At 43.6% G+C, this 213,121-nt stretch overlaps 5 protein-coding genes and 1 long non-coding RNA gene across 12 annotated transcripts; 3 read left to right on the plus strand and 3 right to left on the minus strand.

Annotated features, from left to right (window-relative positions):
- Positions 1–4,030: 4,030 nt before the first annotated feature.
- On the plus strand, positions 4,031–56,417 carry SHISA4 (shisa family member 4). The gene is made up of 6 exons (XM_030220376.1): positions 4,031–4,387; positions 4,498–4,574; positions 39,272–39,443; positions 48,137–48,273; positions 52,525–52,761; positions 55,597–56,417. The coding sequence occupies exons 2-6, from the start codon at positions 4,508–4,510 to the stop codon at positions 55,641–55,643; spliced, it is 660 nt and encodes a 219-aa protein (XP_030076236.1). The 5' UTR covers positions 4,031–4,387; positions 4,498–4,507; the 3' UTR covers positions 55,644–56,417.
- On the minus strand, positions 16,252–124,198 carry LMOD1 (leiomodin 1). Of its 2 annotated transcripts, none has more exons than XM_030220374.1 (3): positions 123,696–124,198; positions 90,845–92,398; positions 16,252–16,410 (listed from the first exon to the last, which is right to left on the minus strand). In XM_030220374.1, exons 1-3 carry the CDS (start codon positions 123,954–123,956, stop codon positions 16,324–16,326), a joined length of 1,902 nt encoding a protein of 633 aa, XP_030076234.1. In that variant the 5' UTR covers positions 123,957–124,198; the 3' UTR covers positions 16,252–16,323. The 2 variants fall into 2 exon arrangements, with proteins under 2 accessions (XP_030076234.1, XP_030076235.1); XM_030220375.1 differs by lacking the exon at positions 16,252–16,410 and adding an exon at positions 76,938–78,335.
- An 8,424-nt stretch (positions 124,199–132,622) lies between these two features.
- Positions 132,623–142,593, minus strand: LOC115481324 (ubiquinol-cytochrome-c reductase complex assembly factor 2). 2 transcript variants are annotated; one of them, XM_030220377.1, is made up of 5 exons: positions 142,440–142,593; positions 140,917–141,126; positions 137,694–137,768; positions 134,949–135,018; positions 132,623–132,855 (listed from the first exon to the last, which is right to left on the minus strand). In XM_030220377.1, the coding sequence occupies exons 2-5, from the start codon at positions 141,052–141,054 to the stop codon at positions 132,761–132,763; spliced, it is 378 nt and encodes a 125-aa protein (XP_030076237.1). In that variant the 5' UTR covers positions 141,055–141,126; positions 142,440–142,593; the 3' UTR covers positions 132,623–132,760. The 2 variants fall into 2 exon arrangements, with proteins under 2 accessions (XP_030076237.1, XP_030076238.1); XM_030220378.1 differs by lacking the exon at positions 142,440–142,593 and adding an exon at positions 142,214–142,302.
- LOC115481325 lies at positions 133,444–148,311 on the plus strand. The gene is made up of 3 exons (XR_003943952.1): positions 133,444–133,534; positions 142,683–142,690; positions 148,301–148,311. It is a non-coding gene; the product is annotated as an uncharacterized LOC115481325 (long non-coding RNA).
- Positions 148,312–159,918: 11,607 nt separating this feature from the next.
- TAF11 (TATA-box binding protein associated factor 11) lies at positions 159,919–173,788 on the minus strand. Of its 5 annotated transcripts, none has more exons than XM_030220908.1 (6): positions 173,573–173,788; positions 166,347–166,549; positions 161,687–161,871; positions 161,441–161,528; positions 161,042–161,138; positions 159,919–160,856 (listed from the first exon to the last, which is right to left on the minus strand). In XM_030220908.1, the coding sequence occupies exons 2-6, from the start codon at positions 166,536–166,538 to the stop codon at positions 160,726–160,728; spliced, it is 693 nt and encodes a 230-aa protein (XP_030076768.1). In that variant the 5' UTR covers positions 166,539–166,549; positions 173,573–173,788; the 3' UTR covers positions 159,919–160,725. The 5 variants fall into 5 exon arrangements, with proteins under 5 accessions (XP_030076768.1, XP_030076763.1, XP_030076766.1 ...); XM_030220903.1 differs by having other exon boundaries at positions 161,687–161,874; XM_030220906.1 differs by having other exon boundaries at positions 161,687–161,874; positions 166,347–166,564.
- TIMM17A (translocase of inner mitochondrial membrane 17A) lies at positions 173,776–200,557 on the plus strand. The gene is made up of 7 exons (XM_030220909.1): positions 173,776–173,888; positions 178,374–178,647; positions 182,347–182,446; positions 186,800–186,863; positions 189,233–189,361; positions 196,904–197,014; positions 199,545–200,557. Exons 2-7 carry the CDS (start codon positions 178,622–178,624, stop codon positions 199,622–199,624), a joined length of 510 nt encoding a protein of 169 aa, XP_030076769.1. The 5' UTR covers positions 173,776–173,888; positions 178,374–178,621; the 3' UTR covers positions 199,625–200,557.
- Positions 200,558–213,121: the final 12,564 nt, after the last annotated feature.

The following is a 213,121-nucleotide window of genomic DNA, read 5'->3' on the forward strand; positions in this document are numbered from 1 at the left end:
ACCATCTAGCTCTGGCCCTCGGAGACACTTTTCCTTTAAATCCTCTCAGTCTCATCTTAGGTTTCATGAGCTCAGGGTCTACAGGCCAGGCAATCTAACTTTCAGGGTTCCCTGCTTCCATCGGGAAAAGCCGCCTTTCATGCTGACTAGTTTCGGTTCAACCGTGTCTTGACATTTGCTGTTTGCAACTCTTCCTGCAAGTTTCATCCTGGAGGGCTTCTTTCTTCAGTCCTTGGGACTAGTATTCAAACTTAGCACACATGAGTTGTCTCCTGTACATCTGGGAGTATTCTTCAAAGTGTACTTCAGGATGTCTGTCTTCCTACTGCTTTGCAGGATGGCTTCCCTTCCCAGTCAGGATCTACTTTCCATTCCATGGTGCAGGGTCCAGGACTATGTTCCCATTCTGGATTCAGTAGTCTCTACTTCGAGCGTTCTTCCATGAACCACATTCCTTTTTGGGCCTCTTTGGTGGTTCCCTATCCATCTTTTGTTTTTTCTCTTGGACTCTGCAAGCCAACCTCTGTCTCACCTAATGGTTTCCACACAGCCTTCCTCTCAATTTATCACCTCGATAATATTAGCTTGTATTCACTCATACCTTGTATTTGTTCAGACCAGAACCGGCTAATGCCGTTAACGGTAATATGTAAGCCACATTGAGCCTGCAAAAAGGTGGTAAAATGTGGGATACAAATGAAACAAATAATAATTTGGAAGGAAATTGGGACTTCATATCCTGCCTTTCTGTGGTTTTTGAAACTACATTCAATGTGGTTTATATAGTATATACAGGTATTTATTTGTATCTGGGGCAATGGAGGGTTAAGTGACTTGCCCAGCGTCACAAGGAGCTGCAGTGGGAATTGAACCTAGTTCCCCAGGATCAAAGTCTGCTGCACTAACTACTAGGCTACTCCTCCACTATCTCCTATATCAGGTCTGGGAGAGGAGAAGGTAGCGGTATTCGCACTCACGTTGGGATCTGCTTCCCTTTTCAGGCTCCAGGGTCTGGGAGTATGTTCCAGTTCTGGGTGTAGTAGCCTCTATCTTGGTCATTCTGCTGTAGGCCAGATTTCACTTCAAACCTCTTCAGCTGTTTGTTTCATTTCTTTGGGACCTCCTAGCCAAGCTCTGACTTTTCCGCATTGCTTTTTCACGGCAGGCGTCTCGCTGCAGCTGATGTGCAGTTGTGGTATGCTTGCTGCTAAGATTGACAAAAAGCCTCCATAGTCAACTTCCTTGTCTGACATGATTTGGACATCGAGCAGGTGATGATCTTTGGGGGGGGTCATAGCCCGTCGGCTGAGACCTGGGACGGAGATCAAGGGACTTGAGTTGTAGCGTCCCTTGATTTGTTCTGATCGGGTCAGGCTCGCTTTAACATGTCAGGTGCTGTAGTCTTGGGGCAGCCTGATTTTGCTCAATGGTCCAAGTATGCACTCGGAAAGGGTTCCAGCCCTCCACGCTTTGTCTTGTCAAGTCCTCCATTTTTTCTCTTGAAGAGCTGAAGGTGCACACAGTCCCGCCTTTTCTTCCTATGGGTTTTTCTACCTTTCCTCTACGTCAGCCTCTGTTTCATTCCGCTTGAACGATGTTCTCCCTTTTCTACTCACCACCCTACCTGGTAGTGGCCACCGAGTTCTCTTGGCCTGTTCAATGCTTTGTGCTTGACTCACAGCCTCGTTAGGTCCTGTGGCTTCTCTGGGTACCGGGGGTTTTCACATACACTTATTTCTTTCCAGGTCTCTCCCTTCTGACCCGTGCCCGGCTGTCGCACCTGCCAGGACGGTAGCCTGTTTGTTCTCCCTGGAGGACGTGGGTAAGATGGCCGCATGGTCTTTGGAGCTGAACTTTTCCAGTCTCTACTGGGTGGATAGGTCAGCTCTGTCAGTTGCATCATTTCGAGGATCGGGGTTTCTTGATGGAGCTTATGGTTCCCATCCTACTGCTTTGCTACATCCCACACGTCTCTGGATTCATCTGCTGCTGCCACTAAGGAATGAAAAAGTATGTCTTATCTGATCATTTTCTTTCCTTTAGTTGCAACAAATGAATTCAGAGGCCGACCCTGGTTTTCCCTAGAAGCTTCTATAGGTTGGTTTTCTCTGTTGGACTTTGTTGCGGCATGTCTCCATTTTGCTCTCCAGTAGTAATTGGTTCGTTGGTGTGTAGTACTGGTTTTAGCACTTTTCCTTCTGAGGAAGGAGAACTGTTATAATTCAATTTCCTTCTGCTTTGTTATGAGCAATACTGATTGACCAAGGAGCATCCCGTCCTATAAGACAGTTCAGTTCAGCACTCTCTCTCCACCTGCTGGTAGATGGACACAACCCACACAGTTCTGGATTCATGTGCTGTGACTAAAGGAAAGAAAATTATCAGGTAAGACATAATTTTTCAATACCACCCTGCACACTTTTTTCTCTGATAGTCCAGAATGTAAGTTCCTACTCTCCTGCAAAGCAAAGACTCCAGTCCAGAGAGTTAAGCAAAATTTTACTGAATATTCTGCAACAGGTAGTTCAAATCCTCTTTGAAATAGTCAATTTTGTAATCCAACTTGATAGCAGATGTAAACTATAAATCCAGGGCAAATGTAGGGATATGGTGTATCATCTTAAATTCAATGTATAATCCTACAGTATGTACATATTTACAGCTCCTTCTGGGTGTAACAACCAGTGCCGTAGCGAGGGTGGCTGACACCCGGGGCGGGTCGCCACTGCGCACCCCCCCCCCCCCCCGGAGTGCACTCTTACCACTCACGTAGGAAAGGGGACAGGTGGGAGGGCCGCTCCGCCCCGAGTGCACGTCGCTGGGAGCTGTGTTGGCTCCGCTGGTTCTCTGCCCTGGAACAGGAAGTAACCTGTTCCGGGGCAGAGAGAGCAGGGGAACCAGCAGAGCCGACACCCCCCCAGCAGCGTGCACCCGGGGCGGACCGCCCCACCCCCCCTTCCTACACCACTGGTAACAACCTAAGCCTGTGCCTGCAACACTTGGGCAACAAGCAAGTCTTCCTTTGGACCAGATCTCCCTGTCTGTCCACATTCTCCTCTCCCCTCCCAAAAGAGTAGCTCTCTGGACTACCATCATTGGCTCCGAAAAGGTCTTTCCTGTTCCTAGGCTGAATACCCTATTTCCCACCTGGAGCATGTCTCCTCTTCATGATTAATGTTTTACTGGCAGAAACCTCTTTTGTCAACCTTAGTTTCTTAAACCCATCCAGGCCAACCCCCTCTTCTTAAGGGTCCCAGTGGGGGTAGAGGCAACCAAAGACCTAATGCAAACCTCAATATTTATTAAGTCCTACATTCCTCCCCTACTGTCATTCAAAATTTTCCTCTGCAACTTACCCAGGAACCCACACCCTTAGGCTGGATCCTTTACCACCCACAACTCAGAATCCTTCCCTCAGTAACTCCAGGGAGTTCTCTCATGATCTTTCGTTATCCCCATTACACGTATGTTTTGACTTATTCTTCCTGTACGCTGCCTGAATTCCCTCAAAAAGGCAGTAAATCCTAATAATTAAATAACATGAAAGTCTGGAAACAAATTGCATTCTGTTTGTCTTGTATTATTTTCCCCTCCCTGCTCCCCGACATAGGCAATTTTTATTTATTTATTTGCTGCACTTGTATCCCACATTTTCCCACCTATTTGCAGGCTCAATGTGGCTTACAAAATGTTACAACGACATTCACATTAATAGGATAAGAATTTCAGAACATAGATACAATAGATACAGATAAGGTGCACAAGACTATCATGGCAATTATATTAGCGGAATAATAATTTCAGAATTGTTGCAAATAAAGGAGCATAAGTATATCATGTAGGATTGGAAGTGGATAAATAGATAAAACCTAATATAATGATAACAACCACTAACTAGGTCTAAGCATTACTTGATGTCATAAAACAGTCTTTTTTTTCATTATTAATATTATTATTTTAGCTGAACAACAGTGCTGACATGCTCATCGTATCAGGAAAGAGCTGAAACAAACAAACCTCGGTAGACTTTCTCTTTATTTGTACTGCCACTGAAAACCAGATCCCCATGGAGGTGCCACTGCACCAGCAAAGCACTTGCAACCAGGAACAAGAACGTTAGTTCCCCCCCAAACTGGAGATGTGGTCGGGGGGATACTTTTAAGAGAAACACACTGAGATAAAGGGGGGAAAAAAACCCGGTGGGGGGCGCTTGAGAGCTCGAGTGTGGTATGATGAACAAAGAAGATTGCAGACAGTGAATCGAGTAATGTGAGCCTGGAGAAGAGGAGAAAGAGGGAGCGCTGGGACGCTGCAGGAGGGGAAAAAAAAAAAAAAAGAAGTCCTCCTGCACCTGTTTTCTTATTGGAGTTGGTGCCAGGAGGAGGAGGTGATTGCATTTGCAATCGGTGGTGCTGCTGCTGGGGATATTAGTATTCCAGGATTCAACATTGTCTAGCCTTGGATTTATTCCTCTTCAGATCAGTTATTCAGGAAAAGTGTCAGGAAAATGCGGGAGTCTGTGCCTGGAGCCCTGGCTGCGGCGGGGATCCTCCTCTGCGCCTTCTCCGCATACGGTAAGAGCAGCCTTGTGCTTACATGGAGATAGGTGGGTGACTGCAATGCACATAGCTCATTCTGCGAGCCGTTTCCAGACAGAAAGGGGTGAGACTGGAGAGCAGTGAAATGCAATATGCGATGATGATATGCTTGAACAGATGAGACCAACCAAAATTAGCTCTCACGGAGAGAGTAAGGTGTTTGGCGGCTGTGGGAACATTCTTAAAATGCCATAGTGAGGGGTCAGGCTAACTGGAGGAGACGCTTTTTTTTTTTGCTCAGATCCCAACAGTAACATCAAAGTAGGGTCCCACAAGGTCCTGGTAGGATCAGTTAGGAAGGAGTAAATAATAGCAGAGGACACCTCGGTGTAATTATGGCAGTAGAATGGTCCTACCCAATTGTTGCCCCACACAGTATTAGTAAGTAGGAAGGGGAGGGGGGCTAGAGGCAGAGCTTGGCTCTCCCAAACAAAAAGATGTTTGTTGCGCCTGCCAAGATGCCTTGTAGGTATTCCCTGGGACATTACAGAGGAATATAGAGACGACAGGTGAAATCTGAGGTTGGCAAATTTAGGATAATGCAGTAAGCAGGAGTAATAATACATTCTGAATGTGGCAATATTTGCTAATCTGAAGAAAGAGCTAAAGGTAGTACTGTAGTTAACAAATTGGGAATGAGTGTGCAAAATCAGGCAACAGTGACCAGAGCTTTGAGCCTGCTGGTGTGCACCAAAAACCATTGTGCTAATGATGAGCCTGTAAGTAATTATAGAGGTGCTGATCATTGAAGACCCAGATTCTTCAGTGGCTGCTGGGAACTGGGTGCCAGAGGATCTCAGACCAGTGCCCCTAGAACGTTCAGATAGCCTTTTTGCTGTCCTAAATTTATCAGGGCACTTTACCCAGTTACTGGACTGAAAATCACCTCTAGCTTGGTCCCAAACCATTCCTGCAGTTTGAGTGATATTTTGTGGCACTTGAGCAAAGCTGGCCATCAGGATTTATGCCATTAAATACCAATGCATATCTACCCCTATATCTCCAGCTTATAGAAAAAGTAGCCAGAAGGATCACAAAGTCTGGCTGCAGTCAGTGCCATATTAACCATTTAAAGGGCTCTGGACAGACTTTGATGATGGGCTTTTGGCAATATTGACCTCTACCTCCCTTCGTCTTCCTCCCCTCCCTGCCTCCCGCCCTTGATTTTGTTACTTAACCCATTAATGCCCACTGTTCCCATATGGGAACACATTTGTTCCCATATGGCTTATTTTGGGAACATTGGGCACTAATGAGTTAAACTCAGTAATCGTTGTGACCCTACATCAGCCTTCCCAGAACAAGTCTGTAAATCTCATCCAGGAGAGAACTTGGAAATTTATAAAATTAGTTTTTATTGGGTTTTTTTGCTTTTGTTTTTTTTTTAAATTGTGTGTGTGTGTGTGTGTGTGTGTGTGGGGGGGGGGGTTGGTCTAATTCCCAGAATCCTAGACACTGTGGCATAATTTCTGAAGCATATTTGTATTGTGTGTGTGTGTGTGTGGGGGGGGGGGGGGGGGGGTTGGTCTAATTCCCAGAATCCTAGACACTGTGGCATAATTTCTGAAGCATATTTGTATTTTGTGTGTGTGTGTATGTGTATGTGTGTATATAAAAAAAATAATATGACTGAATTTCAATTACAATTGTAATCGCGATTAAAGGTATGTTGATTTATGTTTGTTCCCACTGCAGCGCTTTGTGACTCTGAGCAAGTTACTTAAGGGCCTTTTTATTAAAGTGTTGGTGCGCAGCAACAGGCTTGTCGCGCTCCAATCTAGAACTACCGCAGGAGCCTGACGGTAGTTCCCACCTCCAGTGCATGCCATTTCTGGCTCTATAAAAATATTTCTATTTTTGTACCACCGAGTTAGCATGGGAGCCCTTACCACCACCTCAATGGGTGGCAGTAAGTGCTCCTCCCCCCGCCCCCCCCCCCCCAAAATGGCAATGCGGCAAGTGGTTTGCTTACCGCATGGCCATTTGTTATTCAGCAAAAAAGACAGCCTTTTAAACTCGCTGCAGTAAAAGGAGGGGGGGGGGTCTTATCACGCATCAAAAACACGTGCTGATGCTAGCGCAGACCCCTTTTACCGCAGCTTAGTAAAAGGACCCCTTAACCATCCATTGTTCATATTCACAAAGAGTGTAGTGGGAACAAAAATAAGTAAATAGTATACCTTTAATTGTACAAGTAATTGCGCTACTAATTGCAATTGCAAATGTTCATCAAAATGCAGTCCTAAAAAATTAAAGAATAAAAAGTAATGAAAAGATAAAAAATACAAACTGAAAAATTAAAATTAAAGAATCTAAAACTGCATGCAGAGTAGCTATAAACAGCCTTACAGTTTTCACAGCCTACTTCAGAAATGTAGCCCAAATTAAAAAAAAAAAGAAATTAAAATTTTAAGTGTTGTGAATCCATAAACGGTGGGGCATATTCAAAGTATCTGGATAAAGTTAACTGGGAATAAAAGATAAAATAGTTTAACTTTCATTTAAATTAAGCCAGTGCTCTGGTTAACATTAACAAGATATCTGCTCTAAAGTTAACCAAAGATGTTTGCCCCAACCAAACTTATTAGTTATCTTTGGCACTCGAGATAAAAGATAATCGGTCAGTGGGAGTAGAAAATTCAAAAGCTGAGATTTGTCTAGTTAAATCTCAAAATTAACTGGATTTATGTTTTGAATATTGGCCTCCTGATCTCCAGTTGTGTATTTTTATAGCATTGCTGTGGGAAGGTTAATGGTGGGGGGAGGGGTCACAATGATTGTTTTGTTTAATTATTGAAATCTCTGGGGAGGACACTGAAGATAGTGGAAAGTTTGTTTAGAGCCCCTAAGTGGTCAGAGCACTTCTGGCAGTCAGAGATTAAGGCTTGGCACTCTGTAGCCCAATAGAAGACAACTGTGATCTGTAATTGTTGAAGTTAAATTCATTTATATTCTGCAAACATCAAAGTTTTGGATGGATCACAAAATTTAAGTTACAAATATCAACCCACAGTTTTACACATTGCAAAAATTCCAGTTTTACATATTCAGTAGCAAGCTCATAAACAAAATTACACCTTCTAAAATGCCACAAATATAAGGTCGCACATCACTGCCTCTATATAGGTCACCAAACGGGTGAGCAGGGCAGATGTGTGTACAGATTAGTTAGCAAGCATTAATTGGCAACAATTTGCATTTGCAAATGCCTCAGCCCTAGTCTCTATTCTATAACATCTATGCCTAAATTTTCTAGCGTACAATTCAAAAGGGGCGTGGCCATAGGGTTATGGGCGGATCAGGGGGGGGCGTTCCTAGAAGTTAGGTATAATGTTATCTTAAATCTGTTTATTTCATATATAAACAGAGAATTCCAGTCGTCCCAAATTTCCAATTTTCTCCCCATCCTCCCATCCCCCACCTACACCCCAACCCAAAATTACTATCCCAAATGCCATGGGATCTAACACGTGAACAACCCCACCTACCGTAACCAACCCCTAGGGATTTTAAAATCAATATTTTAAGCCATCTTTCCATATCTAAGCTCCCATTGTTTCCTTCCAATGTTTCAATGTTTGTGCTCCATTGTTACACTCCTAACGACACTTCAATTGTTTCACATAATTATGCAAAATGTAATCCATAACCAATCTGTAACAAATTGTATTTCCAACATTTAACTCATATTGTAAGCCACACTGAACCCGCAAAAAAGGTGGGAAAATGTGGGATACAAATGCAATAAATAAATAAAATAAATAAATATCAATCTAAAGCAAACTTACATAGGAAACAGGTGTAAAACCAAAATAGTTTTTCTGTTGTGCTCAGGCTAAGTAGTACAAACTAAGACAAACAAATAATAAACATGCCAAGCCAGCAAAAACTGCTGGAAAATTCAAAGCGCACGGCAGGAAACATCTAAGTTCGTCCTTCAGCTGAGAGATTTGAATAAAAGTTTTCGCTTCCTCCACAGAGGTTGAAAAAATGAGTTTGACCAGCAGACACAATCTGAAGTCGTGCTGGATAAAGTAAGGCACATGAAATCTGCCAAGGATAAAGTTCAGCCTATAGGGAAGCAAAAGCTTTTCATTGAGTGTGCACTTCAGCAGTATAATCCTGAACACAAAGAACGTTCTGATTATTATAGTCCAAACATTGTCCACCATGCAAGGTTTGCAGGATAGCTTGCTTGTGCGCAAAATGCTGAACATGAAAAACAATCACCCTGGGATGTGCCTGACCACTAGTCTTAATGCCTATCCGACGGGCCCATTTCATTTTAAAAGGTGTCAAATGCAAAGATTGTGGAAGCCTTCATCAGATCTGCATCCTTTTAGGACTCAAAAAGGCTAGCCAGGCGCAAATTATTGCGTCGGGCTCTGCCCTCCATACCCTCCACTTTGCATTGCATCTGCTTGAAGTCGAGGCGAAGTTGATCCACAGCCCGCGATGCATTCTGTACTCACACAATGAAGCACAATTTTGCATAGGGTGTTTACATTGGAATTTGAATGTCTGTTGGAATGTGCACTGTTCCCCAGGTATTTTACAAGACGCTGCTTGAACACTGAGCCTTTTGTAAAATGCGTGTAAGGATACTGGGATGGATGTCCAGTGGGCACAGTCAAAGAAACACATTCAGAAAAGAGCAGCATCAGATGGGTTTTTGAATGTTTAAGTGCCAGTTTTACAGTCCGCATTTTAAGGTGCTGGATTTAACAAAACTGCATGTCCAGCAAGAGATACTGTAATTAAGGAGCGGAGTGAAAAAAACACTTGTGCTGAGGAGGTCTGCACAGAGGCCTTTCAATTACTCATGTAAACCCCAGGTCTAAATGAGCAGTTAGTTGATGTTTGCACCTGTGTGTGTTATGTAAGTATTGCCATTGGGTGAATCTCTTCATAAAGGCATTTAATAAATCCCAGGAGATACATAAAATCAGAACTATATACTCTTCTAGCCTGCCCCAAAACACACCTACGATATGCCTCCTTCCAAACTCTGCAAGCTGTGTAAATATAGTGGCTTTCTAAAACAGCTAATTACACGTCTTGCTAGTTTTACATTTGCAAATGTCACTAAGTATGTAAAAGCTGTTTAAGTCTTCTAAAATGATCTGCCTAGTGGGCAATATGAACGAGGAGATGGGGGATCTGTAGAATGAAGCGAGACAGCATGAGAACCTCAATGAATGCAGCTAGAGAAATAAAGTAGGATTCACATAGCTCTTTTTATTCAAGCAGAATCGGTAAATACTGTTTGGTCACCTGTATGTATATGGTCACTTGCAGGGAGAGAGAGAGGCGGTAGTTATTGACCTTACCACATTACAGGAAAGTAAACGGCAGAGCAAGGATTAGAAGTCAGCCAGTGTTGACATCTTCCCCTTCCCCAGCTAACAGCCTGTTGCTTGTATTCCTGACCTCAACAGGAGGGCATTGAGACCCTGCCTTGGTTGTAAGGGGGGAGTGGGTAACAGCTCCAGGGCAGTAATCATATCTGTGCTAAAGCTGTCTCAAACCTCCCCCCCCCCTAAAAAAAAAAAAAGATTTCTTTCATATCTTATAAATAAAGCTGCAAGTACAGCTTTGGAAAAGTCATTCAGCATGTCCTAAATATAGATCTGAGTACAACAAGTTTGAATTGTAAGAGAGTCTGAGGCACATACTGTGTGGCACGGGGGACTCAGTTTCAGTGCTGTGCTGTAACGCAGAAGACCTGTGCTTGAATCTCTTCTCCTATCACTCAACTAGTTTTTCTCCTCCTGCTCAGGTTCTCATTAGGGACCTTTTCCCTTCTTCATTCCTTTCATACATAGCCACCAACAGTATCCATGCTTTCTCCCTCACCCTTTTCTATCTCATGGCTAATTCCAGCAGCTTCCTGGCCACCAGGTTTCACTGGAAGAGTTCTTCCTTCTTCTCAGGCTCTGTCGTTCCTGTTTTGGCAGCCCTAGGAGTAGGAGGCAGGTCCAGACTCCAGGACTCCTGCATGGCACAGAGCACTGGCTTAATTCGCATGGATTCCCTGTTAACACAGAATACATATCCACCTGCAGAAATGGAAGCAGAGATCTGTTGAAATTTCATTTTTCTGCCTAGGACAAGGTGACTTGGCTTTGTGGGCTACAAATAATTGATTCTTAACATAGCTGTCATGGGGGTAGGGGAGTCTTATTTGCAGGTATCATTACAGGGTGAGACATTACTGACCTTGATGTCACAAAAAGGAGTGGAGGAGTGGCCTAGTGGTTAGGGTGGTGGACTTTGGTCCTGGGGAACTGAGTTCGATTCCCACTTCAGGGCACAGGCAGCTTCTTGTGACTCTGGGCAAGTCACTTAACCCTCCATTGCCCCCATCACCCTCATCTCCCTCATCCAACCTACCCAGGTCTCCTTCTCCTCCTTCCCTGAGATCACCGAGGATGAAACTCCCCGCTTTCTTTCCTCCTCGAAATGCACCACCTGTTCCTCTGATCCCATCCCCACCAACCTACTCAACACCATCTCCCATACTGTCACCCCCGCCATCTGTCGCATCCTCAACCTCTCTCTCTCCACTGCAACTGTCCCTGACACCTTCAAGCACGCCGTTGTCACACCTCTCCTCAAAAAAACCTTCACTTGACCCTACCTGCCCCTCCAACTACCGCCCCATTTCTCTTTTACCCTTCCTTTCCAAAATACTTGAGCGCGCCGTTCATAGCCGCTGCCTTGATTTTCTCTCCTCTCACGCCATCCTCGATCCACTTCAATCCGGTTTTCGCCCTCTGCACTCGACTGAAACGGCACTCTCTAAAGTTTGCAATGACCTGCTCCTGGCCAAATCCAGAGGTCACTATTCCATCCTCATCCTCCTCGATCTTTCCGCCGCGTTTGACACTGTCAATCATGATTTACTTCTTGCCACGCTGTCCTCTTTTGGGTTCCAAGGCCCTGTCCTCTCCTGGTTCTCCTCTTATCTCTCCCACCACACCTTCAGGGTACACTCCCATGGATCTTCCTCCACTCCCATCCCACTATCTGTTGGAGTTCCCCAAGGATCTGTCCTTGGACCCCTTCTCTTCTCAATCTACACCTCTTCCCTGGGCTCGCTGATCTCGTCTCATGGTTTTCAGTATCATCTTTACGCTGATGACACCCAGCTATACCTCTCCACACCTGACATCACTGCGGAGACTCAGGCCAAGGTATCGGCCTGTTTATCCGACATTGCGGCATGGATGTCCAACCGCCACCTGAAGCTGAACATGTCCAAGACTGAGCTCCTTGTCTTTCCTCCTAAACCCACTTCTCCTCTTCCTCTACTCTCTATCTCTGTTGATAACACCCTCATCCTCCCAGTCCCATCTGCCCGCAAACTCAGAGTCACCTTCGACTCCTCCCTCTCCTTCTCTGCGCATATTCAACAGACTGCCAAGACCTGTCGCTTCTTCCTCCTCAATATCAGCAAAATTCGCCCTTTCCTCTCTGAGCATACCACCAGAACTCTCGTCCATGCTCTCATTACCTCTCGCCTCGATTACTGCAACTTACTCCTCACCGGCCTCCCACTCGGCCATCTATCCCCCCTTCAATCCATTCAGAACGCTGCTGCACGTCTTATATTCCGCCAAAACCGATATACTCATATCACCCCTCTCCTTAAATCACTTCATTGGCTTCCGATCAGATATCGCATACAATTCAAGCTCCTCCTCCTTACCTACAAATGCACTCAGTCTGCGGCTCCTCACTACCTCTCCACCCTCATCTCCCCCTATGTTCCCGTCCGCAACCTCCGCTCACAGGACAAAGCCCTTCTCTCAGTACCCTTCTCCACTACTGCCAACTCCAGGCTCCGCTCATTCTGCCTTGCCTCACCCTATGCCTGGAATAATCTTCCTTTACCCATACGCCATGCCCCCTCCCTACCCATCTTCAAATCTCTGCTTAAAACTCACCTCTTCAATGCTGCCTTCGGTGCCTAACCGCTCGATAAATATAAAATACCCCAATCTATCCACCCTATCAGATTAACTGTTCACTCGTCCTCTAGATTGTTCACTTGTCTTTAGTTTGTTCTCTTGTCTTTTAGATTGTAAGCTCTTTGAGCAGGGACTGTCCTTCTATGTTTGAATTGTACAGCGCTGCGTAACCCTAGTAGCGCTTTAGAAATGGTTGTTGTTGTTGTTATGTAAGCCGCATTGAGCCTGCCATGAGTGGGAAAGCGCGGGGTACAAATGTAACAAAAATAAAATAGATACTATTGGAGATTCTACATGGAATGTTGCTACTATTGGAGATTCTACATGGAATGTTGCTATTCCATTAGCAACATTCCATGTAGAACGCTGCGCAGGCTTCTGTTTCTGTGAGTCTGACGTCCTGCACGTACGTGCAGGACGTCAGACTCACAGAAGCAGAAGCCTGCGTGGCCACATTGGTGATCTGCAAGGGCCAACTTCTACATGGAATGTTGCTAGTGGAATAGCAACATTCCATGTAGAATCTCAAATAGTAGTAACAGTGGAGGAGTGGCCTAGTGGTTAGGGTGGTGGACTTTGGTCCTGGGGAACTGAGGAACTGAGTTCAATTCCCACTTCAGGCACAGGCAGCTCCTTGTGACTCTGGGCAAGTCACTTAACCCTCCATTGCCCCATGTAAGCTGCATTGAGCCTGCCATGAGTGGGAAAGCGCAGGGTACAAATGTAACTAAAAATAAAATGACATCAAATGCAATGGGAGAGAGAGTCATACAAGGCTGGCTAGCATTTCACAAGTGAGATCACACATAATATTTAACCATCTCTCTGACCTCACGTGCAACTTTCTTCAAATCAATCACCTTACTTTCTAATTCTTTCTACTTTCTTACTCATCTATATGTTACAACTTTGCCTTACCCTTCACTACCAATTATAACGTTCTAGTACATATTGTGTTGTCATTGCAAGTAGTATACCATGCCATACTTTGTATTGTTGTTCGAATATTTTTTCTGCTCTAGTTGCCTCCTGCTCAAGTTTGATCTATTCTTACTGTACACCACCTTGAGTGAATTCCTTCAAAAAGGCGGTAAATAAATCCTAATAAATAAATAAATAAAATATTGCAAGTCTAGTAACACATTCTGCTTTAACAGAATTAGTTTGCTTTCATTCATTCATTCATTCTTTGCTGTCAAGTGCAGATAGATCAAGTTGTGTGCATTCGCTTTCTTTCTTTCTTGACGCTGTCAATCTTGTGTATAAGTCAAAGGCAGTTTTGAGACTAAACATAGCCAAAATTGGCGTGACTTGTGTATAAGTTGAGGCCACACATACATCCATTGATGGTCTGTTGTCCCGAGGTCTTTGTTCCAATTGCTTCCTAAATGCCAGTTTTACTCTGAAGAGTCTTCAGTGCTTCCATAGTAGCCCACTGAGTGCTTTCTAACCCGAGGAGCTCATCTGCCACCATTATATTTATTTAGATTGCAATTTGTTTTCCTGGAAGGCTCACAGTCTCCAGATTTGCACCTTGATTTGCCCAAGATTGCAAGGAGCAACAGCAGCAGGATTTGAACCAGGCACCCCTGAATGTCAAGCTCAGTGCTCTAATCACTACTCCAGGGTTAATAATACTAGTGTTGACATTAACACAGAAATGTGATCTTCTGCTGCTAACACTGTCCCATACTGCTGCTGACTTCTTCCATTTTATCAGGCTCCTTCTATATGGAATTTCCTACCTACTCTCTTAAGTTATGAGAGGAATTATTACTAGTTAGGAAACATCTGAAAACTTTATTTTGAAAGCGTATTTTATCTAGATACTAGTTTTAAAAAGCCCGTTTCTGACACAAAGGAAACGGGCACTAGCAAGGTTTTCCTTGGAGTGTGTATGTTTGAGGAGTGTGTGAGAGAGAGAGAGAGTGTGAATGTGCGAGTATGTGAGTGTGTGTGTGTGACAGAGATTGAGACTGGGTGCGAATGTCTGTGAGAAAGCGAGGGTGTGCCAGGGCCCCCCTCCCTCCCTCCCAGTTCCAGTGTCACCCCTTCCTCCGTGTTCCAGGGTCATCATCCTCCCCTCCCTCCCTCCCAGTTCCAGGGTCGTCCCCCCGCTTTTTTTTTCTAGTTTTTGTACAGGTGGTGCATTCCCCCCCTCCTCCCCTTTCCTCTGAGTTGCAGACCCCCCTCCCCTGAATTCCAAACCCCTCTCCTCCACCGAGTTCCAGACACCCCCTCCCTCCCCCGAGTTCCTGTTTGTGTGCGTGCGTGCGTCTGACGTCCTGCACACAGGAGGTCAGACACACGCACACAAACAGATTCAAACTTAATCAGATCATTCGTTCACGCCACGTGGCCGAGAAGAGGACTTCGGCTGGCGGGGGTTGGGGTCCCCCGCCAGCACAGGTACACGACGGCAGCAGGGGAGGGTTGGCGGTGGGAAGGGGGGCTTGAGAGGGTCGTGGCAGGGGGGTCAGAAACTCAGAGGGGGGGTCTGGAAATCGGAGGGAGGTAGGAGTGTGGAAATCGGAGGGAGGGAGGTGGGGTCTGGAACTCGTGGGGGGGGGGGAGAGTGGATCAGCTGTGAGGGTTTTTTTTTCCTCTGGTCCTCCCCTTGTCCGTTTCCCTCCGTCCTTCGCTCTGCTCTCTCCTCGCTGGCCGGTTTCTCCTTCAGTGCTGATAGCTTCACAGCTCCTCCCCTCTTCCCTCTGCTAACCAATCTGGTGTCTCCTTTCCGGTGACGTCAGCCAGGGCTTCGGAGACTAGCAGAAAGTCACAGACACAGGCAGCAAGATTAGATCGATGGAGGTGAGAATTATTGTATAGGATTAGTTATGATCAATTCTTATCAAAAAGATATACACACTAAAAGGATGAAACGAGAGACTGCAGCAAGTGCAAACAACAGTTCAAATGGTCTCCCTAAAAAAAAAAAAAAAGGAGTAAAAATTCAACACATTTGTTAATTATACAAACTTTTAGGTGTTTTCATTCTAACTGAACAGTCCAAAACAGTTTTGTTTTTTTTGAAGAACCGTTCTAATATAGCTTCGCAGAACGCCAAATTTCAAACTTTTTCAAAAAGGGAAACATTCAAAACTAACATGAGATGGTTCACTGGTATTCAAAATTCAAAACTTCCCAACAGTACTACTACTACTTAACATTTCTAGAGCGCTACTAGGGTTACGCAGTGCTGTACAGTTTAACAAAAAGGATAGTCCCTGCTCAAAGGAGCTTACAATCTAACGGGCGAAATGTCAAGTTGGGGCAGTCTAGATTTCCTGAATAGAGGTATGGTGGTTAGGTGCCGAAGGCGACATTGAAGAGGTGGGCTTTGAGCAAGGATTTGAAGATGGGCAGGGAGGGGGCCTGGCGTATGGGCTCAGGGAGTTTATTCCAAGGATGGGGTGAGGCGAGGCAGAAAGGGTGGAGGCTGGAGTTGGCGGTGGTGGAGAAGGGTACTGAAAGGAGGGATTTGTCTTGAGAGCGGAGGTTACAGGTAGGAACGTAAGGGGAGATGAGGGTAGAGAGGTAAGGAGAGGCTGCAAATCGAGTGCATTTGTAGGTTAGTAGGAGAAGCTTGAACTGTATGCGGTACCTGATCGGAAGCCAGTGAAGTGACTTGAGGAGAGGGGTGATATGAGTATATCGGTCCAGGTGGAAGATAAGACGTGCAGCCGAGTTCTGAACTGCTCTTAAAACAGCTGTAAGCCTTAAAGTGTCTTCAGTCAAGATGCATTCGCTATTCAAGCGACACTCCCTGGGCCAGTGGGACCCGTTTCGCCATTCAAATTGGCTTCTTCAGGGTCAACAGGGAAGAAAACAGTCTTGCACTGCAATAAAGATAAAAAAAGGGTCTTAAAAGCCACTTACCCAATATTCAAGAAACTACAAAAATTCAAAAAATAAATTTACTCACTATTACTGCAGATGGCCACCGTTCTGATTCATGCCCTACCAACATCAGTGAAAACGGTTCAGGATCATCTGACTTTTAGGAAGTCGCTAAAGACCTGCTTATTTGAGCAAGCGTACCCCAAATATCCTGTCCAGCCTGACTAACCTCAGGACGCTGCCATTATGGACTGACCCATTTCTTTATCCTTACCTCTCTGCCCTGCTTACCCCTTTCCATTTATTGTACCCTGTCTATTTGTTTTTCAAATGTTGTAAGCCACATTGAGCCTGCCAGTGGTGGGAAATTGTGGGATATAAGCACTGTAAAATAAATAAATAAATCAATTAAAAATGGCACTTTCAACCCGGAAGGTTCCGTGACTCACGCTTTAAGGCTCAACATCCCGTCAAACAAACTTTATTAACAAGATTGCCATATACAATCACTTCATACCAAACGTATTCTGACATTTTAGAAAAATCCAACAAGAATAAAATTCTTATACATGGAATCTACACATTCAATCTTATCAATTCTTATCAAAGCCATGTGTCTATTCATTGTTTACCTGGGTGCTGACTCGGTGAATTAATATTGTAATCCACATTGCAGCTAAATGTGGATTATAAGCCTCTAATATAATGCTGTTCAGATGGGTGTTTGTCTTAGTCTGGTACCTCGGCTTGGAAGACCCTGCCAATTGGATTCTTACAACAAATTACTTTCTTATGCATTATTCTTTGTTATGTATCCTATACTGTTTATTGCAAGCCACATTGAATTCAGACTTGTTTGGGATAATGTGGGATATAAATGTCACAAATAAATAAATAAAATGGCATAGCGCTGAGCATCACTGACGTACACAAGCCCTCGCTGCACAACAAGCTGCAAACCAAAAAAGAACCTTCATTCTTAATTCCCTGAAAATGTGACATCACATTAGACTGGCCTGGAAGAGTACAGATATTGCAGATAACATCACAAAAATTGCCAAAATAGCACTGGGATATTGTTTTTTTGTTTGATGGCGCACAAGCAATATATTACCACCTAGGTATGCTTCTGGAAGATCCCTCTGCTACAGTAGGAAATTGTGTTGTATACTGGGCTCCACCAGTGTGAGAGAGAGAAGCTGCATTGGCCCTTCTCTACAGCATCATCTCCCACATGCTTAAGCCCGCTGTGTGTCATTGCAGCACATACACACACGTGCTGCAAACGATTCTGCGTTCAGGAGCTGTATTCTTATCGACCAGTGTGAGCTCATCTGTTACCAGAGCACTGCTTGGGTTGATGCCCTGTTTTCCAGATTCATTATTTACAACTTTCATTTTGTATGGTGAGGCAGGAGCATATGGAGCAGCTATGAATAATTCATTAGAGATGATCTGAACGGGGCGTGGACCACTGCCTGTGATTTTTGGTGTATCTCATTCTAGGCTTAAGACCCAGAGTTTAGGGACCTGCTATTCTGTGGCTTTATAGAGTCAAAACAAGCATTTTGTATAGTGCTCACTAGCAGGAAATCCTAGCACTTCATACAGTGTTCCCATCTAGTTCATAAGGTGTGACAGGCATTTAGGAGGGCAATTCTCTACCTCTGCATCTCAGGTCAGGCATGCCGAGCATCAATTCTGTAACAACATCTGTGCGTAAACCCCAACTGGCATGCCTCATTCAGGTGCAACCATTTATGTCGGGTCAATGACAGGCTTAAATGAGCGCACCTAAGCATGCCATGCAACACAAGTAACATAGAAGCGTATTTTCAAAAGTTCCATATGTTACTATGTAACTTTGTAAGTCTAAGGACTTTGAAAATGAGCCCCATAGTATTCTGTCAGTTGCATGTGTAAGTTGGAGACGCTCCCCTACCCCTACTATGCTGTGTCCCCTTGCAGTTCAATGCTAAGGCACTTAAGTGCTACCTTATATGATAATGTATAGTGCAGTTGTGCACATAAATGCCAACGTATTGGAGCTGGCATCCAGTTATAGAGTTGTCCTATATGATGCCACCATTTTATCAATGGAAGCAAGCCTGTGATAATTGAGGGGTATTGCTCCCCCAGGTTTTCATCCCATGTCCCTTCCTGATCCCCAATGTCTTCTGTCCCCGCATAGTTCTTTCCCCGTATTCTCTATCTCACATCACCCCGATGAACGGGGTTAACAGCAATGCCTAGACTACCAATTTTAAACTCATTGGCCTCAAAATATTTACGGATTAAGCATAATTTTCTCATGAGAAAAATAGATTTTTGAATCAGATGGTTAATCTGAGGTTGTAGAGATGGTGCTATCTATCCATATTACCAGAATTTTAATAGTGGAGGAGAATTTATATTGTGTTTATGCAATGCAAATAGAATCCGGAATATTAGTCCCATTAGTATCTACAGGTAGAAAATGTGTTTAATTCAGTCCTAGCTGACCAAGCATAAGCCGAAGCTAAAAACTAATAAAAGATACACAGCTTGATATTGGGTCTAATTCGTCATCTAGATTTGAACCAATATGAATAAAAACCATTATGTCATCAGCATAACTGTATGTTAAGTAGCCCAGATTTTTCAATAAACTTCCCAGTGAATGAATAAAAACACCGGAAAATATTATTATTTTCAGCACTTGATCCCTGAGGTGACTAACGGGCTCATTTTCGAAACAGAAGGACGCCCATCTTTCGACATAAATCGGAAGATGAACGTCCTTCTCCCAGGATCGTCCAAATCGGTATAATCGAAAGCCGATTTTTTTCGACGTTCCCAACTGCTTTCCATCGCAGGGACGGCCAAAGTTCAAGGGGGCGTGACGGAGGCATAGTGAAGGTGGAACTTGGGCGTGCCTAACACTTGGACGTCCTTGACCCATAATCGAAAGAAACAAGGACGTCCCTGACGAACACTTGGACGACTTTAACTGGTCTTATTTTTCTTATGACCAAGGCACAAAAAGGTGCCCGAAATGACCAGATGACCACTGGAGAGAATCAGAGATGACCTCCCCTTACTCCCTCAGTAGTCACTAACCCCCTCCCACCCTCAAAAAATGTCTTTCAAAATATCGATTGCCATCCTCCATGCCAGCCTCTGATGTCATACTCAGGTCCATGACAGCAGTGTGCAGGTCCCTGGAGCAGTTTTAGTGGGTGCAGTGCACTCCAGGCAGGCGGACCCAGGCCCATACCCCCCTACCTGTTACGTTTGTGGAGGAAACTGCAAGCCCTCCAAAACCCACCACAAAACCACTGTACCCACATCTAGGTGCCCCCCTTCACCTGTAAGGGCTATGGTAGTGGTGTACAGTTGTGGGTAGTGGGTTTTGGAGTGCTCAGCACACAAGGTAGGGGAGCTATGTACCTGAGAGCAATTTATGAAGTCCACTGCACTTCCCCCTAGGGTGCCTGGTTGGTGTCCTGGCATGTCAGGGGGACCAGTGCACTACAAATGCTGGCTTCTCCCATGACCAAATGGCTTGCATTTGGTCGTTTCTGAGATGAACGTCCTTGGTTTCCATTATCGCCGAAAATCAGAAATGACCAAATCTAGGGACGACCAAATTTAAGGATTTGGATGTCCCTGACAGTATTTTCAAAACAAAAGATGGACGTCCATCTTGTTTCGAAAATACGGGTTTCCACACCCCTGGATCAGGACGTTTTTCAAGGCCATCCATATCAAAACATGGACATCCCTTTCGAAAATGCTCCTCCACGTGGATTACAATTTCTACTACTGGTACTTTGCACTGTCCCTAATGGGCTCACAATCTAATTTATATATTATACCTAATATAGGAGAGAGCGGGGATCCCTGTGGAACCGCACATTGATAATCCATTAGAAAGATCATTGTTCATTTTAACTCTGTAACAACTAACCGTTAAAAATGTTGAGAACCAACTAACCACCTTCCCTGCATACCTATATTTTCTAAAATGTGAATTAAAAGTGTATGGTCCACCAAATCAAACACTGCAGTGCAGATAGATCAAATTGGAAAATAAAAGCTCGTTTTCCCTCACTAAGTAGGGAGCTAGCATTTGCAAATAGTGAACCAATTAGTTTCTGTGCTGTTTGCTGATCTAAATCCCAACTGAGAATAGTGCAACACATCATGCAAGTCCAAATAATGCCCCAACTGTTGTGCAAGCAACCCTTCTGTTATCGTCACAAACAACGGAATGAAGGCTTATAGGTCTATAAGAGGAACCAATTTGACACGATTCTTTCAGGTTTTTTACTATAGGAGTAATTAACATTTCTCCTAGAGAAGCAGGAAAAATACCTGATGACAAGTAAAATTGTATCCAGTTAAAGAGTTGGGCAAAAAAAACTCAGGAAGAGCCAAATTAATGACATTTGTTGGACAGGTATCAAGAAAACAGTACGAGTCTTAAATAAAAACTTAAACTCATGTCACTGAATTATATTTAATTCTAACCTACTATTACTACTACTACTACTTAACATTTCTAAAGCGTTACAAGGGTTACGCAGCGCTGTACAATTTAACATAGAAGGACAGTCCCTGCTCAAAGAGCTTACAATCTAAAGGACACGTGAACAGTGAGTCTGATAGGGGCGGTCAAATTGGGACAGTCTGGATTTCCTGAAAGAGTTAGGTGCCGAACGCAGCATTGAAGAGGTGGGCTTTAAGCAAAGACTTGAAGATGGGCAGGGAGGGGGCTTGGCGTATGGGCTCGGGAAGGTTGTTTCAAGCATAGGGTGAGGCGAGGCAGAATGAGCGGAGCCTGGAGTTGGCGGTGGTGGAGAAGGGTACTGAGAGGAGGGATTTATCCTGTGAACGGAGGTTACGGGCGGGAACGTAAGGGGAGATGAGGGTAGAAAGATAGTGAGGGGCAGCAGACTGAGTGCATTTGTAGGTAAGAAGGAGAAGCTTGAACTGAATGCGGTATCTGATTGGAAGCCAGTGAAGTGACCTGAGGAGAGGGATGATATGAGTATATCGGTTCAGGCGGAATATAAGACGTGCAGCAGAGTTCTGAACAGATTGAAGGGGGGATAGGTGGCTAAGTGGGAGGCCGGTGAGGAGTAAGTTGCAGTAGTCAACCAGTATCTATCTGCAGGGATCCCATCGCCAAAGGGTGGTAATTCCAAAACCTGTCAAGAAACAGGAAATGTACAACATATATGTTCTGAATCTTACTTTGAAAGTATCCAGCAAGTTGTTCAACTGTAGGGAGTTTATCAGAGGGCAATGAAGAACTAGAGGAAGGTTTTAAGCATTTGCTTTTACTCCCTAATCGCTCTGTGCTAAATTTGGATCTATTCAACACAGAGTTATCCTTTTGCCGAATTCTCTCTAGCTTTCTGCAGTGTTTCCTTTGTTTCAACAGATCTGCTGTAAACCGTTTATTATCTTGTCTAGAGGGCAGTGAAAGAGAGGCTCAAAAGGGTTGGGGGACAGGCAGAAGATTGTATGGGGTAGGAGGGGATCATCGTGTAGGAAAGAAGAGAAGACACACTGCCCCCCCCCCCATAAAATGTTTTCATACTACCATACTGAGAGGCACAGACCGAGTTTCCCTCCAGATGCTGACACCTCTTAATCCCTGTTTCACAATGGCTGAGTTCCCTTCCCTATGAACGCCGCCCCCGCTGCCCCAATTGCATTTATTTTGCTAAAATAGAGTCTCCAGTTTCTGAGTGATATAGAGGGGCATAATCGAACGGGACGCCCAAGATTTCCTGAGGACGTCCTCGAAGGACATATCGGCGAAGGGGCGGGGAAACCCGTATTATCGAACAAGATGGGCGACCATCTTTCGTTTTGATAATACTGTCGGGGACGCCGATAATGGAAACCGAGGCCTCCCATCTCAGAATCCAAGCCATTTGGTCATGGAAGGAGCCAGCATTCGTAGTGCACTGGTCCCCCTGACATGCCAGGACACCAACCGGGCACCCTAGGGGGCACTGCAGTGGACTTCAGAAATTGCTCACAGGTGCATAGCTCCCTTACCTTGGGTGCTGAGCCCCCCCAAAACCCACTCTCCACAACTGTACAACACTACCATAGCCCTAAGGAGTGAAAGGGCACCTACATGTGGGTACACTGGGTTCTGGTGGGTTTTGAAGGGCTCACAGTGACCACCACAAGTGTAACAGGTAGGGGGAGTATGGGCCTGGGTCCTCCTGCCTGAAGTGCACTGCACCCACTAAAACTGCTCCACGGACCTGCATACTGTTGTAAGGGAGCTGAGTATGACATTTGAGGCTGGCATAGAGGCTGTTTTTTTGAGGGTGGGAGGGGGTTAGTGACCACTGGGGGAGTAAGGGAAGGTCATCCCCGATTCCCTCCGTTGGTCATCTGGTCAGTTCGGGCACCTTTTTGAGGCTTGGCCGCAAGAAAAAATGGACCAAGTAAAGTCGGCCAAGTCTGGTCAGGGACGCCCTTCTTTTTTTCATTATTGGCCGAGGACGCCCATGTGTTAAGCATGCCCCAGTACCGCCTTCGCTATGCTTCCGACATGTCCCCGCGACGGAAAGCAGTTAAGGATGCCCAAAATCGGCTTTCGATTATGCCGATTTGGGCGGCCCTGGGAGAAGGATGCCCATCTTGCGATTTGTGTCGAAAGATGGGCGCCCTTCTCTTTCGAAAATAAGCCTGTTAGGGAAACTTCAAGCCACACAGAATATTTTTGCGGTTTTATATTTTTCTGAAGAAAGGGAAGTAAGAAGAAATTTGGTTGTCTATCTTTTTATGTGATTTAGTTCAGGCTTCATTCACTAGAGATATTTTACCCAGTCGTTTAAAAGATCAATAGTGTGGCAGATTCTGAAGAAGGATTTAAATGAGTGTGGTCATCTTTTTGACTAATTTCAAATGTTCCATTGCTGCCAAATTAGTTGAACAGGTTGATCGTATTATAGAGGCTAATATTCTAGACCAATGGTTCTCAAACCTGTCTTGGGGGACCAACTAGCCAGTCGGATTTTCAGGATATCCCAAAGGAATGTTTATGAGAGAGATTTGCATATAATGTAGGTGACAAGCATACAAATCTGTCTCATGCATATTCTTTTATTATTATTATTGTATTTTTATTGAACAAGAGAAATGCACATACGAAATGTATTACAAATATCTGTATACAGGGAAATACAAATTGAATTCCAACTGTAACTAACCATTAAGAAATGTAGTCGGGCTGTGCACCCTGACCAGTCATGAAACAATGCTAACGTAACGTTCTCTCTCTCTATATATATGTTTCCTCCCCCCTACAATAGCTAAATAACTAACCCCCCTCATCACCCTCCCCCCCCCCTTCCCAGAGGCTGATTCCTAATCCACACCCTATCTCCAGTTTGTTACGTATTGGACGATTACAGCAGGCACTCACGGCTCTTCCGCCACAGATCACTGCAAGGGATGGGATGCCCCTAGATCTGGTCAAACGAACCTCCGCCCTCCCACTCCGCCATTTGTTTCATACTAGCATACCATTTAGCGAGAAGGGGAGGAGTTCTGTCCACCCAGTGCTGCAATATAACTTTTTTTGGCCAACACTAGCTCCAAAAGGGTGAACCATTTGTAAATGGAAAGTCCCTGGTCAGCCAAGTCTGAGTCTGATCCCATAAGCAGTACTTTATAGGGCCAACATTGTAAAGCCTAAGATCTGGTAAGTTAATCCCCCCTTCGCTTTTATCACGAATAAGTTTATTATACCCAATTCTGGCACGTCACACACCCCAAATGAAAGAGGAGATCATTCCCCTGTAAAACTTCTCCTCATTGCTATGGACCCACAGCGGCATCATCTGAAGGGGGTACAAAAACTTGGGGAACAGAACCATTTTAAACAATGCCACTCGGCCCAAAAACGAAATGGGTTAATGTTTCCAACGCTGACAGTAAAAACAAGGAGGAGGAGGAGTGGCCTAGTGGTTAGGGTGGTGGACTTTGGTCCTGGGGAACTGAGTTCAATTCCCACTTCAGGCCCAGGCAGCTCCTTGTGACTCTGGGCAAGTCACTTAACCCTCCATTGCCCCATGTAAACCACATTGAGCCTGCCATGAGTGGGAAAGCGCAGGGTACAAATGTAACAAAAATAAAAATACATAATGGAAAAATCAAGATGTAGGTATACTCCTAAATATTTCATTGGGCCCGTCAACCATGCCAGTGGAAAGTCAGGCCAACTCTTACATTCGCAATTAGTGGACAACGCTAAAGCTTCTGATTTTTAAAAATGGATCTTGAGCCCCGAGAATGAACCAAATTTCTGAACAAGACCTATCAAGAAGGGGATCCCCCGAGACGCCTGACCCAGAAATATTAGCATGTCATCCGCAAAAAGGTTGATTTTGTATTCATGACCTCCCACAACTATGCCTCGAATCTCCATCGATTGCCTAATTTTGTTAGCCAGGGGCTCTATAGCAAGAACAAACAGCATAGGAGACAGGGGGGGGCATCCCTGTCTCATGGCCCGCTCCAAGGCAAATGAGGGAGTCAGACTGCCGTTGATCAATATTTGTGCCGTGGGACTTCTGTAGAGGGCTCAAATCCCCGTCAGGAATTCCCCATAAATGCCAAACTGCGGTAGAACCCAAAAAAGGTAATCTCATAGGATTTTATCAAATGCTTTTTCCGCGTTGGGGCTGGCAATTATAGCATCTTGTGGGTGTCCTCCTTTGGCTTGAATGGCACTCAAGGCGCGCAATATATTTGTGGAGGCATATCTCTCAGGCACAAAACCAGATTGATCCCCATGTACCAAAGAAGGGCGGCCATAATGTTGGCGAACAATTTTATGTCCTGATTTAACAAAGAAATAGGACGGTATGAGCCCAGTTGTTCCTTATCATGGCCAGGTTTAGGCAACACTGTTATAGTTGCATGCATCAGGGTTCCCGTGGGCTGTCCTGGAGTGCACAAGGCCTGGCATAAATCACAAAATGGCCCCACGATCTTGGTCCCCAGGATTTTGTAAAACTCGGGCCCCAGACCATCCGGCCAGGAGCCTTTGCCAACTTGAGTTTCTTGATAGCAGCTTCTATCTCAGTCCCCTGGACTGGCGTGTTTAAAGTATCTAACTGCTCCTGGGACAGCGAGGGAAGCCGAAGCCCCTGGAAAAATAATTCACGCTGCTTGTGATCACAGTGGCCCGAATCATATAGAGCCTTAGAAACAGCTTTTGTGGACTTTTATATCTCCTCAGCTCGAGTTAACCTCTGCCCCGAAGGGGCCTTAATGCCAGTTCCATATCATCAAGCTGATCAATCCATAGACTGGTGGGTTGTGTCCATCTACCAGCAGGTGGAGATAGAGAGCAAACTTTTGCCTCCCTATATGTGGTCATGTGCTGCCGGAAACTCCTCAGTATGTTCTCTATCTCAGCAGGTGGTGGTCACACACAGCAGCAGCTCTGGCTAGGCCTCCAAGCCTAATCCTTAGGTTTTGTTGAGGCCTGGGGTTGAGGGCTCTTTTGAGCAAGTGCAAACCTGGTGGTGCCAGGTCCCTCCTTTTCTCCCCCCTCCCGCTGGCTCCGTTTAAAAAAAAAAAAAAAAAAAATATTTTTAAACGTCTTTAAAGGCGTTTAATTCGACGTTTCTTTAAACGTTCATTGCAGCTACTCACTGGGACACCAGTTCGTTACAGCTCGGAGCGGCAAGCAGGTAATTTTACCTTTTTATAGCGGGCAGGGGGTTCCCCGATTCTTCTCCTCGTGGCAATGGCGTCGGAGGGCGAGGGCGCAAAGGGTCGCTCCCCGGATCGCTGGAGCGCTTCTAGAGGGGATGCGGGGGTTTTACAACCTGATTCGCCCTTGATGGGTGATAGTTTAGTGACCGATGAATGTCCCGGTCGTTCCTCCGGCGTGGCGGTTTTTTCCCGCCATAAACGCCCATCCCCCGCTCCTCGCCTCCGCCATCTTGGCCGGCCACGCGGCTCGGACGGCTTCTTCGGGGCCGCCCTTGAGGTTGGAGACATTAATGCCATGAACGCCCTTAATTTGGGCGACGGCACAAAAGCGGCTAAAGTTAAGCGCCGTTCTTCCCGCGCGGCTCCTTCACGGAGTTTCGCGCCGGACGCCATTTTGGATGCGCAGCATGTCTCTCCCCCGCTATTGCGAGCGCCGGTTGAGAGTGCGTCTAGGGCTGTTGCCCAGGCTGCGGAAGTGCACAGTCTGGGGGGTTTCTCCCCCGAGTTTGTTTTGCTGCTGCATCAGGCTTTCCTCATGCAAAACGCTGCCCCTGCTCCCTCTTCTGATAAAGAGGTTGAGGTTCCCAGAGGTAAACGCCCTCGGGTTGATTTCCAGGCCTTGGAGGACTTTTGTCTCCTCCGATGTAGATGAGGGCAGCGTGTCTGAGGTCTCCCAACGATCCTTTGCGGATTCCTTGGAGGAGATAGATCCCCGCTCGGCTGGAGCGGATGACCCCTCTGCAGCGCGGCTTTTTAGCCCAGAGGATTTGCCCAACCTGTTGTTACAGGCCATGGACACTTTGAAGATTTCCTCTCCGGAGGACGTCTCTCCCTCAGCCCCTGTTGGCTCTGCCATTATGCTGGGGACGAAGCGCCCGCCTAGAACCTTCCACGTGCATGATGCCATGCACACCTTAATTGCGGCTCAATGGGATGTCCCGGAAACGAGCCTTAAAGTGGCTAGGGCTATGTCCCGCCTCTATCCTTTGGCTGTGAGTGAACGTGAGGCCTATCTGTGGCCTACCGTGGATTCTTTAATCACTGCGGTGACTAAGAAAACGGCGTTGCCGGTGGAAGGTGGCACGGCCCTAAAGGACGCCCAAGACAGAAGATTGGAGGCGGCCTTAAGGTCGTCCTTTGAGGCAGCTGCTTTAAGTTTGCAGGCCTCAGTTTGCGGCTCCTATGTGGCCAGGGCGTGCCGGACTATGTTGCAGCGGGCTTCCCCCTCGGATCATTCCTTGAGGGCTGATTGGCCGGCCCTGGAATCGGGCTTAGCCTATTTGGCAGACTTGCTGTATGATGTCTGGAGAGCCTCAGCTAAAGGCATGGCTCAGACAGTCTCTGCGCGGCGGTGGCTTTGGCTGAAACATTGGTCTGCTGACCACGCCTCTAAATCCCGCCTGGCTAGATTGCCTTTTAAAGGCAAGCTGCTCTTTGGGGTCGAGCTGGACAAAATCGTGACCGATCTCGGCACGTCTAAGGGCAAGAAATTACCAGAGGTCAGGGCTCGGGTTAGTACTCGTCCCGATACCTCCAGAGGACGGTTGCAGGAAGCCCATCGGTACCGCCTGGGCAAGTCGGGTTCCTCTGCCCCCTCTTCCTTCAAGAGGAATTTCTCCCCCAAGCAGCATTCCTTTCGCAGAGACCGCCGTCCCGGAGGTGCTCCCTCCGGTCCTCCCCCAGGGTCTCGTACCCAATGACGGGGCCTTGGTCCACGCCCCAGTGCAGATTGGAGGACGGCTGTCCTCGTTTCTGGGCGAGTGGACCACTATAACTTCAGACGCGTGGGTGCTGGAAGTCATCAGAGACGGCTACAAGCTAGAGTTCTGCCAACCCTTAAGAGACGGGTTTGTACTCTCTCCCTGCAAGTCTCCGGTCAAGCTGTGGTAGTGCAGCAGACCTTGGACAACCTGATCCGCCTGGGTGCGGTCGTTCCGGTGCCAAAAAATCAGATTGGCAAGGGACGTTACTCCATTTACTTTGTGGTTCCAAAGAAAGGAGGTTCTGTCCGGCCTATCCTCGACCTCAAAGGGGTCAATCGGGCCTGGAAAGTGAGGCACTTTCGCATGGAGACTCTCCGCTCTGTTATAGCGGCAGTGAAGGCAGGAGAGTTCTTGGCTTCCTTGGACATCAAGGAAGCGTACCTGCATATTCCCATCTGGCCTCCTCTCCAACGCTTTCTGCGTTTTACAGTCCTGAGACGACACTTCCAGTTCAGAGCCCTCCCTTTCGGGTTGGCTACTGCTCCGCGGACCTTTTCCAAAGTAATGGGGGTCATAGCGGCCTTCCTGCTAAAGGAAGGAGTACAAGTCCATCCTTATCTGGACGACTGGTTGATCCGAGCCCCCTCTTATGCAGAGTGCGGCAAAGCTATGGACCGGGTAATTGCTCTTTTGAGCTCCCTGGGATGGATCATCAACTGGAAGAAGAGCCAGCTGCGCCCGACTCAGTCCCTGGTGTATCTGGAAGTTCAATTCGACACCCAAGTGGGCAGAGTGTTCCTGCCAGACAATCGGATTGTCAAGCTTCAGGCTCAGGTGGACTAGTTCCTAGTAGCCTCTCCTATTCGGGCTTGGGACTACGTGCAGCTGTTGGGCTCTATGACGGCCACGATGGAAGTAGTGCCCTGGGCCAGGGCTCATATGAGACCACTACAGCTATCTCTGCTGCTGCGCTGGACTCCGATGTCGGAGGATTATGCTGTGCGCCTTCCCGTGGACCCAGTAGTGCGCAAGGCGCTGAGCTGGTGGACGCAGACAGACAAGTTGTCTGCAGGATTGCCTCTGGTGACCCCGGAGTGGATTGTCGTCACGACAGACGCCTCTTTGATGGGCTGGGGAGCCCACTGCTTGGGAAGGACAGCGCAGGGGCTCTAGTCTCCTGCAGAGGCAAGTGGTCTATCAACCTCCTGGAACTCAGAGCCATTCGGTTGGTGTTATTGGAGTTCATCCCGGTACTGGTGTTGAAGCCTGTACGGGTCCTGTCGGACAATGCCACGGCTGTGGCCTATATCAACCGCCAGGGAGGTACCAAGAGCGCCCCTCTAGCCAAGGAGGCTATGAGTCTTTGCCAGTGGGCGGAAGCGAACCTGGAGCAGCTTTCAGCGGCCCACATTGCCGGAGTCATGAATGTCAAGGCGGACTTTCTCAGTCGCCATACCTTGGAGCCCGGAGAGTGGCAACTATCTGCTCAGGCGTTCTTGGACATCACGAAGCGCTGGGGCCAGCCGAGCCTAGATCTGATGGCGTCATCGGCCAATGGCCAAGTGCCGCGCTTTTTCAGCAGAGGACGGGACCCTCGATCCCTGGGAGTAGATGCTCTTCTCCAACAGTGGCCGACACAAGAGCTCCTCTATGTGTTCCCGCCCTGGCCCATGTTGGGCAGGGTGCTAGACCGGGTGGCAAAGCATCCCGGCAGGGTAATCCTGGTGGGTCCGGATTGGCCCAGACGTCCCTGGTATGCGGACTTGTTCAGGCTCTCAGTCGACGATCCTCTGCGGCTGTCAGTGGAGCAGGGCCTGTTACATCAGGGTCCCGTGGTGATGGAGGATCCCTCTCCCTTTGGTCTTACGGCCTGGCTATTGAGCGGCAGCGTCTGAGGAAGAAGGGCTTCTCAGACAAGGTCATCGCCACTATGCTGAGAGCGAGGAAGCGCTCTACTTCTACTGCTTACGCCAGGGTTTGGCGTATCTTTGCAGCATGGTGTGAAGCAGGCTCACTTTCTCCCTTCACTGCTCCAATTTCTTCAGTGTTGGCGTTCCTGCAAGAAGGTCTGGAGAAAGGCCTGTCGCTCAGTTCCCTTAAAGTCCAGGTAGCGGCTCTGGCTTGCTTCAGGGGCCGCCTGAAGGGTGTTTCCCTGGCTTCGCAGCCAGATGTGGTGCGCTTTCTCAAGGGAGTTAATCACCTGCGCCCTCCTCTGCACTCAGTGGTGCCTGCGTGGAATCTCAACCTGGTGCTAAGAGCATTGCAGAAGCCGCCTTTGGAACCCTTGTCGAGGGCATCTCTGAAAGACCTGACGTTGAAAGCAGTCTTTTTGGTGGCTATCGCTTCAGCCAGAAGAGTTTCCGAGCTCCAGGCGCTCTCATGTCGAGAGCCTTTTCTGCAGTTCACTGAGGCAGGAGTGACTATTCGCACAGTGCCTTCCTTCCTGCCCAAGATTGGTTCTCGCTTCCATGTGAATCAGCAGCTCTGTCTCCCTTCCTTTCGTAGGGAGGACTACCCAGAGGAGTACTCTGCTCTTAAATATCTGGATGTGAGACGAGTCATCATCAGATACTTGGAAGTGACCAATGATTTCCGGAAATCGGATCATCTGTTTGTCCTGTTTGCAGGTCCTCGTAAGGGTCTGCAGGCTGCTAAGCCTACAGTGGCAAGATGGGTCAAGGAAGCCATTGCAGCGGCTTATGTGGCCGCGGGGAAGGTGCCGCCTATCCAGCTGAAGGCTCACTCCACGAGAGCTCAGGCGGCCTCGATGGCAGAGGCCGGATCCGTCTCCTTGGAAGAGATATGCAAGGCGGCAACTTGGGCTTCGGCTCATACATTCTCCAAGCATTACCGTTTGACTGTGGCTGCACGGGCGGAGGCCCGGTTTGGAGCTTCAGTGTTGAGGTCAGGGATTTCTATGTCCCGCCCTGGGTGAGTACTGCTTCGGTACATCCCACCAGTCTATGGATTGATCAGCTTGATGATATGGAAGGTAAAATTATGTATAATCATACCTGATAATTTTCTTTCCATTAATCATAGCTGATCAATCCATAGCCCCTCCCAGATATCTGTACTGTTTATATTCTGGTTGAATTTTAGGTTCAAGTTTAGCCTTCAGTTACTTCAGGAGGACTTCGTGTTCAAGTTCTTCTTTCACTTGGATTCTTCAAGAGTTGAGACGAGTTTGTGTTACAGTGAGCTGCTGCATTCCTCTCCCCTCCGTTTTACGGGGCTGGATTGAGACATAAATTCTGCCGGCACTCCCTCCCGCTTCGTGCGGCTGTAGGGCAGCTTTGTACCCCTCCCGCTTCGGCGGTGTTAGGGTCAGTCAGCTCCTCCCGCGGTTGCGGTTGCAGGATAAGCCAGATCCCCCCGCATCGGCGGGTGTGGTGTCCCTCCCCCGCTCCGCGGGGATGAGCTGGACGGATTCCCCTCCCCCACTTGTGTGGGGATGAGCTGGGTTAATTCCCCTCCCCCGTTTCGGCGGTGGTGAGCTGGGCAGAGTGTCCCTTCGTGGGTGTAATTCTCTAAGTGCTGAGTCCTGCGGATGGAGCTTTGATATCGACATACTGAGGAGTTTCCGGCAGCACATGACCACATATAGGGAGGCAAAAGTTTGCTCTCTATCTCCACCTGCTGGTAGATGGACACAACCCACCAGTCTATGGATTGATCAGCTATGATTAATGGAAAGAAAATTATCAGGTATGATTATACATAATTTTACCTTATCACTTGCTTTGCAGGCCTGTTGCGAACTAAAGTGGCCAGAAGCCTGCCTGCCTTGTTCCCCCATCTATGCAAATCATATTTATATGGCTGAATGTCCCTCAACGCCCGTTTGTTTAAGTTAATATTGATCATGTTTTTCAATTCTCTAAAAGTGTCCCTAGCCCCCTCCACCCCCCGCGCAACTAGAGCCCGAACTTCTTGTAGCCGCTTCAGTTGAATCAAAAGTTCCCCATCCTGTTGCTTACACGTGCGGGCCATATATTCTATGATTTTTCCCTCTCATCACCGCCTTTCCAGCCTCCCAATAGGTGACCGGATCTGTGTCGTTGGGATCGTTATCAGTAAGTTAGTAACCCCATTCCTCCTTCAAGAATGCCCAAAATTCGGGTTCTAAGTATAGTGTGGGGTTCATACGCCAGCCTGCATTACTCTTTCTCAACGAAAGCTTCAGGTTCACCCAGACCAAATCATGGTCCGCGATTACTCCCGCGTCAAGGGACATCAGTATGTAGTCTAAGCTGGCCTGAACTTGATGCTCATGTTGATGGTTGCTGTTGGAGGTGGGGGGAGGGGGGAGGGCCCTTTTTTTCTCTCTTCCTTCTCTTACATCTTTCATTCTTCTTTGTTTTGTAGGGCAGGGAGGGGATGGGGGGACAATTGTATTAAATCAAATAAATACCGAAGTTTATTATATATTGCGGGAGCTTTTTATAATTCAATCTGAGGCGTTATAAGACTGATAATTTATGCTGACTAGACTCTGTATTGTACTGACAACTTATTTGTTAGCACTGTGTTAACTCTCCCAACTTTGAATAAAGACTTCTTTCAATTAAAAAAAAATGTACCACTTTATATAAGACAAAAAAGAGCCTTTAATAATATCGAAAGACAGCTTTTCCAGCATATAGCATGTTTTCTTCGCCTAAATTTAGGTACCGGCTTATAAAATTGCCTTTATATTATGTTCAAAGGAATAGAAGAACCTAAATTAGTCTTATTATTTATCTTGGGGTTTTTTTGTTTTTTCATTCTGTTCTTTTTCACATTCTCTTGAAATGGCAACACTTGACTGGAACAGTCCTTTCATGGTTTTCATCATATGTATCAAACACATCTGAGCAGACTCTTTTCACAGTGATGTATCTAATTGGCAGCCAGTATAAAGGGGTTCCTCAGGGCATCTTTCTTTTAACATCCGTCTTGCTCCTTTTTGTGCTTTGCTGAGGGTACTGGATAGATCATTCTGAATATTTGCTGATGGTATCTTGCTTTGTGTCTAATACTTCACAGATTTGTAATTTTTCATGCATTTCTAATGATGGATTAGTCCTTAATTATTGAAAATCGGAAGCATCGATGATGATCGATTCATGAGACTTTATATGGCCAGCAGGATTATTTTAAATAAGAATCTCATTCCTTTAGTTTTTGAAGTAAAATATCTGGAGATTACATTGGACGATGGTCTGTCTTTTTGAGTTCACATTTTGAAAGTGTTGTGTACTGCATTTTTCAATATCAATTGTTATTAACCACAGTTTTCCATCACGGGTCCAATGAGGTGTACAAATAATAAGAAAAAAAACACAATGTACAGAATACAAGTGTACAATAAAATATACAATCTAAATCAAAACTTAGCAACAGTTCTATGATTATGACCTGTCAAACAAAAAAAGGGAACCAATTAGCATCCTGAAGGGTAGGGGGATGAGAGGGGGGGAGGAGGGAGGGGAACAAATGGAGTGGGGGTTAGGGTGGGGAGGGAGGAGGAGTTATAGAGGGTAGGAGAAGGGGGGGAAGAGTTTAAAATTGCCGAGAGGTATGTTATGTTACAAGTTGTAATGTTTTGCACAGATATGGATAAATGTAATTGTGGTAAACTTTTCTTCAATAAAAATTTATAAATATAAAAAAAAAGGTTTTAACCTTTTTCTGAAATCTTAAATAATTTGTTTCAATATGGAATGGAATTCCAAAGAGACAACACCCATAACTGAGAATATAGTCTTAGTTGCACTAAGAAAACGCACATTGCGCAGAGAAGGTGGATGAAGAATAAGTTTATCGCGCAAGCAAGTGAAAAATCCAAATAAAGAAACAGAAACAATATTTATCAAAAGTTCAGAAGTTTAAACCATATAATTTGATAAAACAAGCAACTTTAAATAAGATTTGTTTGTTTACTGGTAACCGATGCAATTCAGTGATATAACCAAATACATTAGTAAACTTACTGAGTCCAAAAATCAGTCAAGCCACTGTATTTTGAATAAATTGTAGCTTCCTTAGACGTTTAACAGGCAAGCCCAGATAAGTAACATTACAATAGTCCCATTTAAGGAAGAATCAACATTTAGACTAAAAGGGCAAATGCATCATGATCAAAGAACGATCTTATAAGCTGCAATTGCCTTAATCTAAAAAGAGCTTTCCGCCGTAAGTGGTCAACCTGAGGACCATACGACAGTCGAAGATCACTTCCAATACTCTTGACTCAGGTTTCAACAGATCGAACTCAATCAACAGATCAGGCAGTTGATGATGGTACAATGTCTCTAGAGTCCTTAAACCAGAGTACTTTAATTGTTTAAAACTGAAATAGGCTTGAGGTCTTAAATGATATTTAAGTCCATGAATAATTTCAGTTGGTTGTTCATTCTACTTCCTTTTTATGATTACTGTAATTCTTTGTATTCTGGTCTTGCACATATGGTGATAAAAACAATTACAGATGACACAGAATGCAGCACTTAGCCACTTTGGGGTTAATATACAAAGCAATTTGAATTGCGCTGACTGGGCCGGACATGAACATTCAGCTGCTTTTACCTGGGTAGCTAGTGCTGCTGAATATACAGGCAGACCACATCAAAGTCAGAAGTTACCTGGGCACCATCGATTTATTCAGTAGCAGCACCAGGATAACTATACTTTTAACTCAGGACAGCAAAACGGCTGATCCAAATTAAGAGTAGCTATTCGAGTAGTACCACTAATATCAGCAGTACCGGGGTTACTCCCAGCAGCCACCCCCAGACCTGGATATTCAAAGTTGGTACCCGGCTAGGTGTCGTAGACAATACACTGAAATCATCTTCTGTCCAGTGTGTGGTAGCGGCGGACAAATAAGCAAACAGGATGCTAGGAATTATTAGGAAAGGGATGGTAAATAAGACCAAGAGTACTATAATGCCTCTGTGTCGCTCCATGGTGCGACCTCACCTTAAGTATTTCTTTCAGTTCTGGTGGCCGTATCTCAGAAAAGATATAGCAGATTTAGAAAAGGTTCAAAGAAGAGTGACCAAAATGATAAGGGGGATGGAGCTCCTCTCTTACGAGGAAAGGCTAAAGAGGTTAGGGCTCTTCAGCTTGGAAAAGACGGCTGAAAGGAATATGATTGAGATCTACAAAATCATGAGTGGTGTAGAACAAATTGAAGTGAATTGAGATATATATCTCGATTCTTAAAAATAAATGTTATCAATAGAAATCAAACAAAATAAAACATGGTAAAGAAAATAAGATGATATCTTTTTTATTGGACATAACTTAATACATTTCTTGATTAGCTTTCGAAGGTTGCCCTTCTTCGTCAGATCGGAAAGAAGGGCAACCTTCGAAAGCTAATCAAGAAATGTATTAAGTTATGTCCAATAAAAAAGGTATCATCTTATTTGCTTTTCAAGATTTTGTTTTATTTCTATGTATTACCTTTAAGTAGAGGAGTGTGGTGGCCGTGTTAGTCCACTCTTAAGGTTATCAATAGAAATCAAACAAAATAAAACGTGGAAAAGAAAATAAGATGATACCTTTTTTATTGGACATAACTTAATACATTTCTTGATTAGCTTTCGAAGGTTGCCCTTTTTCGTCAGATCGGAAATAAGCAAATGTGTTAGCTGACAGTGTATATAAGTGAAAACATTCAAGCATTACTATGACAGTCTGACAGGGTGGGAGGATGGGGGTGGGTCGGAGGTATGCATGGGGACATCAAAGCATATCATTGATATTCTAACAGGATGGGTGTGGATAGGTGAGGGGTGGGGTGATCAACAGAGACATACAGCTTTATGGTTTATAATGGGCTAGGAACCCCAGGTCCTTGTTAAGTCCTTTCTGTTGGGTGTTAAAATATTCAATCATTCTGACTTCAAAGGTCTTACGTTCTTGTATGTTTTTAAAGTTACCTTTCAGTATTCTCACTGTGAAATCACTGGTACAGTGTCCTGGTTCTAATAAGCACATTTGCTTATTTCCGATCTGACGAAGAAGGGCAACCTTCGAAAGCTAATCAAGAAATGTATTAAGTTATGTCCAATAAAAAAGGTGGTATCATATTTTCTTTTCCATGTTTTATTTTGTTTGATTTCTATTGATAACCTTTAAGAGTGGACTAACACGGCTACCACACCTCTCTACTTAAAAATAAATGAGATGATCTGGAGCTCATCTCCTATTTTCTAAGTGGACTAGGTTGAGCATTCTTTAAGCGACAACAGATGTATGTGGAACATATCACATGCCGAAATGTGAGAGAATGTGGCATGATAGAAAAGACAGATCAGAGTTAGTCTGGCTCACATAATCAGGAGCACTTTTGAGGAACCCACATAATTTATTCTGCTTTCTTTATAGCTAATTTCTAAGGGAAAGTGCCTGAGTACTTTGCATCTACTATTTGTGCGAGCAGCCATGGGGGTGGAAGGGATGAGGTGTGAGGACGATATAGTATATTTTTGACATGTTCTTTTTTTTTTTGTTTTTGGTTTCCTCACCTAAACGCACCCACAAGAACACCTCCTCTCCATCTGGTTAAAAGCACACGTTTTGAAAACTCACAAATGCTTTTTTTTGGGCAGTGGAGAGCAATTTTCATCCAGGCCAGTTTACCCAAGTCTTTTTCCATAAAAAATATCTTTAAAAATTCTCTCCTTAGAGCAAAGACAAGACAAGTTTAGCATCTGAAATGCCAAATCATTCAGAAAAGCCTACATAGTCCCCCAGTATACATAGGCCATATGGTCTTGTCTAATCTATCCACCCATGCCGTCTACCAGGGGCGTAGCCAGACAACAGATTTTGGGTGGGCACCAAATGTTCTTCCCCACCACCACCACCAAAAGACATCTTAGCTGAGAGGAAAATGCTTCTTTCCACCTTGGCAGTCTGCAGCAGGCATGCGCTGAAAACTGAACATGCGCAGGTGCCAGTATTGTGGAGAGTAGCGTTTTCATTGCCATCAGGAGGACGTCTTCAGCTGGCTGAGCTTGGGATCTCCACCAGCTACCGCTAAACGTGTGCTACTGTTGGGTGGGCCTGAGCCCTAAGTGGATGGGCCCTGGCCCACCTGTGGCTATGCCACTGCCGTCTGCTGTCCATTCTTCTCATTTAGAGATCCTATGTACTTGTCCCAAACTGTCTTGAATTCAGATACAGTTTTTCTCTCCACTGGGAGGCTATTCCACGAATTCACCACTCTCTCCATGAAGATGTATTTCCTTAGGTTGCTTCCGAGTCTGTCTCCTTTTACTGTCATCCTATGTGCCCTCATTTCAGAGCTTCTTTTCAATTGAAAGAGACTCACCTCCTGTGCATTTATACCATGTAGGTAAGATACTCCACCCTTCAGCAGGTTCTCTCTCGGCACCTGTTTAGGACTCAGTCAGGACACAGCAGCTTTCCTAGGAAATGAGCCTGGGAGGTGCTGGGAGCGGGGGGGGGGGGGGGTTGTTCAGCACTCATTCAGCAGCTTCATTCAGGGATGAAAGCTGCAGTCCCCAGCATTCAGTGCAGCGTTCTTAGGAAATGAGCAGGGGAATGTTCAGCGCTTATAGCTCCATTTAGTAACGAAGACTACAATCCCCAGCATTCACTGCAGCTTTCCCAGCAAATGAGTGGGGGAGGGGCGGAGTTCACTGCTGGCAGCTCTATCCAGTAATGAAAACTACAGTCCCCCCAGCATTCATTGTAGTTTTGAGTCTTGGATTTTTTCTAGGATCTGGATTCAAAGCAGATTTTCTTGCTTATATCAAACTATTGATGAGAATCTACATGCAAATTAACAGCCCGATGCTCGAAACTCCGGTGCTGTACAAAACTGCACCTGAAAACGACACTGCAACAGCACCGGAAAAGAACTCTCCAATGCTCAACACTAATGGCATGCAAATTTTATGAATTCTATTAGTGCTGAACACTGGGAAGTAAGGAGAGAAGAACGTGCCCAGCACATGTGTTCAACTGTAGTCTTTCCGCTTTCCATACTGTTTCTGGGTGACCTTGGACCTAATCAGGAAAGTTTGTTTCCCTCCTGGGCATATTTATACCTCTAGGATTGGACAGGCTTCATTCGATAGATAGCAAGGCTTAGTCCCACAGACCTATTACAAACCTTGGCATGGGTTCTCTCAACCAAAATGCTTCAGCACCCCCAAAGTTTAGAAATTGGGACACAGTTCTAATGTTCCACTTTGCAGCCCATCAGTCAACGCTCTGCTGTGGCCCCGGGAGTGAGGGGTTGGGGAAGGGGTGGGAGGTTATGCAGGGACCGGAGCGCAACTAGGACTGGAAAAGTGTAAGAAAGAAGCAGAGTCAGGAGTGGCAGCACCTGCCTGCTTGCTGGGATTTTCCAGCACCCCATCTGGATTTCCTACAAAGCAGATAGCATTTTGGACGTATTGCTGTGGACCATTTGGTAAAGTAAATAAAAGAGAAATGTTTTTTTTTTCAAGACAGCCCAGAAAAAAAAAGAATTTTGCAACACCGGTCTCCATGGCTCGGCACAATCCTCTTTAGCATGCATTTGCATGCTCATTGTTTCACTCGCTCGTCTGTTCTGAGCATTCGGCACTAGCAAATGCTCCTGAGCATCGGGGCCTAAGTGTGAATTGCTTTTTAGCATCATTTCTTTATGAATGTGTTGATGGTTCTGTATTGTTTCTGACCTTTTCAAATGCCGCTAGAGCAGGGCCAGACCTAGCCAATCAGGTAACGTAGTAGATGACGGCAGAAAAAGGCCTGCATGGTCCATCCAGTCTGCCCTACAAGATAAATTCATATGTGCTACTTTTTGTGTATACCTTACCTTGATTTGTACCTGTCTTTTTCAGGGCACAGACCGTATAAGTCTGCCCAGCACTATCCCCGCCTCCCAACCACCAGCCCCGCCTCCCACCACTGGATCTGGCACAGACCGTATAAGTCTGCCCAGCACTATTCCCCGCCTCCCAACCACCAGCCCCTCCTCCCAACCACCGGCTCTGGCACAGACCGTATAAGTCTGCCCAGCACTATCCCCGCCTCCCAACCACCAGCCCCGCCTCCCATCACCGGCTCTGGCACAGACTGTATAAGTCTGCCCAGCACTATCCCCACCTCCCAACCACCAGCCCTGCCTCCCACCACCGGCTCCGGCACAGACCGTATAAGTCTGCCCAGCACTATCCCCACTGCCGCTTTCAAGGAATATGCATGAAACAAATTTTGTCTGTACTACCTCCATTATATGCATATGTATTTCATGCATGTTCATCGTGGATATCCTGAAAACCTGACTGGCTAGGTGTGTCCAAAGAGCTGAGCTGAGAACCCCTGTCCTAGAGCAAACTGACTGTCCCAACCATGGAGTCACATGTACTTGCTGTAAATGTTTGTTTATACTGTTGCCTTCTAGTGGCCGCAGATGAGGACTGTCTCGGGTACCTGGACAAGGATGGAAAGTGGCGTTCAGGCTTTGACTGCAAGTTTATTTCCTTCTGCTGCGGAAACTGTTTACAGCGTTACTGCTGCATAGATCCAATGAACCTCATCACAGAGCGACAGCAAAAGCATTGTGTAGCTTTCAGGTGAGAACTGGATAATTTTTTTTTTAACTTTTCAAAAATCTTTATTGTCAAAATCTAAAACTACAAGAGCTCACAGCAGCACGGACCACAAACAAACAAAGCTCTACAACCTAGACAAACATACCCCCAGCTCCTCCACCCCCCTTGCAACACATTTTGGATTGATGCCATGACAAAAAGGATTGTCCAAAGAACCTGCTTCCTCCCACCCCACCCTACAGAGCAAGACCCACAGAACACAGTTGAATTCTTTTTTTTTTTTTTTTTAGTTTTTTATTTATGCTTTTTCAAAACCATACAAAACCAGGATTAGAACACATTTCCATCACTTGGATGAGTAACTTTGATAAATTTTATATGTTACATATTTCATATCCAATCTGCTACTGCAACCTGCTTGTATTTCCTCATCTCCCTCCCTCCCCTTCCCCCCTTCCCAATCCTTTTAGCATTATAAGTTCACAAAGGATGCTGACCACTTGTGATATAAGTCCCATATCTTCTGGTGCTGGGCCAAACGCCCTCTACTCAATGCAGTAAGTGTGGACATCTGCTGGATATATTTCAATTTTTCCAACACAACTGAAATGTCCGGCAGTCGACGTTTTTTCCAAGATGCCGCCAGTATCAATTTGCCCACCACAAACACCTGGGTAGCAAACTGATGTACATGTGGCTGAACCGCTGGTGGCTTGAAGTGTAGTAGACACTGTTCCATTTTCAGCTGGTATTTCATGGCAGTCACTAGATTTTCAAAGTCCACAATACTCTCCCAAAACTTATATGCGTGTACACACGACCACCAAATATGATATACATCGCCCTCGCACCCACATTCCCGCCAACACTGATTAGAACCAGACCCAAATATCTTGGCCAAACGGCTAGGGGTGTAGTACCAGCCATAAAGAATCTTATGCCCATTGTCTACCATTGCGCTGGATACCGACACCCTGAGCAGGGATTTGAGGGCCCTCGCCCACTGTACTGAATCATGTGTAGTCCCCACTGCCCATTCCCGTTTATGTGTATAGTGTTCTACTGGGTTTTCTCGGGATATGAGGGCTTTATATATTCTGGAAATGCCTCCTCTATTTCCACCACCTGTCATCCCCTTCTCCAGCTGCGTCTCAATAAGCTCAAGTTTCTCTCCCACTTTACGTTTGATGAAGTTTTGTACCCGATGATAGTGGAAAACCTGCAGGGGAGAGAGCCCGTGTTCTTGGCAAAGCTCCGAGTACGTGGGGATCGTGCCTTCTTCGCACATTTGTCCTAATTCACATAATCCCATTTCTTCCCAGCCCTTGTATACCGTGTCCGACCTTCCTGAGCCAACACAGTTCAATTCTAATATAACAGGTTACACAGTATTCGTGGAGCAATAATCATCCAATGGAGCCCCCACACTTTCTGGAATTCCAGAATGTAACCTCGTTTGTCAGCAGCAACTTCTTCGTACTGGCACACAAGACAGACTCCAGCCCACTAGGCATTCATGGACACAATAGCGCTGTCCTTCCACTCAAACAGAATATGCTGGATGGCCAAACCCATGAGCACATCAAACAGCTGAGCTCTACCCCTTGGCAGTAAGCAAGGCAAAGCCGCAGACCTCAAGATAACCAACTTATAAGTAAGCTGGTTCTGGAGGTGGAGTATGTCTTGGATCTGCGCCCACACACCGTACCCCAAAAATCCATTAAATTACTGCACCCGTACAGTCGTTCTGCACGAGCAGCACAAGTTATATCCACCCCTTTGCCAACCTCAAAACCTTGTAAGGCGTCCATGTACCATATAAAAATAAAAGAGTCAGTGAAGCAGACAAAATTGGCCTGCAGACACTTCTCCAAAATGTTCTCCACTCCTCTTCACCAATACCACTCCCCAAATCATGTTCCCAAACCAGCTTGACACCAGTACACACGTCCAAACGTTTAAACTTAACCTTCCGCTAAACCGCCGAGGGCTTCCTCGACTGCCCGATTAGATGTACAGAAAAACACGAGAAACTCGTATCACCCCACCCCCCCCCACCCCTCGTCATCTACTCCACACACTTAGAACCCCCTCAAACAATGCCTCAACTGCAACCACTGGAAATAGTGGGTGGGACTCCAGATGAGACTCCGCACTCAAATCTTCAAAGGCCCGGAAACTGCCCCCCCCCCCCCCCCCGAAACAATGCAAAACTCCTCTAGTCTGCCACTCAGACCAGCGTATGACTCTATCCTGCACTTGAACCACCGATGCATTCCACAAAGAAATACAATCGAAGGGCGGCAATGACATCCCCAGCCCCTGCACAACAAACCTCAATACCGAGGGCACTGCCTGCAAAATGAGAGACTGAGGCATCACCTGCTTTACCTGTGCTGTAAACAAACTACACAATGGGTTTGGAGCCGGAAGTTGCCGTTCAGTCAGCAGCCATCTTGGAAGCTCCTCACCACCTCCAGGCGAAGACCAAGCTACCGCAGCTGCCAAAAAAGCAAAATGATACAACTTAAAATCTGGAAAATTCACGCCCCATCAGCAGCTTCAGTTTTCTCTCCGCAACCATGGGAGACTTGCCCCCTCCAAAAGAAGCTAGAAAGTTTCCTCTCCAAGGCCTTGCAAAAAGCATCTGGAAAGGGTAAGGGCATCATACTCGGAATATAATTGGGTGCCAATACCATCTTAATTGCCCCCAGTCTCCCCCACCAGGAGACTAAGAATAGTTCAAATCTGTTTATTGAAAAAATAAGGCATATCCAAAAAAAGGAAAAAAAAAACGAGATAACACAAATTGTACAGAGAGCTTGGTTACTTATAGCCCCCTGTCAAAGTCAAACAATTACAGTCATCCCTCCAATTAAACCGTTCACTCCCCCACTCCCCTAAATCCCTTCGCTCCCTCCCGAAACCCCAAAGAAATACAACAAACCGAATAAGTGGAAGCAAGCAAACAAAAAAAAGCTTCAGTAAACTCTACTATCCTCTGCCAGGTGTATACACGCGATTCAGAATCAAACTCCTTGCCATCTATGTGAGAGACTAAATATGGGTCCCACACAGATAAGTAATTGTGTTCCCTTTTAGCTGAAAGCGCTGCATTCCTTGCCTCCCACAATGCCAGGAGATGAACCCCAGCCCACCAGGTCCAAAACCGATGGAGGCTCCGAGGCTATTCTGGAATTCGTTGCCGGAGAACGTGGTGAAGGCGGTTAGCTTGGCAGAGTTTAAAAAGGGGTTAGACGGTTTCCTAAAGGACAAGTCCATAAACCGCTACTAAATGGACTTGGGAAAACTCCACAATTCCGGGAATAACATGTATAGAATGTTTGTACGTTTGGGAAGCTTGCCAGGTGCCCTTGGCCTGGATTGGCCGCTGTCGTGGACAGGATGCTGGGCTCGATGGACCCTTGGTCTTTTCCCAGTGTGGCATTACTTATGTACTTATGATACCCAGGAACCTAATATACATTTTTTCCCTACTACAATAAACTTTCGAAACAGCATCTTCTGTGGCCTGCCTAGGCCCCCTAGCCCCTCCATTAAATCAAATAGAACCAATTCCCTTGTAAAGGAAATATGAGTATGCAATAAAGCGTTCACATATAAGACAATGGCAATCCAGTATTTCTGTATCAGAAGGACAATTCCACAATGCGTGATAAAATGTATTATCTCCACCTTTGCCCCCGTCACAGATTGGAGTGGCCAATCTTCCCGCCCTATGCATCTGCACTTGGGTGAAATATGCCTGATCAAGCACCCAGAACGCACACTCTCTCAAATCAGCCCCCCTGGACCAACCAGGGTATGCCATGAAGGACTCTAGCCATGTCCCACTGTACCAACGATGTCCCCAGGTCGGATTCCCACCTAGCTTTAACCTCCCGATAATCCTTCCTTCCTGCCTGCCAGGGGCTGGATTGATTTTAAAAGTCCCGATATTGTGAGCCTCTCGGTCACCATCAATTAAAATTTTTTTTTTTTAACTTGGAGCCTAACTGCAGTTTCAGAAGTATTGGGGTGAAGGGAAGTGATGTAGTGTTTGAGTTGACAAAAAGCAAATAGGTCCCCCCACCGTACTTCCATTTTGGAATGCTTCGAAGCTCATCAGTGTTCCCTCCCCCATGAGCATGTCTGCCACCAACTTGTAGACCTGAGTTTCCCAGCATTGAAATACGATATTTTCCAGACCAGGAGGGAACCGCAGATTGCCCCTAATCGGTAGTTGATCAGTATGTGTGTGAGAGCACTCCCCAACCACTGTGTCAGCTTATTCCAGATATCTTTAGGGGCCTAAATAATACACTTCTCCCCAGGGAATAGCGCAGAGTACGAGTAGGAACCTTCAGGAGACATCTGATACTATAAGGTGCATAGAGCAATTGTTTATTAAAAAATGGGGGTATAGTATGATCTATCCAATAGCCAATGCCCCAGATGGTGTAACAGGCAGCCATAATTATATAATTGTAAAGCTGGCAGGCCCAAGCCCTCAATCTGCCAATTGCCATATAAATATGAGAGCCGTATTTTCGCCTTTTTCCCACTCTAGCAAAATCTGGTCAGCAATTTGGTCACCTGCAAAAGGTCTCTCTTGAGAAGGCGGATTGGCAGGACTTGGAGCATATAAAGCCATCTGGGGAAAGTAACCATCCGATAAAGGCTAATCCTCCCCGATAGAGACAAGGGCAATGTGGACCACCCCTCCAGCTGTTTCCTCGCTTTCTCCAGGAGTCCCCCCACATTAAGTGAACGCACCAAACGAGTCAGCTGAATCCCTAAATATCTAAAAGAGTCCGTGGCCCACTTCAACGGAAATCGCCCCCTCCAGGTCTGGCGCACCGAGGCCTTAGTTGCCAAAGGCTCTGATTTTAGAAATGTTTAATTTAAAGCTAGCGTAATCCCTATATTCCAGGAACATATTCAGTAAACCTCTTAAAGGAGTTCTGAGGGTCAGTAAGATGTATTAACAGATCGTCCACAAAGGCCGCTATTTTAAAATTATACTTATCTGTCCTCACCCCCTTGACCACCAGAGTGGAAAGAATGTCCTTAATTAAGGGGTCCAGAGTCAAAACAAATAATAGCGGGAGACAAGGGACAGCCCTGTTGGGTACCCCTATGTATATCAAAGTCCCCTGAGTAGCGACGATTAACCCATACTTTAGCACAGAGAGCTGAGTAGGAGAGTTTGAACTGCCCCACAAACCATAGTGGTGGTACGTGGCAAACATAAAATCCCATGTAACCCTATCAAATGCCTTTACTATATCAAAGCTGATCAAGAGCGAAGGAGCTGCGGGCCCGTTCCCTGATTTCCAAAGCTGTCAATATTTTCCAAATATTTTTGGCTGTATGTCGGCCCTTAACAAAGCCCACTGAGTCTCAAGCACTAGGGCCGGAAGAACCCTAACTAATCTATTTGCCATCACCTTCACCAGTAATTTAGTTTCAAAGTTCAATAGTGAGATTGGGCGATTTGATTCTGGGAGCATGGGGTCTTTACCCGGCTTAAGAAGAACCAACTCTCCTGGTAACGTCCAGGACTCCAAGCTGGCTCTCTGTACATAGCCGTGAGGGTTGAGATAATATACTCCCCCATAAGTTTATAACATTCTGCCCTATATCTGTCCAACCCCGGGGTCTTTAACAAGGAGCTCTGCTGAATCGCCCAAGCTGTTTCATCAGATGTTAAGGGGGAGTTCAGGACGTCCGCGTCCTTAGAAGTCAGTTGGGGAACATCTAAATTGTCTAGGTACATGGAATGTCTAAGTCCGTCCTCCAGAGGAGTGGTATACAATGCAGTCTTTAAAGACTTGACAAATAGAGCCAGAACCACAACAATACAGTGGTAGCCCCCCCCCCCCCCCACCTTTTCCTGACCATGAACACCTAGATTATAAAAGCTAGGAAGCGATGGAGATGAGGCAGGATGAGAGAAGAACATAGTGAGGAGTAGAGAGTAGCAAAAAGAAGGGTGGTTTAGACTGGGGAAGGGAGCAGGTAATTTGCATTCAGAATCTACTTCTCATCACTCACCCCTCTGCACTAACGAACACATCCCCTAAAGCCCCAGCATTTATAGGTATCCTGTCTCCCTTGCTCTCACAGTTATGGTCCTTTTGCACTCACATAGACCCCCCCAAACTCCCCATCTTCCATACTCGTACATATCCCCTTGAGACACACCTAACTCCCTTCCTCCATAAAGCCCCCAAACTTAATTAATAAGCACACCAACTCATACTTTCAGCCACACACAAAGACCACTTACCTATACCCCTGCCCTAGTCACATCCATGCCTCCATTCAGCCCTGCTGCCCATTTATAACCATCCCATCCACTCTCAGTCCCCACTGCCAGTCATCATCTCTCAGTCCACTTGCTCATTCAGATTCTGAACACTCTTTAATTCCCTCAACCATTCACTCACTCACAAAGATACTGTAAGCACACTCTATCAATGCTCAGAGCATGCACTTCTCAACTTGTTAAAACTTATGATAAATTGCTGCCATCCTCTGAAGTAACTTTAAGGTTTTCTATCAAGGTGTGCAGAATGCACTTGTTGGTCATTGCCAAGACCTAGAGAGAGTGTGCTAAAAGCTTAAAGGCCTATGTGTAACCTGTACGATGTTTTGGAGCAAATCATCACATATTTCAGTGTCTGCATCCCTTACTCTGATGTAATTTGTTAATGTTCAGAAGATCTCCAGACTCTGTACTTAGTAAGATAATAAATGGGGTGGGGTGGGGGGTTGCCAGAGATAAGGGCCTTATTGCATACATTGTTTCTGGAGGGAGAGAGGGAAAGGATTAAGAATGTACTGAATATTTAATGTGTGCTTTTATTTCAAATTATTTTGTAAACATCTGATGCAATTATGGAAGATATTATGCTTGTAATAAGAAATTAATGGTATTATGCTGCTATCCTGTGCCTTAAAACTCATCTCGCATCATTGAAAGGATAGTTTCTTCCTAGCACTACATGCTTGGTACAGTTTGATGCTCTGGGGATGTGCTGTTAAAAACGTTATTGGACCTGAAGAATGTAATTGATTTATTTCAGCAACCCTGGAAGTTGTTCTGTATCCCAGATATTGTAATTGTAACCTTTATGATACAAGACCCTCCCAGACAAGATAGTCTTTATGTTCATTAAGTAGAAGCTGAATTAAATTTTTTTCATATTTCTATAAATATATAAACACAGCCAGAAAAATGGCAATGTGAAACTAGAAAGGTGGCCATTTTAGTTTTTTTTTTTTTAGAGTATTAACCTCCCATAATGCACTGCAGATGATGTCATTCTATGCAAAGCTGGAGGAGGCAGGTATGAATCAAGTACAGGGAGAAAGAGAGCACTGGAGATGCTGATTGCTGTAACTGAGACAGGAACGGTTGAAATCCTGGATACACAAGGGATAGTAGCTTCCTGTTAAGAGAGGGTGTAGTCTGCTGAACTAAAAACTTAAGTTTAGGGGTCGACGATGTTCAGCAGCACTTATCCAGGTAGGAGTGGCTCTTACCCGGATAAGACCTGGTCACCTCACCAGAGCCAGCCATGATCTGGGTAATACTACTGAAAATAACCACCGACCACACCAGCACTGTCTGGAACGTGCCTGGATGGTCCAAGGCTGGAGCTAAGGCAGATCAGGCGTTACTGGTTAGCAGTGACCTTCAGCCCACTAACCCCTTGATTCTATATAGCATGACCAATATTGCATGCAAAAATCCGGTCAAGTTCAGGATTTCCACACGTAAGTGAATTACTTAACAAGCCTATCGGTGCTGATAATTGCCACTTAACAAGCAATTACTGATGCTAATTGGCATAAATTATTTATTTATTTTATTTATTTGTTGCATTTGTATCCCACATTTTTCCACCTATTTGCAGACTCAATGTGGCTTACAATAATACATCATAACAAGCGCTAATTAAGAGTAGATCAACAATTGGTTACATAAAGAACAAGTGTAACATAATGGATATAATCAATTCAATAAATCAGAAGGCAGACAGATTATCAAGTAATTGGTGATGTGTTGGAATTCCTATTTTTGATTATCCATAATTTCCAATAAATTAGAATTTATTTGCACAATTTGCTAGGCATATTCTGTAAAGTGGTGCGCATAAATTCTAATCCACGCTGCCGAAAAGGGGGGGAAGGCTGTGGAATGGGCAGGCCATGGTCGTTCCAAAAATCTACATGCACGTTTACAGAATACACCTGCTCTATGCCTAACTTAGGCGCCAATATTTACACTGAGTTTTACTTGGCATAAATGGATGCGCTTAGAGCTAGGCGCAGGTATGGCTGTTAGGCGTATTCTATAAACCGCACCTAAATCTGGGCACGGTTTACAGGATACCCTTAGGCGGAATTATTTTTGGTGCTGATATTTCCGGCGCCATGTACAGAATCGAGTCCTAACTAGGTGACTAGCTGGATAAAGTTAGAACAAGTTCCAGCGGCCGCTTTATAACCCGATATTTAGTGCTGGTATCCAGGTCCAGGCTAGCACAATACCTGTAGCGGACAGCAGGCTGAATATTGCGGGGGGGGGGGGGGGGGGGGGGAGGGGTTCTGACCCACTGCAGATATGTTACCAGCCATTTGCAAGCCAAAAGAAGTACTTTCAGCAAATAACTCAGGCTCTCTTCCATTCCGTGTTTCCTCAGTCCGAAGATGATCGCTGGAGTAGCTTCAGCTGTCCTGCTCTTCATTGGTGTAATTTCCACTGCTATCTGCTGCTTTATGTGTTCCTGCTGCTACCTGTACCAGAGGCGGCATCAGCAAAGGAGCACCCATCACCAGGGTAAGAGAGCTCCCCTTCCCCAGACTTCTATCAGCATCACTAGAGAACACTCCTTATCCAAATTTGATGCTAAATAGAGAGAAAATGAAGATGATTTGGCTTAGGTACCCATTATGAAAACCTACCATGTGATTCTTTAACAGGGAACAATATTAACGTTCCACCTAAGAAAATGTTGATATGTTATTCTATTTGATGTGTTATGTGAGATCCATTCAGGGCCACCAAGAGACACAGCCAGGCCCAGGATAGAACCGGATTGCCAGACCCGGGGCAAAACTGGACCGCCTGGCTCGCGACAGAACCAGACCGCCAAACGCCGCCCCCTTCCTCTCGCGCAGCTGCTCCTGCCCCGCCCCCTTACCGTTCTGTCTCTGCCTCCAAGGGGGGGCCGGCGCTGGCAAGCCTCTTCCTACCTGCCTGGTCCCACGGTCTGTCTTCTTTTGCTCCTGTGCATGCCGGGAGTCGGGACCCGGATGATTGCATGTGATATCGAGCTAATGCAGTCATCCGGGTCCTGGGTTGCATGCAGGAGCAGGACAGGGCAGACCTGGAAACAGGCAGGCAGGAAGAAGGTTGCCAGGCCCAGGGAATTTTGCCCTCCCTCTCCCGCCCCCCCCCCCCCCCCCCCGGCGGCCCTGGATCCATTACTAACCATGGAAGTTCAAAAGTGTTTTGGAGACTCTGACAACTTTGTCTTCGTAATTATTTTTGTTTTGAGCCCTTTGTAATAATAGTCCAGGTTTATAGTTTATCTTGGCTGAACTGTTGTAATATCCTTTACATAGGATGCTGCAAGACAGTACATACATGATTGCAGACACTACAGAATACAGAGAGACCCCCACTCCAGGCTACATACAAGGTGTTGTGTTGTATTCAGAGAATCCCCCCCCTTAAAGAGAACAAGAGAAGTTTGTCTAGGTATAATCACTAAGAATAGTCTCCTATTACAAAAGAGTGTTCAGAAGAAATTTGGAGTGCCACACAGTGACCATTCACCCCTCCTATAGCTCTGATTTAGGTAGAGCGAGCGTAGGTGCTGTGTAACAAGGGATGCTGAGGAGGGAGGATATACCGTATTTTTCGGACTATAAGACGCACTTTTTTCCCCCCAAATTTGGGAGGAAAATGGGGGGTGTGTCTTATAGTCCGAAGGTAGAGATTTAGCAGGCCGCCAGCCCTCCGAGTTCGGGATCGCCCTCCCTAGGGTTACCACCCCTCCCCCCGGCCCCTGTCACCACCTCTCCCCTTACTCACGCGATCTTCCCTGGTGGTCTAGTGACGTCTGGGCAGGAAAGAGCCCCCTCTTTCCTGCCCAGCGCGCTGCTCTGCATCCTCTCCTGTATGCTGCCTGTGACGGTCTTGGCGAGATTCAAAATGGCCGCCGAAAATTGAAGTGGCCTTTCCTGCCCCGACGTCACTAGACCACCAGGCAAGATCACGTGAGTAAGGGGAGAGGTGGTGACAGGGCCGGGGGGGAGGGGAGGTAACCCTAGGGAGGGCGATCCCGAACTTGGAGGGAGGGATTCGGACAAGACGCACCGGAGCACCTAGGTTTTAGAGGAGGGAAAAAGTGCGTCTTATAGTCCGAATTTTTTTTTTTTACCTATTTCCCTCCTCTAAAACCTAGGTGCGTCTTATGGTCCGGTGCGTCTTATAGTCCGAAAAATACAGTAGTCATCCTCACCCCTAACTCATGCTAATCTCCTGTATGCTATCACGCTGAAATAGTCCATAGCCTCTCCACCTTTGCCTTGGTGATCTTGATGGTTCCAGGCCACTGCCTCCTTATTTAAAAGAAAAGGGAAAGAGGTTGCAAGAACATGGGGTTATGTTAGAGGTCCGAGATACAGGAAGGAAGTAAATGGATGCAGGCCCTGCTCCTTGGGTGGGAAAATTGAGGACAGCACTGCTTCGTCCCTCCAGTAATGGTGATACACAAAAGAACACACAAGCTAGAAACTTAGAAACGAACCTCACATAATTCTATAGATCTGCCACCCAGCTTCAGCTCAGCCAATATCGGATCAAAACCAGTCCTTAATAGCTACACAAAAGCTGAGGGTTTTTTTTTTTCCTCCACCTTTTATGTAGCTTTTAAGTAACTCCATCCCAGTTAGAAGATGTAGGAAAAGGGTCTTCCTTCGCTCCCTTCCTGCATCTCAGCCCTGTAACAAGTACCTTATTCATTTACTCCCATCCTGTATCTTAGGGGGCAGCGTGTCCAAATGGGTTATTTTTGCGCATACCATGACAGTAATGCATCTTGCTGTGGAGTATAATAGCCTCTCAAATTTACTGCTAACGCTCACCGTAGTACATGCATTTTGCCAAAGGAGAGGTTCTTTCTGGAGTTCATAACATGTGTCGAGTCTGTGAATAAAGTGGTACTTTATACATTAGCATCCCGTGTCCCTGGACACTTCCCACTTCCCTTTAACCATTCATAACTACTACTACTACTACTACTACTACTTAACATTTCTAGAGTGCTACTAGGGTTACGCAGCGCTGTACAAATTAACAATTAAGGACGGTCCCTGCTCGGAAGAGCTTACAATCTAAAGGACGAAATGTCAAGTTGGGGTAGATAAGTTTTCCTGAGAAGAGGTGTAGTGATTAGGTGCCGAAGGCGACATTGAAGAGGTGGGCTTTGAGCATTGATTTGAAGATGGGTAGGGAGGGGGCACGGCGTATGGGCTCAGGGAGTTTGTTCCAGGCATGGGGTGAGGCGAGACAGAAGGGGTGGAGCCTGGAGTTGGAGGTGGTGGAGAAGGGTACTGAAAGGAGGGATTTGTCTTGAGAGCGGAGGTTACGGGTAGGGACGTAAGGGGAGATGAGGGTAGAGAGGTATGGAGGGGCCGCAGATCGAGTGCATTTGTAGGTGAGTAAGAGAAGCTTGAACTGTATGCGGTATGCATGTAACATATACAAGCAACTTATCAAGGAGTGCTTGAAAATTCTTTTTACTTAAGCCTGTGGCTCTCAAGCCAGTGAAAAATATTAGGAAATATTTCTCTATCTTTCTGTCACATTTTCTTAGTCTTTGACTGCATTGCTTGGTATTTTGAAGATCTTCTTTCTCCACTCAAAGCATAGAATAATCGTTTGGCACCAACATATCTATTAATCATTGTTATTCCGGTGTTTTCTCCTTTACCACGATGTTTGGTTTTCTTGCATCAGGCTTTTTGTTGGAATTGGAAGGTCCCACATGATCATAGCCTCTTTTTTCTCCATAATTCTCTGTTAGGTACAGTCATGATGTAATGTTTACAAAGTTTCACGTTCATGAGACATGCCACCTCTGTGTTTGAATCTTCTTCCATCAGAACTTTGTAGCCAGCTAGGCGAGGCATAATCGTGCCCAGCTCTTTTTACAGAATTCATATGTTGGTTTTCCTAGTTCTTTTTCTGTCTCACTGTGAACCATCTCATCTGTCTTGGGCTAAAACATTCTCTCAGCCTTTTAAGTTAATCTCTCTGCAAACATTCATGTGTCCAGGTTTGAAGCAGCAATTTCTGTTTCCCACTGGAAATTCTGCATTCTCTAAATCTTTTTTTTTCCCTTCCTGTTCCTTTCCCTACGTGTACTGTTGGATTCTCACTCCTTCTTTCTACGCATCGGCAGGTTGTGCAAGTTCAGTGACGGAGACAGATTCTGGGCTTAATTTTTTACTTCAGTATTTTAAGCTGGAGGCCTGTGATTGTAGATCTGTGGGACCAGATTCTCTCTCTATATAAGGCGCCTAAAAAATCCACGCAGTAAAGATTTCCACCTAAGCGCATTCTACAAGTGGCGCCTAGATTTAGGCACGGTATATAGAATACGCTTAGGCAGAAATCCTGGCACCTAAAGCTATCCATTTAGGCCAACAAAAATGTGGCCTAAATCCTTACACGTACATTTACACGCACTGGGCCATATTCTATATCTGTGTGCATAAATTTTGGAATGCCCAAGGAACGCTAATTTCCCCGCCCATAGCCACGGCCCTTTTGAACTGTGTGCATTAGAATTTAGGCGCAGTTCATTACAGAATACGCTGAGCGAGCTGTGCACATAAATTCTGATTATTGCCAATTAGTGCTCATTATTGCTTGCGTCTAGATTTCGGCATGGATCTCTAGGCACACTATATAGAATCTGGGGGCATATGTGTAATCTGTCTCTTGACCAGTTAAATACTAGATTGCTAACTGCTGGTCCTCTTTTTGTATTTCTGTGTATGTGTATCTCATCTGCAGGTCAGGAAATGCAGATGATGGGTTATCCAGCTGAACCCTCCTACCCTGTTCAGCCAGGGTATCCGATAGAATCCAAACCTGGGCCAGCACCTCCCTACCCAGGCTATGCCCCAGTGTCTGTATATCCACCTGGCCCTCCTGTTTACAACCCTGCAGGAGCAGGGGAAGGATACCCACCCTATGCTCCTTCTGTACAGTACCCTATGTATCCACCTGGTCCTACAGGTAATCCAACAGGTAAGGAGAAAGAATATCCACTAGTGAACTGAGATATGTATGTTAGAGGGCCTTGCTCAGATGTTGATTTGCTCAGCATTTGCCTACCAAGAAGGGGTGTGACTATGGGCATTCCGTGGGCATTCCAAGATGTTTCTCATTTGTACTTCTTCAGTTACTGCTGTGTATCTACTGGCGTCTGGATGCCATGGAGAGAACAGTCTGAGAAATATCACAGCGGAGGCTGCAGAGGGTTAATCATGAGGGTAGTCCTCCCTTGAAGTAAAGGCTGGTGCAGGGGTGGGCAGCTTTGGTCCTCGAGGGCTGCAACACAGTTGGGTTTTCAGGATTTCCCTAATATGCATGAGACTTATTTGCACATGCTGCCTCTATTGTATGCCTATAGGTCTCATATATTATTATTGGGGAAATCCTAAAAACCCAACTGGGTTGTGCCTTTGAGGACCAAGGTTGCCCACCCCTGGGCTCAAGGGACCAGGCTGCATAAGCTTGACCATGTTAGCTGCTCCGTCTTGAAGAGTGTTGCATCACGTGAGAGGGTGGATGGTGTAGAATTCATGGGGCAGTCATGGATGTGGGCTGTCCTTGGAACACTAGAATCCTTCTGTGTCTGGCTTAACAATATATCTGTTGAGATCTCTTCTGTCCTAGCCCTGGCAGTATCAGTTACCAGCTTCCCACTTTGTATTGTATACTGACATTTACTGCTGGTCTCTGGGCTGAGAACAGGGGGGGGGGGGTTGTCAGAGAATGAATGCATTTTGTTCAGTATTCACAGCTGAGGAGGCATTCACTAGTTTGTGTGTGTTTGTGTCCATCCACTGAGATCTAATTCTTGCTATGCCACTGACTCACTGTAACCTTGAATAAGTCACTTCATTTGTCTGTGGCTGCTTATTTTTCCCCTTCTGCTCATTCCACTGCCGATATTATTCCGACATAAGTTTCTAAGCTTAAGCATCCACTCTGGAGCTGGCTGCGTGCCTGCTCCTGCTGGATGTGATGATAAAGTGCATCTAGCTTACAGGTTTACTCATAAAGAAGCCGGATGCATTACCTCTGAGTGAGCTGGGGAGAGAAGGAAAACCCGAGCCATGGAGTTTTAGCTCTGTCGGGAGGGGAAAAAAACAGCAAGTAGGGCTGAAAAGGTTCCATTGGGAGTGGGAGGAGCCTGATCAGCCCCCAAGAAAGAAATCAGAGTGGTTAAGGGCACAAGTCTGAACCGCTTGTGTTGCTGCAAACCTGTGTACTTTTTACGCACAGACCTTGTGAAAATATCCATGTATATTTCTGTCTACTTTTTCCTGTGAGTGACAAAACTGGGGGAAAACACTTGTACCATGGTTTTCAAGTTCTAATCCATGCATGTTGCTTCCCCCCCCCCCCCCCCCCCAACTAAAACCAACTGTGGAAATGCCTTTTTGCAATCTGGCAAGAATCATAGACCCAGGGGTGCTCAAACGTTTTGTCAAGTGGTCCACTTTTTCAACTGCCAAATTGTTTGAGGTCTACAGTATTAACTGGCTTACTTACATGTTTGACTTCTAAGATTAAAAACCCCAAAAAACATTTATGAATTTAGTGGGTCATTTGTATGTGAAAAACATTACATGTCTTCTTTGAACTAAGAAGGTTTTTGGGTCTGTGATGAGAAACAGATCTTTTTTGACCATCGATTAGTTCATTTTGATCGCCAGTAGCCCGCTAGACCTTTGTGGTCAGGAGCTCCTTGAGGCTTTTCCTTGTTTTCAAAGAAGACGTAATGTTTTTCACATACACTTATTTATGAATTTAGTGGATCATTTAGTAGATGATTTTGGGGTTCTGAGTTTTGTGATTCCACTTTGTGAGATATAGAATGACTTCTAAGACTAAGCAGGGCAGTAGGCTCGCATGGACATTAAGCAAGTATGTCCTAAATACCCTGTTATAACAAGCACTAGGCTGCTTACTTTTATAGATTTTTTAAAATTAATTTTCTAAGGTTAGACACTAGCTTTTTTTATCTGGTAGAAGGTCTCTACACCCTCCAACTACCACACAAAAATATAAACCAAAAAGTAATTTATACTTCATCTAATCATAAAACAAAATATGTGAAAGCAAACCATGTGACAGTCAGGGGTGTAGCCAGATATCCAACTTTGGGTGGGCCTGGACCCAAGATGGGTGGGCAGAAGAACCCCTCCATGTCCCACAGGTGATTTGGCCTCTCCTTGTCTCACCTGCATGCCATCTGCTATTTACAAGGTATGCAGGAGGGACAGTTGTTGGGAGTTTTCAGCTGGTGAGGCTAGGGAATCCCTGCCAGCCACACCATAGGTGGCCCACCCAGTCCCACCCTTGGCTATGCCACTGGTGACGGTAAACAAGGATGATAACGATCAAGAGTAACACTAGCAAACAGGCAAGAACTATTAAAAAGCCTTCTTAAATAAGTTTCCTTGCTTCTTTCACTGTGCTGCTGCTGAAAGCAATTCCCTGCACCCTGCAGCAGCTGTTTCTGGGTCAGCCACTCCCTCACTGCCACGTGCCAGGAAGGAGGTGGGACCAGGTGCAGGAGACATTGCCATGATCCACAGGAATTGGGTTTGCAGCCAGACTTTGAGTACCCTGACATATACTGTGGAAAAAGCACAGAGCCTTTTAGTCGGGCTGGTAAGGGAACTTTCAGCCAGACCACTATTTTCAGCTAAAAGCTTTGAAAATTGGTCTGTGTCTTACCGGAAAATGCACAGCCTGTTTTCACTTTGAGTTAGGGAATGGGCATCATGGTACCTAGTTTTAACTCTTTTGCCTACTGAATGATTTTTTCCAATGCATTTTTTTTCACAGCTCCATCTCCTTATGTTCCACCACAGTCGATGTATCCCGGCCCATGAGAGAGTCGGTGGCATGTGTTTCTTGGGCCATACAGCAGAATGTCCTTCTTTGGTGGAGTTGTCTATGACTTGACTTGACTTGTCTGAAGCTGGCCACGTGCAAGATGTTAATGGAGGACTATCCAGCCTTGTCTGATGAGAGTTTAAGGGCTGGCTGTCCTTACCCTGAGACTGAATCTTCTCTTCCCCCAACTTTCCTGCTACTGAAGGGCTGATCTGTCCGAGATGTGTGGCAATCTTCAACATATTGTGGGTAGCAGACTTGGACAAAAGCAGTGTTATGAAAGGGGGGGGTTAATATGTTTAGCCCCAGTAATGGGTCCCTATAGCTTACTAAGAAACATGTGAAATAATTCTACATCATAAAAAGACATGTTAACTTTAAGCTATTGAAGTGGTGTACAGTCAGGTACAGTAGTATTTTTTTGTTCCTGGAAGGTTTCACAATCTGAGGCAATGGAAGGTTAAGAGACTTGCTTAAGATTGTAAGAAGCTGCAGTGGGATTTGAACCAGACTCCCCTGGTTCTCAGCCCATCGCTCTAACCATTAGGCTACAGAAGAAGGCCTACAGGTCCCTCCAGTTTGTATGGTTATTCTCGTCACACTGCTGAGGATATATCTTAGCTGCTAGCCAGTGTGTGATGATATATGTAAGGTATCAAGTTTACCTCGTTTATTTGTATGTATGTTTATTCTTGATTATGTTACTATTGTTATGCTGTTAACAAAATTGTAAGTTTTTTTTATGTTAAACTGTACCTGCTGTACAATGTCTTGGGTGAATCTCTTCATAAAGGCAGTTAGTAAATCCCAATAAATAAATATCAGTCCTGATTTAGGACAGTTTTTTTTTTTTTGGGGGGGGGGGGTTGTTGTTTCTACTCCACCACCTTGGATAGAAGAACATACAGGATCGGGAATGGATCGGGTGGATGTGAAGCGACTGTTCACGCTATCCAAAAATACTAGGACTAGAGGGCATGAGTTGAAGCTACAGTGTGGTAAATTTAAAACGAATCGGAGAAAATTTTTCTTCACCCAACGTGTAATTAGACTCTGGAATTCGTTGCCGGAGAACGTGGTACGGGCGGTTAGCTTGACGGAGTTTAAAAAGGGGTTAGATAGATTCCTAAAGGACAAGTCCATAGACCGCTATTAAATGGACTTGGAAAAATTCCGCATTTTTAGGTATAACTTGTCTGGAATGTTTTTACGTTTGGGGAGCGTGCCAGGTGCCCTTGACCTGGATTGGCCACTGTCGGTGACAGGATGCTGGGCTAGATGGACCTTTGGTCTTTCCCAGTATGGCACTACTTATGTACTTATGTACTTATGATCTGCACTTAGGTCCCTGTAGCATTCACCTTTCTTAAGGCAACTTTATAATGTTAATACGTTTATAATAAATTCCCATAACCAAGGTTGGAGGAAGAAATGACAAAGAGCCAGTGAAAGAAAAGATGCACCGGGATAAAATTTATTAGTACATCAACCCAACGCAGCCATGTTTTGGCATCCGCCTGCACCAGGGGTAATACACCTTATTGTACATCTACAGTTCTATGCAGACTATATAGGATTTTATCCTAGTTGCCATACTGGTGCTTGTTAGAACTTGCAATGGCAACTCCAGGAGGGCCAGCAGTAAAGATGCTATTTCTTTTGACCAAGGTTGGAGAGAACTGCAAATCCTACGTCACCCCCCCCCCAATTAGACCACCTCTGATTTCTGCTGCAGGGTCAGTAAAGAGTCTAGCTACAGTAACCAGCAATCAGATGATTGTCTAATGTGGTGCGTCAGGATAGGCTATTACATTTTGGAATAAAATTCTAAGCAAGTAACCTAGAAGTAAAAGTAAGAACATAAGAAGTACTTTGCTGAGTCAGAGTGATGGTCCTTCGAGCTCAGCATCCTGTCTGCAGCAAATGGCCAGTTCAGGTCACTTGGAAGTACTAGAAAAGTTTGTTCCCTATTATTTACTGCCAAAACTAAGAGATGCAGATACGCAAGTCTGCTTAGCTAATAATTGTCAATGGATCTGGCCTCCAGAAATTTGTCAACCATTTTGGGATTTTTTTAAAACTCCATATAACACCAGCCTTAACTACAGTCTCTGGCAACAAATCTATGACTTGAATTTGTTAGTAATGGTTTTATGAAGTAGTTATACATTTATGTTTTAGCTACTTTCCCTCATTTTAGTTTGATAGGAAGAAAGGTAGTTGATTTCTGCTTGCGCAATGCTTTTTGTCTGTGTGTGTGTGTCTCCATTTTGTACAACTTTTGAACAGCTGTATTGAGCTCAAGTAAACTTGATGTAAAGGGTAGGTCATTGGGGAGCCTCGGACTGTTCTAATTGGTCAAACGTTGGAGGGAGGAGTGTAGACTATATAAGAGGTTGCTTCTGTCTTGTTCGATCTGTGACCTTTTTTTTTTTTTTTTTAACTTGGACTGGCCATTTCATTTTCTTCCCTACACACAGGGAGGGGAACTGACCAAAAGGGGCATTCAGCTGTATACCTAAAATTGGGTTCGGTAAAACTAGGTGGTCATCAAAAAGCAGCTGTAGTCAAAGTAAAACAATTAATTCCTGATGGCTACACAAACAAAGAACCATCAGCGCCTGCTTCTTCCTGAAAAAAAAAGCTTAACATTTAAAAGCAGTTATGTCTCTTACCAACATTCAGACTATAAGAAATGTACCTGTTAACACGAAATGATTATGTCATAACCACACTCTGTAAGCCACTTTGAGCCTGCAAATAGGTGGGAAAAGGTGGGATACAAATGCAATAAATAATAATAGAATTATTGTAGGATGATAATGATTGTAGAGTACACTTCATCACAATCGTGGGGAGGAACTGATGGACTAGGGACATGAAATTAGTTTGGGGGGGGGTAGCAAAGGGTGAACGTTCACCTAAGGTACTCAATACTCTTGCACTGTCCCTGCATAAAAATCTTATGCAGGGACTTTCCAGTGCAAACCAGGGAGCTAAGGTCTTAAACAGAAACAATGGAAAATGCCCCTGCCCCCCCCCCCCCCCCCCCCGTCCCAAAGTGTTAATTGATGAAGTATTTATCTGAGCAAACTCAAGTTCATTTTCTTGAGGTTAAAAAGAGATTTGTAGCCTTTTATCAGCTGTAAGCAGGAATGACAATGAGCAATTGTGAAGGTGATCAGATGACTCCCATCCCACGGGGGACAGGCTGACCCAGGCCTGGCTTTATGCTTTTACAGCTCTAGAATTTTTGTTTCTCTGTCCTGCCCTATTGTCCTCACAATCAGGCTTTCAGGATAGACGCCATTTGCACAGTAATGTGATTGCGCTAATATGTGGCCCTAGAAAATGAAAATAGTAAGTAAATGAGTTTTTGAAATGAAAGCTTTTAGGTCCTTTCCCCCAAATTTTATTAAGATTTCAAAGATCGAGAACACAAGAAGAATAAATGATATTTTTGATAAAATTTTAAAGATTGAGTATATAAAAAAAATAAGAGATTTGTTTAGCTTAAAAAGCAAAGTGAATGAATGATTCATGCTACTGAGGCCTGGAATTTTAAAGGCCTGCAGCAGGCGAGGGGGGGGGGGTGTGAAGAAAGAAGGGAGAGCGATATCGTACCAGTCAGGGGAAGGGGGGTATACCCATGGCAGCACTCCCTTATGATTTGCACCCTTGGTACGCCAATTCCTCATGAAATGTTTCGTGATAAAGGCGGGAGGGGGGGGGGGGGGGGGAGAATACCAGACCCCTGGCTGCAATACACAAAAGTGCTGTTCACCAACTATAATCATCTCTTTGAATGGTGGTAGCCAGACTCAGATATATTGTGTGTCCTATCCTATGGTTTAGCACTTTAGTTGCTCTTAGGGATAGAGTGATGTTAGTCTGTGCCAGAGCTGGTGGTGGGAGGTGGGGTTGGTGGTTGAGAGGCGGGGATAGGGCTGGCCAGACTTATACGGTCTATGCCAGAGCCGGTGGTGGGAGGCAGGGATAGTGCTGGGCAGACTTATATGGTCTGTGCCAGAGCTGGTGGTTGGGAGATGGGGATAGGGCTGGCCAGACCTATACGGTCTGTGCCCTGAAGAGGACAGTACAAATAAAAAAGTAGCACATATGAATTTATCTTCTTGGGCACACTGGATGGACTGTGCAGGTCTTTTTCTGCCGTCATCTACTATGTTACTATGTTATGTTACTATTATTGGTAACTTGGATCTCAAGTTGAGTTCACCAGATTCTATCTCCTTGCACACTTCTAGTGTCAACTCAGTGGACAGCAAGAACTTTATGGTCTTTGATATTTAATAAAACAGGTCAGTTACTGGTACTTACTTGTTTGCCTAAATTTTTTGCTTACTTGCTTAGTGGAGGAGGAGCCTAGTGGTTAGTGCAGCAGACTTTGATCCCGGGGAACTGGCTTCGATTCCCACTGCAGCTCCTGCTGACTCTGGGCAAGTCACTTAACCCATTATTGCCCCAGGTACAAATAAGTACCTCTATATAATATGTAAACCACTTTGAATGTAGTTGCAAAAACCACAGAAAGGTGGTATATCAAGTCCCATTCCCTTTCCCCTTAATATTAAATGTTAAGAATATGTTTTTCACGAATTTACAAGATCACTCAAAAACTGTACGATGGTGAGGGTATGATAGCAATATGATAGGGAATGGGGAAGATGTAGGGGTGGGGATGGATCCAAATTGACTGGGGATGGGGGTCCTCATGCACACCTCTACCCTCAGCTGTCTCTTCTCCAAGCCTCTTTAGCCTTTCCTCATAGTGGAGTCATTTCATCCTCTTCATAATTTTGATAATCCTTCTTAGTACCTTTTCTAATTCCACCTCTTCAATGTCGCTTTCGGCACCTAACCACTACACCTCTACTCAGGAAATTTAGACTGCCCCAACTTGACATTTCGTCCTTTAGATTGTAAGCTCCTTTGAGCAGGGACTGTCCTTCTTTGTTAATTTGTACAGCGCTGCGTAACCCTAGTAGCGCTCTAGAAATGTTAAGTAGTAGTAGTATATCTTTTTTGAGATGCAGCAACCAGAGCAGCACTCAGTAGTTGAGGTGTGGTCAAATCATGGCATGATACAAAAGCTTTCTCATATTCTCTATTTTATTCTTCATTCGTTTCCTAACAATTCCTAACCTATTTGATTTCTTTGCTGCTGCTACACACTAAGTACGTAGAGAATTTCAATGCTTCATAAACGATGACACCAAGATCCTTTTGCTGGGCACAGTGGGCAGAGATTCCTAATGTGGAACCTTTCCGTTGGATAGATTATGTTTGATGATGGCAGGTATCATGCAGGCTCCTTTTTGGCTGGCTGTTTTGACTCATGCACAGGGCCGCCAAGGGAAGGGTGGGGCAAAAGTCCCTGGGCCCAGCCTCCAAGGGGGGGGAACCTGCCTCGGCGCCAGCAAGCTTCTTCCTGCCTGCCAGCTTCCGGGTCTGTGTCTCTCCTGCTCCTGCTGCATGCCACCCAGGACTTGACTCCCAGCACACAGGAGCAGGAGAGAACAGCAGTAGTCAGAGACAATAAGGTAAGGGTGAAGGGTGGCAGTCTGAGTGCGCTGTGGTGGTGGCGGCAGCCCAGGTGGGGGGCGGTGGTGGTCCGGTCCTGCCCCGGGTCCAGCTGGGTCTCTCGGAGGCCCTGCACATGCAAGGTTTGTCTTTCAATGACGAGCAAAGAAAGTTTCTGAGATCAAGTAGAGCAGGAGCTGTCTTTGGCCCTGGCCATTTTTCCAGCCCACATCCAAAGACTCTCTATGCACAAAGAGCCCTGGAGCTGGAAAAGGATTGGCATTAATGTGAATCTTGTAATTTGTTTATTCTGCTTCTCTGACAATTCCTGACTTGTGATCATAAGACCTAAGATGTTAGCAAGCAAGACTGAAGCATGGTTAGGGAGAGGGAGATGAGGAGATTAACAGGGAGGTAGTGGTCCGGTGCATGATGGGATGTGGCAACATTTGCTGTATAGTGAGATAATTACACTATTGTGTGTATCCTGTTCAGTTAGCAGTCAGTGTAATGTTAAGGGTTTGCCAGCAGAGGGTAGTGTTCTGCTGTCTCTAGACCACTAAACATGCCATGCTCACTGTTAAGTATGGTTTAAAGGAGACTATGATACAGTTATGCATAGAAAAAAATCAGAATTATTTTGGAAAAAAAATAAAACAAGATTATGTACCAAAAATAAAAGCAAAATGAGGTTCTTTAGGGTTTTGGGTTTTTTTTTAAAGCTAGCATTACTTTACTTGCTAAGCTATTAGAACCTTAAGTGACAGAGCTGCTGTCTGATTTTTTGACAATTTAATTGTTCACACTCTTTACAGTTTGGCTTTAGATCTTATTCTACAGAATCAGTGTTGCTGGCAATTACGGTGGAGGTAAAGACATTATTTGTTCATGGCAAAACAGCAGTGCTTTTACAGTTTGAACGTCAGGAGCAGGAGTCCCATGGAAAGAATGAGCAGGACCCTCACCAGGTAGGCTTTTCTGAATACTTTTCACTATAAGATGGCTCCATAGTGGTCCACTCTCTAAAATTCTATAGCTACACTTTGGTTGTAAGGCAAGTGTAGTAGCTGAGGGTACGTCTCCTGAGGAAGCGTTTGAGAAACGGAGGCTCGCTGTTGAGCGTTCCCACCCGAACAGACTGCAGCCCAGATAAGTGTATTGATGTGTACAACAAATTAAATACACAAATATAAAAACGCTTATAAAGTAATTAAAGTTAGGAAATGGAGGGTTTTTAGACTTATGACGATTCTGCACCTTATCCCGATTATAGCAGATAGTGATCTGCATAGGATAAGAAGCAGTCTGCTAGCCAAATGGTATAATCCAGGGCGAAATGCAGAGAACCTGAAGTCTTTTCTTCCGACAAATGAAGAGAGAATTTTACATGCATTAAAATAATAATTAATTGAAGGGATTTCTACTAGCAATTACCAATAGAGTGATTAATAGTGTTAAAATAGCAAATAAACTTTTGGCAGAGTGGAAACCACCTTGTGAAGTACCCCAGGGTTCTCAACGTTCTCCCTCACTATTTAATATCTATATGACCTCTTTTTGTCATGGTTTCTCTTCTATTAGGTCTAAAAAAAAATTTTTGTATGCAGATGACATGTTTGTATTAATACTGGTTGAGGAAGATTTATCCTCTACTTTATCTTGTGTTTTGTTGTGTATAAATAGAATTGAAGAGCAGCGTGCTGTGCATAGGTTCAAACTAACAAACTTCTTAGATGTGTCTGTTATTTGTGGTCTATTAAATAAAAATGAAAAGTGAAAGTATCACAAATTACTGATTACAAATGGCTGAGTGGTCAGGGCTGATGAGAAATGGAAGATATACTGAACTATAATGAAAAGGAGGGCGACTGTAGGCAGGTCCTGGATTTCTGATATCCCTATCTTGATGGGATCTACTGCACATACCACACAACGCTGGAATATAAGTTCAAAACCTGGATTGGCTAATGTCTCCCCTCCTGAACCTGGCAGCCTTGGCAGCTCTGTAAACATTCCTTGTGACTGTTAAGCTAGTGGGAGACCATCTTGAAGAGAAATGGCCATACAGATACATTGGCAGTAAGTAACTAGGACTCTGTGCTCCTATCAGAAAGACTTCTCTTGGTGCTTGAATTTTGCATGTGGTAAACTGCCTTTCAGAATGCTTTCTGGATATTATCCTGTGGTTCCTGCAGTCTCTGGGAATGGCAGGTCAGGATCAAGCGATGAATCCATGGTTCACAGATGAGCTCAACTTGATTCAAGGGATCAAGTGATCCTGATTTGGCCACAGACTGTGCAGATGTCAATTCCTTTTACCTGCAGGAGTTCAACAGGCACGGCAGAATTGGCAGAGCAGATGATACGGGGGGGGGGGGGGGGGGGGGGGGAGGGGTAGCTACAGGAGTGTCCTGAACCAGAATCGGTACCTGTGTGATATGTCCCCTGGTGCCCTCACTGCTCTTTGGCTATCACAGAAGGAATAATGGATGGGAAGCACCATGTGCGTCCACACAGCCTATACAGCTCTCAGGATGGCCCTGTGTAGCTGTCTTTAACAGCAGATCTCAGCCTTAAGGCAGGAGTTGTGAGCCATTTGGGCATAATAGGCCACCATCCAGGAAGAACCAAAACCTACGGAATGAACAAATTTTGTGGCATAGTTAATGCTTCAGAGGTATTGTGGGATATTATGGCAACATTTCAAGTTCATCCCAACTGCTCCAATTATGGATTTTAGGACATGACAGGTGTCCCAAATTAGAAAGGTGTGACAGGATACAGGAGGGACTCGGTCAGTGTAAGCTCAGCCCGCACTGTGGATGTTACAAGATTTGGGACGAGGGTTCTCACTTTTCTTTTTGATTCTTATGAGTGTGGTTTCCATGGTGTTACGACAGTAACATTAACATTTGGCTGACATATCCCTAGTAATATTATCCTTTTCTCTGGCATCATGAAAAGGTCAGGCTCATGGTTTGGGACAGTCTGTCAAATAACACCTGCCTACAGGCAGGGAGCACCGAAAGAAACTTACAATTCCTTTTAGTGATAGTCACAGTAGGGATCATTCCCCATTCTCATATCTGTGTAGCCTAGTTGCGATTTTTGCACTCAGTGGAGATGAACATATAAATTCCCCTACCTAACCCAGCATCAGCTCCCCATGTCTTTTACTTGAACTTTCACCACTATATCAGCCCCAGGCCTAAGCCATTTTCCTCTATGATTCTTACAAGACTAACCTTAGATCCAAAGAGGTCATTGCTAACATTCTTAAATCGTGTGGTTTTGAGCTGAAGAGAAACCTTCAGTTCCTGAAGGTTCTGTGTCTCTTCATTTGCTTGCGTTATTCTCATACTGGTGGTTTATGTCTACTGTCCTAGCTAGCAGAGTGGCAAACTGCTGAGTACTTTTTCCCAGTGTGTTTTTCCCCTGCGCTTGCTTTTGAAGTTACACAAATTTCTCCACCCCCAGCCTTTCTCCTTTCTTGTCATTGCTTGGCCATTTTCCCATTCTTAGGAACACCAAAGGAATGAAGACTCGGGCAAGCTCTGAGAAAAATGCCCAAATATAGACATTTTCTGTGTGCCGGCAACTGGGCTCTGTCTTTCTCTGCAGAGGGTCAATATCTGGGCTTTATTTCAGGAGTTAAAGACACACCAAATCCCTTCGTAAACACAAGCTAAAGAGCACTTAGGGGTAGGACCAGCTGCACACATTCTGCGTTATGTTCAGATTTATAAAATAGGAGCTATTAATAGGATTATTGGATCATCGTGTGCAGAAACCTTCTTAGGAAATTCATGTGTACTAATGTAAAAATCCAGTGTAGGTTCATGGTGTCTTTTCTGTGTGCAGCTGACGTCCCATCTGACGTCCTACACGTGCAACGTGCAGGACGTCAGACTCAGAACAAAGCCTTGCACTGGAAGAAGAGGACCTCGGCTGGCGGGGGTTGGGGTCCCCCGCCAACAAAGGTAGGCGACGGTGGGAGGGAGGGGTCGAGAGGGTCGTCGGCAGGGGGGGTCAAAGTTGGTGGTGGCGGTGGCGGCGGGGGGGGGGGTGGCAGTGCTGGGGGGGCCCAAAATGTGCCCCCTCACCTCGGGCTCTGGATCCCCCTCCCACTGAAGTCTGGCTACGCCCCTGCCCACAGGAGGCTCTTAAATAAACCGGATAGGCTGAAGATGGGACCTGACGTGGTGAACTGGATTAGGAACTGGTTGACAGTTAGACGCCAGAGGGTGGTGGTTAATGGAATTCGCTTGGATGAGGGAAGGGTGAGTAGTGAAGTGCCTCAGGGTTCGGTGCTGGGGCCTATTCTGTTCAATATATTTGTGAGTGACATTGCCGAAGGGTTAGAAGGTAAAGTTTGCCTTTTTGTGGACGATACTAAGATTTGTAACAGAGTGGACACCCGGGAGGGAGTGGAAAACATGAAAAAGGATCTGCGGAAGCTAGAAGAATGGTCTAAGGTTTGGCAATTAAAATTCAATGCGAAGAAATGCAAAGTGATGCACTTAGGGAGTAGAAATCCATGGGAGACGTATGTGTTAGGCGGTGAGAGTCTGATATGTACGGACGGGGAGAGGGATCTTGGGGTGATAGTATCTGAGGATCTGAAGGCGACGAAACAGTGCGACAAGGCGGTGGCCGTAGCGAGAAGGTTGCTAGGCTGTATAGAGAGAGGTGTGACCAGCAGAAGAAAGGAAATGTTGATGCCCCTGTATAAGTCGCTGGTGAGGCCCCACCTGGAGTATTGTGTTCAGTTTTGGAGGCCGTATCTTGCTAAGGATGTAAAAAGAATTGAAGCGGTGCAAAGAAAAGCTACGAGAATGGTATGGGATTTGCGTTACAAGACGCATGAGGAGAGACTTGCTGACCTGAACATGTATACCCTGGAGGAAAGGAGAAACAGGGGTGATATGATATAGACGTTCAAATATTTGAAAGATATTCACAGGGCCGTGCCTAGGGTCTCTGGTGCCCCCCTGCAGACTATCAGTTGGCGCCCCCCCCCCCCCCCCCCACACACATAATCAGGCACTCTTTTATAATTTCAGTCAACTTTGATCAAACAACAATTCTCTCTTTCAATTCTTATACACACGGAGCTCACAGCTGCATGTCTCTCTTGGCCAAACCGTCAGTTGCTCTCACTCTGTTCCTGGGCAGATTTCTAACAGGAGCTGATCATCCAATCAGAGAGCTCTATTTGAATGCAGATTAACATACAGACACTCTAATTGGAATTTTTAGTCAAAAACACTAGATAAACCCTTCGTTTTTGGATCAAACTTCACAGTTTTGATCAGAGCCATGCCCTAACATTAAGGCTGTAAACATTTCCATCAATTTTTACCCATATATATGCAAATGAGAACCTCCCAAAAACGGACTAATTTGCATATGATTTAAACAAATCTGAGCATATGACAACCAAGTACAGACTCCCAGCACCTGAATTCTGCAATTAGATTTAATGCAAATACTTTTAAAACTTAAAAAAAAGCAATCAGATTTTCACTTACCAGCTCTTCCTCTTTGAAACTACTGTTGAAACCATCAGCCAATGAAACGGCTTTTAGCTGTAGATATCCCAGAATACCTGATAATTATGCACAAATCATGCCCTCCTCTCGGTGTACATGATGCTCAGAAAAAAAAAAAACACTTTGAACCACTTACAGATTTTAACAATTACACTATTTATTTTTTATTTCTCCCCAGTCTCACTTGCACACCTCCCTACAAACCTGTTCTCTTTAATTTGAATGTTGTTCAAGCTCACCCTGACTGAGGAGTTCTTCCCACACCAAAGACATATATAGCACTGGTTGTATTCTTTCAAGCAGTTGCAGAGCCTGCCTCAGTGAATACTGCTGTGCTGCTTTCACTTCCGAAGGGGAGGGCAGGGCCAGGGAGACAGGAGAATCACAACTTCATATAAAAGATTTTGCAAGTGAGTGGATGGCGGGGCAGCAAGCGGCGCCCTTTGAAGGCAGGCGCCCCCCTGCTGTGCTTACCCCGCTTACCGTGTTGGCACGGCCCTGGGTATTCATCCGCAAATGAACGTTTTCCGTAGATAGGAAGGTGGTAGAACTAGAGGACATGAAATGAGATTGAAGCGGGGCAGACTCAAGAAAAATGTCAGGAAGTACTTTTTCACGGAATGCCCTCCCGCGGGAGGTGGTGCAGATGAAAACAGTAACAGAATTAAAAAATGCGTGGGATAAACATAAAGGAATCCTGTTCAGAAGGAAGGGATGCTCAGAAGTTTAGCGGAGATTGGGTGGTAGAGCTGGTGGTTGGGAGGCGGGGCTAGTGCTGGGCACACTTTTACGGTCTGTGCCGTGAGAATGGCAGATACTAATCAAGGCCAGGTATACACAAAAGGTAACACATATGAGTTTATCTTGTTGGGCAGGCTGGGTGGACCATGCAGGTCTTTCTCTGCCGTCATCTACTATGTTACTCTGTATCGCTCCATGGTGCGACCTCACTTTGAGTATTGCATTCAATTCTGGTTGTCATATCTCAAGAAATCAGAAAATTAGAAAAGGTTCAAAGAACATAAAGGGGACAGAACTCCTCTCATAAAGCTAAAGAGGTTGGACCTCTTCAGCATGGAAAAAAGATGGCTGAAGGTAGATATGATCAAGGTCTATAAAATCCTGAGTGGTGTAGAATGTGTAATATGAATTGATTTTTTTTACTCTTTCAAAAAGTACAAAGACTAGGGGACAATCAATGAAGTTACATGGAAATACTTTTAAAACAAATAGGAGGAAATATATATTTTTTTACAGCAAATAGTTAAGCTCTGGAACTCGTTGCCAGAGAATGTGGTAACAACGGTTAGTTTATCTGGGTTTAAGAAAGGTTTGGACAAGTTCCTGCAGGAAAAATCCATAGTCTGCTATTGAGTTAGAAATGAAGAAAGCCGCTGCTGTCCCTGGGAATTGGCAGCATGGAATGGTGCTACTATTTGAGATTCTGCCAAGGTACTCGTGAGGTGAATTGGCCACTGCTGGAAGCAGGATACTGGGCTAGATATTGGTCTGACCTACTGTGACTATTCTTATGTTCTGATGGGTACAATCTTATTCTCTGAAATTCACTGCTAGTACCACTACATCAGTGAATGACACTCAGGATTGGGAGAGCTGCAGTCCAGCCACACTTCAAGACAGCTGAAGATAAATTTAAAAAAACTCGATGTGGTTTCTGTAGGAAAGGGTCACCGTTACTTGCTTTTTACATTTCACATATTCAAAGGCTGTTTTTGGTTACTAGTTAAGCAGTAGACTGTCTCATTCGTAGCCCTTCTGAATGATATTACGGACTGTTCTTTTTCCAAATTCCTCGTGTTTCAGCACCGCAAATGCTGACAATGGCAGCTCAAAAGTGGCTGCATGCATGTTTCTGAAATGCCATACGAGGAAGATGTGTAGTGTTTTGGAGACAGAAAATCTCTTGTTTTATGGTATTTATTTATTTATTTTATTTTTATTTTGTTGCATTTGTATCCCACCTTATCCCACCTCTTTGCAGGCTCAAAGTGACTTACAATTTATCATGCGTAGTGGAAGACTGTTAGTAGATAAATATTTGGTATTGCAGGATCTTGGTCAGCATGATGATAATAAAACAGAGTAATAGTATACAAGCAGATATTATGAAACAGTTCTGAATATAGATGTGCGAGTTGTGCATATTCACATTGGTTGATCTTTGTGGTAGGCTTTATTAAAGAGATGTGTCTTCAGTAATATGCGGAAGTTCGTTCTTTCGAATATCGATTTCGAGCTGCGCGGCAGTGCGTTCCATAACTGCGTGCTCAGGTAGGTAAAGTTTGACGCATGCATTAGTTTGTATTTCATTCCTTTACAGCTGGGGAAGTGCAGATCAAGGAATGTGGGGGATGGTACAGGCGAATAGTTGCAATACATTTGAAATCCTTTATAAAGGCGGGTCTGTTTTTCAGCACACAATGGGGGTTTTTACATCTGCGTTCAAAGTTTAGAAAGCCTGCACACTCGTTACTCCTGCATAAAATGACATCCAGTTTGGAGGAAGTACAGTGAGATGTTTGGGAAATGCATAATGGTTTCTTTCTCACAAAACCCCATACAACGGCAGCATTAATAATCAGGTTTATTTATTTATTTTATAATTTCTGTCAGGGAAAAAAAAAATAACTTTTTCCATTCATTTTTCTAACATGCCTGAGGTTATTCAAGAGAAATGTCAGGAATGCTCCTCTTGCTGACTGATTCTTGCCATCCTAAAGGCACAATAATGGGACTGCAATGCAGATCACTGTCAGAACTGTGGCAGCAGGAGCAGCCCAACCATTAGGCGATTGCCTAGGGCAGCAGCTTGAGGGGGGGGAGTTGCAAAATGTAGCTGCAAAGCACAACACTAGATCTTCACAGCCACACAAACTGAAAAGGACCATCAATACATATTTTCTTCTTCAGGAAGGATAAGCAATTTTCTACTGAAAGTTCCATCTATTACCCTGTTTCCCCGAAAGTAAGACATCCCCCGAAAATAAGACCTAGTAGAGGTTTTCCTGAATTGGTAGATATAAGGCCTCCCCCGAACGTAAGACCTAGCAAATTTTTGTTTGAAAGCAGGGCCGCCGAGAGCCGGACAAGGCCGCCCCCCCCCCCCACCTGAGGTCGCCGGGCCCCCCTCCACCCACCCTCCGTCGCTCCCGGAACTAACCTTAAATGCCTCCTTTCACCTTCGCAGCAAGTAGCAGCAGAGCAGACCTCTCCTTCCTTCCGTGCCCCGCCCTCGCGGACGTTACGTCAGGCGAGGGCGGGACACGGAAGGAAGGAGTGGCTTGCCCTGTTGCTGCAAAGGTGAAAGGAGGCATTTAAGGTTAGTTCCGGGAGCAACGGAGGGCGAGCGGGCCAACCCCGATCCAACCCCGATGTTTCCCTGAAAAGTAAGACAGCCCCTGAAAATAAGACCTAGCGCATTTTGGGGGGCAAAAATTAATATAAGACAATGTCTTATTTTCGGGGAAACACGGTAGTTCAGGCATTAAGTTTGTCTAACATCGATTATTATTATTATTATTATTATTACATCTGTATTTATATTCTGCCTATACAGTTCAAGGATGGATTACAAAAGTCAGAGAGGTTAGATCAGTTGTCTAGGAGCTACAGTCAGCAGAAACAGAGAGATAACTTATTATAACCACTTTCTTAATACACCTGTCAAGCTTTAAATTATCCATTTGATAGACTTGCCTTGTTGAATAGACAAACCTTTAGATTCTTTCTGAAGTAAAGATAGTGAGTACAAGATCTCGGATACATTGGCAGTTGATTCTACAAGTTGGCTTACCTGGTACTGAATAGACAGAGATGTTTAACTGATTTTAAGTTCTTAAACACTGGGAATTTAAGTTGAAATAGGTTACGAGTATCATGTCTAGAAGAGGGGAAATGTAACAAAGATTACAAAGGTGTAACAAAGGTGCCCTTGGCCTGGATTGGCCGCTGTTGTGGACAGGATGCTGGGCTCGATGGACCCTTGGTCTTTTCCCAGTGTGGCATTACTTATGTAATATCATATATGTTGGCTGCAAAAAGACAGTGTTAAAGAAGTTTCAGATTTCTCAAAACAGTGCAGCGCATGTAATCTTCAGGGTGTCTAGATATGAAAAAGTAACAGCTTTGTTGATCAGATTGCATTGGCTGCCAGTTGAGTCACCGTCCATTTTTAAACTCTGTTCGCTAGTCCATCAAATTATATGTGGAGTTGCCCCAAATGATATGCAGGGACTAATACATTTATCGGAATGGAATTATATATTCTTAAACCTTACTATCATTATGCTTATTACAGTTGTAATATTATTCTTACAGGCTTTTTGTAATGTTTTTCTTTACTATGTAAGCCGCATTGAACCTGCTGTGTGTGGGAAAGTGCGGGATACAAATGTAATAAGTAAATAAATAAATCACACTCTAGGGAACTGTTGATTCTTCATTTCCCTACATGCAGTAAGGTAGTTTATAAGGATATCCATTCATCCCAGTTTTCCTATCAAGCCAGTGGCCCACCCACTTAGAGCTCAGGCCCACCCAACAGTAGCACAAATTTAGCGGTAGCTGGTGGGGATCTCAAGCTCTGCCAGCTGAAGACTTCCCTCTGATGGTAACGAAAACACTACTCTCCATGATACCAGCACCTGTGCATGCTCAGTTTTCAGCGCATGCCTGCTGCACACTGCCATAGTGGAAAGAAGCATATATTTTTGGTGTGGGGGGGGGGGGGGGGGGGAGAGAGAACACTTGGTGCCCACCCACTTCTTGCCTAGGCCCACCCAAGATCTGTTGTCTGGCTACGCCCCTGTATCAAGCTGCTAAATGGTAGAATCAGTTGCCTTTAGAAAGCAGGTGTCAGGAAAGTTATGTACTGTTTCGCAAAGCTTAACAGTTTAAAAGACTTGATATACCAGTCTTCTACAATAAGACTAAACACCAAATCTTAAAAGGACCGTAACCATTTGCATCAAGACCTAACATTCCGACTTAAAAACCATTCAATCACAAAATAACTGTATTTCTGCAGATCATCTTGTAACACCACCAGTTTTCTGTTTCGTAAATTCCTGATGTCTCCCTAGCATGTATTTCTTTTTCCTTTAAAATTTTGGTTTCCTACACTGGCTATTTGATTAATTGAATTCTGTACATTGTATTTTTATCTGACTGTAAACCACATTGAACTTCACAGCTAATGTGGGATACAAATGTTGGTTACCGTAATGTAAAACAGCCCATTTACCCATTTAAAAAATACCCATGATGTCTTGGGGAGGGGGACAGATTAGAAGCCTGAGGGAGGAGTAAGGCTGAATGTTCCCTTTGGACACCCAGTACTCTTACACCAGCCTCGTCTGGCAGTGCGATCCTGAGACACTCAAAGTACAAATTGAGTTATGGACTGCCAAAGACAGAAGGCAAATATCCGGGACTAAATTAGATTAGGGTAAACACAGTAAATCAAAGTTTTGCAACATGCGTCTGGTCCCCTACCTGAGAAATGGGTGTAATTATGACGTGTGTGACGACCTGAAGTCATCTAATAACCATTATTGGGAGCCATGACACCATCTCTGTTGGAAGCGTGATGTATCTTGTGCCAGCAAAGCACTGTTCACCTGGCTCTCCATCCTCTCCTAACATGACACCAACGACAATAAAATGTCCAGAGAACATTGCAGATTCTGGTGTTGTTTGGTGAACTTTATTAATCAGAGAATGAGTGTGTTTGTACAGGTAGCAAACAATTTTACAGTCAGGAGCTTTAGGAATAATACAGGTGCAATGTTGTCATCTTCTGCATGTGATCTGGAAGCATTTGCAGCACTGGATATGAAGAGTTACATATTTAGTTCTAAAAAAAATCCCACAAACTGAACAAAATATTTACAGATCAATGGATGGGCAGGAAAAGAAGGTCCCCTAAAGACAAGAATATTACAACAGATGTATATGCCAGAGCTTCCAAGTTACCCAGTTCCAGGAGGGAGATCTTGGGGCCAGTTCTGGATTTCTGCCAATCTTATCCTGATGCCTTATGGGACCTGCAGCACTAATTTCAATGAGTAGAACCAGGGACTACAAATCCCTACTGCTCTGGGATGTAAGTTTAAAACCAGGACTGGCCAAAAAGTCTCCTTCCTGGAACTGGGAAACTTGGTAGTTCTGATATCCAGTTCTGTCTTAGCTCTTTGGTTTCATCTGATGTTGCCAACTGGATTTAAATTTGCCCGACGGGGTTGATCCAGCCCTGGGTTTACCCCATTGCATGCAGGGACTTGTATTCTCTTGTTTTTCTTGGGGAATACAATGGAGAAATCAGAACTGTAAGTCTCAGATACAATGGGGTAAAACCAGGACGGGATCCATTCTGTCGGGCAAATCTGGATCCAGTTGGCAACCCTTCCACCATTAGTAAGCCTCATCAGGTGACAAAAAGAGGATACTATAGCTAAAAAAGGAAATTCAGGTATGTATTTTACAGGAACATATTTTCATAGTGGGGCCTAGCAGGGGCATATCTGAGGTTCGGCGGTGGGGGGGGGGCAGGGGCTAGAGTGAGGGGGCACATTATAGCCCCTCCTGGCCGCTGCCTCCCCTACTGCCGTCAACCCTCCCCCGCCTACCGCCATCACCTACTCCCGCCGAGGTCCGCTTCCTCCTGCCGGTGCCTTTAAAAATATTACTTCAGCTGGTGGGGGACCCCAACCCCCGCCAGCCCAGCCGAGGTCTTTTTTTAAGTTCTTCTTCCTCGTGCTGTTGAAAGCTGCATACCTTCCAGTTTCGGACGGAGTCTGACGTCGCCAGCTGAAGTAATATTTTTAAAGGCACCAGCAGGAGGAAGCGAACCTCGGCGGGGGTAGGTGACGGCGGGGGAGGGTTGACGGCAGAAGGGAGGGGGTCCAGGGTGAAATCTGCGGGGACCCTGGCCCCACGCAGATACGCCCCTGGGGCCTAGTGCGGTAAAAGTGAAGGGCAAGGCCTGTCTTTGTTGCTGGCAAAGATGGAGGCATAGATAATGAGCTTTCCCTAGTGGTAGATGACAACTGTATCCAAGAAAAGATAATTAAGCTTTGCTTCTGGTAGAAGGCTCTCTTCTCGATAGATGATGAAGTTTGTTTTGGTTGGAATACCTTTTGGCGTAAGCGCTAAAGCATTTCTCTCAGCAGTAAAAACACCCCCAGCTGCCAAAGAGTTAAAGTGACACTGTTAAATTACCTAGGCTTTAAGAGGTGTCCTCAGCCATGACAGCAACTTGCATAATCCAGTTTAGCGCAGAAAATAACTTTGTGTCTGCCCACAGCAATGAGAGAAGGCGAAAATGGTCCTGGTATTTAGACCCCACTATACTGTATTCTGAGATTCAACATTTCTGCTTTTAATGGGAAGTGCAGCACTACAAATCCCAGAATCCAACAGAGGCAAGTTACAATGAAGGCTATGAAAGTGATGCACTGAGCAGGACACAGAGAAACTAAAGGAGGAAAAAGATAAAAAGTAAGATATGGTACAAACATTCAAAGACCCTAGCTGGCTCCAAAAAGGTACCAGAAGAAAGCATTCTCCATAGAATGAGAACTTCAAAGACAAAGGATCATTACATGAAGCCAAAGGGAGGAAGCTCAGAAGGAACATGGGAAAATAGTTTTCCACTGAGAGAGAGCGGTAGACACCTAGAACACACTTCCAGCAGAGGTTAGGACAGCCAAAATAGTGATTTGTATGGGAATTTAGATTAGAGGCAGATGCAGGGAGAAGACTACAGATTAAGTAATACTTACGACAGCACAACAGGAGAGAGTACCAGTGGGTAACCGGAGTGGACAAAGTGATCTTTTCACGTGCACATCTTCTATGTTTCCATTTAGGAACAAGTATATGGCTGGTGACTCAAGTTAGGTTTTCAGGATATCCATAATAAATACACACGGGATAAATTTGTGTATATTATGTCTTCAATACATGGACATTTATCTCATACTACTACTACTACTTAACATTTTTAAAGCGCTACTAGGGTTACACAGCGCTGTACAATTTAACATAAAAGGACAGTCCCTGCTCAAAGAGCTTACAATCTAAAGGACAAGTGAAAAGTCAGTTCGCTAGGGGCAGTCAAATTGGGGCAGTCTGGATATCCAGAAGGTAAGAGTTAGGTGCCGAAGGCAGCATTGAAGAGGTGGGCTTTAAGTAGAGACTTGAAGATGGGCAGGGAGGGGGCTTGACGGTAAGGGCTCAGGAAGGTTGTTCCAGGCATAGGGTGAGGCGAGGCAGAATGGGCGGAGCCTGGAGTTGGCAGTGGTGGAGAACGGTACTGAGAGGAGGGATTTGTCCTGTGAACGGAGGTTTCGGGTGGGAACATAAGGGGCGATGAGGGTAGAGAGGTAGTGAGGGGCAGCAGACTGAGTACATTGATCTCATGCATGTTTGTTGTAAATATTCCCTGAATGCCTGTGGATTCGCCAGAACAAATCTTGGAAGCCCTCATTCCAATATGGAGGCAACGCAGGACTGTATTGTTATCCTACTCACCTCAGCTGTATATGAATTATGAGGTTGCAAACAAAGCTATTTCTTATATCTGCAAGGAGGGGGTAAAGGGGTTTTCTGTGATGACAACAAAAAATCTCTTTAAACAATGGTACTACTTAAAAATCCACAAAGTTATCTATATATAAAAATCGGTCATCAGGAAAAAAAAATGTGTGCGAAAAGAATGGTGAGTTTCTCGTATACTATACATAAAACGCAAATTTAATTTTGTTTCTTGGTCACAGTGCTGTTCTGCTCACTCAGTTGTAGTGTGGCATAGACACAACTGCTCATTGTGGCAGCCTTTAAGAAGCCCTGTTTCACAACTCATTTGGGTCATTGCACAACAGCATAAACATTATATAATCACATTCATATTTCCTAGCATCCATTTATTAACAGTGTACCTGCTCACACTCCAGGCTGCATATTATCATTAACCCATTATCCTTCCAAGAGCCACAAAATCTCCTTTTTGTTTTTAAAGTATTCTAACATCCTATATAATAAAACTCACCCTCAACATTCTGAGGACAGTGACGTCACTGTCACTTCCATCCAGAACGGTTCGTAAGACCATGGTGGTGAAGCCACCGAAATCGCCCAGGATAGGGGTCCCGCCCTCGAGTCAAATGTCATGACGTCGAGGGCGGAGCAATGGCGTTTGGTGCATCCAAGAGGTGCAGAATGTGGAGTAATGCCGATGCCATCAGAATGATGAAGGGGTCCGTAGGTAGGTAGGTAGGGAGGGAGAAGGGGATGACAAAGGGATCGGTAGGGAGGGAGAAGGGGGGGTTGGGGAGGAAAACCTTGCTAGCACCCGTTTCATTTGCTCCTGAAACAGGCCTGTTTTCCTAGTAAAAATATAATATTCTGTTGGACTGACAATATTCTTTATGCCTCAGTTTATCTTAGATCACAGTTTACACCAGTGGTTCTCAACCTAGTTCTCAGGGCACACCCAGCCGGTCAGATTTTCAGTATATCCACAATGAATAGATAAGGACATAACAATAGCCATACTGAGTCAGACCGAAGGTCCATCAAGCCCAGTATTCTGTTTCCAACAGTAGCGAGTCCAGGTTACAAGTACCTGGCAAGATCCCAAAACAGTACAATACATTTTATGCTGCTTATCCTAGACTATGGACTTGTCCAAACCTTTTTTTTTTTAAACCCAAATACGCTAACGGCTGTTACCACATCCTCTGGCAACATGTTCCAGAGCTTAATTATTCAAGATAGATTTACATACCAAGCAGGCAGTGCATGTTAGTCTGCCTCATGCATATTCATTGTGGATATCCTGCAAACCTGATTGGCTGGGTGTGCCTCAGGACTGGGTTGAGAACCACTGATCTACACCACTTAAAACACTTGACAAAGCAAGGTTATATTCTCAGAGTCATACCATGGGAAACACATGTCAGAGGAGACAGTAGCAGTCACTCCTAGCCAATGGGGGGAACATGCAACAAACCTGGGTCTGTCACATCTAGCCAGTGGGAAACAGCTGCCACATCCAAACTGCCCAGAGTACTCCAAATCAAGGAAAGACAGTGCTCGTGATAACCAGCCCATGAGAAACACATGCCGAAGCAAGATCATCCCTGTCACAGCTAGCCAGTGGGAAACAGATGCCACATCCAAACTGCCCAGAGTACTCCAAATCAAGGAAAGACAGTGCTCGTGATAACCAGCCCATGAGAAACACATGCCGAAGCAAGATCATCCCTGTCACAGCTAATCAATACAAAACACATGCCAAAGCTAAATGGTGCAAATCACTCCAGTTAATAGGAAAAACATGCCACAGCAAGACCATGCAGGGACATGTCCATCCAGATGCTTATACATTAAGAGACCAGAACCCTGCCTCTTGAGCCACTGGGTGGTTCTGCTAAACCCAATTCTGTACAAAGAAATAGACCTAGTATTGAGCTTGATGTGGGGAACAATAATCATTCCCCTGTGGAATATGACTAGCCCATGAAAAAGAACTGTGGGGAAGAAATGGCTCCTGGATAGAACGGTATTCAGAATCCTGATACTGTGATGCTGACCCTGAACACTGAGTGACTTGATCTGTATGTGTGTGTGCCTGAATTCTCCAGAACTACAGGAATTCTGACCTGGACTGCTTTTCAATCATTTATAAGCACTCAGATTCAAAATTGATCTGGTTACTTATGGGGTTAAGCCCCGCTGTTCTCGCTCCAATACTGAGTCTCGGTTCTGTTACAGACACTACGGGAGCCTCAAACCCCTTGTGTACCCCAAAGCCTATTAATTTTGTGATTTTAAATAAATTCAGTGCTGAATCACCACAGAAACTGTTAATTTAAACATATCCTGCTTGGGAGCCTGCCACAGTGGGAAACATACATGTTGAGTCACTATCCCATCTGTCACATTGAGCCAATACGAAAAGCAAAAGATTGTGTCATATTCAGCTCATGGGAAGCTCCTCTGCAAAGTCTGCCCTGTGTCACTTTCTATCTAATATTTTTTAATAGTCTTTTTCTGCTGTGATTTAAATAAGCATATGCAGAGCTATGAGACACAGACAAACAGAAGCGAGAGGAAAATGCATTCCCTACACGTTTTGTACATTCATCCTCCCCTGTCGACTTACTGATGGATATCCATAATTTGTCCAAGAAAACAGCACTCTCCATCTGGAGCTTACACTTGCAAAGTCCCCTCTCTGATTCTCTTGGTGATAATAAAAAAGAATATAAAAACAAAATATCTTCCACACCAGGAATAAACAAAATCTCTATAAAAATAAATACCATTTCCCCTCCTGTATCTGGTTGACGGCAGAAGGGCCTCTCCAGTGTGCAGCGCTTCCCATGCCTTTTGGTCTGAGTAGAGAAGAAACCAGGGCTCGGATCCAGGGGCCGTGGAGGAGTACTTACATTGCTCCTTGATGGTAGAAATTAGGTCACAAGGTATAGAAATTTGTTTTCTCCTCCAGTGTTGCGGCCTGTGAGGAGATTGGTCTTTGTCTTTTTATTGCAATAATTTTGGCACCTCCACCTGCAAAGGGAACATAATCCGTTAACTACTAAGCACAATTTTTCTTCACTCAACGTGTAATTAAACTCTGGAATTCGTTGCCAGAGAATGTGGCAAAGGCGGTTAGCTTAGCGGCGTTTAAAAAAGGTTTGGCCGGCTTCCTAAAGGAAAAGTCCATAGACCATTATTAAATGGACTTGGGAAAATCCACTATTTCTGGGATAAGCAGTATAAAATGTTTTGTACTTTTTGGGGATCTTGCCAAGTATTTGTGACCTGGACTGGCCACTGTTGGAAACAGGATGCTGGGCTTGGTGGATCTTTGGTCTTTCCCAGTATGGCAATACTTTTGTACTTATGTAGGTTTCTTATGACAGTGGAGGCTGATATCTGTGCTTCTATGTTGAGAGAACGATCAACATGAATACACATGCACTATTAATCCCATATCTCCAGTTCTCTCTCATTATCTCTGGCATTTAGCTCTTGTACTCTTGCTCTCGCAGTTTTTACTTCCCTATTTTCTACATTTATGTTTCCTTTCCCTATTCTAAGTCTCTACCTTGGTCTCCTCTGCTTTCTGTTTCCTTTCTCCAGTCTCTGCATATCTTGCTTCCTTCTTGGGTTTTCCTCTTTATTTTTGTACTTTAGTACTATGGCTCTCTTTTCTCTCTCTTTAAATTCCTGTCTCTCTTGGTTTCTTCCTTCCTCCAGTTCTCTCTCTCCTCCTTCCACAGTGTCATTCCAGCCATCTCACTATCTAATCTCCTCCACTTTCAAATTCAGTTTCTTCCATCCCCATTACCATGCCACTTTTTTCCCCTGATACATTTTTTTCTTCATCATACATTTCATGGCTCACTCTCTTTTCCCAGTTCCCCTTGCTCTCTTTATCCTTTTTCTGGTCCCTACCTCTTTCTTTTTCTTCCTTAGTCTCTGTTACTGTTTTTGACCGTGTCTCTTTTTCTTCTTTCTCTTCTTTTCTCTCTCTCTCATGGTCCCTGTAGTTATATCTTCTCCTCAAATATCTAGCTCTTTTCTATCCTCTTTTCCACATCTGTCTTGTTTCTACATCATTGTCATTGACTCGGTCCTTTCTAAGCTTCTCATCTCTCTCTCTCTCTTTCCTCTATTTTCCATATCTCTTTCTTACAGAATTACACCAGTGGTCAATGGAACTCTGATTTTTCTATCAGTCCTTGAATCCCTCAATGCTTTCTTTATGAGGTAATCCAGGACAACAAGAAAATTAAACTCTGCATTTATAGTCAATTCTGTACCCTGTTTCCCCGAAAGTAAGACATCTCCCGAAAATAAGATCTAGTAGAGGTTTTCCTGAATTTGTAGATATAAGGCCTCCCCCGAAAGTAAGACCTAGCAAATTTTTGTTTGAAAGCAGGGCCGCCGAGAGCCGGACAAGGCCGCCCCCAGGCCGCCCCCCCACCCGAGGTTGCCGGGCCCCCCCCACCCCCCTCGCTCCCAGAACTAACCTTAAACGCCTCCTTTAACCTTCGCAGCAAGCAGCAGCAGGGCAGACCCCTCCTTCCTTCCGTGCCCCGCCCTCGCGGACGTTACATCATGCGAGGGCGGGACAATGAAGGAAGGAGTGGCCTGCCCTGCTGCTGCTTGCTGCGAAGGTGAAAGGAGGCGTTTAAGGTTAGTTCCGGGAGCGACGGAGGGCGGGCGGGCCAACCCCGATCCAACCCCGATGTTTCCCCGAAAAATAAGTCAGCCCCTGAAAATAAGACCTAGTGCATTTTGGGGGGCAAAAATTAATATAAGACAGTGTCTTATTTTCGGGGAAACACGGTAGCAGTCAAAACCATTCTTTTCTGATACCAAACAGTGTAACTGTACCATAAAACCCATCAGTATATTTTCTCTCTAAAATCATTTGCAGTTTATGTTTGATCTGATACAATGTCATAGTCATATCTATTGAAAAAAAATTTACATAATTTTTCATCCCTAAAAATAAAGAGATAACATTAAAAAATTAGCGTTGCCATACTGGGACAGGTTGAAGGTCCATCATGCCCAGTATCCTATTTCAAACAGTGGTCAATCCAGGTCACAAGTACCTGCCAAGATCCCATAGGAGTAAAACAGATTTTGTGCCGCTTATCATAGAAATAAGAAGTGGATTTTCCCAAGTCCATCTTAATTATGGCTCATGGACATTCTGTGAAACCTAGTTTCTCTCTCTCTATTACATACATTTGCATAGGGTTATGACTACTAGCCAAAGAGGGGCATTTTCAAAATGCTCAATATCAACTAATAACTTCTATGAGATTACAATGTAGCATGACTGGCCTCATTCCCCATATGTAACATAAGATTAAGGCCCCCTTTTACCAAGCTGCAGCAAAAGGGGGCCTGTGTTGGCGTGGGCGCATGTGTAAAACACGTGCCGAGGTCCCCTTTTACCACAGCTGATAAAAGGGCTGGTCTTGCTTTCAGCCATTTCGGGGGGGGGGGGGGGGGAGCCCTTACCGCCACCCATTGAGATGGCGGTAAGGGCACCCACGCTAACCCAGCAGTAACTGGGCAGAGTGCGGCGCTGCTGTGGTAACCCGGCGGTACTTCCTAAATAGCGAGCGGTAAGCCCGCTTAGTAAAAGGACCTCAATTTTTATTTATTTATTCAGAACATTTATACCCCGCTTAATACCACTTAAAGCAGCCTCAAAGCGGCTTACAATGAACTGAGGAAACAATTACAATGACAGTAGAGAGGGTAGAAGGATCAGAGGGAGAAGGGAAGGGAAAATGCACTATAAGACTTTGGCCAGATCATGGGAGATACAAGTACAATGAAATCAGGAAAGGTGGAAAAAGTCCAAAATGGTCCAAATATGCTGGAAGGAATGACTTCAGGTGACATCTAGAGGCCAAGGTGTAGGCCAGTGGCGTTCCAACCCTAGCTGACACCCGGGGCGGATCGCCAATGCGTGCCCCCCCCCCGGGTGCAGCACGACCCCCCCCCCCCCCCGGCGAAATGACACCTCTTTCCCCCCCCCCCCCGGCGAAATGACACCCCCCGCCGGGTGCACGCCGCTGGGGGGGGGTGCCGCGGCGCGCGCCTGTTGCCCTGTCTCAGTCTGATTTTGCAATCCGCATGTGTTCACTGCTCCCTCAGTGAACACATGCGAATTGCGAAATCGGACTGAGACAGGGCAACAGGCGCGCGCCGCGGCACCCCCCCCAGCGGCGTGCACCCGGGGTGGACCGCCCCCACCGCCCCCCCCCTTGGTACGCCACTGGTGTAGGCTGAACCCCCTTTCGCTGCCTGTGCCAGTCTCTGATGGTAGAGAAGGGATGAGATGAGAACGACCGGGCAGACCAAGGCGAAAAAAAGCAGGCTGCAGAAGAAGTTGAAAGAGTCTGGTGACTCTTTTCCCACAGAGCTGGTTGTGCGGAGTAGTTGGTACAGTTATTCCACTTATGTGCATGTCAGATAAGTGCACGCTCTGTTTACTTATTTACAGAGTGCCAGTCCCATTTTTCTACCATAGGTTTTCTTGCAATCGCTTTGGTTAACTACATCTGCTTTAAGTACACGGTCTGCTTTTGTGCACACACTTGACAGGCTCTGTTTACATGCCATGTACTTGACTGGCATTCTGTTTATGTGTACAGTCGGGTCGTTCAACTGCCGATACGGTCCTATCAAACATATAAACGGCGAGTGACCGTACTCACTCGCAAATGCGCAGTAGAGACTTCCCTCTCTGTCCCGCCCCCACGTCAATACGTGATGACGGGGGGGGGGGGGGCGGGACAGAGAGGGAAACTGCGCCGCCGAGGTTGCTACCGCTCCCCCCCCCCACTCGGAGTCGCCGCCGCCACCCCTCCACCCGGCCCGGGCCCTCTCTTCCCTTCTGAACTTACACATGCATTCGCCGAACGCAGCAACGCACATCAGCTGAGCTGCAGTGAGCCCTTCCTTCTTTGCCTGTGGCCCCGCCCTCCTGTGACGTAACATCAGCGAGGGCGGGACACACACAGGCAGAGAAGGAAGGGGCAGCTCAGCTGATGTGCGTTGCTGCGTTCGGCGAATGGATCTGTAAGTTCAGAAGTGAAGAGAGGGCCCGGGCCAGGTGGAGGGGTGGCGGCGGCGGCGACGACTTCGAGGGGGGGGAGCGGTGGCGACTTCGCGGGGGGAGGAAAACCTCAATACCAGCCCGTTTTTACGGGCTCAACGGCTAGTTAATTTATAAACGGTGCTACGCTGGCTTCACTGCATTTACATGTGATTAGTCTAATTGATGTTTTACAAAATTGTCTACTGTCTTATTAATAAATAAATGGTGCTCTACTGGCCCAGTTCAGAAAGAGTCAGATCGGTTTATGTGTGAGCTGAACTTCAGTCCTGAGGTCTTGCACTTAACCGAAGTGCACTGTATTCGAGTACACAACATTTCGAAAGGTTTTCTTCACATACCCTCTCTCATACCCTCCATCTACACTCTTCCTCGGCTGATCCCCTCTCTAATTCCCGTCAGTCACCATATATCCCTTGATGATCTCTCTCTCTCATCCCACCAGTCCCAGCTGGCCCAATCATGAAGAAAGCTGTTTTGCCTGGGTGAGATGGGCCATTAGGCTGTAAGCTTCAGTTTTTGGCCTAGCAGAATGGGCTCCGTTGGACCCACTTCCTCACAGGACATAATCACTGCCAAAGGGCCTAGACTGAGTCAAGGATTCTGCCTCCTCCTGGTGGGTCCCACAGGCATTATATGCAGTTGTAAAACAAAACGGATGAACACGGTCAGGCCCATAAGAGATTGTATTGGATACATACTGTAAAGAACTCTTAAAAGTAATCATAAATTTGAATTATAGCTTGGTGCAGTGCTCTACTATCTACGGCAGGCATCTGAATGATATTGTAAAAAAATGGTTCAAAAGCTGGTGGTGGGAAGAAGCAGCCAGACATGACTATTTTATAAAACCAATTTTCCTGTAGGAATTTAGAATACGAATTTAGAGTGAAGGTGTGGCCTAGTGGTTACAGCACTGGTCTTGACACCCAGAGGTGGCCGGTTCAAATCCCACCGCTGCTCCTAGTGATCTTAGGCAAGTCACTTAACCCTCCATTGCCTCAGGTACAAACAGACTGTGAGCCATCCTGGGACAGGGAAATATCCAGAGTACCTGAATGTAACTCACCTTGAGCGACTACTGAAAAAGGTGTGAGCAAAATCTAAATAAATAAATATATGGAATGTTGCTACTATTGAAGATTCTACAAGGAATGTTGCCACTTTTTGAGATTCCGGAATGTTGCTACTATTTGAGATTCTAGATGGAATGTTGCTAGTGGAGGAGTGGCCTAGTGGTTAGAGCACCAGTCTTGCAATCCAGAGGTGGCCAGTTCAAATCCCACTACACTGCTGCTCCTTGTGATCTTGGGCAAGTCACTTAATCCTCCATTGCCTCAGGTACAAACTTAGATTGTGAGTCCTCCTGGGACAGAGAAATATCCAGAGTACCTGAATGTAACTCACCTTGAGCTACTACTGAAAAAGGTGTGAGCAAAATCTAAATACATAAATATATGGAATGTTGCCACTTTTTGAGATTCTGGAATGTTGCTACTATTTGAGATTCTACATGGAATGTTGCTGAGTGGAGGAGTGGCCTAGTGGTTAGAGCACCGGTCTTGCAATCCAGAGGTTTCCAGTTCAAATCCCACAGCTGCACCTTGTGATCTTGGGCAAGTCACTTAACCCTCCATTGCCTCAGGTACAAATCTAGATTGTGAGCCCTCCTGGGACAGGGAAATATCCAGCATACCTGAATGTAACTCACCTTGAGCTACTACTGAAAAAGGTGTGAGGAAAATCTAAATAAATACATTTGTTTGAAGATGGTGAAACCTATTACCCTTTAATCTTAGAGCGGGATGTTCAAACTTTAGCCTGCAGACATCTGTTTTCTGGCTCACTGTGGTGAAAGTCCCAGCCTGGAGTAGCAACATTACTTCCACTGGTCCACAGACACAAGTGACATCTGTCACCATTGTAGCTGGGTTAAAATATAAAGTATCCCTTGCTGGATCTTCACCAACAAATTTATTCATTCCTTGATATACTGCCAAATCAATAGGCTTTCTAGGTGGTGTACAAAATTCATAAATTTAAGAACTGAAAAGAACTCCATTTACATATAGGAAAGAGATAGTAAGGTAATAAAAATAATACAGTGCTTTGATGGTGACCACTCAGACCTACCTATACTATCGGAGTTTTCTATACTGTTACCATTCCAAAAAAAAGGATTCAAAGCGGTTTACAGTAGATAAAAGCAACTCCAATAATAAAGAGGAATTAACAATCAAAAATTACACATGGCAAAACCTAAAACACATAATATAATAAACCAAAAACAAATTTAAAATCCAGAATCCACAAAACAAAACAAAATTGTTGCTCAAATATGTCTGTAACCGTTTCCTAAAAGAAAGATAAGGAGATGCAAGCCTCAATTTCAGAGGAAGTGTATTCCATACCCTAGCCCCCCCCCCCCCCCAAAAAAAGGAAAAGAAGCCTCAAAAAGAGACTTAAAACAAATATTTTATACAGAAAGACAACCTTAACTTCAAAGTTCTCAAAAAAACAAGTTTTCTATTGCAGGTGGGAAAAACCAACAGCTCGCTCAAGCCCCCAGAATTCAAACCAAATATTGATTTAAAAAACAAATAATTTTATAATTGATACGTTTATGTAACATCAACCAATGAAAAGCCCAAAAAATGAGGGATACTCTTCCATAACAACCAACTTATTAATCAGTTGTAATCGGTTTAACTGCTTAGCTGAAATCCCAAAAATAATTACCTATTAAAAACATCATTACATAAAAAAGTTTTCAACTTCTTTTTACAAGCATCTAAAGAACGTTTCTTACAGATAACATGTGACAAAGTAGGGCCTGTAACACTTAAATATCCTAGAACAAAGTGTATCAAGTCCTATAATTTGAAGAGGAAACAACTAAATAGTTACTTTGCGACAATCTTAAGGATCTGGAAGAGAGATAAGGAATTATTAACCGAGTAAGATATAATGGAGTTCCGGAATAATGTACTTTTTGAACCAAACACAGAAATTTGAAAGAAATTCTGTAGTTGATAGGCAACCAATGTTCTTCCTTCAGCAAGGGAGTCATATGATCGTACTTCCTAGAGTTGGTATTCTGCACAATCTGTAAATGTCTAAAGGTCTGATCCCTGAAGTCCAATCAATAAGGCATTACAATAGTCCAATTAGTTTATAACAAAAGAATGTACCATACACGTAAAGCTGATTTTGACTGAGCGAATAATTTTTAGAGTGGCTGCACGGTAAGGCAGGACTACCAATGTCACCTTTGCACTGAAAAATTAGTCCCCACCCCTGTCTTAGAAGATGCCTCTTGCTTTGTTTGTAGCTGCTTTGTTAATTGCCTGTGAGATTCCTGTGGGGACAATTGCTATATCTGTGAACTGCAATCAACACTCCTTTTAAACATTTTTTTTTCTTCATCTAACTAGTCCCCAGGGTGCACTTTTCTTCCACATACATAGTAACATAGGAGATGACGGCAGAAAAAGACCTGCACGGTCCATCCAGTCTGCCCAACAAGACAACTCATGTGTGCTACTTTTTGTGTATACCCTACTTTGATTTGTACCTGTCCTCTTCAGGGCACAGACCGTATAAGTCTGCCCAGCACTAGCCCCGCCTCCCAACTACCAGGCTCGCCTCCCAACCACCGGCTCTGGCACAGACTGTGTAAGTCTGCCCAGCACTATCCCCGCCTCCTAACCACCAGCCCCGCCTCCCACCACCGGCTCTGGCACAGACCATATAAGTCTGCCCAGCACTTTTCTTCCACAGGTCCTTTGGCTTTCTCTCTTCAATTTTCCTAGCTTGAATCTATCTGAAATTCTTCCTTCTCTCTATCTCTTTCCCCCAGCCTTTATGTATGTTTCCCTCTCTCCTTTCTCTAGTTCATATATTTTTCTCTCTGTTCTCTAGTCCCTTTGGATCTCTTTCCCTCCATCTGTTTACAAGGCTAGTCTCTTCTCTCATTTCTTTTCTTTCTACTCTCTCCTCCACATCTCATCCTCTCTCTCTCTTTAGGCTCCTTTTACATAGCTGTGTTAGCGATTCCTGCGCAGTAAATGAGAGGAAGCCCCTCTCATTTACCGCACAAGAATCGCTAGCACAGCTTTGTAACTGTAAACAATTTTTATTGAACAAATGAATAAAGATGCATTAATGCAAACAGAAACATGTGTTGTTCAATATTTTAAACAAGTTTAATTTCCATCCCAAACCCCCCAACCCATCATGTCTAATTTATGTCAAGAGTTTTGTCATCTCTCTCGGTAAGATCAAATCGCTAGTGCGGCTTTGTAAAAGAGGCCCTTGGTTTCTTAGGGTACCATTTAAATTTTTCTTTCATCAATCCAAGAGGTTTTTTTTCCCTCTCTGGGATTTAACACTTGGGGAGTAATATTCGTCCCGCCACAGTATTGCGCCTTGTAAGTTTCTCAGAGCTGTGGGCTGAACTAACCCTGGATATTTAATGCCAGGGCATGTGCGGCTCCCAGAACTGAATATCTGAGTCTGTGTGTTGACCAGGGGCGTAGCCAGACTTCAGCGTGAGGGGGGCCAGACCCCGAGGTGAAGGAGCACATTTTAGCCCCCTCCCGGCGCCGCCAACCCCCCCCCCCCCCCGCCATTACCGACCCCCCCCCCCACTATTGCTGACCCCCCTCACCAACTTTGATGACCCTCTCGACCCCCTCCCGTCGCCAACCCTCCCCCACCGTCACCGTGGGCTACCTTTGCTGGCGGGGCACCCCAATCCATGCCAGCCGAGGAGGTCCTCTTCTTCCTCCGAAGGCTTCGTTCTGTTTCTGACATCCTGCATGTTGTATGTGCAGGACATAAGACTCACAGAAACAGAACGAAGCCTTGTGCAAGGCTTCGTTCTGTTTCTGTGAGTCTGACGTCCGTTGCTGGCTGTTCTGCAAAGCTTCGTTCTGTTTCTGTGAGTCTGACGTCCTGCACATACAACGTGCAGGATGTCAGAAACAGAACAAAGCCTTCGGAGGAAGAAGAGGACCTCCTCGGCTGACAGGGATTGGGGTCCCCAGCCAGCCAAGGTAGCCCACGGTGACGGCGGGGGAGGGTTGGCGGCGGGAGGGGGGGGGTCGAGGGGGTCGAGGGCCAAATCTACGGGGGCCCAGGCCCCCTGGCCCCACATAGCTACACCACTGGTGTTGACCTGGAAGTAAATTGGGCACTGGCTTATATTCAGACCGGGGACGAGTTAACTTGGTGCATAAAGCTAAGGTAGTTGTTTTGCTGTCCTGATTTTATGTGTTTACTTAGCCAGTTAGTGGACTGAATATCACTGCTAACCGGCTAAGTTGTGGCTCCAGCCAAACTTTGCCCCAGGATTGCACCTAATCAAGGGGTCCTTTTACTAAGCTGTGGTAAAAAGTGGCCTGTGGTAGTGCGAGCGCGTGTTTTGGATGCGTGCTGGGCCATTTTTTACCGCATCTAGGAAAAAGGCCTTTTTTTAAGGGGCCAGAAAATGGACGTGTGCTAAAATTGAAACCAGCACATGTCCATTTTTGGCCTGAGACCTTATTGCCACCCACTGACCTAGCGGTAAGGTCTTACACGCTACCCACACAGTAAGCATGCAGCACGCACCAACTTCTGTTTACCAGTTGTTAAGCATCCCACGGTAGAAAATAGAAAATTATTTTCTACTGTGGGATTCAGCGTGTGCCAAATTTGGAATTACCACCCGGCTCACACGCTAGCTGGGCAGTAGTCCAGATTCGGTGCATGCTGTACACATGTAGGCTCTCCCGCGCCTTTGTGAAAAGGCTCCCTAACCAGTTAAGGAATGTCTGGTTCACCACAATGTTCAGCAGCATTGCCCCATTAAATGTCACTGAATATCAGTGGCCAGTCAGCTCAGAGGGGTTTAACCAGGCAAGAGCCTCCCCTGCCTGGTTAAATCCCTTTAAATATCTCCTACTTAATTTTCTTTCATTTTGTCAAATGCTGTAAACTGTGTCATCTGAAACGTTTCTTGTTCCTAAGCGATGCTGTATCCTCCTCTGTTGGGCTGTGCCTCTAAGTACTCAGAAAAAGGCAACAAGATTATCTGGGAATCATAGCTCATCACTAATATCACTAGCGAACATTTTCCAGTCGCTGCAACCCTGCAGAATTACATTTGTCCAATCTAGTCATGAATGAGTGGGATTTAAACTCCCTCCTGTCTTACTTACCTAGTTTATTATATGCTTATAATTTGATCTATTTTTGTTCAATACTATGTAAACTGCTCTGAAGGCTTGTGCCCTGGGCAGTATATCAAATGATGAATAAACCTGAAACCTGTTTGAGGTAGGAAAATAAATGTGCACACAGAATATAGTACATATAAATGACTAAATGAATTTCCCACATGTACAGAATTCTATTCTGCTACATTCTTAGCTAAATTCTGTTGCAGGATGTAAACTAGTTCATATGTGATGTATGAACACATGCAAGTGATTTCTCTAATGTAGGGGATGGCAACTGACATGCTGCTTGCTTGGGAAGAGAATTCACAGGTTTGCCATGCTCTGAGAACAGATTGGATATTAAGGTGGAGATAGCCATGGCGGTCAAGGAGGTTTTATGACAGAAGGCATGATGTCACAAGGCAGTCTCCACCCACTCCACTCAAGCAGGTTTTAATTCTCCCTGATGTAGCTGCCACCATCTTAGTACACCCAAAACAATGAAATTGATAGGGCGATAAAGCTCTGCCTACTGGTGTCAGCCCATATAATGGGCCAGATAGGCTTATGCCATCTCCTGTTATCAAACCTCCTTGATGGTAGTCAGTGGTTTTAAAGCAGTTTACAAACACAGGCTGAATTAGACCTGGATATTCAATGCCAGGCCACGTCTAGGCACCAGCAGCACTGAATTTCCAGGTCCTCGTCGTGGACCCAGAAGTTATGCAGGTGCTGTCCCATATTCAGTGCTGGTACCTGCAAATCTAACCGGCAAAGACAGGACTGCTTTTTATGGGGTCCTATCTCTCTGGTTAGCTGCATTGAATAAAGCTTGTGCCCGTATATCCTTCAGCTCTAAGCTGACTCTGTCCCCAGACTGCCCCAGTACTAACTGGCCACTGTGTGGTTAAGTGGTGCTGAAAATTTGGGGTCAGCCTGCTCAGCACAATTTAAGTGGCTAGGAGCCTCTCCTGCCTGCTTAACCACAGTGAATATTCAGTTGATATCATTTATTAATAAATGTAACCTAGAGATCTGCTTTTGCTTAGAACAAAATTTATTTGTTGATAGCATTTCTATCCCCCCATCCCTGCTGACTAGACCTTCCAGAACACTTTTTTAAAAGCTCCTTCCTGCATCTTACCCATAGCTTGTATGTCTAAATAAAGCAGAAATAATTCCCAGTCACTAGTGGAGGAGTAGCCTAGTGGTTAGTGCAGTGAGCTTTGATCCTGGTGAACTGGGTTTGATTCCCCCTGTAGTTCTTTGTGACTTTGGCCAAGTCACTTAATCCTCTATTCCCCCAGGTACAAGATAAGGGTTTTGGTAGTATGTTCACAAAGGAAGGGACGAATTTTGGTGATGTTATAGAGAAAGAAACAGCAGCTTTTAGCAGTCTATTGGATATGTGCAGAGAAAGAGAGATACCAGTCAAAGATGACCCCATGGTTACAAGTTGATGAGACAGGATGACAGTGTTATCCACAGAAATAGAGAATGGGATAAGAGGAAAGGTGGGTTTAGAGGGAAAGATAAGAAGCTCAGTCTCTAGTTCCCAGGGTCTCCACTTTTGCTGTGGCTGTATGTGAAGAAATACACAGTTTAAGTACCCTTAAAAAAAAATTTAGAAAGTTCATAAACACTTCCCACCCGATATTCAAATGAAAATGGCCGCTAAAACGACACTTAAGCAGCTATTCAGGACTGAATATCGCCGCTTAGCAGCTTAAAGATAGCCAGTTATATCGTGCAATATAACTGGTTATCCGTTGATTTTTAAGTGAGAGTGGCCAAGTTTGGCCATCACAATAGGTGGAATAACTTTGGCCAGTCTCATTTTAAGCGGCCAGTGCTGAATATCAGCGTGTTCAGTTAAAATCAGACTGGGCAAAGATAAACCAGATATTCAATGCTGGTCACTGGAAATGGACCAGCATTGAATATCCAGGTTTAGCGTCAACCATAGGAGACAGCCCAGCTATCTCCCATGGTCTGAATATTGGGGCCTTCTTGTTTTATTTCCAGTAAAAGCACCAACTGAGAAATAACGTACATAAAACATTACTCCACATGTGGTACTAAGCCATGAATGATGTGGTATTTCACTTTACCTCCTCCAGATGTAGGCCTCAAATATAATTCTATAATCACAAGTTTTCAGAATAATATTATCTAGGTGGTGATCACATTCAGAACACACTTCCACATATTTTACCACCTACCTTTTTCAGCTGTTTGATGTTGCTAGATCGAATGGCATCCAATAGTTGATCTCTAGAGTTTTTCTCAGAAGGAGCAACCTTTTCTACTATTCTTCTCTGTGATGCAGGAGAAAGAGAATTCCTGATGTTCTCGTTAATCAATGGTGGAGCTAGAGGTGCCAGGGGAGGTGGAGGTGGGGGAGGAGCTGCAGGGATTCCACCCTTCTTGGGAGTACATTTAGGTGAAGACCATGGCGATGATTTAGGAGAAGACTGCGGAGAAGGTTTAGGAGAATTTTTTTGCATGCCTCCTACCTTTGGAACCTCAAGGCAATCCTTTTTCTCTGCCACTTCCTGAGCCTGTTTCTGCTCCTGCAGTCGCTTTTGCCTCTGCTTATCCATATTTCTACTCAATAGGTTGGTCACAGTCATACGTGGGCCTGCTAGTTCAAAATGGTAGCCCAGTTTTAGTAGGGTGGTGTTTTCCTTCAACATCTTTGCGATCTCCATTTCAGTCTTTCCACCACAGATGTGCCTTTGGTTATGGAAACGTAGTTCTGTCAAGGTGTTGTTGTGCTGCAGGGCTCTGAAGATGGCCAGAATTCCCTTGCCTGTGATATGATTGGAATCTAGGTTGATACTTGTAATTGTCTTGTTTGTTCGTAACATGGCCGCAATGGCCAAGGCAATGTGATCATCAGCACGAGTATTGGCAAGGGCAAATACTTTGACTACAGTATTGAACTCCAAGGCTTCAGTGAAACTCATCAAGGTTTCAATGGTGATACAATCTGAGTTATTGACATTTAATTCGATCAGCTCCGAGTCATTGTTTTTCACCCTTTCCAAGTCCTCATCAAATATACTAGGAGCTGCTTCTTCTTCTTCTTCTTCTTCTTTGCTTGTATCTGATATGTTCTCTACTGGTGTTTCTGGACTGTTCTCCAACACCTTTTCAGGCTTTGTATTCAAATTATCTAGAGGAGGTTTCTTATCCTTATCTGTGATAGTTTTGTTGGATTTTAAAGGCACATTTTTGTTATCCTTTGTCTCTTCTTTTTTTAAAGGCACATTTTTGTTATCCTTTGTCTCATCTTTTGTAGTGAACTGCTTTTTTTCTGTGACTTTGCTCTCAGTGGGTGTCTCAGTTTGTCCTCTGTTGTTGACCTTAGAGGTCTTGTCTTCTATCCTTTTTTTATCAACGCTTTTATCCGATTTGTCCTTTTCAGAAACCTTAGAATATTTTTCTTTAATTTCTTTTCTTTCCAGGGACTTTTCATCTTTCTTTTGTTCTAGAGACTTAAGATACCTGTCTTTGCAACTTTTTTGTTCCAGAAGCTTTTCATCTTTGATCTTATCAGAGGCTCTAAGGTTTTTGTCCTCTTTGGACTTCTCGTTTGATTTGTTGACTTGGCCAATCTTCCCTTTCTGGCTTGTTTGGAGGCTACTTTCTTCCTTTTTTTGTTCATTCTCCAGGTCTGAGCCCTGCTTCCTGCCCAAATCTTTTGAAGAAGGAGCTTTGCCTCTTCCTTCCAGATTTTTGTGATCTTTCTTTATATCTGTGGATTTGCTGTCCTACAGATGGAAATTCAAAGGACAGTTAAGACTAGAATTCACAGAAAAGGCAACAAATATTCACTTCTAATTTACTCCCTTGTTTACAAAGCTTCACTAGCGGCTGTCGGTGCAGTAATGCCTCTCCCAATGCAATTTTAGTGAACCCTTTGATGGATCCTCTTCCACCATTATGCCACTATTAGTCCACGTGCTCCCTAGATGATCCAAGCTCCTCCCACAGCTTTCAGTACCATTTTTATACCAAGCATGCCCAGATCTACCTCTGTGCTCCAGAAGTTTCATCCACAATCCAGCCCTAAATCTCAATTTGTTTGATGCCTCATTGCTACCTTAAACATGGCATGGCCAAGGTAGAACCTATCATCTCTAACTCACTTCCCTGGAGTAGCCTAATGGTTAGTGCAGCAGCCTGAGAACCAGGGGAAGTGAGTTTGATTCCCACTGCAGCTTCTTGTGACTCTGGGTAAGTCACTTAACCTTCCATTGCCCCAGGTACAAAATAAGTACCTGTATATAATATGTAAACCACTTTGATTGCAACCACAGAAAGGTGGTATATAAAATCCCATCCCCTTTTGACTCTTTCTTCCTCCATGGATAAGAGGACAAGAAAACAGGAAGAAATTTATTTATTAGGATTTATTTACCGCCTTTTTGAAAGAATTCACTCAAGGCGGTGTACAGTAAGAAAATCAAACGTGAGCAATAGACAATAATAGCAGAAAAATATTCAAATAACAATACAAAGTATGGCATAGTATACTACTTACAATGTCAACACAATATGTAATATGACATTTTAATTGACAGTATAGGGTATAAGCAAAGATGGAACATAGTATATGAGAGCAACCTAAAAGATAAAGGGCTAGATTCTATATATGGAGCCTGACAAATCCACACACAAAAAAAATACACCTAGGTGTGTTCTCTAAAGTATGCCTACATTTTATAGAATAGGCTTCAATTTCCATAGGGTATATAGAATACACCGAGCATCTCTCCACATGACCAAATTTGGTCGCATCCATTTAGGCCATGTTTTACTTGGCGTAAATTCCGACACCTATATTATCGTTTATTCATTTACTAGACCGTCAGAACAGTTTACAATATAGAATAACATTAAAATAATATTAAAACAGTCGATAAACATACTCTGAAATCCATTTGTGATAGGAAAGCACTACAAAAAGACAACACACATGCAGATTTCACAGACCGTAGTAATAAAAACATTAGTAAAAACACAAAGCTAATGAATTTTTTTTCTTAGTTTATCCTTTATTTCTATTTTGAATGTTTGCTTCAACTGACTCTCGAAAAAGATACGTTTTAAAAATTTTACGAAAATGAGTATAAGAATCCTCAAGCCTAAGTTCTTTAGGAAGACAATTCCAAAGAGACGGAGCTAGAAAGAAAAATGCCGATGTCCGCATTGATTCCCATCTAGCTTTAGATGGAGAAGGGATTACAAGTCTATTATCTGTCAACGACCGAAGTGGGTATCATAGGAGCCAACTTTTCAAAATTATTGGGGGTGCTAAGCCCAATGGAAATGACCCCTCCATGGACATATATAAGGAATTTTCTCAATATTGGGGGTGCTCAAGCACCCAAAGCACCCACAGAGTCGGCTCCAATGGTGGGTATATTCAGTAATAATGCACATAGATTTTAGAAACACCAGTTCCATACCCATAGCCACGCCCCCTTTTCAACTATGCAACTTGGGATATTTATGCTCACCACGTTACAGAATATGCTTAGCGAGTTGTGCATGTATATCATAATTAATGCCAATTAGTGCTAATTGCTTGTTAATATCCAATTAACAGCACTGATTAGCTAGTTAAACCAATATAGAATATGCTTCGATTTCCACACAGAAATTAAGGCACGATATATAAAATTTGGGGGAAGTGAACTCTTCAGTACAGACTGGCAATATGGGAAAGGATCAAACTAACTGAAGGAACACATCTGGTGTGGCAGCTGCTCAATGTGCCTTTAGATTATGGAAACCAAATACTGTATTTCTAGGCTCTAAATACTTTGTGAAGTATTTCAGAAATTGTAATTCATCTAGGGGTCCTTTTACCAAGCTGCGGGAAAAAGAGCCCTGCGCTGGCAATGGGGGCTGTTCTTCCTGCGCGCCAGGGTCCTTTTTACCACAGCTGGTAAAAAAGCCCCCAGCACACATGAGCATGCAGTAAGAGAACTCTTACCGCATGGCCATGCGACAGGGCGCCCTTACCACCACCCATTGAGGTGGCGAAAAGGGCTCCTGCGCTAACATGGTGGTAACTGGGCAGCGTGCAGCAATGCCCGATTATCGCTGGGTTACCGCCACACAAGCCATTTCCGGGGTTTTCTTTTTCCCCTGGAAATGGCGTGCGCTTGGAGCAAGACTACCGCCGGCGGCTTACCACCGCTCTGTAAAAGGGACAACTAATGCGATTTATGGCTTTTCCTTTGTCCATATTACATCAGAAAGACCCAGTAAAAGCTTCAGATAAGGATGGTGAAACATTAAAGTGGTATTCAATTGCAGGGAACAGATTGCAAAGGCTGAGCCCCCCACTTTGGGCTCAGGCCCCCTCCAAATGGCTGATGGGGATGTTGAAGCCCCGCCAGCCAAGGAAATTCGTTGCTGAGCTACTCCCCTCCTCCTCGCACTGCTGCAGGACAGAAGAAGTTGGTTGCCTGCCTCCAGTCACAGATGCCGGAACTCCCCCAGCATGCTCAGTTTGCGCAAGAACTGAGCATGCCTGGGGAATCCCGGCATCAGCGGCTGGTGGCACACCGCCGACTTCTGTACTGCAGCAGCACGAGGATGAGGTTTGGCTGGCAGGGCTTCAGCATCTCTGCCACAAAAGGTATTATTTTTGGCATGCCAGGGGGAGGGTGGGGCATTGCCCCCCCCCCCCCCCCCAATTGGAGTGCTGGCTATGCTTCTGGTCCTACGTTATCCAGCTATCTGCCCTGGTACTGACACTGAATATCAGTGACACCCACGTAACTCATAACAGGCCGCCAAATACCAGGATATTCGGTGCCAGTACTCAGATAGGAGCTGGCACTGAATATTCAGGTCTAATTCAGCTGGGGCAACTAGCATTTAGTGAAACGTTGACCACTACCAGCTCAACATTGCCCCCCAGTGTTTTCTGGTACTTACTGCTACCGTAACTGTTGCTGGTTCTTTTTTCAATGACATCAAACATGTATGTTTGTGTCACTTAGGAATCATTGCACAAAAATTGAGTGGAAGATGCAAGCCAAGCTAGGGGATGGGTGAGAGTGGGGTTTTTTTCTTGTTGTTTTGTTTATTTGCTTTTTTTGTTACATTGGAGATGGGTGTTAGAGTAAGTACCGCTGCTGCTTTTCTTCTTGCATAGGCTCCCTACTTAGGGAAGAGGACCTTTATCACTTTATTGTTGTTGAATGCTCATAATCTCAGGATCCCTGATGAAGACATATACTGAAACATGGCCGTGTTGGGTCATTTGTCACTTCTAATAAAAATCGTTAGTTTAAGTGTCTCCTGTTTTCCACTGATCTCCTCCATTTGGCTTTCTCTGTTCAGTTGCTCCTTCAAGACTATATGGGCTGATGATGTGCCACCTTATCCTTCCATCCACATTAGGCAATGATCTGCTGCCTCCTTGTCTAGTCCTTTCAACCTCCTCAGAGCCCTCTCCTTTCATCTCATGTAGGCTAATGACAAACCTCATTCTCCTTCTATCCTACTTAGGCTAATAATGTGGCTCTCACTCATTCGTTTGGCCTGTGTGAGCTAACACAAACACTCAGGGCTTTCTGATGTTTCCCCTAGAAATCCAGTCGAACCAAAAAGATAATGTTAAATGACATTTGTATGGGCAGGTATGAATTAAGATAGTAGGAGCAATTCGGAGTAGACTAGGTTGTAGATATGGAGGGGCATAATCGATTGGGGGCGCCCATTTATAAGGGCGGCCATCTTTAAGGACGGCCCTGACCGTATTATCGAAACAAGATGGCCGGCCATCTTTCGTTTCGATAATACGGTCGGGGCCGGCCAAGTCTCAACATTTGGGTCCACCTTAGAGATGGCCACCATTGGTTTTCGCCGATAATGGAAACTAATGACGGCCATCTCAAAACCGGCCAAATCCAAGCCATTTGGTCAAGGGAGGAGCCAGCATTTGTAGTGCACTGGTCCCCCTCACATGCCAGGACACAAACCGGGCACCCTAGAGGGCACTGCAGTGGACTTCAGAAATTGCTCCCAGGTGCATAGCTCCCTTACCTTGGGTGCTGAGCCCCCCAACCCCCTCCCAAAAAAAAAACCCACTCCCCACAACTGTACACCACTACCATAGCCCTTAAAGGGTAACAGGGGGCACCTAGATGTGGGTGCAGTGGGTTTCGGGTGGGTTTTGGAGGGCTCCCATTTACCACCACAAGTGTAACAGGTAGGGGGGGATGGGCCTGGGTCTGCCTGCCTGAAGTACCCACTAAAAACTGCTCCAGGGACCTGCATACTGCTGTGATAGAGCTGGGTATGACATTTGAGGCTGGCAAAAAAATGTCTGTTTGTTTTTTTGGGTGGGAGGGGGTTGGTGACCACTGGGGGAGTAAGGGGAGATGATCCCTGATTCCCTCCGGTGGTCATCTGGTCAGTTTGGGCACCTTTTCAAGGCTTGGTCGTGAACAAAAAGGGACCAAGTAAAGTCGGCCAAATGCTCGTCAGGACTGGCCTTTTTTTTTTCATTATCGGCCGAGGCTGGCCATCTCTTAAGCACACCCCCGTCCTGCCTTCGGTACACTGCCGACACGCCCCCTTGAACTTTGGCCGGCCCTGTGACGGAAAGCAGTTGAAGACGGCCAAAATCGGCTTTCGATTATACCGATTTGGCCGGCATTAGAAGGCCGGCCATCTCCTGATTTGTGTCAGAAGATGGCCGCCCTTCTCCTTCGAAAATAAGCAGGATAGTGACATATGACACAAAGACTTTCAACATTAATATTCTGGCGCTATGTGAGTATTTAATGGTCCTCTTCCCAGGGTTCACTTATATCTGGGTCAGTTAATAATGGAGAGGGAATGGAGTTATAACCATAGTAGACTTATATGAATCTAGACTCAAAGTGTGCCTGTCATTACAAGAAAGCTCTTGCTGCATGCCAGTATAAACCTGTGAAGAAGTATTATGCAAAATATGAGTTTGAACTTTAATGGCCTCTAATGTTAGGATTCCAAGCCAAAGAACTGCAGAGCCTCCCACTCCTTTTAAGGAAATGTCTAAACGAATCTGAGGATTGCAGTGTCCTGCAGTACATAGTGGCACTAATTTTAGTCTATTTACATGGAACTTGGAAGCATTTCACTTTATTCATCTGTGATTAGTCAGCCTTGCTCTCCACAGCAACTGGCTAGTTTACTTATTACATGTAATGACAGAGGAACTACTCTGTCCAGACTCTGTATAAGCATCTCATTGTGTAAAGATGATACATTCAAGTGATGTCACAATGGGACTTATATACTAATGAGCATTAGCATAAAAGTCTGTGTTGCAAAAGCACAAAAGCATTGCCATACTGGGACAAACTGAAAGTCCATTTAGCACTGTGTCCAAGTCTCAAATACCTAGCAGAATCCCAAAAGAGTAAAATAGATTTTATGCCGGCTGATATTTAAAACTATTTAATTTCCAGGTTCGCCGCCGACCGCGGGACTTAGCCAAGCTCCCTCTTGTGGTCTGAATATCAGCTCTGTTGCTTATCACAAGAATAATTAGTGGATTTTCCCCAAGTCCCCTTCAATAATGTTTTATGGACTTTTCTTCCAGGAACTAGTCCCACACCATTTTAAAAACACTTTTACCACATTCTCTGGCAACAAATTCCAGAGCTTAATTATATATAAAGGAAGGCTGTAGCAGGGTTACTGAAAAATGGCATACAGTTGTATTTTCCAGTGTTGCGTTAAGAGTTCAAAGCCCAGGTAGAATACTGATAGATGCACATAGTAACATAGAAAATGATAACAGAAAAAGACCAAAATGGCCAGCACAGGCAGCTCCTTGTGACTCTGGGCAAGTCACTTAACCCTCCATTGCCCCATGTAAGCCGCATTGGAATGTTGCTACTATTGAAGATTCTACATGGAATGTTGCTATTCCACTAACAACATTCCATGTAAAAGGCTGCGCAGGCTTCTGTTTCTGTGAGTCTGACGTCCTGCACGTACGTGCAGGACGTCAGACTCACAGAAGCAGAAGCCTGTGCGGCCACATTGGTGACCTGCAAGGGCCGACTTCTACATGGAATGTTGCTAGTGGAATAGCAACATTCCATGTAGAATCTCAAATAGTAGCAACAGTGGAGGAGTGGCCTAGTGGTTAGGATGGTGGACTTTGGTCCAGAGGAACTGAGTTTGATTCCCGGCACAGGCAGCTCCTTGTGACTCTGGGCAAGTCACTTAACCCTCCATTGCCGCATTGAGTCTGCCATGAGTGGGAAAGTGCGGGGTACAAATGTAACAAAAAAAAAAAAAAGTTAACTCTGCCCAGCTGAACTTCATCCACTTTGGGTAGATACACATATAGTATTGCCACACCCTTGCCCCATGTCTTCTACCTGACCTGTCAACCCTTTTCCTATTTTCCGATCTTCCCAAACAAGCCCACCCACCACTTCTGCTATTAGACCACATCAGGCCTTGCCATATTCAACTTTGCTTTTTACAAGTTCTATACTTTAGCCAACACTCCAGGTCCCTTCTTTGTCTTCTTACTTATTCCCCTAGGTCGCCAGGAGGTTAATAGCGATTGGAGTGGCCATCACATAAACACAAGGAGTTGATTTATCTTTTAGATTTAGGTTGGATTTTCAGCTGCACTGTCTGTTTAGTCAGGCCCACTGAATGTCCAATCTTAAACTTATTCGGGTAACTGCACAGCTCTATTTATAAATTTACATAAATTATTGGGATGCAATAGAGGAGTGTGGTAGCCGTGTTAGTCCACTCTTAAGGTTATCAATAGAAATCAAACAAAATAAAACATGGAAAAGAAAATAAGAGGATACCTGGACATAACTTAATACATTTCTTGATTAGCTTTTGAAGGTTGCCCTTCTTCCTCAGATCGGAAATAAGCAAATGTGCTAGCTGACAGTGTATATAAGTGAAAACATTCAAGCATTACTATGACAGTAAAATAGATACCATTGGAGATTCTACATGGAATGTTGCTACTATTGGAGATTCTACATGGAATGTTGCTACTTTTGGAGATTCTACATGGAATGTTGCTACTGTTGGAGATTCTATGTGGAATGTTGCTATTCCACTAGAAACATTCCATGTAGAAGGCTGCGCAGGCTTCTGTTTCTGTGAGTCTGACGTCCTGCACGTATGTGCAGGACGTCAGACTCACAGAAGCAGAAGCCTGCGCGGCCACATTGGTGATCTGCAAGGGCCGACTTCTACATGGAATGTTGCTAGTGGAATAGCAACATTCCATGTAGAATCTATAGAAATCAAACAAAATAAAACATGGAAAAGAAAATAAGAAGATACCTGGACATAACTTAATACATTTCTTGATTAGCTTTCGAAGGTTGCCCTTCTTCGTCAGATCGGAAATAAGCAAATGTGCTAGCTGACAGTGTATATAAGTGAAAACATTCAAGCATTACTATTATACTACTGGGATGCAATAGAAATCTGAAAAAAAAATGTAAACAGAAAAAATATTAATCCTTTAGAATAAAAGAAAACTTTTTGTCCACAAATGAAGAAATAAGATCCAAGATTTAAAGAAATAATTAAAGAAAAGGAAACATCCAATGCCCCTGCAAGTGCCTTCTTACTTTCAAGGGTACTGGATACATATTTTTGGATTCACTTCAACTTGAGCAGTTTCCTAAGGGTCAAGAAGGTAGTTCTGTGGGTTAGACGGGGTATACATACAGTAAATATGCTCTATGTATAATAATTAGATTTTATGACTTGATTGCTTTATTGTTTTTCTAATCGTTAGGGTGACTCTTTCCTCTAAACGTGGGCTAGTTGGATTTCTATGGAAGGAAAAGTTGTTTTCTTTTTGTTATTTCCTGAAATTCCAATTCATATGTTCTTTTGATGGATATGTATATTACTAAATTTAAATTTAAAAAAAAAAGAGAAAAAAAATAAGCCAATCAGATGTTAACAAGCAATTATCGGCACTAACTGGCACTAATTAAAACCTAATTGACGGCACTGAGCTGGCTTGATGATTCTTATGTAACCTAAATTGTGCTCACTTGAAAAATTTTTTTACAACTGTTGTATTAATCGTGTTGTCAATAATAATAAAAAGATTTATAAAAATTTATTAAAAATTTACGCGCACTACTCGCTAAGCGTATGCAATAAAGTAGTCTGCATAAATTCTATCATGAAGATCTCAAAAGTGGGTGTGGCCATGGGAGGAGCATGGGTGGGTCATGGGCGTTCCTAAAATTTGTGTGCAGTGTCTAGAATAACCTATTCTGCACCTAAAGTTAGGCGTGGGCATTTACACCAGCTTTTCATTGGCGTAAATGGCTGCGCCTACATTTTAGTCATGTGGGTGGCACTACATGTATATAAACCATGCCTAAGTTTAGGCCCAGTTTATAGAATAAGTGTAGGTGTGTTTTCCATCTGCGCCAATTTTTTTTGTGCCAAATATAGAATCTGGCCCTAAATGTTTTTTGACTCAAGCAATTTCTTATGGGCAACAAAGGGTCTTGAAATTAATATAGGTGGACAATATATGGTAATATAGGCCTAGTAGATGTGTGGAACTGAAATATCTACTTCCTAGGTATGCTTAGCTCTTACATAGTAACATAGTAGGTGATGGCACATAAAGACCTCTATGGTCCATCCATGCCCACAAGATAAACTCATTATATGTGATACTTTATATGCACACCTGACCTTGATTTGTCATTGCCTTTTCAGGGCACAGACTGTAGAAGTCTGCGCAGCCCTAGCTTTGCTTCCCTGTGTTGCCACCCAATCTCTGCTAAGCTTCTGTGGATTCATTCATTCTGAACAGAATTCCCTTGTGTTTATCCCACGCACTTTTGAATTCCGTTAGTGTTTTCATCTCCACCACCTCCCGCGGGAGGGCATTCCAACCATCCACCACCCTCTCCATGAAAAAATACTTCCTGACATTTTTCCTGAGTCTGCCCCCCTTCAACCTCAATTCATGTTCTCTAGTTCTACTGCCTTCCCGTCTCTGGAAAAGGTTTGTTTGCGGATTAATACCTTTCAAATATTTGAACGTCTGTATCATGTCACCCCTGTTTCTCCTTTCCTCCAGGGTACACATGTTCAGGTCAGTAAGTCTTTCCTTGTACGTCTTGTAACGCAAATCCCATACCATTTTTGTAGCTTTTCTTTGCACCGCTTCAAGTCTTTTTACATCCTTAGCTAGATACGGCCTCCAAAACTGAACACAATTCTCCAGTTGGGGCCTCAGCAACAACTTGTACAGGGGTATCAACACCTTCTTTCTTCTGCTGGTTACACCTCTCTCTATACAACTGCACTGAACTTTTTGAATGGTATGTGTAGGATATAAATGTTATAATGTAATGTAAGATCCTTTTCTCTTTTCATTGTGCGGTATTTACTTTGCTTTGTCCCTGTTCATGCGGGCTTTATGTATTTCTTGTATGCTTACTTTTGGATTATTTTTTAAAAATTTCAATTAAAAAAAATGCAACTAACAACTTCTAATAGTCTTCATCCATTCTCTGGGACTTCCATGCAGAGGGTTTCTGTATCCAAAGTGTCATCTCAGTTTACTGTACATGCCATTCAGGGGGCTGTGTGTATACATTTCTTTGCCATCGTAAGTGCTAAATAAAGAACAGTCCTGTTTGCTTTTAGAAAGCTCAGCATTTTTATTCTATTCTTAACATAATTTTTAATACCTTCTTAATACTTCTACTACTACTACTTAACATTTCTAGAGCGCTACTAGGGTTACGCAGCGCTGTACAATTTAACAAAGAGAGACAGTCCCTGCTCAAAGAGCTTACAATCTAATAGACAAGTGAACGGTCGGTCCGATAGGGGCAGTCAAATTGGGGCAGTCTGGATTCACTGAACGGTAAGGGTTAGGTGCCGAACGCAGCATTGAAGAGGTAGGCTTTAAGCAAAGACTTGAAGACGGGCAGGGAGGGGGCTTGGTGTAACTTCTCCTCCAATTCGACATGTCTAGTGCATTCGACATGGTAAACCATAATATACTATTAAGACTCCTAGACTACTTTGGGATTTATGGAAATATACGTAGCTGGATCAAAGGTTTCCTAACTACCAGAACAAACCAAGGGAAATCAAACTCAAGCATATCATCCCCGTGGAAAGCAGACTGCGGAGTACCTCAAGGATCACCACTTTCACCAATCCTCTTCAACCTAATGATGACCCCACTAGCAAAATCCTTAGCCACCCAAGGCCTCAACCCATTCATCTATGCAGACGACGTTACAATATACATTCCTTTCAAACATGACGTGACAGAAATCACCAACAAAATCACGCTCAGCTTAAATACTATGAACTCATGGGCAAATGCATTCCAATTAAAACTCAACACAGAAAAAACACATTGCCTCATCCTCTCATCCCAACACAACACGAATAAACCCACAAACCTAAACATCCCAGATTACACCCTCCCTATCTCAAACAGCCTGAAAATTTTCGGGGTCATAATCGACTGTAACCTTACACTCGAGAGCCAAGTGAACTCTACAACCAAGAAAATGTTCCACTCTATGTGGAAACTCAAATGCGTGAAACAATTCTTCCGAGGGAAACTTTTCGCAACCTGATACAATCAATGGTACTAAGCCACGTTGACTACTGCAATGGAATTTATGCAGGATGCAAAGAACAGCTCTTAAAGAAACTTCAGACCGCCCAAAACACAGCAGCTAGACTTATATTTGGAAAAACGCGATTCGAAAGCGCCAAACCCCTCCGAGAAAAACTACACTGGCTTCCAATCAAAGAATGCATAGCTTTCAAAATCTGCACCCTGGTCCATAAAATTATCTATGGTGAATCCCCGGGCTACATGGCTGATCTCATAGACCTCCCAACCAGAAATGCAGCCAGATCAACACAAACATACTTAAATCTCCACTACCCAAGCTGTAAAGGACTCAAATATAAATCAATTTATGCATCCAGCTTCTCCTACATAAGCACACAATTGTGGAATGCACTACCAAAAGCTGTGAAAACAACGTACGATCATCTTAACTTCCGGAAAGCAATAAAGACTCATCTGTTCGAAAAGGCATATGCTACCGACCCAACTTAAGTACCTAAACCTTGCAACACAATGTAATCCAAGCTTGTAATGAACACTATATATCTCTTCTTCTCTACTATTCCCAATGTCTCTGTAACTATGATCCGTATCAGACTACGCATCATTGAGCCTGCAAATAGGTGGGAAAATGTGGGATACAAAGGTATCCCTTGAAGAAGCCTCAGCGGTGAAACGGGTCTGTCGGGTGGGGGAGCCTGTTCCTTATGCTGCTTCAAGCTAAGTTTTTTCTTTCTTTTTTTACATTTTGATGTCTTGAGGTTTTGATTGACACAGTGGATGTAGCATTCTTTATAAAAATCTTTTTAAAAAAAAGTATAGCCGTCCATTCTAAGGGAGGAGGTTGGGTTGACCGATGATTGAAGTATGGTGATGCTTTACGAGCAATTTCAGCAATTTGGCTATCACCTGTCTGAGGTCTTTTCCACCCCCTTCCGATCATTTGTGATATCCTACACACCAGATTCGCTTATCGTTTATTGTTGGATACAAATGTAACAAATAAATAAATAAATTTCAAATATGGTACCAGAAATTTTGTAATTTAGCACAGAAATGAAAGTTATTCACTGCTGTATTTTGTGCAGTGAGGCATTTACGACAGTAGTCTGAATCACTCAAGTCAATTTCCAATTTCCTAATTTGGTCAACATTAGTCATGCATAATTTTAAAGTGCATTCTTCTTCTGTTTACATCTCTAGAGATTGCATGGGCTTTTTTTAAAAATACGTAATGGTTTCTAAAGGGAGTTCATAACCTTAATTGTTAAACTTAACTCCAGTTGTTGAAGGTTAACATGGAGATAATACAGCCACGGTGTAAATTAACAGCAGCTTTGAGGTAGCATTAAGTACCCTTGTCTGCCATATTAAGGGTTAATCTGAGATAAAATTATCATGCGGGATCCACCCATTTGGGGTTAGGCAGTTAAAAGGAGAATCATGAGGGGGGGGGGGGGGGGGGTGGAGGGGTTGGGGGGTACAGAGAATAATTGTATAGCTCCCTAGCAATCTGATCTATGTTATGGCTCTATTTGCTTGGTTGGATATGACTTATGTTCTCTAATAAAAGTTTAAAACCCCCCAAAAAACAAAGATAAAACAAAACAGGTGAATCATGCTGTCAAGCCTATGTGATAACTGCTAGTGTGGACTCAAGCTAATATTTAGTTTGTGCTAATTCCACATTAACAGCTAATCCACTTTAGTAAACAGGGCCCATAATGCATACATAGTCCAGGAGGCTAGCCTGCTGTATTTTGAACCTCTCATTTTAATAGTGTCATCAGAAAGCTTTCCTAAAATAGATCCATGTCTACTTTAAAACTAAGAGACAATAAAGAGGAGTATTTTCAAAGCACTTAGACTTACAAAGTTACATAGAGGTGTATTTTCAAAGCATTTATGCCCCGATGATCAAAGGTAAGTGAGGGTGCTAGAGGCCACTAGAGCCAGGCTAGTGCCCGCATTTACCAGCGCAGCATGATCAGAGGGGTCTGGCGTGAGCGTATCAGGGAATACCACAAAGTTCTGATCTTACGGGCGGAATAGTGCCTTAACCCTGGTGCTATTCATTCCTCCCCCCCATCCACGTCAGGCAGCCCTAACTGCCACAGTCAGTCCTGGGGGTCCAGTGGATCCTCGGCCCCCCAAGGCAAAACACTGGTGGCCTAGTGCCCTCCCTCACCCCCAGACACTGACATGGAGTGGCTGGAGGTACGGTGAATCTCCAGCCCCCTGACACCCTTCCAACAAAAGAGAGGGCTGAAGGTCACCAGACCTCCAGCCCACACCTGGTGGTCTAGCGGCCCTGAACCCTCCCCCCACCTCCCTCCTCCTTCCAGCACCATCTCAAAATGGCGACACCCTGCCTTGCTCAGTGCATCCTGGGAAGTGCTGGTCAGGGCTTCCATACCATACAAGGGAAAAACTCATTTTGGAGGCAGCATCTAAAATGTACTGGGGAGGGAGGATTCAGGGCGCACTATACCACCAGGTGTGGGCTGAAGGTCCAGTGACTTCCAGCCCTCTCTTCTTTTGGGGGAGGGGGCTGGAGGTCCACCCGATGTCCAGCCCCTTCCCCTGTGTCAGTGTCTTGAGGGGTGTGGGGGCTTGGTTGGGCATTAGGACACCAGGGCCTTGCCTTTGGGGGCGGTCCAGGGGTCCACCGGACTGCCAGCCCCTTGCAATGTTTGACAGGTCCGGGCTTTTTTTTTTTGACAACCTGGACCTTTCAAACAAGTGTGGGAGGATTGTCCCCGAGCACATGCCTAGGCACAATCCTCCCCCGCTTTCCCCAGATGATCAACATTAATAACGTGCCTAAATTTGCATGTTATTAGTGTTGATCATTAGGGAGTTAATTCCCCACTCTGTTTTGAAACAGCGCAGGGAATTGATCATTGGGTCGTTAGACTTACAAAGTTACATAGCAACCTATGGAACTTTGTAAGTCTAAGGGCTTTGAAAATGAGCCACACAGTGTATTGTCTGGGGATAAATATTACATTGGGTATCAAGTAGATAAGATTTGAAAATTTGGGATATAAGGCAGAATCTTCAAAAAATGGTATTTAAAATTCACTGTTGGCAGATGTTTAACACTATATAGTAGCACAATAGATTCATGCAAAAGAAACGTGACATGTCTCAGCTGTCAGAATCTGGCATTTCCCTCTTTTAAAGATCAAGTGTATACGTGGTTTAAGTTGTTCCCTGGGTCTAAAACATAAACACAGCTTGCTGCATTTGTTACATAAAGTGACATGTTTATCTTTCAGGTGCTGGCTTAAGAAACTCTTGTCAATCTCATAGTATTATGTTCAGAGAACATTTACATTTCAGTAAATTTACCACTCATGAAAAGTACTGCACGTTAAGCTGTGTTATCCATAAAACAGAGACAGCATGAGCAGTAGCAGTGCAAGCTGCAAGGATCCCTCCCCCTCCCCCTCCCAGGGCAAGCTTCATGCACTGACCCACCAGAGAAACCCCTTTCATGGGTCTTCCATTATGACTCTTGGCTTCATCATTAAAACCTTTCTGCTGTCAATGATGTAAGGATGCAAATAGTAATATTTTAATAATAAGCATTCCATCCAATAGTAACATTCACATGTCCCCTCTCCCTAGGGTTGCCAACTTTTTACCAAAGAAAAACCCGACACCTGCCTCACTCCATGCTCTGCCCATGCCCCAAGTCCCTTGCCCCGCCCTCATGCCATGCCCCAAGTCCCTTGTCACACCTACTGTTGTACCCTTCTCCTGCCCCTCTACAACCAACTGTCCACACTTGGGTTTCCATCTCAAAAGAAAAAAACTGCCACATGTACTTATGTTCTATGATTATTTCACAAACTTTACATAACAGAAACTGAGCTCCAGTAACCAAACTCTGCAAAAACACAACAAAACAAAAACACACACATTCCGGACTTATATATTGTAGAAAACCTGTCATAATACAGCATCACTAATGTTCAGAGCAGGGCAGAGGAGTAGCCTAATGGTTAGAACAGCAGACTGGGAATCAGAGGGCCCAAGTTCATAATCCCACCATAGTCTCTTCAGGCCTTAGGCAAGTCACTTAACCCTCCATTGCTTGGAATGGCCAGGGGGTGGCACTAGCAATCTCACCCCATTCAAATTCTACCATCAAGACTGTAGCGCCAACTTCTCCGAGGCCAAGCAGGATGTAATATTCTCACTGATCAAATGAGGTTACCATGAGTTTGATCATTCATCCTTTTGTCCTTGGAAAACACCTGCTACAAGTGAATAACTTCGCTTTCTAAAGCTCCTATATTAAATATACAAGCACCAACACAGGTTCTCTCTGCCTCTGCAAACTTGCAATTCCTTATAAATAACTAGTAAAAAAGGCCCGTTTCTGACACAAATGAAACGGGCGCTAGCAAGGTTTTCCTCGGAGTGTGTATGTTTGAGAGAGTGTGTGTGAGAGTGACTGTGTGAGAGAGAGAGAGTGAATGTGCGAGTGTGTGTGTGTGTCAGAGAGAGAGAGAGTGAGACTGGGTGCGAGTGTGTCTCTGTGTGAAAGAGTGTGCACAGGTAGGGTGAAAATGAAGAGACAGCAGTGAAATTTTACAAAGGACAGCTGAACCATTTGAGGCATGTTTGTGTGTCTGTGTGAGAGAGTGTCTATATGTGTGTGGGTGCGTGTGTGTGAGAGATAGAGACAGTGTAAGTGTGTGTGTGTGCGTCTGTGTGAAAGAGAGTGTGAAAGGGTAGGGTCAAAATGAAGAGACAGCATTATAATTGTACATAGCACATCACAAACATTTGAGGCAGTTATTGCCTTATCTCCCCTGCCGCCCCCTCCATACCCAACGATTCGTTCCTTGTCTTCCATCCCCTCTGTGTCCCGTGTGTATGTGTGTGTGAGAGAGAGAGAGAGAGAGAGGTGCTAGCAGTCCCTGTGATAGTGGCAGGTCAGTTGCTCATTATAGCCAGTTAAGAGTGTGAGTGTGTGTGTATGTGCTGGTTTTTTTCCTTCCCTCATATGCCCTCCGTGTCTCTTGTTTGTGTGGAGAGCAGAGATCTATATGGTCCTTTTAGCGTTGCTGCTGACGTCGCTTAGCAACTGTGTGCTGCTGGTTTTCATTGTTCCGCGATGTGTCTTATGTCACATTCCGTCGCTTAGTAACGGGTTCGCGATGCGATTGGTTGAGTGTCATTGGTCCGCCCTCGACGTCATGGCGTTTTGGGTGGGGCCAACACTCATGGGCGAATTCCTGGTTTCACCACCATGCATTTAGAACGTTGGGACTTGTGGAGGCTTCAGAACGTTGGAGGTGCGTTTTATATAGAGAGATAATAAATAAAATTATATACAAATTTCAACACTATCTGTTTGTCCTGATTTAGATTGTAAGCTCTTTTGATCAGGGACTGTCTTTCTTCTTCATGTTCAATTGTAAAGGGCTGCGTATGACTGGTAGCACTATAAAAGTGATTTATAGTAGTAGCACTACGGGTGATCCTGTATTATTGAGAATGCCAAGGTTGCGATGATGGTTCTTTACTCAGCCAATCACGTTTATTTTGACTGACGTGTGAACTGGGCACTTTATATACTTAAACATAATAATTTAACACCAGTACACCATTTAAAAATATATTTTGGTAATAACGGTTTTGAAAAGAATATTTATACCTTAAAGAATATATATATATATATATATATATATATATATATATATATATATATATATATATATATAGAAACATAAGTGAAGCCTGACGTCGGTGCCGGGCAAAATAGTGGAAACTATTATAAAGAATAAAATTACAGAACACATAGACAAACACGCTTTAATGGGACAGAGTCAGCATGGGTTCAGCCAAGAGAAATCTTGCCTCACCAATTTGCTTCATTTCTTTGAAGGCATGAATAAACATGTGGATAAAGGTGAGCTGGTTGATGTAGTGTATCTGGATTTTCAGAAAGCTTTTGATAAAGTTCCTCACAAGAGACTCCTGAGAAAATTAAAGAGTCATGGGATATGAGACAAGGTTCTGGTGTGGATTAGGAATTGGTTATTGGACAGAAAACAGAGGCTAGGGTTAAATGGTCATTTCTCTTAATGGAGAAGGGTGAACAGTGGAGTGCCACAGGGATCTGTGTTGGGACCGGTGCTACTTAACATATTTATAAATTATATGGAAATCGAAGTGATGAGCGAGGTGATTAAATTTGCAGATGATACAAAACTATTCAAGGTTGTTAAAACATGAGCGGACTGTAAAATATCACAGGAAGACCTTAGGAAATTGGAAGATTGGGCATCCAAATGGCAGATGAAATTTAATGCAGACAAATGCAAAGTGATGCACATTGGAAAGAATAATCCGAATCACAGTTACCTGATGCTAGGGTCAACCTTGGGGGGTCAGAACTCACGAAAAAGATCTAGGTGTCATTATAGATAATACACTGAAATCTTCTGCTCAGTGTGTGGCGGCAGCCAAAAAAGCAAACAGGATGCTAGGAATTATTAGGAAAGGGATAGTGAATAAGACCGGAAATACTATAATGGTTTATAATCTCTTCCTCCACAACTTGTCCAAACCTTTTTTAAGCCCAGCTTTTAAACACATAGAGTTTTTACTGCATTCTCCCGCAATGAATTCCTGAGCTTAATTATGGGTTTAGTAAAAAAGATATTTACTCTGATTTGTTTTAAACGTTCTACTTAGTAACTTCAGTACATGTCCCCTAATCTTTGTACTTTTTGAAAGAGTAAACAACCAATTTGCATTTACCCGATTTTGCTCCCCATATCTTGTTCACCACTTGAATAGTTCATGGACTAGATCAAATAAATAAGAGCAGTATTTAAGCCTCTCTACATTTCATTGCCAAGTTTCATAATCCCACAGGGTACAAGATTAGTACAGCTATTGTAAAAAGAAATCTGAAGTTTGGTGCTTAACCCTACTTCCTTCATACTGGCTTTTCCAAACTTCTTAGAGGACTGATACTCTTCTACCACTACGGTGGGGCAACCTGAACAGAGCAACGGTTCATTCCAAAAATGCTTTGATTGGTCATTTTTGAGATGAACCACTGCTCTGAGTGGGTTACCCCACAGCTTTTTTGACCATCCTCTTGTCACTAGGGGTCAGCTGTGAATTACCTATGCTCTTTTACATTCTATCAACAGTTAAGCTTAGAGCACAGAAGGTAACAGTATTACACATTCTAATTCATGCTTGTGTTATTTCACTGTTGTAATACCATCTACGTAGGTTTTGCCAAATCATAGCTTAAATGTAATTCTGTCACACATTTTCTCTGCCATGCTAAAAAGTCAAATCCTATAGCTCTTCTATTCAAACAACTCCATTGGATTCCTTTGCCATATTGTTCTCATTTCAAAATTCTCTGTCTTACATATAAGGCCTATCATACGGGCTATCTAACGTTTCTGTCATCTCATCCATATACACCGGCTAGAGCTCTTCGTTCAGTGGATTCCCACTGTCTAGTTTCAGCTGCTCCAAACTTAGCCCATTACAGATCTATAATTCAGCTCCATGGAACATCAAGAGCCTTGTAGCATATAATCTTACAAGTCAACAGGGGGCCTAAAATTTAGTTGTAAAGAACTATAGAAACCTTATAAAATATATTTTACAGCTTTTTAATTTATTTCAAGGACCTCAAGAGCCTTACAAATATAAGAAATGTGGTATTAGCTGCAGGTCCCATTGCCATCAGCTAACAATATTCTTGAAGCTATCTCAGGGATGTAGGAATTCAGGCTTTGAGTGCCACAAACAAGCCAGAGTTTCAAGATGTCCATAATGAATATGTATGAGGTAGATCTGCATACAGTGGAGGTAGTATCCATGCACATCTATTAGGGATATCCTAAAACCTGGCCTGTTTTCTGCACTTGAGGCCTTTACCCCTGAATCCTAAGCGTTCCTCAGGCATTCTGCCAAATCCTGTCTTCTCTCTCCAGCAACCTCTTATGGCTCTGGGGATTTCTTTCCTAGCAGCCTGACTTTTGCCAGGTATTCTCACCAGTAGAGTACATAGGATTCAGCAAAACTCCATACTCACATCTCCAGGGCCGCTGAGAGACAGAGCAGGGGCAGGACCACCACCCCCACCCCCCCCACTCCTCCCCCACTCGGGCAGCCGCCGTCCCCCACCCCCTTACCTTCTTGTGTCTGCTCCTCCCTCAGTCTGTCACTCTCCTCTCCTGTGTGCCGGGATCCATGTTATCGTGTTAACGCAATCACCAGGATCCCGACACACACAAGGAGAGAGACAGACCCCTGACGTAGGGCCCCCCTTAGAAGCTGGACCCAGGGAATCTTGCCTCCCCCTCTCGGCAGCCCGGCACATCTCCATCCTTTTATCAGCTTCCTCATCTATAGTTTACAGGCAAGAATCTCTCTTTAGAGAGCACTGAGATACTTCACTCTTCTTGCTGTGATCTTTCCTTGTGGCACGTGTTAGACCTGTCATCTGTCATCTCTATTTCAGCTTCTCTCACCTTGCTGTTCTTTTGCTGGACTAGGGGAGGAGAAGACAGGGGAAAAGATTGCACTCATGGAGGGAGAGAGATGCTGGCTCCAGGGTGCGGTGTACAGGAGGAAGGGAAGAGGGAATGGAAGGACAGGGATACAAAGAAGAGATGCTGGGCATGGAGGGAGCATAGGCATAGAGACAGGAGGGAGGGGGAGATACTGGACAAGGCAACATAGAGACATAGAGGGGATATGCTGAATGTAAGGGGAGGATAGGACCACAGAGGGCAGATGCTGAACGTGATAGCATTGAAAGGTACTATGATACCAATCCTACTGCCATAAATTAGCTCCATATCCTGATGGCATAATTAACCAACTGCTAGAATTCCTCTGTAGAAGCACCTTAGTTTACAGAAGATAAAGATGCCAATCTTTCTGTAAGTTTTCTACTGCAAAGGGCTATTTAATCTTCTTCCAGGTTTTTTTTTTTTTAACTTCAGTATGGATTTGGCTCCATCACTTCTGTTAGAAGGTTGTGCTGCCAACAAATTCCAAGCGTCAAGAAAACAATGCTTTATTTTCCAAATGTGTGTGTGTGTCCATGATCTGCCAAACCGCACAGGAAACAAAATTAAATCTCAAGTTCTCCACAATACTCTTTTTTCTTGTTCATATAAATGAAGTTTTATTGTATGCATTAAAAACTAGATGGGTTCCAATAAATTCAAGGCCCCAGCATGTTTCTTGGATTCCTTCACATCCCCAGGGAATGATCATATCCAACACACCATCTGAACACACTGAAGTCTACCAATGATTTTCAATATTTTTTTTCAATAAAGTTGATTCTATAATTGAGCTCCTTTGTGGTTCCCAGTTTTGGAGCCTTCCTAAAGGGCAACGTCTCCAAATGGGTCAGTTTTACACACATCATGACAGGGGATGCTGGGGATTTCTGGGTGTACTTTTGGTTACTTACTTTGTATCTGCTTCAGTGAAACCTCAATAAAGATTGGAGTGGAGGAGTAGCCTAGTGGTTAGTGCAGTCAACTTTGATCCTGGGGAACTGAGTTCCATTCCGACTGCAGCTCCTTGTGACTCTGGGCAAGTCACTTAACCCTCCATTGCCCCTGGTACAAAATAAGTACCTGAATATATGTAAACCGCTTTGAATGTAGTTGCAAAAACCTCAGAAAGGCAGTATATCAAGTCCCATTTCCCCTTTCTAGCTCATAGTAGTCACTTACCCTCAGATTCTATATAGGCTGCCCAATTTTGGGCGTGGAGCCCAGAACCGCACATAAACTAGTCAATTAGGTGCTAACAAATTAACAATCAATTATTGGCATTAACAAGCACTTAATTGACAGTACTTAGGAACATGGATCTGCCCTATTCTATAACACGCGTGTCTAAATTTCATAGCATGCAACTCAAAAGGGGGCGTGGCCATGGGAGCGGCATGGGTGAGTCAGGAACATTCCTAGAAATTAGGCCACGATGTTATAGCTGCATTCCCACACCTCACTGCCATCAGTGGATGCAAAACATTTTCAGCAGCTTTTGGCAGGTGCAAACGCTCACAGCCAAAGTTAGGCGAAAGAAGCACACCAGGCTAGAATGCAATCTTAGTGACAGATCACAACACCGCCATTTACTAAATCTACCCTTTCTGCCTTTGCTCATCTCTTTTCCTCCCACTTAAACCTTGTCAGTACTTACAAATTTATGGGTCCTTTTACAAAGCTGTGGTAAGGAATGGCCTTAGCACGCCCTTACTTGGGTCTTTCCTCGCACTCAGGCCATTTTTACTGCAGCCACAAAAAAAGGGCCATTTCCATTATTTCAATATATGAGCATGTGCTCACTAGCATGGGGCCATTTAGAAAAATGACCACGGGAGCACTTACTGTCACCTGTTTTGTAGCCGGTAAGGGCTCCTGCTTTAACTGTGTGCTCTCTCCACCCCTGACAGGCCTGCTCGAAAAAAAGAAATTAGGAAAAAAATAATTGCTCATGATTAGGGGCTTTTTTACAAAGCTGGCGCTGGTGGAAGTTCCAGCCCTGGCAATGTGCCATTTGCCGCGCTAGGGGAAAATAAATCGGCCTTTATTTTTTTTCCCTAGCGTGGCGCTAACCCAGCAGTAATCGGGCAGCGCCGCTCGCTACCCGGTTACCAGTGGGTTAGCACGGAAGCCCTTACTGCCACCTCGGTGGGTGGTGGTAAGTGCTCCCCCTCACATGGCCAAGTGGCAAGAGCAATCTTACCGCATGGCTATGACTATTTTCAGCCTTTTTGTACCAGCAGATTAGTAAAAGGACCCGAGAACAGACAACCTCCACCCGCCAGACTCCCGGAAGCTTTTCAATACTCTCTCTATCCTCCCGGACCAAGCTGCATATTGTAACCCACCAAAGAGACAGGATATGATAATCCACTGTGGCCGCCCCTTGGGGGTAAAAGGGTATCCCAGCACTGTGAGCTCCTCAAACCGAGCAGCTCAGACTGAGTTGTTCCAAACAAAAAAAGAAAACCCAGAAGTCCCAAACTGGCCACAAAAACAAAACAAACAAAAAAAAAAAACACACCAATTCAAAGCTTGAATAGTTTAAACAAAAACACAGCAGTTCCAAAACTTGATCAGTTTCACACAAAATACAGCAGATCAAAGCTTGAGCGGTTTCAAACCAAGGGCAAAAGATTCCATAATTTTTTGTTCATTAGGGCAAATATGCTTTAACTTTTTAATGCCAACACAAACAGTGGAACAAAAAAAGACCTCTCACAGATGGTGTTTCCTAAACAAGGTCTTTATTTCAAATCGATAAAAGTGACCCAACACGAGTTGTGTTTCGGCCGGAAAGGCCTGTGTCAGGGGTCTATCAACTTCCAATAAATAAATTATCTTGCAGAATAAACAACACACAGTTAACTTTCTGCTAACTGAGAAATCGCATCAGAGTACTGCTTAGCAAACTACTCCATCAATTTCGGGTATACCAAAACGAATAACCGATATTGATGGAGTAGTTTGCTAAGCAGTACTCTGATGCGATTTCTCAGTTAGCAGAAAGTTAACTGTGTGTTGTTTATTCTGCAAGATTATTTCTTTATTGGAAGTTGATAGACCCCTGACACAGGCCTTTACGGCCGAAACACAACTCGTGTTGGGTCACTTTTATCGATTTGAAATAAAGACCTTGTTTAGGAAACACCATCTGTGAGAGGTCTTTTTTGGATCCACTGTTTGTGTTGGCTTTTGTTTCTCCTGTGGAGAGATCACCTTCTGTTGGTGTTAACTTTTTAATGCAGCATAATAGAAACAGGTGACGAGGGATGAACAAGGTTCAAACAACTGTGAAAGGCAATTCTATGAGCTGGTGCCTAAATTTAGGTGCCGACAGTGCACCTAGTTTACAGAATAGCCGCACTGACGTGCATGGTTGGTGCCAATCTGTGGAGCGGAGGAGTGGCCTAATGGTTAGTGCAGTCAGTTGCAAACCTGGGGAGCTGGGTTCGATTCCCGCTGCTGCTTGGTGGTCAGCAGAGGGTTGAGATCCTAGGGAACCAGGTTCGATTCTCTCTGCAGCTCCGTATGACCCTAGGCAAGTTACTTAGCCCTCCACTGCCCCAGGTACAATATACTACTTAGATTGTGAGCCCATTTGGGACAGTGAAAAGTACCTGTAATAGAAATTATAAACTGCATAGTTGCCTTAGGGACCACTCATGGTATATCAAGTGCTGAAAATAAATATATAAGTGCTAGGTGTTATTCTATAAACAGTGCACCTAAATTGCATAGAGGTGGGGGTGTGTGGGCAGAGCATAGGTGTGTCACCAAGCAACACGCACAACTTATAGAATATTATCAGTTGTGTGCATTGCATGGCACACATAAGCACGCCCACATATACTTCTGTCATAAGTAGGTGTGCCTAACTTTTGGCGTGCCAGTGTGGTTTAACACAGGTATGCACTTAAGCTACTGTAGGATTGGAACTAGGCACTCCCCTTTGTGCTGCCTTAAATGAGGTGCCAATTTATAGGACTGCCTGCCTTAGCTCCTTGTTAGAAGCATCACTAAACCATAATTGGTTTATTTATTTTGATTGCATTATCTCGAGCATACTCAAGTTCAATGTGGCTAACAGTAAATAAACAAGGTTTACAAAGCCATAAACAAAATATCAAATATGGACCATTGATGGCCAGTTGCAATCTAAGATACTCCATCAATGGTTCGAAACCTCTCAAAGAGGAGAGTTTTCAGTCTTTTACAACATATCAAGTACTACTACTACTACTACTTATCATTTCAAGTAATCAGGCTGATCCTTGATTGCCATCAACAGAATTCCACCACTTAACACACTGGTATGTAAAGTCAGGAGACTGAACTGGCTTATAATGCACTCTCTTGCAATCTGGAAGATTAAGTCTAAGGTAGTCCCTAGAACCAGAAGTTATTTTGCATAGGAGAACAGTTATTATGGGCTGCATATAAGCCGGTGTCATGCCACATAATATTTAAAAGACAAAAACACATTATTTAAAAATAATCCTGGCTTTAATGGGCAAACAGTGCAGCTTGCATAATAAATGAGCCCAAATGCACACATACTCACATGCAAACACCCCCAAGCCAGAAGTAACCCCCAAAATGGCCAACCTAAGGGCATGGATCCTCTACTATACAATAACGATGTGGATAATGGGGATACCAGCAACAACTCCAACCGAATGGAACAAAATGCCAGTACACATCACAGGAAGAAGATGCCCACTCCAACAACTGGAAGAGCCTAATCTCCCAGAGGCCAAACAAAAGAAACAGCAACATGAAACCAAACAGGAACAACACCCAACATATGGAGTGGCCCTATCAAAATGTGATACCTTGAGGAGAAGCCTAGTTATAGTATTTTGGGCCATGTGTAGCCTTTTTAGGACACCCTCCTTACATCCAGCACAGATGGAATTGCAGTAATTGAACTGAGTTAAAACAAAGGATTGAACCAGCAGTCCAAAGATGTCTGGCAAGAAATATGATCTGATTCTTCTCAGCTTCCAAAGAGACCTGAAGGATTTTTTCACTGCTGAGGAAGCCTGAGGCTTGAATGTGAGATGACTGTCAATCAATACAGCCAGTACCCTAAGCGTGGAGTCTAGAGGGTACGACACGTTGTCAATAGTAAAATTATTACATGCAATATGGTTAAAGGGGTTGGTTACCACAAGAAATGTAACTGTATCTCTAACTTAAACTTCAATTCGGAAGCCCAGGATTCAAAGAAACCCAGACCAAGCCTAATCTTAGGGACAATTTCTGGAAGACCAGTCTTGAAAGGGGTATAGCTTGTGACATCGCCCATGTAAATAAAAGTGCAGAACCCCACTGCATCTAGCCTTTCACCTAGTGGAGCCATCATAACATTGAATAAGACTAGAGAAAGTGGCGAGCCCTGTGGCACCAGGAAAGTGCCTGGTGTATAAGCATTTAAACTTATGTGCATACATCCTGTATCCCCCGGATTCTATATATGGTACTCAAAATTGCGTGCACAAATGTGGGCATGCACCCAATTTGCACATGCAGTTTGAGTTATAAGCCAATTAGCACCAATAATTAGGTACTAAATCAATTACTGGCGCTAATTGGCAATACTTTGGATTAATGTACATCTTGTTAAGTACATCTTACTAAGTGCTATCCTATAAAGATGCAAGCGGAAAATTGGGCATGGCCATGGGAGAGGCAAGGGCGGGTCAGGAGAATTCACTAAAGATGTGTGAAGTACTACACAATTTAGGGGGGGGGGGACTTACACTGTATTTCAGTTGCTATAACGAAAAAACCTAAAAACTCACCTGTTCAAGAAGGCATACCCCACAGTATCTGACATAAATACCGAATAATGAAATTTGGCATTTTAATCAGGAAACGGAGAGTTTCCAACACCGACGCATGATCACACCCTAACATTTTGTCTGTATCACCCCAACCTATTTACCGATACTTCTTTACTGTACTTGTCACTGTAATAGTAACCCTATACTGTATTTGTTCACACCGGAGTCTGTAACCACCTCTCCGTGACTATGTAAGCCACTTTGAACCTACTAATAAGTGGGAAAAGGTGGGATACAAATGTAAGAAATAAATAAATAAAATACATTCTCATGCCCAAAGTTGGGCGTTGATCCTGGTGCTATGCGCTATTCTATAAACAGAAACGGTGCCCAGCACTCAGTGCATGTTCCTTTTGGCACCCAAATTTGGGTGCCATTTACTGAGGGCCCTGTTTACAAAGGCATGCTAGCATTTTTAGCACACGCTAAAAAACTTAGCTCGCATTAACTGTGTACATGACCATAATATTCCTATGGGCATCTACACAGTTAGCACGTGCAAATTTTTACCACACACCTTTGTAAACAGGGCCCTGTAGCTAGTCCTGTATGTATAAAAGTTTGTCCAACATGACTGGAGGCCCTCCCAGGAGGGGGAGGGGAGGAGGAAGCTTGCACATCCGTGTATTTTATATAACTTGGGCGTAAAGCTGAATAATAAACCAGCAAAATTTGCGTGTTCCTAGGAGCAGATGTAAGGTATACAGACACTTTTCATGAAGTAACTTTAAAAAAGAAAAAAATATATGCCTAATATTCTCTTTTAAAATGCATTAATTTACATGCACTCTGCCACCTGTTATAAAATTACTCTCCAGAGCATTCTCTATCCCTCAAACACCACCGAATTTTTAGGAAAAGGGGGCATGTTTTTTTTTTTGTTACATTTGTACCCCGCGCTTTCCCACTCATGGCAGGCTCAATGCAGCTTACATGGGGCAATGGAGGGTTAAGTGACTTGCCCAGAGTCACAAGGAGCTGCCTGTGCCTGCAGTGGGAATCGAACCCAGTTCCTCAGGACCAGAGTCCATCACCCTAACCACTAGGCCAGTCCTCCACTGTTGCTACTATTTGAGATTCTACATGGAATGTTGCTATTCCACTAGCAACATTCCATGTAGAAGTCAGCCCTTGCAGATCACCAATGTGGCCGCGCAGGCTTCTGCTTCTGTGAGTCTGACGTCCTGCAAGTATGTGCAGGACGTCAGACTCACAGAAACAGAAGCCTGCACGGCCTTCTACATGGAATGTTGCTAGTGGAATAGCAACATTCCATGTAGAATCTCCAATAGTAGCAACATTCCATGTAGAATTTCCAATAGTATCTATTTTATTTTTGTTACATTTGTACCTGCGCTTTCCCACTCATGGCAGGCTCAATGCGGCTTACATGGGGCAATGGAGGGTTAAGTGACTTGCCCAGAGTCACAAGGAGCTGCCTGTGCCGGGAATCGAACTCAGTTCCTCAGGACCAAAGTCCACCACCCTAACCACTAGGCCACTCCTCCACAATAGGGATAGGGAGATAGCTTTTTTTTCAGATAGGGAGCAAGCTTTTGTAAAATATATGAATGAAATTTTAAAAAATTGAAACTGACAAATTAATGTGTATCCATGCTACCATGGTGTTAAAACATTGTGCTTTTTGCTGTTTGTGTAGTGACAAAATGTTGTGGCTTAGGCCTAGACCTGAGGCTTCAGCTGTGTAAGCGCACGGTCTTCGGAAAGTAGAGGAACAATTAAACGGGACCAAGATTATGTGAATGTTAGATTTCAAGGCCATCACCAGAACAGCACCTAGAGGAAAGAGATCTTCGTTCAAAATTTAAAAACAAACAAACAAACCCAAAAACCTATCCATATGACATGAAGCTCACGTCATTCATCATAGAGTAATTTAGTTCAGCTTTCATATGGTACAGACTGATATGGAAGATGAATAGAGAATCCATGTTGGGTTCAGGGGCGTAGCCAGGTGGCCAATTTTGGGTGGGCCTGAACCTAAGGTGGGTGGGCATGGAATTGCTCCCCCCCCCATGGTCCCCCTCCAGTTTGCTCCTCTCTCCACTCCTCCCTGTCCACAAACCCCAAATATTAAATACTTGAACTGGCGGGGATCCCCAAACCCTGCCAGCTGAAGATTTCCTCCTCCTCAAGCAGCCGGCACTCTTCCAAACGGCAGCCAGCAGCGCTTGCCTCAAACTGGTGCTGTTGCCGGCAGGCCACGAATGCTCAGTGCTTTTGCAAGTGTGAAACCTGAGCATGTGCAAAAGGGCCGGTCTTAGCATAAAGAAACGCTGCTGGCTGACATTTGGAAGAGCTCTGGCTGCCCCAGGGGCGTAGCCACGGGTGGGCCTGGACGGGCCCAGGCCCACCCACTTGCCCTCCAGGCCCACCCATCCAAATCCTTCATCGCTGTCGCTGCCTTTTCTCCCGCGGCTTCCGGGAGGCAGCGATCAGCGTTACCTGTAGTGCCTGCCCTGAAATTATGCTTCTTTTCTCCCCAGGCTTCGCCCCGCTCGTTTCTTCGCTCGTCGGCAGCGCTACGCTGCGCTGCTATTCAAACAGGCAGCTCCGCTCCTCTCTGCCGCGTCCATCCGGCCCTCTGATGCACTTCCTGTTTAGTAGGTCCGGATGGACGCGGCAGAGAGGAGCGGAGCTGCCTGTTTGAATAGCAGCGCAGCGTAGCGCTGCCGACGAGCGAAGAAACGAGCGGGGCGAAGCCTAGGGAGAAAAGAAGCATAATTTCAGGGCAGGCACTACAGGTAACGCTGATCGCTGCCTCCCAGAAGCCGCGGGAGAAAAGGCAGCGACAGCGATGAAGGATTTGGATGGGTGGGCCTGGAGGGCAAGTGCTGGATTTGTGGTTTGTTGGTTGGGGGGGGAAGGGATACTTTTGCCAACAGTCAGACTTGTAGGAGGAAGGGGATTAGAGGGAACTGGGAAGGAAGAGAGCTGCTGGAGGTGGGAGGAAGGGGCTGGAGAGCTTCTGGAAGAGGGAGGGAAGGGAGAGAGCTGCTAGACATGGGAGGGAGAGGAGGAAGGGGTTGGAGAGCTGCTGGACAAGCTAGGAAGAGGAAGAAGGGACTGATGGAAATGGGGAGAGCTCCTGGACATGGGAGGAAGAGGAGGAGGGGACGATGGAAGGGAGAGAGCTGCTGAAGGAAGGGGAGGAGGGGACTGAATGGAAGGGAGAGAGCTGCTGGACATGGGAGGGAGAGGAGGAAGGGGCTGGAGAGCTGCTGGACAAGCTAGGAAGAGGAGGAAGGGACTGGAGGGAAGGGAGAGAGCTGCTGGACATGGGAGGAAGAGAAGGAGGGGACGATGGAAGAGAGAGAGCTGCTGAAGGAAGAGGAGGAGGGGATCTGGGTGGAAGGGAGAGAGCTGCTGGACATGGGAGGAGAACTGGAGGGAAGGGAGAGAACTGCTGGTACAGCACAAGGAGGGAGGGAAGGGAAACAGAGATACCAGACCAAGGAGATGAAGGAAAAGGGAATATTAAACCTACAGCTTGAGGGAGGGAGGCAGGAAATCAAGCAACCAAACCAGATGCTGGAAAGAGGAGGGAGTGAGAAGGAGAGAAGCTGGATGGGGTAGGGTCAGAGAGGGTAGAAATATATTGGCACTGGGGACAAAGAGAGGGGAGAAGATGGACAGAGTAATATAGGGACACAGAGAAAAGGAGATACTAAACATGGAGGAAGATAGAGGTACAGAGATGGAAGAAGATGGAAGGATGGCAGAGAAAGAGGGAAAACAGATGGGTGGGGAGAGAGACACTGGATGGAAGGATGCAGAGAGAAAGGGGAGAGACTGGAAGGATGTGGAGAGAGAAGGGACACTGAACAGAAAAGGGTAGAGAGATAGACACTGGTTAGAAGGAGGGAGAGAGACATTAGATGGAAGGATCAGGAGAGAGGGTAGATGGGTAGAAGGATGGGGAGAGAAAGAGGGAAGACACTGGATGGAAGGGTAGGGAGAAAGAGGTGACACTGGATGGAAGGATGCAGAAAGAAAGAGGGGAGACTATTGGAGGATGGGGAGAGAGAGGGGAGACACTGGAAGGATGGGGAGAGAAAGAGGAGAGCTGCTGCATGGAAAGGGGGAGTAGTGAAAGATTGGAGAATAAGAGGAAGAGGCATGGGGAGAACAAGGGTGAGAAAAAGATGAAAAGCCATAAGTAGATGAAGGAAATTAAAGAATGGATAGTAAGAATGAATTAAATCTGGACACAGAGAGAGGCAGAAAAATATTGAAGAAAGCAAAGAAAAAGGAGAGAAAAATGAGAAATGGCCAGGAAACCCTGGCAGAAGAGTTAAACGAAAGAAAGCAGAATCTAGAGACACAATGAGACAAAGTAAATGACCATACAACAAAGGTAAAGAAAATAATTTTATTTTTAATTTAGGATAAAGTAATATGGTGTTAATAAAGTTTCAGAGACCAATACTTCCTTCCTTAGGTCAGGAGAGGATACCGTAACAGCATTATACTGACCTGAGGCAGGAGGTTTTGGCCTCTGAAAGCTCACTGAAAAGGATTAGTAAATTGTCTGAAATCGGATGCACTGAAAAGCAGCACTTTACCCTGTGTGACAAATGCATCTGAGTGTGACTAAATTTTGCTGGGGGGGGGGGGGGTACAGAGAAAATTTTATGCCCACCCACTTTGGGTTCAGGCCCACCCAAAATTGGCAGTCTGGCTACGCCACTGGGCTGCCCAAGGAGAGAAAATGTTCAGCTGGCAAGGTTTGAGGATCCCCACCAGCCACAGCAAGAGTATCACAATTTTGGGTGGGTCTGAGTCCAAAGTAGGTGGGTCCTGGCCCACCCAGGCCCACCTGTGTCTACACCACTGGTTGGGTTATCATCCAAACACGTTCTGGTGAAGTCTATACCCCAGACAATGGTACAAGATAAAAAGGTGCAGCACACTGCTACTTCCTTGAAATAGACTTCCTCATACTTTTCAAGAAAGGATCTGTGATTATTGAATAAGGATATGCTATTGGTGCTAATTTTACCAAAATATCTTTTCCAGAGTGAAATGAATATCATTCCCCTCCCTCTCTTCCTGTTCTCTTTATACATTTTCAGATCTAAACACATTTTGAAATTTATGAGTTTATCTGTACATTCTAGATTAAAGAACAGTATTTGGTAATGGGGTACTCATTAGGGACACTCAAACTAGAAACAACCAGAAATAGCAGCACCCCTGAGGCTTCCAAATTATGAATACAGCACAAACAGCTGAACAGCAGCTTTGGGGCTGAGAAAAAAACAGCACCCTGATACACCCACAATACCAAAAGCACAACACTGGTCCTGTCAAAGTGCAGCAATCTATAATCATGCTTGCCTCAAACATTTTTCAAGCGAAAATGCAAAGGCAATAAAACTACAGTTTAAAAAAAAAAAAACCCACACCAATTAATACCCAAATGATACCCTTAGAGTTGTATCGCACTTTAGAAAAGCTAGCCTTTGGGTTGCTGCAGAGTCTAAGAAAGTGGAATTGAACAGCTCTGTACACAGATGGCAGAATGGGATCAGGATATGAGGAACCGTTATAAAAAGGCTTATATGGGTCCAAATTTTATGGCTGCTTGAATCCATTCAAAACTAACAAGTAATTATCCTGTGATCCCCTTCAGTGCTTCCTGAAAGCAGACATACACATATGTTGTTACCGATCTACACGATGTCAGCATTGTGTTCGAAAGATTTCACCTGTGGCAAAACTGGTTTTCATGTGCAAAGCCCCAGGAGATTTGACTTCAGTCTTTTTGCTTTCTTGTTCAGGCCCTTCAGCCAGGGCTTGATGGAATTTGGATCCAGTCCTATTTTCTAACTCTCCTCTTAATACATTAAGACATGGATTTAAAAAAACTAGGAATGGACCAATAGGGTTTGGGTTGATGACATTGTGCCAAAGCCTTAAATTTCAACATTTGCCCTGCAGTGCTCAGATGCTAATACTGGTGGTAACTTACATCCACTGACTTTTCCTTCTGTATCTTCCTCTTGGTTTCCTTTTCACTGTGTTTCAGAACCGCTTCCCGGCTGTAAGAATTAGTTTGCTTTGTATCTGTTGGGTTCCTCTGGCGGAGGCCCACGTGGGTCTCGGAATCTGAATCGTTTACCTCCAGTTCCTTTTCCAGTTCTTCCATCTCCTCTGGTGATAGGGTGGACAGCAAATTATCAATATCCGGATCTTCGCTTACTTGGCGCCGGTACTTGGCCACTCTAGACATTTTGACAGCTTTTGTGTTAAACAAAGCTTCGAGGAAGTGGGTATAGAATGCACCGGGAGAATCCACCGAGTGCTAAATGCAGATAAAGGAAGGTGCAGAAAAGAAATTGTCCTAAGGAAAAAAACCAGGCTGCTCTAGAAGCCAGACAGGAAAGCTTGTCCCATGCAGCAGGTGAGGAAGCGTTAAACCTGAGTAGGGTTTAGCTTACTTAAAACTCTAGATAGATGTCTTAGCACTAAAGCAAACAGACGCTGGTTGACACAACTCTACACAATGAGCCCCCCACCTCAAATTTACATAGTCCCGACTAGAACAGCCAATCAGAGAGAGAAGGTGGGCTGAAGCCCTATCCGATGGTCTGAAACATAAGGACATTCCAGGGAATCTTGAGCTGCATGACCAAATTTAGGAGAGAACATTTAGCCTTTTAAAGGCAATAGAAAGATGTATTGAGATGAAATGTAAAAATGCAATCAATGGCAAACTGAGGCAAGAAACTAAGCAAAGCAGAGCAAGTCAACCGAACCCAGCTAGGAAGACTGGAAGTGAAATAGCCCGCAGCCAACGTGCCTGTAGTCAGCCGTTTATTTTCCCCTAGCTCACTAATAAATTAAAGTTATGTCATCTGAACCGGGGATCCCTTACAAATAAAAATTTAAAAGATAAAAGATACTTATTTTTGGCAGAAAGGATAACCATTTAGACGTTGCATAGCTTGCAAACTATGATTGTATCTTTTCTCTTCTCTGCGGTTTCCTAACACTTTTCACTGTCACATCACAATAAAAGTGCATTTTAATTTGCACAGCACAGGGAAATGAATGCTTTAGACTCACAATCAAGGATTAAAGAATCAACAGTTGAACAAAAACCATGCAAAAAAAAATGCATTTCCTCCTGTATACTATAGTGCAAAATAACCCCAGCAGATGTAACTTCTCAAAACTGACATAATTCAATCACTAAACTGAAAATAAAATCATTTTCCTACCGTTATTGTCTGGTGCTTTTATTTTTCTAATCATCTTGTTCCCAGTCTCTGGTTCTACTTCCCTCTGTGCTCTTAACTCTGTTTCCAGGCCCTCCAGTCCATTTGCTATTCCCTGGTTCTGCTTGGTGCTCTTAACTCTGTTTCCAGGGTCTCCTGTCCATTTGTTATTTCCTTTCCCACTTCTTTTCTTCATTTCCTGCCCAACCTCCTCTTTAATAATGATCTTTCCTGTTAGCTTTCTTCCATTTTTCTGTCTCCTTCATAAATCTATCTAGTTTTCCACTTCTTCCCTTCCCTTCTATCCATGCAGAGCATTCCCCCTTTCCCTGGGTGCATCCCCCCTTGTCTCTCCATTTTTTCTCATCCCTTCATGTGCAGCACTTCCCCCTCCTCTGTTCCCTTCCATCCATATGCATAGCCCCCTCCTCTTTCTTTCTCTTGATCCATGTTTTCATTTCCCCTTCCTCTCTCTTCATCCATTTATTTATTTATTTATTTATTGCATTTGTATCCCACATTTTCCCATCTCTTTGCAGGCTCAATGTGGCTTACAATACATCATGGATACTGGAAATAAGAAGAGGATATACATTTGGTTTTACAGAAGGATTTTGGGTTACATGGTCATGAAATACAAGATAGTGGTATTACAGAAGACATTATCAGACATTAGAAATACAAGATAGTGGTGTAGCAGAGACATTATAAGCCATTAGAAGCGTTACTACGTTTCTGGGTATATTTGGAGATTTTTACATGTTTTGATCTTTGTGGTATATCTTTTCAAAGAGATGAGTCTTTAGTAGTTTACGGAAGTTGGCCAGTTCATAGGTCGCTTTCAAATAGCGTGGTAGTGCGTTCTATAGTTGCATGCTCATATAGGAGAAGGTAGAGGCGTGTATTAATTTGTATTTCAGACCTTTGCAGTTGGGAAAATGAAGATTAAGGAATGTTCGAGAAGATTTTTTTGCATTCCTGGGTGGCAGATCTATTAGGTCTGACATGTAGGCTGGGGCAGCTCCATGGATGATTTTAAGAACTAGGGTGCATACTTTGAACGTGATTCGTTCTTTGAGTGGGAACCAGTGTAGTTTCTCTCATAGGGGTTTCGCACTTTCATATTTTGGTTTTCCAAATATTAGTCTGGCTGCCGTGTTCTGGGCTGTTTGGAGTTTTTAAAGTATTTGTTCTTTACAGCCGGCGTACAGTGAGTTGCAATAGTCCAGATGACTGAGTACCAGTGATTGTACCAAATTGCGGAAGACGGTCCTTGGAAAAAAGGTCTTACTCTTTTTAATTTCCACATTGAGTGAAACATCTTTTTGGTTATGTTTTTCGCATGATTCTCAAGTGTTAGGTGCCGATCAATGGTGACTCCAAGAAATTTTAGGTGTCCGAGATTGGTAGATTTAGTTTTGGTGTGTTGATGGTGGTAAATTTGTCCATGTTATGTTGCGAGGTGAGTACTAGGCATTGGGGTTTTTCTGCATTAAGTTACAACTGAAATGCATCTGCCCATGAATGCATGATATGTAGACTTTGGTTGATTTCGTTGGAAATTTCACTTAGGTCTTGTTTGAATGGAATGAAGATCATTACATCATCAGCGTATATGTATGGGTTGAGGTTTTGGTTCAATAGTAGTTTGGCCAAGGGCGTCATCATTAGGTTGAATATGGTCGGTGAGAGGGGGGATCCCTGTGGAACTCCGCATTCAGATATCCATGTGGTTGATGTAGTCGAATTTGTTGTCACTTGATATGAACGTGTAGTTAGGAACCCCTTAAACCAATTGAGAACGTTGCCTCTGATGCCGAAGTATTTGAGGATGTGTAATAAAATTCCATGATCAACCATGTCAAAGGCACTTGACATGTCGAATTGTAGAAGTAGTATGTTCTTGCCGGTTGCTATCATTTGTTTGAATTTGGTCATAAGCGTAACTAGTACGGTTTCAGTACTGTGGTTAGAGCGAAATCCTGACTGGGAGTCGTGTAGTATTGAGAACTTGTATAGATACTCTGTGAGTTGTTTGGTCGCCATCCCTTCTGTTATTTTGGTAATTAAGGCAATGGATGCTACTGGTCTGTAGTTAGTTAATTCATTGGCATTTTTCTTTGCATCTTTAGGTATGGGGGTGAGTAAAATGTTTCCTTTCTCCTTTGGGAAGAGTCCATTTTGTAGCATAAAGTTCACGTGGTTTGTTAGGTCTGTTATGAATTGTTGAGGGGCCGATTTCATAAGGTTATTTGGGCATATATCTAATTTGCAATGAGATTTGGTGAATCTTTTAAGCGTTTGTGAGATGAGATCTTCTGATAGTATTTCGAATTCAGTCCAAATCCTGTCTGCTGGGTATACTCCGGGGTCTGGGTCTAGGCAGTCTGGGAGTGTAGTGTATTCGATGGGGCTGACACGTGCAGCATTCCCCCTCTCCCTTCTACCCGTGTAGCATCCCTCTTTCCCTTCCATCCTAACCAACTGCAGCATTCCCCCTCCACCTTCCCTTCAATTCATGTGCACCATTCCCCCCTCTCCCTTCACTTTCATCCACGTGTAGCACTTCCCTCCTCTTCAAGTGCAACATTTCCCCCTCCCCCTTCCATCCATGTGCTGCACTTTCCTCCTCTCCCCTTTCCTTCCATCCAAGTACAACATTCCCCTGTTCCCTCCATTCCACCATCTCCCTTCCCTTCCAACCAGCACGAACCCTACACACTTGAATGTTTTAGGACTGCACTTCCCTCCTCTCCCTTTCTTTCCATCCTAGTGCATTTATCCCCTTCCCTTTCCATCCAAGTGCAGCATTCCCCTATTCCCTTCCTGTTCCCCACCCCTGGCAGTCTGTTACATCAGGTTCTCCTGGGCACTCTGAGGCTTCTTTCCCTCTGCCGCATCCTGCTCTTGTGGCAACAGAGGGAAGAACCTCCGAGCTGGCCAGAGAAAGCCTGATGTAAGCAGTGCTGGGCTGCCAGCAAACATGCAATTTTCTATGGCTTGTAGCATGGGGGGGGGGGGGTGGACAGAGGGAAGGGAGATGCCGGACACCCAGGAGAGAGAGAGGAGCGGGGAAAGTGTGCTGATTTTTGGGTGGCACTTACCACCCCGTAGCGACGCCTATGGGGATGAGAAGGCAAAAAAAGGGGAAGTAGCTCTCTCAGTCCAAAATATTAAAATACTTGAAAATGGAGGGCACATGGGAGAAAGAAGCACTGCATATCATCTATGAAAGATGCCACTTCCATCCTCACAGATGTACACTACAGATTTCTGACATATATAAAAATTGAATACTCTGATCAATAATATTATAAAGGTGGGAATGAAGGGAGAGGTGATAATATTGCGTGACTTGAATCTACAGGATATGTGTTGGAGTATCTCATCTGGCTTTGGCAGAACCACAAAGGAAGGATTGATAGTGGATCTTGTATCTCTTCCATTTTAACTACTAGCTGAAGGCAAGCTGTATTAGCTACAGTTGCTATTTCCCTATGTCCCATAGGGCTTGCTGAACAAGTCTATACCCAAGGCAATGGAAGGTCAGATGACTTACTCAAGCATGGGCAGCAGAATGGGGTGGGCCATGCATGATCTCAGCAATATTTTACTTGGCACAGCATCAATGTGGCAGGTCACAGCTTGATTTGTTTGGCCCCTCTGTCCAAAGTGATGTTCTACTACACCTGTAACCACCATACCAAGGAGCATCAGCAAGATTTGAACTTGGCTTCCCTGGTTTTCAACAAAAGTCCTCAATGGATCTTATTATCATATATGTATTGTGAGGAATATGAGGGTGAGAGGGAGAATGAAGGCACATGGAGGAACGAGGAGGCTTGAGAGGGGGGAGGGGAGACTGGGTAGAGAAAGGAAGGAGTCTTTTCCTCTGGGGGACTGGAGAAACGGAAAGACTACAATTCCCAGCAGCCCCTGAGTAGGTCCCATGGTAGAAACAGGGACTTCAATCCCCAACAGCCCCCAGAGGAGGTCAGGAGAAGGGAGTTGGAAAAACCTGTCCCAGAAAGCCAGGGTGAGGGAAATCAAGCAAATAGAGAGCAGCTGAGCAATGAGTGTGGGGCGGAACCTATGAAGTGGCAAGGGAAAGAAAAGGAGGAGGAACTAGAGCAAGAGGAGCCGATGGAGATTGCCTGCTCTGACTAAACTGGAAGGAGGTGAAACAGGAAAGGGCTGCTCGGGAGGAGAGCCTGGTAGAAGGGAAAAGGTGGCTATCCCACAAGGGGAGCTGAGAGAACAGGTTTACCACGGAAGGGTCATGCGGGTGGTGGTCAGGGTATAATGCTAGCCTGGTTGGGGAGGGACCCTTGCCACTCTCCCTAGGTTGATTTCTTTTGAAAGGGAGAGAGGAGGAGTGGTAGTTTTGGGCAAACCTGCTATACATGAACTGCTGGGAGTTTGAGCCCTTTTTGAGCTTTGTTTGAAGAATCGCTTTGTATACCTGCTTTATATGAACTGCTGAGATTTTGGAACCTTTGGGGGGTGGGGGTTATGTTGTTTTGAATACTATGCTGTTGAACTGCTATGCTTCATGAGAAATGCTGTGGTGGGAACTACCTTTGGAGGAGCAGTTGACCCAAAGGGATTACAATAAAGTATAATAATCTGACCTTGTGGATTGCCGTGTGCTCTTCAGCAGTGGATTACGGCACACAGCTCAGCTAAAGGGCCGAGGGACTCAAGAGTCTCCCGGTGCAGGAGACTTTTCCAAGAGTCTCCCGGTGGTGGAGACCTTACAGTATATATGTGCAGTAGAGTACTTCTATAACTATTATATGGTTTCTTAATGCAAATCTTTATGTCTTCTCTGTATTTACTTGATCTAGATATAAAAATGAAAAATAGGAGGAAAAGACCTCATTTAGACCTTCAACCACCTTTTTGGAACTAAATGTTTGTGTGGTTGGTTAAACAAGTCATCATTGGTCTAAAAACCTCCTTTCCACCGTTGTTGAACAAACCAAACCAGTGGCGTAGCCACAGGTGGGCCTGGGTGGGCTGGGGCCCATCCACTTAGGGCTCAGGCCCACCCAACAGCAGCACATATTTAGTGCTAGCTATTGGGGATCCAAAGCTTCGCCAGCTGAAGACTTCCCCCTGATGGTGCTGAAAACACTGCTTTCCACTTCAGCAGTCTACGCCCCTGAACCAAACAATAAGCATTTTTATTAAACAATAATTATATCATTCAACAGCTGTATGTGGTGAAGTATTACTTAGCATGTAAATAGCTTGAAATGATAGTCAGCTGCTTTCTGGTGTCTGAACGCTGTAGACTCCTTGGGCAAACTAATCTAGTGTAGGAGAAAGCACTTTATGAAACATACGGTGTGTTTTGTGCATGCAGCCATGAAGATGGTTTATTCGACCAGGGTTTTTATTCCTATCGTTGGTGCAGTGCACAGCAGCAGATGGATTACTCAGTTAATGGTCTTTTTCAAAACCATTTTTAAGATCCTGTCTGCAGATCTTTTAATTGGTATTTTTTTCGAGCATTGAGATTTTTTTTACAGATTTTTTGATTATAACTGATGTTAATCTCAATTCACTGTTTACCTTAATCATCAGACTCCTGATGTAGGCCATCGGGCCGAAACACAACATTGTGTCGAGTCATTTTAGTCATTTTCTAAGTATAATTGATTTATTATTAGTTTCAAAACCATTAAATGTTATATATTTTAATTTTAGTTTGGTTTCAGTCTTTGGATAGCCTGGCTTATATTCCCACCTTTTTTTATTTTCATTATTCGACCTCCTTAACATTGTGTTACGACATAGGAAGGAGGAAAGTTGGTGTGATGCTGTACTGATAAATATTAGAAAAGACGTAGGTAGCCTTAAGATCATTAGTAGAGCAAGCAGGATATTTCTGACCTTCAAAAAATGTAAAAATTGGAGAAATGGTTGCTTTGTGTGCAGTAACATCATCCTAACATTCAGGAATAACAGCACAATGTCTGAAAAATAGAAATTAACTACATTAACGTGTCAAGGCACTTTTAAAAAGATGAGTACTAAGATGTCTCTGGAAAGCATCAGTTATTTCAAGTGGCTGAAGCAGCTTAACTCAAAGCCAATAACCTTTATGAAATGCCTGAAGTGTCTGAAAGGTCACAAGAGACCAGTCATAATGCTGCCAGGTTAATTAACAAAATAATAAGATGACAAATGATCAGGGAAAGACTTATTCTATTAACATATCAAAAAATTATAGTGCTGTGAACTTGTCATTACAGCTGCTCCGTTGATGCAAACATTTGTACTCTTGCTTTTAAGATACTCATCTGTAATACAGACATTTCATTGCCCTTACATGCAGGTAGCCTTTGCAAAAATAATAATAATAATCTTCAATGCAGTCCTCATCAACAAGACACACAATGGTGACAAATTGTGCACTGCAATTAATGTTCACTGAATCATTGGCATGAAGTGAAAAGTCTCCTACTACTTAATCAATATTGCATCCCTGTCACCTAACATAAGATTATTTCTGATGATCTTGGCTAAAAGTGGCACTCTGATCGCCTCCAAAAAGCAAACGGTTTGTGTGGAAAGTAGAAAATCAAAAGCCAAGCATTCAAATCACATGTATCCCCCCCCCCCCCCCCCCCAAAAAAAAAAATTATGAAGCACTCGTGGGAAGCAGCCTGCCAATAAGCTGAAGTCAGTTTTGGAAGAAGCCATGAAAATGGTCAAAGTTTAACAAATCAAAGCCTGTTTTTGCTTTATGAGATAGTGGGGGGATATCACCAATCCCTAGTCATTTAAATTTTCACCAAAGGCAAGGTCCAATCTAGAACTCATGAGCTGAGAATAGGTACGGTAATTTTGAATGTTGCCACAAAAAAAAAAAAAAAAAAAAATTCAGAACATGTAATTTTATTACTAAGCAATTAATGGCTGTAAACTTAGCATGCATATGTACCTTAACACCCTAGTCCCCCCCCCCCCCCCTCTTCTTTACTAAGCTATGCTAGCAGCTGCCTCGCAGCAATGCTGACACAGCCCATGCAAAGTGAATGAGCTGTGTTGGCACTAGCATGGCTTAGTAAACAGGGGGTAGCAGGGGCGTAGCCAGACACCCAATTTTGGGTGGGCCTGGGCCCAAGATGGATGGGCAGTAGAACTCCGCCTTTTCCCACAAGTGATTTGGTCTCTCCTTCTCTTGCCTGCATGCCATATGGTCTCTCAAATATCCCCCCTCCCCCGCATACCTTTTAAATAGCAGATTTTCACCTCGCAGTGAGCAGCAACGAATACACACTGCTCATACTGGCCCCACAGCCTTCTCTCTGATGCAACTTCCTGTTTCCAAATAGGTGGGAATACATCAGAGGGAAGGCTGTGGGGCTGGTGCGAGCAGTATGTATCAGTCACTTTTTGCTGCAGGTGAAGATCTGCTATTTACAAGGTATGCAGGAGGGACAGCTGTCGGGAGCTTTCGGCTGGTGGAGCTTGGGGATCCCTGCCAGCCACATAAGTGTGCTGCTACTGGGTGGGCCTGGGCCCACCCTTGTCTACGCCACTGGGGGGTAGGTATCCTGTTAGAAAGTTATCCTTTATATCTGGAAAAAAAAAGGACACCTCAGAGACACAAACCAAAGAGGTTTTTCAGATATAGGGATTGTTGCAGATGGCAGCCCAGGACAAGTATCAACAGATTTCTTTATTTTCCAGCATGATGATTCTGAGCACTGCAGGGAAGGAGAAATCCATTTTTATTTTAAATATAAGATCACGAAAGCAGTATACAGAGCATATCAAATATATGCACAGGGTGTCAGGCAGGCTATTTGATTCTTTCTTCGGGGCTTTTCTGGCTGAACTTCTCCATCAGTTTCTTCCAGAGTCCCTTCTTGGCCTCTTCCATTTGTTTCATGCTGTCTGAAAAACAGAACAAACCATCCAGTTACTCATAGCATCTTCGGTTATTCTGAGCCTTTCCCTCAGCTTCAAGATCAGATCCTAGCTTTTTTTTTTTTTTTAATACAACAGAGGCCCACAAAACCAGTCCTTATCTGCACAAAGGACTGGGATGTGGGTTGCCCCTTGGGCAGTGGTGTGCTGGAGCAGGCTCTCACAGGCTCGCAAGAGCCGGTTGTTAAGTTTTTAAGAATTTTGGGAGCCGGTTGTTAAAGGGCCCTCCATTGCTACTTCAACAACTGGCTCCCAAAATATGGGCTTGGGCCCCCTGCTGAATTCTCTTTTACTTTGCTGGTGGGGATGCTGAGCCCTGCCAGCCAAGTAAATAGACTGCTGCTGCTCCCAGCGCCTTGTTTCCAGCTCTGAGCAGCAGGCTGGGACTTCTCCAGCATGTGTGAGAAGTTCCAGCATGCTGCTCAGAGCAAGACGTTGGGAGTGGTGGCAGTCCATTTATTGGCTGCCAGCAAAGGTATGCCTAGCATGCCTGCACGAAGGGAGGGAGGAGAGAGAGGCAACTGTTGCTCCCCCCCCCCACCCCCACCCGGCCACCCCTGGCCCTTCCAACTGCAGAGCTGGCTACGTCTGGAGAAAGAGCCTGTTGTTAAAAATTTAACAGCACACCCCTGCCCTTGGGGCTCCAGTTGAGGATAAGGTTAGAGTCACCTTCAGAGCTCTGAAGGAGACCTCACCACCCCATGGGTACAGGCAGGAGCCATTCTCAAATCTCCCTCTTCTTCTGGGTACACCAACACACCAAACAGTGTCACCATCACAGCATGTTTCTCTGTTGGCCTGCAACCAATCAGTTGCTCTTATAAAAACATCTCATTTTTTTTTAACTGCAGTGGATCCAGTCTCCCAGTCTGTTGCTGTTACTGGTATTACACACAGACACCTGGAAGTTGAACTGAGAAATGCATTTAAAAAAATATCACAGGGCTGGCAGCAGTAAGCTTGGGAAGCACTTATGTAAGGTGGTTGTAGGACTACTTTTAGGGGTTCACTTTGCTTTTTACCCCTGACGCAGCCTGAGGGCGAAACATGGCCACGTCGGGTAACTTGTAATAAACCACTTCTTCTGTTACCCTCCTGTTCTATTTTTTTGTCTTTTTTGATCTGCTTTTTTTCTTTTGATTTAGGATGATTTAGGATGATTTTACACCAGTGGTTCCCAAACTTGGTACTGGAGGCACCTGAGCCAGTCAGATTTCAGGATACACACAATGAATATTCACAACAGAAATCTGCATGTACCCTGAAAATCTAACTGGCTGTGGTGCCTCCAGGACCAGGTTTGGGAACCACTGTTTTACACAATTAATCATCTCTGCTATTGTTCCTCTCTGAGCCCAGCAGGATCGGATACAAAACTCAAAGACCCAGTGGAGGACTGAGCAAAGACCCTCAGCTCTCATCACAGGTGACCACGGTCAACTCGCTCATCTCTGGTCTCAGCAGCTTCCTCTCTCAGGTAAGTTCCTGTAAAAGTGTGTCCTGTATTGAGGCTGCACCTAGCATCTCAGTACCAGACACAGTCAAGCTTTTCTGCTTATGCAGTCCTGCACTTTAGCTTCAAATTAAGTCAAATGCGACAGAAGCATACAGCGAATTTCAACCCCTCAGGCCCGATTTACTTATGAACATTTAATATATACCGCTCATCCAAGGAAAATCACTCTATGGCGTTTCTCAGAAGTAATACAGAACGCCCTAATAAATTGTGAGGATCCATTTTACACCATGCTCACTAGAAACACATCTAAAATTTCTATAGTTATTGCTACTCTTCTGCTGGAATGTGATTTCCATTTGGTTAAGAGCTGAAGAAAGTGACTTGGACTGAAGTGAAAAAAAAAAAGAAGATAATGCCCCGAGTACATCCAATAGGAAAACAACTGCACTCTAAAATGAATAACAAAAATACATTCCAGAGCAACAAAATAAAGAAAATTTCTTCTGGGAATGAGGAATGATCTCAGATTAATGTTTGGAGCAACCTCTAGTTTCAGATTCTCGTGAAACACATGGATGCCAGGAGCAGGCACAGCACTTACCTGTGGCTAGCACCATCCGGCATTCTTCCACAGTCACTTCGGTGAAACTCGTGTCCCTTAGGCGCGGATACTGGGGGACAGAGAGATATGTGGTTGATTAGTGCTGAGGGAGCTCGGGTTATACACACCTTAAAGACGCACACTCAAAAACAGTGACCATGGATATCTTGCTAAAACTTCCCACGTCCACCTGGCAGTGAGGTGCGAGTGCAGAGTGCAAACTTGTCCTGTCTCTGCTCAAGCTATTCACTGCCTTAGTGCTACTTTGGGAAACATGGAAGTGCTTACCATTGATTTAACATCCATAGATACTTTCTTTGTGTCGGTGGATAAGTGTTCAAATCCAACAATTCGCCCTTCTGACTGTACCACAGAAATCCCATTACCCTTTATTCTTACACCTTTTGCTACATTCCCCCAAATCTCTGGTTCAAACAAAACACAGACTATTTTGAACCATCAGAAGGATGGTTACCTCTGAAAACAACTGAAGTCATGACTGGCATTAAAAAAGTTGTTATAAAAATGAAAACATTGTCAAGGGTAGGGGGAAGATGGGGGGGGGGGGGGGGGGTTCAATGTTAAAAATTGGTTGATGAGGAACGATACTGTATTTTCTTATGCTGTATCATTTTCCTTTTGGGAAAAGTATCTGTTTGTTAAGTTCTATCATCAATAAAAAAGTTGAAATCTAAAAATGAAAACATTGATAAAGATTACATGGCAACAATGCTAAAATTATACCAATAACAAATATTCCATGCCAGCTGGTTTGGTAAGAATAGTGTGGAACAACTCACACACCCAGAGGGTTACTAAAAACTTGGTCTTACTCATATTAAAGAGCATCTCGTCTTCTTATAATGCTCTCTACTGCCTATTTAGCCCCTTAAAATAGAGGCTACAAGCCCAAAGATACAGAATCACCAGCTAGCTACTGTAGATCACTTCTGACCATGCATTTTCTGAGAGTGGATTTCATCAGGGATTTTTTTTTGGTTGGTTGTTTGTTTTTGGAATAATAGCACCACCTTATGGCTGTATAGTGAGTAACCTGCTTCACTTTTTCTGATAACTACAGCTAAACTTCCAGCCCAGACGTGGCATCACATTTTACCATACAAGGAATCGTTTCACACATTTCTTCATAAAACCACCATGATCCCAGACTAATGTGCTTATTGATGGAACTTGAGGAGACATGAAGGAGAGCTGTGTTCACGCCTGGTGGACATTAAAGACTGAGGAGAAGGAGGGAGCGAAAGACAGAACAGGAACCCCCCCACGCATGCTCAGAAAGGTCTATTTAGACTTCTCTGAGCTGAAGATCTCCACCAATCAAGGCTTCATCAGATGATATCATCTTAGAATTTGTCTGCATTACCCTGACTTGTCTATGGAGAATGATCAATGTTTAAACCTCCTTCTTAAATAGAAAGTCATTACCTACTTCACATTCTCTAGACTTTCTATGTGGTAATGCTTAATATTCACATTCAGCTACATAAGTACTACCAGATGACTGAATTCTATTAGGTAACTGGCAGTGGAGATAGGAAGCCTTCAAGCTCCACACCTTCCCACCCATCAGTTATCAGAATATCTCTACGCAATGGCCCTCTTCCAGCTCTTATGTAGTCACTTTGCAGGGGCTCTCATTTCTTTTCATATAGCTCATCACTGAGTCCATGTACAGACTCTTCCGTTACTCCTTCCCAGTTGCTCTCTGGGAGACATATGTAGCCTCACATCTCTCCTCATGAGTTCAACACAGATAGTCCTTTACTTGCACCTTCATATCTATCCTCAGGGAGACATATACAGCCTATCTCCTTATTCCTTCCAAAGATGCCTGTTATGACCTGGTAAATGTGAGCCCTTGTGCCCCGACTGAGCATGGCGAAGATGGAGTGACACTGCAGTCGGTCAGGCAGCCAGACAACCCCTAGCTTCACCTGGGAAGCAACCGCTGTTCCCTGAGAGTTGAGCCCTCAGGTGCGGGTAGCCACCGGGACTTCTGGAACCGGCGGGGTTGCACGGCCACCGACCCGACAGGCGTGAGAAAACACAGTCCAGGAACAAAGGGGTCAGCAGTGCAGCGAGTAATCAGGAAACAGTCCGAGGTCTGGGCAGGCAGCAACACAACGCGAAGTCAAGAAACAATCCAAGGTCTGGTACACAGGAAACACTGGAACAAGGTAGCCGTCCAGGAACACGGGACGAGAACCTCGACCTCTATGCAGCAGAAGCCGAAGCAATGAAGGACTGGAGGCAGGGCTTTAAATAGTGTAGGAATCAGGCTCAAATATGTGCAGCTGATCCAAGATGGCTGCCCCCATCAGCAGAGAAACCCACACACAAATATGGGCTTCCTTCCTGCAGCTGCCCACTCCACGATGGCTGCCACAACCTGAGATGCCCATCCCAAGATGGCCGACCTAACTTGGAGATACCACATCCAAGATGGCCGACTATCTCCGCCGGACCGCAATTCGTTGGCGAATCGGCCGCGCAGGCCTGGAGCCAGGTGAGGAATGTAACAATGCCTTTGAGTGTCCATTAAGCCCAGTCTACCACCTCTTCAAATGTACAGACAAAAAAGTCCTCTCACTGGCTCTGCTGTGCTTAAGAGACAGTGATTTCAACACCAAGTAGCATCAGAAATCAAGCCTAGCTCTTCTGCTTCTCAATACATTGCCTGACCAATTGGCATCGGGCTTGATAGCTGGCGAGAGTGAGCATTACCTTATATCTGTAGAAGTTGCTATTGATCCTGGCTAAGCTGTCATACATCTGGTCACATGTTTCTGGGTCAGAAATCTAGAATGGAAGAAAAATAATAATCAAGAAGCCATTCACAATAAACCCGCATTCCCCTGCTCAAGAATTACTATTCACCAGCAGTGAAATACTTAAAAAGATTATTATCCACTGAGGCCTGTGGAATGTGTCACAAGTTCATGTGTGAGCAACAGTTCTCACTCTACAAAATGCAGTATTACGCTTTTGCATTTCTGAAACTTTAACTCATGTCACCCTCCCATATAGCAACATATACCCAATGCCAAGTCAAATTAAACCAAAAGCACCGACTCCTCAGGAGTGACTCAATTCACATGAGCTTATCACTCACCTATGCTTTTGTTTGATCTTATAAAAAATGGTTTTCCGTTTCTTTATTTTTATTGAAAAATAATCATAAAGACCTTCACATATAAATATAATAACAAAGAGCACTTATTTCAAACTGTAGACCCTCCCATATCATGCACCATTCTCTTAAAAATTAAGGCGAAGATGTTGCAATGATACCCCTCACTGTCTATTTAACAACAGCGACACCTAATGGTCAAACTTAGAGCCTATGATTGCTAGTTTAATGCTTTGCTGCTGCAATGGCTGGGCTGAATTAATTGGGAGATGGGAGAGGGCATAAAAATAAGTGAAAAATCCTCAGGAGCTATGACTGAAGATTCATGGCATCATAACTCAAAGGCTCTGACTTAGTTCAAACTACAGAATGACGCAGGGACAAAGTTTGTCCCTGTCCCCGCAAGCTCTGTCGGATCCTATCTGCACAAGCCTCGAACAGTTATGATTTTATGATTAAATTATTTTCTTAAAGTATAAAAAGAAACAATATTCTGTACGACTTTCATTTTATAAAATCACAAACAATACAGAACAAGGATCAACAAAATTCCTGTCTCCCCCCCACAAATATCCCTCTCCACTACGGGGAAAACTGGACAAGCCAAATTACTACAGAATGCTATAGAAAATTCGTGCTAACAGAATACTTCAGTCACACACACACAGTGGCCAATCCAGGTTACAAGTACCCGGCAAGATCTCAAAACAGTACAATACATTTTATGCTGCATATCCTAGAAATAAGCAGTGGATTTTCCTTAAGTCCATCTTAATAATGGCTTATGGACTTTTCTTTTAAGAAGCTATCCAAACCTTTTTTAAACTCTGCTAAGACATCAGCTTTTATTGCATTCTCTGGCAATGAATTCCTGAATTTAATTACATGTTGAGTGAAGAAATATTTTCTCTGATTTGTTTTAAATTTACTACTTTGTAGCTTCATTGCGTGCCCCCTAGTCCTAGTATTTTTGGGAAGAGTAAACAAGCGATTCACGTCTACCCGTTCCACTCCATTCATTATTTTATATACTTCTATCATATCTCCCCTCAGCTGTCTTTTCTCCATGCTGAAGAGCCCAAGCCGTTTCAGCCTTTCCTCATAGGGAAGTCATTCCCATCCACATTATCATTTTCGGCGCCCTTCTCTGTACCTTTTCTAATTCCACTACATCTTTTTTGAGACGTAGTGACCAGAATTGACACAGTATTCGACGTGTGGATGCACCACGGAGCGATACAAAGGTATTATATCCTCATTTTTATTTTCCATTCCTTTCCTAATAATACCTAACATTCTATTTGCTTTCTTCACTGCCACCACACACTGAACAGAGGGTTTCAAAGTATCGTCAATGATGACTCCTAATGTGGAACCTTGCATCACATAGCTATAGTTCAGGTTCCTCTTTCCCATGTGCATCACTTTGCACTTGCTCACACTAACGTCATCTGTCATTTGGATGCACAGTCTTGTATGCAGTTAGCTTAGCTGGGTTTAAAAAAAGGTTTGGATATCTTCCTAAAAGTCCATAAGACATTATTAAAATGAACTTGGGAAAATACACTGCTTATTTCTAGGATATGTACTTATGTTATATGCACCCACAGTAAACGGGTCAGTCTTTTTTCTTTTAGCATGGATTTACCGCAGATCACCATGGCTCTCCATCCCCATGTCATTCTCTAGTTCAAACTCTGATGTTAAAATCAGGGCCCTGGCACAGGATTACAAGATATGAATTTTGGAAACACCGTCTTACTTTTTAGAAGCCCCCCCACCCCCCAAAAAATATTTTTTATTCACTCAGGATGAATGTGACATCTGAAGCAAAACTTGTCCTAGTGTATCACAGAACAAAATCCTGCACTAGCAAACTTCAGACTGCCACTGGATGACTTACAGCAGGGGTCCTCAAGGTCCACAACCCAGTCTGGTGTTTCCACAATGAATATGTATAAGATCTATTTGAATGCAAAGGAAGCAGTGAATGCAAATAGATCTCGTATATATTCATTTTGGAAATCCTGAAAACCCTGGCTGAGTTGTGGACCTTGAGGACCCCTGACTTATGGAGTGACCTGGGTGCCCTACCACCTCTGATGTATATTGTGCCTCCTGCTGCTGCTTCCAACACACTGCTATTCACTCTTAAACCCATTTGTGCCCTTGTCCACTTCTTACTTCCAAACTCCCAGAGTTCACTATTCTCCAACCTGCACCTTCTACTCAAATTAATTATGACTAAGGTTGCCCCAAAGCCCTCAGCAGCTCAGTCAAAATGCCAATCATTCTCCTTTCTGTTGGAACAGATTCCCTCTTCCCCTGAACCTGTTCATGTTCTGAGAAACTATCGAAAAGAACCTGCTCACTCACTTCTTCTGTTTGTTCTTAAACTGTACTCACTGCAAGCACTGCCCAGACTGGCTCTGGTTGTGTCAGGGCAATGAAATGTACTGAATTTTGGATAAATTAAGTAAAAATGAGATGCCTGCTCGTGTCTGCATGGCACCTCCTCATGTGGACATCAGTCATGCTCTGTGGTGATCTCAGCATTTTATTTTCATTGATCCCCTAAGGTTATCACTCAATATCTCACCTCACCTGGTGCATTGCTCCTTGTAGTGAAGCTGGTTAGAGCAGTATTATAGAAACTTTTGCCACTAGTGACTAACAGGTCATTATCTCTATTCACCATGCATAGCGCTGCGTATGCCTTGTAGCGCTATAGAAATGCTAAATAGTAGTAGTATTTATGGGTGGGAGTCTCCTCATTCAGCCCATCTTTTTGTGGGGGTCTCACTGCTGTTCCCTCACCTGTGTGTTCTCTCCTTCTCGGAAAGTGTGTGCCACCCGCTCCCTCAGGAAGGCACCCAGATCCCGGCCCCACTTGGTCTCATCCAGTGGCCATTCCTCGCACAACTTCAGGAAGTGGCGGTAGCGTGTGGCTGCCATGTCATCAGCAGTAGCTGTTTCGGTCCTCAACTATTACAGCACTGAAGTAATTCTCCAGGGGCCATCTAGGATCTGATTATGACAAAATGTTAAAACAGAGTGGCTTGGAATGCTTTACCTAAAGACAGAATAAATATTTCTCCATTACACAGCTGTCAGGATGACCTTAGTGTAAGCTAGTAGTCCATTAACCTTATAAAAAAATAAAGTTTTTAATATCCTTAATTGCAGAGCCAAGGGTAATTCTGTATAAGAAAGACCACAGTCGCTGACTATGCTAGACATTAAAAAAAAAACAGATGGGCAAGTGGTCCGCTAGTCCCAGTAAAATGGAAGATGAAGAAGCAAACACGGTGGAAGATTACCTCACAAGTCTTTATTGTAGAGAACAGGTAAAAGGATGTCCGACACAGCCGTGTTTCACCAGCAGGGCTGCGTCAGGGGCACTATATTACCTCAAGGATTTCTCCTTTCACTTTGGTTGGAGAACTAGGGTGCAGTCAGTGTAACCACCTCCCAGGTAATACAGAGCATCAGTCAAATGGATTTGACAGCAGTGTCAAATCCATTTGACTGCTCAGACTTGCAGTGAGGATGCACAAAGGAGGATCTGTGCAGCTCATCTGCATGCAATCCCCTTTGTGCATCGTTTGCTGTAGCAAGTTGCTAAATTTTACTGAGGCAGATGTATTTTACGGCTGCCTTTGTGCATCAGGCCTAGCAGCCCCTATATCAACCAGCTCACTTTTATCCACATGTGTTTTATTCACTTTGCAAAATGTGCAGCAGATTGGTGAGGCAAGACTTCCATTGGCTAAATCCATGTTGGCTCTGTCCATTAAAACATGACTATCTAGTTTTAATAATTTTATTCTTTGTTTAAGTTTCTACAATTTTGCCTGGCACTCATATTAGACTCACTCACTCCTGGAATTTAAGAACTAGCTTCATGTTGGGCCACCTTCATGTAGTATCACAAATCAGAACTAAAGACATAAAAATCGACATGGAAACCTAAACAGTCAGGTCCTGCAAGCACTGTAAACACTAACGAAAATAAATGCAATTTCTCTTCTACAATACAAAATACAAGGTGCTCATTTCAAAAAAAAAATGACAGGGGAGAAACAATTCGGGAAGAAGAGGAACAGCAACGTACGTGTTTTCCGCCATCCTGCCAGAAAGCTAATCTGATTACAAATAATTCTACGGCAAAAGGTAAAAAACGGATACAGCAGGATCCTCCCGGATTCCATTTCAAAACCTTTAAAACTTCATTTTTTTCTTTGCCCAGTCGTTCACATATGGACATTTTGCATATATCCTCCAAAATAAATGTATTTAACCTTGAGGATTAGTCTCCCGGGATCCTCCTATTTCCTTACCAATCTTGTCCTCCTTAAAAATTGCGATCCTGCGCGCGACGGTAAATTACGTCACAGGGGGCGTAACTTAGCGGATCGGGCGTTCTCAAGCTTAAAATAAGGTTTAAAGATAGAAGGAGCGCTTCTTTGTTTTCACGGCCGCTACTGCTTACAGTATGCAGCGATCACCAGCCATAGCCCAGCGCTGCAGAAATCTTTTAGAAGGTTAAACGAAGAGGTGCAATAGACTGGAGTGGAAGTGAGCCTATCTTGTCCACTGTAAGCAAGGAAGCCAATTTGCTTCATCTCTGTTTCCACTCCCCCGCGCGGCCGTCATTGCCATACACTCAAATCACAGCAAGCAAACCTATGAGCTGCTGCGAGGAAGTTTAATAGGAGTGGAAGTGAGCTTATCTAGTCAACACTATCATATCTTCCTCTCCGCACCCAACACCAGATACTGGTGATCTGGCATCTATTCAGATCTCTGGTAAGGACTTTCCGTCCGAAACAAACCTTTCTATTTTGCGGTTGACCTCCCTATGCCACCGAGAGTTCGGAAGGGGATAGTGATCCCGCCAACTGACCTCTTTCTCAATTGATTTTCTACGCTGGAGAGTACATTGCATGAATCGTGAGTATATTTTCATTTATTTTATGTGTTACTATTAAGATTGCCTTTGTATACTTTCATGGCCTGTTAGATTAGCTCTAATTTAAATGCTTTATTTTACCAAATTTAGGATTAAGATTTTGTCCTCAATACATAGGGACACCTCTGTATGTGGGACAATAACTGTGTATATGTATGCGTGTGGTTTTCCTTTCCTTTTCTGTCTGTGTGTTGTGACTTGTGATTGGCTACTGGAATATTTATTTTTATGTTTTTTGTTTTGAAACCCTAAACAATTCCTTAACTGTGCACAATTCCAATGATTGGTTTTGAACTACATTTAGAAATATCTTGCTTCCTCTTCTGAGCTTTACGTTTTCTACTTATCAGGATTAGGTTACTGTTTTAATTTTATGTCTATATGTTGCTGTGTGTCCTGTGATAAATGGCATATATTAAACCAGCTAATTATTAGGGAATCATTTCTTTAGTTTTAAATTAGTGCTTTAAGGTTACCCCGCGAGATTGTCTATCAACTGCAGTGGTAGTAAATCTCAAAGGAGTGTTTTTTTTTTCCCAGGATTGTATATTATTTCATTTAAGCAATGTTTGTTTGATTTGTGACGTAATGTTAAATATCTGATTGTTTTTGATTTCTGGTACATTGCTTTCACCAGAAATGCAAGCACTTTTTAGTTTTAATTTTTTAGGTGTGCGTCTGTGTATGTGTTCTTTGAAAATTGCATAATTATTCCAGATATTTACTATGAAAGGTTCTATATTATATGCCATCTAAAACACTGTTTATTTGTGACGTTGTTTAAAATAACAAGTGCTGAAGTACACTTAGAGATTAACCCTTGCATAACATAGCTGACTGGTAAATCAGAACTAAAGAAATTCAGGTTGCTATTATTTTAAAGTTATGTTCAGATCAGACTAGCTACAATTGTCAATTTCCTCTTCATTGAGAACCGTATCTCTGGAAACAGATAAAGTAATAACCTTCTTTTTCTCCTTTTCCCCTCCTGAAGTATTAATTCTATGAACACCAATTCCACCAATGAGAAATTTTAATACGAAGACTTGAACTTACAGTTTTTGTTGGATGTATAGTCCTATTTTCAGTCACCATAATATCCAATGCTTGCAGTGAGCAGTAAACTCAAATTAAACACAGGAAACACCGTTATTTCGTGATTTCCTTAGGACCGAATGACAGAGATTAACCCTTGTAGTTCTTATTTTCTCTTAAGTTCATTTTTATAAAAGCTTTGGACTCAGTATATGATACAGGAATTCATTACGTGTTTCAGATTTTTAATAACTAGATGGGTTTTTCTATGATTCTGTGTTATCCTTCCTACTCTTTGTTTAGAATTTAATATAATTTTATAATATACTCTAAATTGTAAATTGATTCCTGGGAATATATAAGCTTATTTTTAGCTATCCCTCTGAATGTGAATCTTGATATGCTGTCATAATTTAGGGCCCAAATTGTGAAAGCATAGAAAGGATCAGTTTCAATTTTAATATAATTTTTATTTTCCAAATTGGCTCTGAACTATTACAGAGGACTATAGGTTATTATCCTTCTCATTTGACCTATTTAAAACTTGTAAAGGTCACGTGAGTAGGCCTCATAGGAATATATAGTTTTTACATTTCTGATATTGGCTTTTCTCTATCTCTCTAAATATCATATTAAGGGCTGTATTTTCCTGGAGCAGACTCTGACCACAATGTTTCCTCAGACTCTGCTGACTTCCTGTGCCAGCAACATCTAATCGACAGAGAGAAATTGTTTTCTACTTGTAACTTATGATTTTATATATTGAAACTATGCTCCACCTATTGGTGCCACAAGGAACTAACAATGCATTCTTTGATTTTTTCTTTCTAATGGTCCTGTGCTGAGATTTGACCACTTGATATTACTTCTTATATTAGCTCTATTTATTAAGTTCTGTAGGTTGAGTGAAGAGTGCTAATCCAATTCCTGACCTACCGCCTCTATTCCAGTTTGGTACTTCTGCTACAACTGACCTCTGACAAGACAAAGAAGCGCTACCTTCTCCAATGAGAAATTTCTTTTGTCCAGATGATGTCATTAACTTAGACCTTCTTGGTTATGCTCTTAAATATTCTGCTGTATTAAATATTTTTACAGGCTCATCTTTTCCAGAACATACATGGCACTTTACGTATGAGCTCTCTGTTACAACAGACAGCGACCGTGATTTCAGAAGATACTTCCATCACCTGGACTAGTTATGAGTTTTAAATTCCTGCACATTAGACTTCTGCTCTGATTATGACTATTTCCTAAGCTACCCTTCTTTCTGAATCATCTAACTCGTAAGTCCTGCTGGCCTCCTGCAGCTGAGGGCCCAACCCTTGGTGAATGTTAGTCATCGCAGGTGAAGATTCAATACCTATTGGCGATAGATTGCAACGCATTGCCCATGCCTTTTTGACTATTTTTGTGCACCACATTCCTGACCCTCCATACATCTATAACTTGAACAATCAACATCATCTCTAAATTTTTATTGTTTTTATTGTACCCTTTTCTTTTGTTCCATATACTTAACTATTGTTATTTGATCATCTCTTCGTAGTAATTACCAATCTGTCTTGCATATTATGCAAGCCAGAAGTGGGGATACATTCTGCAAATCCCAATTCCTAGTATTAAGACTGTCACTTCTACTGATTCCTTGCCCAAGTTGCTGTGAAAATCCAGCCCTGTTAGATCTTCCAGATCTCCGTCCAGATTCTTCTGCGCTTCCACTGACTCAACCATGATCGATGAAAGAGGATTAAGAACTGATACTTCATTTGAGATTTATAGTTGCTGTTTATGGACATTATAGATTCATATTTTGTTTTATTTTCAGTTTAGCAGTAATCCTGTCTAGATATTGAAAAGGTTTTATTTTTATTTTCCTATTATTTCCTTTGTTGTTCTAATTGTTTTTCTAAGAGTTTCCCCGTTATTTCTGTTTATGTAATTTAAATTGAAGTTGATATTGCTCAGATACAAGGGTAACATCAAACCCTAATACTGGCTATGATATCATAATGTAGGTGTAAACCCTGTTAGTATCAACCAGTTATGCAATTGTTTAACTTTGGTGTAGGCTTACTTAAGCTGCATGTCTTTCTATAGGTTTGACTAAGCTGCAAGTGGGGTAACGGATATATAAAATGCTTCCCATACTTCCAGGTCATTATGCATATGTCAAGATCCATGCATGACCTTTGTTAATATAAATTTTCCTAGGATTGACCCTTTTTGCTGTATGAGGCAACCTCATACTTGCTATCCACTTTTTAGTGCTCATGATTGGATGCTAATGATGAGTAATAGTAAGGTCCAGGAATTCCGACCTGTTTAAGGATTCTGAATACCTACAACCTAAAACAGCCTGCAAACAGAGTACTAACCATATATTTGTTGAGCCACCATAACAATGCTTAATCAAAACCACTATTCCTTCCGAGGACCACTGAGATAGATACATTAGATTATCTCCCCATGTACTATGCAACAGATACAATAGAAGTCATAGCAAGACCTGAAAGTGTTTATTAGTATGATCTACCTGAAATTGCTATTACCCGCATACCTATATTTCATGGGATTTTGTAGATGAACTCATGGATTTGTCCCATTCATAAAACCTCTCTCACTACAGGTTTGAGTAAACCTCAAGAGAGATGACATCAGGATTAAGCCCAAGGGGTGGGGTAATATAAAGGGAATTCCATATGCCCAAATAATATATAACCTGAGAATGAAGTTTCCTGTCTTGCACCATACCTTCTAGCAATTTGTAAGACCAAAACTCCCCCTCTCGTTTGATAGCTTGCCACCTTCTGGAATGGATGATGACAAGCTTGACGAGCTTTGTGTCACCCCTCCTCAGAGGGGGTGACAAGTGGGGAATGTATAATTATACTACAGCAAGAGGCCCTCACTGGATGCCCACCGGAAGGGTGGAAGGCCAGATTTTAGGACTCAGGCTGTAAAAATACCAGCTAGGTTTAAAAATCTATGACTGGCTGAGCAAGGACGTGCTTTACCTGTAAGTTAATATGTGTCCCCGCTTGGGATCCATCCACTGGAATAGTGGTGGATCAATTTACATACCTTAAACAGCTTAAACTGCTAAAAGGCACTGACTGGGCCTCATTAGAATTTGGTGTGACATTCAAAAGCAGTGCAAAAGCCAAGATCAAGGAATTGATGGCTAAAATGCTAAGTCAGATTACAAGATGATATGAACCTGAGATATCTATATTTAGATATCTTCATAAAAAAAGTTGTTTTGTTCATGTTTGGATGTCCGTATCTAGGGAGATGTCCATGTTTGGATGTTTGGATGTCCGTATCTAGGGAAATGTTGACAAAAAGGGAAATTGCACAACAGGTTGCAATACTAAAACGGAAGAGCACCTGGCCGGAGGTCATGACTCATAGATTAAGCAATATTAGAGAAAAAAATCCCTCTCCATAGACTTGTATAGTGACCAAATTGTATAAAAGCAGGGTGCATGCAAGCCCTCAGGAGAACTTTTCTCCAACGCCTCGGAAGCAGCAGAGCTCCAGTCAGCTGAATCCAGAATTTGTCTGATGAATGTACTACTACTACTACTACTACTTATCATTTCTATAGCGCTACTAGACATACGCAGCGCTGTACACTTGAACATGAAAAGACAGTCCCTGCTCGACAGAGCTAACAATCTAATTAGGACAGACAAACAGGACAAATAAGAGATAAAGGAATATTAAAAGTGAAGATGATAAAAGAAGGGTTCTGAACAAGTGAATAAGGGTTAGGAGTTAAAAGCAGCGTACCTGATTAAAGTCTGATATGCAAATAAACTCTTCATTCTAAATGATGGTTTGTGGGCTTCACTTAATGATGAAAGGCTGTAAGTACAAATGCTTTTGCTACATCAGGCTATCATTCGCTGCATTATATAACCTGTAGCCTAAATCCAGTTTGTCATAAGGCTGGTATCTATTCCTTGCCAGTGCTGAGAGGCGGACTAATGCCGGTATTTGAGACCTAACGTCTCTCTCAGTGGCAATTCCTTTTAAAACCTCATAACTCCTGGATTACCCCAGTACTAGTGTTATCTAGAGATGGAGTCAGATTGAGGTCACTCTAGCCTTCTTGGGGGGGCTCGGGACCCCCCAATTCTCAACAGAAGCCAATTTCGTTAATCTCTATTTCCACTCCCGCCCGCGCAGCCGTCATTGCCATTCACTCAAAACAATACAAGCAAACCTATTAGTTGCTGCATCTGCATTGTAGTTCTTTATTGCTGATCCATCTGTAACAAGCCTAAAGCTGTTTCAGTTGGATTGGCAGGTCTTACAAGGTGGAAGATAAAAGACATGATTGGGGTGACATGATACAGACGTTCCAATATTTGAAAGGTATTAATCCGCATGTCATGACTCTTGGAGCTTGGTAATTAGAAGCCCCAATATCATGGAGCATAACCCTGGCCCAGCAATCACCTGAAGTCTCTATTATTTTATGAAATCTCTTTTATTGAATAAATCACAGATAATTTACTCACAGATAGATGTTCAGGATACAGAGACTTCTTAATCTGGAGGCTGTGGGAGGTGGAGATCTGAAGAGAGGTAGTTGTATTGCAGGGGGAGGAGAACAGGTAGAAATAGTCCAAAGCTGGGTGACTGCAATGTGCAATATCTCATTTGGAAGAAGATATTTACAGGATAAAAAATCCAGGTTCGTTACAGGGATTTTCAACAGGACAGAGCTGTCTGGAGCGAGATGGTGTTGGCTCCATGTCCCTGGCTATAATGGAGGAAGAAGCCCCACATGGCTGAAAGGACAAAGAAGTGGTGGGGCTTCACACAGGGAGGAGCAGATAGAGACCAATGGGGACAGAGCCTGCTATCGGATAGCAAGGGGTAGTCCTAGAGATAGGAGGGAAAGGTCATACCTGGCTGACCTCTGAGGACAGGAAGACAACAGAGCCAAGCTTGGCACAGAGAGAGGGAGAGAGAGAAGGTCTGAGCAGCCTCACAACCAGTGATAGCAGTTCTTACACAGCCAAACAAGTGTGGTTGCACTGCCTGTGAACTACATTACCCACAGTGCATTGCTCATGTATTTTTCCAGTGGGGAAACTGCAGCAATGATAGTCCTTGGGACTGAGAATAACAGTAAAGGCATTACACACATTTTAGGATCACGTTATAAACTAGTGCGAGGCTTTCGGAGGACAGAACACCACATTCGAACCTTTTCTGGAGATGGGAAGCTGGTGGAACTAGAGGACATGAATTGAGGTTGCAGGGGGGCAGACTCAGCAGAGGGTGGTGGATACGTGGAATGCCCTTCCGCGGGAGGTGGTGATGAAAACGGTAATGGAATTCAAACATGCGTGGGATAAACACAAAGGAATCCTGTTTTGAAGGAATGGATCTATGGAATCTTAGCGGACATGGGTGGCAACACCAGCATTTGGAGAATAAAACCGGTGCAGGGCAGACTTCTAAGGCAGGGGCAAATCAAACTCGGATGTACCTATAAAGTATTACATACCATGTAAAATTAGTTAACTTGTTGGGCAGACTGGATGGACCATTCAGGTAACTTTATCTGCTGCCATTTACTATATGTTACTATGAATATGATTTAAAAAAAAGGCTTCAACATTTATTATAAATGGTTGTTTGTAGTCATTTTTCTTCACTGTTCTGTGCAATATAGATGACCAGATTTCACTGAGGATATCTTGTTTCCTAATGGGTTCATCTTAACTGTTGTAATTTGCCTGGGAAGCCTGGTGTTTCTAAAGATGATGGGATATATTGAAATTAAATGGAAGTAGAATTAAACTCTCCTTTCATTGGGGCACATGGAATCAGTTTCATCTGCTTGAGGTTCAATGAGGGGACATGGGATGAGCTCATCTGGTCCACAGGAGACAGTATGACAATAAAGTTGAAGCCGGTGCCCCTGCAGCAGGCCATCTTCATTTGCCCAAAACAATAGCAAAGTAGATTTGCATTCTCTCTTGTTAGGGGATGGGGGGGGGGGGGGGGGGGGGAGATCTAAGAGAAGTTGTGGGGTCTGGGCTGGTGGAATTTTCAAGGGTATGTGAAGGGGGGGGGGGAGGGCTATTTTCAAAATATATTTGTCAGTACTGCAGAAGCTACTTTCTTATTTCCAGTGTTGTATTGTGGTTTTCAATGGAGCGCTAGATGCCTGCTTTTTTTCTTCATGATGACAATAAAGATAGTCCTCTATAAAATACTTGCAAAAGTTTTAATACCTATGTGTGTCATTTTTTTAAATTTGACAAAAATGTCATTTATTTTAAAGCGTCCCCTATGAACATATAACATAAAATTTTAAATCAGCAAAACAGCATTAAAAAATTATTGTAGCTGCTAGACACAGCAGAAATTCTTTGCATATGTCCAAATCTTTCTGGAAGGGCTGCTTACACCTAGATCCAGCTCTGTTTCTCATCAGAAGGGCCGCATACACCAGGTGATGCACATTGGAAAGAATAATCCGAATCATAGTTACCCGATGCTAGGGTCCACCTTGGAGGTCAGCAAATCCAGACTGCCCCTATCGGACTGACTGTTCACTTGTCTTTTAGATTGTAAGCTCTTTGAGCAGGGACTGTCCCTCTATGTTAAATTGTACAGCGCTGCGTAACCCTAGTAGCGCTTTAGAAATGTTAAATAGTAGTAGTAGTAGTAGCACTCAAGAAAAAGATCTGGGTATCGTAGATATGCTGAAATCTACTCTGCATGCGACGGTGGACAAAAAAGCCAACAGGATGGTAGGCATTATTATGAAAGGGATATTGAGTAAGACCAATACTATACTGCCTTTGTATCACTTCATGGTGTGTCCACACCTTGAGTGTTGCGTTCAGTTCTGGTTGCCGTACCTCAAAAAATATATAGCTGCACTAGAAAAGGTTCAAAGAACAGCGACTAAATGATAAAGGTGATGGAACTCCTCTCGTACGAGGAAAGGCTAAAGAGGTTAGGGCTCTTCAGCTTGGAAAAGTGACAGATGAGGGGAGATATGATTGAGGTCTACATCGAAGTAAATTGATTTTATACTCGTTCCAAAAGTACTAAGACTAGAGAACACTCGAGGAAGTTACATGAAAATACTTTTAAAACAAATAGGAGGAAATATTTCTTCACTCAACGAATAGTTAAGCTCTGGAACTCTTTGCCAGTTTAAAGAAGGTTTGGACAAATTCCTGGAGGAAAAGTCCATAGTCTGCTATTGAGACAAACATGGGAAGCAACTGCTTGCCCTGGGATTTGTAATATGGAGTGTTGTCATGATTTGGTTTTCTGCCAGGTACTTGTAACCTGGCTTGGCCACTGTTTGGAAAACAGGATACTGGGCTAGATGGACCATTGGTCTGACCCAGTATTGAATATCACTAAAACAGCTTAAAAATTATTATAGCTGAAACAGCAGTTATAACCTCTGTATGTTGTGCTCATTTTTCTACACTGTTCTGTACAATACAGATGGGTTCATCTTAACTGTTGTTGTACTCTGCCTTGGGAAGCCTGATGTTATAAAGATGGAATAAACTGAAGTAAAATTAAACTCTCCTTTCATTGGGGCACATGGAATCACATCTGCATCTGTTTTGTAGAAGTTTACATTTTAGATACACAAATGGATCATTCTGTTTTGAGCATGTTTCAGGGACAAATGGTTTTATAAGTCATGCAGATCTCTCATTTGTTTAAACAACTAAATGGGCTAGAAGCCCCTAATGCAGTCATTGACACTGTCGATCACAGCATACTTCTCAATACCATGTCCTCACTTGGATTCCAGGGCTCTGTCCTTTCCTGGTTCTCTTCCTCTGCACCTTTAGTGTTCACTCTGGTGGATCCTCTTCTACTTCTATCCCTCTGCCTGTCGGCGTACCTCAGGGTTCTGTTCTTGGTCCCCTCCTCTTTTCTATCTACACTTCTTCCCTTGGTTCATTAATCTCATCCCATGGCTTTTCCTACCATCTCTATGCTGATGACTCCCAAATCTACCTTTCTATCCCTGATATCTCACCTTGCATCCAAACCAAAGTTTCAGCATGCTTGTCTGACATTGCTGTCTGGATGTCTCAACGCCACCTGAAATTAAATATGACCAAAACCGAGCTTCTCATTTCCCCCCCCCAAACCCACCTCCCCCCATTTTCTATTTCTGTTGATGTCTCTCTCATTCTCCCTGTCTCCTCAGCTCGAAACCTTGGGGTCATCTTTGACTCTTCTCTCTCCTTCTCTGCTCATATCCAGCAGACTGCCAAGACCTGTCATTTCTTTCTTTACAACATCCGTAAAATCCGCCCCTTTCTTTCCGAGCACTCTACCAAAACCCTCATCCACACCCTTGTCACCTCTCATTTAGACTACTGCAATCTGCTTCTTGCTGGCCTCCCACTTAGTCACCTCTCCCCTCTCCTATCGGTTCAAAACTCTGCTGCCCGTCTCATCTTCCGCCAGGGTCGCTTTACTCATACTACCCCTCTCCTCAAGACCCTTCACTGGCTCCCTATCCGTTTTCGCATCCTGTTCAAACTTCTTCTACTAACCTATAAATGTACTCACTCTGCTGCTCCCCAGTATCTCTCCACACTCGTCCTTCCCTACACCCCTTCCCGTGCACTCCGCTCCATGGATAAATCCTTATCTGTTCCCTTCTCCACTACTGCCAACTCCAGACTTCGCGCCCTCTGTCTCGCTGCACCCTACGCCTGGAATAAACTTCCTGAGCCCCTACGTCTTGCCCCATCCTTGGCCACCTTTAAATCTAGACTGAAAGCCCACCTCTTTAACATTGCTTTTGACTCGTAACCACTCGCCTCCACCTACCCTCCTCTCTTCCTTCCCGTTCACATTAATTGATTTGCTTACTTTATTTATTTTTTGTCTATTAGATTGTAAGCTCTTTGAGCAGGGACTGTCTTTCTTCTATGTTTGTGCAGCGCTGCGTACGCCTTGTAGCGCTATAGAAATGCTAAATAGTAGTAGTAGTATTGTGAACATTCTCCATCCAATTGGGCATGTAAAAGTCTGTCCTTTAATGATGCCGCATATTCAGAAATCATAGTCATAAGTATGAACAGTTATTCAAACATTATTCCATGCACACACTAGAACAGGCATCCATCGTCAACAACTTCCAAAGAGTATATCCAAAACTTAATTTTTATGTTTAAATCATCTTTAGTCAAAACACAATATGTTTATAGATAAGCTTCATAAAGAACAAGAAAAAACAATGAACCATCCAATATGGCACAATATTAACTTTTACAGAGAAACATATGCCAAGAACCCTTCCCCTTCTGCTCTCCCCTCCCTTCCTCCCGCCCTATAAGCCCACCTGTTTACACTCACCAAAATAACACCACAGATGTACACATCAGTAGGACCCAAAGCAGTCTTGAATGTAAGCCACATTGAACTTGTTCAGGATAATATTTATTTATCAATGTATTTATACCCTACTACTACTACATTTATCATTTCTATAACGCTACAAGGCATACGCAGCACAAACATAGAAAAAAGACAGTCCCTGCTCAAAGAGCTATGTAATAAAAGTGAGCCAAGTATAGGACAATCAAGCCATTGTGACATCACTGATGAGGTTGGCTCTTATTGGTGGACTGAGGCATTATGACATCACAATATTAGCTCTGGTTACAAGAGACTACTACTATTACTATTTATCACTTCTATAGCGCTACAAGGCGTACGCAGTGCTGCACAAACATAGAAGAAAGACAGTCCCTGCTCAAAGAGCTATGTAATAAAAGTGAGCCAAGTATAGGACAATCAAGCCATTGTGACATCACTGATGAGGTTGGCTCTTATTGGTGGACTGAGGCATTATGACATCACAATATTAGCTCTGGTTACAAGAGACTACTACTATTACTATTTATCACTTCTATAGCGCTACAAGGCATACGCAGCGCTGCACAAACATAGAAGAAAGACAGTCCCTGCTCAAAGAGCTATGTAATAAAAGTGAGCCAAGTATAGGACAATCAAGCCATTGTGACATCACTGATGAGGTTGGCTCTTATTGGTGGACTGAGGCATTATGACATCACAATATTAGCTCTGGTTACAAGAGACTACTACTACTACTATTTAGCATTTCTATAGCGCTACAAAGCGTACGCAGCGCTGCACAAACATAGAAGAAAGACAGTCCCTGCTCAAAGAGCTATGTAATAAAAGTGAGCCAAGTATAGGACAATCAAGCCATTGTGACATCACTGATGAGGTTGGCTCTTATTGGTGGACTGAGGCATTATGACATCACAATATTAGCTCTGGTTACGAGAGACTACTACTACTACATTTATCATTTCTATAACGCTACAAGGCATACGCAGCGCTGTACACCAAACACAAAAAGACAGTCCCTGCTCAAACAGCTTACAATCTAGATAAGACAGGTAAACAGACAGAACAATTAAGGGTAAGGGAATAATAGGTGAGGTTACTCCACATTATCCCCACAAACATGCAGGCTCAATGTGGCTTACAAAACCAGAGAGAGAGAGATCTCTGAGTGATATCAGATACAAATTAGAATTGAAGAGCAAATGTGCAAGAAAGAAAAGACACTTTACATTGAACATTACAAAAGAATGGGTCCAACCAGAATCCACGTTTGCATGCATGTAAGGGTTATAGTCCTACATAGGTCCTGTAGAAAATGTTTTTGCAAACAGATGCGTTTTTAGTGCCTTGCGAAAGAGAAGGTAGTCACTCCGAATGGTTATGTTGGATACAAATGTCATAATAATCATAGTCCAAAACAAGTCATAAACAATACCGTTTATACCTAATTGTTTAATCTTTCGCCTTTAACAAGCAATACCAAATGCATGCAAGGTAAACAATCAAAGTTTAAAGCAAACGCCCAAAATATGTAATACTTAGTAGCAATAATAAAACAGAGATGGATAGCAGGCAGCCAACAGATTTATTTTCCACTGAAAATAATTAACTTTGTATAAACTTGACAGCTAATAGTGTGCTGCTGGAATTTACATCCAAACAGACTTTAAAGAAGAAATAAATACATACAACAGAACTGGCACATTTAGACTGACTCTGGGCTTCTACATGAAGGTAGCCCTTCCCAAGTTATTCCTCTCTTTTAAATAGTAGTAATAGAAAAAAAGAAATCAAGTGCATCTTTATAATATACCACTACATTCCACAGGTCAGAGGGAAAGGCCTGGTAAAGGCCACAGGCAGCCTTTGAGTAAGGCTGCCACTGGAGCTGCAGGGCCAAAGACTTGCTTGTATTTGAAAAGGTACAGCGGATGTAGCGCAGGTGGGGACCGGAACTTGAGAGTATATTTCAATAGCTAACAGAGTGATTGGCATACACTACTTTTTGGAAGGATCCTGCAGAAGGATCATTATTTTTATCTTCTAGTTAGAATCAAAAAGTGTGTATGCCAAAAAAAATGGACAGGTTGTTTACCTATGTAGCGTACATACAGATTCTGCCTGGTAGACAATTTGGCAGTGTTCTCTATTGCCTTTACTAATATGAACCTTGACTTGGAAAGATCTTGAAGTATCCAGAAACCAGGGCTGACAATTACGCATGAATGACAACAGTAGTAGGAGCCACCCCTATGTAGGATAATTGAGGGACAGAATGCCACAGTGAGAGTGGTAACAGGATGTTTTCAGTTTGTTTACACCATGCCTATATTAAAAAGTTTACTGCTGAGTGTAGTTCTCTGGCTTCACTCCTCCACCCAGAAATCAGTCCACGGTCCTCCTGGATTTGGCTCCTTTGTTCTCTTTGAGGGTCATCTTTCTCATCTGCCCTCATCCTCTAAAATGGAATTACCTCTCCTTACAAAAAATGGGAGAGATCAGCTTCCAACTTTCTTGGGCGACCCTGCTTTGAGGTCTTTATTTAGTTCCCCCTGTACAGTTACAATGAGCCCTCGCTTCCCAGTAATGAAGTCTTTTGTCTTCTAGAGTTCTAGGGAAGACAAACATCCCCCTCCCCAGCCCCCTTCCAGAGCCTAGCAGGGTCCCTTTCTCCTCGCCAACGTTTTCTGAGCAAATAATGTTCACGGTTTACTTTCTCTATGCAAATATCTCACCAGTTCACTTGCTGAGTACCTACTGGCTCACTTCCAGCATTCAGGGAACTGTATTAATGGAAATCCTGAAGGGTTAGTGTAGATCCCCTATGGGTGAGGTTTAGAGCAGATGGTATGAGTATGTAATCACGGTGTACAGGCCCCACACTCAACACTCACCAATCGAGGAAATACAGAGAAAAATAAGGAAATTCTATATTTGGTATAGTGTGCAATTCAAGATGGTAATAAATGAATTTCCCTTGGTGATGGTTCAAATTTTACAAAGCGATGACAATATTGCACACTGGACTTGAAATTAAAAATAATTTATTGTGCAAAGTGTTTCTTTAAAAATTCAATATATAATGGTAAGAATTTCATTAATAAAACAGCTGTCCAATTGTATTAAAATAACAAATGTAAAAGGTTTGTTTTCACTTCAGAACAAACAGTAAAACATTTATAACCTGCAACATGTTTTTCCACTTTCAGAAGATGTGTACATCTTCAATAAATTGACTCACGTCTACTGACATCTTTCACCAAATAAACCAGATAAGTAATACAGTTATTTATGTTCTCTATTCTTCAAATTTACTTTAAACAGAAAGTCTTAATGAAGAAATTGATTCTTTTTCTCAATTTTTTCTCTTTAAAGATCAAACCTCCTCCACGTGGATATGCAAACACTTCTCTACCTTCAGGTAAGTATTTTTAGTCTCTGAACCACTGTAGGTGTTTGTACTTAGCTGTTTTGTAGACCTTTCTTGTATGGGGTTAACTTTGGTCTTTCTTTAACGTTGGTGCACTTGTTGTTTTGATGTTGCCAGTACCTTGGTTCAACGCTGCCAGGGAGCAGGAACCCGGAAGTTGAGTACCTACTACTCTATGCTTTGAAGAAAATCAAAAGGCAAAACCCTATCCCTGTCTAATTCATCAAATCAATTCCTCTTTTGCTATAATTTCCAACTCATTTCCCTATATGATTGTTCAACTTATTTCCCTAACTAACTTCCCAAGTAAATAAAAATATAATTAATTATCCCTGTTCTACTCCCTCCCATCAACAATGCTCTCAGATTTTTTACATTAACAGAACTACTGAGATAGTTAAACAAATTCAGAGATTTTTAAAATCTCCCAAATCAGAACAGCTCACAGCTATTCTAAATCCACTGTATTTTAAAGTCAATTTGATTACTTTTTCTTTTCAAAGTAATTTATTCTGAGGTTCTGCAAAAGTTTTCCAATTAATAGTGTCTCACAGAACCCACTTTAGAAAGACAGCATTAAATGTGCACAGCAGATGACACATTATTCATAAATACTCAGTGTGACAAATTATTAGCTGAACAAGCCACCCCAGCTTATCAAACTGAATAATATTGTTTGATAAATTAAATTATTTTATTATTAAAACAGCACCTTTACCATACAGCTCTCAACCACAACTCTAAAAGCCTTAAAAGACGTGGGAGGCTTTTAAAATTAATTAATTAATTAAAGTCACACTCTCAACACACCAACAGTTCTTAAAAATCACTTAATCCATTTTAAAACAGACTTTTCCTCACAGCTGACCAGAGACCATCAACACAGATCTATTCAGCATCAAATCTATCTCCCAACTGCCCAGCAAGCCGTTGCCAAGGCAATCAGGCCAGCTTGCTCAGCTGTTCTCCCAGTGATGTCACTTTAGAACCCTCTCCCTAGCTCTAACCCTCAGCACACACACCCAGGTAAAACCCCTTTTAAAGGGGACACACTCTTATTTTTTTTATTTTTTTTCCAACCCTTTACATTAGTTCCCCCCACCCCCCACACAGCTTTATCTGACAGGATACAAGCACTCGCTGCAGAGTCCCAGTCCAGTTGCCCTAACTGTACAAGTGGACTACAGAAATAACCTCAGACCCAGGTTGTCAAGTCTACAAGCCCAAATTCTGTTGGGATTGCCCCTAAGGCTCTCTACCAAAACTTCCCTGTAACAGACCAAACACCCCATCACAATTACATTAGTTACTAATTGAACAATGCATTACATTCAAGATACTACTGTTAGTGTTTAACGTAATAATAATCTTATCTTTGTGGTTGTTGCTGTGAATCTCAGATCATATCAAGTTACTCATGTACCATCTTTTCACACAGTGATTTTCTATATCACTGGCCCTAAATTATGTTCTCCCATATCATATAAGAGTAATTCAGAATATGGAAGTTCGAAAAGGAACTGAAAACAATATTATTTCAACAGTGTTATGGCGCTGACAATTAGAATGATTGAAATATGATAATGGAAAAGACTTATGATCACAGATGTTTATGACTAGTATGCTAAAAGGCTGATTGTTCAACCTGTGGTTGTACCTCATGTTGATGGTGCTTTGATGATGATTGTCCGTTTGTTTTGTGTGTTATATTTTAATTATGCATGTTTTACTGTGCTCCCCTGAGAATTTTATAGATGTATTTATTTCAGGTATTTATAACTATAAATACCCAAGTCCATGGAAGTGGTCTTGTCTTTGGCTCTTTGCTTCCCTGGCCACTGCACCATTAAGAACCACTTGTAACCACTCGCCTCCACCTACCCTCCTCTCCTCCTTCCTGTACACATTAATTGATTTGATTACTTTATTTTTTGTCTATTAGATTGTAAGCTCTTTGAGCAGGGACTGTCTTTCTTCTATGTTTGTGCAGCGCTGCGTACGCCTTGTAGTGCTATAGAAATGCTAAATAGTAGTAGTAATATTTATAATTTAAATATATGTGTTATTTCTTTTAGGACTATACTAATATGTTGTATTTTCTTTTATTTTGGGAGTTTGCTGTATATTTGTTTTATGATTACATCTTTTGGCTATAATCTGATTTTGTTTGAGGTGGAATATAAATGAATAGAAAAATACATAAAGTAAGGGGGAGGTCCTGATTCACTATTCCAGCCAGTGCATAGGAGGAGTAAAGAAACAGTAAACAGAAGCTGCAGTGATTCCAGGCAGAACTGGAGCAAGGACCAGATCACCAATACTGCCTTCACAGGAGAAGTGGAAGTCATCTTTCCAAAGAAGCATCAGGACAGAACCTCACTAGTGAATCCCATTGGGGAAGAGATCAGCTCCTGTGTATCTGAAGGCTCAAAGAGCCTAGCCAGCTCCCTGAGAAACTTCTACCTCTAACAGCTGCTTTTGGAAATGAGGTCCAGAGGGAAAAAACAGCTGTAAAGGACTTTCTACTAAGAGCCTTTTATTATTAATGAGATTATCTTATTCTACTTGCAACAACAAATAGTTTATACTGAGAACTTGTGGCTTTCCTTCCCTTTGGTCATCCAAGTTTAAGTAAACCCCTTTTGGTTGGAATTGCACTTTCTGGCCTGGACTGAGTTATTGGATGGAAGGTGTGCAGAATGAATGGATCTGTAATGCTTTCTGGCTTCTCAGCTTGCTGGTCCCAGCCCTGACCTCACAAAACAGTTTGGTAAAATACTTTTAAGTAATCTGCTTTGATGCTCATCAAGCAAACCAAGGGTTACACCTGTTGTGTGGAACCAAGGGATTACTGCAAATAACTCATGATTTTGTAAACCTTCATCATGTCTGCTCTTGGTAGTCTCTTCTCTAGACTGATCCTCAGTCTTCCAGAGGCAGTAGTAGCTTCCCATTAAAACTCTTTTCCTTTAGGACAAACTTTGATTTCAACTTGTTTTATTGAAAATACATTAACAGTAAAGTCACACAGCATGAACTCAGTTTTAAGAAAAAAAAAAGTCTTACATTTTGTTCTGCAGATTTTGTTTCACAATTTCCCTTTTCTACAATATCCGATTGTTAACCCACACACAATGTTATTTTGCTTCAATGCTTTAAACAATTAAAATCTGAATTTATAATTATGGGCAGATTCAAATCTCAGGCTATACAAACTTCTCTATACTGGATAGATTTATGTACTAAAAAAGGCAGCGTAGATTACCTCAGGACCTTTCTCTCTATGGGGGGAGGGGATGGCAGGGACAACTACCAGTCAAAAGACTATGGATTTGGACCCTCAGGTTTTGTTATATGAACAGCAGACCTTTGAGAAAATAACGATATAAACTCCTTTACCCAGCAGCACACATAAAACAGCAACATTAACACTAAACTGCCATAACAATCTTTCACTAAAAAAAAGTCTGTTATTAGCAAAAACAGACAGTGACCTGCATCAATAAGCCAATGTCTGGTATGCTAAAGAGACTGACTCTTACAGAAATTGAAATTGAGGTTCAGGAATTGAAAATACTGGCAATATTTTTACTTTCATTACTGGAGACATAAAATTTTAGGTATGGTGCCTTTTAAAAGCCCCTAGTTTGAGTTTCTCTGCACACTGCATCCATAAAGAATTATCTGTTAAAGTATCCAAATCCTTAGCACAAATGTTAGATTACACAAAACAGACAACCCTCTTTCCCCGTGACAAGATCCTTTATCACTCTGCACAGTGTTTGCTTTAGTAAAAGATGATTTTTTTGTGCTTGGAGTTTGGAATTTGTCCTCGGGATTTCAGCCTTCGGACAGCTTCTCGCATGTGCTTGGGTTGAAGAGGTGGTGACTCTCCCCATTTCTCACAGACATCCAGAGCTAGAGAGAGATAATATCATGGTCAGTGTTATCTGTCATCATGAGCACCCATAGAAAAGATCTTTACCTGTTTAAAAGGTCTATGAACAACACAGAAAAAAAATCTAAACATAAAATAAAAAAAAACACATATTCCTCAACCAACCAACTACCCTAGTAGTATTAAAATAAAACCTGATACCCACCTTCCTCCACTACTTCTCCCACAAAGACTTTGGAAATTCCAGACATAGCAATGACCACGTTCTGAGAAATAGAGCAGCCTGTAATAGACTGGATCAACTTTGAGAAAGAGAGAAAAAAAAAAAAAAAAAGAGAAAAAAAAATAGTTTATTGTGCAGTAAAACTCGTTAATCAAACTGCATAATGCACATAGTAGCAAAGGTAGTCAGGCTGCATGATTTTCTCAGAGGCACTGGAATTTGGATACACGTTCTATGCAACATCATGGGACGAACAAAGTGTTAGACCAAATGGGATTCAAGTTGCTAAAACTGCATGACTGAAAAGTTCTAGCACAACAGGGTTTGGATATGCTGAAACCTTGTTACTGTAGTTTTTAGACAACAGAGTTGCACAGTTACCCTTTTGATAGCTGCCTTAGGGAAAGCAGAGCGACGGTACATTTCATAGCGATTCAGTTGCTCTTCAGAAAAGGAAGAAACCAATATCCTGTGAGAAATGGGAGAAAAACATATTCAACCCTTTAAAAGACCTTGCATGCCTCATAGGTTTTTCAGAAGTGCAGTTCTAATAGCAGATGGGCTGGTCTTAGAGAAATCTGCATCTCCACCTTCAACCCCGATAAGGGAGAAGGAAACCAAACTCACTGCATTTTCTGAATTTCATCCTCATCCACTTTCTGTTTCCTCTCCTTCTTCTCTTTCACTTCTATTTTCATCTTCCTGGCTTGGGATGACTGTAACATACAGTCATCTCTTTCTGTTGCTGCTGTCGCGGCTACTGTTGACATCACCGAGGATTCGGAGGATTCAGGGGCTTCCGGTTCCTTTACCTGCTAAGATAAACAGCAAAGGCCTGTCTTTAACCAAAGTACAGCTTATAAGAACCCTACAGTATGATATGTCATTATTGCAACTATTGGTTTTGTCCACGTTAGTCTGGAACTTCAAGTTGACAAGCTTCTTTGTAGTTTTTTTTTTTTAATTTATATTTTCACATAATCAAGAATACTCTTGATAGAGAAAAGATACAGAAAAGGGGGGAAAAAAGATTGAGAATCTCTATATATAAAAGGCACCACCAACGTTCTAAATGAAGCCTCCAGCCGGAAGTGTGAAGGGGGAGAGATATCCGGTTTCCCCATAAGTGTCTGCCCCGCCCTCGCTCTCTCTGTAACACAAACAGTGAAGGAAAACAGAGCAAAGCACGAAATCAAATCGCTCTCTCTGTAACAGTGAAGGACTCAGAGGGGGGAGGGGAAAGAGGGCAGAGGGCAGGGACAGAGATATCCGGTTTCCCCATGAGTGTCTGCCCCGCCCTCACTCTCTCTGTAACACAAACAGTGAAGGAAAACACAGCAAAGCATGAAATCAAATCGCTCTCTCTGTAACAGTGAAGGACTCAGAGGGGGGAGGGGAGAGAGGGCAGAAGCCCTCACTATCTCTGTAACACAAACAGCACAGCAAGAAACTTAACACTGAAGGACTCGACTCCGAGGGGGGAGGGGACACACACACACACTCCCACATGCACACAGAAGAAAACCTTGCTAGCCCCCGTTTCATTTGCATCAGAAACGGGGCTTTTTTACTAGTATTATCATATTACACAGTTATAGAAAAAATAAGTAATCTTTCTGATCTCTAGTATTAGAAAGAGGAACAAGGCACAATTCCATGAAACCAGTTCACTTAAATAAGTAAGGAGAATAGAAGAGAAACTAGAACATTCATACTTGACTACGGAGTAGATGAAGTTATTATTACTGGTTGCGCGGATGGAGACACCACAGTCCTTGAATCTAGAAAGGAGGTTTAAGTGTGTTGGATCAAAAAATACATATTTAACCGAGTTAACTTTCAGTACACATTTACAAGGAAAATTTAACAAAAAAAAAAAAGACCACCCATTTGTAATACCCTAGGGCGAAACTTGAGAAAAAGTTGCTGCCGCTTTTGGGTTGTTCTAGCAACGTCTGGAAACATTCTAATATTATAGTTCATAAAAAGTTCTCTGTGTCGGAAGAATTGCTCTAGAACCTAATCTCGGTCGGGTTGTGGAACAAATGTTATTATTAACTTTGCTGGTTTAACACCTTGGCTCATCCTCTTCAATCAACTGTGTGAGATTTAAGGTATCAAAAGAAACATCACCTCCTTCCGCAATAAGTTGATTAGTATCTTTCTTTTCATATGGTAAGAAATAATATATCTTGGAAACAGGCGGATATGCTTGTTCAGGAATCGTCAACGTCTCCTGTACACATTTTTTTTTTTTTTTTTAATTTGAAAAGTAGTTTTATTTAGTCACATTGTTCCTAAATACATACACATAATCAGCTAACCGCTGTGCCACAAATAATAATAAAGAGAACTGCAATACAACCAATTGAAAACATAATGACTTTTCTCCCCCCCCCCCCCCCTCCCTTCATGGCTGAATACTCTGTACTGTGGTTGCAGTAGTCCATAAACGTTCCAAGTGTGCCCACTCTTCCGCTGCAGGGTCAAATCTACCCCTCCGTCTGTCCGTCAGCTGCTCAAGCCCCATTATAGTTCGGAGCCTCGTTTTCCACTCTAGAACCATAGGGCCCACTCTCTGCTTCCAATGGGCTGCTATTTCCAGTTTCGCAGCTGATAAGCTTAGTCTTTTTAGCCGCTTCTGCCATTTCTTGCCCCTTTTATTTCCCCACCCCAGTAAGCACCACTTAGGTTCTGCAGGAAATTGTGTTCCTGTACACATTTTTTAAAGGTGATAAGAGGAGCTATTGCTGGCATTTTGGGAAAATTTATCAGACGTAAAGTATTAGCTCTCTGTTTTCCAAATTTTCAATTTTGTATTGCAAAAGTTTTATTTCTTTCATAAGACTCGTATGAGCTTGTTGAAGATTTTCTGTTTTACCCGTATTGGATTCAGTATTTTTTTCAACAGTTATAACTTTTGTTTCCAACACAGTTGGCTCATTGAAATCAGTTTTTGTGAGAAGGAAATTCCCAATCCCAAAAGGGCTTCCCTTATAGTATCAAGAGTGATCTTCTGAAGTTTTTCAGGCAAATAGGACATACTGAGAGCTGCAGTTTCAAACTCCTTCCCCTCCAAGGACTGTTCCTCTCCTTCCGATTTGGAGTCCAGCAAACGCTGGCTCCTGCCCGTATCTCTGCCTCCTGGCTGGAAAGTGCTGGCGCTCCTTCACTGCGACCTGCCCCCCCCCCCCCCCCCGCAGAACGGAGTCCTCCTTGAGTGTCATCGCACAGGGCCTCCAGCGCACGCCGTGGGTCCAACGCCGGCATAGGCGGCGGACTCCGAAGATCGGGGCTTAACGAGCTGTCAGCCTGAAGCTGGAGTAGCGGGTCACCTCCGACCGCTCCCTCCAGCAGCGAGGAATCTTGTCCTGGGAGACGTCCAGTTGCAATGAAGCGGTCCATCGGTCCGACCTTCGGTTTAGCAGGTGTTGCGGGCCCAATACGCTACTTACCCCTCCCTCTTAGGCATAAAGGTAAAGAGAAATGCTTTCAATAATACTTGGGGTAGGGGAGAAACACTTCCTGCGTTCTCTTCAAGACGCCATCTTGTTCCCTCTTGCAGTTTTTTTTTTAATAGCTCTTTGGGGGTCTTTTACTAAGCGGTGGTAAGCCCAACGCGGGCTTATTGCTCGCTAACCGGAAGTACTGCTGGGCTACTGCAGCAGCCCAGCAGTAGTTCTCCACCCCCAGCACATGTCTCAGCACTACAAAAATATTTTTAATTTTTGTAGCGCCAGATTTTACCCAGCGGTAATTGAGCAGTACTGCGGTGCAGTGGCAGTAAGTGCTCCCCCCCCCCCAAAAAAAAATGGCCACGCAGCAAGTGGTTCACTTACCGCACACAGCCATTTCTTTTATATATATTTTTTAAAAAGCCTTTTACTCGTTGTGGCAAAAGGGGGCCTTAGCGCATGTCAAAAACACATGCTGACGCTAGCACAGGCCCCCTTTTGCCGCAGCTTAGTAAAAGGACCCCTTTATTAGTTATTACTATGCAGCTGCACATTGTTCATTTACTTAATCAATTAAATGGCGATTTTTAAGAAAGCTAAAACCTCTACAAAGTATGGTTACCTGTTTTTTTTTTCTATCCCTTTGTGCTCTAAGTAAACAAATAAAATGACAGGGTATTTACCTCTCATTTATCAGGTATTCAGACTTGCTAAATCACCTTTTTACTAGCTAACAGGGCAAAGCAGCACACAGACTATATCACTAGGATATTAAGAAAGGAACTCTGTGTCTGGATAGGAAAGAATCTTATGTACTCAAAATCCAGGTCAGTTCTGACCAATGACTCTTAGCATTCTACAATTACCTGTTGATTTGTGTATGGTCCCAGTCAGTTTCCAGTACATGTGCATATTCAGTGAGTATCATGGACAAGCTGAGAAGTGTAGTTAGCTTTCACCTTGGAGCAACAGATCCAAAAAAACCTTTTTTTTTTTGGGGGGGGGGGGGGGGGAGGGGGGAGGGAGGGAGGGGGAATGATCTGCTTTCAAGTTAAAACAAAATCAAATGATGTGCCAGGGCCGGTCCTAGGGTCTCTGGCGCCCCCCTGCAGACTATGAGTTGGTGCTCCCGCCCCCCCCCCCCCCAGCATCTCCTCTCTCTCTTCTCCCACCCTGCCCCTGTCCAGCGATTCTCCTTCGCCCCCATCCCCCGCCGCCCTTGGTGCTTTAAATCTTTAATTCACCTCCGTTCCAGCAGCCGCGTCATTTGAAAGCCTTGCCCCGTCTCTAGCCTTCCCTCCCTTCGTGAGTTCGTTCTGCAGCCCCGCCCTCGAGGAAATAACGTCAGAAGGCGGGACTGCGGAACTAACTCACGAAGGGAGGGAAGGCTAGAGACGGGGCAAGGCTTTCAAATGATGCGGCTGCTGGAACTGAGGTAAATTAAAGATTTAAAGCACCAAGGGCGGCGCAGTATGGCGGCTCAGCACCGCCCTTGAAGGCAGGCGCCCCCTGCGGCGCTTACCGGGTTTGACCGGCCCTGTGATGTGCTAAAGTTATATGCTTAAAATCATCCATATATTGCCCTCTTATCCATCTTGCATTTCTGATTTATCATACCTTGACTATTATCCTAGCTCAAAAACAAGTGATTGAATAGCCACACTGCAGTTTCCTGCTGAGACCCATATTGTAGGTCATTCTGCTCAATGGGAGAAGCTTAGGTTGGCACTGGATGCAATGTACCTGTTCTCTGGACAGATGGAAGGCCTCAATGCCCACTGCTGTCAGGTTGGCAGTTTCACATTTAATTTGCCACATAGAAAGAACCTTACATTTTCTTTTGCTTCTTCCTCTGTGTCCATTTTGGAGTCAACTGTTGTCTTGGATGCACCATCTTCAGTAGAAGCCAATGGTATATCCTCTACATCAGCAGTGGCTGCAGAGTCCAAATCAGCAGCAGGGGGTTCCTGGGATGGCACTGGATCTCCTCCCTTCTCATTGCTCTGCTCCTTTGCTTCTTCCATCCTGAGCTTTGCTGCCAAAGCAAAACCTTCAAAATGTCATTCACAATAACAGCTTTTTTTCCTGCCCCCCTGCCCGCCCCCCCAAATATATTTTTAGTCCCTTCCCTTCCCCTCCCTCCCAAAGTTGATGCTGCATATTACAACATGTCTGGACCTGACTAAACAGAAACAAAATGTTTGTATGAGAGGTAGCATGTGGTACTGTGGTTTCATGTTCTCTGCATCTGAGGCTTTTTCTCTCTAGGTCTGCATAGCAGATACAGATCCATTTTCCTTTTCAGGTTTGTAGCCAAGGCTGATCACATCTGGTTCAGGCAGAAGGCTTTTGGTCCTCCCTTCACCCTGAATTAAAGGGGAGCAGGACTTCCTTCCATACTTTTTCTCCTAGGTTTAAGGGGTTCCTAACTACACGCTCTTATCAAGTGACATCAAATTCGGCTACATCAGCTACATGGACACCTGAATGTGGTGTTCCACAGGGATCCCCTCTCTCACCAACCATATTCAACCTAATGATGACACCCTTGGCCAAACTACTATCGAATCAGAACTTAAACCCATATATATACGCTGATGATGTAACAATCTTCATCCCATTCAAACAAGATCTAAGGGAAATCGCCAACGAAATCAAGCAAAGCCTACACATCATGAAATCCTGGGCAGATGCATTTCAGCTGAAACTTAATGCAGAAAAAACCCAATGCCTAGTACTCACTTTGCAATACAGTAAGAATAAATTCACCACCATCAACACACCTAAACTAAACCTACCAATTTTGGACACCCTAAAAATTCTTGGAGTCACCATTGATCGACACCTAACACTTGAGAATCATGCAACAAACATAACTAAAAAGATGTTTCACTCAATGTGGAAACTAAAAAGAATTAAACCATTTTTCCAAGGTCTGTCTTCCGCAATCTGGTACAATCACTAGTACTCAGTCATCTGGACTATTGTAACTCACTATACGCTGGCTGCAAAGAGCAAATACTTAAAAAACTCCAGACAGCCCAGAACACGGCAGCCAGATTAATATTCGGCAAATCAAAATATGAAAGTGCGACACCGCTACAAGAAAAACTACACTGGCTCCCACTTAAAGAACGCATCACGTTCAAACTTTGTACCCTAGTCCATAAAATCATCCATGGAGACGCCCCAGCCTACATGTCAGACCTAATTGAACTACCACCCAGGAACACAATAAAATCTTCTCGCACATTCCTCAACCTTCATCCTCCCAACTGTAAAGGTCTGAAATACATATTAATGCACGCATCTACCTTTTCCTATATGAGCACGCAGCTATGGAACGCACTACCACGTAACCTGAAAACGGTCCATGAACTGACCAACTTCCGTAAACTACTGAAAACTTATCTCTTCGACAAGATATATCACAAAGATCAACACGTGTACCTGTACAATCTTTCATATATATAGGAATGTCTTATAATGTATTTTGCTTTAATACAACCACGTACTTCACCACCATGTAACCCAAAACCCTCTGTAAAACCAAATGTATATTCTCTTCTATTTCCAGTATCCATGACGAATTGTAAGCCACATTGAGCCTGCAAAGAGGTGGGATAATGTGGGATACAAATGCAATAAATAAAATAAAATAAATAATACAGGTGGCATTTACAGTAGGAAGATCAATTTCATGGTGCCCACAGATAACATCAGAGGTGGAGCAAGAATAGACTCACCCTCAACATATTCCTCCAAAAAGATTTAAAAGTCACCAGAGAAAGAGATATATGTATTAATTTGTTCTGACACTAAGATCAGAGATGAAGTGGTGGAGGAATGAGTGGTAAAAGGGTTGCAAAGGCACAACCATTTTCTGTAATTAACCTTCGGAGAAATTATTACTACTTTTCATTTCTGCACCTGTACAGTGCAGTACAGATATAGCTAAGAGGCAGTCCCAACTCCATGGAGCTTACAATGTGATCACAACACACAGTCAACACAAATAGGAACATCTATCTACATTTCATATCCAATTTCAGTGAGTCATCCAACATCGGAAATCTCTTGAGATGTAGATGGGCAACATGAAGTTTTTTCCCAGATTAATACAGAAATTAATATGGAGAAATTACTTTTGTATGTACTATCAGTATATATATATCTACAGCACAGTAGCATAATGATTGGTTTTCAGAAATTTTCTGGGTAGCTAAGTTAACTGGTAAATTTTTAGCTGAAAAGTAATAAGAATGAAGAGACGAAAAACTTCCTGACTACACGTAACCATAAAAAAACATAAAGGAGGTCCTTTTTCTAAGAAAAATGGAATACCGGTGCGAGGAGGAGTGGCCTAGTGGTTAGGGTGGTGGACTTTGGTCCTGGGGAACCGGGTTCGATTCCCACTGCAGGCACAGGCAGCTCCTTGTGACTCTGGACAAGTCATTTAACCCTCCATTGCCCCAGGTACAAATAAGTACCTGTATATAATATGTAAGCCGCATTATTGAGCCTGCCATGGTAAAACTTTTTCTACTTTTGTTAAGGGAAGTGTTAGGGGTGAAGAATAGGCATCTTCCACTAACCAGTTAGTGCATCTCCATTACTGTGTGCTAACTGGTTAGCGCACGGATACCGTGTAAGCCCGACTACAAAATTGGTGGCAGTAAGTGAACACACGGTAATTTTACATAATGGCCATGCACTAATGGCAATATTAGTTCATGTAGAAACACTTGACAACATGGTAAACATCAAAACACAAGACTGCAAGTAAATAAATGTATTTGACTCCACCGAGTATTTTCTAGAACAGGACAAAAAGACTTCAGATGCTTTGAAAGTGCCAAACCCCTCCGAGAAAAGTTACATTGGCTCCCAATCAAAGAACGGATCATCTTCATAATCTGCACCTTAGTCCACAAAATAATATACGGCGTAGTCCCAGGATACATGACAGACCTTACAGACTTACCAATAAGAAACAAAGTCAGATCGACAAGATCTTACCTAAACCTACACTACCCAAATTGCAAAGGACTGAGATACAAAACAACTTACGCAGCTGGCTTCTCCTACATAAGTGCACAACTATGGAATGGGCTCCCAAAAGCTGTGAAAAAGATCTACGACCACTTGAACTTCAGGAAATCACTAAAAACCAATCTCTTCAAAAAGGCCTACTCCAACGACCCCACGCAACCCTCTTCACCTACCAACACAGCATGACTATGATCGAACAGGACAACACGCAATCCTCATCCATTCCGATCCTCCACTTTTACGTCATACGATCACTATACAACTTTGTATTTGTTATCCACCGACTGGGCAAATGCCTTTGACCGTACTATGTAAGCCACATTGAGCCTGCAAATAGGTGGGAAAACGTGGGGTACAAATGCAACAAATTAATAAATAAATTGCCAGTGCAATATATGCACAGTTTAACTGAGGAGCTTCTTCACAAGTCTAAAAAAACCTCCTATTTAATTTTATTGATATTTAAATATAGTCCTTTCTTCAAATTTGCATTCCACTTATGCTTTCATATAATTTGAGGAAAAAGTCATCAACACGGAAAACCACTTATCTGACACAAGGATGTATTCAGATGTGCTCTGCAGAGTGCTGCTGTTTCACCAAAAGCTTCAACAAGAGCAACAACAGAATTCCTCAATATCCTTCACGGAGAAAAGCTGCTTTCCGTCTCATTATGCATTTTCACCACTTCCTTTGTAGAAAAAACAGCTGATGTTCCTTCACTTCGTTCGTCCCTGCTGCTTGCCAGGATTTTTTTTTTTAATAGAGGGTACGTCTCCCTGTCTCCTCCACCCCCCAGTACCTTAAAATCATCTCTGCTAGTCTTTGCCCTGGCAGCAGGAGCAACAACAATCATAGGCTGCCTGCAGCCTGCACCACGACGTCTTTTCTGAACTGTCCCACTCTTCACAAAACAGGAAGTTGTATCAGAAGGGGCGGGACGGTTCAGAGAACAAGTTCTGGTGCAGGCTGCCTAAGAGGGCCAATGCCACTGCTACTACCTGGGCACAGACTGTAGCAGAGATTATTTTAAGGTACAAGCAGGGGAACAAGTATCAGGGGGTGTAAGCAAGACATGCACCTAGTATAAATATGCCACTATGACCAAGTAATCAATTTTTAGATCAATACAGATCATGATGATTCATTGGAAAAAAAAAGTCTTACCAAACCTACTAATTCTTCTAAACCTAGCTGGCTGGGAATGTATGTTCACCAGGGAATGGAGCAAAAGAGGGTTTTTTTTTCCAGAAACCCTGGCCCACACAATTAAGAAGACCATAGTAGAAACCAAGATATTATAGTGTAGTTGGGAAGGGAAAGCCACAACTGACAGGATAGAGCAAGTCTTTGGAAGTGGGACATATTTTGCAAGAAGGATCAGGCTGAGCCTTCATTGGTATAAAAGTATCTCAGTGAATACCCCAGCTATGCTGAGTAGGCCCCAAGCTCACATCTACAAATCAATCACCTCAAGTCTGGTATCACGACAGTCAGCAGCAGGGGCCTAACCAACAGGAAGACAGTACTCACAAACTGTTGTAACACCTCTTTCCTAGCTCCTTTACATCTTCCCTCCTCCTTCCCTCTCCCCAGTAACCACTTCCAGGATATTTTCCCTTCTACCTAAATAAGTACTTGTATATAATTTGTAAACTGCTTTGATTGTTACCACAGAAAGGAAGTATATCAAGTCCTACTCCCTTCCCCATTGCGACTGCCTTCTGGTTACTCTCCTTTCTACCTGCCAAAACTAGCCCATTCTCAGAATCTCTCCCCCCTAAGGCGCATAGTTATGTCTTCTTGTTTTGCAATTGACAGGTTTAGTTTGCCACTGTTTTAGCAGTTTATCATTAGTTAGGGAAGTGGTTAATGAGCCTTAAAAAAAATTCCTATAATAATTCAAAGACTACCTAAAAAGGGGTTGAGCTGGCTCAACAGATCCTAGGTGCCAGTTTGCCACAGCGCCTAGAAAATGGATCCTGGTGCCCGGGATTTCAAGTCTTCCAGTTCTGGCTCCCACCACCTGCAAAACTGGCTTGGCTGCCACCTGCATCACACCACTGCTGAGTTCTCAATACATTTGAGCAATTTAGCGATGGAACCGCTTGAGATTTGAAACTTCACAAGAGTGGAGACAGCCAGAACAAGTACTCTTCATGCACCGCATGGCTCAAATTCTCTGAAAGAACAGCAGCAGTACACTGCAAACCACGTCAAGAAAGCCAATTTCTGCAGTGAGGCAGCTAAGCAGCATTAGTGACACTGAATAACAAAGGTGAAGTAACATAGTAAATGATGGCACATAAAGACCTATACGGTCCATCCAGTCTGCCCAACAAGATAAACTCTTTTACATGGTATGTGATACTTTATATGTATACCCGAGTTTGATTTGTCCTTGCCGTTCTCAGGGTACAGACTGTAGAAGTCTGCCCAGCACTGTTCTTGTACTAAGAGTTCTGAAGATTCTGGAATCCCAATTAGTAGCAACATTCCATGTAGAACCCCAAAGAGTAACATAGTAAATGATGGTAGATAAAGACATGAACGGTCCATCCAGTCTGCCCAACAAGATAAACTCATTTTATATGGTATGTGATACTTTATATGTATACCCCAATTTGATTTGTCCTTGCCTTTCTCGGGGCACAGGCCGTAGAAGTCTGCCCAGTACTGTTCTTGTACTAAGTTCTGAAGCTAACATCGAAGCCCCTTAAAATTTACACTCCAACCCATCCCTTTCACTCACGTTCAGGGCGTAGACTGTAGAAGTCTGCCCAGCTCCCGTTTTGTTTCCAATTACCGGTGTCACCACCCAATCTCCGCTAAGATTCCACGGAACCATTCCTTCTAAACAGGATTCCTTTGTGTTTAATCACATGTTTGAATTCCATTACCATTTTCATCTCCACCCCCTCCCGCGGGAGGGCATTCCACATATCCACCTAGTAGCACCTAGCTCTAGTCCATCTGCTGGATCAGATTGGACAGCTAGGTTCCCAACTGGGGAGTGATAGGGTTGAGATTGCTGGGGGATCACTGAGTGAAGAGAGGGCAGATAAGTGAGACTGACAGTCTGGTTGAGGGCTGGGGAATATGAGAGAAAGACAGGCTGGGTGAACCTGTTCTTGCCCCATCTCTGATGTTACCTATGGGCAATAAGGGCCACCTGTGATGCTGCTGGAACCTATGGTTTGGTGAGAGAAAGGCTGGGTGAGGGCATAGTAGGGGTATAAATGAGAGAGGGACACGCACACACAGACTAGGTGAAGGTGGGTTGGAGACACAAGAGAGACAGATTAGACCAAGAGAGAAAGAGAGACAGGCCCTAATGACTACTACTACTATTTAGCATTTCTATAGCGCTACATCTAATAGATGAGATACCACAGACCTCAAGAGGAGTAACCCTACCCTCCTACTCCTAAAACACTGGCAGAAACAGCAATGGGAAAGGCGGGAGCAACAAGAGAGATTTCATTTGCTAACACCAGACTACCTTATAAATTCAAAGAAAATTTGTTAAATCCTGAGTTTGAGATAGAAATATACAAACAAAAAACTAATCAGAATTTGCAAAAAGTCAAATTGCAGTGCAACACTAACAGAGAAAATAAAATACTTCCCACAAAAGAATAAGGGCCCTCTTTACTAAACCATGTTAAGGGTGTGCAATGCATAATATAAAACCCACCTCCAACGTTCTATTGAAGCCTCTAGCCGGAAACTTGAGGCGCCCGAGATATCCGGTTTCACCATGAGTGTCTGCCCCGCCCCAATGTGATGACGTCGAGTGTCGGAGCTATGACACTCAGGGCCGAAACGTACAAGGCGCAGGGGCGGAGCAATTAAAAAAAAAACCCCATCCCGACTCCGAGTCGACTCGGAGCGTAACGTAACAGCCACAGGAACAACGTCGGGCGGAGGGAGGCAGGCAGCCTCAACTTTGTGCGCCGAAACGGAGCTCCCGCACCCCCCCCCCCCCCCGAAGCCCGCCACTCACCTCCTGAACATGTGTGTTTTTGGAAAGCCGGAATTACGCCCTTTCAACACAATCCATTTTTATTATTAGCAGACTTTCATAGTCCGGGTCCTTAGTGTTGAAAGCTTTCAATCTCATTCCTTCCTTCCGGAAGAATAATTTCAGTTAAGATGGTAACTGCACAGCTACCCATAATGCCTGTTTCTATGATGCCATCAGTGACGTCACTGCCAATATGGCCACCAGCTCGTTCCAGTTCAGCTGAGAAGTGGGTTCCGTTTTCAAACTAGAATAAATGAGATCGGATCAAGTCACGATCAAATCACATTCACTTTAGGTGAGTCTAATATGAGGCTTGATCTTGATAGTTAAAGTGGCACTGTCTATACTAAACAATCCTATTATGATGAGGTCTTTCTATAGCGCTTTTACTAGCATGCATGTCAAGGCAGTTTACAATGTCACCCCCACCCACGCGACAATGTCAGCATTACCGCACCGGAAGCCACTAGCGAGACTTTGTAAAAATAAAAGTGGGGGGTAAAATAAGAAGGTACGAAATGAACGCCATTTACAAGATAGAAGACACTATACTTTTTTTTTTTTGGGGGAATGAATGAATCTTTCTTTCCTTAGGTAAAATGAGCTTCCTCAAACAAATGTGTTTAATGTTGCCCTGAAAAGACACTTTTTTGGGGACACTTATGGGTGCCCACTGCTTGGACCCGGAACATAATCATGGGTTCTGTGCACAACGACCAGTCTTTCATTTTACTTATTAAAAAATCTATTACATAAGTACATAAGTAATGCCATACTGGGAAAAGACCAAGGGTCCATCGAGCCCAGCATCCTGTCCACGACAGCGGCCAATCCAGGCCAAGGGCACCTGGCAAGCTTCCCAAACGTACAAACATTCTATACATGTTGTTCCTGGAAATTTGGATTTTTCCAAGTCCGTTTAGTAGCGGTTTATGGACTTGTCCTTTAGGAATCCGTCCAACCCCTTTTTAAACTCTGCTAAGCTAACCGCCGTCACCACTTTTTCCGGCAACGAATTCCAGAGTTTAATTACACGTTGGGTGAAGAAAAATTTTCTCCGATTTGTTTTAAATTTACTACACTGTAGTTTAATCACATGCCCCCTAGTCCTAGTATTTTTGGAAAGCGTGAACAGATGCTTCACATCCACCTGTTCCACTCCACTCATTATTTTATATACCTCTATCATGTCTCCCCTCAGCCGTCTCTTCTCCAAGCTGTATAGCCCTAGCCTCCTTAGTCTTTCTTCATAGGGAAGTCGTCCCATCCCCGCTATCATTTTAGTCGCCCTTCGCTGCACCTTTTCCAGTTCTACTATATCTTTCTTGAGATGCGGCGACCAGACTTGAACACAGTACTCAAGGTGCGGTCGCAAGGTTCAGATTCAATAAGTTTTGTTGGTATAATAATTAGGCATTAGTTGGCAGAATTGTATATTAAATGGTTAGAAAGCAAAGAGAGGGTAAAACAAAATGTGTAACACTAGTACAACTGGTAAATGTTGAAACTCTCTCCCTAATCCCTCTGTTTAGACAGACACACTAGCGGCTTTCATGTGCTAATTCCGGCATAGCCCATTACTACTACTTATCATTTCTATAGCACTACTAGATGTACGCAGGCAGCACTGTACACTTGAACATGAAGAGACAGTCCCTGCTCAACAGAGCTTACAATGTAATTAGGACAGACAAACAGGACAAACAAGAGATAAGGGAATATTAAGGTGAGGATGATAAAATAAGGGTTCTGAACAAGTGAATAAGGGTTAGGAGTTAAAAGCAGCATAAAAAATGTGGGCTTTTAGCTTAGATTTGAAGACAGCCAGAGATGGAGCTTGAAGTACCGGCTCAGGAAGTCTATATATAGGGCAGCAAGATAAAGGGAACGGAGTCTGGAGTTAGCGGTGTAGGAGAAGGGTGTAGATAAGAGAGATTTACCCAGTGAACGGAGTTCCCGGGGAGGAATGTAGGGAGAGATGAGAGTGGAGAGGTACTGAGGAGCTGCAGAGGGAATGCACTTATAGGTCAATAAGAGGAGTTTGAACTGTATATGGAAACGGATAGGAAGCCAGTGAAATGACTTGAGGAGAGGGCTAATATGAGCATAATGACACTGGCGGAATATTAGTCGTGCAGCAGAATTTTGAACAGATTGAAGAGGAGAGAGATGGCTAAGTGGGAGACCTGTGAGAAGCAAGTTGCACTAGTCTAAGCGAGAGGTGATAAGAGTGTGGATGAGGGTTCTGGTAGTGTGCTCAGAAAGGAAGGGGCGAATTTTGGTGATATAGAGAAAGAAATGACAGATTTTAGCAGTCTGCTGAATATGTGCAGAGAAGGAGAGGGAGGAGTCGAAGATGACCCCAAGGTTACGAGCTGATGAGACAGGAAGGATGAGAGTGTTATCCACAGAAATAGAGAATGGGGGAGGAGGAGAGGTTGGTTTAGGGGGAAAGATAAGAAGCTCAGTCTTGGTCATGTTTAGTTTCAGATGGCGCTGAGATATCTAGGCAGCAATGTCAGACAGGCTGATACTTTGGCCTGGATTTCGGCTGAGATTTCTGGTGTGGAGAGGTAGATCTGAGAGTCATCAGCATAAAGATGATACTGAAAACCATGGAATGAGAGAGTACCAAGGGAAGAAGTATAGATGGAGAAAAGAAGAGGTCCCAGGACAGATCCCTGAGGTACACCAACTGACAGTGGGATAGAAGTAGAGGAGGATCCACTAGGATCCACTTTGAATGGGCTGTGTTGGCATTGCTGTGTGGCTTTGTAAACATGGGGGTAAATCTTAGGGCCCTGTTTATTTATTTGGATTTTCAAGGAATTCACTCAAGGCGATGTACAGTAAGAATAAATCAAACATGAGCAATAAGCAATTACAGCAGTGAAAATATTCAAATAACAATACAAAGTATGGCATAGTATACTACTTTCTATTTTTCCTTTATTTGGGTTCCTTGGTCTACTATAATCTATAATATCTTACTTCCAAGGATTATCGTATGTGTTAACCAGGACTCCCAATGCTGTTATTAGTTTATCAAACTGACCTCAACACCTCCACCCCTGGTCTATCACCAACTGGTGAAACAGAACCTTAATATAAAGGATACCAGGGATTCTGTGGGGTTATTTCTTATCATAGGTCTTGGTGCCCAATTGTTATAATTTGTACCATGCCAAAAAAACTACTTGGCTTGCATTGGCTGGCTTGAATCAACACATACTATTACATCTTCCATCAAAGTATCCTAACCACACTACTTATTAATGTAATCCATATCCCAATACCCTCATTTTTTGTTACTTATGCCTAACCACATTATCCCCTCAGTCCCATGTATAGTGCACTTAACTGAGTTCTTTATTCTTCTCCAGCCGGCTGGTAAACGTTCTCCTATGGTTCCAACCTTGTCTCCTGTTCATGAGCTCCTGAGGTATGCGGTAATGCTTTCGCTGGTATGAGTATATGCGGCACACTTCGTCACCCCGTTCCTTTCTTTCTCTTTGCTTTATAATTAAGCTTTCTTTTCCGACAAGCACGTCTTGTTTATTACTCTTATTTCATACTTTTAATTCCGATGCTAATTAAAAGTATGAAATAAGAGTAATAAAAAAGTTCCTGAAGCAGCGATTGATATCGCGAAACAAGACGTGCTTGTCGGAAAAGAAAGCTTAATTATAAAGCAAAGAGAAAGAAAGGAACGGGGTGACGAAGTGTTCCGCATATACTCATACCAGCGAAAGCATTACCACATACCTCAGGAGCTCATGAACAGGAGACAAGGTTGGAACCATAGGAGAATGTTTACCAGCCGGCTGGAGAAGAATAAAGAACTCAGTTAAGTGCACTATACATGGGACTATACATGGGACAAGGTCTTCTGCTTGTATTATGTCTTTATCAAATTGTATATTGTTATACCCCTGCTGTTAATCTGTTACTTCTTGTTACCCACTCCATCATATTATGACCAATGTAATATTTCGTTTTCGGTATTTATTCAATCTATATTGTAAGCACATTTAACTCAAGACTTTTTGGAATAATGTGGGATGTAAATGTCACAAATAAATAAAAGCATAAAACAAAAATGATAACGATAATGATAAAAAGGGGTAATAGCAAAGATAGTTCTTGGCTTCTGGTGGTGTTCATTATTGTCCTTAGATTATTTAGCATGTGCTAAATGCTAGAGGTGCCCATATGTTCCTTTGGGCGTCTTTAGCATTTAGTGAGCTAAAAAAAAACATTAACACAGCCTTAACACTGCTTAGTAAACAGGGCCCTTAGTCTTTTGTGGGAAGTATTTTGTTTTCTCTGTTAGTGTTGCATTGCAGTCTGGCTTTTTGCAATTTCTGGTTAGTTTTTTGTTTGTATATTTCTATCTCTAATTCAGGATTTAACACATTGTCTTTGAATTTATAAGGTAGTCTGAAGAGCTAGGAAATCTCTCTTGTTGCTCCCTTCTCTACATTGCTGTCTGTACCAAAGTTTAGGAGTAGGAGGGTAGGGTTACTCCTCTTGAGGTCTGCCGTAGCTCATTAGGGCCTGACTCTCTCTCTCGTACCCATCTTAATCCTTATCCAGTCTGTGTGCATGTCTCACTCATTCACACACACACACCTCTGCCCTCGCCCTCTCTCTTTCACTTGTACCCTACCCTGCCCTCACCCAATCTGTCTTGTGTTCCCAACCCACCTTCTCACCCAGTCTGTGTGTGTGTGTATGTCCTCACCCAGCATATATCTCTCTCTCTGTCTCCAAACCCTAGGTTCCAGCAGCATCACTGGTGGCGCTTACCAAGGAGTTCAAACTAACCTCCTTTATCTGAAGTTCCAAACCAAAGTCCCCCTCCCGAGGCTTTTCCTCCCACTGAATAATAACCCCAGTTTCCAGAGCGCCTTCTCCAGGAACTGTCACCACCAGTCAATCAGAGACTTTCATTACTACTGCACACGTTACCTTGCGGTCATCTGTGCTCAAGGAGGTAGTGACGTCCGTGACAGACCGGGTGCCAAAATGGAAGAGTACGCCCGTGAACCCTGGTAAGTCCATGTTTTTTCTTTATGGATTTTGTGCAAATGCCAGGGGTGTTGTAGTGAGACAGCTGGCATTTGATTTGAAGATTATTAATTTGAGTATTTACAGTCATGGACTGTGTGCGCACTTCTGAATGTGACCGCCTGGGCAGAAGTACGCACGCATCATATTTAATGACCGGAATGGGCCACAGTGACTGTGCCACTGCTTTCTCTTTATGCGCCCTCTCCCCATTTCCAAAGGTTAAAAGCATGGTATTACCAAAAGATATTTGTAGATTACGTCTACTCTGAGAATGAATAAGATGTTCAGAATCCGAGGAGTTTCCTTAAGTTACCCCATCTTAGGGTTACCATATTCACGGAGACACAGAAGAGGACACAAAAAATAAAATGCCTCCCTGCCCTGGCTTCAGTCTTACCTTGCCCTCCCTCCCCCCTTCCCAAGAAAGCCAGATTCTATAAGCAGTGAAAATGCTCAGTGCTGGTGATAGGAACTCTGGTGCTCTCATCCCTGTTCCCGTATCTCCTTTCGCTCTTCTCCCTTCTGCCCCCGCCTTCTATCTTTTAAGTAGTTCATAATCCATAGTAGGACACTGCCTCCTATCCTATGATGACCCCTCAACAAAATGAAAGAAGAGATCACAGGTAAAAGGGGCAACCTCAGCTTGAGTCTTCAGGGAAATGAAAGGGAAGTGATGCCCCACCACCACTGACCTCCAGCTCGGCCTCAAACTGATCTCAGAGTCATCCTCCGCTCCATACAGCTCCTCATACTCGTCCATAGCGCCTGACCACGGCTTACAGTGAATGAGAACCAGACCGGCATCCACCGCTCTCCCTCTGTCCACACAGAGCTTCGAATAACCATGCCAAAACATCACGCTCCATCACTTTCGGCTAAACCCTTCTGCAGCTCTGTGTGCTCGCTCCGCCCCTAACCTTGCATTTCCCCCTTTTCCCTCCTCCCCCATATACGTCCCTATCACCAGTCTTTTTTCCAGCCTCCTTCCCTCCCTGCACCCACACTGCATCCACCTTTTTTACAGTCCCCTCACTCCTTATATAGAAAAGTATTTTTACATGCTTACACCTCCATGAAATGTTATAAAAGGCAGGGCTTTTACCTGATCCATGCATAGGCTTTCTTGGGGGGGGGGGGGGGGGGGGGGGGAACAGAGCTGCAAGATGTGCAGATATTAAAAAAAAAAATACATACACACATGTAAGCACATGCTTGTACTCTCTTTTCTGGGTCCGGTGTAAATTTGTGCATGAGAATTTGTAAACTGTTGGGCCTAGGACAAGGACATTTTTCAGATGATTATCTCAATCTCATCAACATTTTAGTTGATCTGATTACAAATTCACAAGACCTGAGACTGTCTTACAAAGCCAGGAGTAGAAAAAAAGATGAGTGAGAATGGAAATGTTATACAAATTATCTTGAGTAAATCACTGTTAACCCAAGTTATTAATAACTAAGGGACCCTTTTACAAAGGCATGGTAAAAAGTTGCCCTTATAGTGTGGGACACGCGCTGGAACATTTCTTTACTGTGTCTGGAAAAAAGTGGGCGGGTTTTATGTTTGTTTATTGATGATTCGACAAAGAATAGACAACTTGCTCATTGTGACAATGCAGCGAGATTAAATAACTAAACGGGAGCACATCAATACCCTCATCAAAATTGTTTCTTCCCATTTCTCCCCCACACCCCCTCTCCTCCCCACCGGGACCACGAGCCCAATACAAAAAACACTACCATGAACAATATCAAACTGAAACATCCAACCAACCAATATTCTTAACTCCAAGCATACCGCAGTCCTGAAATCTTCCGCCCTCCTCATACTATTCATTACAACTTAGCCTCACAGGGTCCAGACTCTTATGACCTTCCCAAGACACCACCCCAGCAGCGAGCTCATGTACTCCTCCCCCCCCCCCCCCAAGTGGGTTTTTTTTTAATGGACTGGGAAATGGGTGTGTGGCAAAATTAAAACTAGCGCATGCCTATTTTCAGCCTGACCCCTTACTGCCACCCGTTGACCTAGCAGTAAGTGCTCGCGTGCTACCCGCGCGGTAACCATGCAGCGCGTGCCAACTATCACCGGAAAGCCCCTGCGGTAGAAAATTATTTTCTACCTTGGGATTCTGTGCGTGCCAACAGCCCGGCAGTATTGCTGATTTGGCATTCACTACCCGCTCGTTAGCCCTCCCATGCCTTTGTAAAAGAACCCCTAAGGGCCCTGTTTACTGATCTGTGCTATATGCTAGCATTTTTATCGCATGCTAAAATTTACCACATGCTAATGCTAGAGACAACCATGGGAATATATGGGTGTCTCTAGCTGTAGCGCACGCTAAAAATGCTAGCATATCTTATTAAACAGGGCCCTTAGTCTCATTGTCACCATCACTTCTGAACTCCTAACTCCCTGTCTAGAAATTATTGCATATAATATCTTATCAAAAGACAATAAACTAATGTTGTCGTCTCTCTTATATGTTTCAATATAACCAATACTCTCGCCTAGCTTCGTGACAAACACAGTTATTCCTAAGATGTAAAATGTGATAATTATCTGACTTTATCATATTTTTGATGTTTTTCTTGAATGCAAGCCACATTGAACCTGAACTAGTTTGGGATAATGTGGGATACAAATGTCATAAATACATTGTATAAAATGAGACCTGTGCTAAAATAGCACAAGTTAGTGGTAAAATAACACATCTTAATGGTAGCCCAAGTTGACAGCTCTACCCCTATGTTGAAGCCCTGGCTGCTTGGTATACAGGTTATATGACAGGATAATTTCTTTGCCTATCAGGTATGTATGGCCTTAGTATATTCCTTGCATCTTTATCTACTAGGTGGAATAAGCAACCAAATCTTGTATATTCCATCACCAAACCAACTACTTGTAAAAATATATAACTACATAAAAAATAGGAATTGATCAATATCTGTTCTCAAGTGTGAGGAAAGAGAGAGTGGTGGATGCTTAGAATGCCCTCCCGCGGGAGGTGGTGGAGAGGAAAATGGTAACGGAATTCAAACATGCGTGGGATAAACATAAAGGAATCCTGCTCAGAAGGAAGGGATCCCCAGAAGCTTAGCAGGTGGTGGGAGGCAGGGCTGGTGGTTGGGAGGTGGGGATAGTGCTGGGCAGACTTATACGGTCTGTGCCAGAGCCGGTGGTGGGAGGCGGGGCGGGTGGTTGGGAGGCGGGGATAGTGCTGGGCAGACTTATACGGTCTGTGCCAGAGCCGGTGGTGGGAGGCGGGGCGGGTGGTTGGGAGGTGGGGATAGTGCTGGGCAGACTTATACGGTCTGTGCCGGAGGCGGGACTGGTGGTTTGGAGGCGGGGATAGTGCTGGGCAGACTTATACGGTCTGTGCCAGAGCCGGTGGTGGGAGGCGGGGATAGTGCTGGGCAGACTTATACGGTCTGTGCCCTGAAAAAGACAGGTACAAATCAAGGTAAGGTATACACAAAAAATGGCACATGTGAGTTTATCTTGTTGGGCAGACTGGGTGGACCATGCAGGTCTTTTTCTGCCGTCATCTACTATGTTACTATGTAATGTGGAAGACTGTGGAAAGAGAAAAAAAAAACCATATATTTGCAGCTGCTGAGATTCTCTGAACATGACTTTGATTCTTGTCATTAATTACTTTGGGTTCTTTTTTTTTTAGTCCCTGGCGGATAGTAGATGACTGCGGTGGTGCCTTTACCATGGGTGCCATAGGAGGTGGCATTTTTCAGGCTGTGAAAGGTTTTAGGAATTCTCCTGTGGTAAGTTAAAAGAATGCATGGTGGTTTGAGAACTGGATCATTTTTTTTTTTTTTTTTTTGCTAGTCTACATTTGAAAGGATGTCAAAAGAGAGGACGAATGTCCAATCATCTATATTTACCTGATTTCTTGCTTGCTTTTCTGTTGACTTATCTGTTTCTGTATTTCTGTTTTTAGAGATCCCTAGTTAGTTTGGTTTTCAGGATATCCATAAGGAATATTTATGAATATCATTTGTTTACAATGGACATAGTGTGTGCACATATGTCCATGCATATTCAAATCAATTCTTGTATACTGTTAATATCCCCTTTCCCCAGGGTTCAGTGCGGTTTACATTCTAGTTGAGACAAAAGCCAGTGCTAGTGTGAGGCATGGGAAAAATGATAGATGATTGGTGTAATGCATGAGAACAAAAGCATATTCATTGTAGATATCCTGAAAATTTAACAGGGTGCGAGCCCCCAAGGATAGTTTTGGGAACAACTGTCTTAAGTGGAGTGGAGGAGTGGCCTAGTGGTTAGAGTGGTGGACTTTGGTCCTGGGGAACTGGGGTTCGATTCCCAGTGCAGGCACAGGCAGCTCCTTGTGACTCTGGGCAAGTCACTTAACCCTCCATTGCCCCATGTAAGCCGCATTGAGCCTGCCATGAGTGGGAAAGCACAGGGTACAAATGTAACAAAAATAAAATAGATACTATTGGAGATTCTACATGGAATGTTGCTACTATTGGAGATTCTACATGGAATGTTGCTATTCCACTAGCAACATTCCATGTACAAGGCTGCGCAGGCTTCTGTTTCTGTGAGTCTGACGTCCTGCACGTACGTGCAGGACGTCAGACTCGCAGAAGCCTGCGCGGCCACATTGGTGATCTGCAAAGGCCGACTTCTACATGGAATGTGCGGGAAACTGAGGAACTGAGTTCGATTCCCACTTCAGGCACAGGCAGCTCCTTGTGACTCTGGGCAAGTCACTTAACCCTCCATTGCCCCATGTAAGCCGCATTGAGCCTGCCATGAGTGGGAAAGCGCGGGGGGTACAAAAATAAATAAATAAATAAAATGTTTCATCACATGGAAGACACTGATTTGTACCATGAAGTTTAAAAACTACAATTTCTATTTCATAATGGTAAATAACATGTGTTTCTGATGATCAAGTCCAGCTTGTTACTGTAAAGCAACACCGTAATCAATCTGTGTTTATCAACTGTAAGCCACATTGGATAACTGTGGGATACAAGAATGAACACATAAATAAATAAATTGTGAGCCTCCTTAATTAAACACCACCACCTTGAAAGATCCATAGTACTCTGTCATCCTGACTTTGTCTCCCTGCCTGTGTCCAAGTCCTGTTTTTCTATGAGTCTTCTGTATCATTTATACACAGATTTTAGATTTGTGTGCTTAGCTTAATAAAAGTTGTAGCTGGGACTAAAAATACTGCACAAGTGTACAGGCAATTTCACAACCTCTAGGAGGGAGGGAATACCTGCAATCACACATCGGTGACACCGTGTGGCAGGATTCAAGGCATATGTGAATGTCTCGATCAGAAAGGAGAGGGAATGAAGATGAGAAAAACTAAAGGGTTGTTTTACTAAGGTGTGCTGGAAAATGGCCTGCGGTAGTGTAGACGTGGGGCGCGTGCAGAATCATTTTTTAGCGCACCTTAGTAAAACAACCCTTTAGTTTTTCTCATCTTCATTCTCTCTCCTTTCTGATCGAGACATTCATATATGCCTTGAATCTTGCCACACAGTGTCACCGATGTGTGATAGCAGGTATTCCCTCCCTCCTAGAGGTTGTGAAATTGCCTGTACACTTGTGCAGTATTTTTAGTATTAAGCTAAGCACAAAAATCTAAAATGCCTTTTTAAAATTTTTGCCAAAAATGGACGTGCGGCAAAATGAAAATTGTCGTGCGTCCATAAGGTCTCACTCAGTAACTGGACGGTAATGATCTACATGCGTCAAATGCCGCTTGATGCGCGTCAGAAAATACAAAATATTTTTTGGACGCACGCCAAAATAGAAATTACCATGGGTAACTCCAATTTGGCACACGTTGGGCACGCGTAGATGCCTACGCAGCTTAGTAAAAGGGCCCCTAAAAGCTTTAGTTGTGACTAAACTGAAAGCTTGGAGAAGGAGGAAATTGTCAGGCCAAAAAATGAAAAAGGGAAGTTGATCTAATATTGCATTATAAAAGCTTACTAAGTAGATAATCAATATTTATTTTTTATTTATTTATTGCATTTGTATCCCACGTTTTCCCACCTTTTTGCGGGTTCAGTGTGGCTTACAATATGAGTTGAATGTTGGAAATGCAATTTGTTACAGATAGTTATGGATTACATTGTGCAGGGTTATGCGAAACAATTGAGGTGTCGTTAAGGAATGTAACAATGGAACATAGACATTGAAACTTTGGAAGGAAACAATGGGAGCTTAGAGGGCGATAAAAGGCATGAAGGCGTATGTTATATGTCTTTCTGTGAAAAGGTATGAGTGATGTGATATTACAGGAATGAGAGTTCAGAGGTGAATGTATGATGCATTAGTGAACAGTAAGTGTGGACTTTATGTGTGTTGTTTCTTTCCGTAAATTTTTTCGAAAAGATGGGTCTTCAATAATCTGCGGAAGGAAGCTTGTTCGTTGGTTGTTCTTAGGTTGCGCGGCAGTGTATTCCAAAACTGCTTGCTCATGTGAGAAAAGGTTGACACGTGTAACGCTTTGTATTTCACGCCCTTGTAATTGGGGAAGTGGAGGTTAAGGAAGGTTCGGGATGATCTTTTGGCGTTTCTGGGTGGTAAGTCTATCAACTCAGACATGTAGGCTGGGGCTTCGCCGTGAATGATTTTGTGGACTAATGTGCATACTTAAAAAGTGACGCGTTCCTTGAGTGGAAGCCAGTGCAGTTTCTCTCTTAATGGTTTTGCACTTTCATATTTTGGTTTTCCAAAGATGAGTCTGGCTGCCGTATTCTGAGCTGTTTGAAGTTTCCTCAGTGTTTGTTCTTTGCAACCTGCGTATAGTGAGTTGCAATAATCCAAATGGCTGAGCACCAGAGATTGCAGTAGGCTGCGAAAGATGGATCTTGGGAAGTATGGTCTTATCCTTTTTAGTTTCCACATGCTGTAAAACATCTTTTTTGTTGTGTTGTTAGCGTGAGTTTCAAGCGTTAGGTGGCGGTCGATAGTGATTCCAAGGATTTTTAGCGTTTCTGAGATTTGAAGGTTCAGGTTTGGTGTGTTTATGGCTGTGAATTCTTTTGTGTTGAGGTGAGAATCAGGCATTGAGTTTTTTCTGCATTTAATTTCAGACGAAATGCATCCGCCCATGTGTTCATGATGTGTAGGCTTTGATCGATTTCGTTGAAGATTTCGTTAATGTCTTGTTTGAAGGGGATGTATATTGTCACATCATCAGCGTATATATAAGGTTAAGGTTATGGTTTCATATAATAGAAATCAAACAAAATAAAACATGGAAAAGAAAATAAGATGATACCTTTTTTATTGGACATAACTTAATACATTTCTTGATTAGCTTTCGAAGGTTGCCCTTCTTCGTCAGATCGGAACCTTCTTCGTCAGGGCAACCTTCGAAAGCTAATCAAGAAATGTATTAAGTTATGTCCAATAAAAAAGGTATCATCTTATTTTCTTTTCCATGTTTTATTTTGTTTGATTTCTATTGATAACCTTAATAGTGGACTAACACGGCTACCACACTCCTCTACTTAAGTAGATAATAAATATCCTGATGAAAATTTCATCGAAATACTTGATACCAGGTTGGTATTTACAACTTTTGCTGAGGAGATACATACAGAGTAGCAGCTTGGAGCTCCATGCTTGCCTTTACAAATAATTAGTATTGACAAGTGGAATTTCACAGACGGCTGCTGTACTATCTGTCATTAAAGTTACCGCTTTAATAAATATCTCTGGTGCAAATTGGGCAACTGTGTGTCACAGACTAGGGTATTTCGAGCTTTCCTATATCACTTCCTCTTTTTTAGGGCCTCATTTACCAAGCTCTGGTAAAAGGGGCCCTGCGATGGCATCGGCACGTGGATTTCTCAGTGTTTCACTCCACTCCTGCCACTCACTTTTCATTTCTAAGAGCGGATTACTATTCTGGTGAGCCACATCTATATTTTGAGCAACAACTCATTGACCTAGTGTTGCTTGAATTGACCCCTGAGACGGGCGTTAGTCACGCCGAAACACGGCCCATGTCAGGCCATCAATAAAGTCCACTGGTTCCAATCTTGAGAGCCAAATGTGCTTTGTTCAGTAAATTGTACTATAAATCTGATTTCTGGTTTGTATTATTACAGGGAGTGAATCATCGTTTGCGAGGGAGTTTGGTATCCATTAGAACCAGAGCACCACAGCTGGGAGGTAAGTCCCAGTCCTGTAGGCAGGCTTTTTTTGATTCAGCAGATCAGGAAAAGGGCTGCAAAACAGCTGTAGGAAAAGAAATCCAGACCTAGGTTAGAACATACTGTCATAGGCCATTTCTTGATCAGATTAAAAGACCATTGATCCCATCATCCAGTCTGTTTCAGTGGCCAATCCAGATCACAAGTATCGGGGAGCATCACAAAGTATATATGCATTCCTTGTTGTTTACATCTTGAGATAAGCAGTGGTTTTCCCACGTCTGCATGGCTAATTATGGTGCGGCAGTCATAGGAGACAGCAATCCCCGTCTGCTGCTGCCTCGATTGGCACTTGCATCCAAAATGGCACCTCTGTCCTCTAGCAGTAATCACACAGTACTACTGCTAGGGGTAATCTCTCGTCATATGGAAGAATGACCCCTGGCAATAGTACTGTGAGACTTCTAGGGGGCAGAGGTGACATTTTGGATACAAGTGCTGACCTGGGTGTTAACGGAGGAGGATTGCTGTTTCTCACGACTGCTGAACTACCACTGTAGACAGCTGGGTAGGTCCCAGGGTTGGAGAAGGGTAGGGCTCTAGGGGGCTGGGGGTTTACTGCTGGGGGGGGGGGGGTTGAATTGGAGGGCATGAGATGGGGTTCTGATCTGCGAGGGAGCATGTGCGGGAGGGGGTCAGACATCGAGAGGGGGGAATGTGTCTGGGGGGATAGAGGGGAGAGTTGGAATTTCCACATTTGGGTGGAGCTTTGATATCGGGAGGGGCTTGTCAAAAGTTCGGGATTTGGGGAGTTTGGGAATCGGAGGATGTATGAGATCTGAGAGATCGGATTGGGGGGGATCGGAAGATGAGATCATATCTTGGGGGGGGGGGGGGGTAACACCATTTCATATCTGGGCTTTTTTATTTACATCTACTTGGGCCAGCACTGATATATCTGCAGTGGCAGATAGCACAGACGCTTGCGCTGCCCTGTGTGGTAGATGCTGGGCATATCCCCTGCATTTACTGCACATTAATTTTTGCTCTTAAAGTATGGTAAGTGCAAAACTTTACTGCTCTTTAGTAAAAGAGCTCTTAAATCTAGTTCCGTCACAGCTGACACAAGTGCCCTTTGAACTGATTGGCTAAGCCTTTCTTCTTCCTTTATCTTGTAAATAGTGTGTCTGAGCTCCAGCTTAATCAGAACATCGTCTTTTCAAGCCCCATTCCAATTCTGTTGAATCTACTCTTTACATGCTGTACTGCAAACACACCTTCATTTGCTAAAATCAACCCAGCTTATACGAGTGACCCAAACAAACCAGGTCATGCAGTCGACAAGCAAACTAAGAGTATTGCTGCCTGCATACAGTTCTGTTGTTGGAAAGGTGGTGAACCATTCTTGGTTGTATAACAAATCACAAACAGGTCGAAGTCCGCCCAGGTGGCAAATCTTAGAACTACTTCCATCACAAATTTTTGCAAACTGGCAATATAAACTTCCATTCATACATTCACAAAGTGCTATAGTTTAGGTATTGTCAGCTCTGGAACCACCCACACCTGTGACTCCATCCCTGGCTTGTCCATGGAGATCAGAATGGGTGGGTTACGTATAATGAGGATTCTGTATGGACAGCAGGGCCAATCCCCCTGAACCTAAGCTATATTATTTATTATTAGAAACCATTTTTAAGATGGGAAAATCCACTGCTTATTCCTGGGATAAGGACCATAAAGTCTGTTTTAAACTTTTGGGACCTTGCTAGGTACTTGTGACCTAGATTGGCCATTGTCGGAAGCAGGATACTGGGCTTGCTAAACTTTCAGTCCGCCCCAGTATGGCGGTGCTTGTGTACTTAGGTACTGAAGCAGTATATGATGGAGTGGGAGTATGGGAGCTGCCATGCATGCTCAGAATGGCTCAAAAAGCTCTTCAGAACAAAATAGAAGAGTCTGAGTCAGGGCAGCACCAGTGACGTAAGCCACACATGTGTCTCCAGTCCCCCTGCTGTTCACAGAGAGCCCCCATTACAGGCAAGCAGTTCTACATTCCTCTGGTTCTGGCCTTGTACTGAATTGCAGTCTTTACTGTCGTTAGATATGAGCCCACCAAGATCTCTGTCCTTTAATACACATTAGTACTTCCTTCCTCCCCCCCATTATATACTGCTTGCTTGGATTTCTACATCTCAAATACATGACTACGTTTTGCACTAATGTTGTCAAATTCTTGACCATTCCTCATTTATCTTGTTCCATGACACTTTTGGATTTCTATTACGCCCTTGTGAATCCTGATCAGATTAGGTTTTTCTCCATTTTTTTGCTGTTGTGATCAGAGGGAATGTTTTCCATTAATTTGAGATCTTTTTTTTCTTTCAGGCAGCTTTGCAATCTGGGGTGGTCTCTTTTCCATGATCGATTGCAGTATGGTGAAAATGAGGGGTAAAGAAGACCCCTGGAATTCCATTACAAGTGGTGCCTTAACTGGTGCCATCTTAGCAGCACGTAGTAAGTGTTCGTTGTATCTTTCATTTCTCTTCCGAATAGCATTTGTATCCTTTTGTTTATATAAAATAATTCTCTAGAGACAGCCAGGATGATGTAGCCATACCTGTGGTGACGTCATTTTGATGGCTGCCAGCACAGAACTTCTCTCTGTAGTCTAGAAAGTTCTTCTCAATCTTACAGGTATTCTCTAACTCTCCTGCACCTTCTGCCTTCCTTCTATCATTTGTTTTCATGGAACAAGCCAGACACGTCAGCCCTCTGTCCATAAAAACAAAAATTAGCATCAATCTGGAATGCCAGCCTCAAACTGTTCGTCTGGAAAAGATTGCAGTACAATGCAACTAAAAGGAAAAAGATGAGAAAAGGGGAAGTGTAAGAAGAAAAATAAAAGGAGGAGATCAGCATGTGTGCCACATGGGCCATCCGACAACAGGTGCCAACCCAGTGGGCCTGAATAAGGTACTAGTGGATTCTTATACAGCAAGTGCTAAGTGTGCTAATACCCCAAAAGGCTCAGCAAGAGTACCTTCTATCTAGTGCAAAAACTGATCCAGGAGAATCTACCCATCTAGTCTAGTACTAGCCCACCCACAAGACCACAAGATCCATCTTCCAATGGTACAGGGCCTCATTCCTCAGTTGCAAAGCCCATTGTCTCTGGCTCCCACACTCCAAACCCACAGTCCACCAGTCTTCAACTAACATTAGAATGCAGCCTTCCCTCCAAACCCCTCTAGCATTCTTCTCTGAAGGTGTTTTTGAAAGCATGTTCCAGAAGGCATATTCAGGTTAGTGAGGCAACTCTCTTGGGAACTGGCATCTTGAGAAAGAGTATGTATGAATGTTAGTGTTACCGGATGTTATTTTAAATTGTGCTATTTTCCTGAATGCATGTTTCCTTAGCGTCCCTCCGGACCGGACCAGGATTGGACTGATGGGTTGTGCACGCCTACCAGCAGGTGGAGACTGGTCCGGTCCGGAGGGACTAAAGGAAAGCAAATTAGCAGGTAAGATCTAATTTCTCCTTTACTTTCCTATGGAGCATTGTAGTTCTTTTCTTTGCTTTTTATTTTTGATTGTAAACCGCTTTGATCTGCCTGTCAGTTGAAGTGGTATATCAAGCCATGAATGAATAAATACATAATTAAATAAACAAAGATGAGTTTCCCTTACACTGCTTGTAAGTCAACAGCTCAGCTACCCCATCATCAGATAAAGGGTTGAACACAGCAAGTATTCACAATTCATCTAGAATATCTTAAAGGACTTGACCCTACGTGTCTTGGAGACTGTGCCAGACACTCTTTAATAGTGGAAGCTGCCCTAAAAAGTAAAAAAATAAAAATAAAAAAATGTCATTTACCTATTCCCTACCAGGAAAGGACCTTGAGGCACTGGACATGGTAGGAAAGTTTTAGCTGTGGGCCAGGATTGCTGCAAATATTGCACTACCAGCACTTTGCAATTATTTATTTATTCAAGACTTGCTATACTGCTTTAACTACCAAGTAGGGCAAAGCAGTGTAAATAGTATAAAAATAGGAAAGTCAAACATTCATCCCAGCAAACAAACAGTACAGGGTGATGTCAAGCATGTCTTGATCTGGCTAAAGTTCCGTAGGCCTGCAGGAAAAGCCATGTCTTAATTGCAGTTTTAAAATTCTTTAAATATAGTTCACTACATATAATCAACGGTAAAGAATTCCAGAGAGTAGGTGCTGTGTCTGGTGGATTCAAACTGGTGAAGTCTAAAATGATGCCCAAATGCCAAAAATTATCCACAGGAGAGATATTGGTGCCTAGCAAAGGAAACTTAGTAGTTGGAGGTGTATAGTGACCAGACAGCTGACATGCTACAGTTTTTCTCACAGTTTAATACTAAATAGTGATCTGTTAGCCTCTGTGCTATGGTATCATGTGTGAAGGGGAGGAAAAGGGGGTGGAGCAGATGGAAGTAGAAGGGGAAAAAGTGGGGAGGCTCAAGAACAGAAGGAGACAGAACAGAGCCTTGCCTTTACTACTTCCCCAGAGAGAGAGAAGAGAAAGGGTAATGCCCCCTGAAAAATGGAGGAGAGAAAAAGACTACATCACCCAGCAGCCCCGGCGCAAGCCCTGGTACAGAGATTACCTTCCCCAGCAGGCCACAGGGGAGAACTCTGACAAGGCAAGGGAGGGGCCCCTGGAAGGTAATCAAGTGAAAGAGGAACAGCAGAAAAGTGGGTGGGACGAGGAGCCTATGGAGTGGCAAGAAGCCGAGGAAAGAGAGAGAGAGAGGAGAGCCCGGAGGAACCAATGGACCTCACAGCCTGGGCTCATTCCTTAGGAAAAAAGCTGAGAAAGCAGGTGAACTTGTGGTATGGCAACTGGGCTGAGAGGGGAAAGAGAAAGGGTCATGAGGGAGGAGGGTCAGTGTATTGAGAGAGTGACCCAAGAAAGGGTGGGACCTTTTTTCTCCCCAAAGCGAGTTCAGGCTGTTTTGAACGGTGTGTTAAAGAGTGCTGTTTGAAGAGGGGTTATTGACGCCCCCTGTGTGAACTGTTCACAGCGGGAGGAAGCTGTTTGTGGGAAAGTGTTTGCTCAAGCCTGAAGAAGTGGTTTATTGGGAACTGTTTATTGGGACTGTTTGCCAAAGCACCAGGAAGAAACCGGGAGCAGTTTCTTTCTTTTTCTTGTGGTTTTTTTTTTTTTGACTGCCCTTCACGGACATTCTCCCCCTTTTCAAAGGGGAGGGGGAGAAGGAGAGCACGGGGCTGTAGACTGCTTACGGTGGAACAAACTGAGTTCTGGAAGTAGGGGAGTGGAGTTGTTTTTCTTTCCTGTTGTGCTGTGATCCTGAAAGGAGAAACAGTGGGATTGTGTTTTTTTTTGCCTGCTTTAATTCTGAACTGCTGGACTGTGAATCCCAAGAGAATAAAGATACTTACTGATTTTTGCTTTCTGGAGTTTGGACTGCTTTGAGCACTGCCCTGTGAACTGCAGAGGGCTAGGAGGCTGAGACAGGTATCCTGACTCTTAACCGGAGGGGCCAGGGCAGAGGCAAGATCCTGAGGACCCCGGGAGGAGGGACGGATCTTTCACACATGGCAAAGTTGAAGTGGGGCTATCAGGATCAGTATGATGGAGAAGCAAAATATCATCCACGTGGAAAGAAATACTTGAGTCTTGAATAAGTAGATGTACTTTGTAACAGTGTCATGTAATAAAGAAGTACATGTCTAGCATTCTTGTATGCTACTGAAAAGGTCTTTGCTATGAACTCTGTGTTTTATGCAACAGAAGTAGATATAAGGGGTAATCTAAAATTACGTTGAGTGTTTAATTGTGCTAAATTTAGATAATTAAATTTTAACTGCCAGACCCTCTGCCATTCTTCTAATGTTTGGAGATCCCTTTTCATTGTTTCTACTCCCTCCAGGGTATCCACTCTATTGGCTTTGTGTCGTCCGCAAAAAAGCAAACCTTTCCTTCCAACCCTTCAGCAATATCTCTCATAAATATATTAAACAGAATCTGCCCCAGCACCAACCCCTGAGGAACTCCACTGCTCACCTTCCTTTCCTCCAAGCAGATTCCATTTACCACCACCCTCTGTCATCCGTCAATCAGCCAGTATCCTATCCATTTCACCACTTTTGTTCCTAAGTTCAACCCTCTCAGCTTATTCGAGTCTACTGTGAGGGACCGTATCAAAGGCTTTGCTGAAATCCAAGTAGATTACATCTAGCACATGTCCTTCATCCAGTTCTTTGGTCACCCAATCAAAGAAGTCAATAAGATTCGTTTGGCAAGATTTTCTTTTGGGAAAGTCATGTTGTCTTGGATCCTGTAACCTGTTGGCTTCTAGAAAGTTAGCTATCTTTGAGCAGCAACTCCATTATTTTTCCTACCACCGACGTGAGACTTACCGGTCTGTAGTTTCCTACTTCTTCCCTGTTTCCACTTTTGTGAAGAGGGACCACAGCCGCTTGTCTCCAATCCTGCGGAACCATCTCTAAAGATCTCTATTAAATAAATCTTTAGACTTCTTTGAGTATCCCGGGATGTATCCCATCCGGCCCCATAGCTTTGTCCACCTTCAGATTCTCAAGCTGTTTATAAACGCTTTCTTCCATAAATGGCACAATATCCATTCCATTCCCAGATATTCCCTCAGCAGCCAACCGTGGTACTTCTCCAGGATTTTCTTCCATGAACACTGACAAGAAGTAATGCTTTATCATCACTCTCCACATAGCCATTCTCATTACCTTTCAGTCTTGCAATTCCATTCTTATCTTTTCTCCTTTCTCCAATATATCTGAAAAAGGTCTTGTCACCTTTCTTTGGTCTGTTGCAGTGACTATTGCTGCCATCAGAATGGCTTGGCAGATGCCCCCTGCCAAGGTGGTGATCTCTTTGGTGACAGAGCCAAAGATGTGCTATCGCAAGAGAAGGGGAATTGTTCCACCCTTTTAGAACTGGCAGTTCCCCACACAGACAGCACTTCAATGTACAGACACAGCCAGCAGGTGCGCACCAAGTGCCTGTAAGAACTACTTGTCTTGCAGTGCACAACCATGTCCCCCCTGCCCCCCCAAACGGGATTCCCCAACATCAAAGGACTAGAGACAGCTCTTCAGCTTCCAATCCAAAGAGCACATCAAGTTTTTGGACAATCCCAAAGTCAGGGGGTGTCGGTCACTTCTTTCAGGAAGCCTGGCACAGCATTACTTCTGCTAGATGGATGCTCATGATAATTGGTCAGGCAGACCCGGCACAGTGTTACTACCAATAGAAGAGTGCTCAGGATGCGTGGCCTAATGGTTATCAAGTTGCTGATCTGGGGAACTGGGTTTGATTCCTGCTGCTACCTGACAGCAGTGGGTTGAGATCTTGGGGAACCAGGTTCAATTCCCTCTGCAGCTTCATATGACTGTAGGCAAGTCACTTAGCCCTCCATTCGAATGTGAGCCCATTAGGGACAGTGCAAAGTACCTGCAATAGAAATTGTAAACCGCCTAGTCACCTCAGGGGATCACTTGTATATCAAGTGCTAAAAATAAATAAAATAAATATTCTAAATGAGGTCTCACCATACAGGGGCATCATCCTACTGGTCATTTCTCTCCCTGAAAATAATTTAAATAAAATAAACCATAAGCTCCCCCCTACAAAAACTCCAATGCAGAACCCCTGTTCCCCACATCAGGTGGCCATTTGCGGTGAGGAAATACAGTTACCACTTGTGACCAGCACTGATGGCCCCTATCCAAAATGGTGTACATAACTGTGACGAAGATACTACTTAGATAGTAAACAAATGTTTAGTTAGTTTTAATAATTAATCCCGTTTCAGTTACCTGTTATTGTGTGCTGTTCTTTTCCATATGTTTTTATGGTTCACTGTTTAATTTCATGACAATAAACTTTTCAGTTTGTTGACTCTGCTTGTCTGGACTAAGAATCCTGGTGGTTTGTGTAGGGTCTGTGGGTGCTTCCTAGGAACTGTGGCATCACTGGGAGTGTGGCCCCAGTAACCTACAAATCACAGGGGATAATTTGAGAGCGGGAAACTCGCCCAGAGGCAGTGGGACCCAGTTGGTGGGAGGAGGGTGCTAGTGTAGAGCACACGCTCGGGTGCAGGCGGACCTGAGCAGTGCTGAGTTCAGATCCTCTAAGTGGCTGCAGGGATAACCCCAGGTGGGTGATAGGTGTTCCGTGACAGACAATTTTTCCTTCTTCTTTGGTGGCAGTGTGGTGTGATTGTCAGGCTCAGTGTGTGGGTTGAGAGTCACAATCCTCTGAGTGTTTGTTTTTTGTGTTTTTAAATCTGTAACCTCCAGACATAGAGGACAGTGAACGAGTGCAGCAATAACAGGGTCCATTCCCCATTCAGTTTTTTTTTATAGTGTTAGGAGATTAGCAGCCTGCTGATGGAGGTAGGAATTGGAGGCAGGAGCCAGCCAGCCTTGGTATGGGTGCCCCATTCCTGCAACCTAGAGAGAATCCACGAAAGTGGAGAACTCAATAGATCCCACGAGGCGTAAAGGTAAAAACAAAAAAGGTGGGCATATAAAAGCCAGGCTATCCAAAGATTGGAACCAAACCGAAATTAAAATAACCAACGTTTAATAATTTTCAAACAAATGATGATAAAACAATTCCACATAAAAAGTGACTCGACACAACGTTGTGTTTCGGCCGGGAAGGCCTACATCAGGAATGTTGTGATTAAGGTCAACAGTGAATTGAGAACATCAACTGATATAATGATTGAATCTCAAAATACGAGTGAGGGATATCAAAAGTAAAAGATCTGCAGACAGAACCTAAAAAATGGTCTTTAGAAAGACTGTTGTGCAAATGATCTATCTGCCGCAGCGAGATCATTTTTTAGGTTCTGTCTGTCGAGCCACTTTTTATGTGGAATTGTTTTATTATCATTTGTTTGAAAATTATTAAACGTTGGTTATTTTAATTTCAGTTTGGTTCCAATCTTTGGATAGCCTGGCTTTTATATTCCTACCTTTTTTTGTTTTTTTACCATTCCTGCAACCACCATTCAACATAATCCAGACTATTCAAGTCAAGCTGGGGAGACCACCTTCTGCAGTTCTGAACTTAGGGGCTATGGTCTAGAGGGAAAGCTTCACATCAATGTCTGGGAACAGACAGAGACTGGGTAAAGGGGAAGGTACCCTTCATCTGCAGTAGTCTTACATCCTCTGCAAAGTGGTGCTGTGCATCTGGAACCTGGCTCTATATTGTCCTTCTAAAATAGGGATAAAACAGGTGTCTTCTTGGACTTTCAGCTTAGACATCCTGTTACAAAATTGCCACCTAATCACAACTGGCAGCTCCATTTTTCCTTTTTCTGCAAGCTCTATCTCAGTGACAATAAACACTCTCACCTCCTATTAAAGAATATAAATTATGAATAGGACTCTACAAATGGTAATTAAATATAAATGGTACAGTCTGCAATAAAGAAGCCTTGACTTTGTTAAGGAAGGAATAATCCTTTCTACACAGAAAATAAGATATTGAAATTCGCCTGAAATTAAAACAGAGATGTGTCACTAGTATATAACCCATCTTCTTTCCACAATAGCAGCCAAGGAATGTCTGTTCCATTTTAAAAGTGCCACATTAAGGGGGTAATTTGGAGCTGCCTACTTTTAGGCATCAGGAGTGTGTGTAAATGGGCTGTTATAAAGGTATGCACTATAATTTCATGGTGAGCTTTGCTGGTGGACGGTGCTTGGTTGGAGTCTGGTAGTCTATAGTTCACTTGCATTCTGACTGACATTTTGGCATGAACATTTACACCAGTAGGGCTGGTGTACGTGAACACGCCTTAAATGTAAGCATTTTTTCTGTCACTTGTGCTAATATTCTATAAAGAAAAGGATGTGCCTACTTGTATTTATAGAGTTGTCATGAAATAGACTCTTGCTCACCCTCTTATCCTAGGTGTGTTGTTAGAGAATTACCCTCCACGTGTCTCTACAATACTGAAGGTGACTTTTAAAGACAGTATTTTCTCTCTCTTATTTTCTTCAGATGGGCCGATTGCCATGGTGGGCTCTGCTGCTATGGGAGGTATTCTTCTAGCTTTGATTGAAGGAGCTGGTATTCTGTTAACAAGATTTGCCTCTGCACAGTTTCCTAATGGTGAGATTCCAATAGGTATTACATGTAAATTACATGTAAAACTCTTCTAGAGAATCACATTGGAAAGACACATCAGTTTTTTCTTGAAACATAAGAAGGAAATTCTTATCCGTGCTGTAGAGTGAATATTACAAAACACAAATTAAAAAAAAAAAAAAAAACCCTACGTACATACATATGTTGCCTTCTCCCTCTCATTTCTGCTAGAGGATCTCCCCAGATCAGAGGTTCTCAGCCCAGTCTTAGAGACACAACCAAGCCAGTAAGGTTTTCAGGATGTCCACAATAAATATGCATGTGGTAAATTTGCATGCACTGTATGTAGATTATTTTTATTTATTATGGGTATCCTGAAAACCAGATTGGCTGGGTTGAGAATAGAGAGCTGCACAGGAATATAGACTTCTTAAATAGTTGAGCCATTCACAGTGGGATGTACACCTGCGAAATCCAGATTTACACCAGTGTTACAGGCAGATTCGTTAGACAAAAAGTCTCTCTTCATGCCACTCTGTTCTCCTGAGTGTTGCAAACAAAGGTATTATATTGTAATACTTTGTCAGCTAATCTGATTGTCTTTTTGATAAAGCAGTGTCCAGAGACGCAAGATATTTTTTGACAAGCTTTGAACCATTTCTGTTGTTCTTATATTTTTCAGTGTTTATTTTTTTTTAATTAATGTACTTTATTGTATTGTTTGTATGCACACTGATCATGCTATATTTCTAGTATCTATGGTACACTGCTTTGGGAAATCTGTTTAGAAGATTTTAATTAAATCGAGCCCCTGTGGGTTAAGACAATGAAATTACACAATATAAAAAAAGAGTAGTGATGCCAAAAGTGCAACATTAAACAGATACTTCACTCTTAACGTATCTCGCTTTTGAGCTAAAGAATAAGCAGATTTAACAGAAAGAAAAGCCTCAGATTCAAACATCAGTCTAATTAGTAAACAGAAAAATGTAGGCAGATAATGACCATATGGCCTATCCAGTCTGCCCCTTAAATCTGGCTAAGCAGAGTAAGACAGAGTTTGGAAAATGAAGCAAAGGTCCGAATAATCCCCAGAGACAGCAGTTATGTAACTGCGAAATGCTGGCCATCATCGGGAGGACTGAGCAACCTGTCATCTGAGCACCTAAAGTTAAGTTTTTGTTATTTAAAGTGGTTGTGGAAGTAGTCTTTGACGAAGTTTTATATTTTCACTCAACACATATTCAGAAGGTTTTAATGCCGATGATCATTTTAAGGGCCGTTTACTAATTAGCCTGATGTTTGAATCTGAGGCTTTTCCTTCTGTTAAATCTGCGCATTCTTTAGCTCATTAGTGAGATACGTTAGAGCAATGAAATTAGATTCACTTGCCACCTTCATCTCTGTTCTGCACTTAATATGTGTAACTTAAATACCCACAACTGCTCACTTATATTGAGACCCTGCATTCTGGTTGAATAAGAAGGTGACAGCACATTGTAACACAGCCAGCTGTCCAGTTTTGAGGATGGGAGAGGGGGGAACACATTTCAGATAAATACAGTGTCCCTACTCCCCTCCTTTTTGGCTGCTGCCTTCCTGCATATGTCGGGTGCCAGGACTTAGATCATGCGAGAGAAGACCCTGCGCCGCTGACAAATGCAGGAAGGAAGCAGCCAAGAAGGAGAGAGTGGAGGCACTGTATTTATTTGGCTTGCAGGGCTTTGGCATCCATCCCCACCAGCAAAGGTAAAGGGGTGCTGCAGTTCTGGAGGGGGCTTGAGCCCAAAGGGGGGGCAGGTCCTCCAAGGCTCCCCCCCCCCCCCCTCCCCGTTGGCTAAACCTCTGTCAACATATTGTTAGAAAGCACAATGCTGGGGTTGTCTCTTTGGCTTAGGCTTTACAGCACATTCTCCAGAGGAGTCAGATTCAGTTTCCCCACCATTCAGGCTGGGACAGGCTGTGGAGGCAGTGCACTCAGGCCTGGCAAGAGAAGGGAAATGCCTCAGCTGCTGTGGTGGTGGCAGTTCCTGCCAACCAACAGAACACAGACCTGAGGCCTGTGAAGCTTCTTTGAACCTGCTGTTTGGGGGAAGGGGAGGCAAAGATGGCAGGATTAAGTAAGAGTTTTTTTTTAAAGGTATATATTGCCAATCATTTCTTTATTACTGATAAAATTGTCTTCTAGTTTTTATTGTCTTTCACTCTTTCAATTTAGAAAATATGATTTTGGAGGTTTTGTTTATTGTTTAGTCTAGTTTCATTTCTGGAGGAAAAAGCCCTTAATCAGGTCCTCAGTGTTCTTTGTGCCATTTTTCCAGTTTATAATCGGCTGTATTGTAATTATTTTATTTGTTAAATTGTAATTTTTCATTTTTCCAGCCATCAGCATAAAGTGAGTGACAACAAAATCCAAAACATAAAAATACATAATTATGTGACACAGCCTTTACCCTCTACATAGGGTTATATATTTATACTGCAACACCTCTCCTGTAGTTCTTCATTTGGGCGTTATTTTTTTTAATAGTGGTTTTATTTCCTGTTTTAACAGGACCTCAGTTTGTGGAGGATCCCTCCCAGTCCCCATTGCAACCAGCCTCCCCGTTTGGAGATTACAGGCAGTATCAGTAAGGAGCAACACCCGAGAGCGACTATGATGTATGACTGGAAGACGAAGCACTTTCTTTTAGCAGCAACTTTTGTTTTAAAAGTCTTTCTCAAGACCATCTTTCATTTTAATGACTGAAAAAAAATCTACATTGAAAATTCTCAGATCTGTTAACTAATAAAAACCCCTGAAGCAGGCCATAGGCTGAAACACAGTACTGTGTCGAGTCTTTGATTGTTTAATACATCTTCAAAAGAATCAAGATTCTCGTCAAGTTTTCTAGAGCCCCTGGTCATTTCCCACTCATCCTCCGCACTTCATTTCTCATGGGGCTTCAGAGTTCTCCGCCTAGGCGGATTGCTAGTGGAATGGGACGTGCCATCTTCGTTCTGCTGTTCCTGTAATGATGCTGGAACTCAGAAGATATGGGTTAAATGGACAAGAGGTTATTATTATTATTACAGGAACATTTTTTTTTAGTGTAAAATATTACAAGAAAATATTTCGGAGAATTCATTGTATTTATTCTTGAAAAGACTGCACTGACTGTAAAATGATTGTATGTCTTCAGTGTATTGTAATGTGCACAACAGATGGGGAGCGAACAGAAAGAGGCAGAGTTATTTTGGATATGCATCAAGGGTTCCTGTTTGAATGTCTGTGCTCCACCTCTTAGGGCATCAACAGTTTACAGCATCTAAATCCTGTGATTTTTTTTTTTTTTTGCTGCTACTCTTGGACTGCTCTGTGAAACCTAATAAACATGAAGGAGAGATATATTTCAACTATGAAATCAAGCTGTTTTGATTTTGTTACAACTCAGACAACATAATAATTAAACAAGCTTAAAAATAACATTCCAGTGTAGCCAACCAGAAGCCAACTATGCATAGGTAGCTAGAAATCAAACTGTACTATGCTCAGAAAATGTCACCAAGTGTTGATGTCATGTAAAGGAAAAGTTAATAAAAACAATTTAAAAAAAAAGAAAAGAAAATGTCACCAAGATTCATGCCTTCATTGGAATCTTCCCCAAATGTCCACGGGTATGACTATCATAAAATGGTATCCTGGGTAAGGGTTGCTTTTTGCACCTTGTGTTCTTGCAGACTGATTTATTGAAACTCTTTTTTATGAAATTATGCAAAGAAACAAATACAAAATCAAACACATGTCATTGAAAGAAACCCATCCAATTCCTTTTAGTTATAAAACATCAGCAATTATACAAAGTATAGTAGAAGGCCTTGTGTCTTAAAGCCTTCTACGATATAACAATAAGCTCCTCCCCCTTTCCCCTATTTATGGTATCCATCCTTCCCCTTCCCCCTCCCTTTTTTTTTTTACCAACCAATAGGGATGGTCTACCCAATTCCATATTCATAGATGTAAATCATTGAGAACCAAGCTTTGAGCTCGAGATAGAATCTCTTGAATATATGGTTCCCATATGAACCTAAATATTTTCTTCTGCAGTTCGGTAAGACATGCATCTTGAGCTTCCCATAGCATAGAATTATGAAAAGAATTTCTTCAATGCCAAAGTTAGTGATTAATCTTTAATCCAGTGTTGTAAAAGGCATTCTCTTCCACTGTGCATGCTTATATAATTATTTTATTTATTTATTTAATACATTAATATCCCACATTTTCCCGCTAATTGCAGGCTCTATGTGGCTTACAGAAAACTGTAGTAAGGCTACAGTGCATGAAGTACAATTATACAATAAGTAAGGTAGTAAATATCATTTAAAACAACAATATTAAAAAAGATAAAGATAATTAATTTCCTTAAATCTTGTTAAAACTAGTAGTTAATCAAAATTGTGTTGAACCTGGAGAATAAGCTTTCTTAAACAGTACGGATTTCAGTAATTTTCTGAAATGTAGGTAGATCTGGGCAGTCTTGCAGACTGATTTAAATGGGCAGTGTGGCACACAGAATAACCGCCTTTCTTGCCCCACCCCTTTTAATGGCCATGGCTAGCTGTGTTTAAAATGTTACTTTAAACACTGGAACTAGGAATGCAGTGTTAGTGTGATTCATGATTCTGAGAAGAGTTTCTATTCAGCGCCTGCTGAAATAGTTATAACTGTATTGAATTTCTAACAGTAAATGTTTAAAGGAAAGAAGTTTAAAACTACTAACTCAAGTATTGAACTTTAATGGGCAGATGTTCTGAGTACATAAAATGATTACTAGATGCTGAAAAAAAATAAACTTGTGAACATTTCTTACTGTCAGGTGGAATTATAAGATTCTAAAACGTTCAGCTGGTATTGAGTACGGTAAGGAAGAATTACTGTGGGGTGCTTTTATAGCTGTTTTCACTGAAGGATATGTATGTACTTTTCACTTTGCAGAGTATGTCAGATTTACAAATTGAAAGTTCATGCACATAATTAAAGGGCTTAATTCCAGAATCTGCTAAGTCCATATAAATTGCATTGGATTTAGGGGGGGGGGGGTTAAAAATGCACTTGGCATTGGGAACCTGTACATGCTCATAGGCCCGATAATGTCTCCACCCTTTTCCTCCCATAGATTTCTGTGGAACAGGAAGCCCACATGGGAGGGGGATTGGGCTGCCACAGAACGTGACTCTGCACATAGGGTGACAGGCTCTGCACTAACTTTTTCTCCTATTGCTCCTGCTGCTGCTCCTGCAGCTGTCTGAGATTAGGAAGGAAGACGTGTTGTGGCACTGCAGCACCTATGGTCGCTGATGTTTCTAATCCAGCCTGACTCCCAAGCTCTAGACTTTCTTTTTGTTTACTATTTCATCTATCTAGATTATATTATTGTTTAATTTGGGGTTCTTTTAGGGAACAATTTGAAAAGTTTTTATTCCATGGGAAAACACCTGTAGAGGAAGAAGGGATGAGCCTGTTGATATATGCATAGGGATTTCATTTTGAAATTACTTGTGTGTTCTTTACCTCCATGTACTTTACAGATTTGGTTTTCAAAAGACAGCTATTGAATTAGTTGTGTTGACATGAGGCTAGGGCTTGGAGCTGTGTCTTGTCCTCTGTGAAGAAGCTGAAATACTTGAAGGCCTGGTTTTAGTTTTATTGTTTAAATATACCACCTTTCCCTGAATACGTCAAATGTAGGTTGAGATTCAGGTGTGTTGAGGTATTGATCCCAAGAACTTGGCCTCAAAGTGGTTCCTCACCTACTGACACAACCCTATTCTGGTGACATTTCTTCCTCCTAGTTAGGCTGAAATCATCACAGATCCCTCATGGCAAAGAACCAGGACTAGTTGAACTGACTTGAAAGCAACCCCCTTTAAGCATGACTACCATTGCCATTTTTTTTTGTTAATCCGATAAAAAAAAAGATGATATCTTTTCTTTTTTTTTGTTCTGTTTACTTGTATTTATTATGTTTAAAAGTGGATTAACATGACTACCACACCATTTAAAATAATAAATTAAAACATACATATTACATACCCTTGGAAGCAATGGTATTGAAAATAGCATGAGCTCAGTCTATATTTTAATGTCATAGTAGTGAAAACCTGGTTTCTAATGTTAAGACATGAAGCTTCTGTAGCGACATCATATTTGTAACCAAATTCAAAGGCCATCGTATGTCTCAGGCTCTGGCCTGCACACTACTGATGTGATCGAGGTGATATGTATAGCATTTTTTCATGAGCTGATTGCAAAATTGGACAGGATGAATTATGTAGGAAAAAAACTACTCTCTTAAAAAACATCTTCAAACTTCAAATAAACTCTTGGAACAGATATAGAGGATTCTGGTAGGGTAAAGTAATAGTGGAAGCAGTGCTGAGTAGTGGTTTAATTATAGAAACCTATTTCCATCTACCTGGCACGGTAGAGGGCCAAAATGCATCAGGCTCCCAGAGAGAGGTTGCAAGGTCCCCAGCACGAAGTGGTGGTAGGGCTTGTGCACCCTCAGGTAGGGATGTAAAATGTTAAATTATTAAACAGTAAATAAAGCTTTACCATTTAGTCATTTACATGTACAATATTTGCCAACATAAGCTGAGGAGTAGCTTGAGTTGTCTTGTAGCACTGGGTTGCCTTTTCCCCAAATGCTGTGCAGCTCCTCAAGTCGAAGCAAGCTGAGCTACTGCTGTCCACTCGAGGATCCGATCATGCTTGCATGTTGGTGAAGCTCAAGGGAGGCAGTCCAAGGGAGTGTCAATGAACTAGTTAAGATTAGTTTTATTTCCATAGATATCTAGTATCAAGTTTGTGGTTTGCATCCAGCTGAAGTTCAGACCATATAAGAAAGAGTTACCAACACATTTTGTTTTAGTATTGCAGACAAAAATGGACTTCTAAATTTAAACAAATAATTTGCCAAGGGAATATTTTTGCTAGGATTATTGAAAATAAATGTTTCCCAAATAAATAAATATTTAATATGATTGTTTCAATTTCAGAAATTTAAACAGTTAACTTGACAAGCAATATTTATATTCTTATTCTCGGATGTGACTTAACACGGGCACCTGGCAAACAACATGGCTACATTCTCCAACTAGTGTCAAAAACCATAAAGTGCCATTTCTTCTTTTAGCATATCAATAGAAATCAAACAAAATAAAACATGGAAAAGAAAATAAGATGATACCTTTTTTATTGGACATAACTTAATACATTTCTTGATTAGCTTTCGAAGGTTGCCCTTCTTCGTCAGATCGGAAATAAGCAAATGTGCTAGCTGACAGTGTATATAAGTGAAAACATTCAAGCATTACTATGACAGTCTGACAGGGTGGGAGGATGGGGGTGGGTAGGAGGTATGCATGGGGACATCAAAGCATATCATTGATATTCTAACAGGATGGGTGTGGATAGGTGAGGGGTTCCTAGCCCATTATAAACCATAAAGCTGTATTTCTCTGTTGATCACCCCATCCCTCACCTGAAGTTGGTGGCTAAGAGTCCTGGTTTGTGTATACAAGCTATTCCACTAGCAACATTCCATGTAGAAGGCAGCACAGGCTTCTGTTTCTGTGAGTCTGACATCCTGCACGTACGTGCAGGACGTCAGACTCACAGAAGCAGAAGCCTGCGCGGCCACATTGGTGATCTGCAAGGGCCGACTTCTACATGGAATGTTGCTAGTGGAATAGCAACATTCCATGTAGAATCTCAAATAGTAGCAACAGTGGCCTAGTGGTTAGGGTGGTGGACTTTGGTCCTGAGGAACTGAGTTCAATTCCCACTTCAGGCACAGGCAAGTCTGGGCAAGTCACTTAACCCTCCATTGCCCCATGTAAGCCGCATTGAGCCTGCCATGAGTGGGAAAGTGTGGGGTACAAACGTAACAAAAAAAAAAAAATTAGAGTTTACATGCAGAACTGTCTTAAGCATATTCTATAATGTGATGCACGTAAATTCTAAGCAGTGGGGTAGGCCCACCCCACTTTGGGCTCAGGCCCACTCAGTAGCAGCACACCTATGATGTGGCTGGCAGGGATTCCCAAGCCCGATCAGCTGAAAACTCTCAACAAGGGTCCCTCCTGCATACTTTGTAAATAGCAGATCTTCGCCTGCAGCAAGCAGTGACTGATACATACTACTTGCACTGACCCCACAGCCTTCCCTCTGACATATTCCCACCTATGCGGAAACAGGAAGTTGCATCAGTGAGAAGGCTGTTAGGCCAACATGAGCAGTGTGTTTTAGTTGCTGTTCGCCGCCGGTGAAAATCTGCTATTTAAAAGGTATGGGGGGGGGGGGGGATGTTTGAGAGACCATATGGCATGCAAGTGAGAGGAGATCACCTGTGGGATGGGACAGGGTTCTTCTGCCCACCCATCATTGGCCCAGGTCCACCCAAAATTGGATGTCTGGCTACGCCCCTGATTCTAAGTTGCATAGTTAAAAAGGGGCACGGCCACGTGCAGTGTTAGATCAAGACAACAACACTGGAATTAAGACTAATGTACCCTCTGTCTTGAAGCAGAGAGGCTGTGCACCTGCCAGCATAGCTATCAATGGCTTTTTGGCATTGCCAGGCATAAAACTAATCCAAAGCGAGTAGGAAGGGATGTCCTTCAGAGTTTTACCTTCCACTGATGGAAAATCTGCAACGGTACACAAAATTAATCTTTTGGTTTGCTTTCCCATGTCACATTATATAAAAAGTACTGTGTAAATGCCTGTCTACTTGTTTGTTTTGCATGCCTTTGTCAATATCCTCGAACGTGCTGAACGAGTCCAAGGCCGTAATAGAAACGAGGGCAGAGCGATCTGACATCAAAATCAGAGCCAAGGTATTGGGCAAGGAAGGAAGGCTGCAGTATTTTCCAAGGTGTCTCGTTGCCATAGCACCCAGCTGCTCAGCAGATAATGATAAATATATACAGTTTCCCCCCTTTCTCTTCAAAAACCATATTAGAAGTCAGTCCCCCTCAGGCTTTAACTTGGTACTTATGCTCGTGTACCAAGCGTAAGTCTAGCACTTCCATATGTGACTGTTACAGTTATGCACATGTGGTAGTTGGGTGTGAAGCGGTATTTTAACAGACAAATTCTATAAATGGCATCCAAAAAATCAGTGCCGGAAAAAAAAAAGCACACAGTGATATTTTATAAGCTGCGCCTAAAGGTAAGCACGGTTTATAGAATAGCATTTAAGCCCCAAAATCACAACTGCATTTGGTAGCCTGTTGACATCAATCTTACAAAAAAAGGTGGGAAAAAACAATTCAGTCGGAGTATATAAACAACATTATACCACACTAAACTCCAACCTATATATGCAAATATCTCTTTATTATAAATACTTATGCCTTATACCAGCTATTAACTTTAAACGTTGAACCACTCATTCATCACCTTTCAACCACCACTCACTCTATGTGCTAGTTATCTAAAATGTCTTTAGAAATTTAAATATCAAACCATTATACATGAAAAAAATCCTGCTTCATCACAAAAGGGGAATCAAGTTGTTTGTAACTACCCTGTGGAGGGCTTGCCCATTCACCGGATACTTTGTGAAACCTATACAATGAAAGCCACAGGATAATGCAGTGGTTGGTAAACAGCAGTGCTGACAATTCCTGTGTGCTACAGTTCCTATATGCCAAGGAGGAGCCACTAATCAGCTGCTGAAAACTGACTAACAAAAGGTCACACAGTGGATGTCATTATGATGGTTTTACAGCACATTACAGCAGTGGACATTATTGAGTGCTATGAACTGTCTGCCTCACTAATGTGATGAAGCAGGATTTTTTTTTCATGTATAATGGTTTGATATTTAAATTTCTAAAGACATTTTAGATAACTAGCACATAGAGTGAGTGGTGGTTGAAAGGTGATGAATGAGTGGTTCAATGTTTAGTTAATAGCTGGTATAAAGCCTGTTGACATGCCAACCATGCATTAAGGGCCCCACAAATTTTAAACAGAAATAAAAAGTTAAGTCTCTTCTGCCACTACAAACCTTTCTCTCCCAAATAAAAAGACCTCTCAACCATTCCAAGTCCTCCCTAGCTTTGCCCTGTTAGCCTCCTATCCCATTGATGGTGATAAAAATATCTTCACGAGGGAAGAATGATTCCTTGTTGCTCCCTCCCACCAGTAGAACAATAGGAAATGGCAGGGGGGGGGGGGGGACGGGACCTCAGAGTGGTGAATACTGCTTGAGCGGCAAGCCTGTGTTTCTCCCCCTTTCTTCTCTGCTCCTCTTTTTCCTTCTTTCTTCTCCCCCCCCCCCCCCCACCCCACACACTAGGCCAAGAAATTGGAAGGAAATGTATCTATAGATTTAATGGTGCCCAGACAGCTAGTGAGCATCAGGGCTGGGCAGTATAGCAGGAGAGGTGTGCTTGACTCCCAAGTCAGTAGGAGTGAAAGGAAAAATCCTGCACAGGGGGGGGGGGGGGGGGGGGTTTCTTTTGTTACAGCAGTGATAGTTGACAAAGGCCAGCGATGTTGGATTTGTGGTACCCACCGTGTGAGTACTGTAGCAGTGTATGATTGGGTGGAGTGAGTAGCATTTGTGGAGGCAGTGAAGGTTGAGTCTGTGCCAACCTCGGGGGTTCAGGAGCAGGTAGGTGCTGCAGATATGAGGTGTCAGCTGGCAAGAGTTTTCCACTGATGAGAATAGGTAACTTTTCTCCTGCAGTCTGCACTTCAGTGCGGGATTCAGTTCCAGAGCAGTCAGTGGACACAGAAGCCAGGGAAGCCTTAATTTTAAGGCAGTCAGCAGCTGGTAGATCTGTGGAGTTGGTGTTGCATTCATAGTTGCTACAGCAGATTGTGGGCTGTTTCCAAAAAGCCCTGGTATTCTTGCTGTCAGGGCAGCTGGGGGAGGGGGTGCTGTTAGGAGATCCGGGGGCAGTGACAGGCCCTGCTTGGAAGGGGCCCATAGTACAAAGCTTTGTCAAAAGTATACTGGCAATGTTCAGGTCTGCACCAATCTTTATAGAAGTGATGATGTTACTGAAAGAGTTCATCTGCTGGGTGGGGAGCACAACCGATTAGTCTGGTCTGCTCTAGCAGCACTAAAGGAAAGGAAATTAGCAGGGAAGACCAAAATTCACCTTCCTTCATTTCCTCAAGAATAGATCCAACAAGACAGGTGATAAGAAAGAAGAGACAAAAAAAATGATCCAGCACACTGTAGGCAAGGGGGCAACTGAGTTGGAACCAGCAGGCAACAACTTCCAAGAAGTGAACCGGGTTGATGCCAGCATGTTGGTGATGGCCGTGTACTTTCCAGCAGGGCTACAGGGACTTAGCCAGATTTTCAAGCAAGAAGTTCACTAGTTTTGTTTGCTATTGAAGTTATAGTATTCCACATGATTCTTATATTCCGCCAAATTCAAAGCAGATTCTAAGTGGATTATAAACAAGAATTCTTTCATTCAGGAGAATTACAATAAAAAATGTCTATAAACTTTAATCTAAAATATGTCCATCATCACTATAAAATATCTTTCTCAACACACAAAAATGACTTTAACACTTCGGGCACGGGAGTCCCTTCCCCTCCTCTTTCGCTAGTCTCCCTGGTGGTCTAGAGGTACCTGTTCGGATGGGGCAGGAAAGAAAGAGCCCCCTCTTTCCTGCCCTCAGCGGTGCTGCTAGCTGCCTTGCTGCATCGTGTGGGAGTCCGGCTCTCGCAAGACTTCAACTCTCGGTGGCCATTTTGAATCGCCAAGAGCCGGACTCAGACACGATGCAGCCGGGCAGCTAGCAGCAGCGCTCCAGGCAGGAAAGCGGGGGTTCCTTCGTTCATGCCCAAGCGAACAGGTACCGCTAGACCACCAGGGATAGTGGCGTAAGGGTAGGGGAGGTGACAGGGGGAAGGGAAGGTGATGAGGGGAAGAGTGTGCTACCGGGGGCATGGTGGTACCTTGAAAGGGGCGGGGCGATGGGGCGAGAGGTCCGGGGTGATGGGCACGTTGTCGTCGGCTGGGATTTCTTGGAAGGGGAGGAGTAGGGAAACCGTGCGTTAATTTGCCTTGTTTTGTTCCGCCCTCGACATCATCACGTGTGACGCGAGGGCGGGGCATGAAGACATGGTGAGTGTTGTGGCTTCACCACCATGAACTTACGAACCGGTGTGTGAGTGCCTGCAGTGACGTCAGTGTCCTCAGAACGTTGAGGGTGCGTTTTATTATAGTAGATGAGGATGGATAGTGCTGGATTTTGGATTAAGCATAAAACCCTGTATGTGTGCTCAGCATGGTAAAGAGCCAGTGAGGAAGAGAACATAAACTTGAATAACAGGTTATATCCTACAAGTGTTCAAGCTTCTATGGCTGGCATTAGTGATCCTTTCCAATGTGGACTGGAATAAGTAAGTAGGCTGGATGGGCCAATTCGTCTTCAGTAAGTGCTTCAAAGGCCACATAAAGCAATAAAGGTAACGCTGTGTCAAGTTCTGAAGGATTTTATTCTTTGTATTTCATTGGCATATGTCACAGTATCACCACTGATTGACGACCTTTCCCATGACTAGATGAAATACTACTGCTACTACTTATCATTTCTAAAGCGCTACTAGATGTACACAGCGCTGTACACTGGACATGAAGAGACGATGTCCCTGCTCGACAGAGCTTACAATCTAGTTAGGACAAACAGGACAAACAAGAGATAAGGGAATATTAAAGTCAGGATGATAAAATAAGGGTTCTGAACAAGTGAATAAGGGTTAGGAGTTAAATGCGGCATCAAAAAGGTGGGAACAAGTAGGTGCTTTATATTAAGGAGGGAATATAAAATAAGGGAGAAATCCCTGAATAGTTGCAAATAAAGTCTTTTGCTACTAGATTCCAGCCCTATTTCTAACTGAGCTGAAAGCTGAAAAAGGCAGAAGGGATATCAGAAAGAAATATGTAAGTAGAGAATTCTGTTAAAATTATGAAATGAAATTGTCCAGGGAAGATCATAATTTGTCATTGTAAATTAAAGTAGCCTGAGGACCAAAAAAAGTGTCACGGTCTCCCATGCGTTCTCTTACTTCTATGTTGGGGCTCCATGTGATGCACTGCGCTGCTCCCTCCTCTGGCCTGTAGACAGCTGTGGGTGCTCACTTGGGGGAGGCTGGATTCGGGTTGAGGTTGCATGGGCCTGCCCCTTGCTGATGTCATCACCATGGACCTTCTTCTGCAGTCACTGCTCTCTGCCTCTGTGCCTTGCAACAGGTCGACCTGGTTCCAGTCCCAGCTTCCAGTCCTGGTTCCCGCTTCCAGCTCAACTTCAGCTTCCAGCCCTGGGTTCCACTTCCAGCTCTGATTCAGTTTCCAGTTCTGGGTACGGTGTCCTGCTTCCTTCAACACCTCTAGTCGAGCGATCTCTTCTGCAGGGACTCGCCCACTGCTTGTTACCAGGGCCACTGAGAGACTAGGCCGGGCCTGGGGCAGGGCCGCCCCCGGGGCCCCCCCCGCCGCCACTCCCAGTCTCCACCCGCCTACCCCCAGCCCCATCAACAGCCCCCCTCCATCTGCCACCGGGCCCCCTGCATTCAAATCGGCACCTGTCACTTTTGCAAGAGCACTGGAGAGTCTCAACACCATGCGGGCCTATCTGGAGGCCACTGGATGTCAGTGCTATGACAGTTTTTACCGTCTGGTAGACGTAGTCTATGGAACTCACAGACACAATAGTGTACAGAGGACTATAACTGATTACTTCAAGTAAGCCTAACGTCAGTTAACAGAGACTGTATACTGTGTGTATAATAAACAGTACTGTACATATGTTTATCAGATGTCAAGCTTCTTTGGGTCACAACGGTTAAGTGCACGCTCCGGTTAACTGCATGTATGTCTTTGGTCCCAGACCCTTGCTCTGAAGCGGATTGCACTGTATATAAAAAATAAAAATAAATAAACAAATGCCTTATAATAGCAAACCATCTGGAAATGCATACAACATTTAAGGTTCATGCCTCATAATTTTTAGAACATAATGATTAGAACAGCAGGCTGAAAGCCAGGGAAGTCAGGTTCAAATCCCACTGCCACTCCTTGTGATCTTGAATAAGATCCCCTTAACCCTCCATTGTCTCTGGGAGCAGATCTAGATTAGACACTTAAGAGATCTTTTACTAACGCTTAGCTCGAGTTATCTGTAGCAGGGCCCATAGGAATAAAATGGGCCCTGCTGTAGACAACTCGAGCTAAGCTTTAGTAAAAGATCTCCTTAATCTTCCATTGTCTCTGGGAGCAGACCTAGATTGTAAGCCTCTTGGGAACAATAAAAAATACCTACTATACCTCAATGCAGGGCTTTGTTTGTGGGAGTACTTGGGGGTACTGAGTACCGGCACCTTTTCCGTTGTCTGCTAAAATTGACCCATGGACCCCAGGTTTTAATGAAAGAGCTCACCAATTCTGCCTTGTCATAGGTTCTGTGACTGGTTGAAGGGGGCCTGGCTATTGTGGGGTGGATCCCTCAGTGATCATCCCACCCTTGAAGGGTGGCCTAGCATTTGAGTACCGGCACCTTTTTTTGCTAGAAAAGATGCACTACCTCAATGTAACTAAATTTAAGGTCGATGCAGAAAGTTTGTGGGTAATGAGCAGTCTGTGTGTGCATCATGGGCTGATGTGGGAAGGGTCCCAAAGCAGAAACTGACATCTGCAGTAGACATCAGCACACAGTGTATTAAAATGTATGGTAATCTGCAACAGTGTAAAGCTGTGAGCTGATGTCTACCTTGCCAGCACGATGCTAAAAAAAATACCACCAGGTCTGTAGTGGTGTAAGAGACCTATTTTAGCCCAACTGCATGGTAGCTTCTGCATTGCTTCCCCCCCCCCCAACTTGACTTAACCCAACCACTTACCTCCACCTGACATGCCCTGACCCAAAGGTAGCTGACTGATCTTGACCCCCCTCCCCCAGACAAGGTAGCCAATTCCCCTTAACAATCTCTTCTAACAAGCCCCTAACTCACCCCACCCTGACTCCCGAATTTAGAAAAAAATACTATCCGTGGTAGCGTAGTGTACCCCTCTTCTCCCTTCTTCCCCCCCCCCCCCAGACCCATCCCACACACCTCAAGACTGGACAGACAGAAGTGACGCCCACTCACTCCTGCCTCTGGTGCTTCCATGATCCAAAATGGCAGTGCCTGATCCTTAGTAGTGTGTTGGTCAGTCTACTAAAAAAGGCGTTCTATTGATTGCAAATTCAATTCTACTAATAGCAATAGTGTACACCGTAAAACAGCAAAGTAGAATTTTCACGTAACAAATGTGATAAAAGTGAACAGAATACAAATGATACACCAAAATAGACAACATGGTAGAACATTTATTTAACTTCGATATGTTACACTCGGAACATTACACATGAAACTTTTTTAAAGGCAACATGTTAGACAGCAAATTCTGACTTCGTTATGAGGTGTGATCCTTTTTAAGGGAGAGCAGCTTGTTGTGAAAGTGGCAATAGATCAGAGAGAGGGAGGGACTGGGAGATGGAGGTTGTAATTCTGCCACAAATTCAGTACAGCACACATTACTAATCTTATCTTTTGGCCTGCACTTTTTATCTCTGCTCTTGTAAAGCACTTGCTGATATCTGGCAGGTCAGTGTGCTCAGGTTATGTCAGGAAGATAGGTATGTGTATAAAGTGTACATACTATCTGTCTGTTCTATAAGCAATACATTCAGAGTTAGTAATTGCACATCAGAAAAATATAATTATCAAAATCCTGGTAAACTATTTTGAAAGAAAGCTGTACCCTCTGAACTATGGGCTAAAAGTAATACTGATTTCATATAAATTACAAATATTATTTTATTTTGAAAAATTAATATCTTTTCAAACCAGCTCCTCCTCTTCACAATTCCCCCAAACCTCTTGGAACTACCCAAATTCCCTAGATGTCATTCCATTGATTGCCCAAACTCCTCAGATCTCAGGTCCCAGGGCTTTGGGAAAATTGCAAAAATGAGGGCGGCTCAAAGAATTTGTATAAATAAAGGTTGTATGTCCTTGCTTGTTGATTGCACCTTGGAAGTCTTGCATAACATGGGTTTTATAACATGGG

The sequence above is a fragment of the Microcaecilia unicolor genome, chromosome 12, assembly GCF_901765095.1.
Source record: "Microcaecilia unicolor chromosome 12, aMicUni1.1, whole genome shotgun sequence".
In the NCBI taxonomy this organism is placed as follows: Eukaryota; Metazoa; Chordata; class Amphibia; order Gymnophiona; family Siphonopidae; genus Microcaecilia; species Microcaecilia unicolor.

Excerpts from the sequence above, each read along its gene's own strand:
- SHISA4 (XM_030220376.1), top strand. The coding sequence starts at position 4,508 with ATGCGGGAGTCTGTGCCTGGAGCCCTGGCTGCGGCGGGGATCCTCCTC. Across the intron at positions 4,575-39,271 it reads CTGCGCCTTCTCCGCATACG|TGGCCGCAGATGAGGACTGT; the intron begins GTAAGAGCAGCC and ends GTTGCCTTCTAG. Across the intron at positions 52,762-55,596 it reads TCCTACAGGTAATCCAACAG|CTCCATCTCCTTATGTTCCA; the intron begins GTAAGGAGAAAG and ends TTTTTTTCACAG.
- LMOD1 (XM_030220374.1), bottom strand. The coding sequence starts at position 123,956 with ATGTCTAGAGTGGCCAAGTACCGGCGCCAAGTAAGCGAAGATCCGGAT. Across the intron at positions 92,399-123,695 it reads AGAAGGAAAAGTCAGTGGAT|GACAGCAAATCCACAGATAT; the intron begins GTAAGTTACCAC and ends TTCCATCTGTAG. Across the intron at positions 16,411-90,844 it reads ACATCAAACAGCTGAAAAAG|TGCAAGACTGTTTTCTTCCC; the intron begins GTAGGTGGTAAA and ends TCTTTATTGCAG.
- LOC115481324 (XM_030220377.1), bottom strand. The coding sequence starts at position 141,054 with ATGGCAGCCACACGCTACCGCCACTTCCTGAAGTTGTGCGAGGAATGG. Across the intron at positions 135,019-137,693 it reads GCAACTTCTACAGATATAAG|TATCCGCGCCTAAGGGACAC; the intron begins GTAATGCTCACT and ends TCTGTCCCCCAG. Across the intron at positions 132,856-134,948 it reads CCGGATGGTGCTAGCCACAG|ACAGCATGAAACAAATGGAA; the intron begins GTAAGTGCTGTG and ends TCTGTTTTTCAG.
- TAF11 (XM_030220903.1), bottom strand. The coding sequence starts at position 166,538 with ATGGAAGAAGCAAAGGAGCAGAGCAATGAGAAGGGAGGAGATCCAGTG. Across the intron at positions 161,529-161,686 it reads GATGAAATTCAGAAAATGCA|GATATTGGTTTCTTCCTTTT; the intron begins GTGAGTTTGGTT and ends CATTTCTCACAG. Across the intron at positions 161,139-161,440 it reads CTAAGGCAGCTATCAAAAGG|TTGATCCAGTCTATTACAGG; the intron begins GTAACTGTGCAA and ends TCTTTCTCAAAG.
- TIMM17A (XM_030220909.1), top strand. The coding sequence starts at position 178,622 with ATGGAAGAGTACGCCCGTGAACCCTG. Across the intron at positions 182,447-186,799 it reads GTTTTAGGAATTCTCCTGTG|GGAGTGAATCATCGTTTGCG; the intron begins GTAAGTTAAAAG and ends GTATTATTACAG. Across the intron at positions 197,015-199,544 it reads CTCTGCACAGTTTCCTAATG|GACCTCAGTTTGTGGAGGAT; the intron begins GTGAGATTCCAA and ends CTGTTTTAACAG.